The following is a 249608-nucleotide window of genomic DNA, read 5'->3' on the forward strand; positions in this document are numbered from 1 at the left end:
CCTCTTAGATTTTTTTCCTACGAATAAAAGATTATTTTATTTGATCATAATTAGTCTGTAGCTCAAATTGATAAAAAAAAAAAAATTGTGATAAAATCGTATTGTGAACAAAAAATCATGAACCGTATTGAGTCTTGAGTTGAGTGTATCGTTACATCCCTAAGTATTACTGATAAATAATTCCCAAATAACGTTTCAGGTAAACCAAGTGATCTGAGAGGGACTAGACATTGGTAGTAATAAGCCATGTTTCCATCATGGTACAGTTCGGTTTGATACAGTACCAGGTGTGGTTTGGAACGGTAAAGACCTCTGTCAGGCTTGCAATTTGACTGAGAACAGTGCTTTACTTAGTTAGGTGGGGTGTGTTCTGTGCCTGAAGGCCGTGTCAGCGAGATACGCAATGTGGCGTCGTATCAACGGACAACGACATTGAACTCGACGCGACAGACAACAACAGAGGACAGTTTGTGGCTGTTTGTGTCAGCAAGACGCCAAACTTTCGTATGAGAATAGACTGCACCGGTCACAAGGGAGTGACGCTTTTCTGTCGCACCAATCAGCTGACTGCCGTGGGTCTAGCTCCACCCGTACCATTTCTACACCGTTATTCTGGTACCACAAGGGAAGGGTACCAAAAAATGTAACGGTTGGGGCCGGTTATTTTGGTACTATTCCTAATGGAAACGCAAAAACACAAAATGTACCGTACCGAGCCGTTGCACTCGGTGTAAACCAAAGCTTAAAGACTCAACTATCAACTATTATTCCAGCAATCCAGACCACTTCTTCTTCTTCTTTCATCGCTAGTTTAACAGTCATCAGACAGAGACCTGGAAGCACCTGCAGGAGGTTTCAGCTCAGGATACAAGAGGTATTTAATGTACAGAGAGACTTGGCATGAAGCCCCTTTTCTCTGCTGCTGATCTGCACTGGAGAGCCTGCAGGGTTTAGATTCTGCTGATTCAGGATCTGTCGTCGTCTCACTGCAAAGTGCAGAGTCAGACAATGTGAACGCCGCGATTTTCAAATGACAAACAAAGAGGTAATACATGCATAATCACATGATGATGATTCATATGTACTGCTGGTGAAGCATGTTGTCGACTGACTCGATCAGTCGTGGAGCACAAGACTCGGCTATGACTAGTGATGAGGTGGAACTGTTACCTGATGTAATGGTTTGGTCACCTACACATGCTTCCTTTACCGTTAGGGTTCTGCCTCGTCAGCAGTCCACGCAATCCTATGTTTTTTTATTTATTTTAAACCATAGCTTTTTTCTTCTTCGTTGTCTTTTCTGTAACTAAGCAACCGTCTGTAGAGTAGATAATAGCTGCGTCTCAATTCGTGACCCGCCTCCTTTGGAGAGAGCCCATTTGAATGCTGACTGTGTCACAGCGCCGTGACTCGGCTGTTCCATTTCACAGGCTCCTCCGATTGTGTCCTTCCATCCCATTCCATCCCAGCAACATGGGATCCAACCGGTGGATCCTTCTTGGTTCGTCCCAACCTATCCCAGGATTCATTCCAAACCAAACAGATATCCACGATCCAAAAACCCCCCCTCAATTATCGGTGCCAGTTGCTGAAATAAGGCTGCGTAGACCACGGCTGTATCCTCTGAAGGAGACAGCCCCTGAATTGAGACACAGCTCATGTGCTTCCTGTTTCCACCAGCAAGTGCATGGCAAAGGGTCACCGAGGCCTAAGAGACTCGGCGAGAAGAATAATTGCTTTCTTTCAATTATCTAATGTCAGCAGAGGATAGTGAGCACCAGATGTGACATGGCAGGCTTGTAAGTGCAAACTGGTGTCTTTGTTCCCGTTGGGAATACTGGGCTCAAATCCATACTTATTTATATAGAGAAAGGGAAAAGAATTTGGGGGTTTAATCTAATTAATTATGTTAACAATGGCAACTCATCTGTCACTCTTTTATACAGAGAGAGGAGCTGAAGTGAGCGCTGCAAATCAAATGAGTGTTTCTAATTTGTCACATGAATTATTCCAATTAGACAGGCAGACACACAAACAATAACACACAGAAATCTACTACACATTGTGATTAATTAAAAAATTTTTTTTTTTTTAAATGAGGCTGATATGACTTTTTCTTCTGGAAAAAAAATACTAATTCATATCTAAACTGCTCTTAAAGTTCCAGTGAGTAAAATCTAAGTATATAAATACTTACAGGTACGATCACCTGGTTGTATGAATTGTATGTTTATATCAGGAGCCGAGTCAGCTCTACAGAGGGCGCCATTTTGGACCACCGTGTTTTCCAGTAGCCCAAAAGAGACAATCTTTTTGTCATTACTTGAGGTGGATGTAGTTTTCTCAAACACATGTGGAGGGGCAGAGTATAAGATAAGGGATATTCAGCTTCACCAATATACAGCATGTTGCTGAATTTTACATACTGTACCCTTTAACAGTTACTGATCAATCAACCAGTAATTCCAGTGCGACTGATCAATAACAAATACTTTCAACAATCTTTCTTCAGCAGATAGTAAGTGGGAATTTAAAGTATTTGTTCTTTGCAAAAACTGATGACGAAACAGCAAAACTTTAAAGGAGCATTCTGGCAATTTAGTACTGCACCGCTGGCCTGTTTTGTGGAAGAATAAAAATCCATCGTTATGACAAAACCCTGGATCGTTCACATAGAGCAGCTAGTTAGCGTCTGACTCTGATTAAATGTCCAAGTCTCTAAATCTCTTATGTCAATTATGCATTAAATGCGTCTTTAATATCAAGCTGATAATATTTCTTTTATCAGACTGAATGAGCACTTCTCAGTAGAGCTGCAAAGATTATTTGTTTAAGCGATTATTAATCGATTACTACGATATTCACTAATCGGTTTGAGTGTTTTTTTTCGATAATTAAAACAAGCTTTCTGATTTTTCATTTTCTTTTTTTGCTCCATATGACAAAGAAATCATGGAGCATCTCTTATTTTCTTATTATCCCGCTGTAAACTCCCTCTTCTTCAGTCTGGTAACTTCCACCCCAAGTTTCCCTCAGCGCCGCCGTGAGGCGACATTAAGTAGTGACGCCCACCGAGATATTTCTACATGGAGTTTGCATGTTCTCCCTGTGTGTGCGTGTTTTTCCTCTGGGTTCTACGCTTTCCTCCCACAGTCAAAAATCATGCAGATTTTTTGGGATGATGCAAATTGGACATTCTAAATTGACTCTTGGTGTCAGTGTGAGTGTTTGTTTGTCTCTGTGTGGCCTTGTGCTTGCTGGGATTAGCTCCAGAAGATGAGTGAGTGAGTGATATCCATATTTGCCCTGGCGTGTCGTTTATCATGGAGGGACAACGACATATCACCAAATTGTTATGTTTCCCATGTCTTTCTACTTTGCAAAAGAGCAATGTGTTTTCTGGGGGGGGGGGGATTAGGGGTTGGGATTATGTTTGATTACAGGATAACATAAATGGAAACACACCTGAAAGTGGAAACAGATTTCGACAAATGATCCTCCGCCCATGCATTACAGCTGCACCTGTTGTCTTTAAGGTGCAGCTGTCCATCAGAAGGCAGCAGTGGTTTCAGAACCATGGAGGTCAGTCAGGTCTGTCCTGGTCATCCATTCTAATCAATCACATAAAAATGTGCTGGTGTGGTGGAAACACAGGCTTGGTCCTTCACAGAGGAGCTTTTATTTATTTACTCCCCGTCCTTTGCTGCAGCCTCACCCCGGATCTCTGCTCCTCATTGTCTGCATGTATTCTCTGCAGCAGCACGTGTTGTTAAAAGCTATTCTTTAATAAAGCAATCGTATGCATGTTAATATTTTGCACTAAACGTGACTGTTTTTGTTGCAAGAGTGGTGCCAGTGGACGCCGGCGTGGATGTGTGGCACACGTATATTATCTTCCATCTCTAACGTGCAACTGCATTAAATACGTGGCGTGCAATTATTCTCAATGCAACCATCTTTGCGTGTCTTTATTTGAATGTAATCTCATTCACACCATCACTGTTTGACATAAACGCCGACAGCATCTGTGACCGTTCCATACCAGAATATCAGAATCGATATTAGACTATTTGCACGACTTCAATCAACAACATGGACGTAACGTATCAAGAATAACTTACCGGAATTCAGTTATAATCCAGCTTCTGAATGTCTGTTTTAAAATGTGATCATGTTTTCATCAGCAGAGACGTCGCCCTCTCTCTCTCTGTGTGTCTGTGTGTGTCCGCTCAGTGAAGCTGAGAGCAGCAGCAGCAGCAGCAGTCAAGTGGGGGATGGTTTCATGGATCGAGTCAAGCTAGAAGTGATGAAAAGCACGACTTCCGGAGAGCCCTTTCAAAATAATGGTGACAAGTGAGCCTACATCCGAGGAAAACTGGGCTACTCAACTTTGCATTGCTCATGGGCCACATAGCAAAATAGCTCTGTGTTCATGGGCCACAACCTAAAATGTAATACTTTTGATAAAGAATAAAACAAACAAATAACAAAACAGATAAACAAATAAAAACAAAGGTATCAAGGTAATATTCAATAACATAATGTTAACATAATTAACTGATTCTGATTCTATTTTAGGGCCCACGGTTGGTGTAGTGGTTAGCACTCTTGCCTTTGCAGCAAGAAGACCCGGGTTCCTGGGTTCGAGCGCCGTTTGGAACAACTTCGGAACAAGGGCCTTTCTGCAAGGAGTTTGCATGTTCTCCCCGTGTGTGCGTGGGTTTTCTCCGGGTTCTCCGGCTTCCTCCCACAGTCCAAAAACATGCGATATGGGGATTAGGTGAATTGGTCACTCTAAATTGACCGTAGGTGTGAGTGTGTGAGTGAATGGTTGTTTGTCTCTATATGTGGCCCAGCGATGGACTGGCGAACTGTCCAGGGTGTACCCCGCCTATCGCCCAATGTCTGCTGAGATAGGCACAGCACCCCCCGTGACCCTCTGGTGGAGGAAAAAGCGGTAGATGATGGATGGATGATTCTATTTTTAAATGCACTGCAGTATAAGGACAATGTCATGAGACCTTATAAAATAAACTATATTTTGTTGATATACTTAGCCTTATAGAGGCTAATATTTGTGGCTGAAAAATATGTATTTATTGGTGTTAATCGCTACTTTTTGGGTCGTTTTCAATAGAACATTATGTTAATTTTCTAAGTTATGTTTGCCTTTTAGAGGAAAATAGATAATACATTGCAGCACATGTGATTGGACAACAGTGTGATTGACAGCTGTTATCGTCCAATAGGAGCCTGTCTGTCAAATGTTGATTCTGGAGCCTCCAAAACTGGGGGATCAGATTCGTATTGGGTGACACAGGGAGGAAACAACTACTATACTATTTCACTACTGAAAAATATTAATTCCTTTAAAGACATTGTTCAGTTCAACATTCAAGCAGAAATGTGGAGAAAATGTAAAGTTTAAAAGGGGCTCTATGTATTTATGCAACTAGGGTATAAAACGGACCACAACTGAATGGTCCAACTCCAACTGTTTTAGTCACTATCTTCCAAATATTGTTACTATTATTTTGTTGTTGTAAGGTGACCTTGAGTGCCATGAAAGGCACCTCCAAATAAAATGCAGTAAAAATTATAATGCATTTTATTTTTCAAAAATATTCAAAAATATTACCAAATACCATCAGTGTTTCAACTTCCTGTCTGTCCTCAGTTTCTTTAATTATGACATATTATGTTCCTTTTATGTCTTAATACAATACATTGTATACATATTCTTTAACGTCCTATTAAAAAAAAAAAAAAAGTCACATTTTACACACAGTCGAAGCAGACAAAAGCACTTCATCCGCAGTGCCAGGAGTCAGTGTTACTTCCACACCAGCAGGGTGCAGCACGTCTCCGGGAGGCGCGGAACAAGGGGATAAACCTTTCCGGCCAACGTCAACCGTTCCTTCCGGCTCCGGTCCCTCATCAAGTGGAAAGGTAAAGTCAGAGCCGGCTTTTGAAATCTAAATATATCTTCAACATCTCGAAGTCTGTGAGACAATAATGTTTGCGATTAAGTTGTTTGTAATACATCAGTGGAGTTCGTGGACACATTTCACCCTTAAATGTTTTCTAACGTTAAATATTAGCGTAAGATGTGACAGATGTAACCCGGGCTGATGTTCACGATTCGCTGCCATTTTTTCCTTTGCTAACGTAGGCCACCCTCAATTAAAGTTCATGTCTACCAGGGTATTGATGTGATGTTCGCAGTCAAATATTGGTAGCGATTTCGTTAACTGAGACGATAGCCTGTGGTCTATGCGCTGCCTTTATTTTCGTAACTGTGGACGGCTAGGTTGGATAGCCTGTTAGCATGCCGCCCGAAGTGGAAGCTGCATGTGAAGCTAACGCTCGACTTGTCACTTCACTCAGATGCTGATGCCCAAGAAGAATCGCATTGCTATCTATGAGCTCCTCTTCAAGGAGGGAGTCATGGTGGCCAAGAAAGACGTCCACCTGCCCAACCATCCCGAGCTTGCTGACAAAAATGTCCCCAACCTTCATGTGATGAAAGCGATGCAGGTGAGAGACGTTTGGGTGTTGATGGTGATGACCTCGGCTGAGTACGTTTAGCATGCGTTTTACATGTGACCGGCTGTATGTGCACCGTTAAGTTGTAGTTGGTGTGTTTAGGAACAAGTGCATTCACTGTTAGCTGTCATGATTACTAGTTGGGTAAACGGTGTACAAGGCTCAATCACAATGTGGAAAAATCACATACTTTTATCCAAATTATTATATCATGCATGGATATTGGGACTTCCAGTTTCTTCAATTTACATTCATGTCATCTTAATGGTCCCAGAAATGTGGTAGTTCTAATATCTATTATGTGTAATATTCAAAGCCTAATGTATATTGTGCTGGGAAGAAGTTAAGTTGATATAGGTAAATGTCTCTCGCTGTAATGTTTAGCAAGAGAGCAAATCATGCGAGTGCTGGGAAATGTAAATTCCAGGGTCTCACCAGAGAAATTTTACTAAGACTGGCAAAGGGATACAGAGCGTGCTGCCAATCGATAAAAGTGGACACCATGGGAGAACCAGCTCTTACAAGTTACCCTCTCATCTTAAGCTTTGTCTGCACATGTGGTCCTTGAATTCAAGGGAATTTGTCTTTGAAAAGTCTTTGAATTTGGTGTCAACCAAGGTGTGAGAACCCTGGTTAATTTCATTTTCCAGCTAGAAAAGGGAATGATGATGATATGAGGCGGTAAACATTGTCGGCACAAACATTTGCTGTGCCAGTGGATTCTTGGATCTGAAATTTGTACATTTTCCAGGTGTTTGTCTCTCACGTTAATACAGTAAATTATACATAAAGAGCAAACATTTACATACGAGTGATTTTGTGTACGAACTGTGGTTTTGTAGGACATGTACTGGAATTCAAAGCCTTGATGGATGTATTCTTTAGTTTTAAGGTTTTGGCTGTGATAAGTAACTTGTGTCGGTTTTCCTTTCAGTCGTTGAAGTCCTGTGGGTATGTCAAGGAGCAATTTGCCTGGCGTCATTTTTACTGGTACCTCACCAATGAGGGTATCCAGTACCTGAGAGACTTCCTCCACCTTCCACCCGAGATCGTGCCCGCCACCCTGCGCCGCCAGACCCGCCCTGAGACCGCAAGGCCCAGGCCCAAGGGTAAGCACTCAAGTTTACACTCAATGTGGAAGTATGGCTTGGTTTTACCTGTAATTTCAACAGCAACATGCCTTTGTTGCTTTAACAATAGAATTTGCCATTCTGGTTGATTGTAAATGTTGGAATCTGACTAATTACGTTAAAGGCTGACTTAAATCTGAGTGGAAGTATATAAAGGGCTGACCAACAGAGAAAAAGCTGCAGCCATGGCCTGGTGACTTCAGCATCTCTGAATGTTGTTCCTTTCAGTTTGTGCATCAGTTTTAGATCGATATGTAAATGGCATATCTCAGCCACCAGCCAAGTTTAATTCAGTCCAAACCTTAATAAAATGTTAAGAATGATCTCTCTTGCACTACCATGCCTGTTCAGACACATAATTAATAATGTACACCAGTGTCAAGTGATAACAGGGAGCATGGTTTCTAATCTGCAGTTTATTTGCTTGGATTTAGAAAAAACAGTGAATAATTGTTACTTACAGTCTTATGTCATACTTTGTCTTCATGTGTGCATGTTGTCGATCAGCTTTGAATGTCTAAGTTGCATCATTGATTACATGAATACGTGATGAAACTTTAACTTAAAAGTATACTTTTGTCTTGTTTGTACTGCAGAATAACACGCAAGTGCAGTGCTAAATACACAATGTTTCTTTAATCTTCAGGTATGGAAGGAGAGAGGCCAGCCCGCCTTAACCGTGGAGAGGCAGACAGGGACACATACAGGCGATCTGCTGCACCCCGTAAGTACACTAATACAATACTTCCACATCCTTGGTATGTTGCATGTGTGCTGTGATGAAGTACTTAAAGTACAACATTGATGTAATTAACTTTGTTGCTGGCCTAGTTTTAATACGCGTTGAGTTAAATGAAAAGTCAATTTATTGAGACCTTGTTTGACGTTCATCAATTTCTCTCCCAGCTGGTGCTGACAAGAAAGCAGAGGCCGGTGCTGGAGCTGCAACAGAGTTCCAGTTCGTAAGTAGTTTTATTTTACATTTTGTGTATAAGCAGATGGTTGTTGGTCTGTTAACGGTAAAATACAAATGTTCTACAACAATGATAAATAAAACTGTATAAAATACACAAAACATTGACAGGAAGTATATTGAGGCCCAGCTAAATGGCACAAATTGCAAATAACTCGCAACTTCAGTGCATGCGAGGGTTAATTAATGACACGAATGAACAAATTACAAGGCGCCGGGAAACAAATGATCTCGACAAGAAGAAAGTGGTTGAGTTGGCGTATAGGAAATAAAGAGCAGGTGCCAAGTCATTTTACTTTAATCCAAAGAGAAAATTATCTGGTGTGCAAAGCCTTTAAAGACCCTGTAAAGCGAATGCAAAAGTTTCTCCTCTCCACAATTTATATACACTTGAAAATAGTAACTGACATCTGGGGTGTAAAAGCAGAAAACAGCTTTTGCAGTCTTCTATTTAGATGGTTTTTTTTAAGGTAATGTTCAATGGCTCAATAACCCACAGAAGTCATAGCTGTTATAAATCCTCCTCAAACACTGTAACGATATAAAAATCATCGCTGTGCTTGCATCAACCGTTTCCTCCTTCATTTGTGAGCAGCTGTACCTGCTCCCTGCACTACTGCCTTTAATTTACTGTCAAGCTGAGGTATCTTTGTCCTGTAAATGCAAAAACGTTCTACCACAAAAAGCTCTACCATTTTATAATTCCTAAAGATGAGGACTCCTGCTGAGGAAGGAGGAGGACTGCAGTTAAACCAGCTCTACATATATTATGTAAATGGTTGAGAAAAAACGAAAAGTGATTTGATAACCAGAGTTAATGTTTATATTCTTTACAAACACGGATGAACCGCAATGTTCACAGACTTGGTTTCCCTCAGTGAGCACGAGTAGATCAGAGTGGACACACCTCCCGTGTCTGAGCATGATTTACTATAAAATTATTTCAAACGTAGTTTTTAAATACCTGGCGACTTTAATTCCTCAAATTTCGATATGGTGGTTTGTAGCACGTTTTCTGTGGTAGAACAAAGTCAGGAGATCTATGTTTTTATAACTTTACAGGGACTTTAAGCGCAGCTATTAAACTTGATTCTGTAGATCAACCTTCACTGGGTGATATAATGACAACTTTTTCCTGTTGCAGAGGGGTGGCTTTGGACGCGGCAGAGGACAGCAGCCTCAGTAAATTTTCACTGTTTCTTTGTGTACAATAAAGAAAAATCAAAACACAATTTCAGTCTTGGTATTGTTAATTGTGATTGTGGTAGATGTTTTGAATGCTGGGCAGCTGGATGTTATGTCTGTGACAGTGATCTGAAGTTGGTTTGTTATTGTTTCTTAGTAGAATCATCTTTGGTATTATTTGTTATAACTTAATTATAAGTATTTCTACGGTTCTACCATGGCTGTCACATTTGTTCATGCCTAATGAAGTTGGCATTTCAAACGGTAGATTGTGCAGTCTTGCACTCTTGTTATTAAACTTGTTGAAATATTTGTTCTGCCTGTGACCAGGTTTAGTGTTGAGATTTCAGTTTTCATGTACTGGAACAATAATTTTCCTGTTGTGAATCAGAATGTAGAGAAAGCCAGATATACTTTTATTTGGAGAGTCATTGTCAAATGTTTATTCCTTGTACGCCATTTGCAAAACAAACTTCAGGTTTGGTGAACAATAGCACTTCTGATATAGTTTAAAAACCATCACTTGTAAACCTTAATTACAGTTCCCCGTCTCATGAACACAAACGCGGACACTTCTGAATGTGAAATACTGGTTTTTATTTCTTGGCACATTTATATTACAATCTTCAGTCTTCTTGCACTGGTTTTATTCCATAGTCCCAAATGACAAAAGAGGAAAAGAATATTCCAGTGACAAACCCTGAAAAACAATACGAGTAACTTCAAGGCTGAGGTCAACGACTTCAAGTGCTTAAATATTCAGTTGTGATTATTCCGAGTGCTTCTATTTTTTTATTTTCAGAACATTTTTAAATTCAGTTTACAGTTAATAGGATGGTCTGAGCGAAGAAAACTGTTTCAATCCTCTATTAAATGTGCTTTCAATATTTTGGTTTGGCCACAAGATGGGGCCAGTCAGTTGACATGGCAACACAGTGACTGGTAAATTGAAAGGAAGTGACTTAATCAGGTGCTCCAATTGTATGTTAATAAATCCTGTCTTTATCACCGCTCAGGAGCTTTAATATCATACAAAATATTTTTTTGTCTCATAAACATAAGCTGGAATCACTTTGTAATTAATTTTAAATTACAAAGGGAGTTTAATCCTTGTTGACCAAAGCTGAAGTGTGTCCTCTGGCTGTAATGATGCTGTCTTTGCTATATAAGACATTAGCTTGACAACAACAAAACACAATAAAGGAAAATGCAGAAACAAAAATATGGACAAAGAACAAGTGGCTGTTAAGAAAATGCTCATTCATTTTTTTACAGTATCTATCAAACCACCAAGAGTTAAATCTGCAAATCACCCAGGGTTCAGTTGTTTTTTTCAGCCATTTTCTCTCCACATTAACCGTCTAATTGCACATCGAGTTGAAGACTATGAGCTCTAATCGAAACAAAATCTCACAGGAAGTGCCAGATTAGAGCATTATAAAGCAAGACTTTGTCCACCACACCTCACTAAACACACAGCAGTAAAACCAGTTCAAAGTCTCAACATGACGTGAGGGAGGCTTTCAACTTCTTTCACCTGTACACTCATTTAGAGAGAAATCAGTTTGAATCGCTGGATTATCGCAATTTTGTTGGAAACCCAATTTTGTCGGGCTTTAATGAGAAGTAAGACCAGGGCGTAAAGTGTCTTGGTCCACAAGCTTTCAGTTATTAATGCCATTTCCCACAAAGTCTTTCTCCTCAGTTATTGAGTCATGATGCAGGTGTTTTCTGTCTATATTCAAAGTGAAATGAGCAATTGCCACTAAAAAAAAAAATATTATTCACCTTCTCTATTTAATTAAATGACTTGTTCAGAACCAAAAACTACATCTCCCATGAGCACATGGTCAAAACATGATTGAAGTTTAGTTGAATTTTAGAATAATCAGGTGTACAAATCCAAAGTAGTATTCGTTTTATTTTTTTAAATATAAGCCGCTATAATCCATATATTTCATAACTTCCTATATATAAAGGGGCACCTTGAATTAATTTTACAATCTGACATTTATTTATAATGTCACTTGTGTGTCCTGATCTAACTATAGACAGAACATGATAGTATGCTATTTCTGCTTTTGATCAAAGACGACTGAGAGAAACTCTACGGGGGAAATAAACTGAAACTGGTGGAGCAAAAGACATCAGGCCTACGAAACCGCCACAATAAAGTGTTAAACTCAGACTGCAACTGTACTTCATTTTTTTACAGCTTGGCTAAAGATAAGGAAACGGAAAACATAATCCTATGCTGTTGCAAATTTGATTTGGCCTAATAAACAATAAAAAGGGATTAAGGATTCCGAGTATATAGGATTATAAATGGGCTATTTGCTCTCATCCACTTATCACAGCCACATTCCTTGTTCTTTAGCCGCAGGTGCACTCTACGCCATTTCAAGAGAAAAGTCCAAACGGCTCCAAAACCAACACAATCACTTCTCCCAGCCTATTGACACGTCGCCCTCACTGATGTGTAAGATGTGTGTTTTTTGTCATTTTGTCCTCTCACCTTTGATCTATACAGAAATAAACAATTTACAATAAAAACCTCTTACATGCTATCTACAGCGCCTCCAGTTTCACAGTATTGAGCCAGCTGCCTCGTGCCACAGAGGCCAAGTGACGCAGCTCGGATAAAGAGACTTTTTGCCAGACGTTAAAGAGGGGGGGGGGGGGGAAGTATTCAAAAAGCATTTTACAATGTTAAAAACAAGGTCTCAAACTGTACAAGGCTTGTTGTTCTGCATCTTGCCAAAGACAGCATTATAGATTCAATTACTTTCAATGTCAAGCAAGTGTTCCGAGTGTTTTTGGGGATGCAGATTAAATACTACAGTCAGAAGGGTAAAAAAAAAAAAAACATTAACAAAAAAAAACACGACCATAATGAAAAGTGCCCGCTTAAGTCACCTGTGCTATGAACACAATGTAAACAAATGCTTTTTTTTTTAAACCAAACTGAATGCGAGGAGTAAAATACAGACATGTATTTTAATAACTTAATGATATGTGCTGTATTTTGAAATTACAAGTCATTGGTTGTGAAATCTACTACTTCCACCTCCCTCGGTTTGCAGAGGAAGACTTTGTAGTCAGTCATGAGAGAGCATTTGTTGTAGTTTTTCTTTTTTTAAATTAAAACAAGGATTAAAAGGAGGTAAAGACACTGAAGAGAAAGGTGGTTCATTTTCACTAAATGTTGACAGTCCTTCACTCCCTGTACAGTGTGTATATATATATATATATATATATGCTTCATTTGAGATTGGAACCTGTAGTGCTTGGCTAGCTTCCCAAATAAGAAAACACTTGACACTAGTAAATCGAAATATTACAACGGGGACGCATCCTTCTGAAAAAAGAAACATCGGCGACCACTGTAAAGAGTAAAATGAAGAGACCGTATCCAAATAATCCAAAGACCTTAACACAAGGCCGTTGTACAGTCGGCATCAAGACACTTGTGGGAGTGTGACGCAACAGTGTTACTGCATGATAAGTCACTTCCCACAATTCTCTTCAATCGGATACAGATGACATTTCTTTCCTTACAAAAAGGGGGAAGGGACTACTCTAATGGGCACACTCATTCACAGAAAAATAACCGAAAAATGGAGGAGACATTAAAATGACCACCATAAAGCCTTCAGCTGAATCACTATATGTTTACACTTTGACATTACAACAGTAAAAAGTAGTTCTTGCATTCAATAAAACACCACGCTAAGGGTGCTTTGATGAAAGAGAATGAAGGTAGCAAGGGGGAACATTTCATGCAATTGTCAGTAAAAAGAAAGAGAGGGGGGGAAAAAAACAGTGGGGGTCAAAAATTACATTTACAGACTATTTAACCAACACTTGTCATCAAGTCTGTGCCACAGTTCTGGCACAAAGGAGTTGGCAAGGCAAACCATGTTATTGAGACAAAAGAAGAGAAAGAGAGGAGGAGAGAAGAGCGCAAGTGGTGGTGAAAGCTCAAAAGCTCCACAGAGTGTCAGAGGTATGGTTTTAGTTATCTGATACCCGAAATGGAGCTCTGATTGATGCTGTAAGTAGGGGAGAGTTCCCCACCTATCGTAGTCACCAAAGGTGTTCCATTACTGGTCAGGCAACTCTCCTGGAGGGCCTCAAAGTAGGTGGCCTGCACAGGCTTGTGACACTGCAACACTTGTATGGCATCGTCTATTTTAAACCATTCCCTTTTTCTTCCTGTTGACAGAACACAAAATTGTGGAGCAGGTTAAAACAACGGTGCGTGTGTGGGGGGGAGGAAAAAGGAATTACGAAGGGAAAGGTTTTGGATATTTGTCATTGCTATTCACAGCACTGATGTAACAAAAAAAAATTACAAGGGCAGGAACAAAGCTGGCATTATAATCTGCTCCAACAAACAAAATCCCTGAACTGTGATACCACTAAGGCCTAGGCAACCTAGACAAGCTACACATAGCATGTGACAGCTTTGTCCATATGATCCCAATTACGTCAAATAAACAAATAGTTTGCATTACCAATGTTGACCGAGTCCTCCCAGTCCTCCAGAACCTCTGTTACAATAAGGACGTAGACGTAGGTTCTGTGTTTTCTCTCCTGGTTCTGTGGGGAAAATGTGTCATGTTTTCACTTCTCATTCACCAACAGCACGTCAACATTTAAAGACAAAAACAGTCTCCGGCAAATAAGCTCACCTCGAATACTCCAACTAAACGACCTAAAGTCCCCTTTACGCCGGCCTGTAAAACACAAACAAAGATGCACAAATGTTAAATGTTTCTAAATACAAAATATTGGGGTTTAATCCAATATTGCAATCTAATAGCCCTGCTGTAGTCAGAGTTGCTGACTTAACTTTATTGTGGAAATTGTAATTTATTACGCACTTGCACTTGCCAATATGACCAACAGAGGGCGACAGAGGCTTGTTGCGTGAATGGGGTAAAGTCTGCCATCTCCGATTGCCTCGTTTGTCGAGATTTTATTTAACCTTTAACCCTGAACCTTCAATCTCAAGAGACGGAAGCAAAAAAATATACAAAAACTGAAACTTGCTCATTTTCACTTATATGCTACATTTACTACTCTTGCCTTTACAGCAAGAATACCCAGGTTCGAGACCCAGTCAGAACAAAGGCCTTCCTGCATGGAGTTTGCATGTTCTATCCGTGTGTGTGTGGGTTTTCTCCGGCTTCTCTGGTTTCCTACCACACTCCAAAAACGTTCAGATTTGGGGATTAGGCAAATTGACCGTAGGTGTTGGAGTGTGAGTGGATGTTATTTGTCTCTATATGTGGCCCTGTGACGGACTGGCGAACTGACCTTTCGCCCCATGTCAGCTGAGATTGGCACAGCTCCCCCCGTGACCCTCATGTGGAGGATAAAGCAGTAGAAGATTTGTATTTTTTATTTATATATTGATTTTAATTTATTCATGACACCTTCAATGTAGTGAGGAGTAATTTATCCAGAGGCAAGATAACAATCCGTTTGAATTAAAGAAATTCAAATATAGACTGCAGATTTTGGTTAAAATAATTAAGAGAGCAGATCATTTTTGTTTCAGTTATTTGTTCAATCTATCAATTGTTTAGTCTCTGACATAAAAAAAGAAAAGTACATCCAAGACACGTGGTAACTACATTCATTGTCTACTATTCAGACATTTAGTCTTCAATTGTATAAAAAGAGTAGAGCAAAGAAATGTATTTTCATCAACGTAATCCTTGTAGTTCTACATTACATAACTGTACGACCCTTAATCGCAGACATTCAGCAATCACCTGATATCACACACTGACCACTTCTCTAAAATATACTTCCAAATGTCAAGATTGCATACAAAAGGTCAGAGACAAAAAAAAAAAAAACGCAGAATAAGCTCAGTGCTGTCAGTTATTTAACTAGACTTTCGTGATCATAAAACATAAGCCACATAATCCAACAAATGCTAACACCTTTTTTTCAGGACACCATGAACACTTCTGTTCCCGTTACCTTTAAACCCTTTCTAACAACAAAATAAATGATCTGCGAGGAAAATCCCAACTCCCGGAGGAGAATAGTGGGTTCGAGTTAGATACAGAGGCAGGCCACTTGCTGACATCTTTGCAGCTTCTTCTTCAGGTTCCAGTTTCAGTCTATAAATAAATGTTGATGCCACACACTGTACCATGGACTCGGTGTTGTACTCGTCTGGCCTTGAACTAGATCATACTGAAAAGAACAGGCCCACTTCTAGAAACCCCAAAGATGTGCCATGGATTAAGTAATAGGCCAAAAGTCAACTTGTATATTTATTATGAGATATAAAAGGTCTCCCAGCTTAAGCAGTCATGTAACTAAAGACTACTGGTCATCAACATGGAAAAGGACGAGCAGCATTGAGGCTGAATTACAAGTTACACAATGCTGTCCTGTGTCTTCACAGTGCAAGTCTGAGGGTGTATGACTAACAAGGATAAGCAGAGGTTGTTGATGGTTAGGCTGACAAAGGAACCTTCTATAACTTCTGGGCCTTCTTCTGAATGCTGTGTATTTTGCTCTCATCCTTGACAAGACTCCAAACCACCAAGCATGAGAAACCACTCGCCACTCATAAGGTCTTCAGCGTAAGCTTGCGAGGCTTAGGATACGTCTTGTTACACCACCATATGATAAGAGGCTTAAAAAGCCACACAACATGGTGATGCATTGAGTAACACTCAAATGCCACCACAAAGTTTCTGATTGTGGTCTTTCAGCACTTGGACCACACTTCAGTAACGATGTGACATTGATTTTGACCCTGTGAAAATGTGTTGGCAAGCCCTAGCATCTTGGAACCACCAAAGCACCGAAACTGCAAGAGCCAGGATGAGAGATGATATCAGCATCCATCATTGTGATAGATCACACGCATAGAATAGGCTTCATGTGGTCAGTGACCCGCCAAGTGCTGACAGCCATGCCAGCTAGATTTAGCGTCTTCTGTGCCTTCTCACCACTTTGATCAAAATACTCAAGCGATAAACATGTCCAACAACTGAAGGGACACCCAATTTCACGGGCAAATGTAGGATACATAGCATGAGCAGGACATTATTGATTTCCAATGATTTTTCAAACCTGCTGACTAATTGCTACACATCTTTCCCTACACCCAAATGTATCCTTCAAGATGTCTCTGAAACAAAGCTGCTGCTGTGAAAGTAGATCTAAAAAGTGAAAACAATGAAAGCGTATTTCAATCTCAACCTACAACCGTATTTGACATCTAAACACTTCTTTGTAATATGACGCTATGATACAGCTTACATGTTGCTAGGCTCTCTCCTGTCCAGGCAAACAGGATGACTGCATTGACAAATGGGCTTTGAGAGGATGGTATTAGGCCCAGTGTTAAATACAGACACGATTTAATGGAAATGAAATACAATACATCTTGTAAGCCTATACTCTGACTACTTTGCCATGCTGTATATGGAAAGCCATTCTCAGAACAATATGACAAGCTAGGAATTAAGTCTAGAAAGGTTAATGGTGATTTTATACTTCTTTATGAAAAATGATTCACAAGTCTATGGTAAACCATTCAAGGTCATTATATAGGTTATAACTCAGAGTGTATATGCGATGAATATACATGTCAATACAGAACCTTTGTTACACTGCTGTTAGGAAAAATTCTATCATGCTATATCGTTTCATACTTATTGTATATGCTTGCTAGGGATACCCGATATATCGGGAGTGCTCAGGTTTATAACCAATACTGATATATATGTTTTTCCTGTGCCCAATGGCAGAGGTAATCTCTTCTGTAGTGAATTTAACATAATATTTTCCATACTCATGACACAGCAGATGTAGATATACATTTTCTTCATTGAGCAAAGTAAATAATCATAAAGAAAAACAAAAAAACAATAGTTGTAGAGGACGCCAGCATAGAAGTCAAGGAAGTAGCAGCCAATTCAGCCTACTGTTGTAGTCATTAGTCATATCGGCAGATCTGGGTGTGTTTGCTGATACCATGCAATACATTTTGAAGCCAATATCTGCAGATAACATTTGCCCAGCTCTATATGGTAGACTAATAATGAAATATAGATAATGACTGACCTCTTCACACACTTCTCGAGCTGCAGCAACACTGGGCTCTTCCTCTGGCTCCATTCCTCCCCCAGGAACTATCCACTTGTCAGGATGTCGACTACTGCTCACCAGCAGCACCTGTAACACACCCAGTACACTAGATTTTAACTCCAAAATCGGTTGTTGTTGGGTGTTCACAATACACAAGTGTTGTTGCATAGGCAAGCTAGAAGTAAACAGCAGAACTTGTGACACAATAGCTACCTGTACTCTATTCAAGTGCATCATAAGCTGGAGAAAAGATGCACAGCTCCTAGCAGGACATTATTGTGAATGCAGTTTATTGTGTGTATGACTAAAAGCAGGTAATTTCCCCCCCCCACCACATAGATAGGATCTGAATCAGTGAGTTTACTTCTTTCCATAACTGTGAGGAGTCAATCTGTTGGGTTAAAGCTGGAGTTTGGCCGAGTGTCGGCAGACGACAGTCTCTGGTAAAAGTTTAAAGATGCGTGCTGGTCGTAATGATGCGTTTCCTGTCACCAGCAACCCATGTTGTTCGCAAAACTGCAACTACCGTCTCCAGAATGAGGAATTGATTTAGTCTAAATTCGTCTCCTATCCCGGTCATACATTTCCCTAGAAAGCCATCTTTGTACACATACGGCTTTGAGTGGAGAGTCCACTAACGTAGCAGCTATGGCTAACAACAATTTTAGCTAGTGGCGTTAACGGTTAACGTAACGGTTACTTAAATTGTCAGACTAACTATTAACACTGGCACATACATGTATCACCATGTGACGTATACATGCTAAATAGAGATTTATATCCCTCTGGCCAATTCTAACAACAAAGTCAACGATAGCACGGGGATGTGGTCGCTGGTCGGGAGCCGGCTGCCCACAGCTGCTACACGGCGAGTTAGCATGCTAACGTTAGCAATAACTAGCAGGATGGCTCCATACAGAAAGCAGAGGCTGCGGCTACCTGCAGAGCTAAAGCAGCTTACATAACAGTTGATGGGGAACTAAAACAAAACAAAACTGACGTTAAATGCACAACACATGAGGTCAAGACGAAGGCGCAGGAAAGGTATGGTCACCGTTTTAGTGAGTAAAATCACACTAATGTGTCTATGTAATTATCGATGTCAATACAAACTGGTATGGTATCTAAGGTTAGCAAGGCCCGCCAGACAGCAACATCCCCGGCCTCACCTCCTCCTCGGTGTCGCTCCTAAAGCACAGACAGGCGGCCCGCTTCTTGTAGCCATCCCCGTCGTACGTCCGGGTTTGGTTTGACTTGAGCTTCATCATCTTGGCGGCTCAAAAGTTCAAAAGTAGAGCTAAGTTAACCAATTTAAAAAGACGACGGTTGTTGACGCAAAGTCCTCCTCCGGGGAACCTCGGCGTTTTACTTAAAATAAATAACTTCTTCTTCGCTTCATTTTCACAAACCTGGGCACATCTAAGGCACGGTCGCCATTACAAGGAGCCGCTACGCCCACGACGTAATTTAACCTTTAATGGCTCGGCGAGCGTAGGAAAAGTACTTATCAGGCGTTGAAGAATTGGGACAACGGATTGGGAGTAAACGCAACACCGTGCTGTGACTGGAGTAAGCCGGTGAAGGAAAATGGTACTTTTTGCTCCAACTACCACGCAACGGTTACTTGTGTGGTGTGCATGCATAAACGAGTATACATACTTTGATGATAAAAACATACCGTTTCACACACAGTATACTGTGTCTACACTGAAACCATTAGTTGCGGGGTTGTTTTGTCAATTTCAGCACCGCAGGTAATGGACAGCTCCATTATGGTTCTTAAAACTGATAGAATCACGTGAGGATTTTTGTGTTGCAAATGCAACACAAAAATCTCTGCAGACCACTGTTTTGTTTAAATTATTATTATTTTTATTATTATTTATTAATGTGTTGATTTTTTTCTTGATTAATAGAATGATGTCAGATATGTTAAATTGCCCAAATAAGCTCATATCAGAGAGTGGGTGGGGGTTTTCTTCAACTTATCAATTATTCAAAACTCTACATGAACATTCTATCAATTATTACAATTGATCAGTTGACAGACATGCACTCACTTGTTTTTGGGTGAGGGTAGCCTGATGATTTTATATTGCAAGAAATATTTTTAATCCAATTCCAGTGTGAAGCCAATCCAAATGTAACTGTATTTTTTATTATTATTATTTCAAAGGCACATCTAGCAAAGGCAAACTGTAAAATTAATCAGCAACGCGTTGCAAATGTTAACAAAGCAAGAAAAACAAATCCTGTATTCTGTTTCATCTCGTGCTTGGCATGCCTGTCTTCTTTCAAGTGGATGAGAGCAGGCTTTTTGCAATTAAAACATATCTGTATACTGTATAGGGTCATAATCAAGAGTTTGGACTTTTACTATCTGCAGTTGCTATGCCAACCCCCTCTCCTTCCATGTCTCTGATAAACCATTCACACACAGAAGCAGAGATGCAGTCCCTGTCATGTCCAAGAGAGGGCGCTCATACCTTTCAGTAGACACACAAGGCGCTTCATGTGAAAAATACAGCTACTCGTATACAGTACTTGAGTATATGAGTGAATGGAATTCTCTGTTTGATTTAGACATCTTCTAATCGTGTCGTCTCTGTATACTCAACAGTCATTATGTGTGTCTCCATCTACAGCTCTACTTTTTTCCCCTATAAAATCTTCCCTATGTCTGTTTCCCTGAATCAGCAGCCAAAGGGAAGTTTGCAATTTTAATTAAACACAAATGTGATTTAGATTTTTATTCCTACAATGTCCATACAAAACCTGGTTCCTGGCCAGGACCCGCTTGATGACATGGCTTTGTTTGTTTCATGCACTCTCAGGTAGCAGTTTTGGGTGCATGTGCAGGCTCTTTTGTTTTTGAAGCACAAGACAATTCAAAGCATAAATGCCTGTAAACCTTGCTAATATTAGGGATATTGCCGTGGCAGGGGTGAAAGATGTACGTCAAGACATTATTTATTGTTTATTTGACATGACATGAGAATATTTTTTAGTTTTAAGAGTGGAGTTTGTATGTTCTCTGTGTGTGTGCGTGTGTGTGGGTTTTCACATATCATGCAGAGGTTAACTGGACATTCTAAATTGCCTGAGGTGTGAGTGGTTGTTTGTTTCTATGGCGACCTGTCCAGGCCGGGTTTGACACCAGAAGCCCCGTGACCCTCATGTGGAGGATAAAGCGGTAGATGATGAATGAATAAATGAATGCATAGTTTTGCATCAAGTAGCTCCAGCAAAGACCACAAGGGTCTATGATCAAGAGCACTGGTATGTATATTTAATGACTATTTTTAGTTATTGTATTTATTTGATAAGCGTAAATGTCCTATTCGGATATAATATCAAGTCTTTCTTGCAAGAAAATGATGTACATAATTTCATGTACATTCATTTATAAATAAACTAGGGACTGAAGACAAACATTCGACACACATTGTACAAACTAAAACAGACACATTTCGCATATTTTTCCAATACGTTTTTGCATCACATTAAATATTTAGAATACAAGTTTTCTCAGTATTCTTATTTTTTTGGTTTGTTTTCAGATTTCGTCGCTAATTCACTGGAAAATCACAATATTATTTGAAGTGCAACAGTAACAAAGCAATCATAACTCGAGTTCACCTGCAGAGGCAAGGATAAAGAGACACAAAACCGAAGGCTATGATGCAGCAGCTGAGGTTTGTTTAATTGAAGACAACAAAGATATGGGAAACATTATCCATTCAAGCACCTTTTTCTCCTCCAAAGTAAATATGCACGTTAATGACTAAATAAGCAGGAGATTGCGTTGTTCTGCCGTAGGCCTGCATAAATTGTGTTTGGCTTCACACACGAGAGGCAATTTGCCGTGTTGTGATTCTCTGGGTTTAAAGTGACATTGCCCATGGTGTCCTTTACTAAAAGGTATCAACAAGCGGACTTGATCTACAATCATTAAATACTGCACAGTCAAATGCTGTTGAATGTTGTAGTGTTTTTTTTAATAAATTTTTTTATTAAAGCAATAAAGACTGAATGCTGAACATCTTCCATGTCTGAATCAAAACAGTTACATTAGATTTAATAAAAAATATTTTGCTCTAACTACTTACATTTCAATGTTTTATCCAGGAATATCTGACTTTGATCTGCTCTGTTTAGGCTGTGATTTAAATGCATCAACCTACAGAAAAAAAATACACATTTAATTTATTAATCATTTATTATGACTTAATATTATCTGTTAAAAGTCCTACCAACCATTCAAGGTACTTCATGTTCTAACCACCAGGGCCTGCTGTTGTGCTAGTTACAACTGGTTTTAGCTTATTCCCATTTATTTAAAAAAAATTTTTTTTATAAACGAATAAGAGTAAAAAGATTACATACACATCACATTCATGGTTATGTATATACTGTAATTTAGTCCGACATAACTCGGCAATAAGGCTAGTAAAGTTGCAAAAACCTTACATTTTTAAATGCTCTGTGCCTCAGACACATTTACTGTGTTTCAGGGTAATTTAAAAATACATGGAAACATATTCTATCATCAAAACCAAAAATCTAAGAGGCTTTAGAGAGTAAAAGTGGACTAAGTATGCTTTCAGTCTACACACCCACAGACAGTGGATATTTTTAGATCAAAGGTACATGGAACATCTGTATACCCGCACATTATTGCTCATTTTAGGGATTTTATGACATGAGACGGACCAGCTGCAACCTATTGTATTTCTACCATTATTGTGTTGGTGCTTTGTGCTTTCAATTGTACTTTTAGCAGCCATTTTAAGACATGATGTAAAACATAAATGGCCGCAAAAAACAAAACAAAAGATAAAATCAGATTGCCAGCAAATTCAGCTAATTCTTACATTTGAAAACGTAAGCCAATATGGCATTTGATAGAAGGATGGATTCTATGAATCATCTACTATATGTTTGCTTCTCCTTACCCTGAATCTCAGCATTGGTCACATGATCTTCCAGTGTTGCAGCGATAATGACACAACTCCTTTTAGTGGCATTCTCTGTTTCTTCTGCTCACACGATGGCTGATGTACTATAGTAAGCCTGACACTGCATTTATCAGATGACATATTGCCGGCTGTTGTTTCCTTGTGCTCTCTATACCACAGGTTTAATGTGCACAGTAGCCACTCTCATATATAAACAAGCCCAAGAGTTCAAAGGTTACACCTATGATAACTGTCAAACTGTGGACATCTCATAAATAAATATAAGTCCAGGGCCAGTCTGTTCCATCTTTGACAAAATATTGCTTCAAACAGACAACTTGTCTTCCAACTTGCGGTTGTGTTAGAGCTTCAGAAACTCAATTGTATATAATCAAATGTCACCAGAGTCTGTATGAGCCCATAGTTCCATATTAGATGACACACAAACATCATTACATTCAGTATTCGGTTATTATTCATGTGACACTGAAGGACCTCCATGTTGTCTCCTCCTGTTCCTCTTCTCGTCGTCATTGTCGTTTTTCACCTCCTCCTTAGTTCAATTCAGCATTAAGCTACAAAAACTCTCTTTTACAGTTGTGTCCGGGGGAAAACGTGCGCAGAGGCTCCTCGATGGGGAATGGGTAAACAAATGAGAGCAGCGCAGTTCTGAGCTGAGGTCACTCTCAGCAAATGTGAATGCTGCAGATGTTTTGAAACAATATCCCAGCAGGACCTCGGGATCTACATTCTGAATAATTCCCATTATATATCCATTAAATGAGAGACATCTGGGGGCAGGTGATTATGCCTCAGTGGTTAGTCTTTTTTCAGTGGGATTTGCACAAGTGACTGGAATTAACATCCCCATAGCTAAATGAAACAAGTAATCTCCGGAGTTTGCCTTGCATGGGAAAGGGGGGCGGGGGCGGGGGGGGGGGGGGGGGTGTCTCAGAGGTGTAACATGTTATTCTTCCAGAAGACACAAGACCACTGCATCAGAAAGCAAAGCAGGAGTGAGTCTCCTGGTGGAGATAACATTTTTGCATTCATTCTCCACAAGCTAAATAATTTACTCACTATACTAACAATGCTAAAATGCAGAAAGAGAGGAGCTGACAAATGGAACACGGATACTATGTGGGGCAATAAAAGAGATGCAAAGCACTCGTTTCAACAGTGTGAGCAATTTGACAATCTGACTTTATTTTTACATGAGTCACGAGGTCCACACGACTGTCACTCACTCACTCACTCACTCGGGCGCTTTGCTGAAATTTGCTACAGCAAAGGTGTGAATGAATATTCAGAGGCTCAGCTGCATTCAAGGCCCACAGAGACCTGACGCACTCACCAACTCAGAGAACCCCCACCCCTACCCTTCCCCCCCCCCCCTTTTTTTTAATCTCCCTTGATGTGATGGAGTCGTTCCAACACTCCACAGGTGTGACCCACTCAAACCCAGTGAAAGCCTCCTTGACCTTGTGATCAGGATGCAGAAAGAGCAGCTGTGCCTGCAAGGAAGCAAAGGTTGAAATTACTATATGCACGTGTCCCTTATATTACAACTTCTGCTCAAATATATGCCAGCTCCTTAATGGACGTTAACACTTCTGATATTGATCAAAAATGTTTCCATTGTCTTTTCGTAGTTTGCCCCAAGGGATTCAGGTTTCAACATGGCCTGAAATGAAAAAAGCCTTTAATATGTATTATAATATTATATGTTATATGGAATCACTCACAACTTCCACCTAAGTAAGCCACCTCCGTAACCTCCAGTCAGTTATCACTAAGGGGAAACATTTTGCAGACTGCAAATCATGTTTATGTTTTGAAATCATGTTTTGGCATGTGGCGCCACCTACCGCCGTCTACCAATCATTGCAGTCAGTAGAGTCTCAGCTGCCGAGCAACCCCGGTTTGCCATTTATGTCCGAAAACAAACCCTAAAAGACCTCGGTATTTTGAATTTGAATGTAGTAACCGTTTTTGGCCACATTCTTACATATGGCACCTTTAAAATAGGTCTATGCTGCTTTAAGGCGTGCATCGACCATAAACTACCTTAACCACAATGCATGGCGATTGCGTTACCCACAAAGTGGCAGCATCCCGCCACTAGATCGCAGTGTATCATCAACGCGACGAGTGAAATTTAGATTGAGACTGTGACACCAGCAGAATGTGTTCACAAAAGCCACAACCAAAAACTTTACTGTGGCTGAAGAAATCACCCGTGCTTCAAAGTCTTTTTCTGAGCGTGCGTTTTTGAAGCAACACCATCGCGAGTAGTTACCTTTATTTTACATTATATTTGGTTACATTTATTCTGTATGACCGATACATCTGGCCCTATGAGGGTAACCATTATACTGATGTGGCCCTCAGTGAAAATGAGTTTGACACCCCTGATCTAAGGTAACCTCTGCAGACATTAACTGCTGGACTGACAGCTTATCGGATATAGTCGGACTGTCTTATTGAAAACCAGGAAGTGATTTATGCATATAGTCAATTATCTCCATTATCTGAACATTGATGTGTGTGGAAGTTCTTTGTCACTCCACAACCCACTCTGTGGACTTTTGAGGGTTAATAGCCGAACTATTGGGTGAGTTCCAAATCATACCCTTTCCATGCTCGGTTTAAAACGAATTTCTGGCTCTTTTTCCCCCCCTGGATTATGCTGAACATGTATTGGCATGCTCGTTTTTAAACGACGCTGAAGCTGCAGCACAGAGTGTGGCTCCTTGTCCGTGGCGCAAACAAACCCTAACATCGAGAGATTGAGTTTTTGCGCTCAGTGGTTGGACTTGATATATTCGTCACGGTCTACGCACATCAGCCCGATACTCTACGAACTGGAGACTGCTGTAACTGTAGCATGTGTGTGTGTGTGTGTGTGTGTGTGTGTGTGTGTCAATCGAGAAGCATCATATTTGACATAAAATGACACCACCTCCTCTGCAACCCCAATTAAATCGTGAGCTATTGCGCGCAATCATGTTGCAAGACGGCTTTAATTACTAGGTTCACAAAAAAACACACACACACACACACACACACACACACACACACACACACACACACACACACACACACACACACACACACACACCTTTTTCCATGCTATGCATTGTGACAGTTTTTCGAAATGTATGGACACTGAAGTCTGTGTTAAAAGAGTAAAAGACAACAAAGGCAGAGACTGTATAGCACACACTGACTGCATCCATCCACTGCCACACACACACGCACGCACCGAACACACACGCACACTCCAATGCTGCGTTTTCTTCCACGCAGCCACAGTGTTGCGAATCAATCACACCCAGGCGCGTAGTCTTTTCCGTCCCTCACTAAAGAAAAGTGCTCTGCCTGTCGCTGGCACAGCCATGTGTGTATGATTCTCCTCCTCTGTTGTCAAAGCGCTGAGCGTCTCTTCGGTGGAGCCGTGTGGTGTCAGTGAGTGCCGCTCCACTCTGGACCCAAAGCCCATTTCTCGCTCCTCGTCGCACGCACGCACGCAGAACCCGCGCGAAGTTGGGACTTGAGACTTTTCACCGTCACTTTTCCGTGGACAGCGCTGGGGAATGCGCGCGTGGATTCCGTTTGGATACTATTCATAGACGTTTTTCACATGTTGATTTAAAAAAAGAAAGAAGAAGGAAAAAAAAAAAACACACACACACACCAGGATTGCACCACACAGCGAGGCACCCGAACGAGATTTTCTTTGGATATGGGTCACTTCTTATAAAAGGGGTTTCTTCGTGTGTACGAAAACAAGGGGTAAGTGCAGCCACCCGATCTGTAAAAATGGAAAAAAAAAAATCTACTGCAATCAAATGTCATTTCATTTTTTTTAAACGTCGTGACATACAGTACATTTACTTAATAATTCATACTGACAACTGCCAATCGGAGATCGACATGTCGTGGGTGCAGGCGATGCATCGCTCGTCTTGCAACTTGCATGTTTTTCATGCTGCTTTGACTATTTGAAACACCGAATCATTTGTGATGCCTTGGCAGATTTGAAAAGTGCACAAACGTGTGCGTTTGTTTCTGTGCAACGCCCAGAGCTGCGCCTGCACAGCACAGACGCATTAAGTCTCACAAAATATCACATATCTATATATATAAAGAGAATGACTCAGTATTCAAGCTGCGGGATCTATACGTGGGGTTTTAGCTGTATCTCTGAAAAGGCATTTATTTCTATATATATATATATATATGTATTTTTTAAAGCCAATTTGACAATGACGGGATGCAAAACAGTCGCTTCTCCCTTCGCAGCTCCAGCTCATCCCCATCTCTCTTCTCGTGTCTCCCTCTCATCCTCGAAACAAGTTGAGTCACGTAGGGGAGCATCCCGGCTGGGTGGTGTTCTTTGAGAGTGTGTTTGTTGTGGGGGGGTTGCGGGTATGTGTGTGTGTGTGTGTGTGGGGAGGGGGGGGGGGGTAAACGTTGTGTGAACCATCGATTGTCAGTCACTGGTGCTGTGCAGATGTGCTCCCTCCCCGGTAGTGCAGGCGAGATTGGAGACAGCAGCAGCAGAATTGCTGATGTGTGACTGCTACCGTGGACCCCAGAGCAAACTTTAATAGGTTACTCAGGCATGCATGGTTGTTACTTGGAGGCCATTATTTTGTTGGCAGGCATGAGTATTGTGCTTTTATATGCCCGCACATGCTGTGTTTGTTGTTTTCCTGCATATAGAACAAGGCTAGTGTGGTTGCGGGTGTCAAGGTTCTTAAGGCTAGCAAAGATTCACCTGACTCATAGAGAATATTATTAACACTGCCCCACTTTCACACTGTACTCCTTCAGGCTTTTTTTTTTTTTTTTTTTGGGGGGGGCCACAGATTAGCTGTGTGCAATCTAATTCTCAAAGCCTCAATACTTAGTGGTGATTACAGCCAAAATATGCCATTGTCTGCATTCCCTCTGAACTTAGAGCCAAGAGGGAAATGTTCCTCATATCAGTGGGTAATTATCTGCAGAGTTTGAGTCAGCAAAAGAGAGATTTTTTAATTCAGTTTCATGTGGACTCTGCACTCCCACAGGATACATTTTGCATCTTGCGTAGTGTTATTCTTGTTGGGCATGTTCTTCACAGCTGCAGTGACTGATAGCCTACCTGGATCTAGCTACAATGCAAGCTTAAGTAATCTCCAGAGAGAGACTTGGAGAAATATTCAATGTGTATATTGTAGCTGGGGTGGACTCCTTATTCAGAGAGCCTGTAGATGTACTTTTCCCAGCGTTGCTTGGCCTCTGAGTGAGTTTAACATGAGCAGACTCAGCTTAAACTCGGTTTGCTGGCTGCTAAGTTTCCATATGTCATTTGGCCGGAGTTAAAACAGTTACGAGGAGAAGCTGTGGCTTCGCCTCATAGCCTGTTTAATAATACACAAGGATGCAGCAACGTGTTGTAGATTAGCCTGCCTGTCTCATACAGATGTTGCTCTACAGTGCAGTCTGAAAAGGAGGTCATATAATGAACAAACCACGTTCACTTGATGGGAACCGCGATGATCAAAGTGACTGAAATCATATGAAGAGAAGGGGGGAGGTTTGATCTATACAGTCTGCAGAACAGCTCTCCACTTTTCACATATTGTAGCGGCAGCACAGATCCAAGAGCAATAAACAGACGTGTGTGTGTATGTGAATGTGTGTGTGTGTGTGTGCACCGCTTCCCAGAACAGACCTGTGGTTAAATTCCCAGCAGACCTCTGTTGTTCCCTTTTTACAAAGGAAGGCTTGTGCTGTAAATGGAGAAATATGTGTGCATGCTGGTGTATAGCGCCCAGGTTCCAACTTCATTCTCCTCTTGGCAGACACCATCTGCTCACTGGGGAGGTTTTCCAAACAAATCTGTATTAAAGACAGGGGAAATGAGAAACATGGACACACACAGTATACTAGGGGGTTTTTGTATTATAGAAAAAGGGACGGCGTTACGACTTTAATAAATACAAAGGGAAGGCCCCCAATGCAGCATTTATAGAAACATACAATGATTAGATTGATATTTAAGAGTATGATTGTCTTTAATGGTGCACTTTATACACTTCCATACAAAAACAAAGCACCACACGAAAATAAAAAAGGCTGCAAATAGTTAATAAACACAGTCATCTGTTAGATTTAAGGAAAACATCCTGCGTTTGTCCCCCCCCACATAGAGAGTTTCTCATTTCAGTAGATGATATTCAAGCTAATGGACACATGTTGTGTGACTTTATTATGGAGTTCATGAAGAACATTAACTCTATGGTTATAATGGACCCCACAACACACACTGGGAAAAAAATCATACTCAAAGGTTAATGGATGGAAATGTTTGTCCCTTTAATGGGACATCAGGAACAGGAGGTGTTGTAATTTCAGGTGGTACCATTTAAATTTTGTGCATCAGGGTGTAAATGAGTAACTGTGAAATAAGGTAGAAAAACAAGTGGACTCCAAATTATTAACAATGGGGGGGGAAACAACAACAACAACAGAAAAGATCCAGAAGAGTCATCATACACAGAGATTCTTCCTCGGGCAGCGTTGTGTGAAATGGAGTGTGAAATGAGTGCACTTAACATCCCCGCAGTAGATTATACACATTATCTTACACTGGGGTTCGAGAGCATCTTGCCTCTCATCTGTTAATCTGTCATCAAGTTACATTCACCTTTAATACAGTCCATTTAATGTTCCCACATGGCCTGGGACCATTTGTGCATAGTCCATGTCTGAAGTCCACACATTAATATCTTCCCATAACTCCTGAAGTTTAGCTGAAGTTACTTGGAGCAGCATTCAAACTTTGAATCGTCGGCGTCTGAGAAACAAAACCCTTCTCTCACTTTCAAACAGTCTCAAATTGCTTCTGCTCCTTATTTGACCCTTTTAATGTAAAAACCCCGCTCATTTATGGTGGCACAGTATATGGAGAGATGTGGCCTTGCTGTGCCAAAAGCTATCTGTTACTAATGCATCATTTGGACGAGTGATCAAACACAGAGGACATGATGACAATCGATAGTTTTGCGACTGCGACTAAAATTGTCTTTGTTGCTTTTATTAGTTAAAGCTACAGTGTATACATTTGGGGGATTTTTGTTGTTGTTGTTGTTGATGTTGGTGGTGATGTTTATCATTCTGCCTCTGTTTGGTCTTAAAGGTCCCATATTCTGCAAAATCAACTTTTTAATAATTTAAAAACTTATATTTGGGACTCTGGAGGCCCTACCAGTTGCCAAAGTGTGAAAAAATATGACTCACTCATGTTTTTGTGGTCCTCCTCAGTCTAAGTACAGGAGATAAAACAAGCGATGTTGACTTCCGCACTCACTGGGACGCCACAATGCGCTAAATTCCTGGAATTGTTGTCTTACGGAAAAAAGTTCTATTCTTGGCTCCACAGTGCAGCACAGAGTCCTACACAAACTTCCAGCCTCAGAGGATTTATCTGTCCAGTGTATACATGTTATATATGACGGCAACGTGCCTGCTAGAGCCTGCAAAATGATCACTTTTTCAAATGCTAACTGCTGTTAGCTCCCGGTAGCCTCTGTGGCTGATGTCATTTCCTGTCCCTTAGGTTTCATTTTACGTTCTGGACGGGACTGTTTTGGCAGGGTGATTGAACTGCTGTGGTGCTTCATCCTTATGGTATTTTGACCAAAGCATGTCACAGACATGTTCATTAGGACACCAGGGAAGTTGGTTAACTTGGAGAAATAGGATATACTATGGGATCTTTAATGAACAAAATCAATGTTACATTATTTCTGTATCTTCATCTGAGGGAGCGTTTGCGTGTATACAGCAGCAGAGCAGGGATGGGCGGCGGGAAAAAAGCATTTATCCTGTTGAACTGCTGAGCAACAGCAGAAATAGGCGATTTATATGGCCTTATATGCTTAGTATTCATTCATATGTAGTAAGTTCCATGAGTTATGTTGAAACTCATAAATGTGGCCTGTTCCGTTCATGTTTGATCAGCAGTTTTAATGTTTACAGTTTAATCTATGGCAGATTGACTAATTTGGCTGAGGGGCAAATTTTTGTTGCACAGTTTAATCATATAACCTGCTAATCACATTGTGTAGTTTGAAAGTGAATAAATCAAGTTTAAAGTGAGAAAAAAAAATCATACAATTATGGTTATGGTAAGATTCTTTGTCCTTCAGCATAAAATATGAGTATTTTTTTTTAGTGTACCAACAGCCCACGGAGCACTGTGCCTACATCACAAACCAAAACACGTATCACTCCTTCACTTTCACTGTAACTTTCTCCACCGTGTAAGTGGCTTAAACAGACAAAGAAAAATGTGGTGAGGAAAAAATACGACTGCATTTTGATCAAAAGGAGACAGCACAATATCACAGATGCAACCACCAGTATCACTATTTGGTATTTGCTAGATGTATTCATGCGCCCGCAGGTCCATAATTGCTGAAAATTACTGTACAGTCACACTTCCCCTCTTGCCAAAAAGCATTCTGGGTAAACCACAACCACTGGGAAAACACAAGCTATAGTTAACCGAGGAGCGGCAGGTGGATGGAGAGTGTGTGCCCTTCACTAAATAACACTCTTGGTGAAATAAATGGATCCATTCAGTGTGTGAAAATGTTTTGTCAGTTAACTTGTGAAAAACTGTGTTTTTTTTTTACATAGAGGCCGTCGAAAGTGTCACATTTTTGGTCACCAGTTGAATGCGAGGACAAGCATTCATGCTCTTTTTTTGCTTTGTTTAAGGTCTTCACCGATTCCCGATAAACACGTTTAGTAGGGGCAAAAAATCGATTCCATCCACGATTCTGAATCGATTAATTTCTATAATAATAATAAGTTTCTATTTTGAAAAAGAACACAAAGCACCAGTTTGCGTTATTTGTGTACAGTTTTTTTTTGTAACTTCTGGGAGAAAAAGGCTTAGGCTAGCCTAAGCTTTTATTTATATAAGTTATTATTATTTTTTTCTTTGTGTGATCACATTATCTTATACAAACTGTATTGTTTTGATGCCATAATTTGCCTTAAAGGTCACATAGAGTGATCCTGTTGCACATAAATGTTAGTTATGGAGGTCTACTTACATATATTAACTTGTTTTTATGGTCAAAAACCTCCTAGTTTCTGTAAACTAGCCGATAGAAATCCTCTTTTCTGACAGTGTTTTTCAGCCGCGATGTTTCAGAGTGAACTTTCACCCCCAGAAGACAGATTCTTGTGATTGGCCAGTACTATCCAGCACATCCGTTCTCAGAAGCGCAGCGCCCCCCTCTGGAACGGCGGATGCACTGCTCCTCATTATCAAAACATTGTTTTAACAGTGTTTAAAAATAGCTTCGTCACGACTCCCCGCCGCAGTCCGTGAAACACCTCCACAACGGACGTTATTCTTCTTCTGCGGTTCAATGTACGTAACCGGATGTGCCCGGACTAGTGCCCGGAGGAGGACGATCGGTTGTTCAGGAGAACCGCTGCTTACGTAACTATTACGGGATTTTCAGGGATCTCGTTGAGCCCCAAGATTACAATAAAACACAACGTTCTCAGCAATGGCTGAACTGTTTGTTTGACGCAGATACACACTAAAAGACAGCGATAATAGGAACTTCCGGTCTAGTTCCGCTTTAACACACTATGTATTGTATCAATTTTGGAATCGAGAATCGTGACCCTAAGAATCGTGAGCCGCCCAAAGATTCATATCCCTAACGTTTAGCACAAACTCTTCACCATGTTCACTTTCACTGCATTTTAAGCAGTAAATAAGTATTTACGACTATGTCAGACTTGACCCCTGATGATTACGCTCTTATAGATGCTCCCCGGATTGACTCAGACAAGGAGCCGAATGCAAGAAACCTCCTATACAACAGTGAGCCCGGGCAAGACGTTGTAAATAAACATTTAAAATGCGTGAGCCTGTCAAACTCTGATCTAGAAAGGTGGAGGCTGTAGTGTAGGTGGCAAAGCTTTGCCAGTGGCAGTGGTGTAGCAAGGAATGAGTGAGGGAGGAGTGTTATTTAAATGGTCCACCCTGAGGTGAGAATAGATGTGATTTGAGCGTGACTGATAGACTGTGGTCAGCAGATTACAGCTGGGGCTGGTGTGCATCAATGCAAAGCTTTTTTTGTGTGTGTTATAAAATACGATGATGAGTTGTAATTGATGACGAATACTAATGAATACTCCCTCATATCATAATGTGTTCATTCATGAAAATTGTACCTATACTCTGTTCAACTACACTACCGTTCAAAAGTTTGGGGTCACTTAGAAATATATATGTATAACACTATTTTATAATATAACATTAAATGAATCAGAAATACACTCTCTCTTACACACATTGGTCATGTGGTAAACGACTATTCTAGCTGCAAACGTCTGGTTTTTAATGGAATATGTACATAGGTGTATAGAGGCCCATTTCCAGCAACCATCTCTCCAGTGTTCTAATGGTACATTGTGTTTGCTAATCACGTTAGAAGGCTATTGGATGATTATAAAACCCTTGAAAACCCTTGTGCAATTATGTTAGCACAGCTGACAGCAACAGTTTTGCTGATTCTTTGACGAAATCAAAGTTAAAGGCGCCATATGTAAGAATGTGGCCAAAAACGGTTACTACACTGAAATTCAAAATACTGAGGTCTTTTAGGTTTCGTTTTCTCGGCCATCGTAGCTCAGACGTAACTGGCAACCCGTGGTTGCTCGGCAGCTGAGACTCTAATGACCGCAATGATTGGTAGACGGCAGTAGGTGGCGCCACATGCCAAACATGTTTTGCAGTCCGCAAAAGATTTTTGTAAATGCGAATATTTTGTCTGTACTGTTGTTGTTGGTGAGTTCAGTTTGTTATATGAAAATTATTCCTGAGTCTCTGTGACATATTAGGAGGATTTTACGGCCAGTTGCTTTATATTTATTACATAATGCACCTTTTATTATTTTGAATAAAAAACATTATTTCTAATCTTGTCAATGTCTTGACTATATTTTCTATTCATTTTGCAACTCTTTTGATAAATAGAAGTGCGAGTTTTAATGGAAAACACCAAAAAATTGTATCGGTGACCCCACACTTTTGAACCGTATTGTACCTGTTAATGACAATATCTAATCGGCACGTATACACTCAAAGAGAAATTCAAACACTGCTTCAAAATGGGGAAGAAAAGTGATTTATGCGACATAAAATGTGGCATTTGTTGTTGTTGTTGTGCCAGACAGGCTGGTGTTTTTGTGAGTGTTTTCAGAAACTGCTGATCTTCAGGGATTTTCATGCACAATCATCTCTAGGGTTTACAGAGAATGGTCGAAAGGAGAAAAAAAAAAAAAAAGAGCGAAAATATCCAGTGAGCAGCAGTTCTTTGGGAGAAAATGCCTTGTTGATGCCCGAGGGCAGAGGAAAATGGCCGGACTGGTTCAAGATGATAGGAAGGCCAAAGTAATTCAAATCACCACTTGTGTAAGAACCGAGCGGTATTCAGGAGATCATATCTGAACACACGCCACGTTGAACCTTGAAGCAGATGGGCTACAGCGGCAGAACTGCCACTTTATTAGGTACAACTGATATCGAAGGAGGTGTGAGTGCACATATATATATATATATATGTGTGTGTATAACACATAATAGTGCACTGTTGAGTCACCCTATGCCCTTTGTTCGTAGCATTACACAAGCTCCCTCCACGCCAACCTACAAACTACCACTCTGTTTTTTTCTTTTTTACAGCATAGTAACATTCCTGCTTGGATTTTCTGTCCACCTCTGAATGTAGGTGTAGCTGGACAGAGGCACGAATCCACAGTGATCCTAAACTACTTTGCACTCTATAGTCGTATAAGTTGTTCTTCCCTTTTTTTTCCTCCTGAAAACCTTGGATCGGAGGACAATGTAAAAAAAAAAAAGAATCTGACAGGTGTCGCTCAGGATAATGTTATTTCCTCAGCAGCGAGAACATGACGCGGTGAAGCGTTTTAGCAGCTGAAGGACCTGATATTTTCGGAGTTGCTCCGGAGTTCAGGAGCAAAGAGGGTGAGGATATCAAACCCGTGAAACTCGGAGAACGAACAGGCAGAAAAAACAATGTTTCTTGTGTGTGCTCTGTCATTTGTAACCAAGCCTGATGCCAGTATCTGATATTGATCCAGATTTAATGTGCATGTGCTCATACTTGCAGAACAACCACAGCCAGTACCACAGTGTTTGCCCTGTACCTTTGGCTCCGCTAACAATTGACATGATCATTTATATCAATAGGCTCAGTGTTTCCACTTGTTTTAATGTGGTGTCACACGTTCTCTCTCCCTCTCTCCCTCTGTCTCTGTCATGTTGGCATGGCTTCACACAGACACACACTCACACACAGCTGTGACTGAATGGCAAACAAAGACTGTTACAATAAATTTGTCTCCAAACTAGTTCCTGACAACTGTCAACCCCGCAGTGGAAACCAGCCTGCAATGGCATATGTTTTTTAAAAACACACTGCCAATCACCCTGAACCAACACCAACCACGCAATTTGCCATGGCTACTCAACCCAGGTTAGCTCCGCCCAGATATCCTGCAGCTCTTTCTGAGGCTGCATCCCTGTATGGGGACACAGAGTGTGTTTTTTTAATTTACAAAATGGACATCCTGTCTTGAATAAGAACTAAATTTGCCACTATTTGCTGTCTTAATTGAGAAAATAGCTGTATGTTTTTGCATACATATAGACCTGGCAAGTACTGCAGAATTAGGTAGTCATTTTCTGTGGATTTGTCACTTGAGCAACCAATTTCCCAGTACTGGAAATCACTTGATTCATTGTCAACACGGACATACTGAATATCTCCGTTTGAAGGACAAATGACATGAAAAACAAATAAATGAGCGGAGGAACGTACAAAAGGCTTAATAAAAGAAAAGGGCCCGTATACTCTGACGATTACGACTGAATCGCTAAAGACCTTGACACCTGAAACAACTCGTACAATGGCAAGACCAAGGGCAAGCACAGGACTCTTACTTTAGTCTTCTTTGTACACGATGTGAAGCTATTGATGTACAAACTACAGAAAACTGGCCAGGAATCAAGACTTCATCCACTGCAGCCACTGCAGCATACATATGGGTGCATGGTCTCCTACCAAGTGGAAATATTTAGATATGAAATAGGAGAAAACAAACAAATTATTTATTATTTCTGGTGGTAGAAGGTTGTTTTCTCTAAAAGCGTAGCCTTGCAACACATTTGTGCTATTGGAAAAATTCCAACGGTTTCTGAAAGCTAAGAAGTTGCAGCCAAGTTAAAGCCAATGTGCGGTTATTACGGTAATTTCACTTACGCTGTTGCAGGAAGCCGGCAAATGGACATTAAGATAATGACTTTTTAAAATTTTTTTAAATATGTTTTATACTGTTCAAATTCCAAATTCAACACAAAATCTGGTGTTCGTGTACAGCTGCAGTGTCTTTTCTCAATAAAACATTTAGTTTTTCTTCATAAATTGATAATACGCTATTTTAACATGCAGTACATTGGAAATAACTGCCAGATATTGAAAGTTATTCTGGGAAAATGGGCAAAAGGACTCACTCACAGGATCATTTTCTGGTTCTTTTCTGGTTAAAATCCAAATTCCAGGTGTTAAAGGGTTAAGGATGTGATCAAATCATTTTTGACATTTGTGGATGTGTATTGATGATAATCACACAAAAAATGGATGCCATGAGTTTCAAAGGGTTGTCGTATCAAGCAAACAACCTAATTACTCTGTGACTGTCTTGTTGCTGGTGAGTTTGAAAAGTTTCAGACAGCACTTTGTTTGACAAGTACTGCAGCACACAGCTCCGCTCAGGCAGGGACGGTCTTTTCTGGAGGAAAAAGACAGCAGGTGGTTGAGGAGGAGAGTTGGACTATTAACAGTACGGCTGTTAATGTGTTCATGAAGTTTAGGCTCTTTGTCATTAAATAAATAGTTTGGCTCATTTAGACACTAGCCATGTTGTCACATTGGCCCTGAGGCACATGACAATTAATCTCCCCTGCACTTTGAATACAATCTTGAAAATGTGCCAGACAAGGATAATAATATGTAAGTCTGGTGTCATTTCTGGAGCTGGTTATTGTTAAAGTGGACATATTATATCCTATTTCTCCAAGTTAACCAAGTTCCCTGGTGTCCTAATGAACATGTCTGTGACATGCTTTGGTCAAAATACCATAAAGGATGAAGCACCACAGCAGTTCAATCACCCTGCCAAAACAGCCCTGTTCAGAACGCTCTGTTTAGTAGTATCTCTTTAGGACCACCTTAAAAAATAAAATCAATAAAAGTAAAATAAAAACTTAAGGGACAGGAAATGACATCAGCCACAGAGGCTACTGGAAGCTAACAACAGTTAGCGTTTGGAAAAGCGATAAATTGCAGGCTCTAGCAGGCACATTGCCGTCATATATAACATGTATCCACTGAACAGATAAATCCTCTGAGGCTGGAAGTTTGTGTAGAACTCTGTGCTGCACTGTGGAGCCAAGAACAGAACACTTTGCGGACTTCCGCTTTTCAGATACTGTGGCCCTCACTAGTGTTTTATGGACAAAGCGGAGCTCCGCGACACACCAATTCCAGGAATGTCTCATTGTGACGTCCCAATGAACGCGGAAGTCAACATCGCGTGTTTCATCTCCTGCACTTAGACTGAGGAGGACCACAAAAACATGAGTGAGTCATCTTTTTTCACACTTTGCCGACTGACAGGACCTCCGGAGTCCCAGATATAAGGATTTAAATGATTAAAAAGTTGATTTTGCATAATATTTCCCCTTTAAATAATGGTTCATATTTTAAAAAAACATCTCTCCTGCGTCCAAATAATCATTGTAACACTGTTCTGTTCTTCCGTGTGGAACTCTCTCTGTTTGGTCAGTGTCTGCTGACGCCTGCATCTGCCTGTGTAGCATCTGCTTGTGTATCCGTCTGCCCGCTTGTCATCCCATCTGCTCGCGATGCCGCGCGTCTCCCGATTCGTTTCATTAGCATCAGAATCCTTTAAGTCTGCGTTTCTTCACTATTCCCTGCCTGTGCTCTTATCTGCTACCATGACAGTTAGATGCTAATATTGCACTGTGACGTTCATTATCAACCATTTGCCACTATTTTAATTAATATATCCTCATTATGTTGACAGAAAACAATCTGTTTCTGTCAAAGAGAAGCTCATAACTAAGACGCAAATAACAGCTGTTGACAGAAATGTGAAACAGTTCGGATGTGAGACGATGCTCTTCACAATCATCACTGAAACATCATGTATTGTACAGCTTTAATGGCATTTGTCCCTCCAGTAGATTTGGATTATCTATACATTACAGAGTCTGGTTTTCTGCAAAAGATATTAAAAGTTTTATGTGTTACAACCCCCCCAACGTTGCATACACGAGTGTCGCTGAATCAAGAGAGTCGAATACTTGCACGCGTAGTTTTGGCAAATTGTTTAATGCATACTGTTTGATATTCGTGGGAGTGGGAGGGCTGGTGGAGGCGTGAAACGTTGACGTCTGCTGAGCAGCAACTAAGAAAATAATTGTTACCCATAGTGTTGTCATACAATGAAAGTGGGGAGAAAAAAGGACACATGAATATTTCATGTAAAACATTCCAATTCAACACATTTCTGTCATGCTTTTCTCTTGTGATCACAGTGGAGCATAATAAGCTACACTGATGTTCCCTTTTTTTTTTTCCACTTTAATGAATTTCAAATCCCACTATTAGATTTGCACGTTGTTGCAAATTCCTGTGGTTTAAACGCTCCTTTTAATTATAATTGTGTGTATTGTGTTGTTCTAGTTATTACTGTCGTGGGCACTATAGGATCATTCTGGTGAGAATAAAGTCTCGGAGGTTGGCGTCTTGTGTACACACAGATGTCAGGATGCCTGCTCTATGGTGTAATAAAATAGTGCATATCTCCCTTTATGTTTTTCCTGTTTAATGGGCCAAGTGTGAATTATATATCCCGCCTTTTTGAACTCTACATGATAAAGTCCATACAGCGCACTTAAGGTGAAAGGCTTGTCTAGTGGATTTCAGATTAAGGTAATTTATAACAAAGCCTCGCAGATGCACTCTACCTTTGGGTGACTGCTGCTCCTGATTCAAATGGTAAAGCCTGAGAAAAATGTGCAGGTTTAATTGCAGTAGGGATGGGACTTTTTTGTCGACAAATCGATCGACAATCGACACGTGCGCACCTCGACGTGCGTGCAGTGCGAACGAGGTTGCGCTTAAGTTTAGGACGGGAGTGGGGGACATAACACGAGCGCTAAATGAAGACGGCATCTCACCCAGTCAAGATCACTGTACTTCACTCTGGTGGACACCTAACGAGCGCAGGTTCAAAAACCTGAGCCGTCTGGCGAGTGGCGACACACGCGTTCCAGCGGAGAGTCTGTTTTTTTATTGCTTTTTTTTGCCCCTCATTTTTTTTATCGCTGTTCTGATGGTCAATAATGGACATTACAGCCATGTTTTTGAGCCTAAAATGAAGTAGTACAGTGTAGAATTGTTTACGGCCCCGCATTGCTGCTGTTGCTGCTGATGTAAAAAAAAACAAAAAAAAAAGTTGACACGTGGACCTCTACAATCGACTCTAAAAATGTGTGAAATTCCCATCCCTAAATTCCTTTTTTTTTTTTCTGGCCTCATCAGGCGTCAGTATTACCTGGAGACTGCTGCAGTTCTGCAGTCACACTCTGCCACGAGTCAGGAAGGTGTTTGATTCAGAACACATATCTTCTAAACAAGAAAAGACAAATAGATTGTTGGGTTTAGTATGGTGAGGTCTGTGTGGTACAGCTTGTGGATAAATGGCTTTAAAACTGCTGTATGGGCTGACGACGTGCCTTTGGAATGAGTGTATAACAGCCCCGAAGAGACGTCAGAGTCATCTGATGTTCTGAAGTGATTCATTATCAGCTGCACAAGTGTCACCAGTAGTGCTCTCACCTTTTGAGTTTTGTGAGTCACGATGGCAAAATGTGGTCTTGGCGACACAGAAACCATCACACAGGCAGCTTTGACTATAGACCCACACTTTCTGAGTCCAGATGCATAAAGGTTGTTGAGTACTCATTGGTCTGAATGTCAGAATAGAATGAAGACGAGCTTAAAGGCTGGCGTGATTGCTTAGAGTTAGAAAGGACTCATATTATACCCTATTTCTACAAGTTAACCCAGTTCCCTGATGTTCTAATGAACATGTCTGTGACACAGCAGTTCAATCACTCTGCCAAAACAGCCCTGTTCAGAACGCTCGGTTTTGAGTGCCTGTCTCTTTAAATGCAAATGTGACACAGGAAACTACGTCAGTGTCACTGAGGCTCCGGCAGCTAACAGCAGTTAGCATTTGGAAAAGCCATTGTGTGCTGACTCGAGCTGGCGCATTGCCGTTATATATAACATGTATCCACTGGACACGTAAATCCTATGAGGCTGGAAGTTTGTGTAGAACTCTGTGCTGCACTGCGTAGCCAAGAATAGAACACTTTGTGGACTTCCGCTCTTCCGGATACTATTGCCCTCGCCTGCACTCTCGCGTTTTTTAGCCCTGCGATACAACGATCCCTGGAATTTATCAGTCTGACGTCAGATTGCTTGAGGAAGTCGACATCGCGTCTTTTATCTCCTGTACTTAGACTGACCAGAAAAACAAGACAGTCATCTTTTTTCACACTTTGCCCTCTCATAGGGCCTGCAGAGTCAAGTATTGAAATGATTTAAAGGTTGATTTTTGCATAACAATATGCAATAACATGCAGCACATCAGTGGCACTATATCGCAATGTACGTGATAATCTCTCATTGCTGCAAATTTGGTTTCGAAACTGCGCTTGCAAGTAAAAGAAATGTGTTTGCGCTATCATATTTTTAATTTATAGAAGACACAACTGAGTACGGGGAGGAGGGAATGCAGAGAGAGGAAGGAACAAGCAGAGTGGATTTAGTGCTAAATTGAGGTCTGTGAGTTATTCCTTGAATGTGTTTCCATACACATCAAAAAGTCCACATGTGGATATTTATTGATTCTCCGCGCTTCTGATTTAGTCCTCGACGTGTGCGTGTCATTAACAAGGGGGGGGGGCTTCCTAAAATAAAATCAAAAACATATCTCCCTCTGACAAAAATGCTTCACATGCATACATAAAAGGCAAAATGTGATTTAAGTTCTGCAAAAAATATCTGCCTCAACCACATCCTCCTACACAGAGAAGCACACAGGCATATGTGCACGCATAACAGACGGAGAGAGAGACAGAGGATGATATGTATTCCAGGAGATAGACGCTTACGACAGCATGCTACCCTTGTGACATATTACATATGAAGATGCAAATCACAAAAACACGCACAGCTAAGGGGGGGGTGACTGCAAAGAGAGTGAGTCCATGAGCTGTTTTGAGAGCTCTTGTGAGATCCCTGGAGCCCACCGTGGGTGTTTAGTCTTTCCCGCAAGGGATGCTCATTGTTTTCACGGAGGCAGGTTCAGCTCCAGGATTAATGAAAAGCTCCATCTTAGTCATGAAAAGAGCATTTTCACAATCTATTTAACATCATGCATACCGAAGGCTCACATTAGACACTGTTGACTTATGCTCGCCTACAGCAGTGTTTTTTCTGATGCATTCATTGCCACTGCTGTGATCTGCTGTGGGTAGGCTGCCCCCCCTTCCGGCAGTGCCCATTGAGTCTCGAACATTTCTCATGTTGACTGTCAGTAAACTCATTCTTCAGTGCCCAAATGAAATATAGCACACAAGTGAAAGTCTGAGGGATTTATTGAAGAAATGAGAGTAATAAAGCTTCCCAGGACTTTAGTGTTCTTTTTGGATGATGCCTTTCTTTTTTTTTTGTGTGTGTGCCTCTCTGGCACCGCATGATAGTCCACTGAAATACAGGCTCCGCAGCAGTGCAGAGCGTGGAATAAGCCAATTTAGTGAAGCATTTATAGGTCAAACATGGCACTTGTGAACTTGCGTATGAGTGGTACCGGGTCATTATAATCCAGGATGGCTGTATCTTAGCTGACCTGACAGAGACTAAAGTGGAGTGGGAAAAGCTCACAGAAGAAAAAGATTCTGTAAGTGCTGGATGTTATTTCAGCGGATGCTTCTGGTAAATTATTTAGAGCAGACGTTGTAATTACACAGAGGCTACAGTAGGCGTTTAGGTCTGCGGCATGTCCAGATCATTGCACGGACCAGAGAGGACAATGTCATAAACCCTCAGGCATTCCAGGAACTGCTTTCCCGCCGCTCTTCCTCCCCTTTAGCCCTGTCAGCGGTTTCTCTCCTATGAGTCGCTGGCGTCAGGCCGGCCCTTTCAGAGCTTTTAAAAGGCTGTTAAAGGTCCGCGGGAGACGAGTACCCGTATACCGTTGCAGCCTCCCACATCCTCCACCCAGCCCGCCGACAAAAGCATGTAAGCAATCACAGCTTCTCATGTTGTCAGCCAGCATTATGGTAACCCTGCTGCGCCTGTGACCGTGCAGTGGAACTCGGGGACGCGAGCGCACTCGCTTGTTGCCAAGGGATCGGCTGGTCATCGCCGCCGCACTGACCTTTTTGGTTTTTTTTTTCCTGGGATGTGATGTGCGTTGGCTATAAATAATGGCGCACGATGATTGGATCATCTTTTGTTGTGAACACAGAATGACTCGAACAAGATGCGAGTAAGAGTTAAATGAGACTCGCGTGTCAAACAGTCCCCCCTTTTAAAGGGAAAGACAACTTGAGGGACCATTATGTGGTCCTGCACTCCTGTCCTGTCCAGGTTGGTTCGTCTGTCACGGTGAAATGGCAGTGCTGCAAATTCTGCTTGACAGTCGAAGATCCCCTCAGGGAAAGTAAGTGGCATCAACCTGTCATAGTCACACACAGTTGCTGACAAGGTGATGACTAACACCTTTCATTAAAAGGCAGGAGCTGGGCTGTTCCTCTCAGAGAGCATGCTCCCGTCTTAATGTCAAAGGCAAAAGACTGGGGCTGGAGCTGGAAGCCTTGGGGCCTAAGTTCTATATGATTTTATCTGTCACCACGATTCACACTCAGAAATTCACAAGGCCTACAATCACAGGCACAGGAGGAGGTGCACTGCTGTTTGAATTGGAGCTCTCCCAGGAAAATTACCCCCAGTCTTGTCACATGCTGTCAACACTGCAGATGCTGCAGTCAACTAGTATGTGAATTCATATTGCTCAGACTTGGAGACTGTGACGGCTCCAAATGGCAGTGACAGGTAAGTATTTTGACGATTTGAAATTCGATACCTTGACCATTGTGCGCCGGAGGAGTCATTAAACGGCACACGGCAATACTGACCAGTTTGTGATTGTTGTAAAGAGATGAGACCAGCGAAAACTCATAGCTGGCAGAAGAAAGAAAGAAGAAAATCACTGTTGAGTTCAGTTTTCTATACTCGGGGCACTTGCTGCTGCTGACTAGGATGCATTTTTACCAGCAGTGACAGTGTGGCTGCTATTGTTTTCTGCTTATGAGTCTCTGAGTGTAACCATGACAAATTTTGGTCTGGGGGCACTTTCCACAGCAAAGACCGTCACAGAGAGCGTTTTAACTTCTTTGGCAGGTCTCTTTTGGTCTCTGGAATATTTCTTGTCAACGCATGCGCATCACAGCGTGGTGCACGGTCGTCAGTGCTGTCGCACAAACAAGGAGTGACTCTCCCAGCATTTTGTTTCTGTGGTTACTTCATCTCGTAGTTCAAAGACATGCAGGTCGGGGTTCGGTTAATTAGAGACTTTAAATTGATTGTAAGTGCAAATGAGTGAGTGTGTGTGATGTCCACGGTGAACTCTGTCAGCTGGGATTGGCTCCAGCTCCCATTGTGACCCTCAAAGAAGAATTTTTGGATGAATGGATGGATGGATGTCTACATTCAGGTTAACAATTTTATTTTTGGCTGTGAAGACACAGACATTCTCATCAGTTTGGATTTAACTCATGTGTAAAAATGATCATATTTTGTGTGTTGACATCATTGACTCTCCCACAAATTCCATGCGATAGCTCCCTATTTCCGAATTTCTCTCACAGGAATCAATAAAGGTGCATCTCATCTCATCTTAACGTACCTCCCGCTTCGATACTGAGTGGAATCGCAAATATGATGGTTTCTGTGTTTGTTAATGACGCACGGAGAAGGGTATTTGTGCAAGTGTGCGAGGGCAAATGAACGTGATGTTCATTTGCAAGGCATTTATGAAAGTATACTGGTAAATCTGAACTGGAATTAATTGGATTTGAACAATGTAGCTAGAAAACTTAAAGTTGCCCAAGGAGTTTAGATCACAATGAAGGCCAAAAGTTCTAGTGTTTTCCAATACCCATGCCTGTGATCAGGGCTTAGCCATGTGAATGTATCCATACATGGTGAACATGGCTCATCAACAGCATGTTAACTTCAGTAGACACAGTTAATCAATGTAGTCTAGGGCCACATTTATGTTTTCAGATTAAAATACATTAAAGGTCCCATATTATATCCTATTTCTCCAAGTTAAACTAGTTCCCTGGTGTCCTAATATACATGTCTGTGACATGCGTTTGTCAAAATACCATAAGGATGAAGCACCACAGCAGTTCAATCACCCTGACAAAAACAGCCCTGTTCAGAACGTAAAACGAAACTTAAGGGACAGGAAAAGACATCAGCCACAGATGCTAATGGGAGCTAACAGCAGTGAGCATTTGGAATAGTGATCATTTGCAGGCTCTAGCAGGCACATTGCCATCATATATAACATGTATTCACTGGACAGATAAATCCTCTGAGGCTGGAAGTTTGTGTAGGACTCTGTGCTGCACTGTGGAGCCAAGAATAGAACTTTTCGCGGACCTCCGGTTTTTGAATGCCGTTGCCCTCGCCAGCACTCTTGTGTGTTTTTTTTTTACGGACAAAGCGGAGCTCCGCGAGACAACAATTCCAAGAATTTATCTTGTGACGTCCCAAGGAGCGTGTTTTATCTCCTGTACTTAGACTGAGGAGGACCACAAAAACATGAGTGAGTCATCTTTTTTCACACTTTGGCGACTGATAAGGCCTCCAGAGTCTCAAATATAAGGATTTAAATGATTAAAAAGTAGATTTTGTATAATATGGGACCTTTAATGTTGACATTAAACTGATTCTGATGAATCATTTTAACGTTTTATGCATCATATTAATTTTCAGGCCTTTCTGCACGGAGTTTGCATGTTCTCCCCGTGTGTGCGTGTGTCCAAGATGTACCCTGCCTATCGCAGCTTATGTCAGCAACCCCCCTGCGACCCTCATGTGGAGGATAAAGTGGTAGAGGATGGATGGATGGATAAAATAAAGAAAAAGTAAACGTGCAGTAAGCTAATAATTGCGATGTGTGCTGCCTCAAGCACTTCTCTTTCTGAGAACTAAGGTATCCTGTTGACACGTTTCGCTTGCAGTCAGCGTGACGTCTATATATGTCGATGATTATCACAGCCTCCTCCTCCACCGTCATCGTGTTTGTTGCTCAAGGACTCTGTTCTTCCCTCCGGGGGATTTAAAAACAAAGTCAAAGCAAAGGGGTTTTGATGAAAGTCTTTGGGCAGTGACAGGCGCATAGTTTGAAACTGATGTATTCTTGTGTCAAGGCTGCATAAATGAGTCATAAAAGATGTGTTGATGACGGCCTCCATCCCGAGTTTGACAGACAAAAGAAATGTGTTCAAATAAAACGTCCACCTGCTGTAGTTTCACAATGAAACGGAGAGGCCCATTTTGCGTAAACACCGCAAACTGTTTCTGAAATACCGACATTTCGGAAAACTGGCTGCTCTATTGACAGATGTTCATCTGTCAGGGAAAAGGAGTCGTAATATGTCAAAACTGTGTACCGTAAAAATTTAATCTCTTGTAAGAATTATGCACAATTCCCCAATCACAGAGAAGAAATGGTACTAACTGTTCCATCGTGAGTCCACGACACACAAAACCGTCATTGATAATAATCACGATAATAATATTACTACAGCGTTAATGCAAACTGAGAGATATACCATCATAAATACATCTGGTGTGCTGCAGGATCCAAAAACTTTGCCTGCGTACATTTCCGTTGATGACTCAGCTGAACAAAAAGGGGAAAATATGGAGCAGTGGCTCCATTAAGGTCCACTCGCTGAATGTAAATTATCACATTAGGAGCAATAAAGTAGCTTGGATCTCTCAGCAAACACTAGTGTCTGAAGTACTTTCGCTGCAGGCAAATGCCTTCAAATGAGACACAGCTTCCACCTTCAATCCATCCACAAATCATTACTGGACAAATGAGTAACACCAAACCCTGAGATCACAGCGAGTTACTGCCATCACCATGACAACCAGGATGGCAAAAAAAAAAAAAAAAAGATTTAATCAATCACTGCCATTTCCTTTTGATTTTAGATTACTGTAGGTTTTCATTCCACGAAAACCCCGCGCGTCATCACGTTTAGTGATATCACCGTGACTGATGTCAGTGCAGCTTTTTTTTTTTTTTTTTTAAAACATTATAACGATTGTATCTGTGCTCGCCATCACAAGGACCGCACAGCGTTCAATTACATTGATTTCTTTTCTTATTTCTTTGTTATCCTGCTGGTACGAGCAGCAGAAGGCACATGGTGTGAGAGAAAACAAGTGGAAGAAAACACAACCAGTGTATCGCTTTATCACATCATTTTCTCATCAGATCATTGCGAAACATAACAAAACAGGATTGGGAAGAGTTTTAAATGATCAACTGGTAAACACGCCGAAAAACCCCGTAAGGATAATACCTCAGGCAGACTTTTTTTTTTTGCCCCCCTGTGGTTTTCAAGAAACTAAAAAGTACACGCCTGTCAAAACAGGATTTTTTATTCTTAATTTCTAAAAAATCCAAAGCCTGTATCTGCGGTTGCTGTGTTTAACACATTGGAATATTGGAAGAACAGAATTGGAGGAAATAATATATATTGGTGACTTTTATTATCTGCTGCATAGTCATTCCACTCCGCTGTTGTGATGAGACGGCACAGCAGTTTGACGGCCAAAGATCGTACCTTGATGCATAAGGAAAACGCTGTTGTGCTGTGACTTACCGTAGATAATAATGTGTGAGTAAGGTGTGACTCGTGTGTTGTGTTTGTGTGATGAGATTCTCGGGCGCATTTGTGTGTTTGTGTAGAACGTGAAGAATACAGAATGTTCACAGGATTTGCTTTAATGAAGTTGGTGATCCCTGCACAAGCACAGTGAGGTGTAATATGAAATAGCTCGACAGCCACTGGGTAGGATTTGCATTCAAACTCGGTGCAGACATCTGTGTGTTCCCTGAGCATGAATTCTAATCACTTCCTCCACACTGAGACTTCACACATCTATACTTTACTTTGTTATTTGTATTTCTCGCAACGCGTACTTTTACTCCACTACATTTGTTGTGGAGATTTTTTCACGATCAGGTGAGACGAACCAAGGAAGGTTTCTGGAGTCAGTGATGAGTTCAGTTGGAAAAGCTTTATTGAAGACAGCTCAGATTCACTGCCAAACAGTGAACAAGGAGAAGTTAACAGTTGGGCATCTTCTGTCAGTCTGCCAGCCTCAGAGTTAAGGTATATCTTTGGTTGGGAGGAGAGGAGAGAGGTGTCGGGTCAAGAAGTCTGGCGCCTTCTTCTGCTGATACCCAGAGTCGACCTTGGGGAAGGACTGCGTAGTCGAGTTATCGGTCCTTTGCCCCAGTTAGGTTATGGGTTCAACAAAGATATAATGAGGAACACTCTGTAGACAAATTACGGTTGCCAGGGTTACATAGAGGCCTTTGTGATTTGCCAGTTTCAGATGGTCTACGCTGTTGCTAGGTGTGTGCTTAGGAATGTAAGTTGCTAATTTTAACAAGGCAGAATAATACGTTTTTCTCTTACAACATTTCCCCTAACTATCTTAGTCACTCGTTAAATGAAATCAGAAGAAGAGGAGTTGGTAATGATCTGTATTTATATAGTGTCTTGATGATCTTTCATACCCATTCAGGGTTAAGTGTCATGCTCAAGGACACATATAGGCTAGCAAAGACAGGAATCGGACCCACAACCTTCCAGTTCAAAGACAACTCGCTCTACCACTGAGCCGCCATGGCTCAATCCTAACTCCTCACTTAAAAAAATAAAAATACATTTTTACTTCTAAAAAACAAAGTACATTTTATATCAGATAATTACTTTTGATACGTACAGTAAATGTCATAAATAGTGCTGTGCAATAGGTTAACGCATGACACGTTTCCATGACGACTGACCGGAAAAAGACGCGCATGACGTCATGTTTATGTGCCGCGACACCAGAGTCCCGTTAACCGCCGTTGACGCGTTAACATTTGACAGCGCTAGTCATAAACTTTAAGGCTTTTACTTAAGTAATAAGTGACTTCAGCTTCTACACTCTTAGAAATAAAAGTGCTAAGTAGAACCATATAAGGTTCTTCGGCTTGTCCTCATAGGAGAATCAAGGTTCTACCTGGAACCCTTTTGGAGGGTTCCACCAAGAACCCATTTAAAACCCTTTATTCAGGAAAGCGGTTTTATAGGGTTCTCTGGATCAAAATGGTTCAAAATGCTAGTTTTACCAAGAACCCTTGAAAAACCTGGGTTTTTCAGAAGCAAATGGTTCCAGGTAGAACCTCGGCCCTTGTAGAAGGACCCTTTTGGATCCCTTATTTCTAAGAGTGCACCAAAGTAATTTTCTAGTAAGATACTTGCACTTTTATGCAAGTATCAAATAATTTAGGTACTCTATACAAGACTGCCTATAGTCCTTCCTAACTATCAGTATCAACTATAACCAGAACACTCCTAATATTGTTGTATTGATCCTAAATAGCAAGATACATGATTTCATATAATAAACAACAGCAGTAGAGTGATCTGCACCACCTGGTTGTCTAAAACACAACATTCTGTTTTTTAAGCGAAATATGTTTTTTTGTGGGGTTATTTTTTCCAAAATCACGTCTCGCTCTGCTCGTTTGCGTAAACAGTCCCCCAAAGTAATATTTGGCCTCGGGTCATAACCATAAATTTGTTGTTAATCACTGGTTCCAGATTGTCATCATTACAAGTGTTATTCCGAGAGTTAACAGTATTTGCACGTGTTTAAAGATTCACATAAATAATTTGCAGTCACTCAGCGCTGAAAGGTCGAGTCCAGTTTTTATGGGACGCGTTGCACCTGTTCATGAATTTATTCATATCTCATATCTCAGTTACACTTTGTTGCACGAGAAGCACAGGCATCATTTGTGGTTGCATTGTTGCTGCGAGGGTCAGAGCTGATGCGCTCGTTGCAGCAGATTGCATGGGAGCTAAATATCCATCCATCCATCCATCCATTTTCTACCGTTTATCCGGGGCCGGGTCGCGGGGGCAGCAGTCTGAGAAGGGACGCCCAGACCTCCCTCTCGCGGGACACTTCCTCCAGCTCTTCCGGGGGGACCCCAAGGCGTTCCCAGGCCAGCCGGGCGACGTAGTCACTCCAGCGTGTCCTGGGTCTTCCTCTGGGTCTCCTCCCTGTGGGACATGCCCGGAACACCTCCCGAGGGAGGCGTCCAGGGGGCATCCGATACAGATGCCCGAGCCACCTCAGCTGGCTCCTCTCGATGTGGAGGAGCAGCGGCTCTACTCCGAGCTCCTCCCGGGTGACAGAGCTCCTCACCCTATCTCTAAGGGAGCGCTCCGCCACCCTGCGGAGAAAACTAATTTCAGCCGCTTGTATCCGGGATTGTGTTCTTTCGGTCATAACCCAAAGTTCATGACCATAGGTGAGGGTAGCTAAATAAACGGTGCTAATTATATTTCTAGACACTGACTTTTCTTAATTTTAGTTGGTTTCTCGGACACTGATAGAAAAGTTCCCTTCATATATATGACTATATCTTTGTTGGACACATTGGGCAGTGACTGTAGGAAGAAAAGAAATTATAAATGAGTTTTTGTTGGTGGGTGTCAGTTAATTAGCACCTGATTAACTGGTCAGTGGAGAAGTCCGCGTGCATATACAAATGCTGATGAACCAGAACTGTTTTAAATAGCAGGGTAAATTATAAGAAATGTCTCATGCAGGCTGATAAAAGGCTTTAAAAATGTGACACAGAAACCGTTATAAATGAGGAAAAGTTCAACAAACGGTAGCAAACAAAAAATAAATATGTCACTAAACGGAGAATTAATGGAACCCATTCAGGGTTGCACAATAAGAGCACAAGGCAAGTTTTAATCAGAAAAGTTTTTATTTTTTTTATTTTTTTACAGGGAATAGCTTGTTACACTTGCAAAAAAAAACATTTGAATTCTAGGTTAAAAAAAAAAAAAAAATGTATTTCTTCTTTTACTCCTGGAGTCTTTTCATCGTTTTCAGGGCAACTTGTGAAGCCATGTGGTGTAAAGATATTTTTGAATCACGACATGAATGCAGACACACAGAGGCAGTTTTATTATCTGGAAAGGGGGGGAACAAAAAAACATGTTTCTCCTTCAGCATGTGTCCCTTTTCCCTTTGTGTTCAAACACAGTTGAGGAGACACAGTTGTGCTGTGTCACATAGCAACTTCACACATGTAAAGACCTGGGAGTTTGGAGAGGCTGCTGTGTTACAACATGTGGATTATCCTCACAGCGACATGGGTTTGGGTGATTTGAAACTATCTATCTATCTATTGATAGCTGAGATGGTTGACAGTGAGCATTTCAAAGTTGAAGGCAAGCCTTTCACAAGCTTATACACAACAATTTTAAAGCCCTTTTTCATGTCTTAAAAATAAATCTGCTGCGCTGAAAATCAGTCTATCCAATGACAGGTATTTAGACAGACAGACAGATCCCGCTCTCATCCCCACTCACTGTATTCACCTGTGGTCTACATATCAACAGTCAGCACTAAAATTCTCTGGTCCTGTGCTTTTCAACTTTCTTCCCTCCCCCGCTGCAACATCCTCATTTACAGGATTTTCTGCTTCTTTTCCCCCCACGAGCTCGACAACAGCTCAGATCTGTGCGAGTTCTTGTCACATTTCACATTTTCTCCACCAACGTTTTGGAGTCCTCCTTATTGACGGGGCCCTGTCACCAGACTCCCGTCAGCTGTTTCTTTCCCCTGCGACAAAGACACACGAGCAGTGACTCAGACGCTGTTGCCAGATTGTGACATGTTTGTATGACGAGACAAAAGCAGGTGAGGAGGAGGATATGCAGCCGACACGCACTCTGACCACTCATTGCATCACGAGTGCCCATACCTGTCCCAATACGACCAAACATCTCCAAAGACCTGTAGTCTTTAGAGTCCACTTGCTCATATGTTGAACTGTTATTGCCTTTAACCCTTGGAACACAGAGCATTTTGGCTGCTTTAAAACATAGTAAATACAGAGGCTATAAGAATGTGCAACATAGAGTGTCTTATTACTTTTTTTTAAGCACAACCTAAGCAATCTGGTGGAAAAAAACTGTTCATTTTCACCAACTATATAAACACACCTAAGCAAAATGAACAACTTTAAAAAAAAAAAATTTGATTGAATTTGTGAAATTTGGAAATACGTCACAGATCAAAGTTCACTTGGGTCGATTTTATGACCAAAACGAAAAGAAAAATTGTCTCATTTTGTGACTTCTACACAATTGTTGCTACTTTATATCGCTCCTAAAAATGCAATGTTGACCCAACATCACATAAAAAGATGGAAAAAAAACACACCCCCAGGATGTCCATATAAGGAGTTTATAGGAGTATTATTCCTATGTCAAATTACCATTGGTACACCTGCGGCACAGATCCATGCACTGAGGATTAATCCAGGCATGTCCAAAGTCCGGCCCGCGGGCCAATCACGGCCCTCTGTGAGACAAAAAATTCACCCCATTAGCTCAGCTGGTAAGGAGTTGAAACCAGAGTCCCGGGTTAGAAACTCACCTTTGACAGACAGCGATATTCATATCTCCTATTGTGCTATTTGATATCATAACATACAATATTATTCATTTTTTCACTCCTGCGTGGCTTAGATTTGGTTACATTTCCATTTAAAAATGATAATTGTGACAATGCAAATAACCTTCTTTTTTTTTTTTTTTTTAGAAAACAGTGCATTTGTATGTAAATGTTACTGTAAAAAAAAAAAAACTTTGGACACCCCCCTGCTTTAATCCATTTGTTTATACAATGATGAAGAAGAAAACAATAGAAAACATGAGTTCCACTCTTGTACGCTCAGAGAAAAACCTGTTTTGGAACACAGATTCTCGCTGAAGGTGTCTGAGAAGGTAACTGTGTAGGTTAAGGAACAGGTGTTCCCACTCATGGGCTGGCAGTGTAATTCAATCAATTATGCATCAGGAAAAACATTTCCATGTGCCGCATAATGAAATACACTGTCTCCATGGAGCCAACTATAGATAGAGCACCTGGTGTTGCGAGAAAAATATGCACTTTTTTTTAACAAGGAACAATGAGAGCGTCGCAAAGGGGATACAGATGATGTCACTGCTGATCATGAGGGGAAAAATAAACGTAACGCATGTTCATAGATAGATAGATAGATAGATAGATAGATAGATAGATAGATAGAGTGAGTTGTTGCGATGTTACTATCAGCTGTGGTGAAGGATCTTACATCCTGTCACACATGCTGTCCTCAGCAGGATGTAAGACAGCAGGGGGCGCAGTCATCCCCTGCCGTCTGACAAACCTGTATAAACCAGGAAGTATGTGACATGTCACGTGACAGGAGGCGGTCGAAAACATGTCAAGGTAATGCAAAAAAAAACAAAAAAACAACCTTGTTTTTCTGTCTGGCGGAAAATTGAGTATGAACCTTTATTTGTTTTATCTTGTCCTTGGTTTCAGCTGCATTTTCACAAAAACAAGTAATGCTGTATCTTATAAAATGGGGTTTTTAAAAAAGAGTTGTGAAGTTCTTACATAATTGTGCTCAGAAAAGAGGAATTCTTGTTCTCGATTTACTCCCCGTAGTTTAGCGATCTGTGTGTGTGTGTGTGTGTGTGTTCTTATACGACGTGCGTTTTTCTCCATCGCCATCGCTTTTTTGTGGTGTTTTCATGTGAGAAGTGATGCGATTCAGATTCAATGAGCAGAGACTCGACGCCACACAACAGCTCTCGCTCAGGCACTTTGATGTTGGCGCGACTGCCCGTTGCTTTTTTTTTTTACCTCATTATGTTGAAAAATCGCACGTCGCTGCACTCCTGTGCACTTTCCAAACCCACGTGTTCTCGTTGATATGCTCTAGTTTTTCCATATGTTGCAGCAGCTTCGAGCGATTCTCGTGGAATTAGGTGTCTCGGGAGTGCAGGTTTGAGAAAAGATAAATTCCTTAATCCTGACGAGTGGCAGGTCTGGCTCAACGAAGACAGTTAATCGATCAATCTGTCTGAGAAGTAGCTGCTCCTCGTATTGACTTAACCCCCCCGCCCCATTCCCCTTACTCTTTCTAGGACACGCTACACTGTGACAGCTTGTGTTGCGCTTCATGTTACAGACTGCACATACAGTATTAAAGGTGAAGTAAGTCGTTTATAGTGTCATCTAGAGGAGAGGCTGAAATTTACAACAAAGACCTGCTGCTCTGCTCACCCCCTCCCTTCCCTGAGCGCTACGGTATCCGCAGCCGGTCAAATGTCGTCCTCGTCGTCTTTCTCCGTGTCAGCAGATGAGGTTCGTGAGGCGAGGGAGAGGGCGAGCTACCGCGGCCGTAGCAGACGAAGCGGAGAGAGAGGAGGCAGGACTTCCGCTACAAGTAAAGAGACGCTTGATTTGTTCTCTCGCGTTTGTCCTTACAGGCTCCGGTAGAAACATGGCGTTTCGCTGCTAACAGTGGCAATGCAACCGCGGCCCGCGACCGTGTTATTTTACATGACTTTTTGAAACACTACGAAAATGAAACAAAAACTATTATACAGCGACTAGACAATGCAGGAGCACATAATATGTATAAAAAAGTGGATTTTGGGTTATATAAACCCATAAATACTACATAGTGTCCCTTTAAGATGTTTTAACTGTATTTAAAAAAACAAAACAAAACAAAAAAATTGGGGGGAAAAATAAAAAAAGAGAACCCCTTGAAGCGTAAGATGAAATACGATAGGCATCATTACCAAGCGCCGCTTAGAGTCAACAGGAGGCTGGAGATACTTCACCTCATGCCATCTTTTTACTGGACCATTAACCTGCCACACAGAGTGAGTGAGAGCAGCCTCCAGCGCCAGAGGCTTTGTGAGACCAGCACGTGTGCATGTATTTGAACCTGTATTTTCAAGATTCAAGTATGGGAACTTAGAATTTGGTGATCGATATGAAATTTCCCCGCCGAAAATGAGAAGCCAAAGCGACGACGCAGTGAATGTGCAGAGTCTGAGAGACAAGGCCGGGGAGTGAGCAAACACCGTGTGGGTGTGTTGTGTTTCATCATTATAGCAAGATGATAGTCATTGAATCAGTCAGTCAGCAACGGGAAGTCAACATTTTTTAATATGCTCTTCTGGCTCCCTGATGTTTCCCCCTCATCTTCATCCCCTTTTTGAGCCGCATGAGATTTCTCCCTCCACTCTTCCAGTGCAGGAGAATCAGAGCTTGTTCTCACATTTCAGTCCATTTATCTCTTGCGAGATGCAGCTCGGTGATCTTAGCACCTCCATTAGCCTGCACAGGAAAAAGCATCCAGTGCAAGTAAACAAAAAAAAAATGTAAGGATGCCCCAATTTCTTCGTTCCTCCTTCGTTGTCACCCTCAGCCTCCTCCAGATGACTTAACGGGATCATGGAGACAACGCGTTACCTTTTGCTGTAATGGAAAAAAGCACGACTCTGGCCTTGTTTTGCGTGTCCTAAAATGTTGCTATATAGCGTGGCACAGAAATGGAGCAGCTCTCTGGTGCGGTTGTCACAGGGTTGATATTTCACGAGATAAATTGCACCGGTAGTTTTCTCAGGGTTCTCAGGGAAGGGAAATCAAACGGCCACAGTCAGCCGTTGCATAATATCATGTCTTAGCAAGATTTACCGCGTATCTCAGGCTTCTAAATAAATCACAACTGCCAACTGCATTTTGTGGTTTCTGTAATTAATGCTCCCACGAGTTAAAATATTCGAGCTCCACGCTCCTTTTCTCTGTTTATGTCTCACAGTGACAAACCACATCGTATGATGAGGGGAAGAGAAAGGAATCATTTTTATTTTGTTTAATGTTCGTTTTTTCCCATCGGACTCTGCAGGCTGTGAGTCATACATCATTCTGGGCGATCCCATCGCAGTTAGTGAACACGACGATTAACCTGTTTCATCGCTTCATTTTTAAGGTATTCACATGTGACCGTGTGTTGTGTTCCCTTAGTTATTTGTACTCTGAAATACGGCTGCAACGATTAATCAGTTAGTACTTACTGTAAATCAATCACCAACCAATTTGTGCATCATATCATATTAAAGGGGAAATAAGTAGTTTATAGTGCCATCTAGAGGAGAGGCTGAAATTTACAACAAAGACCTGCTGCTCTGCTCACCCCCTCCCTTCCCTGAGCGCTACGGTATCCGCAGCTGGTCAAATGTCGTCCTCGTCGTCTTTCTCCGTGTCAGCAGATGAGGTTCGTGAGGTGAGGGAGAGGGCGAACTACCGCGGCCGTAGCAGACGAAGCGGAGAGAGTGGAGGCGGGACTTCCGCTACAAGTAAAGAGACGCTTGTTTTGTTCACTCGCGTTTGTCCTTACAGGCTCCGGTAGAAACATGGCGTCTCGCTGCTAACGGTGGCTATGCAACCGCGGTCCGCGGTCATGTTATTTAACATGACTTTTTGAAACACTACGAAAATGAAACAAAAACTGTTATACAGCGACTAGACAATGCAGGAGCACATAATATGTATAAAAAAGTGGATTTTGGGTTATATAAACCCATAAATACTACATATTGTACCTTTAAGTGCATATATAACAGTATTATATATACACAACACTATGTGGTGCATTTAGTCGTCCAGCCACCTGATCATATCTGTGGAAAGAAATGGTTACTGAGACAGATGGTGGGGGGATTTGATGCTCTAGTTGCCTTTTGGAGAAGGGAAGTGCAAGAATAAAACATGAACATTGTGGCTTTTGCCCTTAATGATGTTTTGGGGTTTTCCTTTTACTGCCAGTTGTGTAGGTGTTAATGACGCTGTGGTAGTTCTGTGCCACTGGTTTCTGCCGCTGTTTTACAGCCCTTTGGAGCACAACTGCTGTCCCGAGCAGTCATGTTACCCAACTGCTGTGTGATGCAGCCTGTCAGGGCACTACGCTCTCTAAGGTGCAGCAATAAAAGTCCACATGGGCTTTTGCTGCCATAGCCAACAAAAAACCTTTTCCTGGCTCTGGCCTTGCTAACCGTGTCTAAGTTCTTCTTCTTACTTCTTTGATCTTATTCATATTAAGATCATTTTCTGTGGCACCAATGAGTTATCGCTCCGCTTCTTCCCTGCGGGGCCCTTTCATCACTGCTTATTGGTGATTATTGCAGATTGTAATAATCATCCACTGATTGTAAGGTTGACGGTACGATTCCCAGGCCCTTCAGTCTTAATGTTGAATGTGTCCTTAAGCAAGACACTAAATCTCAGAGTGTCCCAAAATGTAAAGTAAGTGATACACCCATGCAATCCGTTTACAATTAACACTATGGCGTCATCTGCAAAGTAGTTGGTTGTCTTAAAGGTTCCACTTAGTTTTTGAGGTTTCTGTGAGAGAAAATGCTTATCTTCAGCCAAATTTAAGTTTAATTATGCACATACAAGGTCTGGTTTTATGAATATTATTCATATGTATACAATATTAACAGCCATATCTTAGGATAAGACACAAACTTGGTGCTTTTCAAGGTTTCCATCTCTCCATACCAAGGCGCCAGGCCGTCTGGACCTGATACACTATCTCGAGTCTTACTAACTATATGTAGCGCGCTGCTCGCCAGAGTCTGCGATGATGCCTCACTGTTCAGATGTCAAGGCATTGTCCCAGTTCTCCTCGGATCTGAGCTGTCTTCAATACAATCTTTCTATTTAACTCATCACTGACACCACAGGTTCCATCCTTGGTCGTCTCACCTGATAATCAAAATCTCCGTAACGATATCCAGCTCAAAAATGTATATATTAAGACCATTTTTGCACATTGAGTTGACTGTATTGATTCATCCTTTCAGTCATTTTCTTGTTTCAGTAGAAACATTCATCCTCTAAATCTCCACGAATCAACCTTCATCACTCCAGTTAGAGTCCTCAGAGCAGCTTTCCTCGACCGATCTGCTGCACCACCAACATGCTGGAGTGTCATTTAGAGACACCCTCCTTTCCATCTGTGAGAGGAGAGAGCTTACCTTAAGTTTACCTGGCTGGCTTTGACATAATATGGAAGGAAACTGTGAAGTGGGCACAAATTACACACACACACACAAAAAAAAACAAGATTCACAAATGTGCATATAATGACTGTGTGAAGATTTTTGCGTATTCACAAAGTCGTTCTAATTTATACACTTGAATACTAAGCAGTCTGTGGTGGTGTCGAGGTGAGACGGGAGACGGGAGGGAATAGGGATTGATCTTGGATTTTCTTATTCAAACAACATCAAAGTCAGCACTGCTGAAGCCTGTCACGGGACCCATTGGACAGATAAGTGATGACCGGTTGGACACACAGACAGACAGTCTTTCCATTCATTTATAGAATTAGAATTAGTTTTAGTGAATTTGCATTTAATTCTTTGCATTTCTTTCTTTTTTACACACTAGTAGTTAATACACAGCAGTGGGCAACACTTAACTACGCCCAGGTGCCTTGCTCAGACCAAGGATTTGAACCACTCACCCTCTGGTTAAAAGCCCAATTCCCTTCCAATTCACTGTGCGTTTACACTGCTTTGTTTTTCAAACGTGGATTAGAAGAACACATCAGTGAATTCACACAAGTAACATTGTTGTACATAAGGTTAGTAAATCTTATTTTTCATACACGTCAGTGAATGAAAAATGAAGTGAATGAAGAAGATTAGAAGGGAGATGATATGAAAACTGTTGATCTCAGACTTCAAAATGCTGACATAATGAATCAGTAGTCGAGATTATGAATCCATTAAATGATAAATGATGGCAGCCTGACTCTCATAACCTCCCAAACATCTCTCTAGACCTTCTTCAAATATCATTAGACGTGTTTCAACACTTTCCTAAACACCCCGAATTGTCTGTATACTTGAAAACAATTGTTGGTGACAGCTGTGTAGGTGAAGTGAAGCCGGGTACAATGTTAAAACACACCCACACTGTGTCTCCTTCTGCACCTTCAGAGTCAGACTTTTATTTGATTTTACTTCACACAAGAAATCTCATTTATTTGAGTCATCTTCACTGCGGAAAAACAAACACGAGAAATCTAGGTTTTGGTCTAATGCCAGTGAAGGTGTTGGCGTATTCAGCTGCTGCTGGAGCTTGTGAGGCTGTGGAACAACACACTTACTGCATTTGCCTGAAGGTTATTATACGGCCTTTTAAAATGGATGCCTTCTCTATCCCAAAATATGCTCCAGCACCTGAGGAAAGGTTGTTCCCCCTGAAGAATCTTGAATTCCTACAGCTGCCTTTGACATTTTGTGGTTGGAAAGCATTTTCTGTTGCTCTTCTCAGTATTTGAGGTCTTCCATCACAGGCTGGTTTGTAAACGGACACATTTTTTGTCTTCTCATTTGCAGCTTTTTAAAACTTCTCTCCCGTCTCCAGTCCTGTGTTCACTGTAGCGCTTCAAATGCAAACTGAGGCGGATTTACTTTACTGTTCGTGTGTTTTAAATTCCCACTTGAGCCGCGGTATTGAATCTAGGTTACAGCTGAACTCTGGACATAAGTTGTCCGCTGAAAGTACTGAGCGAACTAATGCTGCACTTTAATTTCAGCTGCTGCATCACCATACTATGCCATGTTGAATAAAACTCCGAAAGGTGGTCGACTCTAAACCCCCCAGTGTTTGATGAAAACACGATTCATAGTTTTCAACATATGGGTGAAATGAAATGATTTATTCAAAGGAAATACAGCAGAGACCAATCCCTGAATGCAATGAGATCTTTAAGATTAGAGAATTAATTATCTACATCCTGGTCTTAGAGGAAGCGCTGTGTGCGATATTAATCTGGAACAAGACAAAGTGAGCTGATTAGCATGATACTGCTTGATGTAATCTTGTGATGTGCAAGATCTTTTCCTTTCAATTGCACAGCAGATCCGTGTTCAGATTGGCTGCTTGGCTCTTCAGTATGAAGGAGGTGCACATGCTGTCTCCCCCAGCAGCTCTTCATTACGCAAACATGAAGTTTGGTGACATCCGTGGAATCTTTTATTTATTGTTTTTGTGGATCTCTATCCCCGTCTCCTAAAAATGCACTTCATACACGACAGAGACTAAAGTGCATTCTGAATTATATTATTTAAAGGATGTGCTTTCCGAAAAACTAAATTATGCTACTTGTTTACATATCAATGGATTGATTTCTGGAATCCATTAGGGTGTAAACCTTATATATCACGTCAAGGCTTCTCTAAGATACTGGCTGTGCATTGAAAGGAGTCTGAGTGTTGTTACATGATCAAAACATGAGTGAGGGCTGCACGTCTGCCATGTTGCAGTAATGGTGTTGTGTTGCTGTATGGATTTATTTTAAAGTGACAGAAGAAAAAGGCTTAACGGCTCTCCCTGTGTGTGCGTGAGCTTTCTCCAGCTTCCTCCCACAGTCCAAAAACATGCAATATGGGAATTAGGCAAAAATGGACACTCTAAATTGACTGTAGGTGTGAGTGAATGGTTTGCTTGTCTCTATATATGGCCATGTGATGGACTGGCCAACTGATTGGCACACCTCACCCCGTGACCCTCATGTGGAGGATAACGCGGTAGAAAATGGATGGATGGCAAAAACACACTTTGTTAGGACACAATCCAGTTTTTTTTTCCTCATTGCGTCACAACTTCCTCTCCAGTGAAACACACCACATCATGTTAAAGCTGCAGCAAATAACATTTAGTGTTGGGGATTGAGGGAGGGTTTGTGTGTATAGAGTAGCAGTGCAGGGGGGGGCGGGTGGAGGTAAGAAGCATTTATCCTGTCAAACGGCAGAACAACTTGTTTTTTTTTTCGCGCAGCAGAATTCACTTCTGAAACCTTTTTGTGAGCAATTCTTTGTGCTTTCAGTCACACTCCAAAAATGTTGGCAGTCATCTCCCTTCACTAGTACAAGATGACTGTTGTCAGTCTGAAACTGTCCGTCTGAAACGAATCACTTCCTGTGTGCAACGCTGAGAAACGCGGAAGAATTGTGTGAACGTGTTTGACAGTGGTGTGAATGTGACGAGCATTCGATTATATTTAAAGGGGGACATATTATGCAAAATCAACTTTTTAATTATTTGAATGTGGGACTCTGGAGGCCCTATGAGGAGGCAAAGTGTGAAAAACAATTACTCACTCGTGTTTTTTCTCCTCAGTCTATGTACAGGAGATAAAACACACAATGTTGTCTTCGGCACACATTGCTTTCTCCCTAAAAACGCAAGTTTATAGGCGAGGGCAATAGTATCCAGAAGAGCGGAAGTCTGCGAAGTGTTCTGTTCTTGGCTCCACAGTGCAGCACAGAGTTCTACACAAACGTCCAGCCTCAGAGGATTTACGTGTCCAGTGGATACATTGCATATATAACGGCAATGTGCCGGCTAGAGTCGGCAAACAATGGCTTTTGAGCCTCAGTGACGCTGACGTAGTTTCCTGTGTCTCATTTGCATTTAAAGAGACAGGCACTCAAAACAGAGCGTTCTGAACAGGGCTGTTTTGGCAGAGTGATTGAACTGCTGTGGTGCTTCATCCTGAAGGTATTTTGACTAAAGCATGTCACAGACATTTAGGTTCATTAGGACACCAGGGAATTAGGTTAACTTGTAAAAAATAGGGTATAATATGAGTCCTTTAAACGTTACACACCACAGCTTTAAATCACAGTAGGATATATTCATAAAACTGTGATAATTCACAAGAAAAAAATCTTTTTAACTTTGGAGGCAAAGTGAACTATGATCTGCTGTTTGATGAACACATGGCTTTCTTACACACCATCACTCAGTGTCCACTTTATGACAAAAAAAAACCCCAGCACAACATCATTTAATAATGCAGTTTATTTGTGTGAAACTGTTACCGCAGAACGCTGGCGGCAGCAGGAGCGTCTCTCACTGCCAACGCCTCAGTTGCTCTGAACTAAGATATGCCGGGGCAGTGGTATGTAGTTGGTCACAGGGGCTATGGTGAGTTGGCTGGCTTTCCAGTTGTCATCCGCTCTGCAGCACTTAAAGTGAACCTGCAGTGAATCAACTCTGAAAAATTACTTCTTACTCAGTCGGAGATAGTCGGGTGTATTCAAAGGACCTTGTCACTTCCAATATGCTCTCAATGAATCTCAGCTGTTGCGGATTCAAGGCTTCAACCCACTCTGCTGGAAAACCAATGTCTACAGCCCTCGTCTGTGACTGTGAGTGCTTAGATTGTTCCTTCAGAGCCTATTACAACTTCAGCAACGAACAGGGTCTAGATATGGATGTACAAGATAGCTTGTAGTGGCATATTTTTTATGTTTTTATCTGGCAGGCATGTGTTTGTGTATGCGTGTCAGGGGAAACAAAAATTTGGGGGGGCGGGTGGGAATGATAATGTTGCCGTGTGTGTGTGCGTGGCATGACATTGTGGAGATAAGAGAACTCCAAATCCAGCTTTAAATCTGCATGATGTACCTGCTGAGCTTGTTTACAGCACAACATAATCTGGATGCAATGACCCTTACAGAAGCGAAACAGCAAAACACTTTAAGCTCGCTTCTGTCACAGAGCAGGAAAAAACGGTTCAGGATATCAGTGGAGCTCAGTTTCAGAGTGTGTGTAAACTATTTCAATGCCCAGTATCCTCTGCTACCAGGAGTCAGTTTGCCTAATGCAGTCATTTCTTGGATTCCAAAAGCTGTGCTCTGAAATTTGTTTCTAAACCGCTTAAAATCTTATTTTGTTGAATTACTCTTCATGTTCGTGTAAATGAAAAATAAATCTTCAGCCCTCTCACAGTCATTCAATTCATACATCATGAAATGACACACTGGGTTCTCGCTGAGAGCATCGAGGGGTTCCAAACATGAACAGAGCATGAATGAGGACTGCACTGGAGCTCAGCGGTGTGAAAGCACGATGACTGACCTAGCTCACTGCGTGCAGGTGACTAGCATCTTCACAACAAGCTGGAGAGGCAGACTGCACACCTCTGAAGCAGTGGTGATTGCCAGAAATGAGGGTGAGGGAGGGAGAATGTGCGGCCAATATTCCCAGTTCCACTACAGAGCACAACCTCCTCTGTTCTGAGGGTGGAGCTTTGACCAGACGGCAGATGGGAGGAGATGTGATGTATCTGTTGCCATCTTTGCTTTTGTGTATACCTTGGATGAAAAAAAAAAAAAAAAAAAAGCTGCTGACCATAATAACATAATCACACTTTCAGACTCCTTAGAGCCGATCCCCATTGGTTTGTTGTACTTTTATCCTTGCGAGGCACATACTTATAGACGTTTTTAAGACTGTGCCTCTGAGACCCCATATGAATTCCATTAATATAAGTAATTGATTTTGCCCGAAGAAAGAAAGAAATGGTCCATTTGGCACAAAGAGGTATCCGCTCTATCAATACCTTTGAACTTCCTTTTAAACCCTTAATGGCTGCAATGCTTTCACAGCCTTTGAATATGTGATATTTGTTGCAGCAAAGACGATATACTGTATTTTTCCTGGAAAATAACAATTTCACAGCAGAGTACTGAGAAAGAGCCAACAGCACAGCCTGGAAACCATGCAGCAGACACATCCATTTAAAAAAAAAAAAAGAACAATGAAACAGTAAAGAGAATGTCAAAAAAATATTGTGATGAGGTCATATGGTTGATCTCACCGCCCTGCCAACTTTGACAGTCTATCGCCGCCTTTTAATTGACCGCAAAGGCCAAAAATTGTATCCTCATTTGACAAAACACTGCAGTAAAAAATGTTTAACCACAGTGGAAAATGTGATATCGAAATGCTCGTGCCAATACATGTCCGTTTACCGTCCTCTGTCCACTGTCTCACATCTCTTCTCGTCTTTTTCATCTTTCAGGAATTTGCTCTGAAGCCTGTGGACCTAAGCAGGCCTGAGGGCTCTGACATACACCCAATCCCTGCCCACGGGAGCAGGGGAGATTAAAAACTTCTGATCGTGGTGGAGAGGAAAGAGACATAGCCAGAGAGAGAGAGAGAGAGAGGGGAACAAAGAGGAAAAAGCTTATTGCTCACCTTTGTTCTTCCTAATGCCCCAAATGAAGGATCTCCAATGGAAAGTCTGAGAATAACAGCAGACACAAGAGCAGCGACCCACCGCTGTGGCGAGATGATGGATTGAGGGAATGTAAGAAGAGAAGAGTACAGGATTACATCCAGCGAAAGAGCCAGGATCATATTTTATATTAATTGAATGCCGAGGAGAGACATGAGAGGAAGCATTTTCTGTGCCAACTCCTTCTAGAGGTATTGGAATTAACCTCTCTGGCTGTTTTAAAGTAACACCTGACGCCTTTTGTTTCCTGATCACTGGATTTGGTCGTAGGAGGTGGACGCGCGCTCGTTTCCGTGGTCATGTTTCAAGCGTCGGCATGCAGACTGGATCGTACCGGGTGTCAACAGAATGGCCTGTGTCTGCCGCTGCTGCTGCTGCTGCTGCTTCTCGACAGCTCACTCAACACCGCTCAGGCCGCCAAACCCAAAGGACCGGGACACACACATTTGAACTCCATCCGCATAGACGGGGACATCTCCCTGGGCGGACTGTTCCCAGTGCACGCCCGAGGCCACGACGGCAAGCCATGTGGGGAGCTGAAGAAGGAGAAGGGCATTCACAGACTGGAGGCGATGCTCTTTGCCCTTGACCGCATCAATAACGACAACAATCTGCTGCCCAACATCACACTAGGAGCCCGTATCCTGGACACCTGTTCCAGGGACACTCACGCCCTGGAGCAGTCTCTCACCTTCGTGCAGGCGCTGATCGAGAAGGACGGCACCGACGTCAAGTGTCTGGGAGGGGGAGCGCCCATCATCACCAAACCCGAGCGGGTGGTCGGCGTCATCGGAGCGTCGTCCAGCTCCGTCTCCATCATGGTGGCCAACATACTCCGCCTGTTTAAGGTAAAAGATCATCACGTTTGAGTTTGATTGTAGAGCTTAGACCAGCAGCATGAATACTGTATGAAACTGAAAACTCTGATTTTTGTTGTTGTTGTTGTTTTGCTTTATTGATCGTCTTATGCATTTGTTTGAATAATTAATAACACTGGCTGAGAAACTACAGGAGCGACTGGGCAGTGTGAGAGAGCAGTATGTGTAAAAATTTCGCTGCCACATGATGGACATTTTCATCACTTTAGAATCAAAATCCCTTGGTAAATTTCAGCACTTTCGCCTTTTTCGCCCTGGAGAAGTTGGTTGCTAAGCAGTAAGAGGCAATGTGATAAAAAGCATCCTGCCTGATTCATAGTTTACTTTCTTTTATGAAATGTTGTCTACTTTTCTGTGTTTAATGAATTATTGAACACACTTTTTTTTATTTTCCATGCAGCTAAGCGTAATGGCCAATTCTTTGTTTGTTTGCTTTTTACAACTCACTGCGAAAATGTACTTTTCTCTTTGTTGGAATTACATTTTACACTGCGGCGTACCGTCATGTGTTTCAAAACATTTCATGGACAGCTGCACATTTTAGCATAGTTATAACTCAAAATCACTGTCAGTGGGACTGACAAGGCAGTGGGGTTGTTCAAATTCTGCGGTAATTAGACCGAGGGATTCTTCTCTCAGATAACACTCTCAGATATAGATAGGAAAAACGTATTTGAAATCAGCTGTGTTAAAAAGATGGTAATAATCCAGACTCCAGAGTTCTCCTTCACCCTGATCTCACATTAAAATCCATGTCCTTTTTAAACAATATTCCCTCTTCTCGTTGCTCTTAAGTGCAGCGAGGCCAGGCGGCCGCTGCGTCACTGAACTCTTCCTGCAGCTGAGTCAGTGTCTTTCCTCACGGAGTATTTACGGTCCTCAAATTGGGTTTTGACCTTATTGACTACTGAATGGATTGGCTTCCGCTTAAATAAAGATAATTTGTATCCTCAGATGCAAAGCTGCGTATTTAAAACTCACAAAGCATCCCTCTTTCTTTCTTTTGCAGTGTCATTGTGCACAGAGCAATAGTTTATTTGGCTAGAAATGATCAAAAATCGCTCATATACATAGTATTATTTTGTGTTTATTTGATTGGGACAGATACAGTGTCACAATTATCAGATGTAATGTATCACACTAGCTACTGCTAATTTCTAATGCTAGGGGTCTGGGGGGGAGACAAGATGAAAAGTCACAGACGGATTTGGCTGAAATTTTCAGACGCTATCACTGGTTGCAACTCCTGCTGTCTGACCCAGGCACGCCGGCAGGGTCTATTTTGTAGGCACTTAGCTGTCTTGGCGGAGGTCTTCTAGTTAATGTTGTATTCGAGAGAGATACATTCTTTCGAATGTTTGTGGAGGTGTAAATTTGGCTCACCCAGTATTTGCTGGCGAACACACCAATGTCTTTTTTTTCTGGCTACGCCAGTGGCACATAGCATAGAAAATACATAGATAAAGGCAAAGTTTTCAGGGATTATTTAATGCAAGATCGAAAGTGCTGCACTCTGCTCTCGCAAACCTTTCATAGTTTCCCGCTGCATGATGAAACCTACACATTTGACCACCTGCCCTGAGTGATATTCAGAGGCTTAAACTGTCAGAATCAGCAAATCCAAGAACAATGTCAAACTGTAGATCAGATTAAAAAAAAAAATAAAAAAAAAAAGACCTGAAAACATGCGTTTAATCTCCTCAATATTTAGCAAGGACATTTCTAAAATCTCAATATTTAATAAGCAGAGGAGTCGACAGCACTTTCTTTAAGCCGGCGATCGTGAGCCGAATCGCAACCTGTGTTTCAGTTCAGTGATCGTGTCAGACTGTGAGTCTGTGCTCCGGTCATGCAGGAAGTACTGAATGATTCAGTGGACAAATCTTTTTAATGAACAGACTCTAATGATTCAGTACACCGAAAAAAGAACTGCTTTTTCCATCCACAGAAATTCTTTACAAGGAATCATCTGTTGCTCACCTGCTCGTGCTCAGATTATCTTTCGCTTTTTGGTCTGATTTGTCAATTTTGATTTCTTCTGACATTTGATTACCAAAAGTGTTGCACTAAAACCATTGTCTGTCATTTATCTGCAGTATTAGTAAGTCAACCTGAATGAGTCAATAATTGTCTGTTGTATTCCTGATACTTCAGCTATGACGCAATACAAACACAATATACACACCTCTCTTCTCTTTCTAATGTTATGAATGCATTTTTCGAGCATTTTATCATCAACCAAATTCATCTAAAAGGGAATCAAAAGGAGTAAAGAGTGATGGAATGGTGGCAGAGCTCAGGTCTCAAATGACCTGTTTTTTTTTTGTTTTTTTTTTAATTCATTGTCACCGCCATAACAGACATTCAGCATTCAAAGAAAAACATGTTGTTCTCTACAACATGTACCGACAGAAAAAGAGAGCGTAATACAAATGTTCTGCTTCTTCTTATTTTCTCTGACCCTGACAGACTCCTCTGGTCTTCTTCTAAGACTCTTTTTGTGTGATCAACGCGATACAATCGCAGCCGTGTGTTCTGCAGGAAGAACACTCTGTAGCGTTGCGTGAGGATGTTATTAGTGAGCCATAATTATTATACGCACTTTTTATGTTTCATTGCAATCAAAGATTTGACGATGACGCTTCAGGCGGAACATGAGGCGTAGGCTGTGGACACACTACGCGACTTTCACAGTCAGTCGCACAGATTTTTTTTGTTTATGACGACTGAAAGACACATTTTTACCACTGCGCCTGATGAGGGATCACAGATTACACGATTTTGTCAAAGCAGCTGAACGCATCAAAACTCATGGGAGCCACCATTTCTACAAGAGTGACAGTTTAAAGCAGAGGTCACATACGGCCCCCACTCGATTTAATGAGGCACACGCCTTAATATCAGTTTGTAATGAGAAGTGGCCCATGACCTCCTCCTCCTCCTGTAGCTATGGTTATAGACAGAATATAATACTTAATGTGATTGTCATGAACAGGAAATAATATTTTTGATCATAATTTTATAAGAATCACACTTCTAAATGTATTCAATGTAAAATGATACATCTATATGAGCATGTTTAGTGTCTTTATTACAGTTTTCCATATGTACATTTTTGTTTTCAGTTCCTTTCATAATTTTATGTTCATTTTACACTTTTAGTTTGGAATTTTGTGAAAAATCATCATGAATTGTTACGTTATCTTGATGGAATATTATCATATGATTTTAGTAGTAGTACTTTCAGGGCACCACCAGCTCTGTTGTTTTTTCTGTCTGTCAAATTCTCTGATCATTGGAATTTGGAATGAAGGGCCGCAACTCACGCAACATGTTTATGTAATGCTCAAGCATGTCTTGAATAAACCTGGCGTAATAGACTTTTTTTTTTTTTTTTTAACAGCAGATAGTAGGACAAACACAAGATTTACCAGTGACATTAATTAAGGTTCCACTCCAGTATTGACAGTACTGTGTTATTGTTCAAGTGTGAAGGCCACATTATACTTCTCCGACTGCGTAATGCGTTATCCGTCTGCGTCACCACGTAGACCACTCGAGCCTTTATACTTCTGCGTCGTGGTGACGGATAGGCCCGCCCGATCAGTAGGGGTCGCTGCGCAAGGTTGTTGTGCTTTTGGCTACAGTGAGCAATGGCGTCCGAGGGAGAAAGACTGTTGTTGTTGAAACAGCGGCCGTTTGTCACTTTTCTGTGTCCCGGAACGCAGTTTTAAGATAATTTGAGGCGAGAAATTGGCCATTTAGAGTCTAAACATGTGCTGTGTGTGTTAAGATATGACGTATTTATAGTTATTCTATTCGTATTTAGCGGTATTCAGCTCCGCCCTCTGTGGACGCTCGCTGCTCACTGTGAGCCGGCACAGAGCAGCTTCGCTCGGCCTGTCCTGAGGACCAATCGCAGCTCTTGCCGTCTCCGTTGTCCCTTGACAGAGTGTCGGACACTTAAAAAATATTCCGTGCACCCGGAGACGACGCAGAGGCTCTTAGACAGGTTCTGCGTCGACGCAGAGCACTTTACGCAGGAGTATAAATTGGGCTTAAGGGTAGATCACCCTAAATACTTGACACCTGTAGAGGATGTTTTTTCTTCTGAACAACAAAAAACGGCATACATATTTTCTGGATGTGCTCCAGTATAGCGAAATAGAAATAATTATCCTCTATTGTCTTTATAGCATTGCTAAAACAACAAACCTAAGACTTCTGCACAGTAATGTAGTTGAACCTTATTCCAGACTGGACACTCACTGAGTTTGAGTCCCCTGGTTTAAAGGGTAAACAAACATGGGCAAGAAATGGCTCACTGTTACTGCTGTTTGAACAGGTGTTTTGATATTCTCGCTACTTCCTGTTGTCTTCATCTTCTGACACTATTTCCTGTGGCCCAAGAAGGTGCTGGGTTTGATTCCCTTTCTGCGTGGAGACCACTTGACCTCGCAATTTCGTTTGTATAATGACAATAAAGATGTTTCCAACTGTTGGCAACACGTGTTTGCGGATAGGTCGGCAATCTGTACACACTACCGGATCGGCTCAAACAATTCAAACTAATGTAGGGTGCAGGGTCTGTTGCCCTCAAACTCTAACATATTTCTGTGTGACTAGTGCTGACTGGTGCAGACTCTGTCCAACTGTGAATTGTGGGTAAAATCAGACACAGAATCTTGTAGTGTGTTTTTCCCCCGCTTAAGTAAAACTAAATCATTTTTGATGCTTTTCTATTATGCAGTAGTTGATATACAGTAATGCTCACATCATACTCACATACAGCTCTATCATTTGATAATGTCTCTTATTCCACAGCCTCACAAAAACCAAAAGTCAGATTCATTCTGCCTGTCGAAGCCTCCAGCTTTAGTCTGAGTGAACCCAGTTTGATCGAAGACACTCAAGGTTTTTCTTTTCTTTTTTTTTTTTGCATCATTTATATGTTCTAATGTACTGTGTGCGGGGGAGTTTTTTTTTTTTTCTTTTTCCTTCTTCACTTTAATCTATGCATCTATTCATGAGCATACAGACCCCATTGATAAACACAGTTGAATGTGGTGGATTTCTTTTTTTATCTCCAACACTTAAAATATGCACATACGTGCTTGCTCAGGTGAGAGTCTGTGGGAAACAGTAATGAGCTTTTCTGGATCGCACTCTCACATGGAAGTCTCAAATCTGTCATTAGCGCCGTGATCGTCCGCTTTTCATTAGCAGCGCCCTTGCATATTTAATTTGGATTCCTCTGATCTCCTTTATCTTTATCCTTAATGCATACATAATATTAGCATCCCCCCCCCCCCCGCATCTCTTGCCTTTTCACACTCAGGCAGATGGAGGAGAAGAAAGATGTTCCAGTCACATGGCAGCTGGAGCAGATTTCTCCACTTCATCTTCACTAACTCTCACTCGGGCTTCCCAAGTCACACTGTTGAAAATCAAACCCTTTCCGAGGCTGCTGCCAATCAATCAACATCCACTCTAATTGAATAACAGTCACTACAACAATCAAAAAAGAAAGTAAGCTCCTGACATGATGTAAAGCAGTCCGGTCAGTCGTATAGATTAAACAGTAAACTTTTAATGGAGTCTGGCGTGTGTGTGGTCAGTTAGGTGGGGGTCCTGAGTTACGGCTTCCCAGGGATCCACTGGTCAGCCGGATGCCAAGCTGCTTCTCCTGGTCCTAATGGACCCCGATGAAGGTTTTTTTTTTTTTGTAACTTCAACAACAGCGAGCACATTTGCATGCATGACGTAGCATTTGGAGAGAGGAGAGGGAACGCGCGCCGGTCTTGCTCGCACTGCAGCTGTTGTAGACATAAATGTTTGCTTTAAAAGGAGAGCGATGCATGTCCACACTTACGGCATACTGATGTAGCCTACGCAGACTCAGCGAGACACACGTGAATCACTGCACGCTTGTTTAGCCGTCAAACACATAACATGTCGATAAACATTTGAAGCAATCGCGCACATGTACGCACACGGCGGGTTTAACCCAGCAGCAGCAGTAGTAGTAGCAGCAGCAGTAGTAGATGCAGTTATAAGGTATACTGAAAAGTGTTTCTTAAGCACTCAGCTGCATACAGATGTGTGCTCGAGCAGCTTGATGAATATTTTACTCCAACCTTATGTAACAGCAGCACATGGACCACGAGCTGCAGCTCGAGAACATTTCGGTGTAGCTCACTGAGAAGAGGGAGAGGGAGCCGCTCTGGCAAGCAGTTGGGGGGGATAACCAAGATATGTCATGATTACACATAAACTGTGTCGATGACTGCCTTATACCCACCCACATTAAGTCAACAGGCATTGCACACACAAGACAGGTTCAACCAAGTTTCTACCGCCCGCTCAATTCCAGTTCATTAAGCAGGAGGTCCTGACAGGGAATTCCTCCTGTTCTCCTCGGCTGCAGCGAGAGTTTCACTCTTGTTCTGTGAGAAGGAGGAAAATGTACTGTTATGAATTTCATTTGTTTCATTCTGTGGTGCACATGACTGGCATAACGGAGAGTTAGTGACCCAGCAATAAAGAAGCTCACAGCGCTCAAGCCCTTAATGCTCACTGGAAAGCCTTTTTTCGCTGGCTCCTTGTTCTGACAGTACAGCTCACTGCTGGCCGGACAAATCAACTCACGTTCACTGAAGAGGCTGGTCGTAGTCGCACAGAGGCCACTGAAGAGTAGAAAAATGTAACACTGTAGATGTTGGAAAAGTAGATGATGGCTGATATTTCAGGCAAAAGTACACAGGCTTTTCGGGCTTCCCACTCATTTCCCCTTAACCTTAGTTCATGCTCTTGTTTCACAGTTTAGACCCACAGAAGCTGACGTGCACAGTTGTTGAATCAGAATCTTACCTGTTTTGCAATGTTAAAGGGGAAATATTACGCAAAATCAACTTTTTATTTTCATTTTAATATTTATATTTGGGACTCTGGAGGCCCTATGAGTAGGCAAAGTGTGAAAAAATTGACTCACTCATGTTTTTGTGGTCTACCGCAGTCTAAGTACAGGAGATGAAGCATGCGATGTTGACTACCGCACTCATTGTGACGTCACAACGAGACATTCCTGGAATTGTTGTCTCGCGGAGCTCCGCTTTGTCCCTGAAAAATGCGAGATTGCAGAGCAATAGCATCTAGAATAGTGGAAGTCCAAGAAGTGTTCAATTCTTGGCTGCGCGGTGCAGCACAGAGTTCTACACACACTTCCAGCCTCAGAGTATTTAAGTGTCCAGTGGATACATGTTATACATGACGGCAATGTGTCGGCTAGAGTCAGCAAATTATGGCTTTCCCAAATGCTAACTGCTGTTAGCTGTCGGGCCTCAGTGACGCTGACGTAGTTTCCTGTGTCTCATTTGCATTTAAAGAGACAGGCACTAAAAAACCGAGCGTTCTGAACAGGGCTGTTTTGGCAGAGTGATTGAACTGCTGTGGTGCTTCATCCTTATGGTATTTTGACCAAAGCATGTCACAGATATGTTCATTAGGACACCAGGGAACTCGGTTAACTTTGAGAAATAGGGTATAATATGTCTACTTTATATCATCTGGATTTTATAAATCTGAGACGGAAAAACGAAATCACATTTTGGTCTAGACTCGTGCCTTTACAGCTTTGTTTAACGTTAGCCTGTAAAGTGGCCTGAACTCTCAAACCGTCAAGCAGAAATAAAGCCTGTAATATGTCGTGCTGGATAAACACCACAGAGCATGAATTGTTGATTAGAGAGCAGCCTTCAACTGGCATCCCTGAGCATTACTCTCTCATAAATTCTTCTGGGATTTTTTGTACATTATGACATTGCTGGTTATAGATAATGAATAATGTATGCAAATGGGTCGGAAAAGTGAATGTGTTATTATTGAGATTAGAATATATTCTGTCTTTTATTTTGAAGCACGGTAATACGGTTTAAGAAAGGACAGAAACAAACTCAGTGTTGGAACTTGCTGTGGTTTGCTTTTACTGCCATGTTTGCAACACTATACTGTGACTCATTCCTGAACGTGAGCACTCGAGGGGGATAAGGGCGAGGAGAGGTTGGCACAATTAGTAAATCTTCTTGCAAGGTAAACACTATCGTTGTCGAGCTCTTGCATATGCATGTGGCAGAAACTTAGCCACGCTGCAAACTGCACGGTAGATATTATTAGCCGTTTGACGGCCTCTTTCATGATTCCTTGAATGAGCTTGCAGATCCATTCTGCAGCTGTTTTCTGGTCAAAGCTCCATCACATCGCTCTCCCCCAGAGGTGCTCACCATCTGCTTTGTTTCAACCTCCTTTAGCACATTAACGGTTATTTTCCCCCAGTTGATCCTCTGCTCTCGTAAAAAAAAAAAAAAACCCAAAATAACATTTTGGCTTCGGTTTGCAAAAATCAGTTAATGTTTCATCATAACGATCGCTGACTGCAGCTCTGACGGAACCTCCAATATTGCTTCTACTTTTTTTTTTAGTTGACAACATAATTACATACACAAAACTGAATTTGTGTTCTTTCAGATTTTGTACTCCAAGCCTATTAGATCAGAGGTAAACATATTACATGAGCCATAATAGAACTTTGTTTAACAAGTGTTTCTGTTTTAATTCAAATTAAAATGTTCCTCTGAGTGTATAAAAATCATTCTTAAGTTTTAAATCTAGTTTATTTATTCTGGAGCCTTTTTTTTGTACTTTCACCACTGCCGTGTTGGTGTTTCAGAATCAGAATTGACCATATTTTATAGAGCCCCAGACTCAAAAACACACAAAATACAAATTTGTGTCCATGAAATAAGGATAACGTGCACAGGAAATACCAATTATTAATAATATTGATTTCCATGGATCACCTTGAGAGCTATGTAAGCAAAAAGTGGTGGAAGAGGGCTGAAGCTGATGGACACAGCTATAGCATGCTAGAGTTTTATTTAAAGGTGCCATATGTAAGAATGTGGCCAAAAAACGGTTACTACATTCAAATTCAAAATACCGAGGTCTTTTAGGTTTCGTTTTCTGACGCAACTGGCAACCCGTGGTTGCACGGCAGCTGAGACTCTACTGACTGCAATGATTGGTAGACGGCGGAAGGTGGCGCCACATGCCAAAACATGATTTCAAAACATAAACATGATTTGCAGTCTGCAAAATATTTTTTTTAATGCAATTATTTTGTCTGTACTGTTGTTGTTGGTGAGTTCAGTTTGTTATATGAACATTATTCCTGAGTCTCTGTGACATATTAGGAGGATTTTATGGCCAGTTGATTTAGATTTATTACATAATGCACCTTTAAGTTCGGGAATCAGTTACAAAGATCATTCTCACAATTCTCATTATTACACAAGTTGAGTAAAATTCGAAAAAGATATTGACTGATTCCAACTTCCTCAATCAATAATACTTAAAAGAAACATTGTGTGAGACATAGTTTGAATCATAGCGATGTAGACGACAAGCTTTACATCAAAAAGAGCCGCGTCACAGAGTTACTGTGCACATGATAATACACCCTTTCAACAATGTTTCATTCAAATCAGTTTGAATCTGTGAATATCTTTCTAACTTTACTTCAGTGTTACAGTGAGGGTGCGCTCCATTTTGCTTTACCCAGCTGTTTCGAGTCGTTGCCAGGAAAGATAAACTCACAGTTCTACTTATTTCGTGACCATGTCAAGTCTGGGGCTCTGATATATATTTGAAGCACAGGAGTGTGACGCGAGCGAGAGCTCGTCCACGACCACATCCACCTTGACTGTACCCACGATTTATAAAATTGACATCATGCCTCAAGTGATATCTAGATATTCTCTGGAACTTGTCTGGAGGGCCTGTATGTGAAATGGCCACTGAATTCCCCCACCGCGGATACTCCGGGAGAATGCCGGAGGAGAAGCTTCACAATGGGTAAGAGTTCATTGACAATAATTATATTGTTCATTGAATCTCATCACAGCGGTGACTCACACTGAAACACTCTGGAGAAAACTGGATAAAGTGGTTCTTTTATAGTACACAATCCTCCAGTGTCTGGTAAATTCCTCTCTACTGTAACTCTGTTATGACCCTCATATGGTGAGTTCTTCAAAAAGGGAAAATCCATGCCATGAAATTTCATGCTTTATATGATCATGTTCTGATGGGGTTTTATTCCCCTATAAACTTCCCACTGACACAATGGAATGACGGCTCTCTGTCAAAACTGATTTAGCAGCTCATTTAGGGGAATGACAGCTAAATCAAGATAAACTAGTATCAGCCCGTCGAGGCGTCGCACTCCACTGAGCCAGCGCAGATACAATTGTTCACAGTGAAGTAGCCATTCTTTGCACTGAGCCACGAGGGTTTGTTTTCCCTCCTTGTTCTTCGTGTGGTTTCATGTCGTCACGTCTTTAAACGTTGAGTTGAAATTTGTCATGTACCGTGTAGTTCATGCATCACAGTGTCCGAGCGGTCAAGGCGTTACTGTTCAGAATGTATTACATTCTTTATTAGGACACTGGACTGTGTGTGTGTGTGTGTGTCATTGTTGTATCTAAAAGGGAAAATGCAGCACATATGAAAAGATGGTACAGAGCATTGTAACGCTGTCATTTCACAATGAGAGCCATTTCGGCCTTAGTTCTGAGAGTCATTGTGCGAGCTGCAAATCATCATCTCGTTCACTTTGGGCAGGTGATTTTCTGTATTTTCCCGTGACATCTCCTCTGCCTTTGAACTAATCCATGAAGAAACCATGGTTTGTGCGTTTGTTTTGTTATTATTAAGTCAACACTTTGCCGCTTCTTTTAATGTTCAATAAAATTGAGATTACCGATTGCTCAATTATTACACATTTTTGTCTTCGTACTTACCTAGTTTTTACAGTAAGAATGACCCAAAACCAAAATATAATTTACCAGATAAATACCTAGTATTTCCACTGTAGATTTGCTGTATTTACCCACTTTTATCAGTAGTTATTACCAATAAATGCGTAGTAACACATTTTTGTGTCATGTATTTACTGGGTAAATAGCTAGTAATTAAAATTTGCCATATAGTTACCAGGTAATACCCAATATTTTGGCCATAGTTTCATTGTACTTACCTTTGTATAACCAGTAGCAATTACCCAATAACACACTATAGTTTACTATATAGTTACCAGGTAAATGCCCATTATTTTGGCCATAGTTTCATTGTATTTACTTTCTTATTGCCATTTGTAATTACCTAGTAACACATTTGTGTTACCATGAACTTGACAGGTAAATACCGAAACGCTATAAATGCAAGTTATCCAAAAGTTTATTTTGAAGTTAACTTTTTTTTTGATGACCCACTTAATGCATTTAATATCCAGTAAAAAAAAAAAAAAAGGTTATGTTTATTATATAAGTGCACTGCAGGGCAGACGGCAACAACAGATTGGCGAGACAAAGTGTTGTTCAATAAATGTGTATTTTACTGTTACATAAGACGGAGGAAAACAAAGGAAAAAAAACTGTCAAAACATATTGGCAAACAAAAAAGGCATCACTTTGTACATTATCCATCTGCCGCCGTCGTTACTAAAGAGCGCTAAACATCATACGCTGTAAATGTGCCTCGGCTTGTGATTTGTCAGAAATGATGACATCTTTTGTGTCTCGATACACACACACACACATGGATTATCACTTTGCGGCATCTTTATTATTGTTATTATTATTATGATTGTTATTGCTGCTGCTGCTGTGTGAATAAGTGCTGATGGTGACTCATGTCTGAATAAGATAAGTTCTTACAAGAAGGCCAGACGCTTTAATAACAATAACAACAGCTGGGAGGATATATGAGAATCGCTGAGGTTTCTAAAATATTTCAATGATTTCAGTGTTGGCCTCTCCAGTAGGATGTCTGGTGCATGTTGTGTGTTTCCCCGTATAATTATACTGTTTTGCTCTATAATTATATTTCGCCTTAGCTGTGATCTCATCTAAGCGAGCGGTTGTCCATGCAAATCAGATGTAACAACATTTCTGCGTCTCCGAGAGTCGACAAACACACTTTCGAGAATCCGCATCCAGACCTTGTACCATCTGCCAGTTTTCTTCACACGCCAGACACTTGCGCGTTTGTCTGCATGTGAGTAAGTGTGTGTGTGTGTGTGTGTGTGTGTGGGAGGCTGCTTTTGGGTGCAAATGTGCGTGTGTGTGTGTCTTACAGTCTGTTTTTTTACATATTTAATTGTGTATATGTGTTCACTTAGATGGAAATGTCCTCTCTAATGGACATATTTTGTCTCAAAACATGAAAACAAACAGTGCAAAATCTGCACATAATCTTTCATTTATTTATTGGGAAAGTGACAAGTTTCCTGGCATATTTTCCAGTCGCTTGTTGTCAATCATCGTTCAGGACGGCAAAAACGTGCAAATGAATGAGGACAAACACATTCTGCCTTTTTATTTATAATACGAATACGACTACTAATGCATTTTATGTTCTATTTTTCTATTGTATAAAAGTAGATTCTGCCTCATTTAATGAGAATGATGAACAAATCAGTCTGTCTAGGAAAGTCTTGTCAATTAGTAGTCATCTCACTAACGCCTCCACACAGCTATTTCGGACTAACGAGACCACGCCCTTATTTAAATGAATGGAAACATAGGAATAACTTCATTATCTATGGTCGCTGAGACTAAACTGTATATTTAAAATCTGTCAAATCTGATAGAAAAATACTCACCGCAAGCAGTGACTGTTTTACCGCTTCATCTACAGATGTGAAACTTTAAACTCTGGCCTCACATCTTCAAGGTTTTGGCACCTGAACAAAGCTTTAGATGTATGCTTTAGATAATGTTCATACAACAAACTGAACTCACCAACAACAACAGTACAGACAAAATATTTGCATTAAAAAAAATATATTTTGCAGACTGCAAATCATGTTTATGTTTTGAAATCATGTTTTGGCATGTGGTGCCACCTACTGCCGTCTACCAATCATTGCAGTCAGTAGAGTCTCAGCTGCCGAGCAACTGCGGGTTGCCAGTTACGTCAGAAAACGAAACCTAAAAGACCTCGGTATTTTGAATTTGAATGTAGTAACCGTGCCACATTCTTACATATGGCACCTTTAACGCTACATTGAAAATAATCAAATACAATAATACATACAGTAATTCCTAATTTGTCTCCTGGGGTCGCATTTTTATTATCTTCCACTTTAGTGTCAGGATTGCATAGATGTGTAGAAACATTGGGCGGGTGAATAAAATTTGAGTTGCTTTTGTCCACATTTGGCGAGTTTTTGTCGTCCTCATACAGGTCATTTGTGATGTAAATAATGAAATGTATTAGGCCTACGCGGCTTAAAAGTGCACCTTTTTGCGTGCAGCTGGCATTATTACTCATCTGGGACTGGCACTCGGATGCCAGAGGTTCATTGTGAAATTTGTGTAGCCTATATGGTTGATTTACGGCGCTCTTGTTTGTTGCAATTTGCAAAAACCTGTGTGAAATGTGTGGTTATTTGATGCAGATATGAAGCTCTGGAAGTGTTTTTTCTATTGCATGTGTTATGATTTTACAGGTTTACACGGGGGTGTCTGGCAACTTTGTGGATTGGGGCTGGTTTTTATTGAATTGGGCGTGTTCTAAGATGTGATCGGGCTGGAAACTGTCAATCTGATCTGGCAACACTGCTTGCCTGTCGAGTTACCTTCATAAGATAAAAAAACCCCACGCACGTAGCGGATATGTCGACAACACAACAGTCGCTCTGTACTCCTCGGCTCTCTGCCAACGTGGCGACGCATCATAGCATCAGTGGTGTTCACAGACTCTCAGTATGATGTAAGTGGCCTATCTCCTCTCAGTAATATCTCTGTGGCACTTTAATGTGATTATGAGTCCAATAACAGCCTCGTTAGCGCGGCTGTTGCATTGTTAGACGGCACCAAAACAAGCTCATTTTATCCACTGTTCTTTTCATCTGTGGCATCAAAATTAAAATCTGGAATCACACACTGGAGCAGCACGATCTCTTCAATATGTAGTTTGCTAATTTGGACCAGTTGCAGTCAGCTGGCACGATGACAGACACACACACAACACTCTATTGTCAGTGTCAGTGGGGGGGGACATTATCAAAAAAGTAAATAAATAAATTACAAAACAAAGGCACCCACTTGTCAGCTCATTTGTTTTTGTCACCAGATCTTTGTGCGTCTCGTGTATGATCAGCTCGTGCCAGTTGTGAGCGGTTTTCCTCCCACTCTCCAAACACGTAGGGTCGCGTCAGTTCGGAGACTGTAAATTGCGTATAGGTGTGAGTGTGTGTCTGTTTCATGTGTTATAGACTTAAAGTCTGCCTCCCTTGTGCCTGACGCATGGACTCCTTGTCTCAGTAGGAATAAGTGGGCATCCAAGCACTGTGAGTGTTGGAAATTAATATGAGCTGTAAATGTCAGGTGTTCGTTTAGCCCTTCAAGACTCATTTTGTACTTGACAGTTGCAAATACCCTAATAGAGGAATCAAATGAAAATGAAATAGATATACTAGTTTCTCCACTACTGTAGCTTCAATGGACAATTCCCAATGGACAATTATGCTTGCTGATTTGCTGCTGCTGGCCTTTGAAATAAGTACTTTATTAACACTGCAGATTATAATACTGGGTAGTCCAGATCCAGTTACACATCACGATTGTCATGAAACCAGTCTGAGATGCCTTCTGCTTTATGACGTGATGCAGGGAGACATAACACAACAGTGAAATGCAGCCATAAGGGGATGAACCATACACTAATAATGCACTTAATGTTGAAGGGCCTGAAAATTGCATTTTCTTCAAGGGTGTTGCTCAGCTCCTAATGCGTTTGTGAATGCAACAACGGCTAAAAATAGTTGTTGTTGTGCAAAATAGCATACAAGTAAACAGAGTGGGTTGTGGGGATAAAAAAAAAAAAAGTGTGAGTCAATCAGCTGTATTGTGACACAGAATGCGTAAGTAGGACAGTGTGGCTCCGTTGTCACATGTATCTCAGCCAGTCATTTCGTTGCTGTCAAAGTTCTATAGATACATAAATGGTAATGAGAAGAAACATATTAAACGGGGGAAGCCTCTCTTAGTTGTTCTATGTGTGTATATATATATCTATACATATATATATATGTTGAGTATTGTATACTTACATAAGCCAAACATGTTTCCAGCACTCTTTAAATTCACAGAAGTCCGTATTTCTATCCAAGGTAACGAAACCATTTCATTTTGGTTGCCATGTAACAACATCCTCCACTTATCCACTATTGCGAATCGTCCGTGGAGGCTTTACAGGACTTTGTCTAAATTTTAATGAGCGCCAGAACGGGCCACAACATGTACAGCAGACACACACAGACACACACTTTTTGTATACGACAGAGTTTTACAGCTGTAATAAACCCACATATGAAACGTCAGCGCAAGGAAGGACATATTTGGCACAAGGAGTAAAAACTTTTGTTTTTGCAGTTGATTGTGTTTATTTCTCACTAATGAAACGAGATTATATATGTTCTGTTTCTACTACTACTACTACTACTACTACTACTACTACTAATAATAATAATAATAATACTAATAATAACTAGAAAATTCCGCCGGCGTAATTTCGATGGTGCCTGCAGCTTCCGGCATGTCGAGTTCTCGGGCAACGTCCAAGTTCTGGGAAGTTCCCTCGTCACATCTGTCAAGTTTCGTGCAGATCAAACAATGTTTGACTTTACTTCCTGTTTCGGGTGTTGCACTTCCTGTAGTGAGGTCACCTTTTCTACACATGTTCAGGACGGATCCCTGGTCGCATATATCCTGTTTCGTGCACATCGGTCAATGTACAGCAAAGTTAGTGGGCACTTGCCGTTAAAATGGGCCGACTTCCTGTTGGGTCAAGGGCGTGTCCCTAAACATGTTCAGGACGGGTCCCTTGTCTCACATATGATGTTTCGTGCAGATCGGTCAATGTTTGGCAACGTTACATTTAACTTCCTGTTTCGGGTGTTCCACTTCCTGTAGTGAGTTCTCCTTCTGCAGACATGTTCAGGACGGGTCTCTGGTCTCACATATAAAGTTTGAGGTCTCTACGTTAAAGTATGACGACACTGTGAGGTTCTAGAGTGGACTGGGTCCTGATCATGTTGTTGACCATTTCTCATGTATGTGTATGTGGAAATGGTTGCACAGTTTTTGGGGATTTTTGTCGCCATGGTTACTCGAAACACTTAGAAAAGTCATAGCACACCTTTCCCGATCAAACCGCACATTTTGATATAGGATGTGTGGGGTTTTTCCCAAAACTGTGGGAGGAGTTGAGTGTCAAAGTTTGTGGTGGACAAGTACATTTAGATAGTTGGAGACTGACAAGCCCCTCCTCCTCCTCCTCCTTACCTCACGCACACACGCACCTGTGTCTCTGTCGAAAACCTCAGACAACAGCGAAATCAGCACCGTTTAAAGTTGTCATATCTCATGATCGGTAGATGATAGAGCTAAAATTTTTGGATTGTGAGCGTCACAAGACTCTGAGCAGCGTCCACATGTAATGTTGTGAGAAAGGGGTGAGAATTGACCGAGTAATCACAGTTTTAAAATGTCCTGAACTTGACTTTTCAAAAAGTCCAAATCTAAATTTTTAACATGGCCGTCTATGGCAGCGTTGACCAGAACTCTCTGCGCTTTGAGGTGATTTTAAGAAAAACCACAGGTCGTATGAATATGAAAACAACACACAGGGTTAGCCAACAACCATAGCAACGTTTTGATGTAAAACATGTCTGTTTAAGTTGGAAATTGTGGGCAGGAGAAGAGTTTTTTTGGAGAGTTTGTGATTTATTTTCACAATCTCAGCAGAGTGTACACTGTAAGGGTTAGCCAACAACCATAGCAACATTTTGATGTAAAAAATGTCTGTTTAAGTTGGAAATTGTGGGCAGGAGAGGAGTTTGTTTGGAGATTTTAAGTGAATAATGTTCTACTTCTCACTACAGTGTACACTCTAGCTACCGCCCACGCACGCAATACACACCCATTATAAAATTTAAAAACGTACATTTTTTTTGCAAAACTTAAACTGCGATTGTGGAAAAACCGTAATATGTATCGAAACCGTGACTTAGGTGATAAAAGTCCCAAGTCTCGTGACCCGTTTAAAGTTAAAATCACATTTCTACGTGAAAGTATGACGACACTGTTAGGCTCCAAAGCGGGCTTGGTTTTGTCGACTTGTTCCGTCCGTTTCCCATTCATGTCTACGGGAACTCGTTAAGGGTTTTTCGCGATTTTTGTCGCCATGGTTACGCGAAACCCTTATAAAAGTCATAGCACACGATTCCCGATCAAACCACACGTTTTGATATAACCGACACTGTGAGGTTAAAATGGGCCGACTTCCTGTTGGGTCAAGGGCGTGTCCCTAAACATGTTTAGGACGGGTCCCTTGTCTCACATATGATGTTTCGTGCAGATCGGTCAATGTATGGCAACGTTATATTTAACTTCCTGTTTTAGGTGTTCCACTTCCTGTAGTGAGGTCTCCTTCTGCAGACATGTTCAGGACGGGTCTCTGGTCTCACATATAAAGTTTGAGGTCTCTACGTTAAAGTATTACGACACTGTGAGGTTCTAAAGTGGACTGGGTTCTGATCATGTTGTTGACCGTTTCCCATGTATGTGTATGTGGAAATGGTTGCACAGTTTTTGGGGATTTTTGTCGCCATGGTTACTCGAAACACTTAGAAAAGTCATAGCACACCTTTCCCGATCAAACCGCACATTTTGATATAGGATGTGTGGGGTTTTTCCCAAAACTGTGGGAGGAGTTGAGTGTCAAAGTTTGTGGTGGAGAAGTACATTTAGATAGTTGGAGACTGACAAGCTCCCCCTAGCCCCTCCCCCTCCTCCCCCTCCTCCTCCTCCTTACCTCACGCACACACGCACCTGTGTCTCTGTCGAAAACTCCAGACAACAGAGAAAACAGGCCCTTTTAAAGTTGTCATATCTCATGAACGGTAAATGATAAAGTTCAAATTCTTGGTTTGTGAGCGCCACAAGGCTCTGAGCAGCGTCCACATTTAATTTCGTAAGAAACGGGTGAGAATTGACCGAGTAATGACAGTTTTAAAATGTCCTGAACTTGACTTTTCAAAAAGTCCAAATCTAAATTTTTAACATGGCAGTCAATGGGGACGTTGACCAGAACTCTCTGCGCAATTAGGTGATTTGAAGAAAAACCGCAAGTCGTATGAACATGAAAACAACAAACAGGGTTAGCCAACAACCATAGCAACATTTTGATGTAAAAAATGTCTGTTTAAGTTGGAAATTGTGGGCAGGAGAGGAGTTTGTTTGGAGATTTGTTTGGAGTGAATAATGTTCTACTTCTCACTACAGTGTACACTCTAGCTACCGCCCACGCACGCAATACACACCCATTATAAAAATTAAAAACGTAATTTTTTTTTGCAAAACTTAAACTGCGATTGTGGAAAAACCGTAATATGTATCGAAACCGTGACTTAGGTGATAAAAGTCCCAAGTCTTGTGACCCGTTTAAAGTAAAAATCACGTTTCTACGTGAAAGTATGACGACACTGTGAGGCTCCAAAGCGGGCTTGGTTTTGTCGACTTGTTCCGTCCGTTTCCCATTCATGTCTATGTGGAACTCGTTAAGGGTTTTTCGCGATTTTTGTCGCCATGGTTACGCGAAACCCTTATAAAAGTCATAGCAGTCGATTCCCGATCAAACCGCACGTTTTGATATAACTTGTGTCAGGGTTTTCTCAAAGCTGCGGGACAAGTTACGCGGCAAAAAACGGCCGGAAGAGGAACTAGAAAATTCCGCTGGCGTAATTTCGATGGTGCCTGCAGCTTCCGGCATGTGTCGTCACGTGCAGGACCTTTGCTGGTAAAGTTGTACAGCAAATATGCGGGCACTTGCTGTTTAAAATGGCCGACTTCCTGTTGGGTCAAGGGCGTGTCCCTAAACATGTTCAGGACGGGTCCCTTGTCTTACATATGATGTTTCGTGCAGATCGGTCAATGTATGGCAACGTTACATTCAACTTCCTGTTTCGGGTGTTCCACTTTCTGTAGTGAGTTCACCTTCTGCAGACATGTTCAGGGCGGGTCTCTGGTCTCACATATAAAGTTTGAGGTCTCTACGTTAAAGTATGACGACACTGTGAGGTTCTAAAGTGGACTGGGTTCTGATCATGTTGTTGACCATTTCTCATGTATGTGTATGTGGAAATGGTTGCACAGTTTTTGGGGATTTTTGTCGCCATGGTTACTCGGAACACTTAGAAAAGTCATAGCACACCTTTCCCGATCAAACCGCACATTTTGATATAGGATGTGTGGGGTTTTTCCCAAAACTGTGGGAGGAGTTGAGTGTCAAAGTTTGTGGTGGAGAAGTACATTTAGATAGTTGGAGAGTGACAAGCCCCCCTAGCCCCTCCCCCCCCCCTCCCCCTCCTCCCTCTCCTCCTCACCTCACGCACACACGCACCTGTGTCTCTGTGGAAAACCTCAGACAACAGAGAAAACAGGCCCTTTTAAAGTTGTCATATCTCATGAACGGTAAAAGATAGAGCTAAAATTCTTTGTTTGTGAGCGTCACAAGGCTTTGAGCAGCGTCCACATTTAATGTCGTAAGAAACGGGTGAGAATTGACCGAGTAATGACAGTTTTAAAATGTCCTGAACTTGACTTTTCAAAAAGTCCAAATCTAAATTTTTAACATGGCAGTCAATGGGGACCTTGACCGGAACTCTCTGCGCAATTAGGTGATTTGAAAAAAACCCGCAAGTCGTATGAAAATAAAAACAACACACGGGGTTAGCCAACAACCATAGCAACATTTTTATGTAAAAAATGTCTGTTTAAGTTGGAAATTGTGGGCAGGAGAGGAGTTTGTTTGGAGATTTTAAGTCAATAATGTTCTACTTCTCACTACAGTGTACACTCTAGCTACCGCCCACGCACGCAATACACACCCATTATAAAAATTAAAAACGTAATTTTATTTTGGCAAAACTTAAACTGCGATTGTGGAAAAACCGTAATATGTATCGAAACCGTGACTTAGGTGATAAAAGTCCCAAGTCTCGTGACCCGTTTAAAGTTAAAATCACGTTTCTACGTGAAAGTATGACGACACTGTGAGGCTCCAAAGCGGGCTTGGTTTTGTCGACTTGTCCCGTCCGTTTCCCATTCATGTCTATGTGGAACTCGTTAAGGGTTTTTCGCGATTTTTGTCGCCATGGTTACACGAATCCCTTATAAAAGTCATAGCACACGATTCCCGATCAAACCGCACGTTTTGATATAACTTGTGTCAGGGTTTTCTCAAAGCTGCGGGACGAGTTACGCGGCAAACTTTTGGCGGAAGAGGAAAATCAAGCGGAAAAAGCGCGAAGGATTATAAGATGTGCTTGCTCCGCAATGCATTTAGGCCTGAACTCTAGTTCTACTAGAGTTCAGGCCTAAATGCATTGCGGTGCAGGCACCTAATAATATACGGAATAAACGCGAAGGATTATAAGATGTGCTTGCTCCGCAATGCATTTAGGCCTGAACTCTAGTTCTACTAGAGTTGAGGCCCTAAATGCATTGCGGTGCAGGCACCTAATGATAATACATTAGGGATGTGAATCTTTGGGTGGCTCATGATTCGATTCGATTCTGATTCTTAGGGTCACGATTCGATTCAAAATCGGTTCTCAATTCAACTGATTCGATTCACACGATTCTCGATTCAAAAATTGATACAATGCATAGTGTGTTAAGGCAAATTATGGCATCAAAACAATACAGTTTGTATAAGATAATGTGATAATGTGATCACACAAAGGCAAACAAGACAAAAGTTAACATTTATTCATTCAAAACCAATAAAAACTTACTTACACTACAAAAAAATAACTTGCATAAATAAAAGCTAAGGCTAGCTGCCTTTTACTCCCAGAAGTTACAAAAATACACAAACAACACAAATTGGTGTTTTGTGTGGTTTTCAAAATAGAAAAAAAAATTCTAAAATCGATTTTTGAAGATTCTTAATCGTGGATGATTAAAATCGCGATTCCTATGTGAATCAGTTTCCCCCACCCCTATAATACAATATTATTATGATTGGTTGTTGCTGTTTTGATTGAGAGACCCCTAGTGGTAGAAATGACACACTGTGTATTTAACTATGGAACTATGGAACTTTGAATCGTAAGCTTAGAGATTCCCACCCTGAGTGCCCTAATATCTGTTAAAGAAGCAACAAAAATGAGACGTGGTTTATTGTTAAGCAGATAACGTATTGAGCTTTAATGTTGAAGCTCAGTCGTCGGAGGCTTAGCTCTGCTCTCTTTTCGTCCTTATCACTCACACACAACTTCTGTACAGGTGAGTGCAAGCTGCTTTGTGATCACTGCTGTGATGGACTGCTGTCAGACAGGGAAAAGGACAGACGGCGGCCAAAAACACACACTCAGACACGCAATCGCGAGTCTGAGCACTTCTTATCGGGCTGCTCGGCTGCTGCAGCAGAGATCGATTGTCAAATTAAATTCTATTAAACCCTCTTTTGGCATCTGATTAAATATATATATATATATACGTATATATATATATACGTATATATATGTGCATACATGGGTATCGGCCTCTGCGTTTGAAGTCTGGCCATCTTTTTAGTGAAAAGGCCATTGAACCCATAGGGAAATGTAGAAGAGTGTTTGTCGATTCCCCTGCCATCTGATTCTCCATGTTAGGTTTTACTGAATACAGTCGGCAGTGAGGCATGAGGAAGGCCATTACACACACGTCGACCATGATGAAGAGGTTTGGGAATACACCCTCCCATGTAACCTGCCTTCGGCTGACACGCACGCAGCTTCGTTCAGCGGACACAGGCCACAGCCGAGCCGTGCCAGCTTCTCGTGCTGCAACGCGGGAGCCTCGCGTTGCACTGAGGCTTCGATAAACGACTGAAATACATTAAAGACTAAACAAAGCTTTTAACTCCGAAAAAGACGTGTATTATTTCATTTGCACGGCTTCAAAGGATCTTTGAGGAAAGATTAAATCAACCTGACGTCTGTTTGAAAACGGTTAAACGTTTGAAATATTTGTTATCAAATTAGATCTCCATCCATCTTTTTTTTTTTTGCTCATCCTTTGAGGGTTTTGCTGGAGGAGGGGAGGAGATAAGACCAATCCCAGCGGACATTGGGGGGCGAGAGGCAGGGTTCACCGAGGTCCCATCTCATCACAGGACCAACATTCAGAGACAAACGACCATTCACGCTCGCTGCTGACATCAATTTAGAGTCTCCGGTGAACCTAATCCCAATCTACTCTGAGAAAACCACGCAGATGTGAGGAGAACGTGCAAAGTAAACTAAACCCATCTTAGTAAATCTTCATGTGAGTGAGTTGTTACGTGCTTTTCCGGTTTCATCTTGCACCAATTCAGTTACCATTGTATCTGAGGAAGGCAGCCCCCCCCGTACATGTATACTAATTAAAGTGACACAATGTCAATTTAGCTGTCACCGCTGCACACAAGTGAAAATCAGACATTTTAATGTGTCTTCTAAATCTGTTGAACAGACTTCTCCGTTCGACATTGCTCAAACTTGGTTCTGGTAATTTGCAATCGCTGACTGTCATTAAGTTGTGACAGTGACAGTTTCTCACATATAGTGCAAAGAACAGAGTGGAAACAGAAGAGGAGACATCCTCATAAAAGAACTTTCGAAGCCGCTGCCTTAAGGTTTGCTCGGCGTTGTTGTAAATAAGACGAATATTGTGCAAGTGTGACATAACTACACGGTAGATGTTGCTCTAGCTGTGTTTTATTTTGAAAGTGCTGAGAACAGAGACGGGGGGGGGGATTGTCTATAATTATAACAATCTCCTGGGTTTTTTTCACGTCTGCTGGCTTTAAATGTCAGGCTCATGTTCTGGGTGAGGGAACAGAATCAGCAAACCAATTAGGGCGGATTCTGGCTGCGATGTGGATGTTAAGTTCAGATCAGTTCTGTCCAGTTCTGTCAGCCGCTTCAATCCAGGTAACATCTTTTTCTGAGTGTGACTGGGAGCGCTGTGGATATAGCTATCCTAAAGTTTCTCATGGTTTACTTTTGAGTGGAGGCTTTGATATAATGGGATTCTCATTATCGTTGGACCGTGACACTTGACGGTTTCGTTTTGCTGTACATTTACAATATTCTTACTTATTTCTGCTGCTTCCTCAGGTGTCACCACAGCAGAGTTTTACTGTCTACATTCTTGATTTTGGCAAACATTTTTTTTCCTTTACTGGCACCGGGAGTAGAAGACAAATAGACGCGAAATCATTTAACAGTTATAATCAAATGAGTACAGCACATACAGTCTTTTTTTTTAAGTGCATGTTTCTATTTGCCTGCAATAAAAAAAAATGCACGTCTTTATACTCATTCCACTAAAAGTACCCGGAGCAGACATTAAACCGCCGCAGTTGAGATGCAGCAGTTAATTTTTGCAGTCTCATCTATTAGTTCCTCAATCTCTATGAGAGGCAGCCACAGGAGAATATGTGTCACTAAAGAGATGTATGTAATTTCTACAGTGATAAAAACTTTTACTGGATGCATCTCCCATGAGTTCAGCTAAAGTTTTATTTTAAGGCAAGAATAAAATATGAGGTTTTTAACAGACCTGGTTGTATCTCTCAGTTTTAAAGACCAAGTGGCGAGAATGTGGAGCCGGGTAGGAGGAGGAGGAGGAGGAGGAGGAGGAGGGTGTGGGTGGATCTTTACTGACATGCACATGCTCTTTCGCATATATTTATCACATTCAAAGTGAATAGCAAACCGCACATTTTCAGTTGACATCGGATAAAAGAGATTCTTTTTTTCGAATTATTAAAATTTGCACCAGCATCAAATCAGCGGGCGGTCAGAAACGGAGCCGCCACAAGATGTTTCAGATGTAACCGGAGAACATTTTTGATTGAAAACAAGTTGAGGAGATTATGACATGGAGCAGAATCAAATGGTGGAGCGAATAGATTGCCACAAGCCAAGGTTATTATAGTTTTGGAATTTTCATTAGTTTTTATTTGTATTTAGTTTTTCAGTTTACTTTTTTTTTTAATTTTAGTTTCAGTTTAGTTTTAGCTAATTCAAACAGTTTGGTTTTTATTTAGTTTTCGTCTTAGTTTTTCAGGTATTAAGACAAAGACTTGACTTCATTTAATTCTTTAACCTTTAAATGTCCCATATAATAAAAATCAACTTTTTAATAATTTTAATACTTTGGGAAAAAAGGCAACGGCATCCGAGAACCGGAAGTCCGCAAAAAGTTTTATTCTTGGCTCCACAGTGCAGCACAGAGTTCTACACAAACTTCCATCCTCAGAGGATTTATCTGTCCAGTGGATACATGTTATATATGATGGCAATGTGCCTGCTAGAGCCTGCAAATGATCACTTTTTCAAATGCTAACTGCTGTTAGCTCCCAGTAGCCTCCGTGGCTGATGTCATTTCCTGTCCCTTAAGTTTCCTTTGTTTTTTTTTAAGGTGGACCTACAGAGATACTACTAAACCGAGCGTTCTGAACAGGGCTGTTTTGGCAGGGTGATTGAACTGCTGTGGTGCTTCATCCTTATGGTATTTTGACCAAAGCATGTCACAGACATGTTGATAAGAACACCAGGGAACTAGGTTAACTTGGAGAAATAGGGTATATAATATGGGACCTTTAACACCTGCAGGTAAATCAAACTATGACTATGATAACCGTGCCACAAGCACACCTTACCTATTCCAGACTGTCCCTTTAAGGTACATGGTGGTCCATGATGGGGAGTGCAGTGTTGTAGTGTCTGGTCACTTCAATATGTGTGTATGTCAAAACCCTCTGAGTGGGTTGCTCTTTCCCTCACAGAGTAGTGAGATGGTAATTGGAGGATGAGTCCAGTCTCAATTTAAGAGGAAGCTGCTGTCTGTCTGTCTGTCTGTCTCAAGAAACCACCCGGGAGCATTGTCCTCCCTGAAGGATAAGTCTTCTGCGGGGTGTGAGAGTGCGGCGTATGAGATGACTAATAACTCCCCTCAAATTCAACACACACTTCAAAACTTCACACTCTTTCACAATCTACAGAAAATAGTGGCTGCTGGCTACGAGATGATGAGAGCCAGAGCGTCATGCTGTGGGCTTCTCCTCAGCAGGGACAAAAGCTCTGGTCAGGCAGTAGGGAAGAATTATTAGTTCCAAATACTCTCCAATCCAATCCAACTTTATTCATAAAGCACACAGGGCGAATAAACACGTAAAAACAATGACAGACAATAAAACAATAATGAAAATAGTAAAAGTCAACACCTCAAACTGAGTTAAAAGAGTGAGTCGAACCTGATGTGCAAAGACAACTCATTCCACAGTCACCTCTTTCAGCTTCTAAGAAATCAAGGCATGAATATCACTTTTTACTTTTTACACTTTAATGATAAAAAAGATGATAAAAAAAAAAAAGATAACAGCATCACAAGTTATTATGCAGAATTATTTTCCACAGAATTATTCCAACCCACGGCAATAGCGTGGCGGTGGGTGGTGGGTGGTTTAGTGTCAGACTAGAGCTTGAGAGAGAAGTAATTAGTATTTTAAAACCCTTTTTTTAAAAATTTCATTTGTTGAGATCCTCTTCGCGGCCTGATAGCAATTAATAAATTCATTTGACGAGAAAAAGTCATTATCTACAGCCCTTACAATACTAATATTCTAAATGTGAAGGACTGCACTGCGTTTGAACTCCGATCCAATGATGGTGCGTCAGTGAGCGACCTGCCTGCTCACACCCTGCCCGAGCTGTCACTGCACATGAAGCAGAAACAAGCGGCGACTGGTCGTGACATCGACCAGAAGAATGTGGACTCGGCTGCTTTGAAGCCTCATGATACTAAACGGAAGTTCACAGACGTCACCTGCTGGACCTGAGTCCATCAAGTCTCATATGTTTAGTGATGTAAACCAAGTGAGAAGTAGATTTATTATATCAAACTTTTTTTATATACCAAATCCCACCTGAGAAAATATTGAGCTCTTGAAGTAAAACCATTATTACCACCGACGTTAAAATTCAGTGGCGTAAATAAATCGAGCAAAAGTCAGCTACGGACTTTTCACAGGAGGGCAGATTTATTCCCAATAAAGATAATTTGCTCTCTCATCCTCCTCCTCTTCCTCACGTATACTTCACACACTGGTATAGAGAGAGAGAATTAGATTAAGATGGAGCTAAGAGATATGAGGTGACTCTATCTATTATTATTATTATTTATTATTTGTTTTCATTTTCTACACACTCCCGTCAAAATTCCTCAGCTCCACTCCGATCACATATACCCTGGTATATCAGCAGTATTTCTGATTTCCCTCTGTCGTTTGATCAGCCTTCCTTCTTCGTAAAAACAGCAGGTGATGAGTTGATGGTGTAGAAGTCTCTGCTGACACGAGGCTTGTACGAACAAAGAAGATCTTTGTTGTTTGCAAGCCAGCATCAGTTCAAGCACTGCAGTTTGAGAGAGAGAGAGAGAGAGAGAGCGATTCAGCCTAAAGATGAAACATCTGTGGCCTCTGTCATCGTAAACACTATTTTTAAAGGTTATCTGACATCATCATCCTATACATCACATTTGCCCTTTTTTTTTGGTATTCTAGTTTCAGCACAGAATCCACTTCAAGGACCAAAAGACGGTCTGTCTTGACTCCAGTTTCTGCAGCTGAAAAACAAGTTACGTCAACTTATTCTGTTTCCTTATAATCGTACAAACAAATACAAGGCACAATAACATATTTCACAGCGCTGCCCTCCAGGACTGGACTATAAGCTCCTACTGTATACATGTTATATAAGTACCATAGCGATAGATAATTCCTCATAAAGATAAAGTGTGTTCTTACCAATGATTGCGCGTGTGGGGGATGTAAATTGCTGTAAAAGCCGTAAACAACATGCTTTCATTTCTTACCTTTTCTGACTTTGTGCTACATTCCTGCAGGAATCTGAAATGATCTCAGAGAAATTCATGATGATCATTGGGACTGAAGTTAGACAGTGGGATTATTATTGTGAGGAGGAGAGTGATTTTTAACAAATTCAACTCACTGAAGTGTGCGTCATATAATTTGATCATCTAACAATGGCGATGAATCCAATCGTCTCACAGCCGGGTTTTTATTGACAATAATATCAGACTTTTTATAAGCAGAATCATCGTCATCTGGTACAGAGGAATAACTATACGTTATTTTAATGCCTGTTCACCTGGTGATTGTCTCTCCATCCCAAATCTTTCATCTCTCATTTTTTCAAAGTGTTCAGGGATCATCATTTTATTGCCTTGCGTCTGTGATATCTCATGAATACTGGGGAAATGTCTCAGGAAACATCTTGAGGGATTTTCTTTAAATTTGGCACCAATGTTCCCTCGCATTGTTCCAGATCTGCATCGGTCAGCTGAGACGTACACAATTTGCCTACACAGATTTATATGATGTCAGAGATAAGCCCGGAGAACAAATATGACAATTTTAACTACTCAGCTTCACGAGATTATTACTTTACACAAGATCTGAATAGTTCTCAACTTATTTCTCGCCATCTATCTATAAAGCATATTGTGTCTGTGTGTCTGTCTGTGTGTCTGTGACAGGCATATCTCGCTGACCGTTAGTCAGATCGCCCTAAGACTTTGGATATGGTTTGAGCATGGCCCGATGGTGTGCATCCTTGATTTTCAAATATTTTGGAGGAAATGTAATTTTCTCGGATTTATCACGCTGCACTTTCGCTGATTTATCACGCTACACCAGGCAGGCAGCGGCTCATCAGCAGCAGCTGCGCTGTCTGGAGCGCAGAGGTGGGCGTGAAGAGGCTGTCCTCACTATGGGTGAGATATTTTCACACGGTTCACCGCAGAACATGGTGTTATACTTAAACGACGAAGTCGGTGTCCATTCACCAATAAGCGAGCACATATCTATTTTGCATTAGCATGCTACTACTTTGTGGCTAACTTGGCAAACCTGTTTCCATAGGTTAGCTTGCGAGGCTACGATTAGCATTAGCGTAGGGCTAACATAATACAAACACTGTGCAACCTCATTAGGCACAACACAAATGTTTTTATTTTTGATAAGCATTAGCGTAGCTAGCTGTTGTGACTGTCAGCCACGCCAACACAATTGCGTTGTGCCTAATGAGGCTGCACAGTGTTTGTATTATGTTAGCCTTTCCTTTCCTTATCATGCATTACCATAACGGAAAAATCTTCTTCAGCTCCAACTATAGGAATACATACTTCTTACGGGCACTGCACTCGTTTCTATGATACAGAAAACCTCCTGATGCTACTTCTAAAGCTAACTATTGCATCACAGAGTTATGCTGTGTCACATAGTCAATAGGTATCCAGCCCCTTAATTAGATTCTTCTTTGAACCAACATAATCTCATGGAAAAAGCTTTACTAGCTTTTCAAGAAATCCTGCTAACAAACAAACGGCACCACAAACAGTCTCCTCGTTTCCCACTTTACCACAAATGAGTGGCCATCTTTTATACAATAAAAGCTGATAAAGGGAGAAAAAAAAAAGTGTCAATTAGATTACCAAACACTTTATTTGTGGCAGTTCAAATATGAAAGAGGAAGTTAGTTTGTAAACTATAATTAAAGATTTCAGCAGACCAGCAGGAATCTGACTAACCTCGAAACATGGTTAAAACATCACGGCCGTGAGAGCTGCTCATGTTTCCTGCCCCTGATGTATAATTCCATTTAAGTGCCCAGATCTCGTCCATTATGTCGGGGAGAATAATGTTATTATAAGATTAGATCGTAAAATATATGATAAGATCCTGCCTGCGATGAACTGAAATGATGCTTTGATTAAAATATATGATTGCATTGTGGTTTTCATTAAGAAAAAAAACGACCACAGTGAGTCTCAAGTGTGAGGAAGTGCAGAGATTTGACTTGTACAAGTCATAGTATTGCCTTTTATGTTCTGATAATGGGATAAATAATATGTGAATCCAAGTGCTCACTAAAAAGTAACGTAAAATTATAAATGTCTGAAGTGCTACATTTTCCCTGAAATATCCACCCACAATAAACCAGAACTATGTCAGAATAATGCAGGGATAACAAAATTAGCCTGGTTATTAAGCAAAACAAGCTGCATTTTCTCTTTTTAAGTGGAGCCTATTTTATTTTCCTCCGCTCAGTGGAGTGAATCTTTATTCTCCACAAATCTTCACAATCAAAATCCAAACTAAAAAAAACATCCATCTTGCATATCTCTCAACACCTGTGTTTGATTGATTTGGAAGGATGTCGTAACAATGTTGTGCCATGTACTCTATTACAGTGCCTCCTATTTGACTTTATATTTAATGAAAAAAGAAAACATAAAGCACTTTTCCATCTTTAAAATATAGGTTTGGTGATAAAAGCCTGATGAATCTTCTTCCTCGGTGCCGTACAAGCTCAACTCTGTTGCCCACACACTGTTGCAGTGGGTGACGGTGTGATGGTGTTTATTATGAACACGGGCATTGTCACCTTTCTCGACCCTTGAATTATTCTCTATTGCACGCAATTTGCATTTATCAACAGGCAAAAACTGTCTCCAAAAGAAACAGTCCGTTGAGATTTTCTTATTCAAAGGATATTGACGCAACAAAAAGCATTCACCCCTGTGCTACAAACGATTAACCCCTTGTAAGAGTGCATATTTGTGCTTTGTTCATTCTTAAAACATTATTTTCAAACATTATAAATAGTGATATTGTTATTATAAATCTGTAAGCCAGTACGCAGGACCCAGGGTTCATGTCTGAAATACTTTTATTTATGCTCATTTCCCCAGAAATCCGTAGTTTCTCAAGTCTGCTAAGGTGAACTAATTGTGTTAGAAAGCTATTGATGATTAGAAAACCTTGGAAAACCTTGTGCTATTATGTTAGCACAGCTGAAAACAGTTTTGCCGGTTCTTTGACGAAAGGGCAACATTATTATTTTGAATAAAAAAATCATTATTTCTAATCTTGTCAATGTCTTGACTTTATTTTCTATTCATTTTGCAACTCTTTTGATGAATAAAAGTGTGACTTTTAATGGAAAAAAATTGTATATGCGACCCCAGACTTTTGAATGGTAGTGTACATATTGTTACATATGTCCTTGTCAGAAAGTCAGAAAAATAACTTTTTTTTCCCCCTCTGTTGAAACACACAGAAGTGTATTGGCGTGTGTGCAGCGCAGCACTGCATACACGGCCGTGAAAGGCACATTCCTCTGATGAGAGAAAACATAAAACTTTAATTTTTTTGCAATTAAAATTTGATCGGTTTTATTTTTTTGTTCTCCCTGAACTAATGTAACTTTAATCAGCTGTATAGCTACACTCTCACTGCAGGATAATTTAGTTTAAGCTCACAATGTAATCACCTAATATAAATAAATATGTAATTACTTTGTCATAAATATTTGATCTGTTATAAACCCAAAGCCTTTTTCCCCCCTCTCTCTCTCATCCTCACATTTTCCAGAGCAAGAGAAGGAAAACCCCTTGAATAGCTCAGGCGAGATGTGTTTATCACTTTCGCGCAGATACACGCGACGGCAAATCGCGTCTTTGTGTGATGTGATGCCAAGGACGGAGAAATTCCTTCGGTCGCTGCAGATACCTGTCGCACATGTAGACCTCAAAGCCTCTCTGCTATGACTCCAATCACATGAAAGAATGATTTGCTGACGGAATTCGACTCTTATGATCCTAATCTGGCTGTTTCTAATAAACCATATGTTGATTGAGCTGTCAGAAATGTGTGTGTTTGTGTGTGTTTGGAATTAAGCCTCGTGCGTTTGATGAATGTGGCACATAATTGTATTTTTGACATTATGCAGACAGAGTTATGTTTAAAAAGAAAAAAGAAACTTAGCTCAGAGTCGAACACGGTTAAGTTAATTAAGCATGCACTCCGTACAGCAAACAACTGAAGCAGTGGGAGGAAAAGGGTGAAGAATGTAACTTTCCAAGAAAAGGAACTCTCTCATCTCCTCCACTCTCTTTTTTTTTTTGATGCCATTTACTTTTTTTGTTATCTCCCTTGTGTTATCCAATGTCAACGTGTTTTATTTTGCTTCTCTGTGATTGTGTTTTGTCACATATTTTTTTCTGTCCGAGCAGTTTTCATCGTGCAGTTGAGTCCATTTCTGTTCTCTTGTGCAGGTCAGGCAGTGAGACTTGGTCTGTATCTTCTGCTTTGAAATAATAATGGAATGATTTATTTTTTATTTTTTTTGCAGCTACTTAAAATACATTTAGTCTTAGTTATTCTAATTAATTTGCCCTACTGTGAAAGGTTCCACTTCCGTCAGCCGTATTCATCATATTTGGCCTTTAAGTGGGGGGGGCAATGCAATTTTCTTCCTTCCACCACAGATTCACAAAAATCTGATAGAGACTAAAGAACGCAGCCTTTCAAAAGAACTCCAGTGAGTATGTATGAAAAATGCACAGTGCCGACTGCACATGGATGCTCCTTTAAGCTGAGCCTCCGAAAAATATGACAGTGACAAACAATGGTCTGATAATGTCAGCGTTACTACAAAGAGTGGGAAGACTACCTGAATGGATGTGTGTGTGTGCTTATATATTCCAGACTCAGTAGAGCTGGTCACAATCCCCTTAGGCACAGACTGTTGTACGCTTAAACCTCAGAGGTATTTTCTCCTCTATATAATTTCAACTCCCAGTAGAGTAACTCCAAAAATGTACAAGCAGAAGCACTCAGGCTGTCTTTTGTTCTAGGTGCATGATAAATGAGATAAATGTTCGACTCACTCTATGACTGCATCTTTATCCCCCGTATCGTCAAAAATATCAACATTATGATTTATCATTTTATATAAAACGGGGCACTCTTTGAAACACGTGTGTTGAAACGAGTGTTATTGGAGAATATAACAAGACTTTTATCCTTTTGTTACATTTTTTCCTGTAGACTATTAAAGTCTGTGAAGGTACCGTTTATAGCCATATATTTCACAGCATGGCACGGCACAGCACGGTTAGTTCTCTTTTCCATTAGTGAAAGTACCTGGTACTCTTTTTCAAGCAGGCTGAGCCAATACAATGCGTGACGACGTCAGACTGACGTCCACTTATTGGTCAGAGTGCCATCACTGGAAGAGACACAAGAATCAAAGCCAACAATGTTGAATCGTAGATCAATTAAAAAAAGACTTAAAAATCATGACAATGTGAGTTAATCTCCTAGCAAGGAAATCTCTGAAATCTCATCATTTAAAGACGCCATATGTAAGAATGTGGCCAAAAACGGTTACTACATTCAAATTCAAAATACTGAGGTCTTTTAGGTTTCGTTTTCTGACTTAACTGGCAACCCGTGGTTGCTCGGCAGCTGAGACTCTACTGACTGCAATGATTGGTAGACGGCGGTAGGTGGCGCCACATGCCAAAACATGATTTCAAAACATAAACATGATTTACAGTCTGCAAAATATTTTTTTTAATGCAAATATTTTGTCTGTACTGTTGTTGTTGGTGAGTTCAGTTTGTTATATGAACATTATTCCTGAGTCTCTGTGACATATTAGGAGGATTTTATGGCCAGTTGCTTTGGCTTTAATACATAATGCACCTTTAACTTTAATTTAGTCTTGAGTCTGGTGTATTTAGCGACATCACTGCTGAAAGCCTGCGATCGTGAGCGACGAGCCGCATCACAACCCCTGCCGCTGTATTCAGTCCATTGACTGTGTCGGACGGAAGAGCTAATCTTATTCATTTAACTGATTCGAATGATTCAGTACATCGGATACAAGTCACTAGTTTCTGTGTGTTGCATGTAAAACAAAGTCATGGCAGTTTCATGCAGCCGTGCTGTGTTGACTCCGCCCACATTGAGGAGGTACTGTATTGTGATGGAAAAACCAACTAAACCGAGTCGAACTGTGCCGAGGCGAAGCGAGCTGGTACCATGTAATGGAAACACGGCATATGGTTCCTCGTAAGAATATAAAGAGTAAGAATATACAAGAAAAACACATTAGAACATTACAGAACAGTGTTTCCCAGTTCTGGTCCTCAGGGACCCCTGTGTCCTGCATGTTTTAAATGTTTCTCTGCTCCAACGCACCTGACTGATTTCATCAACTTACCATCATTAGCCTTTTGAGATCTTACCTTATAGATGCAGAAGACAGCGCTGTATAACCATACTTTTTGCCTTTATCCGGAACTGCACTGACGTTTCGAGCATCGCAGACCTCTACTGGTTGTTCATATTTCACAATATTTTGTGATGTAGCTGGATCTCTGCTGATTGGCTGCGCGAAATCCACGCATTTCTAAGATCTGGCAGTAACGCACGGTACTGCAGTTTCAGAAGTTTCCAAATATGGTTCTTTACGGGGGGGGGGGGGTTAAACTTAACCTCCTGTCTGTTAGTCCATCAGCTCCACACACAGTGCTGTTCTCCTTAGATCGCGTTAGATCTTGTGGCAACACGTGACAGTTCTGTGCCGCACACAGGACGACAGTACGACAACAGTACGACTAAAAGACATGGTCGGTGTATTCACACACACACTCCCTCTCTCTCTCAGGTCTGATAATATTGCTTTTTTTCCCCTGTTTTCTGATGAAAGATATTATATTGTGTCTGTTCACAAAGACCAAACAGATGCAGACTTAATAACAAAGGGGAAATCATCACAAGTGATGCTCTGTAGCATTGAGATGACTTCATGGATGTAGAAAGAGGATAAAGAAACTGGGCGTATTGCATTTTTGGTCGATCAATTGTCAGATTGTGATTCAGTCGCCCTCACACATGTTGGCTTGTATGAACCTCAGCACGGTAAATTAAATGTAATTGCTCCACTTTATCCGCCTGAATCAAAAATTCACCCACGGAAGTTTGAAACAAGGTCGTAAATGAATTCTCGTGCTGTCTTGTGGTCATCGTTTTCAGAGCGGTGACACGATGTGGGGAGCTGATAATCCGGAGTCATCCTCACATGAGAGGCACCGGCAGCTAACGGGCACATGTCACGTCTGTTACCGCTGTCATGCTGATAGTCATGGTCTGGTGTAAAAACCACACTGTGCTGAGCCGATAACTTTGCCGTTTCATGTTTGCTCCCAAAATAAAACACACGCAGGAGCAAAAAGAGGTGAGGAAAAGCCGACAGGGAGGTGAAGAGGGAGTCACTGTGCCAGACGTTTTATATTCATCAAAGTGATATAAATGTAACACGGCAGATATTCTTGACTACTTCATTATCATAGTCGGGTAGGTGGGAACAGTAAAGTCAAATCAGCAAATGCTACTTTTTCTTGCGACTGAAGGAGAAGAAAAAGGTTGCTGTAAAAGAAAAAGTGTCACAAACATAATGTATTCATTCTTCGCAGAAATACCTTCGTTTCACATCTTTGTAATCCAAGTCATCCTAATTATTTTGGGACTCATTCTTGGCTGGGTGTTGCCATGTTTTCACTTTTAGCTCATGCCCAAAGCATCCCTGCTAATGGAATCTGAGTCGCCCTTTTTTTTTTCTCTCGGTGACTCATCCCTGTTCTGTGATAGAAAAATAAGGCCACATTAAATGGGGATTTACATAAGGGTATATACACAATTCCTATGGTATTATTGCAGATTTCAAATGATGCCAAATAAAATGCTGCTGTTCATTAAAAAAAAAAAAAAAAAAAATAGATAGATAGATTAACTTGTCTGTTAGTATAACCAGGTGAAGTGTGCACCATTTCCTTCTAGGCTGGAGAAGAGATTATGTGATTACTTCATCTTCAGGGACCATTGCTTTCAAAATGTCTACTTGGTAGCAAATGGATGCCTATGCTAAAGAGACCCAAGTAAAGCAGGGAGACACATTTATACACCGAAAATAAATCTTCCTGAAACCTGAGCCCTTTGTTGTAACTGCCAAAAACTATAAGGCATCCCATCACTCTGAGAGTAACAGATTATTCTTTGATGTTACAGCAGGGGACAATGCAACAAAAATGGCCCAGTCCTCACTTGGCACTCTTCACGTTCGCTCTCCGCCCTGTCGAGTGAACTATTTGTGCCTCGCTGTGACACATAGACTGCGATATCGTCCACGGACTCACAACCCAGGTGGTCGCGCTCATGATATCGGACATATTTGTAATATTGGACAGCACATAAAAGATACTGATCTATTTAGGCTGCTATTATTCCATATGGACAGGCCATTGATAAGAGCTGTCTAATTGAAACAGCAAGTTGAGAAAGGGGATCGATGGTTACACTGATGCAGAGAGCTCTCTCTTTGTGAGAGTCATATTATTAGATTTCATAAAATCTGATAACCCTTTTGCTTTTTGATTGATCTTTCCCATTTCAAACACTGAGGCCTTGGATCAATGGCACTGCCCTGCAGCTACTACTGTCAAAGCAGTTGCAGGTCTGTAAAAGCCGAAGCACGGTTCATTCTCCGGCGCCCCCACATTCGAGTAAATTTGTGTGTTGTGAATCGTTAAGACGCGGGACCCAGCGGAAAACATTCAACTTCGAATAATCCCGGCAGTACAGATTGTCAACATCCCTTCACGTTAAAAAAAAAAAAAATTGTCTTGTGTAATTCTTTATCTTTTAAGTAGCTCCCATTGAAATAAACTACGAAAACAGCGATACTTTTCTAGTCCGTCAGATGTGAATCAAAGAGAGCCTTTCACTGTGTTATCTGATCTTTCCTCAGTGTGTTTCTGCAGAACTGGGATTTGAGAGTGAGTAAGCAGAGCTAAGTGCACCTCTCTAATACCCTCTTGAGATAGCGTACTGGAACTGGTGGGTGCAGCTATATGAAGCAAAGGGGCTGAATGAACTGTAATGAGATTAGCTACAGTACACAGGAACAACCATTTTATGGAGTTGCATGGCTGGTGTTATATATCCTCCTTCAGCTGGCCATACTAGTCTCTACTACAGTTTGTACCATATGGAAATATACCTGTAAATTAAGCTGCTGTATATCCACGTCTCTCTAACGTCTTTGATAAAGAGTCATGGCGTTTTTTGGATCCTTCGAGCCACATTTTATTTCTTTGATTTGATTTAGTACAGCAATGTTAAGACCTGTGATTCCACTGTTTTTCCCCCAAGATGTTTGTGTTATTTTACAACTGAAATCTGAATAGTGCAGAAATTAATATTCGGGCCAAACTGAAGAGAAAAAAAAGTTATCTTTTGAGAATAAAGCCATAATATGATGAGAATAAAGTTGTAATATTGCAGCCATTTCCTCCTCCACAAAAGAGAGAGATTGATGATTTGAGATGAGACGATTTCCTCCAGGTCTGTGTGATTCTTTCTTCCAAAGAGTCTCAGTTTCTTTCACTATCTTTTCAAAGTCCTGATGCTAAAGATAATGTGGTGCTGATGTGCCAAAAAGATGAAAAAAGAAAGAAAAAGAAGTTCCTTTCTTTATTTGTGAAACCCAAATCAAAATGTAACTTCACAAACTGCTCCGTGTTTCTCATCTTGACGCAGGTGAGATTTTGCTTGAATAATAATTACAACTTTATTCTCATAATAGTACAACTTTATTCTTGAAAGATTACAACTTTGAAAGATTACAACTTTATTCTCATAATAGAATGACTTTAGTCTCATAATATTACAACTTTATTCTCATAATATTAAGACTTTATTCTCATAATATTATGACTTTATTCTTGAAAGACTACAACTTTGAAAGATTAGAACTTTATTCTCATAATTTTACGACTTTATTCTCATAATATTCCGACTTTATTCTCATAATATTACGACTTTATTCTCATAATATTACAACTTTATTCTAGAAAAATTATGACTTAATAACGACTTTATTCTTGAAAAATTGCAACTTTATTCTCATAATATTACGCTTTCATTCTAGAAAAAATACAACTTTATTTTCATAATATTACAACTTTATTCTTGAAAGATTATGACTTTATTCTCATATTACGACTTTATTCTCATAATATTATGACTTTATTCTTGAAAGATTACCACTTTATTTGAATTATGCTGCTATGTTATGACCACCAGCGTTTGCTGAGATCTTTAGATCTTTTACATATTTATTTCTTATTTGTTCTCTGGATGATGATGATGATGATGATGATGATGATGATGATGATGATGATGATGATGATGATGATGATGATGATGAATAACAGACACCAAACTACCTGCATGTCTATAAAATTGTACCACTGCCGTTTGTTATTGCACCACATAAGACTTTTTTTCAGAAAAGCCAGAAAAAAACCTAACATCAAACAAAAATATCAATGACATCACATCGCAGCCATGGAAACGGGGCACACTGAGCTCATGTGGGTATGTGGGCTACCATTTCAGTCCGGTAATGTGCATAGTGTGTGTGTCCACTGCAATAAATGACAAAAGATAAACTTCCAAAACCCCAATTCCCATCACCGTGCAAGAAAAATGAAACCAGAGAGCATAAATGCAACATTTGCCGTTCACCTTTCTTTTCTTGTCTAACCGAAGAAATTTTGATCTGACATTGGGAATACGAATTACATACCGAATTTATGCATGCCTTTTTATCCTTGAATTTGTCCTCATGAAAAGTTAACGCTTTCTCAAATACAACACAGAGCAGCTCGGCAGCTGAACGAGGGGGAGAGGAAGAGCAACAGGCTCTCTCCCCTGTGAATTTTGAGAAACAGGAGCGAAAAGTAACACTGCAACCCTCGATCTTCTCATTTCACCTTATTAAACCCTGTCGTAAACACATATTGAATTAGTAATGATTTACCAAAATAACAAATGCTATTCATAGAAGCGACTTAACGCCAGAGACACAGTAGGCTACAAAAAAACAAAGCAGTCATGAATTCATTTAACGGTCGTTACTGACACCATGGAGGAAGCTTACTTACCATAAATTATATTGTTTACCCTCTAATAACGTTTGACTTCCACGAGAGCCGTTAGTGTTACCATGACCACCTGCACAAGTCATTTGGACAGGCCAATTCTCCCCTGATGATTCCCCTTGTTGCTCTGTGTCTCATTTAAAGGTCCCATATTATACCCTATTTCTCCAAGTTAACCCAGTTCCCTGGTGTCTTAATGAACATGTCTGTGACATGCTTTGGTCAAAATACCATAAGGATGAAGCACCACAGCAGTTCAATCACCATGCCAAAACAGCCCTGTTCAGAACGCTCTGTTTAGTAGTATCTCTTTAGGTCCACCTGGAAAAAATAAATCAATAAAAGTAAAACGAAACTTAAGGGACAGGAAATGACATCAGCCACAGAGGCTGCTGGGAGCTAACAGCAGTTAGCATTTGGAAAAGTGATCATTTGCAGGCTCTGGCAGGCACATTGCCATCATATATAACATGTATCCACTGGACCAGAGGTCTGCAACCTGCGGCTCTAGAGCCTCATGTGGCTCTTAAGCCACTCTGCAGTGGCTCCTTGTAGCTTTGAAGAACACTTTTTTGTCAAGATAAAGGCATGAATAAAAGTGTTTTGATATTGTTTGTCTGGCACATCCAATTGAAAAACCTCCCCAGAAAGCCATTACAGTACATGAAGTTCACATTTGGAGTCCTGTCCATCTTTAGATCCATGTACTTACACCAGGCAGCTTTTCCTCAGACATAAACTACAAAAATCGTTTCATTTCAAGTCAAGTTTTTCTCCCCTTTAGAGGTTGGGTATCGACTTTTCATGTGATTTTATCTTCATTTTAAGGAACAAATGGGTTTTTTGCGGCTCCAGATCAATTTTATTTGGGTGCAGAGGGGACAAAAATGGCTCTTTTCATTCTAAAGGTTGCAGACCCCTGCACTGGACAGATAAATCCTCTGAGGCTGGAAGTTTGTGTAGGACTCTGTGCTGCACTGTGGAGCCAAGAATAGAACGTTTCACAGACTTCGCGGACCTCCGGTTTTCGGATACCGTTGCCCTCGCCAGCACTCTTGCGTGTTTTACGGACAAAGCGGAACTCCGCGAAACAATTTCAAGAATTTAGCGCCGTGTGACGCTCCAATGAGCACAGAAGTCATGAGTGAGTCATCTTTTTTCACACTTTGCCGACTGATAGGGCCTCCAAAGTCCCAAATATAAGGATTTAAATGTAAAAAAGTTGATTTTGCATATTATGTCCCCTTTCAGCCCTTCCCCGGGTCACGTTATCTCAGTGTTCGATCAAAGTAAGAGCACATGACCTCTGTGGCTGCAATTTACGCAACAGTGTTTATGGTTATACAGTAATATAGCAATGCTAAAAGGATGGGAAATCAAGGATGAATCTGTGTCCTCTGTCCTGATTTAATTTAATTAGCTAACACATTGAAATTTGGCACATTGCTATTCCGTTAGAGCATGAACTGTGTCTCCGTGAAGCCAACACATACGCTGGCTCCTCAACTTGTAGCGCAATAATTGCTCACCCTGACCCCGATGATCTGTGGCACCGCAATCACGAATGAGCTTGTGAAAAATCACAAGTTCCTGGCAAGAACAGCACTTAGTATTAATGAAGAAATCCTGAGTTGATTTATGAAACTACGAATGACAATAAACGAGTCTCTATCTCAAGATGCAGAATCTGTTTCCCATATTACAGAGACAGCGGAGACGAGAGAGAGAGAGAGAGACAGAGAGAGAACGCAGGCAGGGTCAAGGAGAGAAAGTGAAGGACAGTGTTGGGGGATGGTTAAAGCACAGAAAGACAGAAACGCTGCCTGAATAATTAGGCAGACAAATTAGGTTTCATAGAATCAGTCACACGGCATATGTAACTGAGCCTTGGAAGCATCTCCTGAATTATGCAATAGGATCAATGTAAAACCATAAGGCATTTTATTAATGACTGGAAAGAACATGTCGCTGTTAGTGCATTGATTCATTAGCTGATTGGCAGAACACCAATAATGTAGTTTGACATTTTTTAATGTAATTAATCAGGCAAAAACCTGTCGCTGCTTCCACCTTCAACCTGCAGTTGTTTACACGGTGCTTTCACAGACCATAATGAAAGCCAACCAAACCAAAGTAACAAAGGAATGTAGAAAAAGAAAGAAAGAAAGGTTAAGATAATAAAAAAAACATTATTGTACATAAACAAACATCTGGGTTTAAGATAATTCAGAAAACCTCATTCAGATTGTTTACGTGACTTTCTGAGAGAACATCCCATTAATATTCAGAACATAATCTGATTGTGACTCATGTCTACATCGCTTCCACCGCTGTGAACTCTAATAATTATAATCTGATTAAGTCGTATACACGTTTACATAATGGGACCAGCGCCAAAACACTCCGGGTCTTAATCCAATCAATGCTCATTAGAGTCTTATTCAGACTATTGTCTCAATCCGGTTACAACTGGAATGCTGCCTATATATAAACATCACAGTGTCAGTGTTAACATTGTAGTTTGTCCTCGTGTACATTTATGTTCGTTCTTCTAGCCTCCAGTCACTAAAAAAAATTGTCAGATAATGTTATTAAAGAAATCCTATTTTCAGTTTTGGAGTTTTTATAAACTCAAACATTTTTAGATTTTCTACATACAGAGCAACGTTAACGTCAGCGTAACGAAGAGGAAATTGCTTCGCGCTAAGCGGCGAGAGGACGAACGAACGAACGCAGCGCCGCTTTTTCCAGACATAAAACCGCACGACAGCCGATCGCTGCAGCGAGGTGACGCGAAGTGTCAGAGTCAGACATGAACCGCGCGCGTGGGATTTGCCACAGTGACTGACGACTCTCACAAAAACACTGTGTTCGTATAAAAAACATATCATAGCTGTAATATCACCGATCGCCGTTTTGCAGTGTATGCTAATTGCAGTAACCTTGTTAAGGTGACTGCCGTCTGAAGAAGCTTCTGTCGCTTTAATTCATACGTCCTAACATGGTTGAATACATTACGACGTGTCAAATTCAATACTCGTCCTAACGTCGTCATGAATAGATTTAACTCACTTTCTACCGCCTGTCATCTCTAATTAGCCATGGCTGACTCTCTGAGTGTTTTTTTTTTCTGCTTCTTTTCTTTCTTAGCTCCTTCTTTTTCCTGTCAGTGAGTGACTTGACAGAGTGTGACCCTGTCTGCGTTATAAAGCTGCCCATCATGCTATTTTAATTATCCATCTAACCAAGCTGTGAACTGCCAATCCCAGCAGACTGCTGATCAAGTAGGACCACAGGCCTAATCCCATGGTTCAAGTTTTGTTGTGGGCACTAAACTGTGTGTTGTAGCTTCATGTGACACAACCTGCTTCTGACTGGCCGGTAAAGCACATATTAGCCTTTTATTAGGGCCTGAGCACAAATGGCAGGGGCCAAAACGGCTCCCAGCACAGATTTGTGCCAGGAACCTATTGTTATCCTTCAGATTATTATTATTCCGTGTCATTGCGGTCATTTTTGAGGGGGTTAACGTGCATAAAAACACTTTAAAACTTTGCATGGAAGTCAGGTCTGGCGAAAATGCGATATTGCCATAGTGCCCGAACCCGTGCGTTGTTCAAGGGCTATATAGCGCCCCCTAAGGTGAAAAGAGAGCCGAAATTCAGTTCCACTGAATTCCCTGAAGCTTGGCAAGATGAACCAAAGACGAACAAAAAATTTGACCGTAACCATGGCCTCAACGCAATAGGAAGGCTTGTTTGATTTTTGTCGTCCATTTTGGCTATTTACACCCTATGTATCTATTATTATGCTCAAACGTCAATATTTCTCTTTCTACAGACAACAGAGTGGTCAGATAAAAGTTCTGACCATCATAACTTTATTGACAATCGCGTGAGCTTGCATTGCTACACAGGTAAACAATGCAACATCATAACAAAATGTCAACTTATAGATGTTTAGAAGAAGTGAAAAAAAAAATGGTTTAGGAGACATGGAAACTGATGGGAAAATTATAGTCTAAGGTCGGTTGCTAGGTAACTAATGATCATCTCTGCATTTATGTTTGCCAGTATAAAAACGTTAATACTGCAGTGGTTACAAATAATAAATCAGAACAGAAACACATTCATATTTGTATTTTCCATCCCAAAAAAATATTTTTCCTCATTAATTTCTAAATATGTGTTTTGGGTGCACACGGCAGTATAGTGGCTAGCACTGTTGCCTCACTGTAAGAAGCGTCTCGGTTCAAATCCAGTTCTTTGGGTCCAAAAACATGTCGAGGTTTTCTTTGGTTGTTGAGGTCACCAACCTTTTTGAGACGGAGGGGTAGAGAATAATATGGAGGGCTACCATGTTTCCATTTGATGCAATTTACCATTTAAATGATGAATATGATGCATTCAATGACATACACATTAATTCCAGTGCTTACTACTGGGCGCCATGTTGGTGTCCACTGCTCTAAACTGACTGTAGGTGTGAAGGTGAGACTTAATGTTTTTTTTTGTCTCCGTATGTTGGCTCTGTGTTGGACTGGCAACATGTCCTTGGTGTCCTCTGCCTTTCCCCCCCTTGTCAGCTGGGATTGTCTCCAGCTCCCAGTGGAGGATATGGAGGATAATGTGGTAGACAATTCATGAATAAATGGTTGTGTTTGTGTTTTTCTTTTTAAAGTCCATGGTTAAACAGTAAAAATATCAAGCTTTATTTACATCCCAATTATCAGTTTTAGCTTCCCGAAAAAATCCTCTAGCTTTTTTTTAACCCTATTAAAAGAAACAAACATACTGTGAAATAAAATGTGTTTTTGCATTAGAAGTCTTCTCACACTGAGACAAGAACAGAAGGGAACGTGAACTGACACACGGAAGACAATGTGCGTCACATACTCGACGTGTTAATTACTTTGTGAAATCTGACTTGAAGTGCGATCAAAGGATCTCATTAGAAATATGCCACACCTTTGCCGCAGGGAAAGCAGAATTTCACGGGAGAAGCTCTCGGTGCGCTGGGACCCCCATTTTATATGACTCGCTGTGACCAATGGCATTTTCTCCAGCTGTTGCAATTCTCCAGCTTACTCTCGGGCCCAGGGAGACTATCTCACTGACTTGCCAATAAAGCGCTGTTGCCACTGGGAAAAGAGCAGGACCCATCAATTGGTTTCACCTTATCTACCTTAAACATGCCTCTGCTGACTTCATGCGTCTTCCCATTTCTTTTTCATTGCAGTTTTTTCCTTTAATTCCCCTCCTTATCCTCCTCCTCCGCCTCCTCCTCCTGCACATTCATAGAATGAAATTAGTGAATTAGTGGAAATACATTTTAAACACAGGCAGTGAGAGTGCATATACAAACAAAGCAACTGTGCCTTATTAGTCAAAATTTAAGGTCTAATAGATGGAGGAACAATTTCTTTTAATGCATCATTTGCAGATAAAAGCATAATTAAATGAGCCTCAAACATGATTATGTCACTGTACTGCAAATTATTTTATCATTTTGTTTTATATAATAATAATAATAATAATACTTGATTTAGTGTGCATGCAGTGCACAAAGACTGGATACAATTTTATCTCTGGAGAAAGGAGAGGAGGTGAGATTAGGTGAGGTAAAACCGATCAGTCGCTGAGTGCTCCTCAAAATCAGGACTCCAAACAATTGTTGAAATATAGAAAGCCAGTACAGGGAATTGCACTCAAAGGGTCTGATTGAAAGCTCTGGTCAGAGAGGCTGAAGCAATCAAAGGACTTGTGTATTTCAAGTCCAAGGAGGTCGTGTCGAGAGCATGATAAATCCAGCCTCCTGATCCACCATTCAAAGGCAGCTGCTTTCTATCATCGGTGTTACTCACTGTTGTTCAGGTCTGAAATGTTGTCTTTCCACGTGACCGCTCACCTGCTTTGCTCCACTTAGTTTGTCACACTGTGGTGCCAATGATCAAATATTATGTGAAAGGAAAGCGAGAACAAAATGACTGCAAATATTTGTTAAAGTGGACCTAGACCGGAAGTTCCAATAAACGCTGTTGTTTAGTCTGCGTCATTACCTTGTTTTTTACGAAGCCCTGAAGTTTCCAAACAAACAGTTCAGCCATTGCTGAGAACGCTGTGTTTTATTGTAATCAGCAGATCGTCCTTCTCTGGGCACTAGTCCGGGCACATCCGGTTGCATACATTGAACCGCAGAAGAAGAATAACGTCCGTTGTGGAGGTGTTTCACGAGCGACAGTGTCTTCTGACTCTGGGTCTGACTCCGGGTCAAAGTCATAAAAGGGACTGCGGCGGGGAGTCGTGACAAAACTATTTTTAAGCACTGTTAAAACAATGTTTTGATAATGAGTAGCAGTGCATCCACTGTTCCAGAGGGGGGTGTGAGATTTATGTCTGAAATATTGCGGCTGAGGACAGCGTCAGAAAAGAGGATTTCTATCGGCTCTTCTACAGCAACTAGGAGGTTTTTGACCATAAAAACAAGTTAATGTATGTAAGTAGACCTCCAGAACTAACATATATGTGCAACAGGACCACTCTATGTGAGCTTTAAGATTATATTTGTGACATTGGCTGTAGTGATTAGTGTTGGTGCCGATGATGGTTGTTTGTCTCTGTATTTTTTGCAAGATTCATACACTGTTACTCAATGAGAGCGCAGACGTCTGCCAGGGTCTGCGAACATAATTCGCCCCGTTTCCATGACGGTGCGTGTGCAGCCTATAAAGACGTCTGTAAGCACCATCACACATTTGGTTGACGACAACAACAACAACAACAACAACAACAAAGATGACGATGAGAGAGAGTCCACTCATCACCCTGACTCATACCCACACTTCAGCTGGGATTGGCTCCATCTCGCTCTGTGAATCCTCAAGGATGTTAATACAGATATCAGATGAATGCACATGTAAGAACTCACAGAGTTGTAGCCGTGGTTGATTTTTTTTTAGCTCGGTAACTTTGCTCATAATGCTGCCAAAATGCTAATATAGCAGATGGAGGCATAGAACAGCTGCCTGCTTTACAGGAACACTGTCTAAAAATATGGTGATATACTAGAAACACCATAATACGACACCTTTACAGTGTTAATTACTGCTAAATTTGTATTTTTTTGCTATATAAATATAAATATATAAATCACACACTTGGTTACTGACTCAATCTGGGCGTGGGTTTTTCACAACTTCCCGCTTTCAATTTCTTGCAGTTTCAAATTCTGTCACCTTCCATAAACCTTTTACCTTCTAAGCATAAACAAGGTAAATGGGGTTTTTAGCTCTAAAATGTTAAACGTCTCCATTCAGAGTTGTTACCAGTTCAAATTCCTTGGTCTGTTTGTTTTGTAGGAGAGGAGGAGGAGGAGGAGACCTTTGTGGATAAATTAGCTCCTGAATGATGAATGCTGCGAGAATCCTAACTCAAAAACAAGCTGAGCTAACATCTATGCCAGCCTGGCTCATGGCCATATACTTAAGATGCTCTTCAAACTTATATTATTATGTTTGTTCCAAAGTGTGTTTTGACCATTTGCAGAACAAAGTGTAGTGTTTGTACTTATTGCACTTGTATTTGTCGCCTCTCCAGGACATGTTCTGGCATAAACACTTACCTTGGAGTCCAAAACCTGTTTCTTAGGAGGCAGAACTAAATTTCTTTTTAAGTTCATGGGCTAGTTTAGGGTTTAGGGCGAGTAGAGAAAGGTATCACATAATGTATATATTTATATATATATAGGTATATATATATATATGTAAATATATATATATATATATATAGTTAAGTCATTTTTCTCATCTCTTCTTCCTCTGCAGCACATTGTGGGAGTTTAAAACCATGGTCTCTACTCTCTCTCTTTCTCTCTCTCTCACACACACACACACACACACACACACACACACACACACACACACACACACACACACACACACACACACACACACACACACACACACACACACACACACACACACACTGTAGAGATAAAGAAAAACAATTAACCACTGTTTGTGGTTTTCTCTGTAAATACCAATATTGCTCCTTGCGTGCAGGCGGGCAATGTTACATTACAATTAACCCCCCAAAAATGAGTGATTGCAGTCATTTAAGGCAGCACCTTGTAACACTTGCTGACTGTGCTGTTGCCTCCATGAAAGAGTTTTTTTTTTCCTTTTTCTTTTTCATGACTTCTTAACACTTTTGAACCCTTTTAACTTGCTGGAGCTGGACCTGATCTTGTAGTTTAAGTGGTTTATCAGTTAATCCGGTTACATACTTCCTGTCCACTCACTAAACTGACTTAGTGCAAGAACAGAGGTTGATGTGCAGCACGGTAAAGGAAAAAAAAAAACATCTTCTCCGATTACAATCCGAGTTAGGAGATTGCACAGTGTTGCTTAAAACAGGACAACATATACATACACAGTAGGTGCTTGTGAAAGAGTATGATAGTAAGTGTGTGTGACTATAGTACTGTTTGTGAGAGTGTGTGATAGTTAGTGTGTGTGACTATAGTAGTATGTGTGCATGACTATAGTAGTGTTTGTGAGAGAGTATGATAGAATGTGTGCGTGACTATAGTAGTGCTTGTGAGACAGTATGATAGTAAGTGTGTGTGACTATAGTAGTATGTGTGCATGAGTATAGTAGTGTTTGTGAGACAGTATGATAGTAAGTGTGTGTGACTATAGTAGTATGTGTGCATGACTATAGTAGTGTTTGTGAGAGAGTATGATAGTACGTGTGCATGACTATAGTAGTGTTTGTGAGACACTATGATAGTGTGTGTGACTATAGTAATGTTTGTGAGAGAGTATAATAGTAAGTGTGTGTCTATAGTAGTGTTTGTGAGAGAGTTTGACAGTAAGTGTTCATGACTATAGTAGTGTTTGTGAGACAATATGGTAGTAAGTGTGTGTGACTATAGTCATGTTTGTGAGAGAGTATGATAGTAAGTGTGTTTGACTATAGTAGTATGTATGCACGGCTATAGTAGTGTTTGTGAGTGAGTATGATAGTAAGTGTGCATGACTATAGTGGTGTTTGTGAGAGAGTATGATAGTAAGTGTGCATGACTATAGTAGTGTTTGTGAGGCAATAATAGTAAGTGTGTGTGACTACAGTCGTGTTTGTGAGAGAGTATGATAGTAAGTGTGTTTGACTATAGTAGTATGTATGCACGGCTATAGTAGTGTTTGTGAGTGAGTATGATAGCATATGTGCGTGACTATAGTAGTGATTGTGAGAGAGTATGATAGTTACTGTGTGTGACTATGGTAGTAGAGCGTATGATGTAGCATGTGAGCCCAAGACTGAATTATTTCTCAAACGGCCTCTCATAGGAATGTCTACCTTCTCCTGACTTTAAGAGTCCTTTTCCTTTCATTGCTGTCCTTCATTTTTCCAATGTTGTGACACCATGAGCCTCATCAGCTAATCATCACAACTGCACAGGCCTCTACATTATGCATATTAACCCGGTCGCTGTCTTCACCCACGTGCACGTTTAAAAATTAAACGGAGATAATCGATAATTGATTCGTGGATTCATTAAACAGCAAAATGAAAGCGTAAGCGGGCAGATTCAGTAAAGGCTACTGCTACTGCTCAATTAATCCAGATCTGACAGGGAGGCCTGATCTTTAAACCAGTGGCTGGACATAATGAGGTTATGAATTGCATTGTGGGAGTTATGTATGCCTCTCGCGGTTTTTTTCCGACAGGAGGATGACAGATATGTGATATGGATAACTGAGCTGGTGATAACTGTCATGTGGGCACTTAATGAAGATAATTAGTGTTTAGTTTGACAGCTCAGTTAAGGCCGTCCAGCTTCTTTTTTTTTTACTCCCCTCTTCATTTACAAGAGTGATCTTAATAACACTACACATGATAATGATTGATCATTAAAGGTGCAGAACGCAAAACGTTGCCACAACATTTCAGAGCAAATGCGTCAAATTATTAAGGATTATTTATGATTCTAGTGGGGAAAGTTGGGCTGGGTTTCTGCTGTCGCACGGACACTTTAACTTTACTTTCTGCTACTACCAGGCGTCTGATTACTCACCTTATCAGTGCTTTTAAACAGAACTATTGTCGTGAATAATGTGAGGGGTTTTGTGAGATTTGAATGCAACATATTTATATCCAGGATCCTGCAGCAGCCTTACCTGATAACAACACACAGAGGAGTGCGGTATCATTCTTTACTCCAGGCATCAGCACTGTACAATATATTTGCAAAGTAAATACAGTAAACAAATGGTGCATATTATTAGACCTTTAAGTTTTTTTTTACTTATACAGTATGTGCAGTAAAATATTCTATATTTTTTTTGTACAAGTTTCCTCCCCCATGTTCTCTTGAGCTCAGTTAAGGTCATGAGCGTTATTTTATACTATATAAACTATGAAAGCTTTGCTCGTTCTATGAATATTATAAATATATGTATAAACAAGTACAGACCTGCTGCCACCAGCACTTTTCACACTAATTGAAATCATAGGAATATTTTTTCTAATTGTGTTTCATATTCAAATACACATAAGCCTTATGTACTGGAAGCCTCGACTGCACAAAGTGATGATTTCGTTCGAGGGGAAAGTTGGCCCTGTGAATTTATTCGTTTGCAGTTCATTCAGTGATGAATAGACAGTTTTTTCAAAAGACCATGCACAGAGACAGGGGGGGAGAGGTGGCGCCCTAGTCTGCCCTCCATAGCGCTGATTGAAATTGATTTGGATTGAATACAAAACAAGTCATTTTAGCAGCTACTCTGACATTGGAAATGTTCTGCCTCACAGCATTGTTCATATCACAGTTCGATATTTCTCTGGACAAAAACCAGGGCAGTGGTCTTGAGATGGCCATTAAACATACGATTTATCACAACCACCTGAAACAGCATAGAACGGTCACACACACTCTAAATCATTACAGACTCGAGGACTGTTCTTCTGAGATGCATTGCTACATGAGCTATTTATTTTAGTAAGAGGTGAGCAGTGTTTTGAAATGGATTTAGTTCAGTGTTTCATGTTGTACAAAAATCCTATGGAGGACACTGGATAGACAAAAAAAAAAATGGTTTAAATATGACCAAGTAATTTTTTTTTACCATTATCATTTAATTTGTCCTTCACTTATGCAGGTATGAAAATGTTTTACTATTGAACAAATGTTCTCTCCAAATCTTGTAAAAAACCAGTCAGAGTTTTCGCTATTGTTCACTCTAACTGTAACAGCGGTGAAAGAGAAACAGCACACGGCACGTATAAAAGAAAAAAATCCAACACACATTCGCAATGAGTTGTTAAAAAGAAGTTACATCGTGATTTAAAACAAAGAAATGAAGCAGATGCTCACATCTGGAGACAACAATATTTGGAGGATAAGGATCATTTCACCAAAGGCAACTCAAAGGCAGTTTGGTCAATAGATACTGTATGTACTCTATGTGCAATATACATATATAATGTTCAATCAGTGTTTATTTGTACTGTAAATATCAAGCACATACTGTATAAATTCTGGATACTGTCTATAATTAGGGTTCGAGCACGAATGAAACGGAATGGAATTCTTATTCTTATTATTCCACGGAATTAATCGCATTTTTGAGGCCTTTCCCGTGCCCCAAAACTCACAGAATCAGACCTGGTGAACGATTGTGTGTGAAAGTCGTTCGGGGAAAAAAATGGTAGTGGGAGGGGCAAATAACTGCTCCGCCCCACAAAAGAGGTTCGACCAGAACATCAGGTCAGGACGGTCAAAAAATCTATCGGACAAAAAAATCTATCGAACCTGTGCTCTAAAACAAACAGGGAAGCCGCCATCTTGGATTGCACGTTCATTCTATTTTATAGTCTTACTGTTAATATCTTTCTATATTGTACTGTCTTGGAAATACATGTTTATTATGTATTATCTTTATCTTTACTGTCTTTGCTGCTCTGACAGTGCAATGTCCCCACCGCAGGACTAATAAAGGACTATCTTATCTTATCTCTTATCTTATCTCTTATCTCTTATCTTATCTTATCTCTTATCTTATCTCTTATCTTATCTCTTATCTTATCTTCACATTTCACAAAATAGTGATGTGGTTTTCAGGCTCCACTTGCAAATGTTTAGTGCTGAAACAAATTGGGTTTAGGACTAGTAGAGAAAAGTATCACATACAAATATGTTTAAGATATTCAATATATATATATAAGTATTGGGAAATGTGACACACTAGCAAATCCATGATATAGGTATAACAGTCACAGTTCAGTGATGTAAAAAAAAACCCTGCTGCATGTGTTTATCCAGAAAACTCCTCGTGGATTTAAATTCAATTTGCTCCGCTTGTATTGAAGTCAAGTAAAGTCAAAATAGGAAGCACTATTAATAAAATAAAAAGTCGAGCAAAGCAATAAGCCAGGGAAACACAACTAATGATTCATGTGCAGCTGTGCACATGACCCGACAATAAGGATGTTTCCAGACTCGGCGCTATTTACCAATTCTTTTTTATTTTTTAGAAAATTGCTGCAGAAATGTTAAAATCATTGAAGTTCAGTCACATCACGTGGAAGCTGTTTGTACACATGCCTGCACGTCAGTGCATTTATGATTTTAGGGAATAAGCAGGGATGCTCCGAGGACACTGTCACGACGTGCTTTTTTTTTATGTGTGAAGCAAAGAATAACTGTTGCCTTTTATGTTTCTCTGGGAACTAAAATTTAAAACATTAACCAAAGAGAAAATCATACAGCATTTTAAATTAAATGTATATATTGTGATGGATAGCTGCGCGTTGTGGATGAATACTGGTTCAGATGTAAAACGCCACACAAAAAGTGAACATATTTACTCTACAGTATGTGTGTTAGATTATCAAGGGTCAGTAAATGTGACCATTTTGCTTTGTGTCTTCACGTTTAGAGGAATAAAAATATAATTGAGGGTCACAGCAGTCATGTTAACTCTTCCTGTCAGTTTGCCCTCAGTGCAATAACTGTGAAGGCTGCGTATCGATGGTGTCTCTGGGTCTTCATGAGGACGTTCTGTGTCCGTCTTATTAAGTGGCTATTTATTGGTTTGTGAGCTTTTGCGTCGTGGGTTAGGGCTTTTGAGCGCACTGCAGGGAAAAGGAGACATGAGATGATGGAGGAATGTGTTCTTCTTCTCCATTTATTGAATGTATTTGATGATTTATAACAACTGTTATGTTGCTGTATCAGGGACCTGTCAACATGCGTTGGTGTGTTGGACGTAATAATGCACAATATCGCTGTAATCTGTCAGTTAGTATTACAATCTGTGATTTTGAAATTCATCAGTGTTCCGCGACTTTAAATTGATAATGTCTTAAAAACGTCTTGATTTGTTCATTTGCCAAATAAAAGCATGTTGACACTTAAGCAGCTGAAACCGTTATCAAAATAGCTGACAATTACCTTAATAGTCAATTATGAATTGATTAGGTTTTAATCATCCTCCGTAGGAAGCAGGTTTCTCAGCAGAAGACTCGCTGTGTGTGAACGTGGTTTCCTTTTCTGTCATGAGAGGCCCTCACTGTTGTCTCACTGGTTGCATCAATGTTAGTAACAGACGAGCAGCCATGCAGAGCAGCCGAAGCCCCCTCGTCTTCTTATTGTTGTTGTTGTTGTTGTGGAGCAGGATGTGTTCTGGATGATTCTCGTATGATTTCCTGAAACAACTCAACTTTACTCTGGCCATAAAAGAGACAAGAAATGAAGAAACAAATGACCTGTGAGGATGGTTCGTTGACGGTCTTTGTACAAAATGTTAACGTCAGCTTGTTTGTCTCACTTGTGCATCCGCGTCCTGCTCAGCTTTATTTTTTGACATGCGATGGCAGGAAAAGTACAGGTATAATTTACAATATTATTGATGGTTGCATATTCACTCACTGAGACACTTTGATGGACCTGACCATCATCTATGTTATTTCACCGCTGCTTCCAGGAGGTAACTACTGTTAAATACCTCTGAATATAAATGCACTATTTATTTAATTTTTTTTAAAATATGCACCTCCATTATGTAGTATGAATCTGTGGTCAGTGTTAGTCAACAGAATACTAATATCTAAATGAAATGGGTAATACCTTGTAGAATCATTCTTCAGCCTTTTGTGCTATTTAAACGCTAATAATTTAAGAATATAATGGATAAATAAAAGTGGGAAATATTATTTTTTTTGGACATAAGGCATTCAGGTGTGCCTCAGTTTTATATTTGTATATGGAGCCGCACGGTTGGTGTAGGGGTTAGCACTCTTACCTTTGCAGAAAGAACAAGAGCCTTTCTGCATGGAGTTTGCATGTTCTCCCCGTGTGAACGTGGGTTTTCTCCGGTTTCCTCCCACAGTCCAAAAACATGCAATATGGAGATTAGGTATTTAGGTAATTGGACACTCTCAATTGACCATAGGTGTGAGAGTGGATGGTTGCTTGTTTCTATTTCCCTGTGATGGACTGGCGACCTGTCCAGGGTGTCCCCCGCCTTTAGCCCTATGTCAGCTGAGATTGGCACAGCACCCTCCACGAGGATAAAGTGGTAGAAGATGGATGGATATATATATATATATATAAAAGAATACCTCATTTTATATATTGCAATGCAATCTGCAACATCTTTTATAAACCAGTTAATTGATGTCTCCAGTTTCTCCAGCATCACTAAAATAAGAGAAGTGTAGATCTGGTCATTTTGGAGGCTATGCACCATTGTGAGGGCAGCAGTGGCTCACAAAGCAGAGCCAGTCGTTCGCTAGGTCAGTGGTTCGATCCCCACTTTCCTCACAGCAACAGGCTGTGAATGTTAACGAGTGTAAATGGCTGGATGGCAAGACTGCAAAGCATTCCGAGTTGTTATCAATGTAGCTTCCAGCTTCATGAGTTTCTTAAATATTCACCTTCACTGATACCTAAACACATTCTGACACCAGCTCGGAGCTATAAGGTGTAGTATATACTATGTTAGGCCCGACGTGTCATTAATCTCGACACTCACGTTTAAAAAAAAGGAGTCTCAGTTGGCTGGGTTGACACAAATCTTCTTTGCCTGTTTTCCTGGCTCTGTTATTGTGCAGGTGTGTGTGTGTGTGTGTGTATGATGTCGTGCAGCCAACACTTGATAACCTCTGGGGTTTGAATGACACGCTTCCCCTGGAGCAGCAGGAGGCAAAGCCATGTGAGACTGTGATGGATGGTGTGGGGATGTTTTCAGTGATGGATCGGCAGCACTGGACCAGGCTTGACTGTGACACACTGAGCTGCTGGTGTAACATCCTTTATTGTCAGGACTGGATATATATTCTTGTCTTGTTATCAGCAGTAATTACAGGTAGATGGAGCCGATTTTAGTTTTTAGGGGTCGAGAGGTCAAAACGATGGCCTCTTTGATGAGGACAGAGCTGACCACAGGGGAGATAGAGACCCAGATAGCAGCGAGTTGATCCCTTACATTCTCTGCCAAGAGGTCTTTAACAGATGGGGTGGGTGCTGGATGTTGATGTGGCGTTACTATGTTTAGCAGACGGTGATTGCTTCAAAGAACCTTGGAACATCTTAGAAGTTTGCACTTTCAGCCTGTATCGCCTCACCTTGCTTCATAGCAGTTCATTTTTATTTGCTATGGCTGCGGTCAGAGTCGGCCCAAGGCTGTGTGTTTAGATGTATATATTTAGATACCTAAATAGTGTCCAGCAGTTATTTGTTGTTTTATTTTGTAGTTGAAGATTTGCTCATTTAGTGCATATTTGCACCTTTTAATTTTTAAAAACCAAAGTCATTGAACTGGTTTACTTCCAATAAATCTCTCCAACCTGACAACACTATTTATATACACATATAGATATATATCAGTTTACAACTATAAATATATAATAAACTTAAATATAAATTAACAAGATACAACTTTATGCACTATACTATAACTATACTTGATGCAAATTATAATGTTACATTTATATCAATAATTGTCAAGCATGCTACACCCCTTGCAGGGGGTTGTCAATTAAATTCAGCATAATGATTTATTGATTATTGATCAACTTTTATATGAATCTTTAAACATGATCAGTCTATCCATTTGAGTGTTTTCTGTAGCTGATCTGTGAAGAACAGGAATCATTTTGAAATGTCCTTAAAATGAAAAATCCAGAAGTGATGATGACAGAATAGAATAATTCAATGTCTAAAAGTTTGCAACCTATGTGTCTAAAGCCTGGTAATACATCACAAAAGTTAATTTGTTTAATATTTATCTACTGTATGTCCTACTCTGGTTTGCTGATCTATGTTTCTAAATTTCAATATAAATCTAATATTTTGGTGAGGCATATTTTCGACGCATGTCGTAATAGAAAAACTAAAATAATAACCTTCATCATCATCAATCTTTGGTTTGTGGACAAATCATGAAGTTTGAGGATGTCTCCTTTTGGAGATTAATCAATAACCAAAATAATCACAGTTTTATGCTCTACTCAATAAGTCTCATGGCTTGGTGTGAGGTCACCAGGCATCAGATAAAGCAGGTGTAGTGCCCACACAAACACATCATCTTTTGATAAAAACTGATCATGTACAATGAGAACTATTTATTGTTTTTGAGATGTCAGCCTGGTAAAAGCAAGAAAGCGAGTAATACATTTGTAAACTACATGATAATATTGTATGATTGGGAACATTTATCGTGACAAATCTGTAGATGGTTCTTACCTTCTTTTAGAGTGACTTGGGTATTGTTTATGTGTCTATGCATTTATGTGTCTGGTCCATAAATTTACTGTCACCACGCTCATCCTCACACTTACTGTAGCACTACCTGCTACCTGCGGGCAGCAGACAGTGCTGAACAAACAGCTGGTGAAGAAACTGCAGTAAATATTGGTTTACTTCTGCTATGTGGTCACAAATTCCACATCATGCGATGTTGTTCTGTAACGACTGCCAGCAGCTGTTTCCTAACAAGTTCACGGTGTCAACTCAGAAAAGATGATACATGTTCACAGCTTGTTTTCACTGCACTCACTTTAGACTTGACTTGACAAAATGTAAAGAGACTTGCAACTCGACTTGGACTTTAACATCAGTGACTCGTGACTTCACTTGGACTTGAGCCTTTTGACTTAAAAGACTTGCAACTTTCCCCAAAACCCAAAGATTATAAAGTATGTTATTGAGGAGCACTCTGTATCTTTCATTCTGTATGTGTGTTTTTTTGATCCGTCAGCATACAGACATACAGTCATACTATAGCATGTGGTCCAAAATTTGACAAAAAAAGTAAAAAAAAAATGTTGTCCAAAATTTGACCAAAAAGTCATACTATAGCATGTCGTCCAGAAATTTACCAAAAAGTCATACTATAGCCTGTCATCCAAAATTTGACCAAAAGTCATACTATAGCATGTCATCCAAATTTGACCAAAAAAAGTAAAAAAAAAAATGTTGTCCAAAATTTGACCAAAAAGTCTAACTAAAGCATGTCTTCCAGAATTTGACCAAAAAGTCATACTATAGCATGTCGTCCAAAATTTGACAAAAACAACATACTATACTATGTCGTCCCAAAATTGACTATATTTTTGAAAAAGTTTTTTGGTCCAAAATTAGATAAAGACATCATACATTGTCCAAATATTGATAAAAACGGCATACTACGGTATTGCGCTCAAGATTTGACCATTTACTTGCAAAAAAGAATTTGGTCCAAAATTTGACAAAAACGACATACTATACTATGTCGTCCCAAAAATGAATATATTTTTGAAAAAGTTTTTTGGTCCAAAATTAGATAAAGACATCATACATTGTCCAAATATTGATAAAAACGGCATACTACGGTATTGCGCTCAAGATTTGACCATTTACTTGCATAAAAGAATTTGGTCCAAAATTTGACAAAAACGACATACTATACTATGTCGTCCCAAAAATGAATATATTTTTGAAAACGTTTTTTGGTCCAAAATTAGACAAAGACGTCATACATCGTCCAAATATTGATAAAAACTGCATTCTACAGTATTGCGCTAAAGATTTGACCATTTATTTGCAAAAAAAATTTGGTCCAAAATTTGACAAAAACAACATACTATACTATGTCGTCCCAAAAATGACTATATTTTTGAAAACGTTTTTTGGTCCAAAATTAGACAAAGACGTCATACATCGTCCAAATATTGATAAAAACTGCATTCTACGGTATTGCGCTCAAGATTTGACCATTTATTTGCAAAAAAAGATTTGGTCTAAAATTTGACAAAAACGACATACTATACTATGTCGTCCCAAAATTGACTATATTTTTGAAAAAGTTTTTTGATCCAAAATTAGAGAAAAACGTCATACGTCGTCCAAATATTGATAAAAACGGAATTCTATGATATTGCGCTCAAGATTTGACCATTTATTTGCAAAAAAGAATTTGGTCCAAAATTTGACAAAAACGACATACTATACTATGTCGTCCCAAAATTGACTATATTTTTTTTTTAAGTTTTTTGGTCCAAAATTTGACAAAACAACATACTATACTATGTCGTCCCAAAATTGACTATATTTTTTGAAAAGTTTTTTGGTCCAAAATTAGAGAAAAACGTCATACGTCGTCCAAATATTGATAAAAACTGCATTCTACAGTATTGCGCTCAAGATTTGACCATTTATTTGCAAAAAAAAATTTGGTCCAAAATTTGACAAAAGCAACATACTATACTATGTCGTCCCAAAATTGACTATATTTTTGAAAAAGTTTTTTGGTCCAAAATTAGAGAAAAACGTCATACGTCGTCCAAATATTGATAAAAACTGCATTCTACAGTATTGCGCTCAAGATTTGACCATTTATTTGCAAAAAAAATTTTGGTCAGAAATTTGACAAAAACAACATACTATACTATGTCGTCCCAAAATTGACTATATTTTTGAAAAAGTTTTTTGGTCCAAAATTAGAGAAAAACGTCATACGTCGTCCAAATATTGATAAAAACTGCATTCTAAAGTATTGTGCTCAAGATTTGACCATTTATTTGCAAAAAAAATGTTGGTCCAAAATTTGACAAAAACGACATACGATACCATGTCGTCCCAAAAATGACTATATTTTTGAATAAGTTTTTTGGTCCAAAATTAGACAAAGACGTCATACATCGTCCAAATATTGATAAAAACGGCATACTACGGTATTTCACTCAAGATTTGACCATTTATTTGCAGAAAAGAATTTGGTCCAAAATTTGACAAAAACGACATACTATACCATGTCGTCCCAAAAATGACTATATTTTTGAATAAGTTTTTTGGTCCAAAATTAGACGAAGACGTCATACATCGTCCAAATATTGATAAAAACGGCATACTACGGTATTTCACTCAAGATTTGACCATTTATTTGCAAAAAAGAATTTGGTCCAAAATTTGACAAAAACAACATACTATACTTTGTCGTCCCAAAAATGACTATATTTTTGAAAACGTTATTTGGTCCAAAATTAGACAAAGACGTCATACATCGTCCAAATATTGATAAAAACTGCATTCTACAGTATTGTGCTCAAGATTTGACCATTTATTTGCAAAAAAAATGTTGGTCCAAAATTTGACAAAAACGACATACTATACCATGTCGTCCCAAAAATGACTATATTTTTGAAAACGTTTTTTGGTCCAAAATTAGACAAAGACGTCATACATCGTCCAAATATTGATAAAAACGGCATACTACGGTATTTCACTCAAGATTTGACCATTTATTTGCAGAAAAGAATTTGGTCCAAAATTTGACAAAAACGACATACTATACCATGTCGTCCCAAGATTGACTATATTTTTGAAAACGTTTTTTGGTCCAAAATTAGACAAAGACGTCATACATCGTCCAAATATTGATAAAAACGGCATACTACGGTATTTCACTCAAGATTTGACCATTTATTTGCAAAAAAGAATTTGGTCCAAAATTTGACAAAAACAACATACTATACTATGTCGTCCCAAAAATGGCTATATTTTTGAAAACGTTTTTTGGTCCAAAATTAGACAAAGACGTCATACATCGTCCAAATATTGATAAAAACTGCATTCTACGGTATTGCGCTCAAGAATTGACCATTTATTTGCAAAAAAAATTTTGGTCCAAAATTTGACAAAAACGACATACTATACTATGTCGTCCCAAAGTGACTATATTTTTGAAAAAGTTTTTTGGTCCAAAATTAGACAAAGACGTCACACATCGTCCAAATATTGATAAAAACTGCATTCTACGGTATTGCGCTCAAGATTTGACCATTTATTTGCAAAAAAAATTTGGTCCAAAATTTGACAAAAACGACATACTATACTATATCGTCCCAAAAATGACTATATTTTTGAAAAAGTTTTTTGGTCCAAAATTAGAGAAAAACGTCATACATCGTGCAAATATTGATAAAAACTGCATTCTACGGTATTGCGCTCAAGATTTGACCATTTATTTGCAAAAAAAATTTTGGTCCAAAATTTGACAAAAACGACATACTATACTATGTTGTCCCAAAAATGACTATATTTTTGAAAAAGTTTTTTGGTCCAAAATTAGACAAAGTCGTCACACATCGTCCAAATATTGATAAAAACTGCATTCTACGGTATTGCGCTCAAGATTTGACCATTTATTTGCAAAAAAAAATTTGGTCCAAAATTTGACAAAAACGACATACTACACTATGTCGTCCCTAAAATGACTATATTTTTGAAAACGTTTTTGGTCCAAAATTAGACAAAGACGTCATACATCGTCCAAATATTGATAAAAACTGCATTCTACAGTATTGCGCTCAAGATTTGACCATTTATTTGCAAAAAAAAATTTGGTCCAAAATTTGACAAAAACGACATACTATACTATGTCGTCCCAAAAATGACTATATTTTTGAAAAAGTTTTTTGGTCCAAAATTAGACAAAGACGTCACACATCGTCCAAATATTGATAAAAACTGCATTCTACGGTATTGCGCTCAAGATTTGACCATTTATTTGCAAAAAAAAATTTGGTCCAAAATTTGACAAAAACGACATACGTCGTCCAAATATTGATTCTGAATTTTGAGAACTGAATTTGAATTGTGAGAACTGAATGCGAAGATATATGGAGTGTTGAATTTGAAAAATTCTATTTCAAATTATACTATTCCGATTCAGTTTTTCAATGCAATAATTCAAATTAAACAATACACATTCAAATATAAATGATTCAAATTCAGTTTCTGTTGGCACGTATTTCCCGCCCATAAGCAACACACAGAGATAGAGAGAGACAATGAGATGAGATAAAGATAGGACAGGACAAGTTAAAATGCAACATGCCATGGAAATACAATTTTAGCACTTTTTTTTTTGTTGAACAAATAATACACTTTTATAATTGCATTTGTTTTTTCACATTTTTACAGAATTTATTCTGTAAAGGAATACTTTTGAATGAAGAATATTATTGCAAAATATGAGTGAAATGTTAAAAAATGAGACAGATAGATAGATAGATAGATAGATAGATAGATAGATAGATAGATAGATAGATAGATAGATAGATAGATAGATAGATAGATAGATAGATAGATGCTCTGTTGTTTAATTTCAAACAAAGGAACAGTCATCACTTACTGTCTGGAAACAAAACTGCACTATATGGTACACTGCACTCCACTCCATCATTATTGTTTGAATTTGTGAGATTAAGCAGCTTATTCATGGCTGTGAGTTTCTGCCATGGAATTGCCATGTTTTCTTCTCTCTTTTTTGACAAAGTTCTTCAAATTTTTCAGTTGTTGTATGAAACATGGAAATGATAAGAAAGGTTTCAAATCTCCCAGTCTTTGCAGGCAGATTCTGTGTCGCTTTTCTTTCGCGGTCTGTTGTCTCTCATATCAAAATAAAATGTTCTGCTCAGTAACAGTCAAAGGTCATTTGTATCGTCAATTGCAGACTGAATCAAAGGGATGACAACTTGCAGAGCTAATCCGAGCATGCAGGGCACAAGTGTGGTGCAGAAATCAATATCTGGAAAGTCTTTCAACAGAAAACAGACATGAATTTAAAAAAAAAGCACAATGAAACACCCACACAACTGAGTGTGCATTTTAACTACTTTATGTTTTTCCCCTGTGTGGTTCTGAGCTTCACTTTTGCATGTGATTAAAACTTCAGCAGGGCCGGAGTGTAATATTGGAGCCAATATTCAGCCCGGGAGTTTCATGTCCGTCCAGTCCACTTTTTTTGTGGTAGAGGAAGTTGAACAAATGCAGGAGGAGTTCAAATGTACCATCATGTGGCTTTTATTGTGGACACATTTTTAACATGAATTGGCAGAATATATGCAGACATTGAATATCTCTCACATCAATAAACCATTAGTCAAAATAATGAAATGAGTCTCTTCTTCACTGTCATCTTTTCTGCTGGGCTGCCTTTGTCTCACTGGTCGCCGTCTCTGTCCCATCTCTCAGCAGCAAACTCATCTGTTTTGAACAGCATAAGAACAATCTGAATATCACAGACACTGATACAGAACTTTAACCTATTAATAATTTCAGGAACTTTCCAACGTAAACAAACTTGCTGCAAGCTCAGAGGTGGCACTTTAAACTTTCTTTGATTTAATTCATATGTCATTGAGGGAAATTCTGACATTTGTGATATTGGACTACTTTAGGTCCCCCTATTGTGCAAAATCAACTTTTTAATCTTTTAGTACTTATATTTGGGACTCAGTGGGCCATACCAGTGCCCAAAATGTGAAAAAACAAGACTCAGTCATGTTTTAGTGGTTCCACTTTGTGTAAGTATAGGCGATAAAACATTCGATGTTTACACATCCCGACCAAGGGACACCTTGAACGCACCAGTTACGTGTCTGCGGTTAGCGAGTGACATGTGTGGATCGGTGATATGAGGAGCACGCGTTTGAAAGCACTGCAGAAAGATGTAGATGTTGTCCTACATTTCTTCTCAACCAAAGGCAGTCTTTCTGTCGTGTTTCCACGTTCTCTCCTCATTATTGATCCACACACGTCACTTTCAGCCGCAGTAACACTGGTGCGTTCAGGGTATTTTTCTAGCATGGGAATTTACATACACGCCGCGCCGCGTGGCGCATTAATTGTTTTTCTTCGATTTTAATGTTTTTATGATCGCGAGAAGCCAAAATCGTGGTCACTCATTATGCATTACGGTGAAACTCAGTAACAACGGGTAAACGGACATTACTATGGGGTATATGGAGCGGGGGTTGTGACGACGGTGCATGACAATAGGTGATAAGTGGCGACACTCCCCTGGAAGCAGTGGATGTGTGTTTACCTGGGTCTCATTCACATGTAAATGACCAGGCACAAAACCGAGCGTTCTGAAAAAGGCTGTTTTGGCAGTGTTATTGAACTGCTATTGTGCTTCAGCCTTATGATATTTTGACTAAAGCATGACACAGACATGTTCATTAGGGCACCAGGACCTAGTTTAACTTGGGTTAATAGGGTATAATATGGGACCTGGGAAATATTTGACTTGACATTTTGCTTTGCGACGGGTTGACCACATGACATTTGATCATAGTTAGCAGTCTCATCCTCGTTTTCTTTAGCCTTGCCTTTTCCACTCCTGGCCCGGTCTTTTCGTGGCTTCTACCATCATCTCCTTCTTTAAAACGACCACTTGTAACCAAATGTTGCCAGATCAGATTGACAGTTTCCAGCTGCAAAATCATAAAACATGCATTAGAAAAACACTTCCAGAGCTTCATATCTGCATCAAATTAGCACACATAAATGTTAGATAAATAGGATTTTTGCAAACTGCAAACAACAAGCGCACCAACAAGTCAACCATTGGCTACACAAATTTCAAAATGAATCTGGCATCCTTGCGCCAGTCCCAGATGAGTAATAATGCCAGCCAGACTTAAAATGGGCATTATTATTTACATCACAAATTACCTGTATGAGGACTACAAAAACTCCAAATGTGGACAGAAACACAAAGCACAAATTTTATTCACCCGCCCAATGTATTTTTTCCCACCTGACGTAAAACAAAAGTAGCCCAATTGGGCAGAAAACCGCCTCATCTGGCAACACTGCTCATAACTCCGCAGCCAGGCTGTATGGACCGGCCCACTTTATAAAGGGTTTTACATGGGCGTGTGTGCGTGCACGTTCCCCTCAGGTGGAAGCTTCCATCGTTTAATTTCCATCCCGCTGCTGTGTCACATCGATACAATGTGAAATGTCACATCTACTTTTATGTCGGACATTATGGTTGTATAATTATATTGCTTGCGACCAGAGGAACAGGTAAGAGGCCCAGCGGGAATTCTAACGGTTCTCCCGATTGGTCACTCCGGGCCAGTGATTCTGCATCCAGAGATATTGGTTCATTTGACTAAACAGTACAGATACCATCTTGCTACTACAATCTGGATTTGTCTATTCATTTTATTCATACAAAAATAGCCCAGAGGCATCCATTTTTATAAATGTTAAGCTGGAGGTTAAATAGATTCAGTGCTGGGGTTCACAATGAAGGTTGCTGCGACCCACAAACACATCTATTTTCTAACGACCTCAATGTCTCACAAAAGTCTAAATTTCTTTTAAAGCTCCGGAGCAGAGCGACTATCGCCCCCTATGGACTGAGCATTTGACTACTTACTTTTCGCCGCCCCTAACCCTCTCCACTCTCTCCTTCACACACACACACAGAGACAGAGAAGAGAGAAAATGAGAGAGGGAGAAGTAGTAGTCAAGATATTAGATGTTTGCTTCTACTGTATTTTAAAGAACTGTACATTGCTTTTAATGCAATGCTATTTAATGTAAATGTCAGCGTCAATATTAAATCGTCTGTTCTGGCTTGTAATTTACCATAATTGCTTTTTGGTAAGATGGAGTTAACACATTTGAAGACACACCTCTTCAGGCAAAGATCTTATATCCTGCCTCATTCTTAACGGTCACATGACACACAACAGGTTCAGCTCAGTTATCATCAATTCAAGAAGGCAAGAGCGGGAGTCTCCAGTCTTTGGTTCTCCAGAGTGATCTGCATGATTGAAGTACGGTCAGTCTCTGTGGAAGGCAAAGCCGGATGAGCTCAATTTTATAGGCTTCCGCCGTCTTCTCTCAATTCAACCGAAAGCCAAAGTATAAAAGGTCACATTTGAGAGATGGAAATATTATGAAAAGGTCTGAAGCATGCTCAGAGATTTCATTGCTGGCCCTCTTGGGGCAGAACATTTGATGGTGGCCAGTGGGACCTCACCTCACCTCACCGCACGGCTGTATGATGTGGCAGCTGCTGAAATTAGACGCCATTATCCCGGACTTTCAATCCATACAGTTTTAGCTTAATTAACTCTTGACCTTAAATCGTTATGTTGTGCATCAAAATAAATACAAACACAGGAGATTGGAGGCAAAGCCATTGTGACATACAAGAAAATAATGGAGATAATGAAATAATTTCCACTGCAATACAGGCCTTTATATCACAATGGATAATATGTCCTAGTCATAGCCAAAAGTGCCCATTGTGTTCAGGGCTGTGTAGTTGTTCGCTCTCAAAGCAGCGAGAATCTGTTTTGTTATGTCATTATGCAGGGATTGGTTTTCTATTCAGGAGGCCTAGCTATTTACTGCTTCACTTACCCTGACAGTAACAAAGTGAAACTTTAATCTCTCCTCAGTGTCAACAGCAGCTGATAGCAATTAAGGAGAAAGTCTGGATCCCAAAGAGAAGCGTTTGACTCCGAGAGTTCAACGCCAGCCCTCGCTGCAACATTTAAACTACTTCACTTTTTTTTGTTGGCAACCATTGCCCAGACCCAAATGTATTCACATGCCCCAAAATTGCATTTAGAAACCACAGAATGTCAATTAAGTAATTGTGTGCCTGTGTCTCTTGTTTGGGTCTGTGCAAAAGTTGGCAATTTGAAAACTTTACAGCTGTGTTCAGTGCAGACTCTTGTGCTTAGTAGAAGAGTTATTGTTGTTATATAAGGAAATGTGGTATTGTAGTTGAAAAGATTCTAAATTAAACTATGATTAACAATACATATATATATATATGTACTTATCAGCCACTTTATTGGGTACACTTACATATCTAATCAGTAAGTCACATGGCAGCAAATCAATCCCATCAGATATGAAGACATGGCCAAGTTAAAACTGATCACCAGAATCAGAAGGAAATGATTTAAGTGAGCATGGCATGGTTGCTATAGTACCAGACAGGGTCAGAGTGTTTCAGAAACTGTTGATCGACTACTTCAACAGATCGACAGGGATTGACGATTGGACAAAGAGAAAACATCCAGTGAGAGTCAGTTCTCTTTGGGGGGGGTGTGTCAAGAGGTCAGATGAGAATGGCCAGACTGGTTCAAGATCACAGAAAGTCATCAGTAACTCCAATAATCACTTGTCACAACTATGGTATTCAGATAACCATCTCTGACAAAGGTCACAGCAGTAAAGTATCACACCAGGGAACTAAGAAACTAAACCTAGACTAAACTAAACTACACTCTTAGAAATAAGGGTTCCATAAGAGTCCTTCTACAAGGGCTGAGGTTCTTCCTGGAACCATTTGGGTTGGATCCAGAGAACCCTTTAAAACCCCTTTGCTGAATAAAGGGTTTAAAAAGGTTTCCAGGTGGAACCTTTATAAAAAGGTTCTACGTGGAGCCAAAAAGGGTTCTCCTATGACGACAAGCCGAAGAACCTTATATGGTTCTACTTAGCACTTCTTTGAGTGTAGAGTCCCATTCATAGTTATTTGATAGTTTATACAGAACAAATATGAAATCATCAGTTGTCAGACAGTGAGGATAACGTAGTGAGGATATAGACAAGAGCCAAGATATGAATCTGAATATGAAAAAAAGAGATGGGATAGTAGGATCAGAGAAGACTGTTGCCTTGACTTTATTGTCGCTGCTCATATTTGTGTGGATCATGAATTTGACAGTTAGCCTCCTCTTACACATTGCTCCTCTGACATGCATGATGCAGTAGCAGAAAAGTGCAGGCATTATCTGTGCCTAATTATAGTGAGTACGGGGCTATTTTGTCCACTGACACTGACGGTATAAATGCAGCCTGTGTTACAGCAATAGTAGCTGGTACCTGGTATGCTACCTGTACTGTATAATTAAAATCCCCCCCCTGGGGATTAATAAAGTATTCTGATTCTGAAAACACAAAGCACCTGCTCTGCGAGGCCTTTCTTTTTTTTTTTTTTTGGATGGATGTAAGCTCTGCTGCTCTGTAGCTTTTCTGACACCGGGCAAAGTCAATGCCAGAGCCCATCGGTGAAGAGTACAAAGAAGACGTTGAGCTGTTAAGACTTTGGAGCCTGACAGATGTTTTAGTGTATGATTGTTTTCACAGTTTGTTTCTACATTTACAGCATGCAGCGCTAAATGTTGATGATGCTCATAAAAAAATGCCCAGGGGAATAAAATTTAAATAATTGAATGTATGTATTTCTTTACTAGCTCAGTAAATGGAGCTTGTTTGTTTGTTAGTTTTTATTTTTAAAAAAGCTTTCACATTTTACATATTACGAGATTCAGAGATATTGTTGTAAATAAAGCCGCATTGGTCAAATTAAAGAAATAATGTGACATTTCTTAATTAAAAATGACGAGAAAGGTGATATTTCTAAATGATGAGACAATTTATTTTTTGAGTAATGAACTTACACGAGGCAGAATTAGTCAATCTATAGACATCTGTATTTATATTGAAGGTGATGGACCATTCTAATGTTTTTGTTTGCCTTTAAATGACGTCAACTGCTACGTTTTACATATGGTGTGCCTTTAAAAATCCCCATATATACTTTAAAGAGCTCTAAATGCTCTACTGTACTCCAAGAGTGTGAAGCCGCCACATATTCACTGGTCCTGAAGATATTTCAATCAAAGCCCTGTTGTTTGTCCCCCCCCCCAAAAAAATTAATGGAAATGGGAAACAAAAATGCCAGAGTGATTTCCCTCTGAAAAGTGCACAGAAAGTGTTGTTTGTGACACATGCAACAGAAAAAGCCACCGAGCTGCTGAGATTCAGCTGCTCTTGAGGTGCGTAATCACACTCTTTAGATCTCCTGTTCCCTGCACTGCAAACAGGACGTGTTTTCTGTTAAGACAGATAAAGGCGACGGCAACACTGAGCTAGTAAAGGGAGACTGCTCCAAACAAGTTTGGACAATGACTGTAGAAAACCCCTACGAAAAAAAAAAGTGAATTGTAATGCTCACAAAACCCAATCATTCAGCACTTTAAGAGGATAAACTGCCTCTGTATAGACACAAATGCTCCCTCCATCAGGATTGATAGTATTGCTTGGCAGAGTCAGTTTTTCAAATAGAGAATAAAACAGCAACCATGACAGAAATCAGAAGTTTTTTTTTTATTCTTTTGGCATCTCCCTCTCTAGGGGTCACCAGAGTGGATCAGTGATCCGCATATTGGATTTGGAAGAGGTTTTTTTTTTGGTTTTTTTTTACACCGAATGACCTTTCTGACTCAACCCTCCAATTTATCCAGGCTTGGGATTTGCACTAGGAGCACAGGATGCTGCCTCCCTGTGGCTGCGGTCCAATTAACCCAATCAATGGGGAATAATAGGGATTGGGTAGGTTGCTCAGAGATACCTCAGCCCCTGACCTGTTAGGATTCGAACTAGCCAACATCTGGATACGAGCCAAGTTTCCTTTCTACCACTAAATGCTGTCATTTTAGCTTTAAACACAATGGAAACTCTATGTTTGTGTGTACTTCTAGTCATGAAGAATTTGTTTTGAAGATTGTCTGTAATATGTAAAATCATATATATGATAAAAATGACCACTTATGAATGTCTATAATCATATGAATGTCTCTGTTGAAAGACAGGCGGTGAAATGATACGGCCAAGTAGTGAGGATAAGTATATACCTGTTTTCCCCATATGCAATTTGAATATGAAGCAGATGTTCTGTATTTGGACTGCGCTGTAGGTCGCAAGAATCTGTCAGGTGCATCTGACAGGTGCAGATATAGTCAGCTATTTTTCTTTTTTTTTTGACTATATATAGATCAGCATACAGCAATTTGTACAGGCACAAATACTTCACCCACGCAACATTATCATCATGAAGTTAGTCCTTGTCTGAGCTCAAAAGGAAATAAATAGCAGTTGAAATACATGTGTCACTAAATGGTCTAAAATTTGAAAAACATTTTCAGGGGGCACATTATATTTTTAGCTGAGGCTTTATCTCCAAACTTGATGCTATTTGTCCAAATAAATGTTTTGAATGAGAAATCAAACACGTCCTTGTTAGAGATCAGACGGTGGAGATAAGGCCAGATGCATACAATCTACTCTAAATATCATGAGAAAGACTGATTTAGTCTAAAGTGAAAATTTAAGTTGATGTAACTTTCAAACAAGCAGAGACAAGCGAGACACGATTTTAGGGCTTTTTTTAAACCAGTGAAATTGAGATGATGCAGTATGGCATGATTCACGCTGGTCCATGTTTGTTACTTTCATTTGCATGCGTAAAAGTTTCTTTTTTTTTTTACACCTAATATTGGACCGAATGTCTTTCCATTTCCTTCATTTCATTCACAACCTCTGCTTCTGAAGACTAAGAGCATGAATAGCGGCTGATAATCACAAGTTCTTGAAATATTATGGCCCAGACAGACAGAACATTTTCACATTACTCACAGTAAACAGCAACTTATCACCTTCAGACAAACTGACAGATTGTCTGACTGACTCGGCGTTACATGAATCTGCTATTTTCAGCCCCGATCTGTACCTGATAATAGTCACAACAATCAAACAGCTTTGCACTCTGCTGAGTCTTTGACATTGGATCTCATAGCCGAGAAAGTTGCATGCCAAGAAAAGGATCACACTTTCAGCTATGATTTACTTTCTCTTCAAATTTCCCCCTCCCTTCCCGTCTGCACTTTGGCTCATCTCAGATGCAGGACACATAACAGGATGCTCAACACCTTAATCCACGCACCATGTCGTGCATACTCATGAGGTATCAGATTCTCTGCAGGGCACCTTTGCTGTTTTCTGTCAATATATATAAAAAGGCACTGATTATTTGGTGCAATGCAGGACTAATTTTTCTGTGTGACGGGCGGTGCTATAGTAAAGACATACATCTGACTTAATTTGTGAAACCACTGTAATAAAACACAGTAAATTCAATTACTGAGAGCCCTTATGCAAGTTTTCACAGGGACGTTTCAACTCTGCCTCAAGTTGCATTGAAAATACTTAACATTTCAACAAGAACATTTTTTAATTCACTTAAATGTGGAGAGTCAATGCCTCTGTGCTGGTGACAAACACAGCCGGAGACATTATGCTTGCAGGCTGTCTGTGCATCCATCAATATGTTCCACTCAGGTGACAGCGTGACGTCTCAAGACTACCGAGAGGGATCTCCTTAAAATTTGGCATAAGTCTTCACTTTTCACTAAGCCGGTTGGAACAAGGGCCTTTCTGCATGGAGTTTGCGCGTTCTCCCCGCGTGTACGTGAGTTTTCTCCGGGTTCTCCGGCTTCCTCTCACAGTCCAAAAAGATGCAATAATGGGGATTCGGTAAATTGGTCATTCTAAATTGACCACATATGTGTGCTTGTGAGAGTAAATGGTTGTTTGTCAGTATATGTGGCGCCTGTGATGGACTGGCAAACTGTCCAGGGTGTACCCCGCCTATCGCCCTCCTGTGGAGGATAAAGTGGTAGAAAATGGATGGATGGATGGAAGTCTCCAATGCCTGTTCCACTGGGGACATTATGTGCGGTGTTTGTTCTCCAGCTTCCTCTCACAGTCCAAACACATTCATACAGATTCGTGTTAGGTTAATCCGAGACTCTAAATTTACTGTCGATGTGAGTGTGCATGGTTGTTTATATTCGTATGTCAGATGTGTAGAAGGCGGGATTGGCTGTAGCCCCCCCCCCCGTGGATGGATGGACGGATGTCTCCATTAGGCTCAATCCTTGTTCGCACATAGCCACGAAGGCATTTATACACATTGACTGTCTACTATACCCCTGTTAGCAACATTTCACACTGGGACCTAAGCACAGTAACAACTAACACACCTACACAAATCACTGGTTGATACGTCTTCTTTTCAATCATTATTTCGCTCGCTTTTGACTGACCCCCTTTTTCTCTTTACTCGCGTTTAAAAAAAAATCGATTTTATATTCTCTCAGTGATCTGTCACTGAGAACCTCAGTGTAGTTCCTTAGTGTTGTTTCATTTAGGAAGGGATTGCCTTGAAGTCAAATGTTTGATGTCAAGTGGTAGCTGGATGTTATTGGGTGTGTGTGTGTGCGCTCGTGCGTGAGCGTGTGTCCCAGCCTACAGGTCTGCGATAATGAAATGCTACATGTTGCAAAGACACCTAGAGGTAGAATGGTGCTGTGATTAGGATCATGTTTCACTCAGTGCACTGTGCCCTCATTTTTGATGAGAAACCGGAAAACATGACGGCAAATCCTCATCGAAAAGGCAGACTGTGTATTATTACCAGGAAACACTTTCTGTTCATATGTTTATATATATATATAAACATTGAAAACCAGGATAGTGTTTCACTTTAACCACATCTCTGATCTCTATACTGGCTTCTTCTTTGAATTTGCTTCTGTTAGTCTACAAACCACAGAATGAACAAGGCAACCAGAGATGACAGACTTCACCCCAATTCACGCAACAAACCCCTGGCGGCCTCTGTTGGTCATATTGGCAAGTGCAAACGTGCAGAAGCACAGACACACAGAGCCACTAAAAACAATACTTCACTCCATGGGGTGAATAAATGATGGATCTAGATGGATCATAATGAAGCATCCAAAAAACTTCCTCTTTACAAAGTTAGCGCAAAATATGTTTATTTTATGCCTCACATTATTTGTAAACTCAAAGGTTCTGGTTTGCCACATTTGATTCAACTATAACTATACAAATCTTGCACTGCACTGTAGGTGAACTGTTATGCTTACGTTCTATATTTTTTATTACTATATAATGTGTCTCTTTATGTTGCGTTGTCGCACCTCGGATTGTCTTGTTGTTTGAGTTTTAAAACAAATATCTTTCCTTAAACGTTCCAATTTCATTACAAGGCAGCTCTTGGAAACTAATCAAACTATTACCCGTTCACTCCCGCACAGATACCCCAGGTGAGCTACGCCTCCACAGCTCCGGAGCTCAGCGACAACACGCGCTACGACTTCTTCTCCCGGGTGGTTCCTCCGGACACCTACCAGGCCCAGGCCATGGTGGACATCGTCAAGGCCATGCGCTGGAACTATGTCTCCACAGTGGCTTCGGAGGGAAACTACGGAGAGAGCGGCGTCGATGCCTTCATTCAGAAGTCTCGGGAGGACGGTGAGTACACTTGGCCTCATATATCGTTTCTGCTGGTGCGTGGGAAGATGCAAACACACAGCGCCATAGAAAATCTGCAAAGCTCAGAAATATGCAATCAAAAATCAATCAGTGAGGTCGAACGTTGCATTTGATTTCAGAACACACAGTACAGACAGCGATGAATGGATGGGAGACATTTCGATTTACCTTTGTGGAACATTCAGAGGTCAACCTCAAAGAGGTTTTACAATTTTGTTTGGGACAATGTGTGCATATTAATCCTTTTAGTAACACATTTCTCCACTTTCTCAGACTCAGACAGTGATGGTATCACTAAATAAAACCAACTGTATCAGAGACATGAAGACTCGGACAGACTTCACTGTGCTACTTAATGACAGAAAATCATTGTCAGAAAAAGTAGTAGTTTGGACATATTTTCGCCAATTTCCCGCATTCTATCATGGAGGGCGTGGACTTAATGCTGCAGCCAGCCACCAGGGGGCAATCCAGATGTTTTTGGTTTCATTTTTAGCGACCTGTCATGACATCCATGTTTCTTCAAATACAGACTGACACCGGAGGCACTGGGGGTCAAGGGTGTAGTTTTTTTAAATAGTGCTGGGCATATTAATGGCGGTTAACGGCAATAACGGCGTTAACAGCGTCAACATAAACGCATGGTGCGTTTCCATGACGACTGACTGGAAAAAGACGCACGCGAACTGGAGGCACTGGAGGCACACAACTGCGTATGTGTGCCTGTTTTTAATTCATTTTAACAATCGGGAGTTACGTGACATCACAGGTGTCTTTTTCCAGGGTCAGTCGTCATGGAAACGTGTCATGTTAAGGCGTGTTAACGTGCCCAGCACTATTTTTAAATACAGTCTGGTCTTGCTAGTTTTTGTCGAATAATGGATGGCACCTTTAATTATGTTACTTAAAAAAAATAAAAAAATAAAAAAATTCCATTCAATATTTAAAATAATTGCCATTTTGTCAGCACTTGTTAGATCTAATGTTAGAGCTGGCTTAGTCAATTCACTCAAGTGAAACCTTTGGTGGCTTAAATGAAGAGTGAGGCCCTGTTAAGATGTGAGGGCCTTTGAAGTTCCATTCAATTACATGAAACTCAAACTACAGAATGAACAGACTTACAGTATGTGTAATCTGAAGGTGCTGTTAGGAGAGGTGAGCCCTCTGAGGGGGTTCCTTTGAAGTAAGAGCCCAACACAGTATTGATTCAAACCCAAACACCCCTTCCACGTGGTTGCATGTGACCTTTGATACTCCCACCCGCTTACACTGCTGTCAGAACATTTGCCGCAAGTTTCCCTTCATCTCCTAACTAAAGCAATTCAAGATTTGCTTTGATATCTAGATGCATCTGATGGTCATGCAGCATTCATAGGTCCATATCATTATACAACTGTCACTTGCAGTCGTTTAAGTAGACTATGGTGTGGGTCTGTACTGGATTTCAGTCCAAAAACATTAGGTACATTGGACACTCTAAAATGACCATGAGTGTGAGAGTGAATGGTTGTTTGTCTCTACATGGCCCTGTGATGGACGGGCGAACTGTCCAGGGTGTGACCCCATCTATCTATCGCCCTATGTTAGCTGAGACTGGCATAGCGCCGCCCTCAATGTCGAGGATAAAGCGTGAGAAAATGGATGAACTGTCTCTCCATCATTCAATCCATTAACTATGCTCATTATAATTTGGGGAGCTGTAGCCAATCCCAGCTAACGTTGGGTGAACGGCGTGTGGCTACATCCTCCGTACACTCGCAGAGCCGACAGACACAAACAACCGTTCACATTATTCACACCGATGGTCAATTTAGAGCCTTCAATTAACCTGACCCCAGTCCGCATGTGTTTGGACTGTGGGGAGAAGCTGGGAAACTCTCTTGGATCCTCTTTCCCTTTGCTTTCTCACTCTCATCGAAGAAACTGAAAGAGTTCCTAAAGAGTATGAGTGTTTTGTTTGACTCGATGTAAGTGAAATTAAAGGTACCCTGTCTCTAAGTTTGATGTGTGCCCAGACAGACTGAGAACAACTTGGCTGTGCTAGTTCATCAATTACGTCCGTCACTCTCTGAACACTAAATCGCCCGGGCACAAATCAGAGACAGCTGAGGGAAGGAAAGTAAGTCATTCTGGGTAAAACGTGTCAGGCATTTTGTCACAGCCGAAAGAATCGGGAGGTGCAAGTGGTTTGCAAGTAGTTTTTAAGCACTCCAGATAAATACTGAATCAATGCGGAGCCATTAAAGGAGGTGTTTGAGGACGGCGCCGTTATTTGACATGGTTTGTAAGAAAACAAACGAAAACAACCTTACATGCCACGTTCGCTCTCCGAAAATGCGAAGAGATTTGGAGCCCATTAAAATGCACAGAAGGTGTTTTATATAATCTCTAAATAAATAATCTCTAAATGTTATACAAACAGCGGTGAGAGTGATGGTAAAGGGCAGCGTAAACACATGTCTCCTCAACGTGACGCTGACAAAAGCCACAGACTGAAATGTGTCTGTTTATCTGATAAAGTGTTAAACACTTGCTTGAGTGTCTAGGCTATTATTTCTCTGTGAACAACGGTAAAAACATCAATAGTCACTTCATTTATTCTCACCCTATCAATCAATTGATTGTTTGGTCAGTTCTAGATTACAGATAATCTGCATTAGAGCTGAAAGCACTTGGTAAATTGATTGATGGAATTGTGCTAAGTGGTAACCATTTTGATTGTTTAATCATTTAAATGACACTTCTTCAGGTTCTGATAGTTTGAATTGTGATAGTGAATTAACAAAAATATACATGAAAATAGGTTCATAATGTACATCATCATTTAATCAAGGTTTATCGTGTTTGGTATTATCCGACTAAACTGTGAAATAAAACTGAATTTAAACAGAGCTCAGATTTAGTTGTTTTTTTTCGGGGAACAATTAAAGATCATAAACTTTGTGGGAAGCCACATTTGGCTTCCAAAAAATGTGCAAATTGATTGCTATTCTTTCCAAAACAAGGACTGTTTACATACAGTGTGCCTACAAAACAAATATAGACCATAGCTGTTTTTTAAGGTCCACTTTTTAAAGATTCTAGATGTGTGATTAAAAAACAAATATTGTTTAGAGTTGTGAGTAGCCTTCCTGTCTGTTTTCCAAATAAATGTCAAATAAGAGAAGGAAATCATAATTGAACAGGGTCAACTTGGTCAAGCGATAGAATAAACTCAGAGATTAGTTAAAAATGTGGATTTCTCAAAAAAAGTTCGAAAAATTATGAAGGATTATTACTCAAATTTAGATGTCAAATGTAAATTAGGTATGATTATGTGTTTTTTTTGTTAAAATTGTTTTTGTTTTTCAATATTCAAATTTGTCATATTGTTGTTGATATATGAGTTATTCGATTAATTGTAGGTTAGGCTTAAGTTAGACTTGCACTTCAAGCTATTCCTTAGTTTCTTAAATTCAAGGGTTTTAGATAACAATAAACAGGATATCTTCAAGTTTTAGAGTTTCAGTTTGAATTGAAAGATGAATCGATTAACCAGAAAAACTTAACTGCAAAGGAACCTCAGTCATCCAGGTAGTTGTATGTTCAGGACATCGTCATAGAAGCAGGCAAGTAGACATGCTACGTCTTCAGTTTTCCTGAAAAACACAAGTTGCACATGTGATTCCACAGCAGCAGCCCTGACAGCCACAGTCACCTTCTTGGAGTTGCAGCAGCACAAATTTCCCCTCTGTCTCTTAAAATAGTTACTGAGTAAATGTGAGTAAGAAGCAGATAAATACGAATTCCAGGTATTTTTTATATTTTTTCTTCAAATCTTTCCTTTTTCTTTTTTTCTTTTCCTCCTGGGCAAACAACTCTCAGAGCTTAAAGTCAGTAACCTTCACTATTCCTCTTCTTGGGGTTTTCAAAGTGAGAAGTTTCTCATCTCACATTCACTGACCCAGGATTTGACGAGTCCCGGAGGGAGAGGTGTAGGAGCAGATGTACGATACACAGCCATGGATGAAGAAATCACTTTTTTTCTGTGTACGAGTGTATCTCAGAAAACATCAAATGGGTCTGTTGTCCTTCAAATGTAGCCCAGAATTTGGGACACTGCAGTGTAGCCGACTTTAAACAATATACTGTTGGTCGACAACAACAACAGCAACAACACAAGGCCTTCGCACAGGAGACCAGCTCATTACATTACAACATCAGTGCAGTTAAAAAGTCATTTGTTTCTCATTACAACTTCACCATCTGAGAAAAACAAGTGTTTTTGTGCTTCCAAAAATGAAAAACTTATGATGTTATGAATGAATATGCTGGATCTCAACTGTGTCATTCACTCACCTGCACTTTTCACTTGGACTATGTTTGAGTTGGTATCATGTTTTCCTATATATCATTAGATAAATCCTTTTTTATTATCTTAGAAAGTGGTTGCCAGTTCATCACAGGACAAAAAGGAAAAACAATTGTTTACATTCACACCTACAGTCAATCTAGAGCAAGGGTGTCAAAGATTATATAACACTATGACTCTGATTTTGTAGATCCACGGTGATCTGTAAGCTCTAAAGCCCAATTTATACTTCTGCGTAAAGTGCTCTGCGTAGGCTACGTAGAGACTCTGCGTCGACGCAGAGACTGTCGAAGAGCCTCTGCGTAGTCTCCGTCTGCACGAAATATTTTTTAAGTGTCCGTCACTCCGTCAAGGGACAACGGAGACGGCAAGAGCTGTGATTGGTCCTCAGGACAGGCCGAGCGAAGCTGCTCTGTGCTGGCTCTCAGTGCGCTCCGGGCGTCCTGACAGAGGCAAAGCTGATCCCCGCCGATAACGCCGCTGCCGAACTATAAATATGTCATATCTATACACACACAGCACATGTTTAGACCCTAAATGGCCAATTTCTCGCCTAAAATGATCTTAAAACTGCGTTCTGTCACACAGAAAAGTGAGAAACGGCCACTGTTTCAACAACAGTCTTTCTCTCTCTTTCTTTCTCGGACGCCATTGCTCACTGTAGCCTGAAGCAGAACAACCTTGCGCAGCGACCCCTACTGATCGAGCGGGAAATTGTAGCGAGTGTCCGTCACCACGACGCAGAAGTATAAATGCTCGAGGCGTCGCCGTGGTGACGCAGACGGATAACGCATACGCAGTCGGAGAAGTATAATGTGGCCTTAATGCACTTGTGTAAATGGTAAAATAAGGCATCATATTCTTGAAATTGCACAGTGCAGCACAGAGTTCTACACAAAGTGGATACATGTTATATATGACGGCAATGTGCCTGCAAGAGCCTGCAAATGATCACTTTTCCAAATGCTAACTGCTGTTAGCTCCCAGTAGCCTCTGTGGGTGATGTCATTTCCTGTCCTTTAAATTTCGTGTTTTTTTTTAAGGTGGACCTAAAGAGATACTACTAAACCGAGCGTTCTGACCAGGGCTGTTTTTGGCAGGGTGATTGAACTGCTGTGGTGCTTCATCCTTATGGTATTTTGACCAAAGCATGTCACAGACATGTTCATTAGGACACCAGGGAACTAGGTTAACTTGGAGAAATAGGGTATAATATGGGACCTTTAACACTGAGCATGTCGCAGATGACACATTAGCGCATGCACATGACAGTTTGTGCTGTTTTTTTTTTTTTTTTACATAAACCTTGTTGTTTTTCTTCATTTTAAATTGAGGCTTAGGTGTTGAAGGGTTACATTTAAAACAAAGGAAAACATTTTGGAGCTCTTGTTGTTTATAGGTTATTAGTGCTATTATTTTACTGGTCAGGGCCATTTGAGATCAAATTGCTCTGCATGTGGCCACTGAACTGAACCGAGTTTGACGCCCCTGATCCAGAGCGTCCAGTTAACCTCTGCATGTTTTTGGACCGTGGGAGGAAATTGGAGTGCACGGAGAAAAAACACATGCACACGGGGAGGACAACCTTCTTGCTGTGTGGCAGCAGTGCTAGCCAAGGTGGGAAATGAGGCCAAATACCATATCAACAAACAACTGGGAAGCAGCATCTTAACGGATGATTTTTTTTTAGTTGTGATGTTAGACACATCTCTTATTTGTAAAGATCCTTATCCTTGGACTTTTTTTTTCTTCCAGAAACCACTTAGGTATTTATGAATATAGGATTTGCTTTGATTGCAGCCTCTTGGAAACAAACAGGAGACAGAGAGGCAGAGACAAAGTGTTGACCACTGGGAAGCAGAGGCCCAGAGCATCTCATCTCTGGCTGCAGACAGCACCTCTCTGCAGAGATGTTGATTACGGTGGAGCATGGCCCAATAGATGTCATTAATCAAGTTAATGAAACATAATGTCAATAAGAACCCTAACAAGATCCCCTTGCAAAGCAATGGCCTGCCTGACATCAACATGAGAAACCCTGCTAATGGAGTAACTGCCGTCTCTGTGTGATGAGGAGGATTACAAGCATTAGCCACAGAGCTCATGTGAAGAATGTAAAATGAGGCAAACGAGGAGAGGAAAGCAAACTCTGCATTGCTCCCGGGTGATCTATTTATGGATGCGTGGTCGAGGATACACCTAGGAAATACAAAGTATAAGAAAGAAGATGGTTGCAGCCCAATTATGATTTACTAAATTATTACTGAGAAAGTCTTGTTAGATTATGAGAAGTTTTTCCTCTGAATAATTTATTTAAAAGCCACCAAATCCACAATTTGAACCACCTTTTCCAGGTGAAATCCAGTGCATATGGGTATCTAGTAAAACTTACCTTCTGCCTATCTCTGGTCAAACATCAGCGAGTGCGTTCACATTTTGCCACTGGTTATTTTAGTCCATGCTTGCATCACTGGTGCACTCTTTCATCACTCTCCTCTTTAATCAGCGAGAGGCTTGTTGTCCCAAACTCATCTCCCCTTTAAACACTGAAGCTGTGGCTCTGTCACTTTTCTCTCCTCACAACCTAAAGTGTGAGCAGCACTTCTTCAGACAGCTGCAACATGGGTGTCAGCTTTCACCACCAGATCATGCTTCACACTCTCTGCCTCCTTCCTCTTCTCCCTCTCCCTCTCTCTCTCACTCAGCTCTCAGCCCATTTCTTGGCATTTCAGGTTACACTTTAAAGACCAAAAGCAACTAGATGTTTAGTCCATCCATCAATACTTTTGAACTCTCATGCGACCCGCTGCCCCCGAGATGAAAAAATGGTTCACAGTATTACTTTTTTTTTTTCATTTTGAAGAGTGGAAAAGGGTCTCTGCTATATCACAATCCATCACCAAACAACATGACGAAATGGTGTTTGAGTCAATTGTACACACAAAATAATGAAAATATCACAGTATTTGTATGTTTTTATTTTGCTTTACTAAAAATTTGGTATCTTCAGTTTGCAACCTTGTAAAAAATAAAAATAAGCTTGATTGAGTTATTACTGATGCAACATCACATTAAAGCTATGTGGTTGACTTTTATTATGAAGTCGTCACAGGAAATGCGATGCATGTCAGTGAGCTTAGCACTTGTACGCGCCATATGTATCGTTAATCACGCAAACGCATCGACCAAACCAGACGGTGCTGAATTTCGGCACTTACTGACAGCGGATCGGTTTGATGTATTGCAGCGAGTAATGGAACAAGAAGCTGCAGTCAGCTGTTAGATAAGGAGCTGCAGGCATCACGCCGCACACCTCCGACCTCTCAGCGAGGCAACCAGCTCCTTTCACCGCGTCCTGCTGCTCGCAGTCTCGTGCTGTGTGCAGCATAAAATCAGACAACAATGAATTGTTATGGTGCCCAGAGAAATATATGACCTGCACCTCTGCACATTTGTTGTTACTACATTACCAGGAGCTACAGGGTTCACCGACTCAAACAGGACTGAAATCTTCAGGAATAACAATTTTCAAAAAACTATATTTGAATGCCACCTAAAACAAACAAACATATAAGGAACTAATACTTCCCTTAAACAAGAAGGAACAAGAATATGTAACTGGTTTTAAATATAGTCAAATAAAGTCGAACAATCAAATAATTACAATAATCTAATGAAAGGATAAACCGTGTATCACATACGATTTTGCACAAGCGCACTTTGCATTACCGCAATTACGCGGCGGTTTGTGCTATCGGAAAAATTCCATCGGTTTCTGAAAGCTGAGAAGTTGCACAATAAAGCCATCATGTGGTTTTTACAGTAATTTCACTCATACTGTTGTAGGAAGCCAGCGAATCAGCGTCTTTGTTGCCAGAGAGGGAAAAAGTGGGGAAAAACGCCTGTAAATAGTTTTTAGACAATAAGAATGGCTTTTGAATGTTTTTTTTTTAATTGTTAATACACTATTTTAGCGTAAAATAAATTGACAACAACTGCCAGATAATACAAGTTACTCTGGGAAAACTGGGCAAAAGCACTTACTCATAGGACATTTTCTGGCTAAATTGTATGGTTAAAACAAGAAAAAAACATTTGAGGCTGAGGTCTTAAAGGGTTAAAGAAATGAATAATTATTACAATAAAGAGAAAGTTATAACAGTGCTAGTGTATACTTTGTGCCCTTTTTTCATCTTTGTATTAAGAAACATTAAAGTACTTTTTACATTTATGCATTAAAAATTAAATCATCTTAAAAAATAAATCCATCTTCTACCACTTTATCCTTGACATGAGGGTTGTGGGGGGGAGCTGTGCCAATCTCAGCTGACACAGGGCGATAGTCGGGGTGCACCCTGGACAGTTTCGCCAGTTACATAAAAAATCCACAAGTTACATTATCTGCCCAACCCTATAACCCGTGAACCTGGCCATGCAAGTGTAAACACCGTAGCGGCTGCAAGGTGAAGCAATATATTAAGTAGAAGTAGGTTCTGAGATTAGAGAAAACATGGCTCCACTCAGAGCCACATCGGAACCTCTGAACCATTTTGAAAACGGCTGCAGTTTGCCAGGCAGGAGATCACAGCACACTGATGTTCCTGCTTCTCTCCATATGGCCTTTTAATCTCAAGCTCAGCCCCCCCTGGGTGGCGTGTCAGAGAGCTGTGCCTTTATTTATTATTTAACATCACACAAATGACCCCTGAGTGCTCGCGATATGTCTTGTTGCAATTTGTTTAAACAGTTACTTGTCATTGCTTAATTGGGCGAGGCGAATGTCTGAATAATCATCACTCATCTCTGCCTCTCTCTCTCTCTCTCTCTCTCTCTCTCTCTCTCTCTCTCTCTCTCTCTCCACATCTCGCTCACTTGGGACCTTCCTGTCAGTGACACAATGGTTATGTATCTCTCTTAATGCAATGATACTGTAAATGCCAATTTTCTTAAGCGAGCAGTGCAGCCTGATCCTTGATCCTCGGGACTGGATCCCTTGCGGAAGTGTCAGACGATCTCCGTATTTGACGTGACATCATACTTAGTGATGCAGTGATTAAAGCACACATGACCACATGCATAACCAAGGCAAAGCAGTGGATTAAGGGTGTTGGGGAGGTTACGGGATCCTAAAGAGACCAGGGGAATGTGAGTGGTGATGGATCTAATACCACAGTAGTTGCACAAGACAAAAACCCCAAAATATGTTTCCTGTGATAGACAGACTTCATAAAAATAGGGCAGATTCCATTTATTGGGCATCTTATTTCATCCAGAAGCACAAATATTGACAAATTGAAGCCATGTGTGTAGTTCCATGCACATTGTGAAAGATAAAGGATTAACCTCGCACCTGTATCTTGTCCAACTGCTACATGGAGAGCAGATGTCAACGAGACAATACGAGACGATAACACAAAGCTCAGCTAATGCAACTAATCTGGATTACATTTCTGCAACTAATCCACGTCCTAAGAAAGATTCTTTCATATCAGTATCACTTTTGTCGGACGGGGGTTAAGATGTTCTCAGCTTCCATTTTACTCTTTCTGATAATGTACTGTATGTTGTGAGCTGCAATAGAACAGAATAGAATGGAATTATAAAGTAATTATAGTAAAGCATTATTCAATGATGATAACCCAGCCCATGATATCTTGTATGGTGAATGATCGATTGTATATACCACGTCATAAAAGCAAGAGCAGAAAACATAATTTTTTTTTTTTTTTTTAATTTTTAAAAAAGAAATGAATCAACCACTAAAATATGTTTTCTCTTCAGGAATAAATAACTATAATTTGACACCGTAATCAAGAAATAATAGTGTACTTTAAGTGTCTCACTCGTGTTTTTGTGGTCCTCCTCAGTCTAAGTACAGGAGATCAAACACGCGATGTTGACTTCCGTGCTCACCGGGACGTCACAAGTCGCTCGATTCCTGGAATTGTTGTCTCGCGGAGCTCCGCTTTGGCCGTAAAAAACATGCGAGAGTGCTGGTGAGGGCAATAGTATCCGAAAACCGGAAGTCCACAAAAAGTTCTATTCTTGGCTCCACAGTGCAGCGCAGAGTCTGACACAAACTTCCAGCCTCAGAGGATTTACCTGTTATCTGATTTATCCATTTTATATATTTCCAAATGCTAACTGCTGTTAGCTCCCATCATTTCCTGTCCCTTAAGTTTCTTTTTACTTTTTTTTTTTTTAAGTGATTGAACTGCTGTGGTGATTCATCCTTATGGTATTTTGACCAAAGCATGTCACAGACATGTTCACTAGGACACCAGGGAACTAGGTTAACTTGGAGAACTAGGATATAACATGGGACCTTTAAAAATAATCTATACATTCTTCCTATTCAAATATAATGATGTTCCATTCCGTTCGATGTTGTCATGGAGCTATTAAGCCTTCCCTATATAACAGCGTTAGACTGGACTTCTTACTGGGAGGTGAGCAGCGTTTTTTTCAGTTCATATACAGAGAATATGAGAATATTAGAAACACTGTTCAATATTATATACTTCAGTGCCACAGCGCCACCGGATACAGCAGTATTAAAGTAACATCTCTTGGAAAGTGTTAAGAAACACTGGTCATTGTAGGTAGAATTTATGGCCGAGCCGTTGTATAGGATTACCTTCGCTTGTGTAGGTGCACCAAATAAAAGAGTCAGCGACTGGATGTATACACTGCACTGCAAGAGACTGAATACATGCCGGTGTTCTTCTGTTTATTCTGGAATGCATTTTCTCTTTGTTGTTATTCTTCTTGGTTTTTAATGTTTGTTGCTGTGCTGTTGTCAAACTGCAGGGAGGGGACAGAGAAGAGACAACAGCACTCCTTTCCTCGCCCACTGTTGTACAATGAACAACATTTTGTATTAAGGAAAGAACTTCAACTGTGCTATTGCTGCGCTATATGCAGCCCAGAGGATTCTTGGTAATTAGTCCGTGTGATCAGAACTGAGAGAGCTGTTTCCCTTTTTTTTGTTGTTGCTTTCTACAAAAACGAACAGCTCTTTCTACATCAATGGAAAGGCTGGCTGCAGCCGCTCATCCTCACAACACGCTCCATTCTCACGTCGATGAATCCCCACAAATCAATGCTACAGCATCTGAAATTAATCTTATAACGTTTTTTTTTTTCGAAATAAAGTGCATTACTTTCTATCGTGCCAGACACAGACACAGACGGTCAACCTCAGTGCTGTAATCGACAGACCGGTCTTCTGGGAACAGAACAAAAACTACATTATTTGTCTCATGCTGATAAGAATTTCCAAGAATTCAGTTTTCAGTTCCAGAAATGTCTTTGTTTTTTGGGCAGTGTTGGTACTGGCAAAGGTTTTTGACTACGCACACTGTCAAAGACTCAGAAGCGACATCAGCTGTTTAATTGTATTTACTTAATAACAACTTCTGCTCCTCATGTACCCAGACGCATCAGTCTTGAGATTGCATAATTCGGTTAGAGATATTAATCCCTTTGGGCACATTAGGTCATTTCCAACAATACAATGTTCACTGGAAAAGATGCCAATATGATTACACAAATCTCAAATAGTCAAAGGGTCTTCAAAAGTTTGGCTTCAGTCAGTGATTTCCTGTTACAACAGGTGGTTTAATCCTGAGCATAAAGCAGTTGGGCATTTATTATGGACAGGAAGGTTTGATTCACTGTATGTACAGAAAAGTAAAACTCTTTTGTCGGTATACGAAAATTGGAAAATGGAAAAAAATACATAACGGCACCTGCAAGGACTTTGGTTTTTTAATGCAATTTAATTAAATATCCATCTTTCACTGTAATCTACCGGCCTGTTCTAGGAGTGCATGTCTGTTGCAGGAACACACAAGAATCCACACATACACTACCGTTCAAAAGTTTGGGGTCAAATTTCCTTGTTTTTTGAAGGTAAAGCACTTTCAGAAATACACTCTATACATTGTTAATGTGGTAAACGACTATTCTAGCTGCATTTTAATAGAATATGTACATAGGTGTATAGAGGCCCATTTCCAGCAACCATCTCTCCAGTGTTCTAATGGTACATTGTGTTTGCTAATCGCCTTAGAAGACTATTGGATGATTAGAAAACCCTTGTGCAATGATGTTAGCACAGCTGGAAACAGTTTTGCTGGTTCTTTGACGAAAGCAGTTTGAAGGGCAAAATGTATTATTTTGAATAAGAATATATTTTTTGAATCTTATCAATGCCTTGACAATATTTTCTATTCATTTTGCAACTCTTTTGATGAATAAAAGTGTGACTTTTAATGGAAAACACCAACAAATTGTATAGGTGACCCCAAACTTTTGAACTGTAATATAATTAAATAACGATACATAATAATAACAGTATCAATATAGTGATTAACATCTTATGCCAACTGATTTGGGCATTACATCAAACTAACAACAAAGTCCACATCCTGCATGGACTGGAATACTACGACTTGGTTGTGGGTTAGATTGCTCACTAAAGAACTCTTTTGGGAAATAGATGGATCACTAACTAGGTGCCCAAACACTTTAAGTAATTGTTAGTTGGCCATTTAAACTGTACTGGTAACTGGGTAAGAACAAAAATGGCTTCATGAATGTCATGCATTTGCAGTTAAAGCCACATACTGTTTATACCCCCCCCAAAAAAAAGTCACTGATGACGAAGGTAAACACTGTTTTCCAATCACACTGTTGCCTTTTTCTCTTGAGCTGTGTCTGATGGTTAAAAAAAAAAGGCAGCTGTGATCTAAACTGTGTCAGAAACATATTGGTATTCAAAAACGAACGTTATCCCACCTGTACGCTCACATTTTTCACGTACTTTTCAAAATGTGGATATAACTATATATAACTGTGCCAAATGCTTTAAAATGAGCCAAATGCTTAGTGTGGACAACCCACTCCTGTATCTGTATTTAAAATGTAATTGCAGTGACATTGTACCAAGCAGATTATTCACACATCTGTTTCATTTGTGTCCTTGGTTTATCATAACAATAACAACGGAAAACAACCTTTTTTTTGCCTTGTTTCCATAACATATATATATTTATATATTTTTTAACACCACTGCCTCTGAATTGCAGTACTTTTTAATAACTGTATTCATTCATTCCTGGAATGGGAGATGAATACACTGCACTGGAACCTTAAGGGGTCAATTTAGGAGCATTTGGAAAGGTGTTGGTGAGGAGTAGCGGTGTGAAGAGGAGTCTTTGGAGTCTCATGTGATGGGAAAACATTATTTGGGGAAAAAAAAGGCTGTATTTTCAACCACATTTCCATATGGTAATAGGCTGCACAGTGAGACACAAATAGAATTGTCCCTTTAGTCCTGATGAGATTAAGAGAAGGTCTAGGCTGGGCTAAAGATTGTAATTGATTGTAATGTCAGAGGAATTACAGTATATAGTTATTCTGACCAAAGTCATGAGCCGAAGAGAAGTGCTTCTGTCAGGCTTTAACATAGTGGAGAGCATTTGGTGTGGGGAAAAAAAAAAGATGAGCACACTGTCTGGGGATTTATACCCTCACAGGTGCTGATTCATGTCTTTTTAATAGACCAAGTCTGTATGATTTGCATTTCTGACAAAGTGGGCGTTCAGTCATGAAGCGTTTTTCCCAGTTGCGTTTCTTACTTCATTCACTTTTCACCTGTTCGACTTAAAGCAACCGATATTTTAAAAGAGAAGACCTCTCACAGCTTCATAAAAATGTAACACTTGCCCATCAGTCTTCAAGACAAACAGCGGGACTCTGAGGAAACGCTTTTAAAATCCATCTTTGGTGCAATGATAAGAAGAGACAGCCTTTTCAGCGAAAGGGGAGAAAAACAAATAGCCTTTCATTTGTTTGTTGCCGTTTAAAAGTTGAACATAATCCTTCTTTCTTTTTGCTGTTCAAAGTCAGTGAAGAGTTATGGAGGTTTTTACCACTTTCTCAGTGGAACTTGAATGAGACACTGCAGTCAGGATTTCAAGTGTCATTGAATATATTACGCTGGATTATTTTTGAAGTTATGAGGGCTCTGTGAGAGTGATTTTCTTTTTTTTAATACTAAATGAAGTTTCGAGTGCGACTGATTGAGTCTAGGGGGGAATCACCGGATAAAAGTTTGACATTATGTCAATTTGACTCAGCATTTGAGTTTCATTTCCTTTTCAAATGACAGACGTCAGGCAGTCGAAACAGAAGAAGAGAAGGACAAGGAGGAAGAGGCGCGTGGGAGAGACGAGGCGAGATCAAATTTGAAGGCTGGAAAAAAAAAAGATTTTTGCAGAACGGAGAGAAACATCTGTTTTATTAGCCTGTAGTCAACAAGCGACTGTAACTCTTTCACTTCATTACTCAGCTGTCAGACTCATAAAGAAAGGATCACATTAAAGTGTTTGCACTTGGCTCTTAATATTAGGGAACAAACTTGGCTCATTCCCTGCAGGATTATTTTTTGTTGATACAATCACATAATCACATGTGGCTATTGAACTTAACTGCAAGCCACAGATACTCATGAAAAACAATCATTAACTCTCACTTTTTAAAACTTTTTTTTACCATTAGAACCTCCAGTACATTGTTTCCCTAGTACATTGTTCTTTTCACATCAGATATTATGATGAGTAATTTTTATAGCTCTGTGTCTCGGCAGTTTGTAACCTTCACAAAGGACCTTGACACAAGATATTTAAACTCAGAGACAACCCAAGCATGCTGTTTACGGCAGAAAAAAAATGATACACGCCCTGGCCTTCCAGATACTGTTGATGTTTGCTAACGTCATGATAAGTTCTAATGGTTTATTAAGGATAATGAATCTGCTGGGGATGGTTTCCATGGGATTGGCAGGTGCTATGCAGTGATTTGACAATCGGAGCGCCTTTGTTCTGCATGTGGGGGAAATGTAGGCTAGGAGATGTTATGTGCTGTTAATGTTGTGAGTTTTGTGGCTGAATGTCGATGGTCCCTAAACAACGTTTTTTCACATTTGATCTGGCATTATTAGACGAAATAAATACAATCAAAATGCCGCTACGCTGATTGAAAATCAGTGCAACGTCCCCAATTCGCAAATCATAGCGTACCGGGCCGAAACGTTACCATGCGCTAGCTATAGAAGCCTGATCATGTTACTTATTTACAATCATTTCTTGGTTATAAATGGGGTTAGTTTTAGCCACAATGAGCCATAGTTGTGGTAGGGCTTGGATTTTAGTGTCAACATCTTCTCAATTACAAACACTAAAATCACACATGAACTAAAATCACACTAGGATGTTCTCATGAGTCAGTGTCTGACGTTTGGTGTTGGTTGAACCCGTCATCTCACTATGTCTCCACCAAACTTACTGGTGAGAATTAGTTTCAATTTCTTGTAAATTACGTGACTTTTGGTGAAGATGAAGTTAAGGTGGGTGGGATAGTAACTTTAGTGTGGCGGATTTTTGTTTGAGACATTATTTCATTTTTTTTCTTGTTGTAGTATGCAGGTCAGACTGTTGCAGAGGGACAGAGTAAAGCCCAATTTATACTCCTGCGTAAAGTGCTCTGTGTAGGCTACGCAGAGGGCGGAGCTGAACACCGCCGACTTCGTCGCTGCCGAACTATAAATACGTCATATCTTAACACACACAGCACATGTTTAGACTCTAAATGGCCAATTTCTCGCCTCAAATTATCTTAAAACTGCGTTCCGGGACACAGAAAAGTGACAAACGGCCGCTGTTTCAACAACAACAGTCTTTCTCCCTCGGACGCCATTGCTCACTGTAGCCAAAAGAACAACAACCTTGCGCAGCGACCCCTACTGATCGGGCGGGAAATTGCAGCTCCTATCCGTCACCACGACGCAGAAGTATAAAGGCTCGAGTGGTCTACGTGGTGACGCAGACGGATAACGCATTACGCAGTCGGAGAAGTATAATGTGGCCTTAAGACATTGCCACATTTTTAAGGGACAAATCTATACATTTTAATCTTATAATTCCATTTTTTGGCCCTCATATTGATTCCTGTTGTACCATCAGGGAACTTTGTGAATGAATTAAGCTCCCACACAAACAAAGTGAATGTAGTGTCCCCACATCAATGGGGTAATCAATGGCAGAGACAGCCCGGGTCAACAATTCCAATGCCTGCGTTAACTGAGGCACACTATTGGAGCAAGAGGGGCCAGTGGAGTACAGGGTGCAAACTACAATCAATACAACAGCTATCATCATTCGCTGGGTTTATTAATGGCTTTGCCCCAAGCTGGCAAAGAGAGTAACACTCACTTGCATTTAGGCAACCAACACTCCAGCATTTATGCAGCTTGCCTCCTATCAATCACCACGGTCTGCGTTGCTCTCAGCAAAGGTCTGGCTACCTCCACTCACCCCAGAAAAACAACCCCCCCCCCCTCAATCATGTAATGAATGGCATCAATTATGTGGCCAGCCTGCCAAGACATACAGATGATTCAGAATGGGTCAAAGTCTAAAGGCGAGCAGAAAGAGCTTTGTTTAACTCACTCTCAGTCGCCCCCGTTTCGTTGCTGCAGCTGAACAGAGTTTTCATGAATTTTAAAAGGTATATCCACCTGTTCACAGCTAACAACACCATCAGTCACGGAGCCATAATGCAGCCATTGTTTGCACCAAAAGGTGCAGCCTATATCTTTGTGGTAGTCACAGAATTTCCCACAGGTGAAAAAGCCTTTTTTTTTTTTTTACTCGGAGACTACAGGACGTGTCAACGGCAACATCAGGGAGCAGTGACAAAAAAGAGATGCAGAGGTTTTTTTTCGATAGCACTTGAGTTGTTTTTACAGGATGTGGCAGCTCTGAATGAAGAATAGCTGCTGTGTTCGGTAAAATATTGTGGCAGTCTAAAGCAAATGCACAAATCCAGTTCTCCAGCTGTCAAATAACACTGCTGAACACTGAGTGATAGGTGAATAATGAGACATAAAGGTCTGCTCTTTCAGGGCTCACCAGGGTGAAAAAAAAAAAATATATATAGATGTTTTATGAGTATATTCAGAGAAGGAGATATGACTTTAAGGAAGGTATTAACCACAACAATGACACACACCTTGACATCAATAATGCAGGAATGGCAAAACAATTTAATAACGGTTTGGTTATCTCTGCTCTTGATCCACAAAACGTGCCAGCTAATAAACGTTTGGCTGACTCTGTATCGGCCTGTCTCTTATTCGTATGGCTCCATGTTCTCCAGATGCCACACAGATAAGACGGTGGTGCTGGCCACAGAGGATTACACCATGTCTGTGGGATTAGCCCACTTTAACACAACTCAAATTGAGCTGACCTAACACACTTGAAATTGTAGCCCTGCTTTAGATCTATTTCACACACATAAAGGGGAGAGACTGCAGATATCTCACAGAGAGAAATTGTCATTGTGCTGTGGAACTATGGAATTAGATTGTGTGCCAATATTTGGCACTTTTCACAAAGCAAACAGCACTTTTAAGCAGCAAATACAATATCGATTGAATCACACAAAAATATTGTATTTTATTGTTTGGAAATACACTTGTTCTTTGCACTCCCTGATTTGTTCTTTGCGTCATGTTTTTTTGTTTGTGATTCTGACCACGGTCGGTCCTTAGGAAGCTGCCTGCTGATTGGCTACTGAGTTTTGGAGCGACAGCTCAATGGACCTGAAGTATTCACAGGCTTGGAGTCGCTGTCTGTCTGGTACTCATTCCCCGCGTTTTCACCGTTGATATCCAACAACATAATTGTATTGTCAGATTATAAACCTTAGATACTTACGATTATTTTGCAAACCTGTGACGACTTTAGGGCTGTAATCAACCAAAGAAACTCTTGGTCGACTAAAGCCCTGAAATTTTTACTAAAAATCGACTAATCGAGAGGGGGGGGGGGGGGGGGGGGCTGCTTTGCGAGTGTGGCTATTTTAATTTCAAAAGAGCCGCACCCGCAAAGTCTGACGGCTCTGACAGCGTTTTACATTACGTTCATCTGCGCAATACCATAGCGCGTGATATCCGAAAATAATGTACTATGTCAACTAGTAATATCAGCACAATAACTGTTGAGGAATACAGAGCGAGACTGAACATAGGAGCGCAGCTTCGCGGCTGAGACACAAATAGACCGCGGGACGCTGCTGCTGTTGCGGGCAGGTGCGTCTGCAGTTATAAAAACCAATCAACGATTATTAGACCAAAACATTGAAATATGCTAATAATTCTTATATGTTCATACTCAAAACGGACGGAGCAACCTTAGCTTAGCGTTTTGAATGATTTGTCATGTTTGTAGTAGAGCTGTGAAAAGCAAACTGTTGCTTGCAAAATTTTATATTCCACTTTTTTACCATCATCTACTTTTGAAAAATGCTGTCACACTGCTGATGTCTTTGACATGGATGTGACAGGAGGACCGACTGTAGCCTAACATGAAAAGCTCAAAATTCACGTCTAATTAATGGCGACGCTAATCTGTCTGTCGCTCATTAGCCACGGAGCAACAACGACCCACTGGACTGGACTAAACCAAAATAGTGGAAAATAAGGGGGGTGTGAAACACGGGTGCTCTAAAACACCCCTATTAGACTTGGTCCTTTCCTCCTAATGAAATTCACCATAAAAAAGTTATAATAAAAAAAAGAATAATTAGTCGACCATCACAATTTTGGTCGAGCCAGAGCGTGTTGACCAATTAGTCGACCAGTCGACTTTGACTTCACAGCCCTAGACGACTTCCGGTCCATTGAGCTGTCGCTCCAAAACAGTGTGTGTTGTGTGCTTCGTGAAAAGTGCTGTTTGAAAATGTTGACACTGATCTAATTCCATGCAGAACAAGGCTGAGGGAAATCTTCATCACCTTGTTTAAGACTTAAGTTAATTTACAGAACCTGCTACAGCATAATTATGTATATAAGTGAACAGTCTGAAAGGTAATACAAATGTTTCTAGATTGTTTTCATGTATTACTAACACTGTCACCATGTTTATGTTCACACAGGTATATGCTCCAGTACCACTTATACCTTCACACTATACTGACTCCTGCTCTTTATATGCTGATTAAGTGCATTTGGAAAAAAAACACAATTTCTGCCTAATAGTAACAGCTATAATGCTTTTTACCCTGCATGAAATCTTGGGCATGTTCCGTACACGTTGCGTGCCGTGAAGGTGTATTTTGTAGGCACTGAGCTGTCTTGGCGGAGGTCTGCGCTCTCCGAGTGCTTTTTCTAGTTTAAATGGCGATTGCACTTGTGCTTCATCTCAGTCTAAGTTTTTAAAATGAGGTGTAAAGTGAATTGATGGACTGTAACTATTGCAAGGCAGCAGCAGAGAGTGAGAGCAACACAAGAAAAACCTGATATGAAGACAGTGGTGTACTATTTCATGATTTTCAGGGGAACATGATCAAGGTAGTATATCCTAACCAGTTTGCACAGTGAACTTTAAGTTGGCTTCTTTCACACAGAAATGCTCTTTAACTTGGAGAATAGATGAATAGATCTTTTCAATATGCAGAGGAGCCTTCTCTCTTACCTGACATGTACATCATTATATAGCAATCTGCACCGTTAAAGGCCATGGGGGAAGGGATTGTGATTGGTTTATTGAATGCTACACCAAAACAAAACCATGAATAATTAAATGGATAAGTAAATCCCTTTTAATTCTTGTGTCTGATGCAGCAACCTTTTCCCACTGTAAAACATAAATGTGAAACGGCTCCATGTGCTTCACTGATGCAGGATATCTGTCCCTGCATTTCAATAACATTGATATTATATTCAGACGTAGGGTAGACAGCCTGTTTATCTAATTCTTGAACACAATTTCATCCCCATTTTATTTTTTTAGCAAAGCCATGGCAACTCCATTTTGACCATATTCTTTAAACATGCAATGCTCATCCCCCACAGTCACCTTTGGTCAGAATTTGATATTTATTTATTCACACTAAATAGTAATTAGCATCAGAAATACAGTAACTGGGCTGGCTGAGGAGCTGATAAGCCAGGTCTGTAGGAGAATGTTCCAGGAGCCTCCAGGCCACTGGCAAATTGAAGTCTCATCATTATCTGACTTTACTCATATTGTTTATACCCAGTGAAACGAGCGAAACTGTATCTGCAAGGGATGGTTGAGAGCTTCCTCGCTGTAGGCAGGAGTTACTGTGGCAAGTGTGCATTAACAGATAAATAAATAAAATAAACAGGGTACAGCGGTAGCCTGGAGGTTCAAGGATCCAGTTCGTAACAGAAAGTTTCCCAGTCTGAGCACTCGACTGAGCTGGGAGAGACCGACCGTGGGGGGGCTGAAACCACTTTGTATCTACTGACAGCAAGCATCTGAGGGGAGCACTAAAGCCCGATTCTTAAACCCTGAAGGCTATAAGTGACACCATTACAGAAAATATATACAGCAGCGTGTATAAAAATGTATACCGTCACTGTGAAACCATCTCATGTGCATGTGTAGATGAACCCGAGGACAGGCACTGCGGCAGCCATGGACAGCTCTCGTATGTTGTTGCAGGAGACATTTCCATTGATTAGAACATGTTCATATTATCATTGTATTGCTACACAGTATTTGCTAAATGTATAGGTGCAGGGAATTCACTTTTTTTTTTTTTTCACTTCTCAAACCTATGTGTAGCATTCAGTCAAAGAAAGGGGGCACCATTACTGATGGTAAAGAAGTTGAATTGATATTGAAAACTTCGAGTAAGCTAGCAGACACAAAAGTCCACATTAGCTAGCCATTAAATAAAAAACACAAACCAATATTTACCTTGTTGCCACTCTTGACTGATGCTAATAATATTGTACGTCTTATTGTACGTCTTCCTCTGAACTTTGTCACCGTTTACGTTTATCCCGCTTTCTTCGTACTTTTCCGCTGTTAAGTTGCATCAAAAGCACGGACGTACTTTCAAAATAAACTTCCCGTTAATCCGGAAATAACTAACTGTCACATTGACGATAGCTAAACACAGTTGCAAAATTTAACTCGACACATAAGGTTATTAAAATGAGCACCAGTACGTGACTGGTGATTTAAAAATGATCACTCATTATGAACCAAAAGCTATAAGATACACAACATTTACTATATAAATTGTGTTATTTACTATAATATGTAGTGGCATTTTGTGAAAAAAATGTTTTGTATTAATACGTAAAGATCAAAAACCAGACAGGTAGAGAAACTGTTGCTTGAATTAAATTCCTTTCATCTTCCTACTTTAATGGACAATAAGTTTAGTGCGGTCCAACACAACAACGCTAAGGCAGTTTTAGCTTTTCATTAAATAATGGTATAATAATGATGATGTTTCTTGACAAACTAACAGTTTTAAAAGTGGCGGGATGCCATCTCTCTGCGGGTAACACAGTCGCCATGCATTGTGGGAAATGCAGTTCATGGTCAACGCACGCCTTAAAGCAGCATAGACCTATTTTAACAGAGATTTTTAAGACCAGTGAATCACTCGCGGGCCACATAAAATGACGTGGCGGGCCTCATCTGGCCCCCGGGCCTTGAGTTTGACACATGCTCTAAATGACTCGCAATTGAGATACCGTCTCTTTTAGACAAACTGAAAATAGCCAACAAATTTTTGGCATCACTAATCAATATCTCCATTCTAATCTTTCTGTGTAACAAACATCAAGTGATCTGAGCATACTATACCTCCTCAAGCCTCTGTTTACAGACTTGGAGAACGTTGGCCCACGACGTGAGAGATTGGCCAATCGCGGCCCAGATGGAAGAGAGAGAGTCAATGTCCTGAACACGTTGTTGGACCAACTAACTGACCAGCATGCCATTCTAACTTCAATTCAATACATCAAAGTTAGTCTGAGGGTTATAATCTTTCACTAGACCTGAGTAAAATTGTCTCCCCGAGCTTCTAATTCCGGATAACCCCCAAAACAAAAATTCAAGGAGAGCCTAATTCTAGTCTGTTGCTCACATGGTCACTTTAAACATTGTGTTCACGTGGCGCTGCCTAAAAGCTAAGTGCGTATGTTTTGTGCTGAAATCAGCAGCCACCATCTTCCCTGCTGGTTTTCTCACTGTTGCACATTTAACAGCTCTTCCAAGTCCGTTCACTGTCACACTGCAAATCCTCACATGGTGTGAAAGAAAAGGCGAAAAGCAGACCAAGATTTAACAGTCGAGTCAGAGTCTCCCAATATTAGATATTAGTTTGAATCCCATTTCAGGGTCATTTCAGGATTCCTCTACAGATACTGTCTTCCTCCCGCAGTGTGAAGACACGCCGATTTGATCAACTCTGTAGGTGTGAATGTTTGTTTGCTCTGTGATGGTCTGCGGAATAAGGTTCGTCGCTCATTGTCAGCTGGAATTTGGCTCCAGCTCCCCCTTAAGTCCCTCACAGGATAAGATGTTATGAGAGTGCAGAGGATAAGCCGATTCAGCTAACAAGAGCAAACACCGTGGTGAAAACACATCACAAGCTGCTGCTTTTAAAAATCATTCTCATCACATTCTCATTAATTAGCTGGCCAGGTTTAATCCACATTAACTATTATTGGCATTTATAATTTTCCTTATTGTCAATACGGCGTTGACATCTATTACAAAACACATACTTTAAGTCGAGCTAATTAAGTGTTTTTGTCATTAGAACACAACAGCAACACAAACATTTACAAAATACTTGACATTTTGGGTTGTTTTTTCTCCCACTGAGAACATTTTTCAAACAACCTTCCCTCAAGAGTGCTTTACACTTAATCAAATGAAGCACCGCTGCCCTCACATCATAAAAACATCTTATAGGTTGACAGGAACACAGGCAAATCACTCAGTCAATTTGTCGATGAAAGCAGCTGCTTTCACCGCAGTGTTTTGTTGGTGTTTAATTGGTGAGGAGGTGAAACACGGTCATTCCTCTGCTGCAGCCACAATTTTGTCGAAGACGGGGTTTAATTGCAGGCAGCACTTGTAAATGGAGTTGATCACAAGGATCTCGGCACATTTTTCAAAACTATACTCAGAGAACACTTCAACATCAGTGTTGAGGTTGCACCTTTTTTTTCCTCCCCTGCTCTGAAGAGTTTTATGACTATGTTCCTTCAGGTTTGCAATATGTATAATCATAATGCTTGACATTCTTTCTGTAACCCAACATTACAAAAGAGCGTAAAGGCCCTTTTTTTCCCTTCTTTTAAAAAAAAAAAAAAAAATCCATATAAAGAGTCTGCTTTTGTGATTAGGCAGCTGTCAGCTCAAGGGTACAGATTTTTCTCCTTAGAGGTTCCTGTTCTCCAGGGCAACAGGTCTCGCTAATGATGGGGAATTATGCTTGTGCCATGTCAAATATGGTGCTATATATATATATGATTTATACTAAATATTTCAAATTTTCTGCTGCTGTCGCTCTGGAAAAATAGCTTTACTTTTTAGTGGAGAAAATTTCGATTTCACGTAATGACAAGAGGGGAAAAGACAAACCGTGATCCACTGAAGCACCAGAGGCCAGTGAAGACCTATTACCTAATAACAGTCAGCCCGTCAAAGCAAGATGACCAACCCTTCCAGCCTGCTGTTCGGTGGCCTCCTCCATACAGCGCTGAGATTTTTACCCATCTCTTTAATTAGCACCTCTTGGTGTCCTTTTTCACACCGGGACAGGTTGGAGTTGTGAAAAACTATCTAGCAATACAGTCATCTAGGGGACTAGAATCTCCACTATATTTCAGAGGGAATAAAGCCCAATTTATACTCCTGCGTAAAGTGCTCTGCGTAAGCTACGCAGAGTCCTCTGCGTCGACGCAGAACCTGTCGAAGAGCCTCTGTGTCGTCTCCGGGTGCACGGAATATTTTTTAAGTGTCCGTCACTCCGTCAAGGGACAACGGAGACGGCAAGAGCTGCGATTGGTCCTCAGGACAGGCCGAGCGAAGCTGCTCTGTGCCGGCTCACAGTGAGCAGCGAGCGTCCACAGAGGGCGGAGCTGAACACCGCCGACTTCGTCGCTGCCGAACTATAAATACGTCATATCTTAACACACACAGCACATGTTTAGACTCTAAATGGCCAATTTCTCACCTCAAATTATCTTAAAACTGCTTTCCGGGACACAGAAAAGTGACAAACAGCCGCTGTTTCAACAACAACAGTCTTTCTCCCTCGGACGCCATTGCTCACTGTAGCCAAAAGCACAACAACCTTGCACATGAACTTAAACATGAACACTAAAACATGTTGATTACTATAAGTACAAATTTGAATCACATCAGTTCAAAGCTCTTTCTGTTTGTTGGAGCTGATTATAATGTTTTCTTTTCTTGTACAAAAAAACAAACAAAAAAAAACAGCGTTTATGCTGACATGATAATAAAGATGAGATGGTAAAAGAAAAAAAGGTCAAGCACAATCTGGTACACACTGTACAACAGTCATTATGATATTAAAACTAACTGCACGGTGTAATGTTGACATAGAAAAACAAGACCAGTTGCATTCATTTTGGTCCCACAGCTGTATTGATTTCTCTGAGCCACTGGAACAGGCTTTTCAATGTAAAATGATGACTCAATTTATGACTCAATAGGAGTGGAGGATTCCACATCAACAATAATAGAATGGAACACCACGCGTCTGGCATCATGCGCACCATCTCTCCAAATGAATTTTGAATTTAAAACATCAGCAGTTCAGAGGCATTTGGCCTTTTAAATAGACCGATACATTACACACGCCACTCACACTTTGTTGTGAGTTTGAGTTAAGGTTTGTGTCCCATTCAGTTGATTAATTGCCTCAAATTGGTCAATTGGACACAATATGACACATGTTGAAATGTATCCTGATAAATGAGACTCTGTTCCCTGTCTGTCGCTCTTTGAAAGTAAACAAACAATAAGCTTGGGTGACAAAACCTTAAAGCTGACTTTTCTATTAAACGCTACATCAACACTGATTAGTTTGGTATTAAGGCGGTGAACTTCAACCGGGCGGCTTTCTTTGGTATCAGTGTGTGTCTAAGACGGGCTCAAAACCTCTGTCAATTTAGTGGCACTGAACTATGACGCTATTACAGAGTCAATTAGGCAGGCTACAGTACACCGCTATTCTTGGGGCTTAGTGTATGAATTCAGCTCTGCCTTTGGCATTTCTTCACTGCAGTTATCGGAATGAGGTCAGACAGAGGTCAACTGGTTGATGGAAACTGTTGCCCTTGAGTGAGTAGAGAGGTAAAATATAAAAACGTGATATAGCCGTGACATCTGTGGTAAAGTGTTCCTTGTTGATCCATCTGTTAATGAGATATCTCTTGCGATAACTCAGAAAAACAGACTGCCAGGCTTGACAAAAGGCTTTGTAATTAAATTCACTTTTTTTTTTTTCCTCGCGTAAATTGGTAGACCCCACTTACATCCAGCGTCGCTAAAGCTTCGAGGAATGATTCATGACGGCACTTTGTTCTGGTGTTTAAAAGCATTGCAGTGATTAGCTTAATGGAGGCGACGCTCACCTAAAGGTTAAAACACTGAGAGGTTCTGACTCCCTCCATGACTGGATACGAGCAGGGATGGGTATCGTTAAGAATTTATCGATAATGCTTATCGATCCGGCACTTTAATGGGAATTTTGAAAAAAAAAAAAAAAATGTTTAGAGGACAAAACAGCACTGTTTCAAAGCAGATAGTTTGGTCCACAGTTTTGGCGTGTTTCTACCAAGTGGAACGCTTTGGTGCGCTCCGCGTTTCCATTAAGAATGCTACTAAAATAAAAAAATTTCAGTACCCTTCCCTTGGGGTACCAGAGTAATGGTACGGTACAGTATGGCTGGAGCTAAACGCATGGCAGTCAGCTGATTGGGCCTTAGCTTGACGTCTTGTTGAGACAAACAGCCACAAACCGAGCATAAAAAAACGAGCTGCTGGATGACCTCCTTTGTTGTCTGTCAAGGTATTGTTTTTAGTCAAAACGCAAGCCTGACCGCGGACTTTACACTTCCAAACCGTACCGTACTGTACCAAACCAAACTGTGTCATGATGGGAACACGGCTTTTGAGACCAACCGTCACGCCCATCGCACACATATTGTATTTGAACTCTTTAAGCTGCAACACGGTGCAGCCCAGCCAGAGTGACTGAACCAAAATACTTGAACAACTTGTCCAATCGGTTTCTGTCAGGTTCCTATATTGGCTCCAGTGCTGCGAAATATTTACAAACAGCAAAGACGGATGTAGAATGAAGAGGCACATCGTTTGGTTTCTGACAGCTGACTTAGTCACTCAGTTTTACGCGACACCTGCAAACGCTCACAAATCTGCCCCAGCATTTTTAAAGCCGAGGTTGTGACACCATGTGTGTGTCAGGAAGATGGTGTTGATGCTATGAGGGAACAAAAAAAAAACAACAACATCTTGTCTCAGCCCTAACAGGTGCTTTTTGTGCCAAAAACCTAACCACATTTCATTAGCAGGAACCGGTTTTCATTACCCTCAATTCAGCAAAAGGTGGTTGAGACACTATCTGTATACATGTTAATAATACTGTAATTTTGTTCCACAAAATACTTTCCTTTCTAAACATAATTGAGTATGCAGTGACACACTAATGCTTAGGTCATGCCGACTAGTGTTTAACTTCAGCAGGCAGCTACAGTGGACACAATATATCGAGTAAATCAAATTATTTAATTTATGTAAGAAGCACATCTGAAATTTATAGCTTACAAAATGTCAAGATGGTGCCTTTCACATGTTAATTATGTACTCCAAACACACAAGACACACCACCACAAGACGAGTGGTGAACAAATAACAGGGGAAGGGTGTACAATTAGGAAACTCAGTGGAGCAAAGAAACAACAAATTGTGTTCCAGGCAACCAACACTATTGTATTTCTTTGGTTTTATTGAACATGAACAGCATGAACACAATATAACAGATTAAAATGTACAATGAGACACGAATACGGGGGCTTCCAGTGGGAAATAAATGTCTCTGAAAATGTCTTTTTTGAAAAACAAACACCGTCACCGGGCTGTAACATGTCACAGGCAGGTAAAGTCATCACTCTGCAAATCTCCTCACATAATCCACAGAGCCGAGCTCCTGATACAAAGTGTGCCAACGGCATCCGAGAAGACTTGTCTTTGTATTGTGTATGCAGCAGTGACGGTAAAAAAAAAAAGAAAATAAAGAGAAAAAGAAAAAGTTTCCAGCATCAGATCAGAACTTTCCTTTTTGAACATGTTAGTTTAGCACTTAAAACTCTTCTATGAACTTTTGAGACTTTGCTACACCTCACATTCATTATCTACCACTTTATTCTTCGCATAAGAAGCCCAGCTAATAGGGCGAAAGGCGAGGTACACCCTGGACAGTCCGCTGCAGGGCCAACGAACAATTACTCTCGCATTCACACTGTGTGTGAATGTGTGGCCCAGCTCACATTTTATTTGTAAAATGGAGAACATTACGTGGCAAAGTGTTCATGTGTGTAATTTCTAATGTTTCCGTAAGATTGACATGCAGCAGGATCCAATTCCCCTCATAACCTCCTCCGGAATACTAATAGACATACTGTACAACGCCTAGTTTATCCTGCATTACCAGTGATTTAGAGGTCTTTACATAATAATATTCAAATTAGAGCACACAGCAGGGACACAGTTGTTTGCAGGGGAATTAGAAAGCAGCGGCGTTTTATAGGACTGCTGCAAGGTTAGCAAAGTCTCTTCTGTTTTTGCAAGGGAACGACTTAAGCAGGAAATGACTGTACCTTACCAAGGATGCTGACATGAAAGCTGCGGCACATGAAATGGGACTGTTGTAAAACAGACAGAATGAAATAAATGGCACGGAATTTCCCCGTTTCCATAAAAAAAGCATTTGTCGGCTCATGTGGAGTTCACCACCCTTGGGATTTTAATTCAGGATTTCCGAAACGGTTTTTCACCACTTACAGAATTACGACCCAAGTGGCTGCTGCCACACGTTGTTCCTCGCATTATATACCACCCATACTTTTACTGCTCCTAATAGCTTGGCCACAACATACGTACATGTTTGTATTCACAGTCATATTGTACGTGAGAAGTGAAACAAATGTCTTAGTTCGTTATGAAACTGAGGCTCTCTATCATCACTATCGTGATGGACAATGATAGTATTAATGAATGGCAAACAATGGACTCTGATTGCAGACTTGAACTGAAGATATTGCCTATATTTACTGGCGGTGGAGTTTCATCCATTGGTGTCACATTCTTTAAACATGGTGTGTTGTCAAAGTAACTCACTCGTTGTGTATTTGCTTGTGTTTCACTAAAGTCACTGAGTTGAGCTCTCGCAGAGAAAAAGAAGAAGAAAAATCCCCTGGGAGCTGCAACGCAATGGCAAACATGCTGCTAATATTAATTGAAGTTATTCTCCTTTCCTAGTCTTTGGATATTAACTTGGATATATGACTGTGATCTTACCTGCAGTGTGGAAAATGATATCACACTGAAAACTGGTTTATTATAACTATGATTTTCTTTTTTTTAATGTAAAATATGCAGGAACCACAGAGGAAGTGCCTCTATGACACAAAGCACACAATAGGAAGAGTAATATAGCAATAAAGAGGAAGCTGTGCGCCTTCCCTCTGCTGTAAGATTTACTAAACAATAGGCGAATGAGGTCCAAATTCCATGACGAGAGGAATACTGGCTGACTGAGTGACTGAGCTGAATTCAGTCTCTGATCACTTCACGTAATTAAAAACATGAATCAGTTCACATTTTGACATTTTCAGCTTGTTCGTAATTGTATATTCCCTCTGCAGCCTAAATCAGCCAATTTGCTGAAAGTAAAGTCTCATGTCCAGTTTGACACATAATCCAGTTTGGTGCGGTGGAATCCAGTGTTGACATTATAAAGATATTAAAAACAGCTATTAGCAGTGCATGTGCAGTATGAGTGTTTATATCTCGCTGACCTCCTCCATATTCACACATATACCCCGTTCTCTGAGGTCTATATACTACTTCCATCCAACTCCTCGACCCACCCGCCCATTTGACCACTATGGGGTCAAGAGTCTCCTCACCTGTAGAACAACATTCCACATGACATCAGAATCTCTCTCCGTCTTTAAATCCCAGCTCAAAACTCACCTCTGCAGACTTATTCACTCTCATACTCAGACTTTACTCTGTAGGCCCTACCAGTCGCCAAGTTTTATTTTAAGAGTTAAAAAAAGATGACTCACTCATGTTTTTGTGGTCCTCCTCAGTCTAAGTACAGGAGATAAAACACGCAATGTTGACTTCCACACTCACTGGGACGTCACAAGGTGCTAAATTCCTGGAATTGTTCCTCCGCTTTGTCCATAAAACACACACGAGTGCTGGCGGTATCCGAAAACCGGAAGTCCACACGAACGCAGCTATCAGAGTTAACTGGTAAACGGGGCCTGGACTCCGGTGCCATGGCGCATAAACAAGACGTCACGCTCATCTATTTTTCCAGTCAGTCATCATGGAAACGTGTAATGCTTAATGTGCATTAACGTTGACGCCATCAACATGCCCAGCACTAGTATTATTCTTATTAAACTGATTGTAGGTCCGTGGCTGTTCTGATGCCACAGCAGCTATTTGTCACTATTAGTGTCCATTAATATTAGTTTCGGCAAAGTTAAGATAACACCAGGATGGTGCTGTGCTCTACTGCGCTGTGTAAGAAGTTGCAGAGTGATGGCATGCTTGCAAACTAGTATTATGTGAAGTATTATTAAGTGTATTGCTCCTGTGTGGTTGCGTCTATTTCCCCTAAGGGACAATAAAGTTAAAGCCTAAAGTCTAAAATTTACATGATTCTCACTCATCGCATCGCCTCCATTTTAGTAAGGACCCAAAATGAGCGTCAACTGGACAAGTGGGTCATCACTGCGACGAAACGCTGTCACGACTGCAATCAACCCACATTACTCCCTGCAGCAGTCTACCACAAATTAAAAAGATGATTTGAAACACTAAGACGATTGGACTTGACAGGGCGTTCACACGTCGCATTATGATTTATTTACAAAATGAAATTACCAGCTAAAACACGGCGTACGAAAGACACCTACAGGTTAACGAGATTTCAATTGGAAAATTGTTTTAACTCTTCCATACTACAGGGAATCTGGTGTCCACTGTTCAAGCATAATAACAAGTATAAAACTTCCATCCCCTTTGCCTAAAACCAAACTAGTCAGGAGACAAAATTATTGTCTACAAATACACTGTATATAAATGGATTGGTATCAGTTAAGATTAGGGAACACATATTCACCATTAACTAGATGCTTACTAACATATACTGTATAAGTCGCATACTAGCCCTTTATTAGTAAGCACGTATTAACACCTTATGCTACCTCTATTATGACATTAAGACAAATTTTTCATACTTTAATATTTATTAATTGTTGTGGAAATTTCTCCGCTGCTGGTGAAGAATGAAATAGAGAACTTCTGACGGCCGACAAGGTTTTTTTTTCGTTGCAAGGAAAAGGTTAAACTTCACAGGAGTGATCCTTGGTGGAGAAAGACCCAGAGCAAATTGAGCCCTCCACATTTATACCTGAGCAACTCCCCTTTCGCATTCCTCCAATAGACAAAGTCTCTACCTTTTCAGACGTTGCTATCACACCTTTTTGAGTCAGAGAAATTGATTTACCATTACATAATAAAGGGATACGTTGCTACTTTGCATGTTAGTAAGCACCTAGTTAATGGTGAATATGTGCTCCTTAATATAAAGTGTTACCAATGGATTATTTAAATGTCCAAAACATGTATCGTTGAGCACAGAGTGAACATTGCACCAACAAACTGTTGTAAACCAAAAGGCCAAATGTATACGTTAGTTTTTAAGGACGATGACACAACGACTGTATATGCAATGGAAAATGTAAAACATAAAAAAACATAATGTGTTCTGCTCTTATTGATGTTGTGTTGCAGCCACAAATCAAAATGGTTCAAATATTGCCTCAGATCATTATTGGATTAAAACCACATACTTACTCAAAATCCATCCATTTTCTACCGCTTTCATCCTCCACACGAGGCTCGCTGTGCCAATCTCAGCTGACATGGGGCGATAGGTGGGGTACACACTGGAGAGTCTGCATCAGAAAGAAAGAACAAATAACCTGAAAGCAAAACTACAAAATAGGAATACAAAATGCACTAAATACTACTGCTACTAATAATATTACATTTCATTAAGAAGCGCCTTCCAGGACACCTGAGGACACTTCACAGAGTATAAAAACAGTCAGTGCAGCGTAAAACCATCAGTGAAAAGTAATAAAAGAATGACAGTAACAATAAAAGAGCAACACTGAGGACAGTAAAAGAGCAGTAAAAGTGACACAGACAACACTGGATAAATGACACCGCAGTAAATGTTAAACTTATAAAAAGGTGTGTTTTAAAACTGCACGGACGACTGGACACACATCCTCCAATGAAAGATGGCCGATTGCAAGGAGCTCCTTCCCCTCCGGCTTTCCCCTAAATATGTTCTATTAAGAAGGGCGTTCGGCTCACAGAGCAGGAGATCCTGAACAGAGAGCTGCCGGTAACACTCGGAGAGGGTTCATCAAACATTTAAAGATTTTGTGCTTCATCATAAATGATCGTGTTATCTCACAGACCTGCCTGGGGTCTGACTTTGTTGGTTTTTCTTTACCAGTTTTTTTATTTTGTCAAAACTAAACTTCAGAGGAAAGAGAAGCCGCTTACATACATGTCCTCAAAAGATAGATCATTACAGAGCAAGAACCTGGAGGTTACCCGGCGTATTTTCCTACACATCCTTACCGGTTGGCACAGCATTTTCAAAATGAATCTTTACATGAATTATTTTTGAAGTTTTATCACTCTTTTTTTTTTTTAATCCTGGGTCTCAGATCAGTCTGACCTTGTCAAACTTAATGATGCTTTTGGTGACAGCTGTGGCTGGAACAAAACAGTTTCATCCAACACAAGTATTCTGTCTCAGGCCTCAAATGAAAATTTTTAGACAGCCAAATTGGGCCGGTTGGCCCCTCGCTGATCTGGGTACCAGGGCGGAAGACCACAGAATGACAGGAGTCCACACTACTTTTTTCATATTCCATATTAATCTATGAAAACAAACAAGAAGAAGAAGAAGAAGCCTGTTGTTGTTGTTGTTGTTGTTGTTGAGCTCTGTGCATGTGGTCACTGAGCATGTATGTGGTGTTTACATCCCCCCCCCGAGTCTAAATTGGTCTCTATCTACAACGATCGGCACAGTATGTATCAGTATTGGAGAGTTTGTGAAACTGGGACACTCCAAATATTGATGGAGACTGGACTGCACATAACACATTTGAGTGTGTGTCTGTGTTTTTGAAAGGACTTGTATTGTTTGTTATTGTGTGTGTTTGAAGTGGAGTTCAAATGCCGGAGTTTCAGGGTGGCCAGAGAAATGCATTAGCTTCCTGCATTTTTTTTTAGAGACGCAGCTCATTCGTGTAAATCTAAAATCATGTTGACAACAGTGCACTTAAGCATCGAATGACTGTTTCACATAATAAAACTTTTTTTTTTTTTTTTTTTTTTACCCAGACCTGACTGAGCCCGAGAGAACAGTAACCAAACATTTCTGTGTCTGAGCATGACTCAGACTTTACACAGTGACTTCCTCCATCCTGTTTGTGCTGGTTGAATGTAAAAACCTCACTTAAAGCTGCTGTGTGTAACTTCAGTTTTGCACACATATACCCACACCAGTATTGAACACACACACACACACACACACACACACACACACACACACACACACACACACACACACACACACACACACACACACACACACACACACACACACACACACACAAACAGGGTGCAGGAGCATTGGACAGTCTTTATCTGCACCCAGGGCATCAATGGGGGGGGTTGATTACCTTGCTCCCAGGCACCCCAGCCCTTGACCCATCCTGGTTACACTCTGGTTACAAAGCCCAATTCCTTTCCTCTTGGCCACAATAACAGAGACCAAGAAATACTATCAGACATGAAACAAATCACTTCCTGTGTGCAGTGTGGGAATGTCACCACGATCTCAACCCCAGTAGACTTTACAGCATTGTGGTAAATACAGAGAGTCATTTGGAGCACAAAGTCAGTCTTAACCCTTCCGTTACCAATCCTGTCATTGTCGACATGATTTGGCATCCTTCTCGTTACCGTAACTCCTAGGCTGTTTGTGAGGTCTAGAAAATTCAAAAGCTATGGAGTGGCGATCTGTCCAGGGTGTGACCCCTGCCTTTCAGCCTATGTCAGCTGAGATTGGCACATTGGCTCTCACATGGAGGTTAAAGCAGTAAAAGACGGATGGATGGATACCGTAAAGTAGAGAAATAGAGCTTTGCGCCCAAGCTTCTCAGTGCTGTATTCCTAAACAGTTCAATAACTGCCAGATATCGAACGTGAAAGTTATCTTGGAAAAGGAGGAACAGAAGCACTCACTCACTGAACATTTTTTGACAATACTACAGCCATAAAATCGATATAAATCCAGGCAGCCTGAATATCTTGATGGTCATAATAAGAGGGTTAATTAGCATTGTGTGAACTCACCTCACAGTGGTTCAAATATAACAGCCACTCACTGCAGTTTTCCAGACATCGTCAGGTCAACAACATGTCCTCACTGAACCTAAACTGACAAAACAACACAGACAGAAGATCCATCAGTTTTATTTACCAGCGCACCTGTGGTGTCAAATGGCTCAGCCAACGTGACCAAACCAAAAGTTGTTCCAAGAACCGTCGGGCTCAAGACTCGAGTTATCTATTCACCCTTAACTACAGCACGTACTTCATCACAATTCTGACAGATTGATGCACGGATAGAATAGAATTGAATAGGCGCCACATTCACTCTGTAAAACATTGAAGACATTTTGATATAAAGTTCCTCTAAATTCTCATATGCCTTTGTTCACAAATGACAAACACAAGAGTGCTGCAATCGTTTCACTTGATTTCCTCTTCCACAAAACCACTAAAAATAAAAACCACTGGGCTCCGTCTGATGATGCGAACAGTTTTTCTCTCTGTGAAGCCAATTATTCTTCCGCCGGGTCCATCACTCTGCAGAGGAAGCTCAGCATTTCACCATCTTACTCTGTTGACTGTCAGTAAACTGATAAAATGGCCAAAGAGCCTTGATTTCCATTATGTGAGTCAGATACTGAGTTAGCTTTAAATCAGTTTACATTTAGTGTACATTTTAGTGCATTTAGTTTTTCCAAGGAATAACAACTGCATTTTCTGATAAAGCGATGGTAAATTGTGAAACCTCATTTTAATTTGGTCACATTAAGTTTTACAGATTCCTTCAGGTTGGGGGTTACAATCATAATTTACTGTAATGTTTATTCAAGCAACGTATACTGTATATACAAATATACCAATATACAACCATGTTCAAATTTTGATGTCAAGTAATGTACTTTGAATGCAAAGAAGGAAACTGAGATGTTAGTTTGAGCACTAACTGAACAATAATGTAAAAACCCCAGATATGATGCATAAAATACAGTATATCCTAAAGTACAGCCATTTGCTAATTTGCTAGTTGCAGATGGTTCAAACTGAGATTTGAAAATGATTCAACAATTCTTGCTCTTTTTTTTTTTTCTAAATACTGTATTTCCTGGCTAGCACTGTTGCCTAGCAGCAAAGACAGCAAGACTCAGCTCCATGCAAAACTCATGTGGAGGATAAAATGATAGACCATGAATGAATGAACTGTAATTCCTGGAAATATCTTTGACTCAAACTTAGCAGGGTGAGGGGCTAAGTTTGACACCTCTGATCAATCCAATTCAACATGAAGATCTTTATTCTCAGTGGTGAAGGGAAGGTAAAGTGTAACGAGTCTTCTCTAATCCCATGTGTTTAGGAGGAGTGTGCATCTCACAGTCAGTCAAGATTCCCCGGGAGCCAAAGCAGGGAGAGTTTGACAAGGTCATCCGACGACTCAGAGAAAATCCAAATGCAAGAGTTGTCATCATTTTCGCCAATGAGGATGACATCAAGTAAGTGATCTACAAAATAAACCTGCTTTGAAAATTTGAAAAAAAAAAAAAAATCATGGCTGCAGCAGAACCACGTCTGTGCCGCACCACAGTGAAATAAAATGAAGGGAAAAGAGAACATCAAAGCGGAGCCGTTGATGTTGATCTTTCCCTCGGCAAACATCTGTTTCTTCACCTTTGCAGGCGGCTACTCTACGCAGCTAAAAAGGCAAACCAGACAGGTCATTTCATCTGGGTGGGTTCAGACAGCTGGGGATCAAAGATCTCTCCGGTTTTGCACCAAGAGGAGATGGCAGAGGGAGCAGTGACCATCCTGCCCAAGCGCCAGTCCATCAGAGGTACAGAGACGGGAACTGTGCATTCATCACATCTGCATGATTTTTTTGAAAAATAGAGACAAAACCTCTGCTTTGCTTTGTAATGTACAGAAGAGTATTAGGGTTACATGAAAAAAAACAAACAGCATTAATTCTGAGATTAAAGTACACATTCTGAGATTGAGGTCAGATTGAAGTTAGCATTCTGAGATTAAAGTCAGACGATTATAGTCAGAATTGAGAAAAAAATCTGAGATTAAAGTCAGAATTTTGAAGACTAAAGTAAAAATTCAGAGATTAAAGACTGAGATTAAAGTCAGAAGATTATAGTCAGAATTCTGAGAAAAAAGTCTGAGATTAATCAGAATTCTGAGATTGAAGTAAAAAGATTACATTCAGAATTCTGAGATCAAAGTCAGAATTCGGAGAAAAAAAGTAATATAAAAGTCAGAATTCTAAGATTAAAGTCAGATGATTATAGTCATAGTCAGTCTTTTTTCTCAGAATTCTGACTCTAATCTCTGAATTCTGACCTTTTTCTCAGAATTCTGAGATCAATGTGCGAAAAAAAAGTCGAAATTCTAAGATTATAGTCAGAATTCTGACTTTCATTTTTTTTTTTAATTAATACTCTGTAGTAATGTATAATTCTTTGATCATTAGATAATTGAACCCAGTCAAACAAAGCAACTGTATAAAAACAACAGAGCCCTGATTCAAAGACTAAAGCGACAATGTTGTTTACGTGATAAAAATGACTATGAATACTGTTTAGGTTTTGATCGTTACTTCATCAGCCGAACGCTGGAGAACAACAGGAGGAATATCTGGTTTGCTGAGTTCTGGGAGAATAACTTCAACTGCAAACTCAACCGCCACGCTGTGAAGAAAGGCTCCGGCCTCAAGAAGTGCACAAGTAAGTCTTTCTCTTTGTTTGGCGGAGAAACAAAGCTTTTAATGTGTTCTTTTTTTGTTCAGACTTCTGTGACATGGAAACACTCTTGTGATGTCTGTGGGGGAGTGACTTATTTGGCTCACGGTGACTGTGTTTTGACAGCATCGTCGGCCTGAGGAAAGTGCAACAGCTATACGTTCAATATTCAACATCTCACAGCTTATTTCAGCGCTGCACTTTATTTCTGCTGAGTCGAGCGCGTTTTGCCCAAGCGGCTCTAACGAGGGAACGGCTTAGCTGGGCCAGTAAAGCTTTGGGCTGGCGGCCATACGTTATACTGCTGTCGCTTACACAATCTGTCTTGAGGTGGAGAAACGCAACACTTTATGTCCTTGAACATATATTTAAAAAAAATGAGGATTGAACTCATGTTATCTGGAGATTAATTATTTTTATTTGAATGTTTTGCTGCTGTAATTGTGACCAGCATACAAGGCTGCTTCATCATCCAGAGCAGCACATATTTGCACATAATGTGTTTAATTATACACAGTTCCTTTAGGAGGCATTTGAGATATTCCTGATGATGTTATTAATCCGGACCCTGCGCTCATTGTTTAGCATTTGTTCTTGGCCATAGCGGGTTAAAACAGCTGGATTAAGAACTGCAGTGGTTTTAAGTCGATTACATGGTGTTTGTTAACATTCACCGTCTCGTTCAAACAGTGCGTTTTGTACTTGTTTGTAAAAAAACAAGCCTCTGGCTCGAGCTGAAAGAATATATTGATTGATATATCATAAATAATATGCGGTGAAGATTTTTTTTTTACGTCAATATCCAAAACACATCAACAGACGGCGTCGCAAAAGGAACACGTTCATTTATAATTAATTGTGTTAATGACACGGTGTGATGAGTGGGGAAAAGACCCGAGTGCACAGAGTCAAAACCTCGGGAATCGTGATGTTTATTTATTTATAGACTTTGGATTTCACAAAGGAGCGTCTTGGCCAAACAATAAGCAAATGAACGAGCGCACAGGCTCTCTCCGAAAACACGCGAGACAAACGGCAAACTTTCACTCCAGAGGTCGATCTACAAAACCAACAGCTGGCGCTGTCGTCAGAGGCAGTAAATCCCGACCTCTAAGCACTCTAAAGATATTACATGGAGGGTTATGCTTTGGGTAACAACACTCAGGTGGATAAGATCATTCTGATAGATGAGTTAAGTCTGGAGATTGGAGTTCACTGACGGCATGAGCGTCGGCGAGCTTCTCGGGGAGCGACAGTGACAGTTCAGGAGTGTGTGTCATCTGATCAGCACCATGGGTAACACTGTTAGCTTATGCTTATAATCAAAACAATGATCAGCAACATTTAGAAGCACTGTGGCCTTTTTGGATCCACATTTTTTGCCGCTTTAAGATGTATTTTTGTTATCGTGTAGGTGTTAGAGAGATTATTTCACTAAATAGGGCAACTGTCATATGGCATAATTACTTATCGAGGTTCATTAATCAACTATTCAAAAGTTATTAACCATAACTCAGATGTAAAATATGGATCAGTTTGCCAGCGTTAGCGTGGTACAAGGACGGCGTATTTTTGTCTGCTGCTCTTATTAAAAAAAAAGCTCTTACTTTAAATCTGAAAAGACTTTAATGTGTCTGCCCCGCAGTCATAATATGACAGGTTACTGGAGTATTATAAATGGTAGCTATATGAGGATAAGATAATGGCAAATTGAGAAAATGATGAAGTCAAACTAAATTTATGAGGGTGATTTTTACAAAACTCTCAAATATAGACAAGGAGACACGTTTAATTAAACGATTAATCTTTAAAAAAAATCAGCACCATAAATCAGTTTTACTGAATTCAAAATGAGCTAAATCACTTCCTAAAACAGTTGGAAACTGTTCTCTGTAGACAACACTAGACAGATTAATATACAAAGGGTCAGGCTACACAATCTTATGGTCTGTTACGACGGTCACTGTGTCACATTAGGCAATCACAGAGCCGTACATTTGTTGCTGCGATGCGACTGAAGGCAGTGACAGACTACATGGTGGTGAACAAACCCGAGCCATCCGTCAAAGAAGGCGGTGAATAAACAGCAACGTCTAAAGCGGTGTCAGTGTGTATGACTATGTTTGCTGCGTTGGGTTGTGAGAAGAGGACAGGGTTGGACTGTCGCTCACTGCAAGAGAACACGGAGAAGTAGAAAAAAAAACACGAATCAAACATGCCACCAGACCTTCTGTCGCGGAGGTAGTGCGGCATCCCAAAAATCCATCCTTGATCGTAGCTCAGGATTAAGCAATCAATTTTCCGGGGGGCTGACGAACCCTACGTCTGTCAGATCGGATTATAATCATGCCTACATGTGGTCTGACCTCCGCATAAACCTACTAACAGGAAAACAACAACAACAGTAAGTGCCATGAGACGTTTAATATGCGAATATGTCATAAGGGAACCACTGAGCAGTCAACCTAATAATTGAATAAAGGGATAAGTGAAGTGTAACGTATCAAAAAGCTTTGATATAAAAGTAAACAATCCTTAATTAATTTGACTGTGTGCTTATTTGCTCTGTAAATGTTCACCTAATTGAAGTTATTTAGTGTCTTACAATCCCCTCGATAAGGAGCTAACTGATGTCATCATAAAGGATCTCCCTGTCATAGACGTGAATGTGCAGAGTCTCCTCTCTCACCGGCTCAGTTTCCTGGGCAGAGTGAGTCTTGAAGTATTTGTTTGAGGTGGAACTGTGACTCTGAGAGGAAACCACACGGTGCAGAATCCTCAGTGTGGTGTGTGAGGATTTAACTGCTCGACGTAATTAGGAGGACATGCGTGACCGAGAGCGGAGGAAAGCCAGATTTGTCTCTTTTTTTTATCTGTGAATGAAGAAGAAGTAAAAAGTGATATTGATTAATGATGAAGGGAGACGTAACGTAGAGCAGGAATGTGACCGGAGCTTTGTATTCCTCCTGTGTATTAATGATGTGTGGGGGGGAGCAGCAGGGAGAAGCAGCAATGCAGATAACAAGCATGTGCTTCGCTATTTCATACAAGCATGCATTTTTTTAAACGACCTATTCTGCTCAGGGTTGCCGAAGACTGGAGTCTCTCTCGGCATGCGCTGTGTCAAAGGTGGAGAATATCTGCAAAGTCTGTTGCCAGAGAATATTGTTTGTTCAAACTTATTTCCAGTGTCACCTCGGTAATAATAACAGAACTAATATTACAGCTATATTACATTGGTATTACCAAGCTATTGCAGCAATAAGATGGTAAAACATAATATTATGCCTCTGTTACATAATTATTAATGTCCTATTATCGAGATGTTACTTCACAGTAATGTAAATTGACAATGCATTTCATAAAACAACACAATTTAACCCTTTAACACCAAAGCGTATCGCAGACAACACACTTGCACAAGCGTTACCGTAATTATGCGACGGTTTATGCCATCGATAAAAAAAAAACGCCTGTACATAGTTTCCATTTTTTTTGCCTGTTTTTGGACATTGAGACGAAGACCCCAACTAATGTTATTGTACATATGGTTTAAACTGTTGAATTTTTAATTTAAATTGTAAACTTTAAATTTAAATTTTAGTTACAGGACATTTTCTGGTCCTTTTATGGTTAAAATAAGCACACACAAAATGTCCAGACTGATTTTGAGGCTTTGGTGTTAAGGGGTTGAATGTGCAGTGTGTAAAGGAGCATCTGGCTTTACATCTCCGTATTTCTCCACACATAACAGAATCTACTACGACCATCAAATGATGTAAAAATGTAAATGACCCTGTCGAGAGCCAGTGTTTTGTCTGCCCATTTCTAAGCCGTGGCAGAAACGGTACTAAATATGATGGACTCCATGGAAAAAGACCCGCTCCTTATGTAGATAGTGATACTGCTGCCGAGAGATTCCTACATCTGTACCGGCTGCCTACATATATTATTGAAGTCAAGAGGAGGCGAAAGACAAAAAGAAATGATACCATGCATATTTAAGCGTTCGTGAATTCATGATTACAACGTTCCACTGATTAAATATTCAAAAATCACCAGTGTCTCAAAATGTGGAAGTATAACTGTGACAGGGTTTAACCTAAAAAAAAAAGAAAAAAAAAAAAGAATGCATTAGAATTAAAAATCGAAAAAACTATGTAAAATGAAATTTTCATTGTGACAAATATTTTTTTTTTTACTGATTTAAACAAAATTGGATTTCGGTGAATTGATGACCAACAAGTGCTTTGGTCTTTGGTTTTCTATAGTTTCTCTAAACAAAGAACTTGTCCTCTTTCTTAAGAACTTTTTTTGGAAGGTACACAGGCATTTTATTGTGTATATACATATATATACATACATATGTATACATACATATATATACATACATATATACATAATACATACACTTGGTGCTCGTGTCAGATTAATTTAAAGGGACAATGTGTAGTATTTATGGGTTTATATAACCCAAAATCCACTTTTTTATACATATTATGTGCTCCTGCATTGTCTAGTCGCTGTATAATAGTTTTTGTTTCATTTTCGTAGTGTTTCAAAAAGTCATGTAAAATAACATGGTCGCGGGCCGCGGTTGCATAGCCACTGTTAGCAGCGAGACGCCATGTTTCTACCGGAGCCTGTAAGGACAAACGCGAGAGAACAAATCAAGCGTCGCTTTACTTGTAGCGGAAGTCCCGCCTCCTCTCTCTCCGCTTCATCTGCTACGGCCGCGGTAGCTCGCCCTCTCCCTCTCCTCACGAACCTCATCTGCTGACACTGAGAAAGACGACGAGGACGACATTTGACCAGCTGAGGATACTGTAGCGCTCAGGGAAGGGAGGGGGTGAGCAGATGAGTAGATCTTTGTTGTAAATTTCAGCCTCTCCTCTAGATGGCACTATAAACTACTTACTTCACCTTTAACAGAAAGTCCAACTAGCTTGGCAGGAAAACAGTGGCTGGCCTGTGGTCAGTCTTAAAAAACGGGAAAGGTCAGAGATCTTTCGCCAACATACACACAGTCACAAAATGTTTTATGGACACCTCAGAGTAGAAGACGCCCACTCTTTGTGACTGCTTTGCTTCATTTTAAATCCAATTCTCTGAAAACAAAACAGCAGCCTGGAAAAAATATGTGGAGCCGAGATGCCAGTGAGGAGGAGAGAGGGATGGAGATAGAGAAAGAGACGGATGGAGATAGAGAGAGAGAGAGGGAAATGGGAAATGGTCTTAGAGACAAGAGACAATACAAAGTTGGCGCCTGCCAAGCATGCAGGGAAAAAATATCACTCTCACACCCACTCTGGCTCGCAGGACTCCCCGTGGCACAAGCATGTCGGCCGGACTGTGACAATCTTTAGCCAATCAAAGCACTGCGGCCCTAAATCACTGAGCCGTAACCTCCAACAATAATTTCATGCATTTCAAAAGCTCATTAGATAATCAGGGACATTCAACTGCCTCTGGTCTGCAGTGAAGAGCTGGAGATATACGGCAAATGAAAGATGGCGGACACAGAAGGAGAGACCTCTGCTGACTCAAGGGTTAATGCTCTTTTTAGACTGAAGAAGCGGCTGTTGGAAATTGCCTGAACCTTAGGAGGACAGATGTTGCATGATAAATGACAGTCCAGTCACAAAAAGTGTGCTTATTGATAGGCTAGTGTTCACATGTCCAGAATGTTGACAGGAGCTAATACGCAGTGGAAACAACCACTTTTAGTTGATATTATTAATATGATTTTGTAAAACACCCATACATTCAAATAACCACAATTCAGTCGTTCAGTTAAATCAATGTGAAAAACATAATAACGACATGTAGCTGAATTCATGTCACTGACAAATGATTCTGCTGAAATAATGCATGTGGTATTTTTTAACTTTTCACATGCTAGCGGTTATGCTAGCTGTTATGCATGCTAGCTCATTAGTGGGCTCAAAAGCAAAGTATCATTGTGTTTATTTGTACATTTGTGATAGAGTTTCATAAACATAATCAATAAATAAAAAGGTTTAGCTAAAGCAAAAGGAAACAAACACATTCTTTGTTCTAGACTAAATAAACACCCACGTTATATTATACAGTAGCCGCTAAGTAGTTAGCTATAAGTTGAGCACAAAGTCCGAATTTCACAACAGAGGTGTATAATTTAGGCTGTGAACATAACCTCATCCTGACCTGATTATATTTACAATTTGGGATTCAAATCCCCGCAAACAGCGCCGTCATTTGACTGTTTCTCTTCTCTGTGATATTTTCTGATGATGGATGATGATGATGATTTGTGGTCTTGTTTTTGTGCAACTGTCCTTTTCATGCCACTGGTTTTGTGGGTAATAAGATATGGATTCATGAATTAGTCTAATTCTCTGTGTTACAGACGGTCAAGTATTACAGTAAAATGCATACAATCCTGATTTGCCCCAAAGCCTTTGAATTTCCTGATAGTGTTTATTGAGGATTATAATGTAAACTCTGTTTTAAAGGGGATCCAAGCAGCGATTCAAAACATTTTGAAAATTAAATTACCACTGAACCCATTACATTATATACTGGGTTTGACTCTAGGGTTGCGTTTTGTGGGATGTCCATTTGTGAGGTACATCTTGATTTGGGTTGTATGTTTGCTTTGAGACACCATTTGTTCCTTGGTTGTTGTGTTTTGTTTTTGGTCTATTGTTTTGTACGCATAAGTTTAAATAAAGGATGTTCAAAATCAATAAACACAATTAAGTGATAAAATGAAATAAATTATATGACTTCTGGATTTATGCCATCAGCATTTTCTTCCAGCAACTTGTATTGAGCTGAGATCACTGAAAGAAAGCCTGGCTTTGTTGAACTTGATTAGGAGGAAATCCTATGTTACGCAACACGTGTCTTGATGAAAGTAACATAACATATTACTTTGAATAGAAGGTATTATTGTAACATAATGCATTAATTTAAAGTACTGTGTAATATGTTGCATATATAAAGAAACTTATCCAACTCTGCACATATATAACTGTCCCATCATCAGTTCTATCTTTATAAACGGCTTGGTTAATTTTAGCGCATCAGCAGCAGTCAGCGATTGTGTCTGCTGTAGAGCTGCAGCAGATAATTACACTTGATAAGAGGAGACGACAGGGCGACAATACTGGACTGTAAAAACTTTATATACGTTTATATCCACAAAAAACTTAATTAATTAATAACTGTGTGTTGCTTTCCTGTCTGGGAGAAAGCGACCCATAACAGCACGTCTGTCAACAACTTCTCTTTTTAACACATCTCAGCTGCAAACCCTCATTTTCAAGACGTTGTTGATGGGGGTACAGAACAAGTTTTGATTGTTTGATTAGTTTTAGTTTTTATTTAGTTTTGATTAAAGTCAATTTCTATTATTTGTTTTGTAAATGCTTAGTTTAGTTCCTCTTAGTTTTAGTGTCAGTTTTTTTGTAATATGGAGTATTTGCCAGGTGCAAGATTCAAAAAGGTCATAATAAGGATAGTGTCGTAAAAATCCCCAGCAAATGATGCCATTTAAAAGTTTATGAGGACAAATGAACAACCGTCCCTGAATCAAATATACAAGAAATTAACCTGAAGAGCAAAATGTGCATCATAATTCTGAGGTTGGATGCAGTTAGTGTGAAAGGTAAACAAACAAAAAAAACATTTAGCCAACAGACTAAAGACACACGTGGACATAACTACAAAAATAATAATAAATAATTAGACTAGAGGTTTGATTTGAACTGAGGTTTATTCCGTAGCCTCATGTCCCACACTGTAAACAAAAAGAAATAATAATAAAAAAAACGTTTTATTATGAATGATTGAAAATGCTGTCCCTAATAAAACCTTTCAAAATTGCCAGCAGAGAAGAAAGAAATACATTTTTGTATGAAATTCGATTTGCAAAGATGAAAACTGAACACATTTTCTTTACAATATTAGTGGTTAATTCAGTTTCAGTTAGTTAGTACAACGGAATTTTTCAATTTGAGTTATTTTGCTAGTTTTCGTAAATAACCTTGCGACAGAGGTTTTTTAGTTTGTGTATTGTTCAGTATTTCTGATACCAGCTGCTCTCTGCTGGCATTCTGTGTGCTGGAAATACTACGAGCTGTGCTACTGGGTGGGTGGCAGAAAACCAAAACATAAACAGTTTGTGTCCTGCAAATACCAAACGTATTATGTGAATATACTGGCTGCAACATTGCTATTAAAGTTTGTGATTAATTTAAATAAATCTACACAGTTCATTCAACACTGTGGCCATTATTTTAAAACATCTGCAGCAGATTTCTCACTCTCTGCTTATTAACTCATGAAGCTTAACTGCATGCACCAGTGGCAGGTATATAGAACATGCAGTTTTATAATTATTACCTCATCCCTTGTAATTAGCCCCATCTTAATCTAAATTGAAAAACACCAGCTGGGCAAATACAGCAGAGTTATATAGCGGCGGCTTTAAGACGCAATGCTCGAAAGGACAAAGCAGAAGTCAGGATTGGCATGTTGTATCTCCATCGCACAAACCACTTCCTCCGAGTAATTAACAATCACAAAGAGCTACGGAACAACCTGAGCCAGGATTTATAAAGTCCTACCTCAAGTTATTACATTAAGCCTATGAGCAGATTATCCCTGTGCTATGAATGAATGTCTCAATTTCCTGCATAACTGGTGCTTCTAAACACATCTGAATTGACATTTGGACAGTGTGTTGAACAGGTCACGATTCTTGGACTTCAATAATTTGGCTTATTTTTAAAGTATCAATAGAGACATCATGTAGTAAGATGTTTTTTAGTGGCATACGCACGCTTAATTGCACAAGTACGTCGGTCCGAGACTTAATGTTGGCAAAATAACTCCCGTGTTGCTGCTGGACAGACAAGAAAGAGTTTTTTTTTGTTTTTAACTGATGAGATTTCCCAGAGGAGACTACCTTGCACTCCTGATATTGGAATTGATTCACTCCTCTGCAGATATTTACCTTGCAGCTAATTGCAAGAGGCAAGAGCCATTTGGTACAGGCAAAATAAGAGGCGCCTGGGAGCAATGATATTTTGGACCCATGCCACACTCTCCACTCAGAAGCTTCAGGTTATTTCAGTTGAGTCCGTCTGGTCTGACCCAGTGAGATAAGTGTTGAAAAAAAAAACCAGATTTGTATGTTCTGTGGATCTTTTTGGTGCTTATAAATATATATATAAATTATCTGGAAAGGCCACTTTATATGACATTTACAAATATCCAGAGTCTGGGACAAATTCATAGACTATTCTTTAAAGTGAAGCCTCTCAGAAACCATCATTGAAAGGGAATACATTGTCTTAATTACATAATAGGGCTGATAGAATTGCACATATTTTGTCTTGATGAAGTACAGAGCCAATTAAGCAGGGCTGTCAATAGATTAAAAAATAAAAAATAACATAAAAAATAATAATCTCACATTCGTTAATCTAGATTAATCACGATTAAATGTTGCTTTTAGAACTATGTGATTTCAAAGAGACTCAGGTCAATCAAGTGCCAACCAGGTCATCTTAAAATAAAGCTTCAACATGGATGACTGCCATATGCAACAAGAACATGTCTACCTAAGAGTGTCTTTAGAAACTCAGACATTCACGTGTCATGATTAAGCGAGAGGGAGAGAGAGAGAGGGAGAGCACACAGTCACTTACGCAGGGCAGGCGTCCAAACGGAAGTCGCCAGGCAGCTGCCAGCATATTACGGACACTATCAGTGCCTAGAGTGGTTTGCCACTTACTTTCCATGTAAAGGAATTCCTCCGCACAGGTCTCAGCAATTGGTCTCGCATCTGTTTTTTTGACAGTCAAGGCAAACTTCCAACTTCCAGTCATTGTCAATAAATTGTGCCGTGACACTCGGGTAACTTTATCGATGGTTCCGTCGCTCAGCTTTTTTTAAATGAAACTTTCCGCCCAACAATCCCTCACCTCTCTCCATGGTCAGCTACTATCTCTCAGTCTCTCCTATCTGACAGACTGCAGGCAAGTGACTGAAAATTTCCGGCTTTCATGTCATAGGTCAGCGCACACCAGAAGTAAACAAACTTGCGGGAACTGTGCTAATCTCAGCTGTATTAATCAATGGTTTGGTAACAAATTTTAGAATACCACACATATAATATGTATATAATGTGTCTAACTTGTGTTTGTCTGTGTCTTACAGATCAGGAGCGGATAGTAAAGGATTCAAATTATGAGCAGGAAGGTAAAGTGCAGTTCGTAATTGATGCTGTTTATGCGATGGCACATGCTCTACACAACATGCACCAGGAGCTCTGCCCAGGAAAAGTGGGCCTGTGCAGTAAAATGGATCCCATCAACGGCACTCATCTGCTGAAGCACATCCGCCGTCTAAACTTTGCAGGTCAGTCATGTTTATTGATGCTGGGAAGCCTATTTGTCTCAACTTTAAGAGGTGTAATGTGGGCTTTTATAAAACACTTTACAGGAATTGTTCATCTGCTGCAGGGTTTTAGGTGTTGTGAGCCAGTAATGCAAAGATTTACAGTAATTTTGTCGAGTTTCAGGCAAAACGATTCACACTACAGGCTACATGTGCCAAAAACTTGGTTTACAAGCGTGTGCTCAGTGGCAAGCACGCAATACATCACTTTGCTATTTCTCACAGGCCTTTCAAACAGGCCATATGCAGCAATTATTTATATTTTTTAAAAGCCCACATTCATGTATACAATGTGTCAAAGTTGGTGTCAGCAAGCCGATACCAATTGGCTCCAAACGATGTTTTCCTCTGCCCTATGCAATTGATGCGAGAAAAAAAAATCCATATCAGCGTGTAAACAAACAGGTTACAGACAAAGCTAATTTTCTTTGCCACAAACTGCACAACATGTGATGACAGCCATAGCAAGCTGAGATATTGTTTGATATTTACTGTATATCACAAAGATTTCAAAGGAGGAGACTGTGGGCACCAGAGATGATTGATCTAAGACAGCAAGGGAAGCTCTGCTTCCTCTAACACAGGAGTGTCAAACTCATTTTCTCTGAGGGCCACATCAGCATAACGGTGACCCTCAAAGGGCCAGATGTAACTGTCATACAGAATAAATATGACTAAATGTAAACAAATATAATGTAAAACTGAAGGTAACTACTACGTAACATATTGCTAAATAAATTTCAGTATTTATTACTTATTCATGTTACAAATATGATGCATTATAGATGTAGAAATGCTGTCACTTTGTGGGTAACGCAATCGCCATGCATTGTGGGAAATTTTGGTCAACGCACGCCTTAAAGCAGCATAGACCTATTTTAACACAGATTTTTAAGCCCAATTAATCACTCGCGGGCCACATAAAATGACGTGGCGGGCCACATCTGGCCCCCGGGCCTTGAGTTTGACATATATGATCTAACATGGTCAAATATGTACTGTTATGGAGTCATTTCATTACTAAAGGTGCGATAAAATGCGATCAACTAAATGACTGAATCAGCTGTTTATCGCAGATCATACATACATTCCTGTAGCAGCAAGGCGCATTAAAACCAGTAGAAGCTCAGCTTCAATTGATGTCTATGAGACGGCACAGAACAGGGTTTTTTTCACTGCAGTGAGTGAGATGGCGATTGCTCAGAATTTATGGATCAATAACTGGGCCTTAAATGAGCGTCCCCTGTTTTAAAGACCAGCAACCATCACTTGGTGAGCACCAGCACTAGTTGGTTCTCACCAAGTTGTCAGTGTAAGAGAAAAACATATTATCTGGCCTTCTTTAAATTAGTATCACACTCCTATATACCAGCTGAAACGGGCTAATCACAAAGACCTCTGTGTAACCCTGGCAACCATCATTTGTCTACAGAGTGTTCCTCATTATATCTTTGTTGAACCATAACCTAACTGGGGCAAAGGACCATTAACTGGACTATGCGGTCCTTCCCTAAGGACTCTAGGTATCAGCAGAGGAAGGCGCCAGACTTCTTGACCTAACCTCTCTCTCCTCATCCCCTTTCCTCCAAACCAAAAAAGTTATACTTTAACTCTAAGATTCACTGGCAGAATGACAGAGGAAGCCTCATTTCTCCGCGGATTTGAGCTGTCTCACCTGATCATCAAAATCTCCACAACACTCAGTGGCACAATAAATCACAAAAAAACAACAATTAATGTCAAGTTTAATATCACTTCTTTATCACTTGATTTGTATTGTGGAGGAAGACATTGGGATCAATTGGATTCGTCCTCAGGGAAATGCTATGTGGACATTTATGATGCTATCTGGTGCTAGTTTTGTGTGGATCTGTCACATCTTTGTTAACATGTGACAAGTTCAGGAAATCTTCTAGCTTCCTGTTTGCGTACATGTACACTGTATTATTCCTATAATCTCTTTTGCCTAAAAGAAATCACTGAACCTGACATGATGTTTGGAAAGAGGAGTTTCAAATTGCACTACTCTGTGACGATATCGCAGCATTTAATCCTCCCTTTGGCACTGATCTTTACTCAATAAGAAATTTATGTTTTGGACCAAATATGGTGCTAAAAAAGGGGATTTTATCTGAAATGCAGCATTTTTATTATCTATTGTGAGAAGCATCTTTTCTTTTTGGTTGTATAATTAGGACTAAATTATAAAGTGATTTCCAAAACGGACACGGATCTCCGGTTCAGCACTATTTTATAAATGCATTTGAGCTTTTTGGAAACCAAACAAATGGGTTGCCTTGAGGATACACTGCTACTCTACGTTTAATTGCATCATCATCACACAGGAGTATTTTCAAACTTGTCCAGATACATAAAAAACCTGGCTGCCAAGACTTACTGTATTTTGTTTACAAAGCTGATATTTGGTTTCCAACCTAGTATAAATACAAGATGCACCCATATATATACAATAAAACAATATCTAATATCTGTTCATTGTCAGCAGTTAAAGTGTGCATGTATGGCTCTCAAAGATCCATTTAAAACCCATATCTAATACAGATAGATAATGTGCTGGGCGTCTTCTTTAAAAGGAAAAGTCACTGACAAAACAAGATGTCTTTTTTCAGTGGACTGTCAGGGTTTCAACAATGGACACCGCAAGGTGGTTGATAACTTTTTAGAAGAGATAACACCAGTGTCTGGCCGGGATATTTCTAAGTCTGGGACGATATTGCAGCTTTCAGATTTTCTTTTCAGATTATCTCCATGCATCGTGGGTTGCAAGTCTTTGTTATTTTTAATCACCAACTTCTCAAGTGCCCATCGCTTTTTCTCTTTCTGACTTATTCAACAGCGGCGGAAGCTGTGACCAATAAAAGCAGAGAAATCAAAGGCTTTCAGTCCATCTTAATGCACTGTTTGACACTCTTTAGAGCACTCCCCGTTCTTGTTCCCACCTCTAAATTCAGCATTTCAGCGAGTCATTCAGACATCAGCGGGACACAGTTGAATAAAGCTTCCCATCAGTGTTTCATGTCTCTTGTTATCACATCACGGAACTGCAATTTTTTTTTTTCTTCTCTCTGTTGCTGTCGAAAAAGCCGTGGCCTTGCAGCGTCTTTTCTCAGCGACTGCAGATTGAGGAATAAAGTTCTCAGGGATTTCTGTCTTTCCTCACCTATGTCTCTCTCTCTCTCTCTCTCTCTCGCTTTCTGTCGAGGATTTGCAACATCTTTGCTGTTGTGCAGCTCAAAAATATGATCTCGGTTGACACTATTTCTGCATAATGCAAAATATTTTATTATTTCATAGACCTGATACCCAGTGCTGTTGTATTATTCATAAAACTCTGTATCCAATATGAGGATAGATCACTCTAAATATAAAGCCTGTTCATTACATTGTCATCTTACAGCATCAGCCTATAGAGACATCATGAATTTATTTGAAAAAGGTTTATTAATATCAAAGTCAAGTCCATAACTTTGTGGGTTTTATAAGGCTATCATCACATTTGCGATGTCAACATGCAGCACACTAGAGCTAAATAATGCATCTTTATTGACCACAATATTATTAAAGGGGACATATTCTGCTAGATCAACTTTTTAATTATTTAAATCCTTATATTTGGGACTCTGGAGGCACTACCAGTCACCAAAGTGTGAAAAAATATGACTCACTCATGTTTTTGTGGTCCTCCTCAGTCTAAGTACAGGAGATAAAACATGCGATGTTGACTTCTGCACGCATTGTGACAACAACAATGCGCTAATTCCTGGAATTGTTGTCTCGCGGAGCTTCGCTTTCTCCATAAAACATGCGAGAGTGCTGGCCGAGGGCAGTAGTATCTGAAAACCGGAAGTCCGCGAAAAGTTCTATTGTTGGCTCCACAGTGCAGCACAGAGTCCTACACAAACTTCCAGCCTCAGAGGATTTATCGGTCCAGTGGATTCATGTTATATATAGAGCTGCAACTAACGGTTATTTTTTCGTAATCGATTAATATGTCGATTATTTTCTCGATTAATCGATGAATCGCTTGATCCATAAAATGGCAGAAAATGTTAAAAATGTTGATCAGTGTTTGTCAAACCTGGAAATTATGATGTTCTCAAATGTCTAGTTTTGTTCACAAACCAAAACGATTCAGTTTTAATGATTTCTTTGTTTATGTGGAGCAAAGAAACAAAGAAAATATGCACATTTAAGAAGCTAAAAAGATATCTTGTTTTAATAATTAAAAAAGCTTCAAACCGATTATCGATTATCAAAATAGTTGGCGATTAATTTAGTAATCGATTAATAATCGATTCATCGATTAATCGTTTCAGCTCTAGTTATATATGACATCAATGTGCCTGCTAAAGCCTGCAAATGATCAATTTTCCAAATGCTAAATGCTGTTAGCTCCCAGTAGCCTCTGTGGCTGATGTAATTTCCTGTCCCTTAAGTTTCGTTTAACTTCCTTTTTTTTTTTTTCTACTAAACAGAGCGTTCTGAACAGGGCTGTTTTTGCAGGGTGATTGAACTGCTGTGGTGCTTCATCCTTATGGTATTTTGACCAAAGCATGTCACAGACATGTTCATTAGGACACCAGAGAACTAGGTTAACTTGGAGAAATAGGGTATAATATGAGTCCATTAACTCTTTAATGCTTAGTTTATCGCATACGACAAATTTGTGCAGGCGCGATTTGCTTTACCGTAATTACGTAACGGTTTGTGCTATTGTAAAAATTCCAGCGGTTTCTGAAAGCTGAGAAGTTGCCCGTCAAAGCCAACATGCTTATTACGATAATTCCACTTGCGCTGTTGCAGGAAGCCGCCGAATCAGCGTCTTTGTCACAAGAGAGGAAAGCATTGCAAAAACGCCTTTATATAGAGAGAATGTTCTCTGGTGTGAAGTGAATGTCGCGGGGAGTTCATAGTCTGTGCCGCAATTATTGTTTCCCGGTATAGAAAAATCTGTGGTGTATAAAAAAAATCTATTTTAAATAAATAAACAAGCAACGCTAAGCCTGGCGGTGGGCCAAGTAAAGCTTATAATGCACTGGGGGAAACCCTGATGCAATGATTTCTCATGTGTCCGCGCATCATCTCAAAAATGTAATGCCTAATTTCTTCAAAATAAAGTATTTCAAAATTTTAAAGAAAGGCATTGACAGAAATTAAACAAAAGCTACTTGCAAGACAAGATTTCCCCATCATGTTGATAACTAAAGGATTAATGTCCATTTCCACAGTGCTCCTCACCGTGGAAATCACAATGCTGCTGCTCTGAGTCACTACGCTGGAACAGAAACACTGTTTCCTATCAATTATTTGTTCCACTTTCAGTTTGCTATTTTTTTTTTTTTTTTTTTTTGTTTTTTTTGGAGGCTGAGCACAGTCAATAAACTCAATGCTTCAGCCAGATGTTTCACAGTCAAATGTTCGGGAGGTCCAGAATCTATCCCAATAACATCTGTTAGTCTACACTGTTATGAACATGAATAGTTTATTTAGTGTGTTTGTTGAGAAAGTCAACAGTCGAATGGTGAGTATAATACACGACAGCTATACAGCACTGTGAAAAGGTCTGAAATAATAATGACATCCACATTTTATTTAGCACGTCTTCAAGACTTTTGCAGAGCCTGTCATCTTATGTTTCCCCTCTCTGTCCAGGTGATCCCAAACTGAATCTAAAATATTCAGATATGGAGTGCTGAGGTCGTTGGTTTCCAGAAAGAATGGCAGAGCATATAGTTTCCAGTTTGATTGCTGTTTGTTTTCCTTTGAGAGTGACCTACAATTATAATCTTTCAAATTGGGAAGATGTGACTGAAAGTTGGTCTCATGTAACAGGGTATGTTTCCGCAAGTCAAGACTTTTTAAGATCTTTCTAATGCCACCTTGAATGACATTTAAGACTGAAAAACACTATAAATATAGGCGATAGTTGCTATAATCTCGGATCCTGCTGTATTATAACCCTACCAATGTGTCATTCAATGAGACTCATTCAAGTTTACTCTTTTGTCTGTTTATTGAACATAAAGTGATACTTTCTGGTTCAATAGCTGTATGTATAAGTGCAGTTTAACTGCCTGTTTCCAATCAATTATAAAACTACATCTCCTTCTCGAAGTCCTGTGAGAAATATTAAATAGTCCTGCCCTGGAAAATTTAACACCTTTGCGTAATGTATTTAAGACCAGCATATAAGATTTTTAATGAATTTCAGACATTTTAAGGCCTTAATATTAGATACATGGATTTAAGACTTTTTAAGGATGTGCAGACACCCCGTGTAATAATAACAAGCCTCCAATGAGTTCAACTTAATGATAAGGCACGCCTTGAATAAACCCGGCATTAAATCATTTTCAATAGACATTTTTAGTTTCAAAAGAGCCTGCTATTGTTTAAGTGCAAGAGGAGGTCACACTGAATACTTTAGCTTGAAGAAGCTGTTTTTTTTACAGTACAGTTTATAACCATATTTCCTGTATTTTCTGACAAGGATTGTGCAATATAAATTATATATGGTCCTTTTAGCATTTCTAAGATAAAAAAAAAAAAAATGGGCAAAGACTTTTGCACAGTGCTGTATATATAGATGCTGAATTTATCATGGTTGGACACACATGTAATTATTGTGGCCGTGTAATCTTGACACGTCAGCGGCAGAAGGCTCAGACGTACGTCACACACACACACACACATTCTTGTACTTGCTGCATACTGAGGACCAGCATTTCCATTTTATAAATCAACACAATTACAAATATCTACTTCATGAATGACATCTATATAGAACTACTGGTTGCAGTACCATAAAATGTCTGCAGGTGGAGCCCCAGAGCAAAAAGGGCTGGAAAACTGTTTCGATTTTTTTTTTTAAATTTTTGGTCAAAATTTTTACAAAAACATCATACTTATACTATGTCGACCAAAATGAAAAAAAAAAATTGACCAAATATTTTTGGTCCAAAATTTGACAGAAACATCCTACTATACTATGTCATCCAAAATTTGAAAAAAAAAAAAAAAAAGAGAGGACATTTTGACCCAAAATTTGACAAAAAAAATTTGGTCCAAAATTTGACAAAAAAAATTTGGTCCAAAATTTGACAAAAAAAATTTGGTCCAAAATTTGATTATTTTTTTTTGACAAATTGAGTATAGCATGTTACAGCAACCTAAGGAAGTGATTTCAATGAAAACAAAGTGAAGACCAAAATGTCCTCACTCTGTAAAAATGACCTCACTTTGTTGGTTAAAAACTCTCACTGGTCCTCAGTATGCCGCAAGTACAAGAGCACACACACACACACACACACACACACACACACGTCAAAATAAAGCGAATCTGTGGTTAATTCAAAAGTAAAGCTGCACCAACGTCTGCACGACTTACCTGTGCACTGATCATTAAGCGTTAACGACCCGTGCAGAGGGCAGCAAGATGTGCTGCCACTCGCCGGGGTGCTCTGGTTGTGCATCCACGCATAACAAGCACATGGATTAATGATCACACTCGGGTAATTATTGAGGTGTGTGTGCACACGTTTGTGCAGGAGGAAGAGGGAGGCGGGGCAGCGGGGGCAATCATTAGATATTTCGTGTAATTACAAGCACTCCATTAACCCCAGCATTCATTTTTAGAGCATACAAAACAATAAAGTAATGAGTAACCTATGGCACCGCTCAGAGTAATGCAGTGGTGCAGAGGCACTCATTATTAACCAGGCTAGTGAGTAGTCTGTGCAATATGACAGGTCACATCATCACGACCCTGCAATGTTTTCATTCCTAATAAAGACCATTACTGTGAGAGGAAAGACAGACCTCCTGGAGGAATTTCCCCCGACTGTACCTTAATGCATCATTTCATGACTAAAAGAGTAACATTTTACATTATAGATTATGTGTGGACGCTTAATTGGTTAAGAGAGAAACCCAATAGTCCCCACAATGTTCGAGCGCTTGTCTTTGCCCTGTATTTTTGATTTTTTTTTTCCTCTGACAGGAAACATAGCCTCCCACTCTGCTGTAATACGATGAAAGACAATTTAAATATTTAGCTGTCGCTCGCGGGCTAAAGCTCAAGAACCGCCCGATTGTTACTGCAGTAATGCATATGTTAGTGCTTTAAGGATGTGCTTACATTTTATTAAAAGTGAAATGTTTGATGATAAGCTGCAAAAAACCTCCCATTCCAACAATGTGATTAGTCTGGTTTTTTAACGTTATTAGCACAGCTGCTGATTACTTACTTCTTTAAGACAGCTGTCAGAGTTTTTAACCTGTGTTAAAGACTTTAAAAGTTAATGCTTGTGGAAGCAACACTAAAGGCAAAATTCACGATCGAATTAAAAGCTTTGCCTGACCATTAAAGTTGAATAATACAGCACTGGAACATGCCGTCAACTGTTCCAAACTGTTTGCTGATGTAAACAACAGTAATTGCAACATTAAAAGAGGTGAAGCATACATTTACTGCATTATCAGTGCAAATAAGCTAAAGCATACACTACCGTTCAAAAGTTTGGGGATCACCTATGCAATTGTTTTGTGTTTTCCATTAAAAGTCACACTTTTATTCATTAAAAGAGTTGCAGAATGAATCGAAAATATAGTCAAGACATTGACAAGATTAGAAATAATGATGTATATTCCAAATATTAAACTTTGCTTTCGTCAAAGAACCAAACTGTTTTCAGCGGTGCTAACATCATTGCACAAGGGTTTTCAAGGGTTTTCTAATCATCCAATAGCGATTAGCAAACACAATGTACCATTAGAACACTGGAGAGATGGTTGCTGGAAATGGGCCTCTATACACCTATGTACATATTCCATTAAAAAAAAGACATTTGCAGCTAGAATAGTCGTTTACCACATTAACAATGTAAAGAGTGTATTTCTGATTCATTTAATGTTACATTCATTGAAAAAAGTGTTTTTCCTTCAAAAAATAAGGAAATTTCGATGTGACCCCAAATTTTTTGAACGGTAGTGTACATAAATACTAAAAAAGAATCGCCAAAAAATAAAATCAGTTGGTCCAAAAGTTAAAAAATAATAATAATTCACTCAAATGTAGCTTTTTAGACTTAAACTTGTATAGTGAAGCAGGTTCACAGCAGCTCAAAGCTAAACAAACAAACAAAAAATCAACCAGTAATCATGCCCAAAAGACCTAAAGGTGTTCAAATACAATCATAACAGCAGTGTTGCTCTATCATTCTACTGAAACCACAGGTGTAGCAGTCGGAGTCCATTTTTCCTCTCTCAGAGACAACAGTGTTCATATAAACACGTACATGCTCAGACACATCACTAAAAAAAAGGAAAAGGAAGGCGGCTTCGGAGAGCTTCTATACGATCAGGACAAACTGGACAAAAACAGAGGAAAAAATAGAAACAGCTTAGCGCGATCAAAATCTCTGATAGGAAATACGACGGCTCACCGACACTTTTGATCGGCTCAATATCTTTATATAAACATCGCACCGCTCCTTTTCATTGAATCACTGTAATCCTCCCATGATCACTAGCTGCTTTGTGATGTGGGCAGCATTGTGAAACAAGCGCGGCTGAGTGAAAAATGTAATGCTGTAATCCAGCAGGGCTGACTAATGGAGATGTGGATTAGGCTGCATCCTCCGTGGTTAAAACAAAGAAAAAAAATTAATCAGCAGAAATCTATCAGCAGCAATTGGCCACATTTACCCTTTTGTTCTTTACTGGGGTGTTTTTATTTTGTTTTGGCAGACTTAATCATAAACCAGCCATGGAAAAAAAGAACGTAAAAACATATGACCTGAAGTGTTTGAAGGTGTGGATGTTTGTGGAAGATGATGTGAAAAGCTGTCAGAGAATTTCCCTTTTTATCTCTCTCTCTCTCTCTCTCTCTCTCTCTCTCTCTAAGGAGAACCTTTCCACGTTCCATCATGATTAAACAGATTGCTGCACTGGAAGTGTGGCTCCTCTAGTCTCAACTGGGGAGCTCACACATTGAAATCTTTGGTGCGTTTTCTTTGTGATGCATTGTTACGGCTCGTCTTGAAAGCGCACACAAGGAGCACGTTGTTAGACCTACTGTAGTTATCACGACAGAGAACAGCTCGGGCAGACAGCACAGACAGTGGGGATGTGTGAGCTTGAGGTCAGGAGGGGGGTCATCCGTCATCCGTGTGAACCTCTGGATCTCCTGTGGAAATCCAGCTGTTTAAAGACAGCTTTTCCCTCACAGGTTATTAGACGTTGCCCTATAGCAACAAACTGCACATGGGTAGACGTGTGCATTTAAAACTAGTATTCCAAAAGGGTGATATTCTTTGATACAGTTCCAAATGATAAGCTTTTAGGTAACAACGTTATAATAAGTACACAATATTAGCATTAGTTAAGCTGTTTTACTCATGTGCTGAAGTGTTGGCATGTACTGAGTGACTGCTGATTATTATATTATTATTAATTTTAACTTTGTTTATAAACTAAATACTAATGAGTATTAATGAATTACAAATTATGAATTCAATATTAATTAATGCTTCACTAATGCTAATAGTGTGTACTTGTTATAAAGTGTTACCCATTATTACACATCGCCAGAGTATTGTTGAGGAAAACTTAACATGACAACATGTGAGAAGTGTCTCAGTACAATTGAAATCTTTGAGATATCCATCTCGGTTTGTTTTCGATGTTGTTTTATTTTCTATTTTGATTTATTAAATTTACATAGAGCAAAAGAGTGTCCATTTTTTGGTTTGAAACAAATACATTAAGAATATAATATTCACATTTAAGAAGCTAAAACAATCAGAAAAAAGCTTCAAACCTATTCATCGATTATCAAAATAGTTGACGATTAACTTAGTAAGTGATTAATAATGGATTCATTGTTTCAGCTCTAGTTTAGATCCTTGGTAAAGAGCGACCAGTGGTACAGAGAGAATCACAAACTGAACGTACTTGATGACAGTGGAGAGAAAAGACACCTCCAACTGTGTAGTTTTGGCATAATACAAGGTGTGTCTACGAGTATTGCTTGACTGCATAAAGCCGACAACAACTGACCAGCATATACTAAAAAAAAAACTGTTATTGCACAGATAGTGATTAAAAACGCTGGTTTACTGTCAAAGATAAAACCCTATGTAATAAAAATACCAATACTGAACAAGTCTGACTTGAAATTTAAGTTAAAAATCATTCAAATCATTGATTGTTGGTCTTTTACAGCATAATATTCACCAACAATGCCAACCTCAACGCATCACATAGTTGCTGCCTTAAAACCAAACAGGTGTAGACAGTTTTGGACTGGCAGCTGTCAGTGTTGGCACTGCGTGTATAGAGTTTCATTGTCCACTGTCCATTGTTCAATTAAGCCCCTTTTCCACCTATGGTCCCAGCTCGGTACAGTTTAGGTTGTTTCTCCACTACAAAATAGTACCTGACTCAGCGTGGGCGGAGTCATCACTGCACGGCTGCATGAAACTGCTGCGACAGTTGTTTTCAGTGTAACTGAATCATTAGCATCAGTTAATTAAAAGTGTTGTATGTTCAGTCACCAAGTTGTTAAGAATTTGTTCCCAGACATTTTGCTAAGTTCAAAAGAAAAAAAAAAAAAAACACCTACAGTACATAACATTCACATCACATCACATTGTTCTCTAAAGTACTGGCATAATAATAATATTAATTGCAATAATAATGGCATCACATTAGTGAGACTTCACAGACTCACGCTCACAGCAGAAAACAATAACTCACTCATGTGCGCTACATTATGACAATGATGATAACGATGATTGTTTTTGTCATTTAGGCATCGCTGGCAACCCTGTGCTCTTCAACGAGAACGGAGACGCCCCCGGACGCTACGAGATCTACCAGTACCAGATCCAAAACCAAACGGCTGAATACAAAATCATCGGCAACTGGACAAATCAGCTCCACATTAACGTGAGCATGTACCTCTATGTTCTTATTCTGCCATTCTACCATCAAGTGTGTTGTTAATGTTTGTTAATCTTCTCCTTTGCTGCTGCAAGTTCCCTCACTAAGTCATGCAGAAAACATTGGATAGTGTGTAATGCCATCTTCAAAGGTGCAAATAACTCGAGGGCAAGACTGTGATGACAGACAGACTGTGATGAAAAGAGCGCTTTGAAAGCTTAAGGACGGACGTATTAATTGGCATCACTGTCTCCCAAACACACATTTGTGAGCAGGGTGTGAGATGAAGAAACAGTATTATAACAGTACATATTTACATAAAGCAACCAAACAAATTATGTTTTTGCCAAAATGAAGAGGAGGCTTCGGGGGCTAGCAGGAGAGAATACTATTGAACACATGAAGCAGCTTGAGAGGAGCTTTGTCCACTTTGCCTCTTTAGAAAACACACAACGCGATGGAATGTTCTGAAAAGGATTTGTGGTGGGCACCTACTGTGAAATGTGCCAGTTGTGACTCTGATGTTGGCTATATTTAATTAGTGTTCTTTGAGTTCTTAATTAAATGCACATTTTCGAGACACATTTACTGGCTTTGGACAAACAGCCACAATTGAATAAAACTGATAATGCAATATTAAAGAAAGGAGACCTGTTTGAAATGAGCAATTTAATTCCTCTTAAACAGTATGCATAAAAAGGTCATAAAATCCATAAAAGAGAGTAGGATACTGAAATGGATTTATCTTTCTTTCCTTGGATTATTGATTTTTTTAGCACAAACAACTACTTAGCAAAGACAAAAAAAGAGCATGAAACACAGTTTCCACTCCATCTTGTGTTTTACCCTTGAGATAATTTGACCTCCGACTGGGAAAATTTGCTCAATTTATGACGAGGGCTTCAGTTGAACCTTGGACTGACTTTCCCTATTTCCCAGCCAAGTAAATAAATTAAAGAAGAGGCTTTTTTCATCCCATTATGACTCAGTCATTACTACATTCTTGCAGGAGTTTTCATTCTTATACCACACCCATCTATGAAACTGCGCATTGATCTCACAGTCACAGGTCAACTCCACACTCTTAGAAATAAAAGTGCTAAGTAGAACCATATAAGGTTCTTCGGCTTGTCCTCATAGGACCCTTTTTGGCTCCAGGTAGAATCTTTTTATAAAGGTTCCACCTGGAACCCTTTTGGAGGGTTCCACCAAGAACCCTTTTAAAACCCTCTATTCAGGAAAGGGTTTTTAAAGGGTTATCTGGATCAAAATGGTTCATACTGGAACCATTATTGTTACCAAGAACCCTTGGTAGAAGCAAATGGTTCCTAGTAGAACCTCAGCCCTTGTAGAAGGACCCTTTTGGAACCCTTATTTCTAAGAGTGTAGGACCAAGTGTTCAGACTTACACAGAAAACAATACCAGCCCCACTGTCACAGCTGGTAACCAAGTAGCATACTAGAGCTGCAACTAACGATTATTTTGGTAATCGATTAAATCGTCGATTATTTTCTAGATAAATCGATTAATTATTTGGTCCATAAAATGTCATAAAATGTTAAAAAACGTTGATCATTGTTTTTTTGACAAAAAAACAATGTTCTCCAATGTCTGGTTTGTCCACAAACCAAAATGATTCACTGAACGATTTCTTTGTTATGTGGAGCAAAGAAACAAAGAAAATATTCAAATTTAAGAAGCTAAAACAATCAGAAAGTTTCAAACCGATTCATCGATTATAGAAATAGTTGACGATTAATCGATTCATTGTTTCAGCTCTATAGCATATAGGTTCCAAAAGGGTCCTTCTACAAGGGCTGAGGTTCTACCTGGTTCTACCATTTGCTTCTGAAAAACCCGGAGAAAGGGTTATTTAAGGGTTCTTGGTAACACTAATGGTTCCAGTAAGAACCATTTTGATCCAGAGAACCCTTTAAAACCCCTTCCCTGAATAAAGGGTTTTAAAAGGGTTCTTGGTGGAACCTTTATAAAAATGTTCTACCTGGAGCCAAAAAGGGTTCTCCTATGAGGACAAGCCGAAGAACCTTATATGGTTCTACTTGGCACTTTTATTTCTGAGAGTGTAGTTAAAAAAGACCAAACTTGCCACCATTCTATCTCTCCTAATCCGTCTGTCTGTCTTTCATATACATGTCCCTGTGTCTTCATGTCTTCTTCTTCTGTGTCCACACAGGTTAGTTCGATGCAGTGGCCACGTGGCGTCCGTCAGATCCCTTCCTCAATCTGCAGCCAGCCCTGTCAGGTGGGCGAGCGCATGAAAATTGTGAAGGGCATCCCGTGCTGCTGGCACTGCGAGCGCTGCGATGGCTACCAGTACCAAGCGGACACCTACACGTGTAAGATGTGCCGCTTTGATTTGCGGCCCAATGAAAATCACACAGGATGCGTTCAAATCCCCATTGTTAAGCTGGAGTGGAGCTCTCCGTGGGCAGTCATCCCGGTGCTTATTGCCGTCGTTGGCATCATGGCCACGTTGTTTGTGGTGGTCACATTCATCCGCCACAATGACACTCCTATTGTGAAGGCGTCGGGTCGAGAGCTGAGCTACGTGCTGCTAACTGGCATCTTCCTCTGCTACGCCACAACGTTCCTGATGATTTCCACCCCAGATGTAGGAATCTGCTCCCTGCGGAGGATCTTCTTGGGTCTTGGGATGAGCATCAGTTATGCTGCCCTGCTAACAAAAACCAACCGCATTTACCGCATATTTGAGCAAGGCTCCATGACTGTGAGCGCACCCAGGTTAATTTCTCCGGCCTCCCAGCTAGCGATCACATTCACCCTGGCCTCAGTGCAGCTGCTCGGCGTATGCATCTGGTTCGGCGTAGATCCCTCCAAGGCCATCATTGACTATGAGGACCAGAGGACATCTAACCCGGTACTGGCTCGTGGCGTGCTCAAGTGTGACATCTCCGACCTGTCTCTCATCTGCCTGCTGGGCTACAGCATGCTGCTCATGGTCACCTGTACAGTCTATGCCATTAAAACCAGAGGGGTGCCGGAGACCTTCAACGAGGCAAAACCCATCGGTTTTACGATGTACACCACCTGCATTATTTGGCTCGCGTTCATTCCGATCTTCTTTGGCACGTCGCAGTCCACGGAAAAGGTAAGCCCACAATTATTACCAAAAGAGTATAATTTGTTTTCTTTCTATTCTTCAGCAATTTGGCAATTTAAAGGAAACACCCCCTCACAGCAGTGCTGGAAATTATTACTCTGATACAATGAAATTACTATAATTTCAAGGTACTCGAGCCTTTCTTCAGTTTCCTGCAACTCAATACTCCTACATCTTAGAGAGAATTATTGCACTTTGGACTCCACTGAATAAAATAACACATACTATCAAAAAATATAATATATATATCACTGTCCTTCGAATGATCACATATTAAAACTACGACTAAGAGTTTTTCTTGGTGCCAACCGTTACATTGTGTACCATTGGGAATAAACTTTGCGGCAGCATAAAGTATAAGTTAATTATATAAATCACCTATATAACAATTAAAAAAATAATACATCACAGGAACAGGCTATTGTGTTTAATGAGGACCGGGTGCCTTATTACTATAGGTACATGTTGCTGAACTCTCACTTAAATCAAACTACTGGATGTTTTTACTTGTACTACTCTGTTTCAAAGTGTGCTGTTATGACTGTAAATGCTTCATGTTCTTCTTCCACTGTGTAACTCAACATTTTCAGCTACGAAATATTTTTTATTCAAACCTCTATCCCTTATTTTCTTATCAAAATACAGAACTCTGCCTTTTGTTGTTGTGACAACAGCAATTTTAGAAAATGAAGTGCAAAGACCTCCGCGGCTAAAACAGCCGCCAGACATGGCAAGTCATGTGGAAATCTCTTGATTGTGAAAACACTGACAAGCTGTGGACACACTTTCATGAATACGTTCCCAAATAAATCTGCAGGCGGCGCGCAAACCTGACTCACGTACACAAGACGCAACGGTGAATTGGAAACACATGGAAATCGCATCACATCTACAGTAGTGGGTGCAGTGGGAGCGGGGGTCCGGGTCATGAGGGATCCATGAGATCTTGGAACTTACATGCAGAAGGCAAAGGGGGCACAACAATGACAAAGTCAAAAATCTGTACATCCAGTTGAAAGAGGTATTTTGGCAGTGTAGCCAAAGGGGGGCTCAGTGGCTACAAGAGAGGACAAGAGGGAAAAGCCTCTTACTGGCATGGACACTATCAGCAGTGCCAGCATGGGTCTGACAGATGCTACAAATTAATCCTTACCTCTCTCCCTCTGGGATTAAAACAAAACAATGGATCAAAATGCTGGCTCAGAAAACTGGCTGCAATAGTTACCTTTGTGGAAAAACAGTCTTGAGCGACTGGGCGTGTGCACTGCATCACGCTCAGCATCCGAGAACAGTTTCTGTTGTCCACAGCGTCGTAGGAAACATGCACATGACTGCAACCAATTATATCATATTAATAATAACAATGTGAGCAGCACTAATGGCTTACATTCACATGTTGTGTGTCGTGTTAAAGCCTCAACGTATGTGTCGCAGCGGTGCAGCCGCACTTTGAAAACAACGGCTCCGCTGGAAACGGCATTCTTGCGTGCCACACGTACAGAAACACGATCACCAAAACATCTATGATTATCAAACACACACACACAGCATGGACAGAAAAGACAAAAAGCCCGGCCAAGTACAAAGTCCACATCATTTTTAGAGTGTTGCACATCTTAAATCATATGTCAACAGCGGCGAGGGATATTATCGTGCTCTTTGTTTAATCATCCCGTCCCCTCTCTGAAGATGAAAGAGAATTATACAATCAGAGAGAGACTGAAATGTTTTTTTTTGGGGAGGATGAGGTACAACTATTAGTTGTCATGGCTCTGAAAAGTAAAAAAAAAACAAACAAACAAAAAACTACTGGATAAAAAAGAAATACACTTGGGTTTCGTCCTCCAAATTTTAAGAGTCACTCCTCATTACCTAGGATATGCTGTAGACACTGTACACACAATGGTTATGAGATAGTTCTATTTTTATCTTTTAGAAAGCTTGCCCTGAGCAACGGTAAGATAAAACATGAAATGGGACTCGAAATGGAAACGTAGCTGGAGGGGAAATGCTCCACTTGTTTCTATTTTATTCACTTGAGACAAGAACAATCATATTTAATGTAAACCTTTGAATATAGAGTCTAAATACTTAACACTCACTCATAACGTAACATGTTGTTTTTGTTTTTGTCTTTCCAAACTTCGTAAGTTTCAGGTTTCAATATTCGTCCTGGTTGAACATTTGCCACATTCAGAGATTGGTAACACTTTATATTAAGGAACACATATTCACCATTAACTAGGTGCTTACTAACATGCATATAAGTAGCATATTAGCCCTTTATCAGTAAATATTGAGCATATATTAACACCTTATTTTGGAAAAATATTAATCCATGTCGTAATAGAGTTAGAATAAGTTTATGTAGAATAAGATGTTACTACATGCTTAAAGCTCCCATAGAGTGGTCCTATCGCACATATATGTGAGTTATGGAGGTCTACTTACATACATTAACTTGTTTTTATGGTCAAAAACCTCCTAGTTGCTGTAAATGAGCCGATAGAACCCCAGAAGACAGACTGTGTTGTGATTGGCCAGCCAGGGAAAGCTTTACCAACAGTCACCAGCCACCCACTGGAACGGTGGATGCACTGCTACTCATTATCAAAGCATTGTTTTAACAACGTTTAAAAATGGCTTCTTCATGACTCCCCGCCGCAGTCCCTTTTATGCCTTAGACCCGGAGTCGGACACAGAGTCAGAAGACACTGTCGCTCGTGAAACACCTCCACAGCGGACGTTATTCTTCTTCTGCGGTTCAATGTACGCAACCGGATGTGCCCGGATCAGGAGGATCTGCTGTTCAGGAGAGCTGCTGTTTACGTACCTGGACCAGGTTTTTTCAGAGATATTGCTGAGCCCCGAGATTACAATACAACAACTGTTTGTTTGAGCCTTCAGGGCTTCATTAACGAGGTAATGGTGCAGATGCACACCAAAAAAACAGCATTAATTGGTACTTCCGTTCTATGGGAGCCCTAATAAAGGGCTAGTATGCTACTTATATGTTAGTAAGCACCTAGTTAATGGCGAATATGTGTTACTTCATATAAAGTGTTGCCGGTTCCTTTATACTATCCTGCCAATGTGGCCAAACCAGAAATCCATAAACATGTATATTTCGTGAAGGGCAGTTTAAAACTCTATATGTTGTTGTTTCATTTGGATCTTTCACTGCCTCACCTCTCACGTGGAACAAAATGAACCCGGCGACTGATTCCCTGCGCTGTTACATAAACAGCGTTCTTACTTAAGAAATTTACATGTCACAGCATACACACCCCATAATCATTGCACTGTAAATGACAGGCCCAAAACAAAGCATTGCAGCCCACGTTGACAGATCTTTCAGAGCAATTAAATGCTCCTCTTCCTCTGGGTCTTGATTTACCTTATCTAGTTGCTCTCATCACTAGTTTACAGCAGGTCCCCGCCTCAGCATCACAGTCATTTATTTGTCATCTGCTGCCAGGATAAATGCAGTGAATGTAGCGGGAGGCTTTGTTCTCTATCCTTCCAACAGGGACACCTGGTCTATCTGTGGAGCATGATCACTGAACTGTGTGCTATAGCTTCAGAAATAGATGTGACACCTGCTTACCTGGAGAAAGAATCTAAATCAGCAGCTGTCTCTTAAGACAGAGGCAGGAGGAGGAGCGTCGGACAATAGTGTGCATAGAAATAGGCTCTGGGACAATGGGCTCAGTTCAAATTCAATCAGCTCCCACGAAGAGTTACTGCCACTGCAGTGCATGAATGGGCTGATGAATTGAGTGGTGTTGTTTATTTCTCTGTGAAGTCGCTCTCACACCATTGTCTCTGTCAACTCGACAACACAAAACTGCTGTAAGTGCACTAGTCAGACAAAAAGAGGGAGTCGCAGGGAGTTTGACATAACCAGACAGTCAGAGAGGAGTTTGCTCGAGGTGCAGCTTCTTCTTCTTTTTTTTTTACTCCATCACTTTTCAGCGCTAAGACAAACAGCATAATTCACATTAATGTCCCACGGGCCCAGTAAAACGTAATGAAGACTGATGCTACAGAGGGAATTCAGCAACATCGTGGACTTCAGAGAGCAGTTGTTGCATTAATTAGGCCTACAGCACAGCAGCCCTCAGGGTGTTGGCTATTGACCTCTGGATGCTCCAGTAATGGGTGAACAGACATTGAAGCTAATCAAGGCCAAAGGATTGTGATCTTAATAAATGACATCCTCCCACAAAGGTATATTATTGTGTCCCCTCAGGCATATATTTGTTTATAAACTTAATTAGAACGCAATTAAAGTGAATTCTCATCCAGCAAGGCTCTCTGCTGAATGTTTACACAGCATGCTGAGAAATACCCCAGAAGCTTGCTGTAGAATGACAATTATGCAGTTTGAATGAATGTGATGTTTGCATCCTGAAGCAGAATCTCCCCAGAGTGTCCTGTTTTAAAATAGCACTCGTTTATATGGTTACATTTATTAACCCTTAGATTAATCTTATGTAATCAGTTATACCAGAGAGTCGTGCTCATTTTTCCTGACATGTCTTTTTATCTCTTGTCGTCTCATACACTATGTGCTCATACAGCCACATTGTTTCCCTTCCCTCTCGTCCTTTAGGGGTGAAAGAATGTCAGTCTTTAAAGGATGCTTTAAAGACTTGTGCATTTTTTTTTTTACATCTAGAGTGGACGGCTGCGACACCTTACTGCTGGGACGTTCCAATAAGTGTGTTGGAGCACAGGTTCTGACAGCAACGAGAAAGAGAGACAATATTTACTCAGTGTTAGCGTCTCTCCACTGGCTCCCTTTACAGATCAAAATTGAATTTAAAATCCTCCTCCTCCTCCTCACCTACAAAGCACTCTGTGATCAAGCCCTATTACACCTTAAAGACCCAGTTGTACCTCATCATCCAAACAGATTGCTCTGCTCCTAAAATGCAAAGTCACTCATGGTTCCCAGAGTGTTTAAGAGTAGAATGGGAGGCAGAGCCTTCAGTTACCAGGCTCCTCTCTTGTGGAGCCAGCTCCCAGTGTCAGTTCAGGAGTCTGTATTTAAGGTTAGACTTAAAACCTTCTTTTTGATAAAGCTTATAGTTAGAACTATTAATGGTGAATAAGGAACACATACTAACCATTAACTAGGTGCTTACTAACATGCATATAAGTAGCATATTAGCCCTTTATTAGTAAATATTAAGCACGTATTACACCTTATTTTGGAAAAATATTCATTCATGTCGTAATAGAGGTAGAATAAGTTTATGTAGAATAAGCTGTTACTACGTGCTTAAAGCCCCCATAGAGTGGTCCTATCGGACATATATGTTAGTTATGGAGGTCTACTTACATACATTTACTTGTTTTTATGGTCAAAAACCTCCTAGTTGCTGTGAATGAGCCGATAGAAATCTCTCCTCACTGAAGCTCTCGTCAGTCACGCTGTTTCAGACTGAAATCTCACCCCCATGAAGACAGACTGTGTTCTGATTGGCCAGCCAGCGAAAGCTTTCCCAACTGTCTTGTGATTGGTCAATACCTGGAAGTGACCCTCACACTCTTTGTGTGAATATGACTTTACAACAAAACACTAAAGTAGTTTGTCATCCTCCAGTTTGTGTTTTTCCTCTCGGTCCTCTTTCTGCAGCTACCTGTGACTCCTAGGCTGCAGGATCCAGTTGCAAGTTGCAAGGCTATTATTATAAGCAGTAGTAGTATAGCCATCATCAATATTATGACATGACTAAAATTGACATCTGTATAATCTTTAAGAACAATTCAGGCTACTTCTTGAATGAATTACATCATAATATTTAAATACAATGCACTCTTTAGAACTATTCCAACAGAACTTAATACAACTGTTCTCTCTTCTAGTGATGTGTCGGGCGCTCTAAGAGCCGATTCTTTGTAGCCAACGAGAAGAGCCAAATGTTCATGCGGCCAATGGCATGCAAGGACAGACTAGGATCATACCATTATGTAAAAGAAGGAAGGGGGCAGCCACTGTAGTGGTACAGGTAGAGAAAGAGACGGGGGATCCAGATTTAAATGTGAGCTAGAATCAGCATCTGGCTGCATTTCAAATATACTGGAAATTGTTATTAATTTAATAAAATGTAAAAAAAATTGTTAATTAGTATTTTTTGTAAAAAAAATAAATAAGGCTTTTATGAAAACACTGATTAAAACACTGTTTACCAACAAGCCAGCCATAACTGCTAAATTAGCATAAAGTATAAGTGTCTGAGTGACACTCAGTGAAAAGCCATTTGGGAGCTGTTAGAGCTTTTCTAAGAGAGCCGAGCCAAAAGATCAGAATCTCCTCTGTCTCTCATGTTTCCTTTCACCCCAACCAGCTGAGGCAGATGGCCGCACATCTTTGAGTCTGGTTCTGTCAGAAATTTCAAGGGATTATTTTTTTCCTCTCTACTGACGCCAAGTGCTTGTTTGTTGAATGTGAACTGTTGGGTTTCTCTTCTCCTCTCTCTCTCTCTCCACAATATTCTAAGGTCTTCGTCTTAGGATGTTGAGTGCTTTGGCGCGATACAAATGAAATTTGATTTTGGCTTGATAAGATGCAGTCATTAATGCTGATGTTTCCATAAGCATTACAGTGCTGCTCTCTTACAGAGGCCTCCAATTAATTACTTTGAGATTACTTTATTCTCAGAACCACATTGAAGGTTTTAAACCAAATGGGGAAAAAAAATACAGATATTACTGACGGTACAATAATCTGTACAAACCAGCGCGTCTGTGGACTCACAGGAGAGGGGACTGTGTTGTGTCGGTGATGTCCACACAGATGATTAATTTGCCTCATTCCCTCATAGCTTCTTCCTCCTCTTCCCCATATAACTTAGGTATTTTGGACAGGAGCATATCCAAGAGTTTATGACTAAACCAAAGAGCCAGATTAATTTCTCACATAAATTCAGAGAGGTCTGGGCTGGGAAGTTAGGTGTCCCTGTGTAGGGGAATTGGAATCATTCTGCTAAGTCCAGTTACAGACTTATTTGATGTTTACGTCCTACACATGTGAATCCTGTTTTCCTGTGCGTGATAGATTTAGAGGTGCCAATGGATCACAATCACATTTATTTTTTTCTACTTTCCTGTGCCAAGTAGCATTTGGTGTGAAACATTACCATGATTCTTCAAAACAATATGGAACTAACATTCAGGCAGACTGCAACTTGGCATATCTGGTTTCTCATCAAAAGCAGGCTCTTAAAGCTGAAACATTATATCACTGTGCTGGAAGACGCCCATGTTTTCATGAGGAGCCATGCTGAAATGCTGGATTCTATTGCCAAAATGGAACTGGTTTGACATGTTAGATTACTGTTCCACATCTTTATTTTTTGTAAACACCGCTCTACCTTCCACTTTGTCTGGCAGTAAATGCAACAATTCATGGTTGTAAATGTTGCATTTGTACTCTTTTTTTTAATGTATTTTTCTTTATCCTGGCAAATGAGACATACTGCGTGTCTGCCAAATGCTGTCAATTGGCTTTGGACAATCTGTGATTTTTTTTTTAATACAACAATTGGCGTCTATAATGTTGCCTTCTGGATTCTCTCTCTGGTCCTCGTCCTCCAAGGTCCTATGAGTGTTTTTGGATGTTACATATCTTTCTGTCGTTGTGCATAATAGTATTGGGTATTCTGTGTTTGCTTTTTTCCTGTTGTGTAAAATAAATATGTCAAATAAAAAATAATTATCATAAAAGATAGGAAGAGCTAATGGGACCAAATATGACCACAGTGGTAATCTCAGGGCTGTAACTCCCGAAATGGAAGCGAGGCTCAAGCAGATTATTCTCTCATTATCTTACAGTAAATGCAAGAGACCAAGATTTGTTGCTATTCTTGGGTGAGAGTCAACTGAGATTTTTTATTTTTTTGGTCCTTTTTCTTTTTGTTTATATGAGTAACAGCTTGAGTTCAACAGTCTCTCCCTCAGGCAGCAGTGAAATGACCCCAGAGAAGTCCACTGGTTAACATTCCCTACAGCTGGGGGAGAACCACTGCAGCTGTCCCTCCATCACACTGCCTCAATCCTTCCATTCTTCTCTCTCTCTCTCTCTCTCTCTCTCGCCAGCAGCCTCACATGGCACCAGGGCAGACTGAGATGAGATGGAGATCCAGTCTGGAGTGAAAGCACCGCAGAGAGCCGCGAATAATAAAAACAAACAACATATTCAAAGAGAGGTCACATCTGCACATCAGGGAAATGTTACTGAGCTTTAATGAAAAACCAGCCGGGGCTTATGGGAGGTTCAATCAGTGGTTGAAAGGAACTCATAGCAATAGAGAGAGATATTAACCTACTATAAAGGTTAAACCATATGTAATATTTACATTTAAAAGCCAAAAGCCTTTAAATCAGAGCACAGCGATACCAAAAATCTGACTCGCTGCAGATCATATTCCAGTCTGTCACGGTTGAATTTGCGTCAAATAAATGATGTAACGTGACGTATCCTACTGATTCAGATCACTCTCACCCACACATGTTTTATATTGAAAATCACTCTGCAGAGTAAAATAAGACACATACTCTATAGCTGTTATGCAGGGTTTGTTTTGATATAAGGGAAATTGACTATTTCTTAACTGTTAGATAAACTGCTTTAAAAAAACACGGTGAGAAGTTTTCATGTTGTTGATCTGCTACTTCCATTATGCAAACTTTAATATCACAGCGTTTCCCTGACTAAGTCTCTTGATAAACCGTCATTCAACCACTAAAACACATTTTTCTATTCAGGAATGTAAGTAAATGGCTATAATTTGACGTCTTAATCAAGAAATGATAATGCACTTTACTGGTTTTTTTTCGGTTTTCTTGTAAAACAGTTCATTTGAAAACTCTTGGACAACAGTAATACTTATATTTTGGCATTAAAAATATCATTTGGGTTAAAGGGCTACTACATACTGGTGTATTAACCATTATAGAAATGTAAAAAATAATTTTGCTAATTACCAATATATACAAGTACGGAGAGAGGAATAAGGTTAAGAGGTTATGCTGTTCACCTCTTTAATTATTATATAACACTTGTAAATACAATAGGACCCATTAAAGTATAAAACAGGAACCATCTATGACCCTCAATACAAAAAATATACATTTTTAATAGTAAATGGAAAAGTAGGATTTTCTATCCTTAAATACAAAAATAGCAACTTTTAAACTTAAATAGAAAATCAGGGCACTTTAAATAAAAAAAAAAGGAACTTTTTAATGACAATATATATTAATAATAGAAACAGCAGCAGGGAACGAAGGCAATGGGGTCACAATTGTTGTGGTGGTGCTGGAAACACGCTGTGATGATCATGAGGCGCTGGTGGAACATGGAGAATTCTGCTCCACCGACCAAACGTCATACTCTTATTTTATTGTACAGTTTCCCTGTTCCAGCATTTTAATCACGTCCTTGAACTAACTCCATTCCAAAGTAGAGGGCGATGGCAGTTATATTTAGTGGATTTGGCGAGTGCTGCAATAGTTGTTGGCTGGTAGCAGTTTCCTCCCCGAGTTGATGCAGAGTCAAGTCGAGCAAACTGAACCCGGTGATGGTCTTTGAGGTGAGACTGCGACTTGGTGGCGTCACTCTCTCCCTGCTTAGTCATCACCTCCTCGTGAATATGGCCTCGTTTAAACCCTGCAGCTCTCCAACTTCTCCAGCTTTGAAGCCAGAATGTTTGCAAATTGAACTATCATTCTTCTAAGAAAAGTCCACAATGCCTCTGTATTAAAGTGCCTCAAGCATCACACCATCAATTTTCTTTTCAAAATAAAAGCCTGCTTAACAGCTGTACAAAAATATTACCAGCAAAGCAAGCAATATCATAGCTAATATCAGCCCAAGGCTACAGCTTTACTAACAAAGGTTAAATAATGTAATGATGTAAATAATACACAACGTTTATGCCACAGCTGCCCAGCATTGGTCATGTTTTTTATATTTCTATAATGGTTAATAAGCCACTATGTAGAAGCTCTTTAACAAAAATTATATTTTTTTTAATGCCAACATATAATTATTATTGCTATCAATGAATTTTGGAAAATGAAATGTACTGTTTTACAAAAAAACAGAAAAAAAAAAAGGTCAAGCACATTATTATTTCATGATTAAGACGTAAAATTATAGTTATTTACTTGCTTTCCTGAACAGAAAAACAATGTTTTAGTGGTTGAATGTTATGCTTGCTTGGCTTCACATAGAAGAAACCCAGTGAGTCAGCTCACATTTGGGTCTAAAAAGGTGAATGAAGTTTGTTATTTGCCAAATAAACAACAACCTTTTAAGTTTTTAACAAGTTAAAAACTTTTAGCAAGCTTCTCGCTTTTAAGAAGCAGAAAGGCTGTCTTATTACTATTTAATTAGTTAAATAGGGGTTAATAGATCCTTCTCCAACATGGTAAAAAGCTCTATAATAACTCTAACTCTTATCTCCAAGTTCAAGAAGGAGCCGTGTGGGTGCTGGTATTTATGTAACGTTGGCAGAATGAGCTGAGCAGGAAACTCATTATTCCAACTTCTACACTGGTGGCCGTATACAGCAACTTATACAGCAATTTATTTAACTGAGCCTGTTCTGTTCTGTTTGTAGTTCACACTGTATTTGCAGGATTGTCAACAAATATAACCACGCATAAGTGTTTGTGTCCATACAGTATCGGATTTACTTTAAAAGTCGTAAGGTAATCGTGACAACAATCAAAAATCCCTGCTCTATAGTTGGTGTGGCACAATATGACAAGATACTGCTGTTATGACAAGGTAGAAAACAACGTGAGAGCCTCAAAGCTTGTTCTGACTTTGATGGGAGATTTAAAAAAAAAAATAACTCTAGCACCTGCAGTGTATTATCATGTCAGGCCATCTGCAGGTCAGCTGGTCTGTTGCAGAGAAAGCAGAGACGGTGGTTAAATGTGTTTCAGTCTGTAGTATCAGTGCAGTAAAACCTCTCTGAGAGAATATTCAAGTTCATTCCTCTCCGATGGCCAGTCGAGCTTTTATATTAAGGTCTGATTTTTAGAAATTATGCAAGCTTTCATGCATGTTTAAAGATGATTCGTTAATTTGCTGCAGCTCTAGAAATAATTAAAATGGAACCAGGGAGAAGACTACCCAGTGTCATCCCTCTATATATTATAGGAAATAATATGTAAAAAATGTTCATGAGCTTGTTTCGAGTCACAATAGAATACAATTCTTGTGCGTTAGCAAACTCTTGTTCAAGTCGATGTGACGGCCATTTTAAAATTAGAATGACCGCAAAACAAAACAATCGAGCTGGCCTTTGTTGGCTCAGCACACAAAGCCACGAGAGCAGATGAGATGCTGAATTAAAACACATTTAATTACATCACTCGCATGAAACAGTTTCGAAGTCCGTGTCGGACTAGAAGCTGCTTCACCAACAGCTTGGCCGACAAATGGGTCACTGAATGTTCTAATTTGAATAACAGCTGTCATTGTGGCTGCCACAAATACTGAGAAATATGTATAATCTGGAGCTAAGAAAACAAGCTAAACTGTTCATGCCGTGCATGTTTGGTGTTTCCCCCCCCTCTCTTGCAGATGTACATCCAAACAACCACGCTGACCATCTCGGTGAGCCTGAGCGCTTCAGTGTCCCTCGGGTTGCTTTACATGCCAAAGGTCTACGTGGTTCTCTTCCACCCGGAGCAGAACGTGCCCAAGCGCACACGCAGCCTCAAGGCTGTGGTTACTGCTGCCACCATGTCCAACAAATTCAACCCCAAGGCTGGACTGAGACCCAATGGGGAAGCCAAGACTGAGCTGTGTGACAGCCTTGAAACGCAAAGTAAGAACACAAACGAACACACAAACAAAACCCTCTAACTGCATCCGACACTTAGCATTTTGCTTTTTTTTCTAAATCAAGTTGTTTCACAGGCAGGTTGTGGAGAATGACAATACTTATATCCCATTTCCAAAAACATTTAATCGGCTGGGAGTCGTGACGAAGCTATTTTTAAACACTGTTAAAACAATGTTTTGATAATCCACCGTTCCAGAGGGGGGCGCTGCTCTTCTGAGAACGGATGTGCTGGATTGTACTGGCCAATCACAAGACTCTGTCTTCTGGGGGTGAAAGTTCACTCTGAAATCGCGCAGCAGAAAAACACCGTCAGAAAAGAGGATTTTTATCGGCTAGTTTACAGCAACTAGGAGGTTTTTGACCATAAAAACAAGTTAATATATGTAAGTAGACCTCCATAACTAACATATATGTGCAACAGGACCACTCTATGTGACCTTTAATCATTTAAATCCTTAAGAGTCATTTAAAGACTCTGGAGGCCCTATCAGTCGGCAAAGTGTGAAAAAAGATGACTCATGTTGTTGTGGTCCTCCTCAGTCTAAGTACAGGAGATGAAACACGCGATGTTGACATCTGCGCTCACTGGGACGTCAGAATGTGCTAAATTCCTGTAATTGTTGTCGCGCGGAGCTCCGCTTTGTCCGTAAAACACGCAAGAGTGCTGGCGAGGGCAACGGTATCCGTAAACCCGGAAGTCTGCATAATCCGCGAAAAGTTCTATCCTTGGCTCCACAGTGCAGCACAGAGTTCAACACAAACTTCCAGCCACAGAGGATTTATGCTAACTGCTGTTGGCTCCCAGCAGCCTATGTGGCTGATGTCACTTCCTGTCCTGTCCCTTTAGTTAAGTTTTGGCAGGGTGATTGAACTGCTGTGGTGCTTCATCCTTATGGTATTTTGACCAAAGCATGTCACAGACATGTTCATTAGGACACCAGGGAACTAGGTTAACTTGGAGAAATAGGGTATACTATGACCCCTTTAATATTTGTAAGGAATCTCCATATATATATATATATATATATATAATTTATAACTAATTAAGTAATTTAATCACCTAAAAGGCAGATACAGAGAGATTGAAGTAAAATATTGGAACCATCTCAACCTTATCTCTGAGGGTTAATGGTGTTATGTTGCTCATTGTTTTCTTCCCCACTAACTTTGATTCCAGCACGTCCGTGACATCACAACTCACACATGGGTGACACAGGGGGGGTTAAAAGGAACACACACAAAAAACACTGGGCAGACAATCTACTGGCAATGGGAACAGTGTTAATTGCTCTTCATCGGAATGGTGTTATTTATTTATTATGACTTTATTTTGCGTAGCCGCTAATTTCAGTTTTTAAGAGGCTTCACAAAAAGCATCTGTGAGCATGAAGTGACCTCATTTAAAATGTGTATGCAGACCTACAACTCAGAGTTTAAAACTTAATTGGTCATATTACTGGGAATTATTGAAAAATGATTGTGTTTAATTACACACAATAGTAATTTTATATAGCTTTAGATGCCAAACAAGTTTTTGGCATTTTTGTGGTGCAAATTACAACACACCTCTGTTTTCATTTTGTGTCCAACGAATAAAAATATAGTTAAGCATTTACATTTTAATGTGGTTTAGGTCACTGATACATTTTCAATTTCAACATCAATGAGTAAAACCATAAGTCATTCAACGTCTTCATCTCCTAATCATTTGAAGATGGATATTCGCTGGCTGCCGCTTTTAAATGTGGACATTGGGCTACTGTTTATCACCGTAAATCAGTACTGTATGACAACCTGTTAAACCTGAAACCACGACTCTGAATTTATCGTGAAGCAAATGATGAGTTCAGCATGCGAGTCAGCAGAATATTGCGCGTGTAATGTGTAACGGAGCTGATATCGGTCACGTCTGTCATCAGAGATACCGACCCCTCTGTCTGGTATACACTAATGAGGACTTGAGCGTGTTCTTGCACATTTTGAAGAATTGTTTTCTCCTCACACTTCAAAAATCAGCAGCAGACAGAATTGTTTACTTTCACTGAAAAAAGAAAAAAAAAAAAGACCTGACCATATTTACTGTTAACACAAAAGCACAAATCAATATAAACTGTGCGACAATGCACCGCAGTAACAATGGCACGCTGTTGAGAGGCACCATCACAATGGTTAAACAGTGCAGCATTAATGCCGATGTGGCTTTAAGCTTTTTTTTCGTCGAGGGTTGATGGAGCCTTTTGTTACTTTAAGTGGCAAGAAGGCAAAGACACAGAATTGATAGCGAGCAGCAATTTATTCTGATGGGGTTACCATTTGCAGGGGCCATACAGTGCCGTGGCTATTTGAATAAGCACCATTTGTCATTGTCATAGCTGGTGTGGATATATGGCTTGATGAAATTGAAAAATTCCTGTCTGGGCCACCACCCACGACTGCTGAGATCTGGTGGCAATATGTCAGGATTTATCTGCTCCACCTCAGCGGACCAGCTAACACGGTCTGCGGAGACAAACTGGCAAGTGGAGGTCGGATACTAAAATGAAAAGAGGGTGGGGGAGGGGAGCGTGCTTTGCCCCACCCCCCCCAATTTGCTGCGAGTAAAACAGGATGTGTACAGATTGCAATATGGCCAGAGAGCAACTGAACCCACACGAGTTATTCATCTTACTCAGAGCCACACACAAACTAACACATATCCTAATCTCCATCTGAAAGGTCACCTAAGTTCACCTCGGCTCAATCTCCACTCTCGTTTGTTCTCTTTCAGCATTCCCAACAAAGCAAACCTACATCAGCTACAGCAACCATGGAATCTAATCTGAGAGACTGAGAGGCTCTTATCATAATTCAGGATTTCCACCCTGACGGATGGAGAGAGAGTGAGAAAAAAAAACATGCAGTGGAACTTCACACGGCTGAGAATGATTTAAAAAAGAAAAAAAAAAGATGAATGGATGTGTCATCGTATGGGTGGAGATGTTGCCCGAAGACATGACAAGGTGAGGAGAAACTGCAAAGAGGTGCACGGATGGACAAAAAAAAAACCACACGACCAGAACAGATAAACAGTACATTAATAAAGGTTCCATCTTCTGACTGCCTCACAAGATGGATATACACTCACACACACAGACACACACAAAGAAAAATACTTGCATGGCAGAGACCTGGAGATGAACGGATGGAGATTTTCCTTTTGAGTGTTTACATTTGAGCTATGCCCACTTTCAAAGACGCCTCCGTTTCCCTGAGCAGCACTGACTTCAACTCAACAGTAATCAATGATGTGTTCAGGTGCTCTCAATGTTGTCTATTAATCTAAAAATCCACAAGCCATCACAAATGGAGTGATCATCATCAAAAAGGTATATGAAGATGTGCTCCATGGATTTCCAAGAAGGATTTTTTTTTATTATTATGTCTTTTATTCTTTTTTGTCTCTGACTTCTCAAGAGTGCAAAGGGGTTTGATCATCTCAACAAATCTGTACCCGAACCGTGGATTTTTATTTCTTGTTCCGAGTTTCCATTCACTCAACAAGAATGGACGATGCGCGTGTAAGACAATTTTTGCTGATTTTGAGCATGCCAGTTCAACATCCTGTGTTGTGTTGTTAAAAAAAAGAAATACAAGAAAATAATAATAATAAAAAAAAAGTGAAAATGAAGAGCATAAAAAATTAAATAAAAAAATATTTGGAATGCGTTAAAACTCAGTTGCAGCGTTGTTAGCAATTGTTTGGGCTTGAGCCTATTCTGTGCGTTAAAAAAAAGAAGAAAAAAAAACTGTTCTCAAAAATGGTGAAGGTCTAGTGAGTGATTGTTTATCTGTGCTTAAGTGAGGCCATGATCTGTATTACCAGCTAACCCAAGACTGCCACTGCCCTCAACATACCCGTGTGTGTGTGTATTAAAGCAGAAGCTCCTGGCATTGAAAGCCAGGAGAGCTTCCTCTGAGCAGTCATTCAGGATGACCCTCCCATCACTGCCACCAGCTCCTCTCTCGGTCACATGTAGCGTAAAAGGATATTAGGAAAGGAATTAAGATGAAGCATGCCCTTGAGAGGATCTCGCAATATGCCCCTGGAGGTGATATCCATAATGGACCAGCCACTGAGAAAATTCATTATGGTACATGTCCTCCTCAGGCACTCTCAGATATGAGGAAGGTGTCAGGAAGTTGTAAGGTTTTTCCAACAAATGAAAATCTAATTGCAAAAGTATACAATATCCCAATCCATCACCCCCCCGCTCACGGAACAGATTAATAGCCGGCTTTGTGCAGTATAAAAGCCTTCTAATGTCTTGGGGAAAATACTGTGGGGTCATTTGTGTTGTGAATTCAATGCTGCCGCTCCTCATGCCTCCCTCTGTATTACTTTCAACACCATTTGTGTTGCTGAATAAAAAATGTGAGTGCTGACCAAATTAAATGGCAAGTTAATGTATGTTATTAAATAGATTGATGATGTCTGCTTTATGTCCTGACATATCCTATGGGGAAAATGTACAAAAAGATACAGTGCCTGGCTATCTCACTATGTACTTGTAAAACGTCATGAAAATTAATGAAGTGTCTGAAGCATGTTTATTTTACTTTCATTTGGTTTTATTTTATACAAAAATTTTATTTCTATTAAAAATGTTTTAAAATTTCAGCATCTGATCTCGGGTTTGTGAACTTTTGGCGATGTTAAGGCCTTTACACTGTTTGTTTGTTTTTTTTCTGTTTTTTTTCTTAGTTTCTTCACTTCCACCTCTGGCACACATATAACCAATCAGAAAGCATGTTATTGTCAGTAAAGGCAGACAGAAGTCCAGATCTGGACCCATGCAGATGCCATCCAATATGAACCAGAACCGGAATCACTCAGCAGCAATCAGGCAAACTTGCAAAGTCTGAGTATAAAGCCGGAGGAGAAAATCGATTTATTGGCTGCGTACATCTGATTCCGCCTCCGTAGGTGGAGCTATATCGCTCTATAAGCTAGTGTGTACTGCACCAGTTTCCTGTTGACCTTTACGTCACTGAAAAACAAACAGCGGTGAAATCTAACAGACAAAAAAAGAAAACAGATAAAAATGCAAGCATAGTATGTAAAACAAGTGCATGTGGTTGAAGCCGTTGCAGTAGGATTTCCGATAACACTACTGCAGTTTATACGTCATCTCCTACTGCCGTCAAGTCAGACTCCAGTCCGACTAAGCGTATACATGCAAGAGTAATCGTACTATCACTTGCATTGTCCAGGTATGTTAGTCCGACTAAGACTAGCTCGACTTCAGTCGGACTAACGTGCTTAAATTACATTTAGAAAACCAAATTATTGTCTTAGTACGACAAAAATCTGATTTTTAACATGCACGTAAACACAGAGACTTACAGTATAAGTGCCAAATTTCATGGCGCATTTGTATTTCAAATGGCGCAAGAGGTCCAGGAAATTACACCAATTACAGGCACTGTAAATAACCATGATACTCAGCCAGTCATATCAGTGAATTGGGGCCACACTGGATGCTTGAGCAGAGCATGTGTATTGTTGTACAGCTACAGTATATGTTTTTTTTGTTGTACTTTTTTTTTATTATTATTGGCTTAATCATATTTTGCTTAATGTGAATTGTGGGGGGTTTGATGAAATCCACCTCAATGCTATTCACAGTTTCATGGCGTTTATTTGTGCCATTGTTGTGCAAAGGCCTGCAGTTTATTCAAAAAGTATTAAGAAACACAGACGGATGCTTTAACAAATGCACATTATCCTCAGATAAATGATTGGCAGCATTTCCGAGAGAACGTATCTGATTTCTTTTTTTCACTCCTGATATAAGAATATATTCTTCACTTTAAAATAATGTTTGCGAGTCCAGATGAAAGACAGGAAAGACAATAGCTGTCATCCACTGAATAACACGCTGCTTTAACTGCTCTGATAATAGCACTGGAAGGACAGAAAATTGGTGGAGAGAAACATGAAATTATTTTAAATTAATGGTTAGCCACGACTTGAATCTGCAGCCTCCGCATGCAGCGCGCTCTAAGCATCTTTCATCTTCTCTACGCCTCCCTGATACAGTGTGCCTGCTACACAAAAGGCTCAGAAATAACAGTCATTGCACTGCAAAGGTTGCTAAATGCATGCACAAGCACTAGATGATTGCAATTTGCAGAGCAGAGTATACATCATCTTCACACGGCAACAGACAGAATGAGGTGTCTCCAATGTTTAGCCTCATGAGACGACAAGGGTTTTCACGGCACAGTCTCTTTGAGTCCCTTTTTGTTTCAACAAATGTGATCACGATATCAAAGAGATAGGATTAGAAAATGATAGTCTGATCGAATTAAATTGACACTACTAAACTAAATATTTGGGAAAATATAAAGTCACAAAACTAACCTATGTGGATTGATTAGACATAAAAATATAAAATCAATGTGTGCGACACTGCAGGACAAAACTGTGACGTGAGGTGCTGACTAAACAAATCAGTCCGTCAATCTGTTTTTAATAAATAAGACTTGGCTAAGACAGACAATCAGCTGCTCCAGCAGGGTGGAGACAGTTTCTCTCAGCCATTTAAGATTCAATTAAAAATATAAATTATGGCAATGCAAATGGAACAGCTACAACATAATATTATTATTGTATTCACCACCAAATACTGTAGAAGAGAGTGCACTTTAACAACCTCCTCCCAGAGATTTGATAGGATTGACTGAAAAATTGTTGAGTTTTGTCATGAAAAACTAAAATTGCTGTGATTTGGTTGTACATGACTATATCGTTTGATTCAGCCATGTACACGTTTGATGAAAACCCTGTCCTTAAGACGAAAAATAACATGTTCTTTGATGCACTTCTCCTCGTAGGCTGACATAATAAACTTTGAATTTGGTCAGAAATGCTCAAAAACCTTGATGACACTTGGAAGCTGTAATTTGACTCAACTTTGTCCGAACAAACTTGATATGTTTTTATTTGAGTCTCTGTATAATATGAGATGGATGTAGCTTAATAGCTCAATAGCATACAGTAAATTTCAAAGGACAGCTCCTGCTCCTAAGTTTGATGCGGGATATCTGAAACTCAAGATATACAAAAAAAAAAGCTATTTGATGCCAACCGTAGTCGACCACAGATGGAAATGAGCAATTTAGCTAACTCTGGTATAGGCCTGGTTCTGTGCATGGTCTCTGTCAACTAAACTAATAAACTAAACTAGTGTGTGTGAAAAAAGATGACACACTCATGTTTTTGTGGTCCTCCTCAGTCTGAGTACAGGTGATAAAACTTCCGAGCTAACTGGGACTTCACAATGTGATTCCCGCTTTCTCCGTAAAACACGCGAAAGTGCTGGGGAGGGCAACATTATCCGAAAAACCGGAAGTCAGCGAAAAAAGTTATATTCTTGGCTCCACAGTGCAGCACAGAGTTCTACACGAACTTCCAGCCTCAGAGGATTTATCTGTCATGTTATATATAACGGCAATGTGCCTGCTAGAGCCTGCAAATGACCACTTTTCCAAATGCTAACTTCTGTTCCCAGTAGCCTCTGTGGCTGATGTCATTTGTGGAGCCAGACACAGTTAGAGTGAGCTGAAGCTCCTCACACAGTCATACAGGAGGTTGTCACTTGTCTGTCTGTGCGTTGGTGTGCTCTATTGGCATGTGTGTGTGGGTGTGTGTGTGTGTGTGTGTCTATCCTTGTTTCATATAAGGTTAATATTTTTTACTCTGAACATAGTTTCTGTTAGAACAGTCCACAAGCACAGGTGTCCCACATACCCGCCTGAGTTACTATGACAACAGTGTGACAGCTTCCACCCACTGGAACTCTTCTTAGCAAAAAAAAAAAAATCCACAATGCTTCGTTCCTGGTCACTTGAAACAAAACAAACTCATTGAACCCAGGCTTTTGACGACGAGATGCATTATCCACAATATGTTACTTTATTTTCTGTTTTTGAGTGTTCATTTTTCCAGATCATGTTTGCTATACTACTACTGGTGACTTGGTTCACAAGAGTTTTTTTGTTTCTTTTTTTTTTTTTTTTTAAATGGAGGGGATGTTATTGTCTTGAAGTAAACCGAGATTTGCATCACTCATATCCAGCACCACAGTGGTATGCACGTCTGTAGGTGTCTGCTTGGCAACACAAGCCAAGCAGAGCCTTTTTATGATTGTATTTATGTTGGACAAAGGATGTTGAAGATGGAGCTGCCATGCAGGAGGAAAAGAAGAAGACCACAGAGAAGGTTTGGGGATGTTGTGAAGGAGGACATGAGGACACTTGGTGTAGGTTAACGCAGTTCATGCATTTCTCACAGGGTTTTTACACTTCATCTGAGCAGCACCTAAGAGTTCTTCTAAAACAATTTTTTTTAGAAGACAAAAATGAGCTGAGCTTATAGACTTGAGCCTCTATAACTAAAGATCCTCCCAGCTGTGGAGAAGACGTTGTTTGTGAACAGCTGGCCTCTCTCTGCTTCAGTGCATCGGAATGTATAAAAGCAGCACTTTTCAATAGAGTATTTAGGACAACTTGAGATATTGTCCCGGAGCCTGATGTCAAAAACACATTCATCAACAACTTTTCTGTGTGAGCATTCAGAATATTATGTCTATTGAGAGGCCGAGTGTAATCTACTCAACTGTGTAATTGCAAACAGAGAGAAACAAAGATAGCGGTTAAGAGGATTTAGCGGCACAGGCTAGTGACTTTTAAGAACTAATGACACAGTAACATAGGCCTTCAAATGCTCCATGTTATTGATGAAGTGAACAACAATAGCTCGTAACAAAAAAAAAAAAAAAAAAAAAAATACGTGACTTCAGCTCATTACAATGAGATCACGGTGACAATGACAGCAGCTTGAGATTAGTGGAGTAAATTAAATTAAACACTGCTCACATGGCTGTTGGAAATATCAAACACAAAGCCTGTGACAGCGCTGGATCACAGAGCAATTATTAATCCTTCCACATGTTCTTGAAATGATCTCGGTGCACTTTTCGAAGACAACTGAAGTCTATGAAGTGTAAATGTTGAACTGTGGAAGCGCTGGAACAGTTAATTTCATTTGGTTTTTGTAATTAAAACTCAATTTCATTGCATTACCCCCATTCGAAGGGGGATTTTCTCTCCTCAGCAGAAAAGCCAAGACAAATCCTTCTTCAAGTCTAAACAGATGAGCAAATAAAATTCACAGTCCTTTCCCCCCATGGAGCTGATGATAATACAATACAATAAAACTGCCCTCAGGTGACAGAATGAGCACAAGCATGCACCTACACACAGCAGGTTTGAGAGACGCAGCACAGGGATGTTTCTTCAGAGGTCTTTGACTGAGCTCTCTCAGCTGTGCAGAAATGGTATACAATCATAAAAAGGCTCCACACAGAAAGTGGGGGGGGGGGGTTGAACCCAATCTATAGGCAAGATTTTACACAAGAAGAGACTCTGACGCATCAACAATTCACTGTGGACAGAGAGAGAGACGAGCGAGAGGAGACTATGCATATCAAGCAAAATGTATAGAAAGGAGAAATACAGAGCGAATATGAAAACAGTTCACTATAAACCACGACAACTCTCATGATGCCAGCGTGTTTAAAAGAATCATAGCCCCCATATTGTTTCTTCCCCCACAGATATTCAATTACATTTTCATTCACCCTTTGTTTCTGATAGTGACAAATGATCAGTGACATGGTGCTGCAGCTTATACAGTACACAGTGCAAATGCTATGTTGCTAGGAGACAGTGCCTCATGAATACCTCACAGTTAATGCAAAATCAAACAATCAAATGGAATAATGTTTAGATAGTCCAGTCCAGACCAGACCACATAATTAATGCACGCATGTCATTGCGCCCGATTATTTATGGTTACATTTTTGCAGAATCGTGAAATTCCAGGAGGTCGATAATACCACATCATTTACATCCACATGAGCAAACAACCCAATTGCGAAAATGCTGTGAGGACAATAAATGGCTCTTTAAACTTTCTTATGGTCAATATGTTTCTGTAAATAATCTGTAATTCAACAACCAAAGAAGAAACATTAGGTATTTATCTATTTTTCTTTCACAGAGATGTCGTTGTCTAAACTTTCAGTGAAAAGACCAGACTCGACAACTTGTCCAACTTGTCAGTTAAGTTTCCTGACAACATAAACATAAAACAATGAATTATAGATGTCTTTTCAAAGGAGCATTATTTTTTGGCTGCGGACGAGTTAACATTTCATGAGTTAGTATTTTAAAGCCGCAGCAGGACAAGATTCAAAGTGAAACACATATTCACAATGATAAGGCTACATGTCACCAAAGGCAAAAGTGGGGGCTGCTTGATGTGGTTTTAACAGGTTTGGACAACGGCGAAAGCTCTGCGACACAACAATTCAGCATTGTTTTGGTCTTTTAATTTGAAATTATTTGGAAAAAAATTACAGACAAATCACGCAGCAAGCGCTTGACGAAACGATATTTTCATAATTTGGTATTGTGTGAAATGTTTGGCTGTCATTTATTTCTATTCCCTGAACTATTCTAAACAAACATTTGACTACATGACAGTGCAGTGACATTAATACTGTAATCTGGTATTAGTAATATCATGTTTTTCTATAGTCATCACCATTCAGTTGCTTGGTAATAACAATACGGGTACATGATATTCTTACGTCTACTTGTTAGATATGTGTCCCGCTTTTGTCATCACTTTCCCCATCATTACTTGCACTTTCCTTGACTCAGATTTAATTTGTCTCTCACATTGTTGTCTGCTTCTGTCATCATGAACAACATGTAGCTGTCGCCCATGGCAGACGAAGATGTCAGACAAAGACGCCTCATCTCCATGGTGGTGGTTTGAAGGAGAACATTGTGGCTTGTGTGTGTGTGACACACAGCTAGCAATCATCGCAGTTTGTCCACTGGAGGACGTCGTCTTTAATTGAGCCCGAGGGAAGTGGAGGAACCAGACAAGACACTCGGGTAACATGTTTCCCGTAGGGAAGGGAAAAAAAAAAAATCAACTGCGAGGAGGTGGGTTCAAAGAAACTAGGCCATCCTAACAAGGACTGGGAAAGACTGTGACAGTAGAATACAGAGCTCTGTACACCACAGCCAGGGTGCCTCATTCTCACCCACCAATACTGGTTTCATTCATTGGCGATATGCAGCATCCTATTCTCTGCCAGTATCAAGAACATTATGATGCTCTGTTTCACTTCAAGGATCTGGATTTTACAGAATTAAATGATGACATGCTACTGCAAGTTTGAGTAACACTATTAGTTTCAAAATATGATGACTTGATTTACCGCTGCTCTGAAAATATACAACTGTTATGGCACGGTTTGGTTTGGTATGGTACATATTTTAATTTAAAAAGAACGAGTCTCAACTGTTCCATTTTCAGTACCCTTCCCTTGGGATACCAGAGTAATGGTAAGGTACGGTATTGGTGGAGCTCGACCCACGACGACCCAAGGTGAAGAATCCAAAAATGTCCCAGTTACATTCTTCACATAGCTGTCTACACTCTTAGAAATAAGGGTTCCAATAGTGTCTTTCTACAAAGGCTGAGGTTCTACCTGGAACCATTTGCTTTTCAAGAGTTCTTGGTAACACTAATGGCTCCAGTAAGAACCATTTTGATCCAGAGAACCCTTTAAAACCCCTTTCCTGAATAAATGGTTTTAAAAGGGTTATTGGTGGAACCCTCCAAGAGGGTTACAGGTAGAACCTTTTTATAAACGTTCTACCTGGAGCCAAAAAGGGTTTTCCCTATGAGGACAAGCCGAAGAACATTATATGGTTCTACTGAGCACTTTTATTTCTAAGAGTGTACTGTTATCATTCTGCCAACATCTCCTTCAGCCAGTTAACTTTAATCAGTGTTGTCCCCATTCTTGTGATAACCAGGAAGAGAGATGAAGTTGTGATGCTGCGAGTCAAATTGGTATAAATCTGTTTAGAACACTACAATTTCTAATATTAAAATATCAATATTTGGTGGAAGGGATGATGATAGATTTTGCCCAACCTCTAGTACACATATTAATTTGTTTTTATCACTTTGGACACAATGAGTTCTTCTGACTGAAATATCTCAGCAGCTACTGCACTGATTTTGTCTTTATCGATGATGAGCAGCCGTGATGAAAGGAATGCAGCGGCTGAGGGACAGCTCATGCTGAACGGTTCGGAAATAAAGCGAGAGAGGCAAGGTTGAGATGTTTTGGTCACGTGTACAGAGAAGGGAGAGGGATTATGTTGGACAAAGGATGTTGAAGATGGAGCTGCCATGCAGGAGGAAAAGAAGAAGACCACAGAGAAGGTTTGTGGATGTTGTGAAAGAGGACACGAGGACACTTGGTGTAGGTTAACACAGCTCATGCATTTCTCACAGGGTTTTTACACTTCATCTGAGCAGCACCTAAGAGTTCTTCTAAAACTAATTTTGTTCAACGACCCAAACAATGAGTTGTTATTATAGTAGTAGAGTATAGTAGTATTATTTACATTATTGAGTTGTCATCACAGTGTTATTTGTCATACCTGCAGTCTAAGGAAAACAAAATAGAAACAAACTGAGCTGTTCCAATTCCAGAAGTTGAAATAAAAATCTGTTGACAAAAGACATAGATGCTCATGTCTGCTGAACCCATAAGAATGTCCACAAATGTTCTTATTGCACACATTTCCTCCCTGCCAACTGCAAATATTTCGTGACCATGGACTAGAAATGTAGTGGCACAGACATAAAAAATGTTCTTTAAATGTTGATGAAAAAGCAGCTTCTCGACCTGAATTTGGATGCCTTTCTCTACACTGAAAGCACAAAAACCTCGATTGATGGCCAGTTCTGCTTTTGTCATTACATCCACGACGTAACTGATGAGTCACATTTCACAACACAGGCGATTAGATAACCTCACAGGAGCGAAGACTCAACAAATTAAGGTAGGCAGTACGAAGGAGAATGCAAATGTTTTTTTTATTATTATTATTTTAAGTGTAATACTGCTGACTGGCTCTTTTGCCTTGGTAGCTGAGCTCTTTCTGAACATCTATCATTCTTTTCATACCTTTCTGCTCCTGCTGAGCAGTGAAAACAACTGCAGCTGGTGGCAAAAAAAAACTTTTTTTTCAAAATAAACTTAAGAAACAGCAAATGCAGGTGACAAAATGATTCAATCACTAGGATTGAATAAAATAAACTAGTAGTATGTGCTGTGACATAGAAACATCTTTAAACAGACTATATGGACACAAGTATTTGGCCACGCCTCTTATGTATTGAATTCAGTTGTTTCAATCAGTCTTTGAGCTCTAGGCCCCTTATCTCAACTGAAGGGCAATCTTAATACTTCAGCATACCAAGACAAGTTGGACAATGCTATGCTTCCAACTTTGGAGCAACAGTTTTAAGGAAGGCCCTTTTTCTATGCCAACATTCATTCAACATTCCGTGCCCCAGTGCAAAAAGCAATGACTATAAATACATGGTTTGGTGTAGAAGAACTTGACTGGCCCACACAGAGACCTGACCTCAACCCCATCGAGCACCTTTGGGATAAACTGGAACAGAGATTGTGAGCCAGACCTTCTCGTCCAACATCAGTGCCTGACCTCATAAACGCTCTACAGAATGAATGAGGACAAATTCTCCTTAGAAACACTTCAAAATCTTGAGGAAAGTCTTCTAAGAAGAGTGGAAGCTGTTATAGCTGCAAAAGGGGGAACAACTCCATATCTAAGTCCTGTATATGTATGTAAATACGTCATTACAGTCCTTTTGTAATGGGTCAGGCGTCCAGATACTTATGAGGGTTTCTAATGGTGAGGAAGGCAGTTCTTTTAACCAATTCTTTGAGCAATAATCTCATAGCCAAGTAATCGGAGACATTAAATGCAATTAATCAAGTGTCAATGGAGGCTGTTTTCAGAAATGAAGACATCACGTCATGTTTTCTCTTAAGTAAGAAACAAGTATGTCTGTCCATGCTCATCTGATGAGGAGGAGCTCAGGACAGTGAGCCGTGACAGTGTTAATCTGTGGATAAAAGTCAAAAATCAATGGAAGCAAACCTCCCTAAATGCCTGTTTTTAAATTTAGTCAGTTTTAAAGGTCAGCTAATATATTTGTGGATTTCCTCCTCATACATTGTCTTCATTGTTTGTTGTTTCTTCTGTCTTTAATCTCATCTGTTGCCAAGCACCCATTGTGGGATTTGCAGAATTAGTATTTTTAACATTGCCAGAACTTGACCTTAAATATAAAGTACCTTGAGATAGCAAAAAAAATATATAATTGAATTGAACTGAGTTGAATAACTGAGACGTGTTTACAATTGAGCCAGTGATGGGTTTATGGGCTACTGTGTTTCCAGAGGGAGAGAAGGTCAATACTGAGAATGTCAGTGGTCTGATCTCTGATTCCTGTTGTCTGCATGTAAAATGTCAGTATGTACTGTCAATGTAATAAGTGATAGTGCTGTTCAAATGTGTATGTAAGTGGGCGAATGAGACACAAAACATCAAATACTTGTTTGAATTGCAAGTGCTATATGAATTCAGGCCATTCACAATGTGCACATTGCTCACTTTAAAAGTTCCCTACAATAACTCTGAGACACATGCTATGCAACATTGGTATTTATCTAATATACGTGAATAAGTGAATATACATGAATGCAATCAAAATGAGTAGCAGTTGAAATGTCAAGCATGTGTTGTGGGGTGGGAAAGCCATATCAGACAATCTAGAGTAGCACTCAGCTCCTCCAAGGCCAAACAATCCTACATGCCTGTCTACTTTTTATTTTTTAATAGAAAAGTCCAAAAAAAAAAGTCAACCTGTACAAACTCATAGATCCCAACACAAGGGACCTTCAGTTAAAAGGACCCTCCGGCAACAACAAAAAACAACAACAACCAGGGTTCTATTTCTTTATTGGTTTGTAGCTCAAAAAATTCCAGTTGGTACCAAAAGTATGAGAATTGGTGCAATGTAACTCCATGTGAGGACACGGCGTGAGTCACTCTGAGAAAAGCATAGTCATAGATGAGGATGTGAGTCTGGATTTGAGTAGCGACTGTGTTGTGTGTATTATAACTAGGGTTGCTGGTCCTTTTTGGTACTTGGTAGCGATTTGCATCTGTACTACAGAGCATTGGTTCACTTTTAATGAATCTGTGTCAAATTTCGGTACTCGAATTGTCTGGGAGAGCTTGCGAGAGCACGAGAATGTGAGAGATACGTGTCGAGAGACTACGAGAGCACAACAGCAACAATGGCGAGCGGAAAGTGGTCGAAAAAGTTAGAGGCAGACAGCGCGCAATGTGACGCGAAATGCAAGGCGGGTCGGGGAAACACCTCAAACCTGATGAAGCACTGGCTCAAACACAGAATTTATTTAAAAGCTGAAGAATGTACCGTTTTTTGACTCATGGAAAGTGACGCTAGCAGTGCTAGTACTAGCAATGCTGATGCTACCAACATTTGCATGTCTTTTTTTGATCATCCATAAAGCCATGAAATACTTTTTGACAGTTGTTAACTTTTTTTTTTTTTTTTAATGTTTGGAACCTTTCTTTCTGGGTGATCAATGAAAGGTTTGACATCACTCAAGATTAAGTACAAAGCTACAAACACTGCCGTTTGTGGCTAGTGTTAGCCGTGTGGCTAACTTTCGGCAGGTTAGCTCACAGTCCACAGCTGATTATAATAATAATAGTAATAATAATAATGCATTTTATTTGGAGGCGCCTTTCATGACACTCAAGGTCACATTATGTAAACACTTGTTTGTGAAAAGAGACAAAGGGCAGACAAAAAATAAGAAGTTTTGGTTCTGGAAGAGAAAGGTCTCGTTGTTGTTGTCGACCTGGTCCTAAATGTTCTACATTTATTTCTAACATCTATTTCGGTTTATTTACTTAATACTTTACTTAATAAAAAAACACTCAGAAGTGTAGACTTTGTTTTGCAATTGAATAACATTTTAAAACTACAGAAATAAGGTACCGAATTCCAGATACCGGTAACGTATCGGTTCAATTATGAACGGTACCAACCCTAATTATAACTAATGGAACCACATGGTGGATAATGAGTACTTGGGGAAATTTGTCTTTTTCTCCCACAGGGAGTGGGGACAAACTTAGTTTGTGTGGACTTCACCAAGAAGTAGGTCAAGTCGAGATAGAGGTGAACTAAATCCCTGAGGCCGTTGAAAATCATGATTTATGGCGAGCCATTCAAGCCCCTCCCTTACCACAGTGACACTGTTGATGACACCAGCATTCCACATTTACAAGCGGAGAAGGATGTCTGGTCACAGGGATTATGGAGGCTCATACAGTCATGCATGTTCAGACAAAAAGCACAAGATGTAGAAGAAGAAATCCCTCTATTTAATGAAGCACCACTTCTAAAAGTTGGCTCTGCCCTCTGGATATGGACACTCACACAATTGTGGTCGACACTGAGCAACACTTGTTGGTTTATAAGACTTTGTTTCTTCGGAATAATAGCTTTTCCATTGTGGCTGATTAGCAACAAAAATGCACAGATTTACATCTGGGGGATTCTCTACTCTATGTGATTCGCCTGTCTACCACATTGGCTGTTGTCAACTTTATAATGAGATTAATGCTCAAATGGACAAGATTTTATCTAAAACTTTTTTATTGGTAAAACTGATTGCACACTGTAATGTGTCAACACAGTTGTTAATATTGGTCCCCTGCGAAGCTTGGTTTCATTATTCGTTATTCTCTTGGCCACTGGGACAGAGGAAAAAAAGTGATTTGCAACAACAGAGAGGAAGTGTGTTATTCCATATATAAAACAACAAAGGGAATATGTTTCAGCGGTTTTCTATTGTGTTCATGACACAACACAGCATAGGCTATGAAGAAAAGCCCCTGTGTCTTTACCTGCATCTTTTTCTTTTAACTATTTAAAATGTATTTCACCTCAATCCTATCTCTGTTTTGTATTTGAGACCTAGACCTTAATACATGTCTAGTTAGCCTATTAACTGACAGTGGCCAAACGTCTAGGACACAAAAGTTATTTTGTGCATCAAGTGAATGTTGTAACTGTTGATAGAGCTCCAGATAAATCCAGATATTAATTATCCATGTTTAACTTTACTCATATTCACAATTATAATAATAGTTTAATAATAAGCAACTATGAGAGACACTAAAAATGTCTAAAAACTGAAGTTCACAAAAATCTAACAAGTAGTTACACGGGACATTTTCATCTTCAGTGTTTTAACATAGTTAAATCTATCATAATATCAGTGAAAGACAGCAAGGAAAGCTCAGCTGCCTCTAAAATGTCAAAAATGAAAAATATGCACTGTGTATGAACTAGAGCGCGATTAGAACGTGCCACTAGTTCATTCAGAATCAGCTGTTTACGACGGAAGAAGGATCGTCTTACATGATTTTCATATTCCAGTAGCAGCCTCTACATTAAACCCACTTTAAATGCTCTTTATGGGATGACAGAATTGTATTTATTTTTTCACAGTGGTGAGCTCAACAGTGATTGGACAAATGTGGCAAACGCATTACTTCCACAGAAGCTCAGCTTCTCTTCTGTACAGAAAAACTGTATGCTCAACAACCTGAGACAAATATTCAAAGTCACAAAGCCTCTACTTTACAATGTTAGGGGTAGGGATGGGACTTTTTGTCGACAAATCGATCGACAATCGACACGTGCGCACCTCGACAAAAACATTTATGGTAAAAAAAGTCGAAGTGTCACAAACACGTAAAGTTCAAGACCATGGAGGTTAAAGAAGCTGTGCACGAAAAAAGGTGATCCTGCTGTCCAGGCTCCCTGCGCTCTCTCTGATGCGCACGTCACCGGCTCGTTCTCTCGAGTGGCTGTGCGCGTCCAAGCGTGTGTGTGTGCGTGCAGTGCGAACGAGGTTGCGCTTAAGTTTAGGACGGGGGTGGGGGGCATAACACGAGTGCTAAATGAAGACAATCAAGTCAAGTCAAGATCACTGTACTTCACTCTGGTGGACACATAACGAGCGCAGGTTCAAAAACCTGAGCCGTCTGGCGAGTGGCGACACGCGTTCCAGTGGAGAGTCCGCTTTTTTTTCTCTTTTTTTGCCCCTCATTTTTATTATCGCTGTTCTGATGGTCAATAATGGACATTACAGCCATGTTTTTGAGCCTAAAATGAAGTAGTACAGTGTAGAATATTTTACACCCCCGCATTGCCGTTGTTGCTGCTGAAAAAAAAAGTCAACAAAAAATTTGACACGTGGACCTCGACAATCGCCTCTAAAAATTTGTGAAATTCCCTGTCTACTTTTTATTTTTTAATAGAAAAGTCCAAAAAAAAAGTCAACCTGTACAAACTCATAGATCCCAACACAAGGGACCTTCAGTTAAAAGGACCCTCCGGCAACAACAAAAAAAAACAACAACCAGGGTGCTATTTCTTTATTGGTTTGTAGCTCCAAAATTCCAGTTGGTAACAAAAGTATGAGAATTGGTGCAATGTAACTCCATGTGAGGACACGGCGTGAGTCACTCTGAGAAAAGCATAGTCATAGATGAGGATGTGACCTAATTAGGGGGCTCATTCTTAATTGCTTGGAGTTTTGCTTTATAAAGAGTACACAACGCCACAAAGTTCCTCTTCCCCTCTCACTTTATTTGCCACCTAAAGGCTTCAAATTATCCCAATGACAAAATAATCAAAGACATAAAATTTCCTTTTTTTCACATGGGAGAATATACTGGACAAAAAAATAGTAATGAAAACCAGAAATCCTGCATCAATCAAAAAACAATAACAGCTGATTAGTCCGAGGCGGAAGATCTTAACCACACCGATCCTCATTGATATATCAATTAGGGCTGCAACTCACAATTATCTTCCTGACCAATTAATCTCTTAATTATTATTTCAATTAATGTTAATCCTACAAACCAAAATGATTCAGTTTTAATGATGTCTTGGTTATATGGAGCAAAGACACCAGAAAATAACTATTTCATTATTAAAACACTGCAAGTGATTAATCGCTGATCAAAACAGTTTTTTTTTATATAGATTATAGATTCTGTGAGGAATAAGAGGCTGCAGTCTGGTTTCCGCGCTGAGCACAACACTTCAACAGCAAGAGCCAAATGCTCATAAAAGTGACATATTTCAGGCGCCTAATTATCATCTACCATCTGCATAGTGTCTGAGAGATTATCATGATTTGTTTGGGAAAATCCGAGACAATGAGCCCCAGCACACAAACAGAGAAAAACAAATAATATATTGTGTTGTGGGAGACTGCACCATCCATTCATTTTCTACCAATTTATTTTCCACATGACTGTCACGGGGAGGCTGGAGCCAATCCCAGCTGACATCTGAGGCGGGACAAACCTTGGACATGTCAGTCCATTATAGATCCAGCATATCCCTAATTTGCATTTTTGGGACGAGGTTGCAGAACCCGGGGAGAACCCAAGCACACATGGGGAGAAGACGTTAAATCCACACAGAAAGGTTCTCGGTCCAACCAGGATCCGAACCAGTGACCTTGTGTGGCGAGGCAACAAAGTTCGTCACTGTAACACTGTGACCCACTTTTGCACCATATTCGATGGGAATTCATCTTTTAGTTTCCCTTTTCTCCTAAAACCAAAAAGTAATGCCCTCACAGAGATGACGATGTCGTGTGCTCAATAATGTCAGTTTCATTTAATTGACTTAAAATATCAGTCTGATGAGATATTTTTGGTCTTTACCTCAAAGATGCTGCCACCGTCATCCATAAAGCCATGAAATACGTTTAGACAGTTTAACTGTTAACTAAAAAAACTGTTTTTTTTTGTGTGTTTTTTTTTCAAATGTTTGGAACCTTTCATTCTGGGTGATAAATGAAAGGTTTGACATCACTCATGATTAAGTACAAAGCTACAAAGTAGTGACGTGGTCACGCTTGTCAACACCTCGAAAGCTCAGTGATTAACACTGTATTGCTTTACTTTAATCTGTATAACAAACTGAAATGTGAAAAACACACAGTTGAGGTCTTAGAAGAAGATGTTGTAACAAGAAGGGCACCAAAAACCCTGAAAATGAAAGAAAAAACCCTGAAAATACATGTTTATCCTGATCCACTGCAGAATTTACTGGGCTCATCTATAAGCCAGTGTATGTTGCAAACATAAAGGGCAACAGTGTTCAGTATTTCAAAAGAGCCGAATCAGATTGTGAAGCTTTGCAGATAATCCCAGTGACAACTCAGGACGAAATGTTCTGTAAAAAGCCAAGCAAATCAACTCAAACTCGAGGAAAGCTCCCGTCGCTCACCACAGTATGTTGTAACAACCTAACACTGCTTTGGTCTTGAGAATTGCTATATCGCAATATGACCTTCTGGGGTTTGCGTTAGATGTAGCATCAGAAATATCTGTCAAGAAAGCACAGATGTATATTATGTTTAGAGGCCAAATAAAATTAATGTTGGAGGTCTTCTTCTCTTCCCTGTCGTCTTTTTCTGCCGCTACAACACACACTAGCAAGCTCTCACACATCCGATCCACTGACAACGCACTAATTGCAGGACAGTTGATAAACTGTGCATCAGGTTTCTAGTTCTACTACGGTGTAAAACAGCCAATAGTCTCAATGCTTTGTCACTGTCCAATTAGAGGTTATGGATTACAAATAACACCAATTTATTTAACCTAAATTGGTGCTCGGCGACACCGACATAATTCATTTAGAACCATTAAAAGTACCAAGTTTGGTCCCCATCCTGAGCTAATATACTACAATCAACCCCCTTTTGGCTGTCTGTTATAAAAAGGCCAGTACATTTCCAGCGCTGGCTCAGAACAGTCGGTGGTGGATGTTAATTACAAGATTTAGTATAATCCAAAATGAACATAATTTCTCAGTTTACTGGCCTGTCATTGCTTTATCTTGTCGCTCGATGTTATGCTGCCTAATTCTTTAATAACTTGTTCATAACCAAATCGTCATGAACCAGTGAAAAGAAGGAAAAGGCTTGGGGCCAGGTTCACTTTATACGATGGGCACATGAAGGTGACTGAGTGGGAGTGGAAGCAGATTTGGGATTAGGGAGATCTTTTTGTCCCTGGGTGATGAAAACTCATATCTACTTGTGAGCAGTGTGACGTATTTAAAAAAAAAAAAATGGTTTAATTGTGGGTATTTGGGGGCATAGACTGCAGATGAAATGTGGGGACACAGATAACGCTGCTGTAGTGGAAATGTTTGCCTCGCTGTGAAAAACAACGACGGCCTCAACAGACATCTCTCAGGTCTACGACGTGTCAGTGTTTTCATACTGCAAAGGCTTTGGGTTTGGGTAAAGTAGATCGCTTTAACAGCCTCCAGGTGTTCGGATAATTTAGTGCACTGCCTGTGGACTCGACGGAGAGCCTCCCTGCTGCTTTTGTTTCAGTACAATCAAGAGTCCTTGAAGCTGACAAACTCCTTTGAAGCTGCTCTAATGAGTGATAAGAAAACCAACAGCACAAGATGAAGGTACACCTCCATCCTACGCATACAGCTGAGTGAATGAACCTCATCAGGTGCACATCATGAGTCACATTATGCAGGTAAAGTAAATGAGTAATGTTGTCCCTTTCATTGAAAATTAAAATTGCCCTTGATGAAGGCACTTAAGTTTTTATCCAGCAAGGTAGAAGGCGCACACAGTGGTAGGATGCCTGCAGTGATTGTGTTTGTTCTGGCATGTGAAGTTTAAAAAACGAAAACCTCTATTAGCAATGTGGAGATGAATTTGTTAAAAAACACAGGTGGTAATTACTGCTGACAAGACCTGTAACTAAATGGTTATATTGAAATGACTAAATAAATGAATTAATACACACATGTCCTCTGTAGATGAAGGACAAGATCTTGGGACCTGAAGAATTTTCTAGATTGACCAATCTCATGTGAGCAGACTTTAATTGCCAGCAGGCATGTGAAGAGCAACACAGATGAAACTCAATTACCAAAATGCCTTGGCTATTGGCTTTTTAATTTACCCGCGCTCTATCACCAGATAGTTGTTAATAGAGACTTGCTGGTTGTGAGAAATCTAACGTATCACAAAGGGAAGACAGATTGCTGGCCCAAATAACCGCTGTCTACACCACATGCCACAAAACAGGCAGTCGCCTCAAGAAACTAATTATTCAAAACAACAAGTTTTCTTAAAGTATATTGAGTGGATATTATTGGATAAAGCAGGTGCTATAAGACAATTACCTATTGTTAATGACATAATATACTCTTCTTCAATGAAAATAGTGGATCTAGTGTCTTTATTTTGTCTAGAGTCTTTTTTTTTTTTCTATCCCCTGCTTCATTTCCACCGTTCATTTTTCCTCAGCCTGTGCGGCATGTTCTGCTGCCACAGAGAAAATAAATCCCTGCCAAGTGAAAACTTCAATGAACTTAACTGACAGCTAAGTATTTCCCAACATTCACCACAGAAACACAGCGGGGACCAAATCATCTGTCAATCAGCCAAGAATGACCAGCGTCACAGATGATGAGGAGCTCAAAGCCGCCGTCGGAAAAGAAGAGCATTATTTTGACAGCTTGAACACTGTGACAGGAGATTGTGTGACAGGCTATAATAATGAGGTATATACACATTCTGCTTTACTGGAGCTATATATCATGTTATATACTTTAACATATAATCATGGCTGTATAATCAGACAGAGAAGTAAGCAGTGCATAAATACTGACGAAATACAGAAATGAGCATTCATTCATTGACACATGAGGAAAGCTGGAGCCAATCCAAGCTGACACAGAACAAAAAGCAGGGTACACCGTGGACAGGTCATTCAGAAATGCCGGTGCTTAGATCATTTGACCCCAAAAAAATATTGATTTCATATTTTCACATTATGGGAATATGCCTTGAACAAATATTAATTGATGAACAGGTCCTCAAAACATTCTCAAATGTGGGACAAAATTAGAATTTATAAAAGGATCCATAAGCCACACAAATAAACTAGAAAAGCACTCGGAGAGGGCAGACCTCCTCCAAGGCAGCTCAGTGCCTACAAAATACACCCTGCTGTTGTGCCTGGGTCAGACAGCGAATGTTGTAACCAGTGATAACGTTATGGTCAGACAGCGAGTGTTGTAACCAGTGATAACGTTATGGTCAGACAGCGAGTGTTGTAACCAGTGATAACGTTATGGTCAGACAGCGAGTGTTGTGACCAGTGATAACGTTATGGTCAGACAGCGAGTGTTGTAACCAGTGATAACGTTATGGTCAGACAGCGAGTGTTGTAACCAGTGATAACGTTATGGTCAGACAGCAAGTGTTGTAACCAGTCACGCCCAAAATTGAATCACTGGTTCCTGGTCCCATTGCGGACATTTCCTGAAAATTGCGTCCAAATCGGTCTGTGATTTTTCGAGTTACGTTGCTAAAAGACAGATAGACAGACAGACAAACAAACTCCGGCGAAAACATATAATAATAATAATAATCATTTAAAATAAGACATACCAATGGTAATAAAATATGTGACAATTATTGCCAGGAAAATACGAATTACACTTAATAAGAGATTTTTAACTGACGGTTATATTTGTGAATTTTTGCATGTCCTTCAGGTTCTGATGTTCATTTGTCTTTTAGTGCAGGTCACGCTGCCTCTTTGCAGTTTTTCTAAAGACAGCAGAGTAATGAAGCTGTGGCCAGGATGGAAAGGGTCTCTCACCATTTTTGTGGCTCTGCTGAGGCACTAGAAGCCTGCAATGTCATTCAAAGAAGGTAAGGAGCCGCCCAATGACCCACTCCTCCGCTGTACTTACGACCCTCTGCAGAGGTTTTCCATCTTGCTGCTGAGCAGCCGGCTTGCCACACCCTCACAGTAAATAGGACACTCTCACTTGCACCACAATGGACCGTGTCCTGTACACTAGGATACCACAAGCTTGTGCAAGTTCAATGTTGAAAGAAAGAAAAGAAAAATGATGATGCTTAAGTTATTTTAAGACACAGTCTCTATAGTGTCCTGTGGCTGAGCTGCAGGGCATTGTAACTCTGTAACTGCTGCAACCTTATTTTAACTTTGGTTAAACATTGGAAAACAATGTATTTCTGCTCATGAAAGGACGTATTGATTGTATGCTACATCTATAAAACACTGGAAGCTAATCAGCGAGGGATCTCTCGTTGGCCAATATGATTGAGAGGAATGATTACAGACAGAACACGTTTCATTCATTAATTTGTTCATCTGGGCGTCATAAACATGTTTGCGCCAAACATAAAAGCATGGAAAACATTTAAAACAATGCCAAGGCCTAATATTAACCACTTAATGATAGGGGTGGGAATCACAGAGTATCTCACAATGTGACGCAATATGCGATACATGGTCCACAATACCAATAATATCACGATAAAATGGTACTGTGACAATCAATGGATGTTTATTTTTGAATTAAAAGCATACAGCATGAATAACACTGTCGTAGAGAATCAAATGCTACTTCATATTTAGAAACCAGTAAAGCAAGTTAAATATACCCAGTAACATAAAATGGCTAGTCTGAGCCATGAAAATCCACCCCTGACACAGACTGTCATTCTTAGCACAAGAGCCAATACCAGCATCACTTTCTGCAGGGGGGAATTATCCACTGGAATCCTGGGAATTTCTTGATTAATGCTAAACCTCTTCAACTTTTCTTTTTTTGCTGTTTAGCTTGAGGAGTTTTAAAACAGGTGAAGCCCCTCAGCTCACAGTGTGAAAAGTAGAGAAGCTGGAGCGATAACCTATCCACTGCTGTCTACAATAGCGTAATATCTGCTCACCCTTCAACCTTGGTGTTACACTTGTCACTCACACACTGAAGCAAGGTGGACGTGAAATATATTGGGAAAAGTTATTTTTACTCGTCAAACTCTATACAAGCGTTTTCTGTATACCAGACTTTTTTTTGCTGTAATTTCTTGTTCAATACACTGTATATGCTATACAGTTTTGGAGGCCAGAGGATGAATGGTTGTTATGATGAAAGGTGATAGACTACACAAACATAGTTGATTTCTTTCTTCCTTACTGGCGGTTTTCAAGGTCAGAAAGAGCAGAGGCAGCAGGAAACATTAAATGAGCAATTCTGTTCCACATATAATACTCCCCCTTGTTTCTAAATTCTCCCAAAAGCTCGATTTATTATGTGCTCACAATGGTAATCCATCACACAAGAAAGCAGACTTCATTTGCAGAGGATGAGACTTAAGTTCTGAATCAGAGCTGGTATGACACGGCTCCAGACTAACTCTTTGCATTGGGGGTTAGGCTTTGTACATGGCAAACTTTTTCATGTACAAAATATACAGATGCACCCATTTTTTTTCAATTCACCGCCTTAAGCGCCACAATTTATAAGGGTTGCCTCTTTGTCATTTCCCATATACATCACACATATACAAGAATACGGTTAAAAGTTTGTCTTCATTAGAAGCACAAACTGAGTGTGTGTGTACACACAAACATTCACACGCACATTAAATAGTGACATTGCCTCGCTGGTTAGATCAGCAGAGACAATTCTGACTGTTTTATAGTGAATCTAGGACAGCATACAAACACACTATGAACTAAATCAATGGAAAAGACATATTGTATTAAATAATTACTAAATAACACTTATGAAATATATGTAACTACTAATATGAAACTACTCCACTATATAATGAATACTACTATACTGTAGTCTGGCGTAGTGTGGTCTACTGTATACTGTATACTTTTGAGCAGCAAGTTTACATGTCTGGGTTTACCAATAGAGAAAGGTGCTAACAAACTAACGCTATATACCAAACATACAAACCAAGATGTAGCGTGTAGAAGAAAAATACCATGAAAATCGCTCTTAGCGCTGACGCTACAGGACTAGGACGCATGCGCTATGTGTGGCGATAAGTGGCAAACAAATCGGCTAAATGTGTGTGTAAGACAGAGAAAGAGCTGGTCCTTTTTTCTGTCACAAAGCACTGATCAATGTATGATAAACTGTTAAGTGCAACAGTGCGACCAAAGATGCAGTCGCACTCCAAAGATTGTTGCCCGCACTCCAGAGCCCGTTACGGCTATTTGAACCTTACAGAAACCTGCCCGCTACAGTCCATGCTACCAGACGATGACGCTAACAGTGTCTGAATTGCTCGAAGGGGTCAAGTAACGCAAGGCCGTCAGATTTCTCATTTCGATTCCAATTGCCCTTTTCTTCACCTGATCCCTTCCAAGAGGCAGAGATGGGGGGGAAGTATCTCACAGGGCCATTACCCTGAGGCTTATCAGACAGCTCATCAGCTCCAGGCAGATGAATGGTGTTCAGAGTTAAGCAAAGCCTGAGATAGGGACCTTTGAGATATTAGCCTAAATGATGACTGCTATTTCCCAATGCAGAGGTTGTTTGGTGCGACTGATGCCACAGAATGTGAAGTTTGGTAAACATAAAACTAGTGGAGTTTCTGATGTGCATGCCTCTCTTTTGAACGCAAAGAGACTGCCTGAGTTGTTTGCTCAGGAAAGACACATTTAGCTGCAGAATTAAAATATGGTTAAAATAATTGACTTTGTTTTGGGTATGGCATCAAGCAAAAGGTGAAATTTGAAGGGGAAAAAAAAGAAATGGGGACATCTCTCTGCAGAGGAGACGGATTTGTTTATGCGCGGATGACAAGTGTGCGAGCAGATCGTCTGTGCATGAAACAAGCAGAGTTTGTTCCCAATAATATCCTGACAACACGAGCCTGAAATGAAGTGAGAGAAAGTCCTTGACTTCAGAGCACATTTTTAATTGTCAGTTGCATTCATTTCCTACTGACACAAATTGGCGATGTACCACAATTTAAACACCACCACATCCATTAGCGCTCACGCATTTTTTTCTATTGAAACAACGATGGCGCAGGACACGAACATGTCAACTGTAGGACAGGAATCTACAGACATGCTAGGATACTGCAAGAAAGGCTGTGCTTTGAGATAAATGGGAAAAGCTTTCCTTTCTCAGGATGACAATTATATCATGCAATATGGCAGAAATTATCATTGTCATGACAGTAAACAGCAGTTCAGATCATATCACTCACTCACCACATTTCATGTACATTCTTCTATCTGTCTGTCCAGCCGTCATCAGGACTTTTTACTTAACTTACTTGACAATAAAAGCGGCTCATATTAGTGTAATGCAAAAACATCAGTCAGTCAGGTTCATCGTCAGGGTAAAAGGGACGTTTGTGATTAACCACTAGTCGATTGACTGCCGTCAAGAATTTAACAGATAACAAGAGAGGTGCAGGCCGGGTGGAGTGGGAGGAGACGAGTGTCAGGGATGATGTGTGACAGACGGACACATACAGCAAAAGTACAAAGGAACCGTTAACAAAACAGTAGTAAGACCTGCTATGATGTATGGCTCCAGATAGAGACAGTGGCACTGTCTAAAATACACACCCACACTGGGTACCATTAAAGTGTCCTAACTGCATAATAAAGCCTGGGGATTTCTAAGTCATCACAAATCATCTCCTTTTAGGCTACGGTAGTCAGGATTATTTTTTGCGTTATTGGTCAATGATTCTATGACATTAAAAAAAAAAAAAAAAAAATGATATAATATCTGTAACTTGAGTCATCTAAGAGAGAACCAGACTTCTGTGCGTCAATGTGTGTCAAAATATCATTTTAGACGAATTATTGTCTTGATCTGTACACATCTTATTCTACAGAGAACATTTTTGTTTCACAGAGCTGCACAAATATCAATAAAAATGTTCTCTTGTTATCCAGTTAAGTTTTCTGACATGTTATGTATGTGCTCTCCACTGTTTACGTCTATGGGATGAACCGTGTTGTTTCCTGCCCCCTTTGCCTTGAAGACAATGTTTACATGGTGGCCACTGTGGGTACTGCAACAAAAAAATCCCATGGGGCCCAAAAATGACACAGGCTTTTATAGATCTTTATATTCTATATTTTTTAATTCATGGAGTTTCATATTTGAAAAACATTCCTAAAGGCCATAAAAAACGTCTCGGGAAGCCGTACAAAGATGAAAACTATGAGAAATGTGAATAGATGAAGACAATGAGGTTGTTTCGTTTACATTTTTTTTAATTGTTTCAAAATTAATTGACTAGTTGACTCTCAAAACAGTCTATGATCAAATCTATTTTCTCAGGATCCTGTCTACTGCAGCTCTAATTGTGGAGATATTTCAATCAAGACAAAATTACTACCATTAATAAATCCACATAAGAAAATGCTGAGACTCACATATGATGATGACCTCTGGCACTGTGGAATCCAGATATGTCTTCCAGGGGTAAATGAGACACTTTTTTCCCCTAACACAACAAATTATTCAACGTAGGTCAGAGTTGAGGGCAGTGGGTGTACGGATTTCTGTCTCCTGAGATTTCTCTCACATGATGCTCCCAACAGAGACAAAAATCTTTATTAAGGTCCTGTGTGCTTTTTATTAAAAATATATTTCTACAAGGGGGGGGGCTCGCCTGTCATCATGGCTGCACACAGGACCATTATTACATCAGAGTTATCTCCCCCTGTCCCTGGTAACACTGCAGTGTTCAAACGGCTACTATGAGGAAGAGTTATGGTCACTATGACAGGAAGATAAATAACAGCAAAGCATCACATGATAAATGACTACTTCGCCTGGGCTTATTCGTTGGTACTTAGGGTCGGCTGTGATATATACCAAAAAGCTGTGGCATGATTCAGAGGTGGTTTGAGGTAGTCTGTCAGGCCAGTTAGGTATGAGACAGGCCAACAAGCAAAGAAAAGGCAAAATGGACTTGGGGAAAAACCAAACAAAATGTTTATTTTAGGTTGTAACATATGATGTATGCTCTATTTTATTTACATCTATTATATTCCAACACGGTATCTGTTTTAATTACAGCAATGAACAAAATGAGCAAAAAAATTAAACATGTTTAAATCCCATAATATACAGATTTACAGAATGTACCCATTACTGGCCAGGTTTCCATCCAAATGTAGCACAAATTTGAGCCTCATTCACAGATAATATTCACAAGAGTTTGCAAATGATTGCACTTTCCATCCTTTGGCAGTTATGGGTATTAGGGAATTCGACATGATAAACAGCTGCTGCAGCTCATTCTCCAGCCAGAAGCATTAAACAACTGCAGGAGAGGGCAAAGCAACATATACTGTAATTACAAAAGTGTCAGTCAAACCTCAGATGGTGGAAAACCATGTAAAAAAAAACGTGATGGTAATGTGGCATTAATGTATGTTTTATTTATCATATTTGTGTGGTGTCATTGTATGCTGGTATTGTTCACGTAAGTGAAAAGATTGTCTTCCATGATTTTGCCCACTTTTGGTTTGTTTTTATGCCATTTTGTTGCATTTTACCTTGGTTTCCCCCAGCTCCCCCGTGAGTTAACTGTAAAGGCTGTTTCATTTGCTTATAAGTAAATATGTAAAGATGAACATGAGAGATACAGGGTTTTCTGATGCTACAAGGTAATGTCAGATTACCTACACGTTTGTCTAGTATAGTCAGAGTTAAAACAATTACTTTAAATTGTCCGCAGATGTGGATGGAAGTGAGCTGAATGGAGGTTAGATGGTAGATACAGATGAACGTATGGAAGATTTTTGGTGAGAACGGTCATTATTTGGCACCTGGCTTCTTCTACATCAGGCCTGGACTGAAACCACTTGTAGTTCTTGAACGTTTTGAGGACTTTGTCTTTACGTTTTCCTTCTTCTTTTCTTCAGTAAGTGAATTATGAGGTCAGTCGCGTTTAGATAATGGGCCTGACTTGAGCCTGACTCATTGAAGTCGGGAGCAAGTGAGTGTTATGCCCAAATACATGTAATAAATTGCACTGTAATTGCAATGTCATAATATTATGTCTGCAATGATGAATACATTGTTTGTATACTTAAATCCAGTCTGCATCTAAGCCTTTACTATAGAAAAGGGGTCTTTGATCACCAATCGAAAGTTAAAAACAGAAATAATTGATTTGAATTATGAAAAACACTATAAATAGCTATGTGTGACAGCTAGTAATAACACTATTTTAATTTCAGTATTTCAAAGCGACCATGAGTTTGTTATATAGTGGCATATAAAAAAAACAGCAAACCAAACGTGCTGCGTGTTTGTCCTCAGTGAAAGGTTGGAACAGTGTAAAAAATACTTCCCCTCTCTGGAAGAGCAATCCAATTTTCCCTCTGTACTCTTAACGCACTGCTGTTTGCCTGCAAGGAAATGGATGGCCATTAAGAAATGGAAATCTCTACGTGTATGAATATACATATTCCAAGACACCACTTATCATCCGAGTGAATTTCATGCTTGGATCGATACTCCACAGTCACAGCAAACCATCAACACAATGGGATCACGATCTCAAAACCACACTGTGACTCAGGCTCTATAAATTCAGACCAGTGTGATGCAGGACTTTATATTTGTTAATGTATGAAGCTCATCCACCTTCACTGAGGGAGGACTCAGTGGGTGGTGCAACACGATAAAGTGTAACAATGACATCTAGTGGCATTAGTCGACACAGTGTAATATACTACACACACCATGACAGGCGATCGATAAGTGTTTCTGTCTATGGTGAGGTTTTAACTGAACATACCAGAAACTTATCATCTTACATGATATACTTTCTACATGCACTGTGTTGTTTTATAAGGACCGTCCATGATGTCTTGTCCTCATTCGAACACCGTGTAGAAATGTGATCTGTGTGGGTTTTTATTGATGCTCAGCACTGATCGAGTTTCCGGGGGAACTATTTTAAACCCCGCTTGTCACACACAGGCCACAGACACCAGAATATGGACTGACTGAATTCTGCTCTTGGTAAAAGCAACTATCGTTTCTTCCCTTCACAATATTTCGCTTTTAAGAAACACCCATGGGCGTGTCCAATCTCTGGAATGCAGTTCGATCAATGTCTTGTACAGTTTGGATGGCAGGTTATAGTATCAGGTGATGGACGAGGTCGTACGGAGATCGATGTTTCCCAATCCTGACGTTGCCTTTGGTTCCCTCTGACCCACATCCACAGACAGAACAGTGAAACACTCAAGGAAAGAAAACACAGCACTTTGCTAGTAGAGCTGAAAAAATTACTCAATCAATCGATTACTAAATTAACCGTCTATTATTTTTGATAATCGATTATTCGTTTTGAAGCTTTTTTCATGATTAAAACAAGATTCCTGATCGTCTTAACTTCCTAAATGTGAATATTTCCCTTGTTTCTTCGCTCCATAGAAATATTGGTTTGTGGACAAAAGAAGACATTCGAGAACCTCACACTGAACAACATTTTTTTTACGTTTTCTAACACTTTATGGACTGAACAATTACTCGATTAATCGTGAAAATAATCGACAGATCACTCGATTATGGAAATAATTGTCATTTGCAGCTCTATTTAAGGTATATAAGGTATTATGAACAAAACACAAACATAATATATATATATATATATATATATAAATATATATATATATATATATGTATAGTTCTGTCACATAAATTAAGATATGAAAGTAAATGTCGAGCTGATAATAAATGGTATTTACCAGGATGATTGTTTTTTATATATAGAAAATCTTTATTCTTTTCTTCCAGTTCTTTCAATATACTGTGTCTGCATCAATATGTCAACTTATTTATACCTTATAGATACATTTCCTCATTTGTATTTCTATTTCCACCATTTTAAATGTAAAGGAAAAGGAAATGAGTGCAATATGTCCACTATAGACATTTGGACTGAAGATAAGAGACGGTTATAGAAATGTTCTACAGAAAACTCTAATGATGTTATTTGTAATAATGATAAAAAACAAGGCTCATCTTTGCTCATTATTTCACAGCCCACACAGTTATAAAAGCCTATATCACATTTATTCACAGTGAAAAGTACTACATTTAGATATTTAAAAAATGCTGTGTGGAGTCACATTTAGTTCCACACTTCTGCTTCATGTCACTTTCACACAGATACACAGGGTTGGCCAGGGAGACAGTTCTACATTTTCTTACATAGAATTACAATTAAATCTATCGTTTTTCTCTCTTCGGGGTGAAATTAACACATAAACTTCCTGTGTGCTGGTTGGTGAACCGTTATGAAACCTCACAGCTTATCACAACATATCCCAGATGTTGAAATAGTCAAGTGTGTCTCACGTTGATGGACGTGGATTATCTCGACTCTCTTGGAGGCATCCGGGAAACTGTCACCGCTTCTCGTGGAAATGCTGCCACTTCAAAACAAATGGAGGCTGACTGGCAGCTCAAAAGTTTGAAAGGCTTTGGCTTTTAATACCAGTTGAGCTTTTACTTATTGAACATATGAATTCCATATGGTGACTTTCCTTATTGTATTGTATTGCTTCCTTTAAAGTCTCATTTAAGCGTGTGAAGCACTTAGCACTTCTATATAAATACATTTGACCTTGACCTTTGCTGTTGCAGAGGAGTCAGGTTGAAATGGGTCAGACCCTTTGAACCAGTGAATCATCCATCATCTGCTGTGTAGGAGGGGACGGGGGGAACGGCTGCGACCCCCCCAAGTTGTTAGCACAGTGGTGTGGTGGTTAGTACAATTCCCTCATGTCAAAAAGGTCCTTGGTTAGAATCCTGACTCAAGTGGTTTCCCTCCACACATCCTTCCACGTTTCAAAGATATGCAGATCAGGGTCAGATTATTTGGAGATTCTATACTGACAGGCCTTCAGCGAACCCCCAACCTCCCACCCAATGCTGGGATTGGTTCCAGCTCCCCCTGCAGGAGAAACACTACAGATAATGGATGGATGTGCAACTTCCATTAGTGTGACCAGGGTGCAACATAACCACCAGTCCATTAAATGTCATCACAGCTGTGATTGCAACAGCACAACGTCTGGGTGTAAAACAGCTGGATGTTGGCTTTTCAGGGGAACGCCTTGTACAATATATACGAGAAGATACCAATATATATAATTACAACCATATGTACCACATATTATCCTTGACGCGGGGGAAACAGAGCGTACAATTAATGCCGGTTTTGAAAATGTGAATTGTCCACATGCAATTACATTTGAGCACAGTGTTTTAGATAAACTGCACTTTGTAACCCTGCCAATGTTGACAGAAACAGACACAATTCACCGTAATTACTTTCACAGATTTCACTTAGGATATTACTTTAGATGAATACGATCACTTTGCAAGAGCGGTGGAAACTTCAAAGTCACTTTCAAAAAAATATATACTGAACAAAACTGTAATCTGGAGTATTGACTTCAGCCTGCTGCACATTTAAAACCTTAATATCACTATCATCATCATTACAGTCCACAGACAGTTGGATTCAGTCTGGGCGCAATGTGCCGATAGCACACGGCAAAGTAATACAGTAGAAATCAATTTAAGATGTCAAATTTCAGCTCTCATCATCTCCTTCTTTTCACACGGTAAAAAGAAAAAAAAACACCCAGCTGTTCTTTTCACAAGAAATAAATAATGTAATAATGTAACAGCTGGAAGATGGATATCGAGTATGCTGCTGTTTTCCCACCCTCTAATTCTATGTAATATAACACAACTCATGGTTAAAATAAAACAAAAAAGGAAACAAAACAGTGCTCTGTGTTTACAGGTGGATAATACTACACGTGGTATTATTAGTGAAGTAGACTGGGATCTGCACTTTTGTTAATGAAGTCAATAAAAATGTATATATTTTGGATCTAAAATTACAGCATTATGTATTAAACAGGCAGTGTTGGTGGAGTACTGTACAACAGAGTAAGATGGTGCAGCCTGGAGTATAATCTGCATTGCGGCATAAAATTAACAGTATATAAACTTCCACAAAAACAAGCCCTCCTGTGGTTTAAGCAGTACTAATTACATAAACATCACCAGTAAATGGATACTCGGGTGGGGGAGTATAAAAAAAAAAAACGTGGGTAGTGCCAAGTTTGCAGTATTCCGAGTTAAGCGTCGTTGCATGCGGCAGCAACAGGTGGTGCCTTTATGAGTCCTGAGTGCAGCATGATAGCAACAGCTACTGCCTTTTTCATTGCAGTCATGAAAAGAGACATACCAAGGGGGATAGCAGAACGTCAGAGGGGGAAAAGAAAAAGTGTGATTTAGCAAAGGTGTGAAAAGAAATGTGTCATAAAGAAGCAAAAGTTTCATGCAATGATATCGTCTCCTCTTTTATTTTTTTTAAATAGTGGTGTGAAGAAATGAGGTCAATCTTACCACGGCTGAAAATAGAGACATCTCAGTTTCCCCTCCCTCGGGCAGCCAAAGCACATGATCAACAGAGGATTCCAGGGAGGCCACGCTCACCTCGACCCACACGTCTCTCCGCGCTAAAACGGCATCCAGTCGTGACTCGAGCCAGTTGAGTGATCCCTTAAAAAAATCACACCAAATCATGATTCTAAAATCTTAAGCGGTCTGGTATGAAGAAGACCTCAAAATGAACAGATTCCAGGATTTGTTGGTATAGCATCTACCTGAATCAACATATGTCACTCAAAGCAGCAGTGATGAGGGCAAATTTATTCATGTATCACGTCATTCTCACAGTTTAACAGCTTTAATGTTTATGGTGCGTGTGGCCACAATGGTTCAAATATGTCCTAAATATAGAATGCCGTCCCGATGGGTCAGACGAGGTCAAATTCAACTGCGAACCCTGAGCTGACCCTCATCCGCGCTCATGTCCACCGCCACCGACTGTGTGCTAAAAACACTCGCCTGGTTAATGAACGTTGTCACGTACAAGACATAAACACCCATCACATAATTCACTGAGTGTTTGTCTCTGATCAATCAGTGATGTTTTATGTGTTCAACAGTGTGGCTGCTCTTTTTAAGGAATAACACCCTGATCAAACCCACTTTAATTAACCCTTACTGTGGCCATTTCATTTTTAATTTACAAAGCTATTTTGTCTGTGTTGAATGAATATAGCTCTAAGAGGATATTCATTGTTGGTAAACTTTAGAACTGTCATCTCAGTTTCTTAAATTAGCTTCAAATGGCTAAGCTACGCAAGAACTTTCTAATTTGTTTCTAGTGGCAGAAAACACCACCTTCCCAAAAACAGCTGTAAAAACAGTATAGATTAATATTTTGCTCCACTTTGAATAAGCCAATATTTTAAAGCTATTTCAGCCTGAAATATACATATCAAATATGAATAATTAATATATATATATATATATATATATATATATATATTTTTTTAAATGTAACCCTTTAAAGGCCAGTTTGTTTTCACAACACCACTGTTTTCTATCCAAATATAAATAAATAAATAATAATACAATAATTACCCTTAAAATACAATTCAAGGAGCATTTGGTTATTATCATTATCAGGCCCTAAGATGGGTCAATTATTGGCACCAACATTGATTTTGATTGCATTGTAAGATTTTCTGCAGTGCCAGATTTGAAAAAAAAAAAAAACTCCCCTAATTTTGTTCCTAGGGACAAAAAATATCCATTGAAAACCACTGAAAATAATATTTTTTAACCCACTTTTACCTTAGATTAACGCTATAATAATAAAAACATATTTCAGCGAGGACTCCTGTGGAAACTAACTTAGCTTGGTGTGATGTGTTGACAGGATGTCTCTCGCTCAGACTCTTATGACTACATCGTGTCAGAATGTGACATTTAACATTCCTGCTAATTTGTCAATTCAATGTATGAGGACTGTATCTGCTACACATGTCTGTTCAACCATCTGTGCCCTGTCAGAGACTTCTATAGACCACACATACAGTCAGAGGTGTTACAGCTTAGCATACCCCTGTAGTTCAGTAAATAATGCATTTAAAACTGCACAACAGGCTAAGTGGTTTGAATTAGCTTCAGATTTACTTTATTCTAAAAACACAATAACTTAACACCATATTTTATAGGGATGGGGGAAAAATCGATTCACATAGGAATCACGATTCTGAATCGATTCATAAACTTCGAAAAAAACATATTTTAAGTTTCTATTTTGAAAAACCACACAAAACACCAGTTTGTGTTATTTGTGTATAGTTTATTTTTGTAACTTCTGGGAGAAATAGTCAATAATTTGCCTTGACACACTATGCATTGTGTTAATTTTTGACTCGAGAATCATATGAATTGAATCGGTTAAATCGAGAATCGATTATGAATCGTGACATTAAGAATCAGAATCGAATCGTGAGCCAACTAAAGATTTGCATCCCTAATATTTACATACTTTTACATCCACTACATTCAGTTCTGAGTGTTGGACAATTAACCCAATAAAATGGGTCAATATGGGCAGATGGGTTTGTTTCCATTCAGTCCTCCATCATTATTGGAAAACAAATAACAGTGGTATTGTGCAGTTTTTTGTTCATACTTTTTGTGGTAGATATTTTTTTTAGATTTCACTCCTCCAGGTACATTCAGTAACTTCACCTCTGAACAGCATGTTCTACACTGCATCACTGGTCACAGTGATAACATGATGTGTAAGGCTTTCTACACTTAGAGTTCAACTAAAATGACAAACAAAATATTGTTATATATTGTTATATTATACAGATTGTTAACAGCAGACTGACAAATGCAGCTGCTGATAAAGCAACGTTTAGAAGTTAGAAAGTTAGAAATAGAAAATGTGATATATGAAAAATCATGGGAAATGTCACAACTGTATGCTGAGTTAAGGGCAAATAAGTGTGATATCAACATTCAAATAGAGGAGCTGTGAAACCAAGCAGCAGACAACAGTTTGATACCATCAAAAACTGCTTTTAAGGAGACAATTTTGTGACTACGTTTGGAGGCTTTTTTCTGCCTAAACATAACCACAAGTTGCTGACGGCGCTGTCACAGCACAGTTGAAAATAGACAGGTGAAGACTGTAAATTATCATCCGCTAATATCCTCAAAACACCAAAGGCACCACGAAGGTAATATACTATTATTACATTGTTATGAACTGTAGACATGTAAATTAAATAACAATAATCACAATAATATGGTTCCATGTGTCTTTTCCCAGTGTGCATGCAAAGAAAGCAATTTTTCCAACCCAAAGATATCAAAGAACCTCTTGATTTATGCATGCAAGCATGCTGCTGTGAGCTGACCTCTGACCCGGGTGCATCAGCAAAGCAACGCTTGCACAGCCATAAATCAGACACATGGTGTGACCTCATCAGCCACTTGACTCTTAGGATTTGGGGGCTTGCCCTTCCTGGTCCCTGAAGCTGCACAATATTATCCATGATGATGAAAGAAACACAAAATCTCAGAATACGTTACTATTCAAATTATTGAAATGATTGCAAAGAGTGGGGCTGAGGAAGATTTAACCTTTGCATTATTCTCAACGCAAAAAGAAAAGAAAGAAACTACATTGTGCAAAGACCAAAGGATGTTTCACAGTCAAAAATTACATAAATACCTCTCTGGCAGTAATGAAGCAGCAATTAACGACTAAGAAGTGAGGCAAGGCAGTGTTTGAGGGAACAGACAGAAAGAAAGGACTTGAATATTGACGAAAATGTCTGGGTATGGAAAGTAAATGAAGGTTACAGCGAACCAGAGGAGCTGCAGTGTGAATTATGAGACTGACCATTATCAAGCCAAGTGACGTCCAGGTCAAGGAATTTAGAGACGTTTTCACTGTACACAGATTCCTAAAAGCTTTATCCTGCAAAACAGTGACAGCACATGAGGGAGAACAAGGACAATCGTGTCATTTTCATTACACAATGCAAAGGATCAGAGTGTGAGTGTGATGAGAGCATCCATCAAAGGTGATGATGCGGCCAGCCACAAAATGTGCCAACAGCAAATTTAATGAGGCCAAGAGAACAGAGAGAATCATGAGGAAAGGCCGAGATACATCACTTTATATGTACAATTTTAAGTGCACTTTATTATTTCTAGTTACCGTAATATTTTTTCTATAATTTTGAGTTGCAGTCATGTTTTTTTTATTTAGTATCAGATCGATCCTTATTTGTAATCAACGCTGTCTGTCCTGTGTGGATATAAATCATATTTAAGTCAAGACTAGACTTTATTGATTCAATGTCAGGAAAATTAATTTCTTTTCGAAACAAAAAAAGTCTGAGGTAGAAGACAAAGTGACAAGTAAAATATGCAGACAAAGTGACTACATACACAATAGGATTAGAAATAGGTGATGACATAAAATAATGTAGAATATCAACAATATTAAATGCATTTCATAAATACATAAAATAGGAAGATATATAAATTTGATCATGGTGTTTTGGAAAAACTAGATTCAAACTGCGACCGTATACTTTAAAATCATTAGGTCAATGTTACAGTTAGTTATGGTTAATTGTTTATCTCCCCTATTGGAGCCATTGGGTTTTTGCTATGTTATTACTCTATCTACCACTTTACCACGTACAGTTCATTAAGATGTAATGTTTATTTCTTTATGTCAAATAACGTACAGGTAACAAAACAATTAAAAAGGTATGATTTGGTTTTTCAGTATCTCTGTTGTTAATAGGGTTGCAAAGTTGGAAATTAAAATTAATGGGAATAAACTGGAAAAATGTGAATGTGGGGAACATAAATATAGTTGGTAAAAAAAAATACTGTCGCATAATCTTGGTTCAGTTGAGTATATGCTATTCCTCAATCACATGCACAACGATTTCTAGAATTCTGAACTACTAAAGCTACCTTTTCCACAACACAAATAAAGGACTTTAAAAAAATATATTTTATACATTTTTAATCAGACTTTTTCAAAACGGGAGGGAAGTTTTGAAGGGGGAGCTGTAAGAAATATTCCCATCAACATTCATGTTTTTGTTTTTCAGTGAAAGAATGAAGCTTTCCTAAAGTTCTGCATACAAATACATCTGTGTAATGTTAACTTTTTAAATTGAATTTTTCTTTTGTATCCTTTTGCAACTTCTATACAAAATGTTTATATTTATGTTGGTATATGATTCAGTTTTGTTTAATTCATACAAAATTCCAAGCTAATTCTCATTAATTCCCAAAATTCCTATGGAAAGTTTCCAATTTGGAATATTTCCAAATTCCCGAACTGAAGTTTCCATTGAAAGTTCCTAGAAATTTACTGGGAATTTACCGGGATTTTTCCGCCCTTTTGCAACCCTAGTTGTTAATACTAACTGTGGTTTTGATAATTAACCAGACGACATCTGATAAACCTCTGGCTAATAAAGCAGAACACGTGCAGTGTTTGGTATCCCCTAATGTCGTGTTAAGTCATCTACTGAGCCACTTAAGTAGCTTGTGAACATGCATGTATGTGTGTTTAAGTGTGTAAGTGCCTTGAAATCACTTCTGGCACAAATCGCATTATTGTACTGGATTATTATGGAAATCCCATCATAAACGTCACTACCATCAAAGCAGCTCAGACAAAGTAACACAAACCGAGAGTTATATTTAACATGAAATGATGTAAGCTCTGATCTATGCACAGATACATGTTACAGTACCCTGAACACTGGTCGACAGAAATAGATTTCCAGACCTCCTCGAGTCTCTGCTGGAAAAAGAAGCCTGAAGGTATATTTGTTTAAGTCTGACAGGTTTATGGTTGTTGTCGTTTGTTGGGGGCAAAGTTCACAGGTTTTACAGTTTGAGCAAGAAAGGTTTATAATACAGTCATTACGACTGTTATGTGGTACACACATAACAGTCAGGGGAATAGCATTCCATAGCATTCAACTAATGATTATTTTCATCATCGATTAATCTGTGGATTATTTTCACGATTAATCGAATATTGTTTGGTCCCTGAAATGTTGATCAGTGTTTGTCAAACCTGGAAATGACTTCTAATGATATCTTTGTTATATGGAACAAAGAAACGCATATTTAAGAAGCTAAAACAGAATCAGAAAATCTTGTTTTAATCATGAACAAAGCTTCAAACCGATAAATCGATAATCAAAATAGTTAATTTAGTAATTGATTAATAGTTGATTCATCGATTAATTGTTTCAGCTCTAGTTGTTATTAACTTAACATCCCGTTAAGTACACTATTTTATACAGGTCAAATACTGTTATATGTGTATAGAAACACACTTTAAGGTGCTTTAATACCCTATATTTGTTTGCTATAATGTGTAACATTGATAATCTTGATCATGTTTCAGATGTTTACATGCCGCACAAACGTGGGGCAGCTGCTGTGCGTTTGGCACGACTCGTCCACCGGGAGAAGGACAATATGTGACGCACCCACACATCACCTCTTTATTGCAGCCTCTATCCACAAATAGCGGCTGGCACATTTTACATGCTCAAAATAAAACCACTTCACAAGACACGCAACTAGAATGCCATTGTCGTCCGTGTGAGACGAGCCAAAAGTG

At 40.0% G+C, this 249608-nt stretch overlaps 3 protein-coding genes across 3 annotated transcripts; 2 read left to right on the plus strand and 1 right to left on the minus strand.

The window, feature by feature from the left end:
- The first annotated feature begins 5826 nt into the window (after positions 1-5826).
- Positions 5827-9881, plus strand: rps10 (ribosomal protein S10). Its single transcript, XM_083892903.1, has 6 exons — positions 5827-5949; positions 6388-6537; positions 7481-7655; positions 8323-8400; positions 8583-8638; positions 9794-9881. The coding sequence occupies exons 2-6, from the start codon at positions 6388-6390 to the stop codon at positions 9833-9835; spliced, it is 501 nt and encodes a 166-aa protein (XP_083749029.1). The 5' UTR covers positions 5827-5949; the 3' UTR covers positions 9836-9881.
- A 540-nt stretch (positions 9882-10421) lies between these two features.
- On the minus strand, positions 10422-19390 carry nudt3b (nudix (nucleoside diphosphate linked moiety X)-type motif 3b). Its single transcript, XM_083892191.1, has 5 exons — positions 19131-19390; positions 17938-18048; positions 14529-14573; positions 14352-14436; positions 10422-14049 (listed from the first exon to the last, which is right to left on the minus strand). Exons 1-5 carry the CDS (start codon positions 19227-19229, stop codon positions 13853-13855), a joined length of 537 nt encoding a protein of 178 aa, XP_083748317.1. The 5' UTR covers positions 19230-19390; the 3' UTR covers positions 10422-13852.
- A 7232-nt stretch (positions 19391-26622) lies between these two features.
- Positions 26623-211922, plus strand: LOC310930116 (metabotropic glutamate receptor 4-like). Its single transcript, XM_083893038.1, has 11 exons — positions 26623-26714; positions 63270-64333; positions 134676-134892; positions 170246-170381; positions 170565-170719; positions 171474-171614; positions 181839-182039; positions 193912-194048; positions 196238-197173; positions 208794-209040; positions 211826-211922. The coding sequence occupies exons 2-11, from the start codon at positions 63785-63787 to the stop codon at positions 211873-211875; spliced, it is 2769 nt and encodes a 922-aa protein (XP_083749164.1). The 5' UTR covers positions 26623-26714; positions 63270-63784; the 3' UTR covers positions 211876-211922.
- The last annotated feature ends 37686 nt before the right edge of the window (positions 211923-249608 follow it).

The sequence above is a fragment of the Microchirus variegatus genome (assembly GCF_963457635.1).
Source record: "Microchirus variegatus genome assembly, chromosome: 7".
In the NCBI taxonomy this organism is placed as follows: Eukaryota; Metazoa; Chordata; class Actinopteri; order Pleuronectiformes; family Soleidae; genus Microchirus; species Microchirus variegatus.

Excerpts from the sequence above, each read along its gene's own strand:
- rps10 (XM_083892903.1), top strand. The coding sequence starts at position 6,388 with ATGCTGATGCCCAAGAAGAATCGCATTGCTATCTATGAGCTCCTCTTC. Across the intron at positions 7,656-8,322 it reads CGCAAGGCCCAGGCCCAAGG|GTATGGAAGGAGAGAGGCCA; the intron begins GTAAGCACTCAA and ends TTTAATCTTCAG. Across the intron at positions 8,639-9,793 it reads CTGCAACAGAGTTCCAGTTC|AGGGGTGGCTTTGGACGCGG; the intron begins GTAAGTAGTTTT and ends TTCCTGTTGCAG.
- LOC310930116 (XM_083893038.1), top strand. The coding sequence starts at position 63,785 with ATGTTTCAAGCGTCGGCATGCAGACTGGATCGTACCGGGTGTCAACAG. Across the intron at positions 170,720-171,473 it reads CAAGCGCCAGTCCATCAGAG|GTTTTGATCGTTACTTCATC; the intron begins GTACAGAGACGG and ends AATACTGTTTAG. Across the intron at positions 182,040-193,911 it reads CCGCCGTCTAAACTTTGCAG|GCATCGCTGGCAACCCTGTG; the intron begins GTCAGTCATGTT and ends TTTGTCATTTAG.
- nudt3b (XM_083892191.1), bottom strand. The coding sequence starts at position 19,229 with ATGATGAAGCTCAAGTCAAACCAAACCCGGACGTACGACGGGGATGGC. Across the intron at positions 14,437-14,528 it reads GTTTAGTTGGAGTATTCGAG|AACCAGGAGAGAAAACACAG; the intron begins GTGAGCTTATTT and ends TTTTCCCCACAG. Across the intron at positions 14,050-14,351 it reads GGAGGACTCGGTCAACATTG|GAAGAAAAAGGGAATGGTTT; the intron begins GTAATGCAAACT and ends TTCTGTCAACAG.